Source organism: Macaca thibetana, chromosome 17 (genome assembly GCF_024542745.1).
Source record: "Macaca thibetana thibetana isolate TM-01 chromosome 17, ASM2454274v1, whole genome shotgun sequence".
Lineage (NCBI taxonomy): Eukaryota > Metazoa > Chordata > Mammalia > Primates > Cercopithecidae > Macaca > Macaca thibetana.
The window spans coordinates 7,153,283-7,420,508 of record NC_065594.1 but is presented as its reverse complement, the minus strand read 5'-3'; the positions used below and the strand labels follow the sequence as shown (position 1 = coordinate 7,420,508).

Sequence of the window (267,226 nt, the reverse complement as noted above, 5' to 3'; positions counted from 1 at the left end):
TCTCTGTAAAAGAGGTTCACAAACGGCAGATCGCTGTTATGAAAAGGAGAGGTGGAAGTATTTAAGGAATTGTGGCAAACAGACAACAGAAGAATGGATGTAAGCAAAAGTACCACACTGAAAAACTGGGGAAAGGTGGGGTCTAGATCACAAACTGGTAAGCTTGGTGATATTCTGTAGCCAAATTCGAAGATAATAACATTGTATTATGGCTTTCTGTTTAAAAGCAGTTTCGCTTATTTGATTATTCAACAAATCTTTATTAACACCCATTACGTGTACCAGGAATTGTGGTACACGTAACTGTGGAGCTGGGGAAGCAAAAGGGAACAACATGCCTTACGTGAGTTCAGGTGGCTTATCTTCCGGTTGGGGAGGCATCAAGTACACAGGTCCGTTGTAAACCAATGTTTTAAGTGCTAACCTTATCACATTTGCTATTAGAGGATATTAAACATGTTAGACTTCTTGGAGAAAGTTGATATTTTGATGTTCCAAGTTTGGGAACATCATTGGATTCAGACAGATCTGGACTGAAACAGATTTAAAGTGGCTACACTTCAATAGCTGTGTTCCTCTCAGTAAATTGCTTCATTTCTCTGTGCCTTACCTGTACACCTGGAATAAGAATAGTACCTACTTCATAAAGTATAAACTAATAATGTATATAAACTGTCCCATGCCCAATAAGAATCCTGTAGGTTGTAGCTATCACTAATAGTATTGGCCAGGTGCAGTGGCTCACGCCTGTAATCCCAGCACTTTGGGAGGCCAAGGCAGGTGGATCACCTGAGATCAGGAGTTCGAGACCAGCCTGGCCAACTTGGTGAAACATGGTCTCTACTAAAAATACAAAAAAATTAGCTGGGCATGGTGGCAGGCACCTGTGATCCCAGCTACTGGGGAGGCTGAGACAGAAGAATCGCTTGAACCCAGGAGGTGGAGGTTGCAGTGAGATCGCACCACTGCACTCCAGCCTGGGCCACAGAGCAAGACTCTATCTCAAAAAAAAAAAAAAAAAAAAAAAAAAAAAACTTGAGGACAATTGGAAATTATTACAGGGTTTTTAAAAGTCAACATGGCAGGGCACAGTGGCTCACACCCGTAACCTCACTGCTTTGGAAGGAAGCCAAGGCAAGAGGATCACTTGAGACCTGGAGTTGAAGACCCTCTTGAGAAACCTAGCTCTACAAGACCCTGTCTCTACAAAACAATTTAAAAATTAGCCAGGTGTAGAGGTACTTGCCTGTAGTCCTAGCTACTGGGAAGACTGAGGCAGAGAGGATCGTTTGGGCTAAGAGTTCCAGGATGCAGTGAGCTATGAAGGCGCCATTTCATGCCAGCCTGCACAGCAGTGAGACCCTCTCAGTCAATAAATAAAAAATAAACTTATTTGCCACACATTTCGTATCTCCACACTTTTTTAGGAGGCAACTACTTACTCCTATAGTAGGGCTGTCTTTTTAATCTGGGTTCGTTGTTGAGTATTTACTAAAAATAAATGTGTAGTCAACTCTAAGTCATTTTCATGTTAATGAAGATGACATCCAAAACTGCAAATAATTCATAAATTATACATAAAATACATATATTTGACCTCCAGCAGCATTTCCCCAGCAACAGAGACTACATTGCTAAAGGGTAATGTTAATTTCTATTAAATACTAATAATTGAGTCCAAGCGCAGTGGCTCACACCTGTAATCCTAGCACTTTGGGAGGCAGAAGTGGGTGGATCACTTGAGGTCAGGAGTTTGAGACCAGCCTGACCAACATGGTGAAACCCTGTCTGTACCAAAAATACAGAAAATTAGCTGGGCGTAGTGGCAGGCACCTGTAATCCCAGCTTCTCAGGAGGCTGAGGCAGGAGAATTGCTTGAACCTGGGAGGCGGAGGTTGCAGTGAGCCAAGACTGCACCATTGCACTCCAGCCTGGGCAACAGAGTGAGACTCCATCTCAAAAATAATAATAATAACAATTAAGAGAAAAACTTCACATTTTCTGAATGGTTAATTATTATATCAGTGATAACAGCCTGAGTCTTAAAAATTATCCCTTAGGGACAAGCATGTGGCTCACACTTATAATCCTAACACTTTAGGAGGCCAAGGCAGGAGAATCACTTGGCTCAGAAGTTCTGAGACCAGCCTAGACAACATAGGGAAACACTGTCTCTACAGAAAAAAATTAGCTAGGCCTGGTGGCATTTTCCTGTGGTCGCAGCTACTTAGGAGGCTTAGGTGGGAGGATTGCTTGGGCCAGGAGGTCGAGGCTGCAGTGACAGCCTAGGTGACAGCAACCCTGGTGTCACCTGGTAAAAAAAAGGTGACCCTGTATCAAAAAAATTAAAATTATCCCTTAAGATAGAGTGGAACCTGCATGTGGATAAATGAGAGTTGACTGTTTTTGAGTCCTAGAAATGAAATTTGCTGCATATGTATAAATACTTTTCTTACATATTTGTAAAGTATGTTCCTTATGCACTAAGCTCTATTCTATAATTTTATACAAAGTTACTAGCAACTGCTTAATTTAATCTTGTTGACAAATTTTGGGTGCACTAGAAGCAAAAACCTTCCTATTTGTGGCAGTGATAAATAACTGATACATGAAAGATTTTTTGGCCAGGCGCAGTGACCCACGCCTGTAATCCCAGCACTTTGGGAGTCCAGGGCAGGCAAATCACTTGGGCCAGGGTTCCAGACCAGCCAGGCCAACATGGTGAAACCCCATCTCTACTAAAAATACAAAAATTAGCCAGGCGTGGTGGTGCAAGTGCCTATAATCCCAGCTACTTGGGAGGCTGAGGCACAAGAATCACTTGAACCTGGGAGGCGGAGGTTGCAGTGAGCTAAGATCACGCTACTGCACTCCAGCCTGGGTCACAGAGCAAGACTCCATCTCAAAAAATAAAAAGAAAAAGAATTAATAAAATATTTTTTTAATGTATCTGTGACCCTCTATAGAAGTCTTTCATCATTGTCATCATACATACTGATATATACTACATAGGTTTCTTAGTGTTTATGGCAGTAAAAGCAATTTGTTACCTTTCTGTACAAGTTTTCAAAGGATTTCAAGATGCCCATACTTATTATATTCTTGTGAAATACATTAAAGGCAAATATGATTTTGAAATTAATTGTATCTTGGAAATAGCCCTGACAATCAAGTGTATCATGTTATCATCCCATACAACTACCACCAGCCGTATAGAAAGAAGTACCTTTAACGTAGCAAAGCTCACTATTACCATGTCTGTTGGTTAAGCACCTCCTGCTCCGGAAATTATTTGTATGTGAAATATGCCTGTTATAATTTTAAATCAGATAATTCTGTGTTAATAATTGATTTTACTATTTCAAAGATTATGTGTTTATTTCAGTTCAGATTTTCTAATTTATACTCTGATGAAAGACTTTAAATCAGGAGACTTGCTGAAAAATATATGTATTAAAGCAAGAATTTTTTTTCTTAATCTTTACAACTTTTCTGTAAAAAGCAAGAATCTTAGTAAGATATACTATTAATAAAATGAAACTCCCAAAATTAAAAAAAAAATTGTCTTTTATAGTCTGTTAACCCTTTCACATGACCTATTATAGAGCAATAATATAAGTACTAAAATTTATTCTATTTTATTTTATTTTGAGACAGAGTCATGGTCTGTCATCCAGGCTGGACTGCAGTCGCATGATCATGGCTCACTGCAGCCTCAAACTCTCAGGCTCAAGTGATCGTCCCACCTCGACCTCTCAAGTAGCTGGGACTACGGGCATGTGCCACCAGTCCTGGCAAATTTTTTATTTTTTGAAGAGACAGGGTCTCACTGTGTTGCCCAGGCTGGTCTTGAACTCAAGCAATCCTCCCACCTCAGCCTCCCAAAAGCTGGGATTACAGCTGTGAGCCATCGCAACCGGCCTTATTTTTTATTTATATTTATATTTATTTGAGAGGCAGGATCTTGCTATGTTGTCCATGCTGGCCTCAAACTCCTGGGCTTAAAGGATCCTCCTGCCTCAGCCTCCCAAGTAGCTGAGACTACAGGCACTTAAATAGCCAGACTATAGTCTTAACTATTTTTATTATTAAAAAAGAGTTAATAATAACAGACAAGGACAAAATGAATCAAGAGCAAGGAGGAAAAGGGAATGTGCCATAAAGGAAAGGCTGAAATTAATAAAATGGAAAACATTAAAAATCTTAAACCAAACTTTCGTTATTTTTAAATAGCAATAAAAATACATACACTCCTGACAAGTCTAATAATGGTAAAAAGAAAGAAAAATACATGTCATTAGTACCTTCAGTACACTTACAGAAAATAACTGCCAGTCTAGCATTCAATATCTAATGAAAATATCCTTTAAAATGGAAGATGAGGCCAGGAGTGGTAGCTCATGCCTATCATCCCAGCACTTTGGGAGGCTGAGGTGGGACGATCACTTGAAGCCAGGAGTTTCAGATCAGCCTGCACAGCAAAGTGTGACCCCATCTTGACAAAAAAATGAAAAGATAGGCCAGCCGTGGTCGCTCACACCTGTAATACTAGCACTTTGGGAGGCCGAGGTGGGTGGATCACCTGAGGTCAGGATTTCAAGACCAGCCTGGCCAACACAGTGAGACTACCATCTCAACTGCAAAAAATTATCTGGGCATGGTGGCACGCGCCTGTAGTCCCAGCTACTCCTTAGGCTGAGGCGGGAGAATCACTTGAACTTGGGAGGTGGAGGTTGCAGTGAGCCGAGGTCACACCACTGCATTCCAGCCTGGGCAAGAGAGGGAGGTTCTGTCTAAAAAAAGAAAAATTAGCTGGGCGTGGTGATGTTCACTTGTAGTCCCAGCTACTGGAGAGGCTGAAGCAGGAAGATCACTTGAGCTCAGGAGTTTGGGGCTATAGTGAACTATGATTATGCCATTGCACTTTAGTGGGGGTGACAGAGCGAGAACCTGTCTCTAAAATAAAGTGATTAATAATAATAAATAAAATGGAAGGCCAGGCACAGTGGCTCATGCCTGTAATCCCAGCACTTCAGGAGGCTAAGGCGGGTGGATCACTTGAGGCGAGGAGTTCAAGACCAGCCTGGACAACATGGTGAAACCCCATCTCTACTAAAAACACAAAAAAATTAGCCGGGCATGGTGGCATATACCTGTAATCCCAGCTACGGGGAGGCTGACGTGGGAGAATCACTTGAACCCGGCGGGGCAGTGGTTGCAGTGAGCCAAGATCACGCCACTCTACTCCAGTCTGGGCAACACAGTGAGACTCCGTCCCCGCAAAAAATAAAAATAAAAATAAAATGGAAGATGAAATAAAGACTTTCAGACAAATCGAGAGAATTTGTCACTAGCAGATGTACACTATTCCAGATGGAAGGAATTAAGAGCAATTGAGTGAAATATGTGGGTAAAACTAAATTAATATTGACTATAAGACAACAGTGTCTTGTGGAGTTTTAAATAGATGTAGAATTAAAGCACACAAAAACATCAACATGTAAAGCATCAAATGTAAATGAAGGACCGCAAAGTCTTTGTATTTTAAAAAAGCAATAAAAATGGTAATTTATTTATCTTAGACGAAAGTAAATCAGAGATACATGTTATAATTTCCAGGGCTACTAAAATAATAGCAAAGTAAAATAATAAATAACCTAATAGAAGGGAATGGAATAATAAAGTACTTAATCGAAAATAAGAAAGGACAGAAAACAGAACACGCAGAACAAATAGAAAACAATTAGATTTAAGTCTGAATACACTAAATGTAAACAATCAAGCTTCTATTAAAAGGCAAAGACTTTCAGGTTGAAGTAATAGAATAAGAAAACTGTATTAGGGAGGGTTCAATCGAAGAAGCACAACCACTATGAAAAACAAAGAATGAGGGGTTTATTGCAGGATTAGATTTGACACCATAATAGTAACTGGTGGAGGAGTCTATGCTGTGTTATTGTCAGCATCTGGTGCAGAGCTGAAGCTGCTATGGGTCAGCCTAACCAGTAGTGTGGAAGGAGTACTGGATATGAACAAGAATATGGGCAAAGCGGAATCTACAAGGACAACTGGAATTCCTGAGGACAAACTAGAACACATGTCTATTTCTCACTGACATCAGCAGCTGCCATGGCATTGCACATACTCTTGGCCCATGAATTATAAAAGCTGAAGGAAGAATCCTCAGTCCTGCTGCCTCCTCACACCACTATCAGATCAGTGACAACCTGTGCAAGTTGCGATAGTGCCTGGTACTCTGCACTGGCTGCTGCTTCACTTCCGCCTTCCAAACTGCATACAAAGTCTTCTTGTCTTCAGCACTGATGAAGAACTGTACTAGGAAAGAAATTCTGGTAAATACAGTTATAGTTTAGCTAATTTCACATAGTACAAAGCCACCACAGTCTACAACTTGGCATCTATACACACTTTTTCTGTAAACATTCTTAGCTGACAATAACAAAGTCATGTTTCTAACTAAGATGATCAGTTTCCTTCATAAACTTAAACAACACTTGCAGGACAGGAGGATATAAAGTCACTCCTAACTAAATCACACTATAATGATATCCTGTAATTTAAATCCTATAAGGTTTATTACCATTAGCACAAAGTATATTCGATGGTAGAGGAGTGGGGAGAGAGAGAAAAAAGATGTTTAAAATACAAAAACATACTCAAAAGAAGAAATAACTATTCCAACCCTCATTTCTGCCCCTTACTCACATGGTCAAGGCTGTTTATTACAACAGGTCCTTGAAAAATGTTTAGTTATAACATTAATGAGAAAATTCTCTTTCCAGCTTGTGCCACTGCTGGTGTGGAGTGTGCATGTTCTCCCCATGTTTATGTGGGTTTCCTCCAGGTACTCCAGTTTCCTCCCACATCCCAAAGCTGTGTACAGGAGGAAAATTGTTGCATCTACATTTTCCCAGTCTGAGTGAATACAGGTGTCATGTGAGTATGCCCTATCATAGAATGGCCACCTGTCTAGGTGATTCCTGCCTTGAGCCCTGAGCTACTGGGATGGGCTTCAGCCACCCATGACCCTGAGCTAGAGTATTTGTGCAAATAATTATCCTACTTATTTGTATTAATAATTCTTAAATGTATGTATAGCCCTCATTTTTTTTTCAATGTTTAATATTAGAAGTGCTTTGGTCTTTATTTAGAACTTTGGTGATGTTTTCATGACCATAAATATGGTCTAGTTAAGCGACTTAACTCTTGTTTATATCAGCCTCTGGTAAAATTGTTTTCTTCATACATCATTTCACTGAAAGGAGTAGTTTCCAAGAACCTGTTGATAACCTTAAGTTAGGACTTACTGTACTTCCTTCTTCTACTACCTATGCCATGTTTGCTTTGCCTTCAGCAGGCATCCTTTCATGATTTGCCTTCAGCAGGCACCCAGGCTTTCGTGATTCCTATCTGGTGAGGTGACCCACACCTTCATTTTTGAAGGGTCTGGACTGTAGAGGATAGTTATAGTTTGACTTTAATCACTGGGCAAGGGAGTACTATGAGATGCCCCAGGGGACCTCATGCATTCCAAACGTACTGCTTACCTAATTGTGTAGTAGTGATCTGATTTCTTCTTTTTTGAGACAGAGTCTCAGCCTGTCACCCAGGCTGGAGTGAAGTTGCACAAATCATGGCTTACTACAGCCTTGACCTCCTGGGCCCAAGTGATCTTCCTGCCTCAGCCCTCAGCCTCCCAAATATCTGGGACTACAGGTGTGCACCACCTCACCTGGCTGACTTTTTTTTTTTTTTTTTTTAAGAGACAGGGTCTCACTATGTTGTCCAGACTGTCCAGTTTCTTCTTCATAGGATTAGTCACCCCAGCTACTATAATAATTTCCTTCTTTGATTTACTGTTACAGAAAGCTAAATATGGCTAAGTGCAGTTTCAACTCCTAATTCAGTGGCTCAATTAACATATGCCCCCTTTACCAGTGGAAGCAAGGTGATGAATACCTTTAAACCTAATTAGATTAGGGAACTAATTCCAGAGAATCCAGAAATCATACAGACAATCCATCTCTAAGGTTCTGTTCCACTTCTGGCTATCCACTGCTGAATAACAACCCACCTCGAAACACAGTGGCTGAAAACAATCATTTATTTCTCCTTACAGATTATTTATTTCTGCTTACAAGTCTTCAATTTTGGTAGTATTTGGCAGCAATGGCTTATATGCAGTGTCACCCAGCGCAGCTTGTCCGGGAGCTAAGAATCCACTTTCCTTTCTTTTTTCTTTTTTTCTTTTTTCTTTTGCCACACGTCACCTGAATGGGAAGCCACTTTCAAGATATCTCAGGCATATGGCTGGCAAGTTGGTGCTAGCTGTCATATGGTAGATCACCCAGGGCTGTGGGCCAAGGCCTCAATTCTGCTCCACCTGGTCTTCAATATGGACTGTTTGGGCTCCCTCACAGCATTGTGGCTGGTTTCCAAGAGTGTCTGAAGAGAATGAGGCAGAAACTGCATGGCCTTTTCTAACTGAGCCTGAGAAGTTACACAGTGTCAGTTCCACTATAGCCTATTCATGGAAGCAGGCACCTACCTACCCAGACTCAAGGAGTAAAGAATTTAACTCTTTTGATGAAGACGTGGTTTCTAGAAGAGCATGTGGAATGGGGAGATACTGTTGAAGACATCTTTGAAAAATAAAATCTACCACAATATGCTACCTGAAAAATAAGAAATCAAGAAAACAAAGAGTAAAAAGCTGGTAAAAATGAATAATATGAGCACTAACAGCAAGCAATACTCCTAAAGAGGGACTTTTTCCTTCCTTCCTTCCTTCCTTCCTTCCTTCCTTCCTTCCTTCCTTCCTTCCTTCCTTCCTTCCTTCCCTTTCTTTCTCGGAGTCTTGCTCTGTTGCCAGGCTGGAATGCAGTGGCACGATCTCAGCTCACTGCAACCTCTGCCTCCCGGGTTCAAGTGATTCTCGTGCCTCAGCCTCCCATGTAGCTAGGATTACAGGTGTGCGCCACCACACCCAGCTAATTTTTGTATTTTTAGTAGAGATGGGGTTTCACCATGTTGGCCAGGGTGGTCTCGATCTCTTGACCTCATGGTCTGCCCACCTCGGCCTCCCAAATTGCCGGGCCTGTGAGCCACTGTGCCCAGCCAAGAGGGACATTTTATATTAATAAGTTAAATTCACTAATATGATTTTAACAGTTCCAGGCCAGGCATGGTGGCTCACGCCTGTAATCCCAGCACTTTAGGAGGCCAAGGCAGAAGGATTGCTTGAGCCCAGGAGTTGGAGACCAACCTGGACAACATGGCAAAACCCTGCCTACAAAAAATACAAATATTAGCCAGGCATGGTGGTGTGCACCTGTAGTCCTAGCTCAGGAGGCTGAGGTGGGCTGATTGATTAAGTCCAGGAGGTTGAAGTTGCAGTGAGCCATGATTGTGCCACTGCATTCCAGCCTGGGCAACAGAATGAGACCTGGTCTCAGGAAAAAAAAAATAATAATAATATTTACTTAGTTATTTTGAGACAGGATTTTATCCAGTTGCCCAGGCTGCAGTACAGTAGCAAGATAATAACTCACTGCAGCCTCCATCTCTCAGGCTCAAATGATCCTCCCACCTCAACCTCCCAAGTAGCTGAGACTATAGGCACACGCTACCACACCCAACTAATTTTGTTTTTCAGTACAGAGGAGATCTTGCTGTGTTGCTCAGGTGCGAGTGGTATCACCCAGACAAGAATTTAATCTTTTTCTTTTTTTTTTTTTTTTTTGAGACAGAGTCTTGCTCTGTCACCCAGGCTGGAGTGCAGTGGCATGATCTCGGCTCACTGCAGCCTCGGCCTCCCAAGGTTCCAGCGATTCTCCTGCCTCAGCCTCCTGGGTAGCTGGGATTACAGGCGCCCTCTACCACACCCGGCTAATTTTTGTATTTTTAGTAGAGACGGGATTTCACCATGTTGACCAGGCTGGTCTCGAACTCCTGACCTCAGGTGATCTGCCCGCCTCAGCCTCCCAAAGTGCTGGGATTACAGGCGTGAGCCACCGTGCCTGGCCTTTTTTTTCTTTTTCTTTTCTTTCTTGGTTGTGTGTGTGTGTGTGTGTGTGTGTGAGACAGAGTCTCACTCTGTCACCCTGGCTGGAGTGCAGTTGTGCAATCAAGAATTTAATCTTTAAAGCCACTTCTAAAATAGTGAAGAGTGAGGGTGGATTATGAACAACACATATAACCAGACAGCATGTAAAGAACTCCTACCAATCAATAAGAAAATAATAAGCACCCCAATACAAAATTAGTAAGAGATTTGAAAAGGCATTTCTCAAAAGATGGTATGAAAGGGATAGGTATTGTGGCTCATGCCTGCAATACAGAACTTTGGGAAGCTGAGGCAGGAGGATCCCTTGAGACCAGACCACGCAACATTGTGAGACCCTGTCTCTACAAAATATTAAAAAATTAGCTGGATATGGTGGCGTGCACCTGTAGTCTCAGCTACCCTGAAGGCTGAAGTGGGAGGATCACTGCAGTCCCGGAAGTCAAGGCTGCAGTGAGCCATGATTGTGCCACTGCACTCCAGCCTGGGCAATAGAGAGACCCTATCTCAAAAAAAAACAAAAACAAAAACAAACAAAAAAGATACACAAATAGCCTATAAGCATATGAAAAGGTATTCAATATCATTAATAATCAAGGGAATGAAAATTAAAACAAAAATGAATATTACCATTGGGACTCAGAAACCAATACCTCAAGGTCTCTCTGACATTCTCCACCCTCCACCCTCCCCCAGACTTTACCAAATAAGAAAGAAATTTTCTGAAGTTCCTTTATCTGCCTAAGATCCAGACCCACCAAGGAGAACAATTGTTTTTTTCTTTCCCTCCCTGTAAGGCCAAGAATGTAACTACACCACCTGAACAGACCCTTTCACAAGATGATGTACAGATTAATCTCTGTTTCCTGATCCATTCATTCTACCTAGTAATCCCCTCAACACAATTCCTCTTCTCATTCCCCATAACCTGTTTTGCCAGGATTATGTATAAGCTTCTGAACTCCTTTCAGGGTGGGTAATCGCTCTGTGATTCTCCCCATGTATACATTATATAAATTTGTATGCCCTTCTCCAATCCGCCTTTTACGTTTTTTTTTTTTTTTTGGAGAGTCTAGCTCTGCTGCCCAGGCTGCAGTGCAGTGGCGCCATCTTGGCACACTGCAACCTCTGCCTCCCGAGTTCAAGCGATTATCCTGGCTCAGCCTACGGATTAGCTGGGATTACAGGCATGAGCCACCACGTCCAGCTAATTTTGCATTTTTAGTAGAGATGGGATTTCTCCATGTTGGTCAAGCTGGTCTCGAACTCCCGTCCTCAGGTGATCCGCCCACCTCGGGCTTCCAAAGTGCTGGGATTTCAGGCGAGAGCCGCCGCGCTCGGCCTAGCATCCACTTTTAAGTGAGAACGTGAGGTACTGGGTTTTGTGTTACTGCATTAATTCGCTCAGGGTAGTGGCCTCCAGCCACATCCAGGTTGCCGCAAAGGACATGAGTTTGTTTTGTTGGTTGGTTGGTTTTTGAGACGGGGTCTCAGTAACCCAGGTTGGAGTGCAGTGGTGCGATCTCGGCTCACTGCAACCTCCGCCGCCGTGGTTCAAGCAGTTCTCTGCGCAGCCTCCAGAGTAGCTGGGACTACAGGCGCCTGCTACCATGCCTGGCTAATTTTTGTATTTTTAGTTAGAGATGGGGTTTCACCATCTTAGCTAGGCTGGTCTTGAATTACTGACCTCGTGATCCACCTGCCTGGGCTTCCCAAAGTGCTGGGATTACAGGCGTGAGCCACCGCGCCTAGCCGATTTTTTGTATTTTATTGGAAACGGGGTTTCACCGTGTTGCCCAGACTGTTCTCGAACTCCTGAGCTCAGGCAATCCGCACGCCTCGGCCTCCCAAAGTGCTGTGATTACAAGCGTGAGCCACCATGCCCGGCCGACTTTGGTTTTTTGTTTTGTTTTGTTTTTGTTTTTATGACTGCCTTAACCTTTTTTTTTTTTTTTTTTTTTTTTTTTTTTTTTTTTTTTTTTTTTTTTTGAGACGGAGTCTCGCTCTGTCGCCCAGGCTGGAGTGAAGTGCGCGATCTCGGCTCACTGCAAGCTCCGCCTCCCGGGTTGACGCCATTCTCCTGCCTCAGCTGGGACTACAGGCGCCCGCCCCAACGCCCAGCTAATTTTTTTATTTTTATTTTTTTGTATTTTTAGTAGAGACGGGATTTCACCATGTTAGCCAGGATGGTCTCGATCTCCTGACCTCGTGATCCGCCCGCCTCTGCCTTCCAGAGTGCTGGGATTACAGGCGTGAGCCACCGCGTCCGGCTTTAGCACTACTCTTTTTTTTCTTTTTTTTTTGTATTATTTATTTATTTTTTCAACTTTTATTCCAGGGATACATGTGCAGGTTTGTTACACAGGTAAACATGTGCCCTGCTGGTTTGCTGCACAGATCAACCCATCACGTGAGTATTAAGCCCAGCATCCATTAGCTATTCTTCCTGATGCTTTCCCTCCCCCAGCCCCTACCCCACAGGCCCCAGCGTATGTTGTTCCCTTCTCTGCATCCATGTGTTCTCATCATTCAGCTCCCACTTATAAATGAGAATATGTGGTGTTTGGTTTTCTGTTCCTGCGTTAGTTTGCTGAGGATAATGGCTTCTAGGTCCATCCATATTCCTGCACAGGACATGATCTCGTTCTTTTTTATGGCTGCATGGTATTCCATGGTGTATATGTACCACATTTTCTTTCTTTTTCTTTTCTTTTTTTTTTTTTTTTTTTTTTTTTTTTTTTTGAGATAGAGTCTCCTCTGTTGCCCAGGCTGGAGTGCAGTGGCACAATCTTGGCTCACTGCAACCTCTGCCTCCTGGGTTCAAGTGATTCTTGTGCCTCAGCCTCCCGAGTAGCTGGGATTATAGGCACTCACACCACCATGCCCGGTTAATTTTTGTATTTTTAGTAGAGATGGGGTTTCACCATGTTAGCCAGGATGGTCTCCATCTCCTGACCTCGTGATCTGCCTGCCTCAACCTCCCAAAGTGCTGAGATTACAGGCGTGAGCCACTGCGCCCAGCCTATGTACCACCGCATTTCCTTTATCCAGTCTGTTATTCATGGGCATTAGGTTGATTCCACGTCTTTGCTATTGTCAATAGTGTTGCAGTGAACATAAGCATGCATGTATCTTTACAATGCCTTAACCTTTTTTTTTTTTTTTTTTGAGATGGAATTTCGCTCTTGTCACCTAGGCTGGAGTGCAGTGGCGCAGTCTCAGCTCACTGCAACCTCCACCTCCCAGGTTCTAGTGATTCTCCTGCCTCAGCCTCCCAAGTAGCTGGGATTACAGGCACCTGTCACCATGCCCAGCTCATTTTTGTATTTTCGGTAGAGACGGGGTTTCACCATGTTGGCCAGCTGGTCTCAAACTCCTGACCTCAGGTGATCCACCCACCTCAGCCTCCCAAAGTACTGAGATTACAGGCATGAGGCACCCGGTCCCTACCTTAACCTTTTTTTTTCTTTTTTTTTTTTCTGAGGGTCTCGCTTTGTCACCAGGCTGGAATGCAGTGGCGCGATCTCGGCCCACTGCAACCTCCGCCTCCTGGGTTCAATCGATTCTCCTGCCTCAGCTTCCTGAGTAGCTGGACTATAGGCACACATCACCACGCCTAGCTAATTTGTGTGTGTGTGTATTTTTAGTAGAGATGGGGTTTCAGCATGCTTACCAGAATGGTCTCGATCTCCTGACCTCATGATCCGCCTGCCTCAGCCTCCCAAAGTGCTGGGATCACAGGCATGAGCTGCCGTGCCCAGCCTGTCTTAACCGTTTTTAAGTGTACAGTTCAGTAGTGTTAAGTATATTCACTTTGTTGTGCAACCAATCTCCACAACTCTTTTCATCTTGCAAAACTGAAACTAAAATACTAGCCATTGGGGTCTCCAGAGCAGGCCTTAAATCATCACTTTGAGATTTCCCCAGGACTAACTCACAAGAGTTTATGATGGGAGTGAAATAACAGTTCTCCCTCAAAGAGGGAATGAAAAAGGGATCTAGCTGTGGGTAGTTAACACTGCTGTTTCGGGAGTTTTAACGCTGTGACTAGAGGTAGATATACCATGAAGCTAATGAAGTTTGGCTTGCATAGGATCCTGTTAAGGCCCTGGGAGGGACCCTAGTAATGTGCTGTCATGGTTATACATATTTGTAAGATGTTCAAAAGTAACGTATTTTAACTGCAATTGGTTAAAGCTATCCACTTGTACTTCCCCTCTTGTTGGGTGATGTTGGGATGTTGAGTTGGGGATATATTTATTTAGATTGGGTTCTGTGAGATATTTTTGTGGAACTCGCAGTCAATTCTGTGTGTAATTCAGTCACTGATAGTCATCCAGGTTGTAGAAATGGCTCCTAAGTGCACTCCTACCTCCCAGTGCCAGCTGGCCATGAACCATGACACCAAAATCCAAGGCCAGAACTTGTATTGTATGTGAACCTACAGTATTGGTTAGTGGAGGGGAAATAAGATTTGAAATATGCAAAGCTAGAACTTAATCTGTAGAAAATTCTTCCAGTCATTGAACTTGTGAAATTGTAATCTGAAAGCTTAGGTTCTCATCAATACCTAGTCAAATTGAAGTCTTCTCTATAAGGAATGTATTCAGCAGTGTACTATGTACAAGTATAAACACATTCTTTTTTTTTAATGGGAATGACATAAAATAGAATTAATCCAAATTTCTGTGTTTGCAGGGCTGTCTGTAGCATTATTACAAACATCAAGTGTGCTTTTGTGTGAAGTCATATGTTTTATGCACCCATGATTGGCCTGTATCCTAGCATATCTAACACATCTTGTCCTGACAGTCGGGTGGTTCCAGACAAGATAGCATACAAATTGGCACCGAAGCAGTGAAATCTTACCACTCGTATATGAAAGAAATTTGATCAAGATTTTCTCAAATTTAACAATAGTTCTAAAACTTTACATGGCGTAACCAATCGAGTTGAAATGTAAAAATTTTAAACAATTAATAATAAAAAATGAAGTTTGTGGGAACAGATTGTGAGGACAGATACATAAAAAAGAAAAAATATATATAAATGAAGTTTGATTGACCATGGGCTTTATAAAAGATTGAATTATCTTTCTATTCTCTCTGTAGAGTGATTTTCCAAAAGCATTGTCATGAGAAGAGATAATAAAAAATTATGCATCCAAAAAAGATGGGAAAAAAAATTGTGTAGCTGGCTGCAATGGCTCATGCCTATAATCCTAGTACTTTGGGAGGCTGAAGCAGGCGGATTGCTGGAGCCCGGGAATTGGAGACCAGCCTGGGACACATGGTGAAACCCCATTTCCGCTAAAAATACAAAAATTAGCCAGGCATGGTGGTGCACACCTGTAGTCCCAGCTACTCCAGAGGCTGAGGTGGGAGGATTGCTTGAGCCCGGGAAACAGAGGCTGCAGTGAGCCAAAAGTGCACCACTGCTCTCTAGCCTGGGTGACAGAGCGAGACCCTGTCTCAAAGAAAAAAAAAAAAAAAGAAAAAAGTTGTGTCATGTGGTTAATTAATGAATAACTAATTCATTAATTAAAATAATTTAATAAAAATTAAGTTGTCTTGATTTTGTGAAATCTGTGATATTTGTCAGCTTTTGAAAATCTGTAATTTGTTGTGATTCAATTCTAAATAAATATTTGCTTTTGCGCCTAATTTTACACTTCGAATTTTGTATTCTTTTTCCTTAAGAAGTTTCCCAAAATTGTATGATTCAGGTATCCCCAAAACCTGGATCCTTCCTTTGGCTCTGACAGCAAGGGAAAAAAAAAAAATACTCTAGGACCTTTAGATGAGAATTCACTTAGAAAGTCAATATAGATATACATAATAGGGTGGATCAATGAACAGAATCATTTCATTTCCCAATGAAAAGGGAAGCCTGCTGGCTGCTGCAGCCCAATACTCCGTAGCCTACTTTCTTGCAGAATATACACTTTCACTTGGATATTGTGTTTTCTGGGCTCTTCTATCCTCCTTCTGAACTATTTTCCTAGATAATCTCACCTCTTCCCAGATTTCAGTCTCATGGGTTAAATACTATCCATAGGCTGGTGACACCCAAATTTCTATCACCGCCTCAGACATCTCTTCTAAACTCCAGACTTGTAAGTCAAAATGCTTACCTGATGTTATTATTTGAATTTTCAACCTTAGCTTGTCAAAATTGCACTATTTCTCCAAGCTTCTTTCTCTGCCAGTCATTCCCATCTTAATAAAGGGCATTTCCGGCCTGTCGAAGTGGCTTGCGCCTGTAATCCCAGCACTTTGGGAAGCCGAGGCGGGCAGATCACAAGGTCAGGAGATCGAGACCATCCTGGCTAACACAGTGAAACCCTGTCTCTACTAAAAATACAAAAAATTAGCTGGGCATGGTGGTGGGCGCCTGTAGTCCCAGCTACTCGAGAGACTGAGGCAGGAGAATGTCATGAACCCGGGAGGTGGAGCTTGCAGTGAGCCGAGATCGCACCACTGCACTCCAGCCTGGGCGACAGAGTGAAACTCCATCTCAAAAAAAATAAATAAAATAAAGGGCATTTCCAAACACCCAGTTTGTCTTAAGGCAGACACCTGAGAGTCCAGTACTTTGGGAGGCCAAGGCAGGTGGATTGCTTGAACCCAGGAGTTCAATGCCAGCCTGGACAACACGGTGAAACCCCATCTAATAAAACAAAAAATTAGCCAGGCATGGTGGCATGAGCCAGCTACTTGGGAGGTGGAGGTGGGAGAATCACCTGCCTGGGAAGTCGAGGCTGCAGTGAGACATGATTGCGCCACTGCACTCTAGCCTGGGCCAGAGAGTGAGACCCTGTCTCAAAATAAAATGAATAAATAATAAGAAAAAGAAAAGAAACCTGAGAGTCATCCTGAACAGCTTCTCCCTAACTCCCTTCAGCCTTCAACATCCACCCATTGTCTTATCTTCCCCTCCACTGCCCAGAGCCTTGTTTAAATCATCATCAGCCTCCTACTTTATCTTGTATAATCTATTCTCTACAGAGCAGTCAATCAGCATTTTACAAGGTAAACTGGATGACCACACCCTTGCCATCCCCAATTACAACCTTCATTTCCCATTGAATTCAATATGAATCCAAACTCCTTAGCATGACCTTCAGAGACCTGTGTGATATGGTATATCTCTCCAGCTCATCTCCTATTGGTGGACCCCCTCGGGCCTTATTTCAGTTCCTCCACACAACAAACTATTCTACTTCAAGGTCCTTACACATACTATTTCTTCCGCCTGGAATATAGCCCCCTCTCTCCCACCATACACACTTTGCCTGACTTGAACACATCCTGATACAGGTCTCAGTTTAAATCTCCTCAGAGAGCCTTTTCCTTATCATCCAATTTAAATGATGTCTCCATTATATAGTCTCTCGCAGCACCCCGCACTTTCCCCTTGTAGCATTTATCACAATTTGTAATTATAGATTATTTGTTTCATATTTGTCTGTCCTCCTGAGCTGTGGGCTCCATGAGGGCAAGGACTGTTTCTATTTAACTCAGCACTTGGTGCACAGAAAGATTTCCATAAATATTTATTAAATGAATGAGTAAACAAATATGAGCCCAGTGTGGGTGACTCACGCCTGTAATCCCAGCACCTTGGGAGGTCAACACAAAGAAACTTTGTTTGTTTTTTTTTGAGACAGAGTCTTGCTCTGTTGCCAGACTGGAGTGCAGTGGCAGGATCTCAGCTCACTGCAACCTCCACCTCCTGGGTTCAAGCAATTCCCCTGCCTCAGCCTCCCGAGTAGCTGAGACTACAGGCGTGTGCCACCATGCCTGGCTAATTTTTTGTATTTTAGTACAGATGGGGTTTCACCATGTTGGCCAGGATGGTCTCGATCTCCTGACCTCGTGATCTCCCCACCTCAGCCTCCCAAAGTGCCGGATTACAGGCGTGAGCCACCACGCCCAGCCAAAACATTTATATTAATGATAGAATAAAAATATAGTTTCATATATGATTACTAGTAAATTCTCATTGCTCCTCTTTCTTTTCAACGCATTTTAACATTTTCTCCTTTCATCAAATGTAATGATTTCCTGCACTGACCAAAGTTTTATACATTTCTCAATTCATTTATTAAGGTTTGAAAGTAGGCTACCCAGCACTTTGGGAGGCCAAGGTGGGTGGATCACGAGGTCAGGAGATCGAGACCATCCTGGCTAACATGGTGAAACCCCGTCTTTACTAAAATACAAAAAAACTAGCCAGGCTGGTGGCATGCACCTGTAGTCCCAGCTACTTGGAAGGCTGAGGCAGGGGAATTGCTTGAACCCAGAGATCACGCCACTGCACTCCAGCCTGGCAACACAGCCAGACTCTGTCTCAAAAAAAAAAGGAAGGAAGGAAGGAAGGAAGGAAGGAAGGAAGGAAGGAAGGAAGGAAGGAAGGAAGGAAGGAAGGAAAGAAAGAAAGGAGGCTTAGAAAAATTGTACAGTTATCTGTTGCAGCTTAACAGATTAATTCAAAGCTTAGCATCTCAAAATAACAAACATTTGGCCAGGTGCGGTGGCTTATGCCTGTAATCCCAGCACTTTGGGAGGCAGAGGCGGGTGGATCACTTGAGATCAGGAGTTTGAGACCAGCCTGGCCAACATGGTGAATCCCCATCTCTACTAAAAAGACAAAAATTAGCTGGGCATGGTGGCAGATGTCTGTAATCCCAGCTACTTGGGAGGCTGAGGCAGGAGAACCACTTGAACCTGGGAGGTGGAGGTTGCAGTGAGCCAAGACTGTGCCACTGCACTCCAGCCTGGGCCACAGAGTGAGACTCCATCACGAAGAAACAAACAAACAAAATGAACATTTATTATCTCACAGTTTCTATAGGTCAGGAATCTGGGTGTGGCTTAGGTGGGTTCCTCTGTCCCAGGGTCGCCCACAAGCTGTAATCAAAGCCAGGGCTGCAGTCATCTCAAAGCTTGACTGAGGGAGGGAGCATTGCCTTCTAAGCTCAATATGTGCCTATTGTCAGGCCTCATGTCCTCCCTGGCTGTTGGCCAGGGACATTGGCTCATTGCCTCATGAACCTTTCATAGGAAGCTCAAGATATGGTAGCTGACTTCTCTCAGAGGGAGAGAGGGCAAACAAGATGGAAGCAACAGTCTTATTTTTATTTTTTTCGGCAGTGTCACTCTGTTGCCGAGGCTGGAGTGCAGTGGCCATCTCGGCTCACTGCATCCTGGACTTCCGGGGCTCAAGCAAACCTCCCACCTCAGCTGCCCAAGTAGCTAGGACTACAGGCACACGCCACCAGGCCTGGCTAGTTTGTTTGTGTTTTTCGTAGAGACAGGGTATTGCCATGTTGCCCAGGCTAGATTTTTAGGGTTTTGTTTTGTTTTTGTGGTTTTAGGAGTGGAGGTTTAATAGAAGAAAGAGAGAGGGGAACAGCTCTCTCTCTAGTGGGAGAGAGGGGCTTCTGAGAGGAAAGAACCTGCTTTGTTTTTTTAAGACAAGGTCTCACTGTTGCCCAGGCTGGAATGCAGTGATGCAATTATGGCTCACTGCAGCCTCGAATTCCTGGGCTCAAGAGATCCTCCTGCCTCAGCCTCCCGAGCAGCTGGGCTCACACCACCGTGTCTGGCTAAATTGAATTTTTTTTTATAGAGACAGAGTCTGAGTTTGCTGCTCAGGCTGGAAGCCACAGTTTTTTGTTTTTTGTTTTTTTTGGTAACCAAACTGTGAAAATGACGTCCTGTCAATTTTGCCATGTTCTTTGTGTCACAAGGGAGTCATTAGCTCTTACACTCAGGGGAGGGCATTAACCAAAAGCATGAATGACAGGAGGCAGAAATTCTTAGGACCAGCGTAAAGGTTGCTAGTTGTGAGCCATTTTAACTTTAGCTAAAATCCATTAATAATCCCTTGAATACTTGAAACTGATTCAAGCCGAGCAAGTCTTTAGTTAATATGATTGCGTTTTGTTAACTATAAATCTGGAAATGTTAAAATGTTGTTGGTATATATACTTATAGTAATCCTAACTGACTGATGACATTAGGTTATTGTTTGCTGGAATGCTGAGATTTTCAGGATTATGTTCATGATTTTTAGGGGGCTAAGGGGAGGAAACAAAATTTATGAAATCTAGTTTATCCTCTAAAATCATAAAAGTGTCCGTAAAATTCTCTAAAACATTTATTTTGAAATGTCATAGCCAGAAGTGCTCAGGAATGGCTTTGTTTATAGGCAAGTAAGTCATTGGGCACCCTTGGAGATTTTCCCGTGTTATTGGCAAGATTTACATTTTCCCGCTGCTTTTCCATGGCATGAAAACTTGTGCTGCTCTGAGAATATCACCAAATTCCCATTTCAAATTAAAGCCCTCATATAAAATTGATCCCCATCCTTTCATATCACTACCTTCATCTCTCACTGCACCCCAAGAGGAGTTTTCTATTTGCCACCTGAACTCATCTAGTGATCTCTCCCTACAGGGTCATCACCTAGCAATCACTCAAATTCATAACAAATTCTTTATATCGGCACTATCAAGCCATGTTTTTCCCTTTCCTTCCTTTAAAAGTCACCTTCCAGACCAATTCTAGCAGATTTTTAATCACACAAACCTCATTAGACTCGAATTGAGATGTAGACCAGGGAGGGGATTGGGAGTTGCTATTAGATTGGTGTATGGAAATTTAAGATTTCAAAGGTAGAGGATTTCAAGGTGTAACAACAGAAACGGACTGGTAAATTGTGGTCAAAGTTGTTGGCAGCAAGGGTGTCTATGTTCTTTAAGGGTAGACGATTGGATGGATATTCGTCATCATGAAAAGTGTTTGAGTGGAGAGGTGCAAATGAATGAGAGTAGCTGGGAGTGCAACATTCCTTCCACTCAATTCAGGAAGTGAAAAGTTGTGTAAGAGATTACAGTTCAAAAAGGTAGTAGTGGCCAGACATGGCGGCTCGCACCTGTAATCCTAGCACTTTGGGAGGAGGCGGAGGTGGGAAGATAGCGCTTGTGCTCAGGACCAGCCTGGGCAACATGGCAAAACCCAGTGTCTGCAAAAAATACAAATAATAGCCAGGTATGGTGGTGCATGCCTGTAGTCCCATTTACTTGGGGGGCTGAGGTGGAAGGATCCCTTGAGCCCGGGAGGCAGAGGTTGCAATCAGCTAAGATTGCACCATTGCACTCCAGCCTGGGTGATAGAGTGAGACCCTGTCAAAAAAAAAAAAAAAAAAAAAAATGGCGGTGGCTAAGAGGAATACATGATAAGCCAGATTTTTTAATTTTTAAAAAACGTGATGTGAACTAGCCAAAAGAGACTGCCCTGTATGAATTATCCCGAAAGGTGCACCCAGCTTCCGCCTCCTGATGCCAGATCTATAACCTATAATCGTAAGCACAAATCAGAGTCATCCTGAGCTCCTCTTAGGCAGGAGAGTAAACTTGCAACTCTGGGAAGCTTTTAGATTATTTAAAAAACTGATGCAAATTACAAAGTTAATATTTTTGTGCAGGTGTAATAAGTTTGCAATCTGTTATAGTTTCTGTGTTTTGTTCATGATTTGAGGTGTTTCATATGATTTAAGAGAATCTGACAGATTTATGTTTTTAGGTGAAATACTTAGAAAAATGTAGCTAATTAAGTTTGTAATCACTGTGTAAACAAGTGAAGGGATCTAATTAGTAAATCTGCAAATTTTGCATTAGTATGCATGTAAATGCTTCTTAAATGCTGAGAAAGTTTGATTAGACTTTTATTAAGTGTTTGAAGCACTACAGAGGAATAAATTTACTAAATGTGTGACTAGTTTGAAACTTCTAAGAGAATTTCATAAAGGTGTTGAATGTTTAGGAAGATTTAATACAATTCAATAATTTAAATTTATAAGATGATTACTTACCGAAGTACAAGATGAGTGTTTTAAATTTCAAAACCATATTCGATTTATAAATTAAATGACAATATTTGTAAGTTGAGCTCAAAAGCTTCAAAAAACTAAGTTCTAAAATTTGCATCCTTGGCCAGGCACGGTCGCTCTTACCTGTAATCTCAGTACTTTGGGAGGCTGAGGTATGAGGATTCCTTAAGCCCAGGTGTTCGAACCAGCCTAGGCAACACAGCGAGACTGAATCAGTAAAAATAAAAACACAATTAAATACATAAAATGTGTAGCCATAATAACTGAATATTAAAACAAAAATGCCTGGCCAGGCACGGTGGCTCACACCTGTAATCCCAGCACTTTGGGAGGCCAATGTAGGTGGATCACGAGGTCAGAAGTTTGAGACCAGCCTGGCCAATAAGGTGAAACCCCATCTCTACTAAAAATATAAAAATTAGCCGGGCATGGTGGCCTGCGTCTATAGTCCCAGCTGCTCAGGTGGCTGAGGCAGGAGAATTGCTTGAACCTGGGAGGCGGAGGTTGCAGTGAGCTGAGATCATGCCACTGCAATCCAGCCTGGGTTACAAAGCGAGACCCAGTCTCAAAAACAAAACGCCAGGCATGGTAGCTCGTGCCTGTAATCCCAGCACTTTGCGAGGCCTAGGTGGGCGGATCACCTGTGGTCGAGAGTTCGAGACTAGCCTTACCAACATGGAGAAACCCCGTCTCTACTAAAAATACAAAATTAGGCAGGCGTGGTGGCACATGCCCGCAGTCCCAGCTACTTGGGAGGCTGAAACAGGAGAATCTCTTGAACTCGGGAGGCAGAGGTTGTGGTGAGGCGGGCGGATCACGAGATCAGGAGATGGAGACCATCCTGGCTAACACGATGAAACCCCATCTCTATTAAAAACACAAAAATTAGCCAGGTGTGGTGGCGGGTGCCTGTAGTCCCAGCTACTCAGGAGGCTGAGGCAGGAGACTGGCGTGAACTCGGAGGGCGGAGCTTCCAGTGAGCCGAGATCACGCCACTGCCCTCCAGCCTGGGTGACAGAGCAAGACTCCGTCTCAAAAAAAAAAAAAACCAAAACAACAACAACAACAACAAAAAACAAAACCAAAGATACCTATAAAACGTCCAACAACATGTATTGGTTCCATAAATTATGATTCATCCATATCATGCAATGAGTAACTTAACAGTAATGTCGTGGCATAATCAACATGGACAATATTTGTTTTGTTTTTGTTTTTTTTTTTCGAGATGAAGTCTTGATTTTTTGGCCAGGCTGAAGCACAATAGCGCGATCACTGCAACCTCTGCCTCCCAGGTTCAAGCAATTCTCCTACCTCAACCTCCCAAGTAGCTGGGATTACAGGCACGTGATAGCACGCCAGGCTAATTTTTGTATTTTTAGTAGAGACAGGGTTTCACCATGTTGGCCAAGCTGGTCTTGAACTCCTGACCTCAAATGATCTGCCCACCTCAGCCTCCCAAAGTGCTGGGATTACAGGCATAAGCCACCACGCCCAGCCAATTTTTTTAAAAGTAAGCAAAGAACGAGCATGTATATGATAATCCTATTTATAAAATATATGTCTAGATCTATGTATAAAGATACGCGTAGAGAAAAAACTAGATAGACTGGCACCAAAGTGTAAATGGTTATCAGTTGGTACAGGTAATGTGAGTGTGCGTATGGATACTTTCCAACTTTTTTTTTCTTTTTTTGCATTTAACATGTATACTTATGGTAGAAAAAGAATATTACCTTTTCTTTTCTTTTTTTTTTTTTTTTTGAGACAGAGTTTCACTCTGTCATCCAGGCTGGAGTGCAGTGGCACCATCTTGGCTCACTGCAGCCTTCGGCTCCCAGGTTCAAGTGACTCTCGTGCCTCAGCCTCCCAAGTAGCTGGGATTACAGATGTGCACCACCTTTTTTTTTTTTTTTTTTTTTTTTTTTTTGAGACAGAATTTCGCTCTTGTTGGCCAGGCTAGAGTGCAATGGTTTGATCTCAGCTCACTGCAACCTCTGCCTCCCAGGTTCAAGCGATTCTCCTGCCTCAGCCTCCCAAGTAGCTGGGATTACAGGTGCCTGCCACCACACCTGGCTAATTTTGTATTTTTAGTAGAGATGGGGTTTGACTATGTTGGTCAGGCTGGTCTCAAACTCCCAACCTCAGGTGATCTGCCCACCTCAGCCTCCCAAAGTGCTGGGATTACAGGTGTGAGTCACCATGCCCCACCAAGAATATTATTTTTAGTAGAAAAAAAATAGGTAATGATCTGTAAGTAGCAATGGAGAAATAGAAGAATGCCAACATTCCAGGCTTCATCATATATGGAACTGGAGGAAATAAGAATTTTCCCCAACTGCTTCCTCTGTAGCATTTGAAGAGCTACAGAGGAAGCAGTTTCCTTGGGTTAAAGCCAGGTTTCTAAGGGCCATAGTGAAGGGAATGTTTTATGGGCCACGCTTTTCACTGTGACCATAGTATGCCTGGCACATGCTTTTATCAAAACCTCTGTAACACTTTGGTGCAAATATTTGTTGATGTGACTGTCAAGCAATATTATATTATATACCTTTGGGAATAAAGAATAACTATTTCTCTTATTGCCTCTACACTGTTATTTATTTATTTATTTATTTACTTACTTACTTATTTATTTAGAGATGGAGTGTCGCTCTGTCGCCAGGCTGGAGTGCAGTGGCGCTATCTCAGCTCACTGCAACCTTTGCCTCCCAGGTTCAAGTGATTCTCCTGCCTCAGTCCCCCAAGCAGCTGGGGTTACAGGCACATGCCACCACATCCAGCTAATTTTTGTATTTTTGGTAGAGATGGGTCTCACCATTTTGGCCAGGCTGGTCTTGAACTCCTAACCATGTGATTCACCTGCCTCAGCCTCCCAAAGTGCTGCGATTACAGGCGTGAGCCATCGTGCCCGGCCTACACTGTTTTTAAAGTGCAGATCCTGATTTGAAGACCCTTATCCCCTAAAATAAAAATCCTGAAAATACCTCCTTACCAGATTGCCACAGTGATTAAAAATATCCCAATTGAGGCCAGGTGCGGTGGCTTACACCTGTAATCCCAGCACTTTGGGAGGCCGAGGCGGGCAGATCACAAGGTCAGGAGATCAAGATCTTCTGGCTAGCATGGTGAAACCCCATCTCTACTAAAAATACAAAACATTAGCAGGGCGTGGTGGCGGGCGCCTGTGGTCCCAGCTGTTCAGGAGGCGGAGGCAGGAGAATGGCATGAACCCAGGAGGTGGAGCTTGCAGTGAGCTGAGATCGTGCCACTGCACTCCAGCGTGGGCCACAGAGGGAGACTCCGTCTCAAAAAAAAAAAAAAAAGTCCCAATTGAAGTAATCCTTTTTAGTTAAAACGTTATCTCCAAAAACTGCACTCTGGAGCGCTCCTCATTCTCAGGAATGACAAAATGATGGTCACTGTTGAAACAGAGTGATGGATACATATATCATTATATTATTCTCTGTACTTTTGTGTATGTTTGAAAATTTCTGGCCTCCAGAACTGTCAGACAATAAAGTTCTCTTATTTAACTCCACCCCCACCCCCAGTTTGTGGTACTTTGTTATGGCAGCCCCAGCAAACTAATACATTATCTGTTGCCACGAATTCTAAGGAGACGATTATTTTGAAATCATCTTAGACATAAAGGAATACCTATCAATTATCATGAAATTCTGCAGTTGGAATTTTGCAGTTCACCTGTGTGCCATCAAGTTTGCGTAATGGAAACAGATTCCAAGGTTCTTTTATTGTTCATTCCATTTAGGTGGGTTCATAAAAACATAGTAAAGAGCAGCTCATGCGTTCTAAGCTGCGGTAGTTATCTTCCACACATTCAGGATAAGTTAACTTGTCCAATATTTCAAATCTTTTTTTTTCTCTTGGAAGAAAATGACTTTATTCTAATTAACTCACAAAGAATAAAATCACAACAACTATTTTAAGGAGGCCACACAAACATTTGCCCAGCTCCAACTTCTACAGAGTAGGAACACCTCCTTCCATTTCAATTCAGAAGCAAGGAAGCAACTAATGGTTCCACTTTATACCCTCACTATCAATTCTATTTTTATACTAAATTAACTTGGTTATAGAGCTGATTTCCCATTTCTCCAGGTTGAACTTCTTGATTAGGCCAATCCTTTTGCAAGTCAGCACTGTTTCAGCACCTCATTGAAACCCTCACAGAGCTTGATGTCATCCTGGTTCTCGGCACACTCCAAAACCTGTTTGATTGCATAGAAGAAAGGCTGCTGCTGCTGTACCAGCTGGGCTCCCTGAGGCTCCTGGTAAGTAATGTCAGGTCTCGCAGGCTCAGCATTACTTCCTCCACTAAATCCCCCAGTAAGGGTGTGACCCAGTGTGTGCCCGACAGCAGAGCCCACAGCCACGCCAGCTGCAGTGGTTGCCATCTGGGCCATCAGACCTGGCTGCTGAGGCGCAGCAGCAGGACAGCCAACTGCAGATGGGGGTGCCGCTGCTGGCGGCTTAGCGGCTGGTGCTGGCCTGGGTGCAATTCTCATCTGAGGGGCCCGGCTGACCAGAGGGGTCATGCGGGAGGTCAAGCTTCGGCTTCCACGCAGCATGCTAGGCACGCGACGGCTCGGCCTTTTCTTCAAATCTTTTTTATTCAAAACCTTTTATTATAGAAAATGTCTAAGAAAAGTAAAATGAGCTTATATGACTGTGGCTCAGGTGCAACTACTGGTGACACACGGTTAATTTTGATTCCTCCACTTAAACCCTCCACATCAGATGATTTGGAAGAAAATCTCTGACTTTGTATCATTTTTTACAGCTTCACTGAGATCCAATTTACATGTCTATAGTTCACCTATTTAGTGTGGTTTTTAGTGTATTTACAGAGTTGAGCAACCTTCACCATAATCTAATTTTAGAATAGTTTCATCATCCCAAAAAAATAAATCCTGTTCCCATTAACCGTCACTCCCTATTCCCTCTCAACCTTCCCATTTCATATCATTTTATCTGTAACTATTTAATGTGTACCTCTGCAAAGATAGGAACTATTTTTAAAATAAATAACAATGCTATCATCAAACATATAATTTATTTTTTTTTAATGGAGATAAGAGTCTTGCTCTGTCACCCAGGCTGGAGTGCAGTGGCGCCATCTTGGCTCACTGCAACCTCTGCCTCCTGGGTTCAAGCAATGCTCCTACCTCAGCCTCCCGCACACATATAATTTCTTACAAAATAATGTCAAAATTAAAACCAGTGATCACATTTTCCCAATTATTTTATGTATATTTTTCAGGTTACTTGAATCAGCATCCAAATAACATCTTTACATTGCACGTTACAATTGCTTGATATTGTAATATACTTAATATATCTCTCAGGTTTCTTTTAATTTGTAGGTTCCATCTCTTTTTTTTTCTTTTTTTCTTTTTCTTTTTTTTTTTTTTTTTTGAGACGGAGGCTCGCTCTGTCACCCAGGCTGGAGTGCAGTGGCCAGATCTCAGCTCACTGCAAGCACCGCCTCCCGGGTTTATGCCATTCTCCTGCCTCAGCCTCCCGAGTAGCCAGGACTACAGGCGCCCGCCACCGCGCCCAGCTAGTTTTTTGTATTTTTTTAGTAGAGACGGGGTTTCACCGTGTTAGCCAGGATGGTCTCGATCTCCTGACCTCGTGATCCGCCCGTCTCGGCCTCCCAAAGTGCAGGGATTACAGGCTTGAGCCACCGCGCCCGGCCTCTTTTTTTATTTTCTTACAAATTTTGGTTGAAGAAACCAAGTTATTTGTTCTATACAGTTTCCTAGGGTCTGGAATTTTATTTTATTTATTTATTTATTATTTATTTATATTTTTTTGAGATGGAATCTTGCTGTATTACCCAGGCTGGAGTGCAATGGTACCATCTGGGCTCACTGCAACCTCCGCCTTCTGGGTTCAAGCAATTCTCCTGTCTCAGCCTCCTGAGTAGCTGGGATTACAGGCAGTCACTACCATGCCCAGCTAATTTTTGTATTTTTAGTAGAGACAGGGTTTCACTATGTTGGCCAGGCTGGTCTTGAACCTCAAGTGATCTGCCTGCCTCAGCCTCCCAAAGTGCTGGGACTACAGGTGTAAGCCACTGCGTCCAGACTTCGGAATTTTAAAATTGTGTCCCTGTGTTGTTCCGTGTTCCATTATCCCACGTATTTCCTATACAATGGTAGTTGGATCTGGGATCTTCAGGTGTGCGCCACCAGGTCCTGGAATCTTAAGCAGATTCAGATATCATTTGTTTGTATAAGAATACCTTGTAGGTGAAAATGTGTCAAACTTATTTATTTATTTATTTTTAATAGACAAGATCTTGCTCTGTTGCCCAGCCTGGAGCACAGTGACAAAATCGCAGCTCACTGCAACCTCGACTTTCTGGGTTCAGGCAATCCTCCTGACTCAGCCTCCTGAATAGCTGGGACTACAGGTTTGAGCCACATGCCTGGCTAATTTTAATTTTTTTTTTCTAGAAGTGGGGTCTCACTTTATTGTCCAGGGTGTCTCTAACTCCTAGGCTCGGTGATCCTCTTATCTCAGCCTCCTGAAGTGCTGGGATTATAGGTGTGAGCCACAGTGACTGGCTTCAAACTTCTTTAATTTTCCCTTTTTTTTTTTTTTTTTTTTGACATGGAGTCTTGCTCTGTCTCCCAGGCTGGAGTGCAATGGCACCATCTCGGCTCACTGCAACCTCCACCTCCTGGGTTCAAGTGATTCTCCTGCCTCAGCCTCCCAAATAGCTGGGATTACAGGTGTGTGCCACTATGCCCGGCTAATCTTTGTATTTTTAGTACAGACGGGGTTTCACCTGTTGGCCAGGTTGGTCTCGAATTCCTGACCTGTGATCCGCCCACCTCAGCCTCCTAAAATACTATGATTACAGGTGTGAGCCACCGCACCCGGCCTTTAATTTTCTTTTGTTGTGAAATACATCATACAGCAGTGTGTAAAAATAATTACGTAGTTTAAAGAATAACAATAAAATGAACATCCAGCACCCACCACAGAGGTTAAAAAAAACAATAGGGTGTGGTTGGGCATGGTGGTCCACGCCTGTAGTCCCAGCTACCCAGAGGCTTGAGCCCAGGAGTTCAAGGCTGCAGTGAGGTATGGTTGTGCCTGTGAATAGCCATTACACTCCAGCTTGGGCAATGTAGCAAGACCTTATCACAAAACAACAATAGGGTATGTTAGCACCTTAGAGATCCCCAGTTTGTCTTCTCTAATTAAATCTCCTCTTCCCACCCCATACCAGAGGTAACCACAATCCTGACTTTTGTGATAATTATTCCCTTACTTTCCTTATACCCCTAAGAATGTACTCCTGAGAAAAATATCATTTGCTTCTGTCTTTATGTCTATTATTCCATGACTTGCTTTTCCCCCTCAACAGTATGTTTTTGAGATTCATTCCTGGTGTATCAGGTAACTGTAGCTCATTTATTTACACTGTTATTTAATATATAAGCATTTTATTACGACTGTACTGCAATTTATCCTTTTGTTGGTGGGCATTTAGATTGTTCCCAATTTTTGATATAAACAATAATGCTATGAACATTCTTATACACGTCTCTTGGCACATATGTGTGTTTCTCTGAGGTTTATATATAGGGGTGAAACTGCTGGCTGGAGGATATGTTCAACTTTAGTAAGAGATGCCAAATTATTTTTCAAAGTGCTCACACCCATTCAGACATCCACCAACTGTGTGTGGGTGTTCTCCATTGCTCTGAATTCTTGCCAACACTTTGTATTGTCAGATTTTGCCAAATGGTGAGTTCAAAGCCCCTATTAATAAAAGATATGTAAAACTGTACTATGAAGTTGATATCTCAACTGAATTCACGTGAACCCTATTCAAATATTCCTTTTGTTTGTCCCTTATTTTCAGGAGAACACAAAGCTTTGTATGTTAAAAATGACATTAAAATATTTCACCTGTGAGCTGCTACTGAAACTATGTCACAATTTTTGAAGAGAGAGAAGAAAGGCAGAGGAGATATTTGTGTGACTTAAGGGGTGGAAACATGGCATCAAGATGCTGGTAAGATAGATGACCACTTACTCATGGCTGTGTAGCAGCTAAGCAACACAGTGCTAAGAATCTACATAAAATACATCCTTTTGTGGAGTGAGCACTAGACGCTCCATTCAACCCAGAAACAAACTTACCCTTCTCTTTTCTGATTTCTCCTGTTTCACTTCATTTCTTCTGGTTGCTTTTGACCCTTTAAGAGTTTCTTTATTGCAGAATTCCTATCATGAGCTCTGACACCAAAATTTCATACTTGGGCGTGCATACCTGGGCGTGTAATCCAGGACTCTAGATAATCTCAGGCTACTTTCCTTAGTGTTGCTGTGAGGAAGAAATTAGTTCTCATATTAGATATGATTCTTGGCACATCTCAAAAAACCAGGGGCATTACTTCACCTTCTGTTAGCCTATACCTCATACTCCAAAATATTTCAGTCTATAAGATTTGCTCTTTCTAGAATTATTTTTTCCACCAATTTCCATGGAAAATCAAGTGTGCATAGAAGCCATTCCTGACTGGCCGTGGTGACTCACACCTGTAATCCCAGCACTTTGGGAGGCCAAGGCAGGTGGATCACGAGGTCAGGAGTTTGAGACCAGCCTGGCGAAGATAGTGAAACCCTTCTCTACTAAAAATACAAACTTAGCAGGGCGCAGTGGCGTGCGCCTGTAATCCCAGCTACTCAGGGGGCTGAGGCAGGGGAATTGCTTGAACCTGGGAAGCAGATGTTGTAGTGAGCCGAGATCGCGCCACTGCACTCTAGCCTGGGCGACAGAGCAAGACTCCGTCTCAGAAAAAAAGAAACCATTCCTAACTTCTCCTCTCTCACCAACACCCTTTTCATGGAGATCTCTGCCTTGTGTCCAAGATTCTTGGACAAAACAGCAGTATCTTTATGATTTTGTATCCTGAATACTGCTGCACTCAAGCTGATGTTCTGCAAATGTATAACAATCAGTTTCTTTTCTTTTTTTTTTTTTTTTTAGTTTTTAAATTTTATTTATTTTTTTGAGATGGTGTCTCCCTCTGTCACCCAGGCTGGAGTGCAGTGGCGCTATCTTGGCTCATTGCAACCTCCACTCCCCAGGTTTAAGCAATTCTCTGCCTCAGCCTCCTAAGTAGCTGGGATTACAGGCACGTGCCACCACGCCCGGCTAATTTTTTGTATTTTTAGTAAAGACGGGGTTTCACCATCTTGGCCAGGCTGGTCTTGAACTCCTGACCTCATGATCCACCTTCCTTGGCTTCCCAAAGTGCTGGGATTACAAGCGTGAGCCACTGCGCCAGGCCGAATTTCGTTTTTTTTTTTAAGACCAAGTCTTGCTCTGTTGCCCAGGCTGGAGTGCAGTGGCATGATCTCAGTTCACTGCAACATCCGCTTCCTGGGTTCAAGCAATTCCCCTGCCTCAGCCTCCCGAGTAGCTGGAACTATAGGCGCGTGCCATCACACCCAGCTACTTTTTGTATTTTTGGTAGAGACAGGGTTTCACCATGTTGGTTAGGCTGGTCTCCAACTTCTGACCTCAAATGATCCACCCGCTTTGGCCTCCCAAAGTGCTGGGATTACAGGCGTGAGCCACAGCGCCCAGCCAATCAGTTTCCTTTAAGACAGCAATCAAGCTTTAAATAAAAGGTAGTGTGTTAGGTCTTGGCCATTGGAAGCTCACTTTTCTCCCCATAACCAGCCCGTTTCATTGCCTTGTCTCCTCATGTTTCACTTATTTCAGGCCTTCTTCCTTCATTGCTGTTTCTGACCTAAGGTAGACACAAAACTCTTTAACAAAATTTTTAAACCCTCAGCAGCTACACAAAAACTTTAAAAATTTAAAATTGAGGTAAAATACACATACATAAAATTTACCATCTTAACCTTTTTTTTTTTTTTTTTTTTTTTTTTTTTTTTGAGACAGAGTCTGGCTCTGTCACCCAGGCTGGATGGAGTGCAGTGGTGCAATCTCAGCTCACTGCAGCCTCTGCCTCCCGGGTTCCAGAGATTCTCCTGCCTCAACCTCCCAGGTAGCTGGGATTACAGGCATGCACCACTACGCCTGGCTAATTGTTGTATTTTTGTAGAGATGGGGTTTCACCATGTTGGCTAGGCTGATCTTGAACTGCTGACCTCAGGTGATCTGCCCCCTTCGGCCTCCCAAAGTGCTAGGATTACAGGCAGGAACCACCGCACCGGGCCTTAGCTATTTTTAAGTGTACAGTTTAGTAGCGTTAAGTACATTCACATTGTTGAGCAACCAGTCTCCAGAACTCTGTTCATCTTGCAAAACTGAAACTCTGTATCCAATAAACACTGGCTCCCCATTTCCCCCTGCCCCCAGCCCATGGTAACCACCATTCTACTTTCTGTCTTTATGAATTCGTAATGGGATACAGCATTGTATGTTTCGGGACTAGCTTATTTCACTTAGCATAATGTCGTCAAGATTCATCCATATTTTAGCATGTATCAGAATTTCCCTCCTTTTTGAAGCTGGAAAATAGTCGTATGTATATACTGCATTTTTGTTCATCATTCATCTGTTGTGGACATGGGTTGCTTCTACCTTTTGGCTACTGTGAATAATGCTGCTTTAAACATGGGTGTACAGACATCTCTTCAAAACCCTGCTTTCAATTCTTTTGGCTACATGACCAGAAATGGAATTGCTGGACCATATTTTTTTTAATTTTTCGAGAAACCTCTATAGTGTTTCCTATAGTGGCTGCACCACAGTAGACACTTCTAAAGTTTCGGCCATGTCCTGGGGGAAAGAATTATTGTACTGTAAACAACATCTAAGGAAAATAACTGTATGGCCAAGAGTAAACAATTTTCATGCTTTATTAGAAAATGATTAAAATAATTAAGAGCATGGAATTCCTAGAATTGGGAGAGACATTATAAACCATTTGGTCTACCCCTTTCCTTTACGATGAGTAAACAGAGGTTTGTGGAGGTCAAACGGCCAGTTAAGTAAGGGAAGAACCAGAATTGGCATCCAGAGCTTTCCAATCTTCAACTTATTGCAGGAAAATAATAATAATTTTCAACTCGAAAAATTATGCGAAGAAGAAGAACCATTGAGCGGATGATTCGCAACATCCTCTGGGATGTATTTTCTGTGTGTTTTGTTTTCAGGGGTGTTTGTTAACCTCCCTATGCCTTGGTTGACATTGAAACCCCGCCTGTTTTTCTTGCTCCCGCCGCTGACTGGGTCCTGGGCATCCTAGGAGATGGAGGGAGAGACAAAGGAAATCAGTCCACAATTAAGATCCAGGGGGAATGGAATGAGACCCCATGCTCGCCTGTGCGCTGGCCGGAGTCGCCAGCGTGCCGCGCGGATTCAGCGCCCTTCTCAGGGCCTCAAAGATCCCAGAGCGCTAGAAGGGTGGTTTGTGGCTCCCTGCAGTCCCCACGCCCCGGATCCAAACGACAGAGTTCGGGGACTCACAGGGGCAGCAAGGAGGCAGAGCCGCGGAGCCCGTGCAACTTCTCCAGCGGGACCGCGCCCAATCTTCCCCGCCGCAGTCGGGGAGCCCCGGGGGCCGCCAAGCGCAGGCTGCGGACCGCGGCGGGCACGTGGGCTCGGCTGCAGCGCTGCGCCAGGCACCGGCTGCTCGGCTCGGCCCAACCTCTCCGCTCCCGCCTCGGCCCCTGCCTCTGGGGAGAGGGTTCCTCCCCCCTTCCACTTTGCACCAGTCCGAGGGAATTTGCGGTCGGTGACGCGCATCCTTAAGAGAGCCACCTGCAGCGCGGGGCGCGCCGCTCCAGGCGGCATCGCAGGGCTGGGCCGGCGCGGCCTGGGGACCCCGGGCTCCGGAGGCCATGCCGGCGTTGGCGCGCGGCGGCGGCCGGCTGCCGCTGCTCGGTAAGGCCCCGCTAGCCCGCTCGCAGCCCCTCGCGGCCCCTCAGCCCCCACCCCGCCCTGTGGACCCGGGCGCGCGCCTCCTCCGGCCCAGCCGCCTCGCTCCTCCCCGCGCTCGCTCCTTCCATTGCTTCCCGCGCCCCTCCCCTCTTTCGCGCCCTCCGGACTCGCCCACTACTTGCCCGCGGCCCCGGCTTTTCCCACCCCGCGTCCTCTTCCCTCTTCTCAGACGTCTCTCCTCTGGCCCGGTCCGCGGTCCCGAGTGGCGGCCCGGACTTTGCAGACGGCCTCCCCGAGGCGCTGCGCCGGGTCTGGGGCAGCTCGGCCCGCGCGCTCCGGTGCTGGGCCGTCAATGGGAGTCTGCGGCCGCGAGCTCTGCGCCAGGTGGCCAGGGACCTCTCCTGGACCGACCCCTGGATACTGTAGACTCCTGGGTGTCGTCGTTAACTCTTCTTTTGAGGTTTTGATTTATAGAGGGAACTCTGATGGAAAAATGCGTCCGGGTTCTCCCCTAGAGCGAGTCGTCCTCAATAACGATATACCCCAGCCCCGCCGAATTTTGGTTGGATCAGCGAATAGTTTACCTAGGAAATATTATGCAAACAGATTTATATATTAAAATACTAGCTGTCTCTTTCTTCTACGCTCTTCTTATCCTGGCATTAAACCCCAGTGGGGTTTTCAAGGACTCTGAGGACTCTCCCCAGAGAATCTGCTGGGTAGCATAGTTATTGAAAAAAAAAAAAAAAAAAAAAGCTTCCGATCGGTTCGTGTCAGCTTTCTATTTGGAAGGATGAGAGGACTGAATCGAATTTGGGTTGAAGGCGACAGAGTTCTGGGAGCCCGGGAGCTCTGGTCCCTGTCCTAGGTCTGCAACCTTGGGACTGACACTCACCTCCCCCGGCCTCCGCGTCCTCATCTGTGCAGTGAGGGAGTCCGTGCGTGTCCCCTTCAGCTCTGAAATGCTAAGACTTGAAGTCTGTGGTAAATAGAGAAAATACTTGCAATATAGAAGTGCAGGAATTATATCCAATAGCTTTTGCTACAAATAATTATGAAATATAAAAAGTAAAAAATGTAAATCAAGGGAAAAAAGTGGAAAAACAAACATTTTAAAATTTTAGTTCTTAAACATTGTAGTTTAGTTCTCAAACATTTATCTTTACTAGTTAGTAAATCTGTAATTTCAAATGTATAGTACAATGTGTTTTTCAGATTCCATTAATACAAAATGTTAGCTTTCTATTATGTATGATATTAAGTAGTAAGTGCATTTTTCAGAAGCATAATGGGCTTTCTAAAGGTATAAGCGTCAATACTTGCAACTATATTTAAGCTGTATTGAATTCTTTTATATTTAGGAAAGAATTCAGAAATTTCTATATCTCTCTCCAGATATTTCTAAATGAAGTATAATTGGCACACAGTAAATATGCACAAATATTAAGAGTACAATTTCATTAGTTTTCATATATGTGTGTGCCCAAATAACCACGATCAGACTGAAATATAAAGCAATTCTAGCTCCAACCTCTCTGTCAGTGCTCCCTCCCCAGGTAGCCTCTATTCTGACTTCTGATGCCATAGGTTACTTTTGCCTGTGTTTGAACTTCATGTGAAGCAAACCATCATCGTGTGCTGTTTTATGTCCAGTTTCTTTTACTCAACATTATAATAATAAGATTCAACCTTGTTCTCTGTAGCAGTGTTTTTTTTTTTTTTTTAATTGCCAGTACCATTTCATGGTATGAATAGATGTTATAATTTATTTTATCCATTCTGTTCTTGAAGCACATGGAAGTTGTTCCAATTTTGTGTAATTATGCATAGCACTGCTGTGAACATTGTTTTATGTATGGTGGACATAAACACCATATATAAAGGATTATGCCCACACGTAGAATTCCTGGATCATAGGGAAGGGATATGTTCAGTTTTGATAGATACTGTCAAACAGTTTTCCACAGTGGTTATACCGATTTCCACTCCCACTAGAGTGTATGGCAGTTCCAGTTCCTCACATTTTTGTCAACACTTGCTATTATGGATTTTCTTGAATAAAGAAAGATAAAGTGAGAAGCTTAAACATGAGACCTTTAAAATGGTTAATAGCCTTAAATTCCTTGAATTAGAACATGAGATCCCAATTTCCCTTATATTGTAAACACTACTTTTTTTTTTTTTGAGACTGAGTGTCGCTCTGTCACCCAGGCTGGAGTGCGGTGGTGTGATCTCAGCTCACTGCAACCTCCACCTCCCAGGTTCAAGCAATTCTCCTGCCTCAGCCTCCTGAGTAGCTGGGATTACAGGTGCGTGCCACCACACCCAGCTAATTTTTATATTTTTAGTAGAGACGAGGTTTCACCATGTTGGCCAGGCTCGTCTCGAACTGACCTCAAGCAATCCACCTGCCTCAGCCTCCCAAAGTTCTGGGATTACAGGTGTGAGCCACCATGCCTGGCCACGCCCGGTCTTTTATTTATCATTTATGAATAATGAAGAAGCTTTCCAAGTGGCATTTAAAGGAGAGGAACATGTTCCCAATGGGCTTTTCTGCATTATGTGCTGATATTGGACAGAGAGAAGTATTTCAATATTTTAAGAGCTGTGATACTACCTTTTTCATTAGTGTTAAAAAAAATTCGTATTCAAAGCCTTGAACTGCACATTTGAGTTGCCATCCTTTTCCCTTGTTGCTTATCTTCCTTTATTTGCCTTCTTGGAAACTCCTAGCCCAAGGGGGAATGATTCAGGAGAAAGTGGAGGGAAGGGACACTCAGCAAAGCTTGGTTTGGATTGAATGTGAGCCCAGACCTGCCGACCTGACATTAAGGTCCCCTCTGACTCTGAAAGTCTAGCTCTATTTTTTGCCATTATATAGGTGTAGATTGGATATTCATTTCTTTTTAGGTACTTCACGTCTATCTATAGTAAATTATCCTCTTAGGTTTAATTGTGAACTGCTTGCCTTACATTAAAAATGGATTAACTTTTTATAACTAAAAAGGCACTTTCAGTAACTCTTAGCTGTTGGTAAAGATTTGTTATTGGATTCTCCTGTTGTTTAAACTGAAAAACAATCAGGCAATGAAATATTAAATGTGAAGGAGGAAAACTTACTTATATTCCAAGGGAAGACTTCGGATAAGAAACATGAGGAGAAAACATGCATTAGGAAGAAAAAATCCATTTTTATTTAAGAAACTTTAATTTAATACCAATTTTTTTCCTTCCTTCCTTCCTTCCCTCCTTCGTTCCCTCCCTCCCTCTCTTTCTTTCTCTCTCTTTCTTTTCTTTCCCTCCCTCCCTCCCTCCCTCCTCTCTCTCTTTCTTTCTTTCTTTCTTTCTTTCTCTCTCTCTCTCTCTCTTTCTTTCTTTCTTTCTTTCTTTCTTTCTCCTCCTGGGCTCAAGCAAGCCTCCCACCTCAGCCTCCTGAGTACCTGGGACCACAGGCACATGCCACCACACCTGGTTAATTTTTTGAAAAATTTGTTGGTAGAGATGAGATCTCACTGTATTGCTCAGGCTAATCTTGAACTCCTGGGCTCAAGTGATCCTCCCAAAGTGCTAGGATTACAGGTGTGAGCCACCATGCCTGACAGAATACCTATTTCTACTATTTCTTGCTGGGCACAAGGGGTACAAAGTTTAAAGAGATGGGGGTAGGGGAAACTGGTGTATAAATCACCAATTTTATTCTATTTAAGAAATGCGTGGTCATTGCCTTTCCCCAGGAAAAGTATTTCAGTATGCTTTCTTTTAGTTAAACCTTCCGACACAGTTATTATGATGACTAAATATACATTAAAAATTGCATGAGTCTGGCCGGGCGCGATGGCTCATGCCTGTAATCCCAGCACTTTGGGAGGCTGAGGCGGGCAGATCACTTGAAGAGTTTGAGACCAGCCTGGCCAACATGGTGAAACCCTGTTTCTACTAAAAATACAAAAATTAGCCGGGCGTAGTGGCGGACGCCTGTAATCCCAGCTGCTTGGGAGGCTGAAGCGGGAGAATCGCTTGAGCCCGGGAGGCAGAGGTTACAGTGAGCCAAGATCGCACCATTGCACTCTACCCTGGGTGACAGAGTGAGACTCCATCTCAAAACATAAATAAATAAATAATAAATAAATAAATAAATAATTGCGTGCATCAATGAAGGAAGCTTTAGCCAGGTCAGAAAGGGGATCCCACTTTTTGCCCCCTTAAACTACTTTTTAAATTTTTTTTGAGACAAGACCTGTCTCTGTCACCCAGGCTGAAGTGCAGTGGTGTGGTCTCAGCTCACTGAAACCTCTGCCTTATGGGCTCAAGCAAGCCTCCCACCTCAACCTCCTGAGTCGTGGGACTACAAGCATGCACCACGACACCCCGCTAATATTTGTATTTTTGGTAGAGATGGGGTTTCACTGTGTTGCCTAGGCTGGTCTTGAACTCCTGAGCTCAAGCAATCCTCCTGCCTCAGCCTCCTCCCAAAGTGCTGGGATTACACATGTGAGCCAGTACGCCCAGCCTAAAACTACTTAAAAATGGAGATATAGTGCTGTCTTTAATGCTTATGGGAAAGAAAATGCTCTTCCATTTAAAGTAAAAGGAACAAACTGTTCCAAAGTTAAATATGGCCATCTTTTAGGTCTTGTGAAGAAGTATTTTTCCAAATTGTTCTTTAAACAAAGGTATCGACTACATTTTACTCCGGGAGGGTATTCCTGCTCATTTGAGAAGCCCACAAAATGCCTCGGCTTCGGCAACATATCCACGGTTCTTTGTGTTCCTCTCATCTCATCCTTGCATGACACTTGGCAAGCAGTGTGACGGTAACTAACCCCTATCATTCAAGTTCAAAATTACAATCTTGCTGCCTCCCCACATACCTACCAGATATTGCCTTAATCTTTGGGCAAAGATTTTGATTTGACAAAAAGCAAATAATCTCAAGAGTATTGTATTTTATCATTTTTCTTAACTTTGAAAGGGATCTTGTAGATAATAGGAATAAGAATTTGGAGAGGGGGCCGGGCAAGGTGGCTCATGCCTGTAATCCCAGCACTTTGGGAGGCCAAGGTGGGCGGATCACGAGGTAGAGAGATCAAGACCATCCTGGACAACATGGTAAAACCCTGTCTCTACTAAAAATACAAAAATCAGCTGGGCGTGGTGGTGCACACCTGTAGTCCCAGCTACTCAGGAGGCTGAGGCAGGAGAATCGCTTGAACCTGGGAGGTGGAGGTTGCAGTGACCCGAGATCGTGCCACTGCACTCCAGCCTGGAGACACAGCGAGACTCCTTCTCAAAAAGGGCTGGAAATTGGAAATTGGCTTAGCTTGGTCTTGCCACTGTGCTGTATCCTTTATTCCCTCTGAAATAGCAAATTCTTGTGAACCTCACAGTAGGTGGTTTGTCTGAGTAGAGCTTTTTGGTTTTTTGTTTTTTCTTAAATACCCAGACTGCTCACCTGCAAGCTTTTTGGTTTTTATCAGGAGACTTTGTGATCTTAAGATGTTTTTCTATGATGCCCAGAAAAGCTGTATCCACTTCTCAGGTAGTCATAGTTATGGGGTCGAAGGTTTTTCTGTCTTTGGGAAATCTGCGAGTTTTATACCTAAGTGATTTAGTTATTCTTGGTTGATACTTTCTATGGCTGTATTATCAGTGGTTTTGAAGTAATGAAAGCTTTTGTAGAAGTCACTACTGGTTACTAATTTGACTCACGCAATTCTGTTCTATTAGTACCAACACATGTGAAGGAAATTTTAAAATAAGATAAAGTAGGCAGAGTGCAGTGGTTCACACCTGTATCCCCAGCATTTTGGGAGGCCTAGGCGGGAGGATCACTGGAGCCCAGGAGTTCAAGACCAGCCTGGGCAATACAGCGAGACCTGGTCTCTACAAAAAAATTAAAAAATTAACTGAGCGTAGAGGCACATGCTTGTAGCCTCAGCTACTCAGGAGGCTGAGACAAGAGGATAGCTTGAGCCCAGGAATTTGAGGCTGCAGTGAGCTATGACCATGCCACTGTACTCTAACCTGGGTGGCAGAGCAAGATGCTATCTCTAAAAAAAAGAAAAAAGAAAGGAAAAAAATATATAAAGTGCACACAGTGTTCTTTTGTGGCCACAGAAATTGCATAAGATCCTAAAAGAGGAACCATGTTTTTTTTTGGGTTAAACAGTAAAAATATATATATTTTTTCTGCTGGCATTATAAGGTCAATTGGTAGCCAAGAATCTTTCATAGAATTATTTACAGTCTATGCTAAAGCAGGCTTTAGTGTATAAGATAGTCACTGAATTCAGTCTTCAAATATTTTGTTATTTGATTTATGCTTTTCCTAATGTTTGACATTATGTTCTTGGAGGTAATGCCCGTAGATATATTAGGACTAACAACACATTTAGGAAACGTGCTGTTTTCTGTGGCAGGGAATGTCTCTGCACTTAAGTTCCTCATTTGTAAAAAGGAGATAAGCAGTATCTTACTCCTTCATCAGATAATACTTGTAAAGCACAGCTGCACTCTTTGTTAGGCACGTGTTTTGCAGAAAGAAATATATGAAGTCTGAAGAAATTAGGATTTGGAGTCACAAGATTTGCCTCCTTCTCTCCCTCCCTCCCTTCTTTTTTAATTCCCTCCCTCTTTCCCACCCTTCCTCCTTCCACAGATGTTTTTGAGCTCTGTCTATGTCTAGGACCTGTGTTAAATGCTACACAGTACTGTTTCCTGCCCTCAAAGTATAATGTTCGGGATGTCGGTGGCAGCAGGTCAGACATATAGAAAGAAATTTGCAGTGGAGTTTTAGAAATATGCACCGTGGCTGAACCTCTAACCCAGACTGAGAAAGTAAAGCAAAGCTTCCAAGAGAAGGTGATGCCAGAGTCATACTGAAGAGAAGTAAGACTTGTCAGAGAAAGAAGAGGGTGAGGATGTTCCCGGTAAATAGGACAGCAAAGAAAAAGGTACAAAAGTAACAAATATGTCACAGATGGTAAACTATAATTTCATTCCGAGTTGTTGTGACACAATGTATAAGGTCACCAGGATTAGAGTAACTATCATTTATAAAGTTGTAATTCAGCAAATTATTTAAAGATTTCTAATGAATAGCTTTAAAAAAAGAAAATTTAGGGTTGCCTGAGCATAATGTGTACTGTGTAAGGGATACTTTGGTGATGTGTTAAGTGGTTGGACTTTATCATGTAGATCAAGAGTCTCTGGATGGTTGGTCTGACGTGGTGGTCCATGCCTATAGTCCCAGCTACATGGAAGGCTCGCTTGAGCCCAAGAGTTCAAGGCCAGCCTGGCCAACATAGCAAGATCCCATCTCTAATTTTAAAAAAAAAAAAAAGAGGCCAGGTGTGGTGGCTCACACCTGTAATCCCCGCACTTTGGGAGGCCAAGGTGAGTGGATCACTTGAGCCCAGGAGTTTGAGCCCAGCCTGGGCAACATGGCAAAACCCCATTTCTACCAAAAAATATGAAAAAAGTTAGCCAGATGTGCTGACACGTGTCTGTAGTCCAGCTACTAGGGAGGCTTAGGCAAGAGAATTGGTTGAGTCTGGGATGTGGAGGTTGTAGCGAGCTGAGATCACACCACTGCACTCTAGCCTGGGTGACAGAGTGAGACCCTGTCTCAAAAAAAAAAAAAAAAAAAAAGTAGTCTCCAGATGGATTTTAGGGGGTTTGTTATATCTTCCCTCTGTGTGTGTATGTGTGTGAGTATGCTTTTTTTTTTTTTTTTTTTTTTTTTTGGAGAGTGAGTTAATTGCTACCTTCAGATTTTCAAAGGAGTCTGTGACTCAAGAAAGAGGAATCACTGCTGTTGGTTCTGGAGGGCTTTAAGCAGAGTGTGACATGCTCTGATTTGTATTTTAGAAAGACAATTCTGGTGTCTGTGTGGAGGATGAATATGGGGCCAACAGGACTATGGCAGGGAAGTTGTTGGCAGTAGTCCAGGCCAGAGATGACAACGAGGGCTTGAATTAGGGCAATGGGGATAGAGATGTGGAGCTGAGAATTGCTTTGAGAATTATCAAGTAGTCAAAATGTTAGCTGAGCATGGTGGTGTGCACCTGCAAGCTCAGCCACTCTGGAGACTGAGGCAGGAGGAGCGCTTGAGCCCAGGAGGTTGAGGCTACAGTTAGCTATGATCCTGCCACTGCACTCCAGCCTGGGTGGTAGAGCGAGACCCTATCTAAAAATAAAAGTCAAAATGTAAGGGTTGGCAATTGCCTGGGTAATGGGAAATGAGGGAGAGGAAGGAGTCAAAAATGGCTTCTGGGTTTCTGGATTCTGTGACACTGGAGGTTTTACTACTGAGGAGGATGGGGGGAGACAGAGGAGAGAGGGAGGTAGGAAGAGGTGGGGCTTAGGGAGGAGAAAGGTGAGTTAAATTTCCCTTTGAGTTTAAGGTTCCTTGGTGGGGGCTACCCAGATACATAGTTAAAGACACAGAAGGTATAAATTAGGAACTTGTGAGCAGATATATATTTTTTTATTTTATTTTTATTTTTTGAGATGCAGTCTCGCTCTGTTGCCCAGGTTGGAGTGCAACGGTGCAATCTCGGCTCACTGCAACCTCTGCCTCCCGGGTTCAAGTGATTCTCCTGCCTCAGCCTCCCGAGTAGCTGGGACCACAGGCGTGCTCCACCACTCCTGGCTAATTTTTGTATTTTTGGTAAAGACAGAGTTTCACCATGTTGGCCAGGCTGGTTTTGAACTCCTGACATCAAGCAATCCACCTGCCTCAGCCTCCCAAAGTGCTAGGATTACAGGCGTGAGTTACCACGCCCGGCCTATTTTTTATTTTTATAGAGATGAGGTCTTGCTGTGTTTCCCAGGCTGGTCTTGAACACCTGAGCTCAAGCGATCCTCCCACCTTGGCTTCCCAAAGTGTTGAGATTACAGGCGTTAGCCGCTGCACCCAGCCTCACGAGCAGATAGACAGTAGTTAAAATTACAAGAATTTATAGAGAAAGAACATTGAATGAATGAATTCAGAGAATGAAACCTTAGAGTTACCCATTCTACTGCCCTCATTTACCACAGGAAGAAAATGGGGCCCAAAGAGGATAAATGAGTTGCTCAAATTCAGTTTTCAAAGCTGGTAACTTTCCGAAGAGGGACTTGGAACATTGGTCTCCAACTCTTTGCCCCACAGAAGACAGCTTGAAATTGAAGTGTCTTGACATTCTCTGGTTTGTTTCATAATGTGAAAATCCACAACTCTTTGAAGTTTTATATTAGTGTCAACTTTTTGTTTTTTACTTACCCCCACCCCCATCCCAGTACTGTCCGTTCAAAGTGTACCACTCTGAGAGCTCTGTTTCAATTCCAGAGTTGTTCTGACTGCTCAGAATGTGTTTGGAACTGGATTCTGGGAATTTCCATTACGGTTTTAGAATGAATTTTTGGAAAGAACCTTAATATTGATGGTGGCAAATTTCCTTTGGCTTTTTTTTTTTTTTGAGGAGAGTGGGTGGGGGAACAGGTCTCACTCTGTCACCCAGGCTGGAGTGCAGTGGCATGATCTTGGCTCACTGCAGGCTCCTCTTCCTGGACTTCAGTGATCCTCCCACCTCAGCCTCCTGAGTAATTGAGACCACAGGTGTGCATCACCACACCAGGCTAATTTTTGTATTTTTGGTAGAGGTGGGGCTTGGCCATGTTAGCCAGTCTGGTCTCGAACTCCTGAGCTCAAGTGATCCTCCTGCCTCGGCCTCCCAAAGTGCTGGGATTACAAGTGTGAGCCAGTGCGCCTGGCCAGCTTTTTAAAAAGTCAGGTTTATTGAGGTACAATTTTCATACAGTAAATTTCATCCTCTTTAATATGCAGTTCTATGAGTTTCAGAAACAAATATAGTCATGGAACTGCCACCACTATCAAGACATAGACATTTCCATTCCCCTTAAAAGTTCTGTCATGGCAGTGTGCAGCGGCTCACGCCTGTAATCCCAACACTTTGGGAGGCTGAGGCAGGCGGATCACGAGGTCAGGAGTTCAAGACCAGCTTGGCCATCATGGTGAAACCCTGTCTCTACTAAAAATACAAAAAATTAGCTGGGCATGGTGGTGTGCGCCTGTAATCCCAGCTACTTGGGAGGCTAAGGCAAGAGAATCATTTGAATCTGGGAGGCGGAGGTTGCAGTGAGCTGAGATTGTGCCACCGCACTTCAGCCTGGGTGACACAGAGAGACTGCATCTAAAAAAAAAAAAAAAAAAAAAAAAAGTTTCCTCAGGGCAGGGTGCAGTGGCTCAAGTCTGTAATCCCAGCATTTTGGGAGGCTGAGGTGGGCAGATTATTTGAAGTCAGGAGTTTGAGACCAGCCTGGCCAATGTGGTGAAACCTCATCTCTACTAAAAAAAAAAAAAAAATACAAAACTTAGCCGGGCATGGTGGCAGGCGCCTTTAATCCCAGTTACTCGGGAGGCTGAGGCAGGAGAATTGCTTGAACGCTGGAGGCAGAGGTTGCAATGAGCGGAGATCACGCCCCTGTACTCCAGCCTGGGTGACACAGCAAGACTATCTCAAAAAAAAAAAAAAAAAAAAAAAAAAATTCCTCATGCTCTTTTGTTGTCAACCCTGATCCCTACAGCAAGCCCCCCACAACCAGTACTCTCTTTCCTGTTTTCATCATTTTCCCCTTTGTAGAATGTCATGTAAGTGGAATCTTATGATATGTGGCCTTTGAGTGTGTTTATTTCACATAGCAGAATTATCAGATTTATCTGATCAGATGAGTGTTACGTATATCAGTTATTTTTTCTTTCTGGTGCTGAGTAGTATCCTATTGTATGGATAGGCCTCAGTTTGTTATTCATTAACCAGCGACTAGTCATTTGTTTGCTTCCAGTTTTTGGCAATGATGAATAAAACAGCTATAAATATTTGAATACAGGTGTTTTTGGTAAGCATAGGTTTTCATTTCTTTTGGGTAAATACCTCAGAGTGGTATTGTATGGCTGCACTGGATGCTAAGTGAATGTTTAACTTCATGAGAAACTGCCAAACTGTTTTTCAAAGTGATTGTACCATTTGTCATTTACCCCAACAATGTGTGAGAATTGCATTTGCTCAAGGTCATCGTCAGCATGTGGTATTGTCAGTTTTTTGGTTTGGGTTTTTAACCATTCTAATAGCGGTGTAGCAATGTGTTACTGTGGCTTAAATTTGCATTTCCCTAATGACTAATGATGTTAAGCATCTTTTCATGTGTTTAATTGTCATCCTATGTTTTGTTTGGTGAAGTGTCTCCCAAAATCTTTTGCCCATTTTAAAAATTGGAGTGTTTGTTTTATTATTATTGGGTTTTAAGGGTTCTTTGTGTATTATGGATACAAGTCCTTTTTCACATGTGTATCATCAAAATATTTTCTCCAGTCTGTGGCTTGTCTTTTCATTTTTTAAGAATGTTTTCTGGGCTGGGAACGCTGGCTCATACCTGTAATCCCAGCACTTTGGGAGGCCAAGGCAGGCGGATCACCAGGTCAGGAGTTTGAGACCAGCCTGGCCAACATAGTGAAACTCCGTCTCTACTAAAATACAAAAAATTAGCTGGGTGTGGTGGCGGGTGCCTGTAATCCCAGCTATTCAGGAGGCTGAGGCAGGCGAATCGCTTGAATTCGGGAGGTGGAGGTTGCAGTGAGCCAAGACCACACCATTGTATGCCAGCCCAGGCGACAGTGTTAGACTGTCTCAAAAAAAAAAAAAAAAAGGCTTTCTGATGGCTCACACCTGTAATCCCAGCACTTTGGGAGGCTGAGGCAGGTGGATTACCTGAGGTCAGGAGTTCAACACCAGCCTGGCCAACATGGCAAAACCCTGTCTCTACTAAAAATATGAAAATTAGCCAGGCATGGTGGTGTGCACCTGTAATTCCAGCTACTTGGGAGGCTGAGGCGTGAGAATTGCCTGAACCTGGGAGGCGGAGGTTGCAGTGAGCTGAGATTGTGCCACTGCACTCCAACGTGGGCAACTGAGTGAGACTCTGTCTCAAAAAAAAAAATAAATAAATAAATAAAAGAATGTTTTCTGAGGAGCAAACGTTTTTCGTTTTGGTGAAGCCCACAAGTGGAAAAAAATTAACTCTAGACTGAGCACTGCTCTGATCCCACCTAACCCAGCTTAAATGCAAGACATGAAAGAACAGAGTGCTCACCATAAATTTAATTGCATCCCAGAAAAAAGTTCAAGAATATTTAACAGAAGACAAAAACATCTGGCACCAGCTAAAATTCACAATGTCTGACACCCAGTTATAAATTTACTAGACAAACAAAGAACAAGAAAAATTTAACTTAAGGAGAAAAATCAGTCACCCAAAAGGGACCCAGAAATGACATCAAATGTGGAATTAGTGGGCAAGAAAATTAAAACGGTTATTATAACAATATTACATATATTTCTGAATGAGGAAAGATTGTACATGTTAAGAAGAGACATAGTAAATATAACAAATTACCCAAATTGAACGTCTAAGGATGAAAACTCAGTTACACTGGAGAGGATTAGTGACAGATTAAACATTGTAGGAGAAAAGATTAGTGGACTTGGAGGCATAGCAACAGAAAATATCTAAAATGAACAGAGCAAAAAAGACCAAATAACATGAACAGAGAATTAGGGAGGTACAGAACTTTAGGTGGTCAGATATACATGTAATTAGAGTTCCTAAAGGAGAGAATGGGGGAAGGAAGATGACAGTAAAGACATTTCAAAAATAATGGAGGAAAATTCTCAAACCAGATAAAAATGATATACCTATGGGTTCAGGAAGCCCAGTGAAACTCAAGCACATGACTCATGAAAACTACAAAAGGCTCATTATCATCAAATTGGTTAAAGCCAGAGACTAAGAGAAAATCTTAAAAGCATCCAGAGAAAAAAGATACATTCATTTGGCAGACTTCTTGTCATGAACTATGTAAGTCAAAAGACAGTGAAGAAACATTGCAACATCTTTAAAGAACTGAAGGATGCTTTGGGAGGCTGAGGCAGGAGGATTGCTTGAAGCCAGGAGTTCAAGACCAGCCTGGGCAACATAGCAATCCACTGTCTCTACAAAAAATAAAAGAATTAGCCAGGCATGATGGTATGTCCTTGTTGTCAAAGCTACTTCAGAGGCTGAGGTGGAAGGATTGTTAGAGCCCAGGAGTTCAAGGCTGCAGTGAGCTATGATCATGCTACTGCACTTCAACCTGGACAACAGAGCAAAACTAATAATATACATGTGTGGTTCTATATCCAAAAAAAAACCCACAAAAAACCATCTTTCAAAAATGAAGAGAAACAAATAGTCTTTCAGATGTACAAAAACTGAAAGAAACAATCACTCCAGACTGGCATAATAGGAACTTTTTTTTTTATTTTTTATTTTTTTGAGACAGAGTCTTGCTCTGTCGCCCAGGTTGGAGTGCAATGGCACAATCTTGGCTCACTGCAAGCTCCGCCCCCCGGTTTCTCACCATTCTCCTGCCAAACTACAGGTGCCCAACACCATGCCCAGCTAATTTTTCGTATTTTTAGTAGAGACAGGGTTTCACAGTGTTAGCCAGGATGGTCTCAATCTCCTGACCTTGTGATCCACCTGCCTCGGCCTCCCAAAGTGCTGGGATTACAGGCGTGAGCCACCATGCCTGGCCTAATAGGAACTGTTAAAGAAAGTTCTTCAGACAGCTGGGCATGGTAGTTCATGCCTGCAATCCTAGCACTTTGGGAGGCCAAGGTGGGCGAATCCCTTGATGTCAGGAGTTCAAGACCAGCCTGGCCAGCATGGTGGAACTCCATCTCTACTAAAAATACAAAAATTAGCTGGGTTTGATCGTGCAAGCTTGTAATCCCAGCTACTCGGGAGGCTGAGGCAGGACTATTGCTTGAACCTGGGAGACGTAGGTCGAAGTGAGCAGAGATTTCACCACTACACTCTAGTGTGAGTGACAGAGCAAACTCCATTTCAAGCACACACACACACACGTTCTTCAGACAGATGGAAAATAATACAAAATAAAAATCTGGATTTACACAAAGGAATAAAAAATAGTGGGAATGGAAACTATTGAGTAAGTATAGCCTTTTTTTCTTATTGTTTAAATCTCTTTAAAAGACAATTGACTGTTTAAAGCAATAATAATAATAATATCTTGTGGGGTTTATAAGTTATGTAGAAGTATAGTGTATGTCAGCAATACCTCAAAGCCTGAAAGAAATGAAATGGAAATATGCCAGCGTAAGGTTCTAGTATTAGATATAAAGTCATATAACATCACTTAAAGGTAGGCTGTGTTATGGTAAACATGTAATACTATGAACCTTAAACCGACTACCAAAACAAAATAAAGCATTATAGCTAATAATCCACAAAAGGAAATAAAGTGGAATCATTTTTTAAAAAGCTCAGTTATTCCCCAAGGAGGCAGAAAAAAGAGAAGAAGGGAATAAAAAACAGATGGGACAAATGGAAAACAAAGAACAATATAGTGGATTTAAATCTAATCACGTGAATACTTTCTGTAAATTAAAATGATCTAAATATCATGATTAAAAGGCAGAAGTTTCAGATTTGGCTAAAGAAAAGTAAGACCCAGCTCTATGCATCATAAATGAAACCAGTCCTGGATATGTTTTTATAATGTAATTTTTTATTTAAAGAAAGGGTCTTGCCATGTTACCTAGACTGGTCTCAAACTCCTGGGCTCAAGTGATCTGCCCACATTGGCCTCCCAAGGTGCTGGGTTTACAGGTGTGAGCCACCATGCCCAGCCCTAGTCCTGAATATGAAGACACAAATAGGTTAAAAGTGAATGGATGGGGGGAAAAAATCCCATTTTAGCACTAATCAAAAGAGAGCCAGAGAGGTAATAATATTAGGCAAAGTACATTTCAGAGAAAAGAATATTGCTAGGAACAAAGAGAGCCATTTCATAATGCTATAAGGCTTGATTCATCAAAAGGGCATAAAAATCCTAAACGTATGCACCTAATAACAGAACTTGAAAATACATGGGTCAAAATCTGATTGAACTGCAAGGAGAAATAAACAAATACACAATTATATTCAAAGTGTACGACACTCCTTCTCCTTCAATAATTGATTGAACAAGGACAAATAAATAAGTAGGAGATAGAAGACTTGAACAAGCAACTTGACCACATCACGTTTATGGAACATTCCACCTAACAATAATCACAATAGTCAAATACACATCTTTTTTCTTTTCTTTTTTTTGAGATGGAGTCTCGCTCTGTTGCCCAGGCTGGAGTGCAGTGGCACAATCTTGGCTCACTACAACTTCTGCCTCCCGGGCTCAAGCGATTCTTCTGCCTCAGCCTCCCGAGTAGCTGGGACTATAGGCGTGTGCCACCACACCCAGCTAATTTATGTATTTTTAGTAGAAACAGGGTTTCACCATGTTGGCCAGGCTGGTCTCGAACTCCTGATCTCAGATGATCAGCCCGCCTCGGCCTCCCAAAGTGAGGTGTCACAGGCGTTAGCCACCGCTCTGGCTTGCACATCTTTTCAAGTGCACACTTACCAAGGTAGAGCATATTCTGAAGCATGAAACAAGTGTCGGTAAATTTTAAAAGATTCAAGATATACAAGACATACTTTAAAAGATTCAAAGTATATCTTCTGACTACAATGGCATTAAATTAAAATTTCAGCCTGGGCAACATGGCAAAACCCCATCTCTACAAAAAATAGAAAAAATAATTAGCCAGGTTGGTGGCATTTGCCTGTACTCCCAGCTACGCAGGAGGCTGAAGTAGGAGGATCACCTGAGCCCAGGGAAGTTAAGGCTGCAGTGCACCATGATCACACTGCAGTCCACCCTGGGTGACGAATGAAACTCAAAACAAAAAACAACAAAATTAATACTGCAGGACATTTTTGTAAAAAAATAAAAAATTAATCCATTAAAATTAATAACAGAGAGAGGCCAGTACAGTAGCTTGCGCCTGTAATCCCAGCATTTTTGGAGGCTGAGGTGGCAAGATCACTTGAGGTCAGGAGTTTGAGACCAGCCTGGGTAACATAGCAAGACCTCGTCTCCCAAAAAATAAAAAAAAATTAGCGAGATGTGGTGGCCTATGTCTGTAGTCCTTACTAGTTGGGAGGCTGATGTGGGATGATCATTTGAGCCCAAGAGTCATCCCAGCTACTCAGGACATGAGATTTGGAGGGACCAGGGGCAAAATTATATGGTTTGACTGTGTCCCCACCCAAATCTCAACCTGAATTGCATCTCCCAGAATTCCCACGTATTGTGGGAGGGACCCGTGGGAAGGACCCAGGGGGAGGTAATTGAATCATAGGTGCCGGACTTTCCCATGCTATTCTTGTGATAGTGAATAAGTCTCATGAGATTTGATGGGAATAAATCTCCTGAGGCACCAGAATTGCTTGAACCCAGGAGGTGGAGATTGCAGTTGGTGGAGATCTCCTCCATGAGATCTGATGGGTTTATCAGGGGATTCCGCTTTTGCTGCTTCCTCATTTTTCTCTTGTAGCCACCATGTAAGAAGTGCCTTTCGCCTCCTGCCAGGATTCTGAGGCCTCCCCAGCCAAGTGGAGCTGTAAATCCAATTAAACTGCTTTTTCTTCCCAGTCTTGGGTATATTTTTATCAGCAGCGTGAAAACGGACTAATATATGAAGCTTCCTGAGTTCCTCACCAGAAGCAGATGCTAGCATCATGCTTCTCACACACACTACGTAACTGTGAGCCAAATAAACCTCTTTTCTTTTCTTTTCTTTTCTTTCTTTTTTTTTTTTTTTTTTTTTTGAGACGGAGTCTCGCTCTGTCGCACGGGCTGGAGTGCAGTGGCCGGATCTCAGCTCACTGCAAGCTCCGCCTCCCGGGTTTACGCCATTCTCCTGCCTCAGCCTCCCGAATAGCTTACAGGCGCCCGCCACCTCGCCCGGCTAGTTTTTTGTATTTTTTTTTTTAGTAGAGACGGGGTTTCACCGTGTTAGCCAGGATGGTCTCGATCTCCTGACCTCGTGATCCGCCCGCCTCGGCCTCAGAGTGCTGGGATTACAGGCTTGAGCCACCGCGCCCGGCCTCCTTTCTTTTTTCTTTCTTTCTTTCTTTTTTCTTTCCTTTCTCTTTCTTTCTTTCTTTCTTTCTTTCTTTCTTTCTTTCTTTCTTTCTTTTTCTCTCTCTTTCTTTCTTTCTTTCTTTCTTTCTTTCTTTCTTTCTTTCTTTCTTTCTTTCTTTCTTTCTTTCTTTTCTCTTTCTTTCCCTCCCTTCCTTCCTCCTCCTTCTTCTCCCTTCCCTTCCTTTTTCTTTCTTTCTTTCCTTTTTCTTTCCCTCCCTTCCTTCCTCCTCCTCCTTCTCCCTTCCCTTCCTTTCCTTCCTCTTTCTTTCTTTTTCTTTCTTTCTTTTCTTTCTCTTTCTTTCCACCCTTCCTCCTTCCTTCTCTCTCTCTCTTTCTCTCTTTTCCTTCCCTTCCTCCCCTCCCTCCTCCCCTCCCTCCCTCCCTCCCTCCCTCCTCCCTCCCTCCCTTCCTTCCTTCCTTCCTTCCTTCCTTCCTTCCTTCCTTCCCTCCTTCCGTCCTCTCTCTGTCACCCAGAGACAGGGTCTCACTCTGTCATCCAAGCTGAAGTGCAGTGGCATGATCACAGCTCACTGCAGCCTTGACCTCCCTGGGTTGAGGTGATCCTCCTGCCTCAGCCTCCTGCATAGCTGGGACTACAGATACATGCTACCACACCTGGCTAATTGTGTATTTTTTGTAGAGACAGAGTTTCACTGTGTTGCCCAGGCTGGTCTTGAATTCCCAGGCTCAAGCAATCCTCCCACCTTGGCCTCCCAAAGTACTGAGATTACAGTCCTCACTCATGCTACAAACACTGCCTTCTCCCTCCCTTCTGGAGCAGGACAGCTTTTCTCCTCTTGCCTTTGGACATCAGACTCCAGGTTCTTTGGCTCTTGGACTCTGACACTTGCACCACCTGCCTTGCACCTGAGAGCCTGCCGCAGGCTCTCAGGCCTTTGGCCTCAGACTGGGGGTTGCATTGTTGGCTTCCTTGGTTTTGAGGCTTTTGGAGTTGGACTGAGACACGTTATTGGCTTTTCTCATTTTCTGACTTGCAGACAGCTTGTCCTGGAACTTTGCCTTTGTAATCACGTGAGCCAATTCTCTCTCAAAAATTCCCTTTCATATATAAATATATATCCTATTGGTTTTGTCCCTCTGGAGAAGGCTACTACAAGTGTATTGTGTAAAATGAAATAAAATAAACATCAGCATTTGATTATACTTTGCAATATGTTTTATCTTTTTGGGGCCATTGTAGGTACTTAATATTTGTTAATTGCATGGATGAATGAATAAATAAATGTCAAAGTGCTCATATTTTAAAAATATGAGCATTGTATATGAGAAAATTGCTAAGAAAGGCCAGGTGCAGTGGCTCACGCCTATAATCCCAGCACTTCAGGAAGCCGAGGCAGGCAGATCACTTGAGGTCAGGAGTTCAAGACTAGCCTGGCCAACATGGTGAAACCTCACTTCTACTAAAAATACAAAAAATTAGCCAGGTGTGGTGGTGCATGCCTGTAATCACAGCTACTTGGGAGGCTGAGGCAGGAGGATCACTGGAATCTGGGAGGTGGAGTTTGCAGTGAGCTGAGATGGTGCCACTGTACTCCAGCTTAGGTGACAGAGTCAGACTCTGTCTCAAAAAAAAAATTGGTAAGAGAGTAGATTTTAGATATCTCAACATGAAAAAATAAGTACATGAAATGATGCATCCTTTTTTAAAAAAAAAAAAAAAAAAAAAAAGACAGAACCTTGCTCTGTGGCCCAGGCTGGAGTGCAATGGCGCAATCTCGGGTCACTGCAACCTCTACCTCCCGGGTTGAAGCAATTCTTCTGCCTCAGCCTCCTGAGTAGCTGGGACTACAGGCATGCGCCACTTCACCCAGCTAATTTTTGTATTTTTAGTAGAGACAGGGTTTCACCATGTTGGCCAGGCTGGTCTTGAACTCCTGACCTCAAGTGATCCACCCACCTTGGCCTCCCAAAGTGCTGGGATTACAAAGTGCTGGGAGCCACCATGCCCACATGGCCTTGTGATGCATCTATTTTTTATTGATATGTAATATTTTACATATTTATGGGGTACATATGATATTTTGTGACATCCATAGAATGTGTAATGACCAACTCAAGAGTATTTGAGGTAATCATCACTTTGAATATTTATCATTTCTATGTGTTGAGAACATTTCAAGTCCTCTCTTCTAACTGCTTTGAAATATACATACCTTGTTGTTTACAAATGGCCAACAAATATATGAAAAAATGTTCAACATCACTAATCGTCAGGGAAATACAAATCAAAACCACAATGATGTATATGTTAATTAGTTTGATTTAATCATTCCACAATGTATACATATATTAAAAATCACATTATACTCTGTGAGTATATATTTTTGTCAATTATAAAATACTCAATAATTTTTAAAATGAGCAATCCCTTTAAAAAAAGATTAGGTGTGGGCAAAAGATGTGAACAGACACACCACCAAAGAAGTTATGGAATGTAATAGCATCATCTAAATGGATGTTCAGTGTTCATTAGTCAGGAGGAAAATGCAAATTAAAACCACAATGAGGGCTGGGCGCAGTGGCCCACACCCGTAATCCCAGCACTTGAGGAGCCCAAGGCGGGCAGATGACTCAAGCCTCGGAGTTTGAGACCAGCCTGGGCAAAAAATACAAAAATTACAAAAATACAAAAATTAGCCAGGTATGGTGGTGCACACTGGTTGTCCCAGCTACTCGGGAAGCTAAGGTGGGAGGATGGCTTGAGCCCAGGAGGTCAAAGCTGCAGACAGCTGTGATCACGCCACTCTACTCCAACCTGAGTGACAGAGTGAGACCCTGTCTCAAAAAATAAAAAATAAAAATAAATAAAAACACAATGAGATACAACGCACTTATTAGAAAGGCCAAAATTTTAAAGTCTCATCATACCAAATGTTAGCAAGGATGTGATGCAACTGGAATTCCGTACACTGCGAGTGGGAACATAAAGCTCTAACCTCTTTGGAAAACAACTGGACACTTTCTTTTTTTTTTTTTTTTTTTGAGACGGAGTCTCGCTCTGTCGCCCAGGCTGGAGTGCAGTGGCGCGATCTCGGCTCACTGCAAGCTCCCCCTCCCGGGTTCACGCCATTCTCCTGCCTCAGCCTCCCGAGTAGCTGGGACTACAGGCGCCCACAACCGCGCCCGGCTAATTTTTTGTATTTTTAGTAGAGACGGGGTTTCACCGTGGTCTCGATCTCCTGACCTTGTGATCCGCCCGCCTCGGCCTCCCAAAGTGCTGGGATTACAGGCGTGAGCCACCGCGCCCGGCGACACTTTCTTAAAAAGTTACAAATACAGGCAGGGCGCGGTGGCTCAAGCCTGTAATCCCAGCACTTTGGGAGGCCGAGACGGGCGGATCACGAGGTCAGGAGATTGAGACCATCCTGGCTAACACGGTGAAACCCCGTCTCTACTAAAAAAATACAAAAAACTAGCTGGGCGAGGTGGCGGCGCCTGTAGTCCCAGGTACTTGGGAGGCTGAGGCAGGAGAATGGCGTGAACCCGGGAGGCGAAGCTTGCAGTGAGCTGAGATCCGGCCACTGCACTCCAGCCTGGGCGACAGAGCAAGACTCTGTCTCAAAAAAAAAAAAAAGTTACAAATACACCGACCCTATAACCTAGGCCTTCAATTCCTTAGTATTTAGCCAAGAGAAATGAAAGTGTATATCCATATTAAGACTTTTATATAAATAGCAGCTTTATTAGTAAGAGCAAAAGTGGAAACAGCCCAAATGTGTGTCCACAGATGAATAGATGAAAACAAATTGTGTTATATATCTATATAACAAATGACTACTCGGTAATTAAAAGGAATGAACTACTGATATCTACTACAGTATGGACAAATATCAAAAAAATGCAGAGTGAAAGAAGCCCGACCACCCACCCTATAAAAAAACAGTTCATACTGTGATTCCATTTGTGTGAAATTTTAGAAAATTCAAACTGTAGCGACAGAAAATAGATCAGAGGTGGCGTGGGTGTGGGGGATGGGGTTGGTAGGAGGGCATGATATCAAAGCTTCATAAGGAAACTTTCGGGAGTGATAGGTCACTTTACTATCTTTAAAAAAATATTTTTTCTTGGATTTAGAGGCAGGGTCTGTGTCTTTTGTCCAGGCTGGAGTGCAGAGGCTTGATCATAGCTCACTGCAGCTTCAAACTCCTGGCCTCAATCTATCCTCCCACTTCAGCCTCCCAAGTAGCTGAGACTACAGGCTCGTGCCACCACAATTTTTGTAGAGATGGGGTTTCACTCTGTCTCTCAGCTTGGTCTCTAAGTCCTGGTCTCAAGTGATCCTCCCACCTTGGCCTCCCAAAGTGCTGGGATTACAGGTGTGAGCACTATGCCCAGCCTTAAATTCACTATTTTGATTGTGGTGTTGGTTTTGTAGATATGTATGAATTTACTAAATTGTATACTTTTAATGTGTACAATTTATTGTAAGTTAATTATACTTATAAAATATTTTAAAATTATTATTTTTTTTAAGACTAGGGAGAAAACATTACAAAGTGGAGCAGGAAAAGTTCTTACTTTCTGAGACTGTCTCAGATTATAAGGTTACAAAGATGGCTGAACACATATATTACCTCCTGTCGCTATCTATGGACCACTCAAGTGACAGTAAAAAATGCTTTTTTTTTTTCTAGAGATGAGGTCTCACTCTGTCACCCAGGGGCTGAAGTGCAATGGTGCAATCACATCTCACTGCAGCCTCCACATTCCATGCCTGAGCGATCCTCTCCCACCTCAGCCTTTTGAGTAGCTGGGCTGGGACTATAGGCACACACCACTATGCCCAGTTAATTAAAAAAATTTTTTAGAGACATGATTTTACTGGGTTGCCCAGGCTGGTCTCAAACTCCTGGCCTCAAGCAATCCATCCACCTCAGCCTCCCAAAGTGCTGGGATTACAGACATGAGCCACCATGCCCAGCCAAAAAATGCTTTTAAAGAGATAAGCATGTTTGTTAAGAGAATAGATCTTGGCCAGGTGCAGTGGTTCACGCCTGTAATCCCAGCACTTTGGGAGGCCAAGGCAGCTGAATCACTTGAGGCCAGGAGCTTGAGACTAGCCTGGGCAACATGGTGAACGCAGTCTCTACTAAAAACACAAAAAGTAGCTGGGCACGATGGCGCACACCGGTAATCCCAGCTATTTGGGAGGCTGAGGCAGGAGAATCACTTGAACCCTGGAGGCAGAGGTTGCAGTCAGCTGTGATTGCACCACTGCACTCCAGCCTCGGCAACAGATAAAGACTCTGTCTCAATTAAAAAAAAAAAGACAGAGAGTAGATCTTAAATGTTTTCATCACAAAAAAAGAAAAAGATAAAGATAAGTATACGAGCTGACGGATAGGTTAGTTAGCTTGATTGGGGTGTTCATTTCACAATGTGTGTATGTATATGTATATATACTTATATGTGTATATATACTTAAATACATAAAGAGAAGCCCATATATATGTATATATATTAATATACACATATACATACACACACATTATATAAAAATACACATATATTTCGATATATATATCAAAATTACATGATGTACACTGTGAACATATGATGTACACTGCAATTTTTATTGCCAATTATACCTAATACCCCCAAAGAAACAAAGATATAAACATATAAAGACAAAGAGGAGACCGGGCATGGTGGCTAACACCTGTAATCCCAGCACTTTGAGAGGTCAAGGTGGGCGGATCACGAGGTCAGGAGATTGAGACCAGGATGAAGCCCCATCTCTACTAAAAACTACAAAAAAAAAATTAGCTGAGTGCGGTGGCGGACACCTGTAGTCCCAGCTACTCGAGAGGCTGAGGCAGGAGAATGGTGTGAACCCGGGAGGTGGAGCTTGCAGTGAGCTGAGGTCTCGCCACTGCACTACGGCCTGGGCAACAGAGCGAGACTCTGTCTAAAAAAAAAAAAAAAAAAGTCCAAAAATGATAAATAAATAAAAGACAAAGAGGATGGAGAAGGAGAAAGTAAAACTTTGAGAGCTTTAAAGCAGATAAAGCTGGGTGCAGTGGCTCACACTATCAACCAACAACTTGGGAGGCCAAGGCAGGAGGATCACTTGAGTCCAGGAGTTTGAAGTCAGTGTGTGCAACATAGCAAGATCCTGTCTCTTAAAAAAAAAAAAATTAAAAAGAAGAAGCGGATGATGAAAGCTGAATTATAGCTGGGGGTTGAGAAAGCTGAGAAGCAGCCTGCTTTTCATTGCAGGACCCCGCAATAGTGTAACTTGCCGAGACCAGCTCACAGGACACAGGCAGCAGGCAAGAGAGAGAATCGTCTCTGGGGAATAGGACCAACCTGTGAGAAAAGACCTAAAGATACACCTACAGAGATTGGGCTACGGGCCACACCATAGAGCTTAGGACAGACACTCCGCACTTCATTCTTATATGTGAACAGACTGTTGAAGATTGTCAGTCATTTGGGGAAGATATCTACATCATGGGCAAACAGAAAGTGAAGAGGAGAGAAGGAATCAAAAGAAAGAATTCAAGAAAATGCCAAACAGAGGGATATGAATTTCTAGATTGAAAAGGCCCACTGTGTACCCAGCACAATGGATGAAAATAGACTCTCAAGAAGGCACATAATTTTGAAAATTTTAGTGCTGTGGTTTCGAAGAAAAGATTCTATAAGCATCCATAAAGCAAAAAAGAATAGGCCGGGCGCGGTGGCTCACGCCTGTAATCCCAGCGCTTTGGGAGACCAAGGCGGGCGGATCACGAGGTCAAGAGATAGAGACCATCCTGGCCAACATGGTGAAACCCTGTCTTTACTAAAAAAAAATACAAAACATTGGCTGGGCGTGGTGACGGGCGCCTGTGGTCCCAGCTACTCGGGAAGCTGAGGCAGGAGAATGGTGTGAATCCGGGAGGCAAAGCTTGCAGTGAGCTGAGATCGCGCCACTGCACTCCAGCCTGGGCGACAAAGCAAGACTCGATCTCAAAAAAAGAAAAAAAGAGTATCAGGCTGGGCGCGGTGGCTCAGGCCTGTAATCCTCTCAAAAAAAAAAAATCCATCTCAAAAAAAAAAAAAAAAATCTACATACAACAAAAGGTGCACACGCACACACACACACACGCACACAAATCATGTATACAAATAATCATTTCCTCAGTCAAACTAGCCTCATTTCAAAAGCTTAAGAGCCACAGGTAGTTAGTGAGTGGCTACCGTATTAGACAGCACAGGCATAGAACATGTCCATCCCTGCAGACTGCTTTATTGGACAGCCCTGCTCTAAGTACCTCTGCTCCTGATTTAAAGCAGACTAAACTTGCATAAAATCGAATTTCCTACATACTTTCCTAGTGGCCAGTTTCCCCTGATTACACTTTGTTTTGTTGTTTGGTTGCAAGATAAATACATGTTTTGTTTTTAAGGTGTGCATGTATCAACATTATCATTTTTATTTTGTTTTACAGTTGTTTTTTCTGCAATGATATTTGGGACTATTACAAATCAAGATCTGCCTGTGATCAAGTGTGTTTTAATCAATCATAAGAACAATGATTCATCAGTGGGGAAGTCATCATCATATCCCATGGTAAAGTAACGTTAAAATTATACCTTTAGCTGTTTTTCTCTAGAGACCATAATCTGTAAGTTATTGAAGGCTACCATGGCTAAATGGGCTTCTCTTTATGTATTTAAGTATATTATGTTCTCACATCTGGTACCGACAGAGCATCTATACTCGTAGCTCCCTGGCACTCCATTCCTTCAAGAACCATATTCTTCATATGAGGATTTAGGAAGGACACTGATTGATAACTAGCATGAAATAACGAGTAGAGTCGTCCCTCAGTATACAGTGGGGATTGGTTCCAAGACTCTCACTAATACCAAAATCCATGGATATTCAAGTCCCTGATGTAAAATGACTTGGTATTTGCATGTAACCTATGCAGATTCTATATATTTTTGAGACAGTCTCATTTTGTTGACCATGCTGGAGTATAGTGCCATGATCACAGCTCACTGCAGCCTCACCCTCCCAGGCTCAAGCAGTCCTCCCACTTCAACCTCCCAAGTAGCTGGGACTAAAGGCACATGCCACCACACCTGGCTATTTTTTTTTATTTTTTGCAAAGATGGGGTCCCACTCTTTTGCCCAGGCTGATCTTGAACTCCTGGGCTCAACTGATCCTCCCACCTAAGCATCCCAAAGTGCTGGGATTACAGTCCTGAGCCACTATGCTTGACCCTCCTGTATACCTTTAAAATTATCTCTAGATTACTTATAATACCTAATATGATGCAAATGCTTTATAATACCTAAACAACTATGTGAATAGTTGTTATACCCTATTGTTTAGGAAATAATGACGAGGGAAAAAAGTCGGTACGTGTTCAGTACAGATGCAACCCCATTTTTTTCGGAATATTTTCAATCTGTGGTTGGTTGTATCCACGGATGTGGAAACCATGGTTACAGAGGGCCGACTGTATTTCCTTCTCTCCTTAAAGAGAATCCAGGCTTTTCTCCCAAGCCTGAATCCCTCACTTCCAGATGCCCCCAGTATATAGGTAGATTTTCCATTTGCACATCAAAATCCACCTGTATCATTTATTTCATTTCTATTTTCCCAAGCCTGCTCTTATTCTTGTATTAATTGATTTCTGTTTATAACCGTGCCTAGTTCCCAGGCTTGAAAGCTCAGCATCATCTTTCTTTCTATTACTTTCACATTTGGTCAGTTACCAAGTGTTGTCGATTCCCTGTAGGAGTTCTCATATAATCATCTCATATTCTCTAGTCTCACTGCCACTTCCCTAATTCAAGCTCTCGTTAACTCCCTCATAATCATAGTGATATCCTAAGTGGCCTCTTCCTGCTACAGTTCATTTCAGAGATAGCTGCTGGGCTAGCCTCCCTGAAGCAGGCACATCCTTCACTGCCTGGCTCTGAACCCTCCATGATTTCCCATTACTTAGAATGATACCAAGGTTGCTCAGTAATCTGGCACTGGCTCCTTCAAGTTCCGACCTTGTTTTTCATTACTCCTCTCTTTTACGCTATTCATCTTGTTTTTCATTACTCCTCTCTCTTGTGCTATTCCCACCCTTCTATTTTAAAAACATATATTTAGTAAATTTACTCAAGGGAAGCTTAAGTGATGGAGAACTGAAAATAGTAGAAATCAGCCAGGTACAGTGGCTCACACCAGTAATCCCAGCACTTTGGGAGGCCAAGGTGGGTGGATTGCTTGAGCTCAGGAGTTTGAGACTACCCTGAGGAACATGGTGAAACCCGTTTCTGTCAAAAATACAACAACAACAAAATTAACCAGCCATGGTGGCGCGTGCCTGTGGTCCCAGCTACTTGTGAGGCTGAGGCCGGAGGATCATCTGAGCCAGGGAGGCGGAGGTTGCAGTGAGCCAAGATTGTGCCACTGCACTCCAGCCTGGGCAACAGAGTGACACTTCCATCTCAAAAAAAAAAAAAAAAAAAAGGAAAAGAAAAAAAAGTAGAAATCTATAAACAACAAAAAGTGCCCATAAATTGGTAAGCTCTGCAGACATTTCCAGTTGAGGGTTCATACAAATGTATAGTCACCCTTTTTTCTTTTATATAGGTATAACACAGAAATACATGACATAATGGCCTGACTCTCCCTGCTCCGTAAATCAGATACATTAGAGATATTCTGAAGTTTTAAAAACAGTGTGAAGCAAGTTTCAGTAACAACATTGTACATGAATATAAAGAAATACATGATTTTTTCATGCCAGAAGCGTGGTTGGTTTTAATTTTTCAATAGGTGTTGGCATCATAACACGTTAGCTGGTTAATAATTAAGGCATTTTGCATACACAATATTTCAATGTGGACAAAATAATTTTAATATTTGCTATGATGTTTTAAACTTTTAGTGTCTTTTTGATATAAGAAAATAGCTGCACACATTTAAGTGTTTTTGTATAAAAACACAACCTTAAATTAATGATGATTGGTTAATAATAATAAATCATATATATATATATATATATTTTTTTTTTTTTTTTGAAATGGAGTCTTACTCTGTCACCCAGGCTGGAATGCCATGGTACGATCTCAGCTCACTGCAGCCTCTGCCTTCTGGGTTCAAGTGATTCTCCTGCCTCAGCCTCTCGAGTAGCTGGGATTACAGGCACCTGCCACCACACCCAGCTAATTTTTTGTATTTTTAGTAGAGACGGGGTTTCACCATGTTGGCCAGGCTGGTCTTGAACTCCTGACCTCAAGTGATCTGCCTGCTTTGGCCTCCCAAAGTGTTGGGATTACAGGTGTGAGCCACTGCTACTGGCTGATATATATCAGATATATATATACACACATATATATATCATAGATACATATATCATAGATATATTTAGATATACTATATATTCTTATGCAATATTCAGGATTGTATTAAGACCTAGTAGTTCTTTTATTATTATTATTATTATTATTATTTCTTTTTTAAAGACAGCATCACGGCCAAGCATAGTGGCTCATGCCTATAATCCCAGCACTTTGGGAGGCTGAAGTGGGTGGATCACCTGAGGTCAGGAGTTCAAGACCAGCCTGGCCAACATAATGAAATCCCATTTCTACTAAAAATATAAAAATTAGCCGGGTGTTGTGGCACATGTCTGTAATCCTGTAATCCCAGCTACTCAGGAGGCTGAGGCAGGAGAATCGCTTGAACTTGGGAGGTAGAGGTTGCAGTAAGCAGAGATCTGCATTCCAGCCTGGGCAACAGAGAGAGACTCTGTCTCTAAATAAATAAATAAATAAATAAATAAATAAAGGATCTCACTATGTTGCCCAGGTTGGTCTCAAACTAAGACCCAGAAGTTCTTAAACCACATTAAACAAATAACCATACAAATCCTAATTGCTGCAAAGATGAACAGTCTTTATGGTGTACTTTCATCTCATTGAACTTGCTTCTTTTAGATACTTCCCCACTTCAATGTGAAGTAGATTGTAAGAGTTTCAGTGGCTTAAAAAAAAAGTTTTCATTTCTTCCATAGTTCACACTTCTCAGATGAGGCATTTTTCTGAAAATCCTCCAGTCCAGGGATGTTTTGAATAACCACCAAGCACTCTTTAGTAGATAAAACTTGTCAATGCCTCTGTGATGGCGTTGATCACAGTGTGATCTACATCTTTAGCTCTATTACCAGAGTATACCCTGGAACCAGAGTAAGATGGTTACACAGTTCCCACAATCTACTTAATTGTTTACAATACAATTTTTTTTGGTCTTTGTATTCGTCATGAAACTAAAAGAAAAAGAAAAAAAGAATGTTTCTATCATTTACAGTCTCTATTTGGGATGATAGTTCTGATCACCCCTTTTTATGACTGCTTGAAGCCAGCTCAGACCAACTGTTAGTCCATTTTTGTGTTGCTATGGAGAAAGACCTGAGATTGGGCGATTTGTAAAGAAAAGAGGTTTACCTGGCTCATGGTTCCACAGGCTGTACAAGCATGGCAGCAGCATCTGCTCAGCTTCTGATTAGGCCTCAAGAAGCTTTTCCTTTCGTGGTAGAAGACAAAGGAAGAGCAGGCACATCACATGGCGGGAGTAGGAGCGAGAGAGAGGGGAGGTCCCAGACACTTTTAAACCACCAGATCTTGCATGAACTGAGAACTCACTGATCACCAAGCCATTCATGAGGTATCCACCCTGATGATCCAATACTTCCTACCAGGTTCCATCTCCGACACTGGGAATCACATTTCTTGGTTTTGTTTTTTTTTTTTTTTTTTTTTGTGACAGAGTCTCACACTGTCACCAAGGCTGGAGTGCAGTGGCGCCGTCTCGGCTCACTACAACCTCCGCCTTCCAGGTTCAAGTGATTCTCCTGATTCAGCCTCCCAAGTAGCTGGGACTACAGGCGTGTGCCAACCCACCTAATTTTTGTGTGTGTGTGTGTGTGTGTGTGTGTATATATATTTATATAGATGTAAATATATATATTTATATATGTATATATTATATATTTATATAATATATATTTATATATTTACATCTATAAAAATATATATATTTACATCTATATAAATACATATATATATATTTTTTTTTTTGTAGAGACGGGGTTTTGCCATGTTAGCCAGACAGGTCTCGAACTCCTGACCTCAGGTGATCTGCCCACCTCGGCCTCCCAAAGTGCTGGGATTACAGGCATGAGCCGCTGCACCCGGCTGGGAATCGCATTTCAACATGAGCTTTGGAGGGGACACACATCCAAACCATATCACCAACTATTCCATATTCTTGAAATTTGCTTTTAAGAAATGACTGTACTAAGGCACCAAGTATTCACAGCAGCTGAGCGAGATGTACTGTTGTTTTTTTCCTGTCAGTGATTAGAGAGCATAGGCAGGCAAGCCACCCTAACTCTAAAATTATCTCTCCTTACCAAATCGGTTCCTTTATACCTCCCTTCCTCCAGGAAGTCAAAGCTGCATTTAATGTCACATTCCTCCTGAACAAATCTTGTGCCATTGCGGCACAGTCTAAACAAAACAAAACATCATAAAAACAAAAACAATAAACACCAAAAGTCTCCACTATGGTTTAACGATGGGTTTTCTGTTTGTGAAGAACTGAAGTCACTGGAGTTGACCAAATGTGTTTGACAATCATGACCTCATATTTCAGGCAGGTGGCCTGCACAAGCCAGCTCATTTTCTTTATTTGCCGTGTCCCACCCTGTACTTCTAGAGAATGAGTTGTTGATTTGTTCGTTTGTTGGTTGGTTTTCTGCAACGAGGATTTGGGAAGAATGGTGGACTTTGTGCGATAGATCATTTTACGTGCTTTCTCTGGACTTTTCTTTTTTTTTTTTTTTTTTTTTTTTTTTTTTTTTTTTTTTTTTTTTTTTGAGACGGAGTCTCGCTCTGTCACCCAGGCTGGAGTGCAGTGGCCGGATCTCAGCTCACTGCAAGCTCCGCCTCCCAGGTTCACACCATTCTCCGGCCTCAGCCTCCCGAGTAGCTGGGACTACAGGCGCCCGCCACCTCGCCCGGCTAGTTTTTTTTGTATTTCTTAATAGAGACGGGGTTTCACCGTGTTAGCCAGGATGGTCTCGATCTCCTGACCTCGTGATCCGCCCGTCTCGGCCTCCCAAAGTGCTGGGATTACAGGCTTGAGCCACCGCGCCCGGCCTCTCTGGACTTTTCACAGCTTGTGCAGCTGTTTTATTTATGTACTCAGACAACAACTGTGTTAACGATTTCATGTTCTCATTAATTAGCTATACTTGTTATAAGAAGATCAACAGACTGAACTTCACTGTTATTGCCAAAGTTGTGTGTGTTTGTTTTTTTTTAACATTGTGAGTTTTAGATATCACAGTCTCTTAAATTCCAGTGCCTTCATGGCACCATGGGACACAACTCTGCCAGGTGGTGAAGAACCTGGCCTGGCCTTCAAGAACATCCCTTAGCTCCTGGCCAGCCTGGCTCAAGCTATTTCTGGACTGCCAGCGGTGGAGCCCACCACCTCTGTACTGTGCATTTATCATGCTGTTCTCTTTCCTCTGAAGCCTGCAGATTTGTCTATCAGGATTGCACCCAGCTTTAATTTTTAAAAACTTTTTATGGGGGCTGGGTGCAGTGGCTCACGCCTGTAATCCCAGCACTTTGGGAGGCCTAGGCAGGCAGATCACCTGAGGTCAGGAGTTCGAGACCAGCCTGCCCAACATGGAGAAACTCCGTCTCTACTAAAAATATAAAATAAGCTGGGTGTGGTGGCACACGCCTGTAATCCCAGCTACTCAAGAGGCTGAGGCAGGAGAATTGCTTGAACCCAGGAGGCGGAGGTTGCAGTGAGCCAAGATCATGCCATTGCACTCCAGCCTGGGCAACAAGAGCAAGATTATGGATTTCTGGCAAGAATTTCCGAGGAGTGTGTCCTTCCCAGTGCATCATATTCAGAATGACAGGAAGTCATTTGGTGTCATTATGAGATGTGAACCTTGATCATTAGATTTAGATGGTGCATGCCAGGTGTCCCCACTGCAAAGTTACTATTTTCTTCACTTGTAATTAATAAGTGTCTTGGAGGGGATGCAAATATCCTGTTCCTTCTTTAATTTTTACCTACTGATTTTAGCACCCATTGGTGGATCTTGCCTACGACTATTATAGTGGTATTTGCCTAATGGTGCTTCTCTTTTTCCTACATTCCCTCTATGTTAATTGGAATGTTTTGTGAGGAAGCACTGTCCCTTTGCCCTCATTTTATTTATTCGTTCAATTTTTTAATTTATATCAATATAGACCCATGAATATTTATTTTATTCTCTGGGTTGTAACCCAATACAATCATTATTTATTTTGTTGCTCAAATTGTTCCAGTTTTGGCCGTTGGGAGCGACTTCAGTTTTGCTCCTATGTCCTTTCAACATCTCCTCATCTTTTTCCAAGCCCTTCTTTAATTTTTGACACACTACCAGATAGTTCAGGTTCATCTTGTATTTTTCTTGCCTTAGCCCTGGAATTAAGCACATCTCCAAAGAGCACTGGCTTCTTGGGGGATAGTATTTAGAAACCAAGATCTGAGAGCTGGGTGTGCCCATTGCTGCTGGGATATCATTGCTTCTAGGCCCTCTCAGCAGGCAGAGCCTGGAAATACAATATACAGATAATCTAATTTTAGAATTACTAACCTGTACCCTGGTGAGAAATAGATTTACTAACTAAAGGACAGTAGTGCTTTTTGTCTTTAGCCTTATGGGATCCAAAGTATTATTTTCTGAAGTTGCTTAGGTTAGTTCCTTTCTTTCCCATCCCCTTCACTATAGTTTTATTATTTATTTGTGATACAATTGAATTAATTTGTTTTTTTTCATTTGGTTTTAATTCCATTTTGATATTTCTTCCAGTCCCCTCATTTCACATATTCTAGTTGGTTTATTTATTTTATTTTATTTAGTATATATTCTTTTATTAGAGACAGGGTTACACCATGTTGCCCAGGCTGGTCTCGAATTCCTGGACTCAAGCAATCTGCCTGCCTCAGCCTCCCGAAGTGCTGGGATTACAGGTGTGAACCACCACGCCTGGTTTATTATTATTATTATTATTTTGAGACAAGATGTTGCTCTGTCGCCCAGGCTGGAGTGCGGTGACACAAACATAGCTCACTTCAGCCTCAACCTCCTGGGCTCAAGCAATCCTCCTGCCTCAGCCTCCTGGGTAGCAAGGACCACAGGCATGTGCCACCATGCCTGGCTAATTTTTTTTTTTTTTTTTTTTTGTAGAAATGGTGTCTCACTTTGTTGCCCATGCTGAGCTTGAACTCCTGGGCTCAAGTGATCCTCTTGCCTTGGCCTCACAAAGTCTTGGGATTACAGGCATGAGCCACTGTGCCTGACCTTCCTGGTTGGTTTAATTACTTGTTTTTTGAGACATGACATGACTCTTGTCCTATAAGTCAAAACTATGTGAAACAGTATACTCAGAGAAGGATCACTCTCTCCTCATTCCTACTGACAAGTTTCTACCCTCTTTCCACATCCCCTGTAATTAACCAGTCCCTTTGGATGTTTTGCTATTGTTCCTGTATTTATTGTGCACAAGTGACCAGATACATATATATTTCCTTATATTCTCCTCTTTCTTACATAGGGTAGCATACTTGAAGGTAGATACTTTTTGCACCTAACTTTCTTCACTTAACAGTACATCCAGGAAATCATTGCAAATCAGTTCTTAGAGGCTGTCTTCATTCTTTTTTATAGCTACGTAGTACTCCATGGTGTGGATGTCCCATAATTTATTCAACCACTCTCCTGTGTACGAGCGTTTAGGTTGTTTTCAGTATTTTGCAATTACAAATTGTGCTGCAATTAACTGCTAGACGTACGCTTATTCCCAGAAGTGAGATTGCTCACTCAAATGGTGAGTAAATAGCAAGTTTTATTAGGTATTGCCAGATTCTCCAGAAGGATTGTGCGGGGTATGTTCCCCCAGCAATACAGGAGAACAACTGTTTCCTCATAGCTTCACCAACAAAATGTGTTGTCATATTTTTATGTTTTTTAATTTTTTGCCAGTCTGATAGATGAGACGTGATATCTGTCTTGTTTGTTTTTTTTTTTAAGTTGAACTGTTTATTCCCTTTTAAGTACACATCTGAGAGCATACAATGTATTTAATCTCTACCTTCATTTTACCACTGAAGAGCAGACCCAACCTTTGTTCATATAGACAATTTGATCTTACATAAGCTTATCAAAATTAACACTGCATTTCTCACCAGGAAACAATTTGCTGGGCACATATTCACGGGTAGGTAGGCAGACAAAGACAGTTTCAAGAGCAGCCCCTAAGGCGAACCCCAGCATATCTATACCGTAGTAAGATACCACTATCAATCTATGTAAGCTTACTTACAACAATGCCTATGTGAAAAGAATGTAGTTATCTGTGCTTGGTGGAGTTGTGTGCTCTCCGAAAGTTAAGCAGGCGGGAAGCCAAAAATATAAACTGGGACTGACAACACAAGAAAGATTCTTTCACTGAGGGGGTTCAGTAGCCCTGAAAAGATACTTTGGAGTCAAGCAGCCAGGACTCCCTTGGAGCCAGTGTACTTGGTGGCCGCCTTGGTGCCCTCAGACAAGGCGTGCTTGGGCCAGCTCGCCCGGCAGCAGCAGGCGCAGGGCCGTCTGGATCTCGCGGGACGTGACGGTGGAGCGCTTGTTGTAGTGCGCCAGGCGGAACGCCTCTCCCGCGATGCGCTCAAAGATGTCATTGGCGAAGGAGTTCATGAGGCCCATGGCCTTGGACGAGATGCCGGTGTCGGGGTGGACCTGCTTCAGCACCTTGTACATGTAGATGGAGTAGCTCTCCTTGCGGCTGCGCTTGCGCTTCTTGCCATCTTTCTTCTGGGCTTTGCTGACGGCTTTCTCGGAGCCCTTCTTGGGAGCCGGCGCAGACTTTGCAGGTTCAGGCATGGCCAGACCCAAGACCGACCCTTTCCCCCGAGAACGCAAGCAGAACTGTAGTCTCGGGGTCCACCGGAAACGACTGTGCACTTACAGAGGCCGTGCGCATGACGCTGCGTTGTGGTTCGCGAGTTTTTTCCCTCCGTTTTGTTTTAACTTACGGATTTCTAATTACAAGTAAGTTTAACATTTTCTCGTATGTTTGAGGGCCTTTTTTTTTTTTTTTTTTTTTTTTTTTTGAGATGGAGTCTCGCTCTGTCGCCCAGGCTGGAGTACAGTGGTGCCACCTTGTCTCACTGCAGCCACTGCCTCCTGGGTTCAAGCAATTCTCTGCCTCAGCCTCCCAGGTAGCTGGGATTACAGGCGCCTTCCATCACACCTGGCTAATTTTTGTGTTTTTAGCAGGGACAGGGTTTCACCATCTTGGCCAGGCTGGTCTCGAACTCCTGACCTCGTGATCCGCCCGCGTTGTCCTCCCAAAGTGCTGGGATTACAGGCATGAGCCACCGCGCCCAGCTGAGGGCCATTCTTTATATCTTTTTTCTTCAATTGTGTATTCAATTCTTTTTCCCATTTTTCTGCTGTGTTTTAGTTCTGTGTCCCTCAATTTGCAAAGGTTCTTTTTATATTAGGGGCATTCATCCTTTACTTGTAATATATATTGGAATATTTTCTTCTAGTATGTCAGCTGGGTTTTTTTTGTTTGTTTTGGGACGGGGTCTTGCTATGTTCTCCAGGCTGAACTTGAACTCCTGGGCTGAAGTGATCCTTCCACCTCGGCCTCCTGAGTAGCTGGAACTACAGGCATGTACCACCATGCTTGACTTGTCTATTATTTTTTACTTTATCTTGTGCCCATCTTTATGATCCAGCTCAATTACTGGACTTGGGTGAACACCTTAAACATCCTGGCTTAGAAGTCTCTTCTCCCTTCTTTGAAGTTCCAGGGCACTTAAAATTTACATTTCAAAGTAGTTGGTATCTTTTTATGGGACACATTGTATTTCTCCTGTGTTTTACTTATTTATAGTCCTAGGAGACTCAAACTCTTTAAGGACAAGATTGGTGTCTTTTCTTTCTAGTCTCATAGTACTCAGCAGACGGTCTTAAACTTATCAGATACTTACTAAGTGAACAAATAAGACCAGAAATACGGTTTTTGACCAGTAGCAGAAGAGCTACCCTGCTCTTCACCTGAAGAAATATATGTGTGCTTGTGTGTGTGCGTGTGTGTGTGTGCATGCTGTGTTCAGCCATGTAAAGGAGGTAGGAGGTGGGGGACTCCACAGCAGAAGCTGCTCCAACCCCTTCTCTCAATATATCTCAATTGTTTGTTTATTTATTTATTTGTTTGTTTATTTATTTATTTATTTATTGAGACAGAGTGTCACTCCATCGCCCAGGCTGGAGTGCAATGGCGGGATCTTGGCTCATTGACACCTCCACCTCCCAGGTTCAAGTGATTCTCCTGCCTCAGCCTCCTGAGTAGCTGGGATTACAGGCGCCTGCGATCACACCCAGCTAATTTTTTGTATTTTCAGTAGAGACAGGGGTTCACCATGTTGGCCAGGCTGGTCTCGAACTCCTGATCTCAAGCGATCCGTCCGCTTCAACCTCCCAAAGTGCTAGAATTACAGGCGTGAGCCATGGCGCCCGGCCTAATATATCTCAATTATTTAAAGCAGGCAAGAAGTGTGATGGTGGCAGTGTGCCTATGGGGACATCTGCCCAGAAAATTTGGTTTTTAAATTTCCTTTAACACCGATACCAATTTACCATTGTTTTATACATTTTAATTTATATACCAACAATCACAAAAATATTTACCTATATATTATGGATTTTATAACTACGGTCTGAACATTAGAGTGCTAGGGGTGATACAACAAACTACCACAGACTGGGCAACTTAAACCAACAGAAATATATTGTCTCACAATTCTGGAGGCTAGAAGTCCAAAATTAAAATGTCAGTAGGGTTGGTTCCTTCTAAGGGCAGTGAGCAAGAATCTGTTCCAGACCTCTCTCCTTGGCTTGAAGATGGCTGTCTTACTGTTCACATGGTGTTCTTACTGTCTGTGTATCTGCCTTCAAATCTCCTCTTCTTTTTTTTTTTTTTTTTTTTTTTTGAGACAGTCTCACTCTGTTGCCCAATCTGGAGTGCAGTGGCGTGATCTCAGCTCGCTGCAACCTCCGCCTCCCATGTTCAAGCCATTCTCCTGCCTCAGCCTCCCACGGAGCTGGGATTACAGGCATCCACCACCACTTCCAGCTAATTTTTTGTATTTTTAGTAGACATGGGGTTTCACAATGGTGGCCAGGCTGGTCTCGAATTCCTGACTTCAAGTGATCTGCCTGCCTCAGCGTCCCAAAGTGCTAGGATTGCAGGTGTGAGCCACCACGCCCTGCCTCCTTTTCTTTTAAGGACACCAGTCATACTGGATTTAGGCTCGCCGTAATGACCCATTTTAACTTGATTACCACTGTGAAGACCATCTCCAAATAAAGTTGCATTCTGAGATACTGAGAGTTGGGATTTCAACATATGAATTTGCAGAGGTAGGGGGACACCCACCATGTCAGTCTGTACCACATTTTAGAAATGCAGCCCAAAGTTATTTATCTTTTCTTTAGAGAATTGTAATTTATAGGACCTTCTGTCGGCAACGTGTTCTCAGTGGGTTCCAGCTTGTGTGGGTGTTGTGTGTGGTGTGTCAGCATGAATGTATTTGATAAAGTTTTGATGTGAAGAAGGGGAGGCCTTAGACCTGCAGTTTTCCTGAATTCACTTTTTTCTGTCTACAATGTAGGTGTCAGAATCCCCAGAAGACCTCGGGTGTGCATTGAGACCCCAGAGCGCAGGGACAGTGTATGAAGCCGCCACGGTGGAAGTGGATGTATCTGCTTCCATCACATTGCAAGTGCTGGTCGACACCCCAGGGAACATTTCCTGTCTCTGGGTCTTTAAGCACAGCTCCCTGAATTGTCAGCCACATTTTGATGTACAAAATAGGTAAGTGGAGGAATACCTTCTTGATATAAAATGTGGTTCATTTGGAATTTTGTTTCAAGTTTCTGTTCATGATTATTGTAAATCTTTTTTTTTTTTTTTTTTTTTTTGAGTCGGGGTCTCTCTCTGTCACCCAGGCTGGAGTACAGTGGCACAATCTTGGCTCACTGTAGCCTCGACCTTCCAAGCTCAAGTAATCCCCCCATCCCAGTCCTCCCAAGTAGCTGGGACTACAGGTGCGTGCCACCACACCCAGCTAATTTTTAAAATTTTCTTCTAGACACCATGGTGTTTCACCATGTTGCCAAGGCTGGTCTTGAGCTCCTGGGCTTAAGCAATCCACCCACCTCAGCGTTCAAAAGTACCAGGATTACACGTGTGAGCCGCTGTGCCTGGCCTCAGCCTGTTTTTTGTAACTCTTATCTTCAGTGAAATAACGAGCTAAAAATATAGTTAGGGCATCGATACATGACATTATATATCTGTCAAATTTCCTAGGATGTATAACACAAAAAATGAACCCTAATGCAAACTATGAACTTTATTTTATTTGAGTTTTGAGACGGAATCTCGCTGTCTCACCCAGGCTGGAGTGCAGTGGCCTGATCTTGGCTCACTGAAACTTCCGTTTTTCCCAGGTTCAAGTAATTCTCCTGTCTTAACCTCCTGAATAGCGGGGATCACAGGCGCATGCCACTACACCCAGCTAATTTTTGTATTTTTAGTAGAGATGGGGTTTCACCATGTTGGCCGGGCTGGCCTCAAACTCCGGACTTTACATGATCCTCCCACCTCAACCTCCCAAAGTACTGGGATTACAGGCATGAGCCACCATGCCCGGCCCAAACTATGAACTTTAAAATTGGTTCATCAATTGTAACAAACATATCACACCTATGCAAGATGTTAATAACAAGGGAAACTGTGTGTGGAGAGAAGTGCATATATGGCATCTTTCTGTGTCTTCTGCTTAATTTTCCTGTAAGTCTAAAACTGCTCTAAAAAGTAAAGTTGATTGGGTGCAGTGGCTCACGCCTGTAATCCCAGCACTTTGGGAGGCTGAGGTGGATCACCTGAGGTCAGGAGTTCGAGACCAGCCTGGACAACATGGTGAAACCCTATCTCTACTAAAAATAAAAAAATTAGCCAGGCGTAGTGGTGTGCACCTGTAATCACAGCTACTTGGGAGGCTGAGGCAGGAGAATCGCTTGAAGCCCAGAGGGGTAGGTTCGGTGAGCTGATATCGCGCCACTGCACACCAACCTGAGAGACAAGAGTGAGACTCTGTCTCAAAAAAAAAAAAAAAAAAGAAAAAGAGAAAGGTTAAGTCTATTAAGTTAAACCTATACACACACACACACATATATAAGTATATAGAAAGCAGTGAGTGACTGGCAAAATGTAAAACAAATAGTGAAAAGAATATCTGGGATTTTCCTTTCTTTCTTTTTTTTTTTTTTTCTGAGACAGTGTCTTGCTCTGTCACCCAGGTTGGAGTGTAGTGGTGTGATCTTGGCTCACTGCAAGCTCCGCCTCCTGGGTTCATGCCATTCTCCTGCCTCAGCCTCCCAAGTAGCTGGGACTACAGGTGCCTGCCACCACGCCTGACTAATTTTTTGTATTTTTAGTAGAGATGGGATTTCTCTGTGTCAGCCAGGATGGTCTCGATCTCCTGACCTTGTGATCCACCCGCCTTGGCCTCCCAAAGTGCTGGGATTACAGGCGTGAGCCACTGCGCCTGGCCTCCTTTTTTTTTTTTTTTTTTTTTTTTAAATATTTTTACCTTATTTACGAAGAAGAACTTTTTTTTTTTGAGACGGAGTTCTGCTCTGTCTCCCAGGCTGGAGTGCAGTGGCATGATCTCAGCTCTCTGCAACCTCTGCCTCCCAGGTTCAAGCAATTCTCGTGCCTCAGCCTCCTGAGTAGCTGGGATTACAGGCACCCACTACCATTCCTGGCTAATGTTTTTTTTTTTTTTTTTTTTTTTTTTTGTATTTTTAGTAGAGGCAGGGTTTCATCATGTTGGCCAGTCTGGTCTCAGACTCCTGACCTCAGGTGATCTGATCCACCCGCCTCAGCCTCCCAAAGTGCCGGGATTACAGGCATAAGCCACCTCACCGGGTCTATTTGGGATTTTTAAAATGTCTTGTGTTAAAGATAAAATTTAGAAAGTCTTCATTTCATTCTTGTTAGTGTAGCAAGAAATTTCTTTCTTTTTTTTTTTTTTTCTTGAGACGGAATCTTGCTCTGTTGCCAGGCCTGGAGTGCAGTGGCATGATCTTGGCTCACTGCAATGTCCTCCTCCTGGGTTCAAGCAGTTCTCCTGCCTCAGCCTCCCGAGTAGCTGGGATTACAGGCACTCGCCACCATGCCCAGCTAATTTTTGTATTTTTAATAGAGGCGGGGTTTCACCATGTTGGACAGGATGGTCTCCATCTCTTGACCTCTTGATCTGCCCACCTTGGCCTCCCAAAGTGCTGGGATTACAGGCATGAACCACTGCACCTGGCCAAGACATTCCTTAAAAAAAAATTTTTTTTTAAAGGAAATTTATTTTTGGGAAATGCTTGGGAAAAGAACATTTGATTTTATCTATTTTGTTTCACAATATGATAAGCAGAATTGCAATGTTATGTGCTATCTACAGATTATTTAGTAAGACATTGATCTGTCTGTGAGGAACATTGGTCTCATCCAGAAAAATGTCTTAGCCAAGATGTGTGGGTCATGTCCTAACCCTGTATAGCTCTGTGCTGCTTGCTGCCCCCTGCTGTCCTTGTCCTCTTGCTGAAATGAGATAGGGCAAAGGACATAGGTCAATTAAATGCCCTCTTAACGCAGCCTTTCTTTCAAATTCTTGCGGCTGTCCCGTTGTGCCGCAGGTGTAGAGAAGGCACGCGTTTTCCAGGAACTATGTAGTGAACAGTACCCAAATGGCCTGCAAGGGGTATCGGGCCCCTTGATAGGGTCTTGGAGAACGTCTCTGTGATCAACTTGTACCAGTTATTTGTATTTTTTTTTAAGGTCAAATACATTCTTAAGTGATTTGCCGGACAGTGAGTATAGTTCTGAAGTTGAGTTCTAAATCTTGGAACACATTCATTTCCTTTCCTCTTTTGAGATTGTATTACTCACTTCTTGTTTTTTGGCTACAAATGTGCTGGGATTACAGGCATGAGCCACTGTGCCAGTCACATTTTTTTCTTTTTATTGGGAAGGCATCTCAATATGTTGCCCAGGTTAGTCTTGAACTCGTGGCCTCAAGCAGTCCTCCTGCCTTGCCTCCCAAACTGCTGCGACTGCAGACGTGGTGGCTCACGCCAGGCTAAGGGTTCAGAGAAAAAAAGCATATCATCAAAATAGATCTGCAGAAGCAAATCAAGTATGCATCCTACTAATCGACTGTGTTTATGAATGCAGGCCCATGTACTCTTGAACCTGCTTGCTGCTTTAAAGCAGGACTTCTCAAATATAGCCTGTATTTGGATTGCCTGGAGATCTTGTTTAAAATGCAGATTCTGATGAGTGGGACCTGAGATTCTGCATCTTTGTCAATTCCCAGCTGATGCTAACACTGTTGGAGAAAGACTACGCTTTGCACAGTTAAGGGTCTAAAGGTCAGAAAGTGTGAACTTGTTTTATTATTTTATTTTATTTAATTTTTTGAGACGGAGTTTCACTCTTGTTGCCCAGGCTGGAGTGCAATGGCGTGATCTTGGCTCACTGCAACCTCCACCTCCTGGGTTCAAGCAATTCTCCTGCCTCAGCCTCCCGAGTACCTGGGTTTACAGGCATGTGCCACCCCGCCCAGCTAATTTTGTATTTTTAGTAGACAGGGTTTCTCCATGTTGGTCACGCTGGTCTCGAACTCCCGACCTCAGGTGATCCACCTGCCTACGCCTCCCAAAGTGCTGGGATTACAGGCATGAGCCACCGTGCCTGGCCAGAAATTGTGAATTTAAATACAGCATCACTCAACAAAGTGCTAGGAGGACTGTCAGCTTTAGAGAGGATAGCACCAAATACACATCCTAGTTATCTCTTGGAAGAGAATGCCCCTAACCCAATTTATGTTTACTAATTATCTGAAAAGTTAAAAATACTGACACCGTGATATCTTTCTCTTTACATCTAAGTGATATTCAGTGTAATTATTACTTCATAGGAACATGCCTTTTGTCAGATTTTGCTTGGGTTCTTTCATTTAGACAGAAAGGCACAAACTAGGGGAACTTTTTTTTTTTTTTAACCTCAGTGTTCTGTGAATGGGAAACTGAGACTGAGGCTGGTGACCAGGTGACTGGGCATATGTGATCACAGAGGGTGCTTTGTCATGGAAGGAAATGGTATGCCACTGCTAAAGGGACTGTATCACCAACACTGTGTGTGGGTTTTTATTTATTTATTTATTCGTTTTTTTGAGACAGAGTTTCGCTCTCGTTGCCCAAGCTGGAGTGCAATAGTGCGATCTCAGCTCACTGCAACCTCCGCATCCCAGGTTCAAGCGATTCTCCTGCCTCAGCCTCCTGAGTAGCTGGGATGACAGGTGGGCGCCACCATGCCCGGCTAATTTTTTGTATTTTTAGTAGAAACAGGGTTTCACCATGTTAGCCAGGCTGGTCTTCAACTCCTGACCTTAGGTGATCCACCCATCTCAGCCTTCCAAGGTGCTGGGGTTACAGGCGTGAGCCACTGTACCAGGTCGTTTTTAAAAATATTTTTTAAATAGAGATAGGGTCTCACTATATTGCCCAGGCTGGTCTTGAACTCCTGGGCTCAAGTGATCTGCCAGCCTCGGCCTCCCAAAGTTCTGGGATTACATGTGTGAGCCACTACACCTGGCTTACTGTGCTTTTGTTGTTGTTGTTGTTGTTTCAGTTTTTTTTTTTTAGACGGAATTTCACTCTTGTTGTCCAGGCTAGAGTGCAGTTGTGCGACCTGAGCTCCTGCAGCCTCCACCTCCTGGATTCAAGCAATTCTCTGGCCTCAGCCTCCTGAGTAGCTGGGATTACAGGCGCCTGCTATCATTCTCGGCTAATTTTTGTATTTTTAGTAGAGACGGGGTTTCACCAGTGTTGGCCAGGCTGGTCTCAAACTCCTGACCTCAGGTGATCTGCCTGCCTTGGCCTCCCAAAGTTCTGGGATTACAGGTGTGAGCCACCGCACCCAGCCTCCTGTGTGTTTTTAGATGGGAGTTTTCGCTCCTAGAAGCTCAGGGAAGATGAGATGATGGCACCAGAATAGAGCTCTCCCATCCTCAAGGGGAGGACTGGTTAAAAGTCAGAGTCCAATGAGCAATGCCCAGGCTGAGTGCTGGGCACATGACAGAAGCTGTATTCTCCACAGAGCAGCTTCCGTGCCGGGCGGGGAATGCTGGAGTACCAAACTGCCTTTTTAGTCACTATGAAATTTTGTTTTTAGTTTCACACATTTTCCAAAATAACTAGTTCTCTTTCTTGTTTTGCAGAGGAGTTGTTTCCATGGTCATTTTGAAAATGACAGAAACCCAAGCTGGAGAATACCTACTTTTTATTCAGAGTGAAGCTACCAATTACACAATATTGTTTACAGTGAGTATAAGAAGTAAGTCCAGCCTGCTACTAGCATTCCAGTCTGGAATACCACAGTATTTCAAAGGAGTGATTTAGAACCCGTTAGCTTGACCAGCTCCTCTAGACATATTCATGTTTCCCTCGATACATCGTTGGATTGATTAGATTCCCGTCAACCCTCCGTAGAACCTATAGAGAACTGAGAATCACTGATGAATCACTGATGTGTGCCATGGACTCTCAGAATGTGACTGCTGCTAAAAACACCTGGGACATCCTCTGTTCAGTAGCAGATGGCTGACAGGGAAGAAATGGGAAACATTTTGACCTTGGAATCAGAAGACCTCGGTTCTGATTCTGGTTCTGATACTACCACCTATGGCAGGTCACAATTTCTCTGAGCCCCAATTCCCTTGTTGGTGAAATGAGGATAAAAATATATACCTCACAGGATTGGAAGGTCTCAGCATGATCCAATAGAACTTTCTAAGATGATGAAAATGATCTTTGTCTGCTCTTTCCAATACAGTAGCCACTGGCCACATGGGGCTGTTGAACACTTGAAATGTGGCTAAGGTGACTGAGGAACTAAAGTTTCCATTTTATTTAGTTTTAATTCATTAAAATTGAAATTTAAATAGCCCCATGCAGCTAGGGGCTACTGTGTTGGACAGCGCAGGCCCACGCGCATGCCAGACCATATGCAAGCTGTAAGGAACAGTCCAAATAGTCTTACCAAGGGAGGCAGCTGTGCGGCTGGCAGAGGCACCACCTGCATGTGCTTTCTGGCTTCTCCTTGTTTCATCCCCATCATGCAAAGACTCAGTGCTATGCGCACTGACTTGCTGCTTCACCTTCCATGACCAAGAAGGAGTAAAGGTGGCTGCATTCATTCAGGTCCTCGTGCCTTTAGGGGCCAGTGCAGTGCTCCAAAAACCCTGGGTTAATATCACTTAAAATTAGGTTCCCTCCCACACATTGACACAACTTGCCAGGCTGCCCTCTTCCTTGTCAGTGACTCAAGTGCACAAAGCGTGTGTGTCCGGCCCACAGAGGTGCCCTGGGTCAGGAATAAGCACAACTGCCCTTTGCTGAGGATCTTCTGCCTGTAACATCTCAGATGCTCGCAGCGATCCTGCATGCATGTAGATGAGAAGACAAACCCTCTGAGAGGCGTGGTGGTGGGCACAGCTGGAGGCTTTCTGCACCACACTGCCCTGGGTCTTGTGTGAAAGAAAGTGCGTGGGTCTTGCTGTCAAAGCTACTAACAGAAGAGAGCACTCGAGATTCCCAGAAGTGTCATCTTACTGGGGTTGGGGGTGGGGTAAGGTTCTAAAGTCAGCCTGTAAGGTATACGTTAGCTAAAGTCAAAATTACTCAAAATTTGTTCTGGAAAGTCCTTTAATTACTCTGAAAATGATAGGATCAGAGCCCTACCAGCTCCAAAGCCAAGAATTACCTTTCGTTGCTCTTTGGTGTTGGTCTTGTTCCCTGCCCCCTTTCTAGTCCCTCACCGCCTCTGTGGGACAGTCAATACATGCCCCAGGTTGGATGAAGCGAGGACATTTCTTGCTCTCCCTCTCTTCCTCTTTCTCTTTTTCTCTCCTTTTTAAATTTTCTTGCCAACTATAAATAGTTGTATAAGGTAAGTGGGCATCTGCTGTGTCTCTGTTATACTCAGGGTATATTCCTTTCACTTAAGATTTACAGTGTAAAAATGTAACAACAATTATTCAAGCAAATTATAACTTATTTTTAGCATTCTGCAAGGTGGTGGGGTCCAAAAAATAGGTGGGAGAGACGTGGCAACAGTCAGTGTGAAAAAGAGGAAAGGGTTTAGTCAACCACAAGCTCAGTATTAACCACCAGCAGGGCATGGTTGCCAAAAAAAGTAAATTTGAACCTTGGCAGTGTTCATGAAAATATAACATCTAAATTAAGGAAATTAATGGAAGATTATTCATTTCAGTTCTACTTTTTTTTTTTTAGATGAATACTGACAAAATGGAGCAACCAGGATAGTGGAAAATTTGGAATTCTTTAAATTAGGAGCAGTTGAAGGAATTGGGAATGTGTAGTGTATAGAAGGAAATATTTTGAAGACACGATAAGGTTGATTGCAGTGTAATACAGAGGAAATTCTTTTAGGATTTGGGTCAGGAAACCTGAGCGAACGAGTTAAAGTACCTTTTATGGTAATTATCTCCCTTGATCTCAGTTTCTGATTTTAAATATTTGAAGGATTTTCATATGGAATCAAAGCTAGACTTTTAAAAAGTTGCTCTAGAGGGTAGGATAAGAACCAGTTGTTAGAAATTACAGGGAGAGATCGAGACCATCCTGGCTAACGCGGTGAAACCCCGTCTCTACTAAAAATACAAAAAATTAGCTGGGCGTGGTGGTGGGCGCCTGTAGTCCCAGCTACTGGGTAGGCTGAGGCAGGAGAATCGCTTGAACCCGGGAGGCGGAGCTTGCAGTGAGGTGAGATCCGGCCACTACACTCTAGCCTGGGCAACAGAGCGAGTCTCCATCTCAAAAAAAAAAAAAAAAAAAAAGAACTTACAGGGAGAAAAAGTAAAAATCACCACAAGATGGGAAAAGTTACTTGCAGTTCACAATCATCAAAGGATTAATAGTCATAATATGTAAAGTCAATAAGATAAACAATCTATGTAAGTCAATAAGTCAATAAAAAAAACAAAGCAAAATGAAAACCTGTAGAGAAATGAACAAAGGACATGAGTAGGCATTTCATTTTTGGGACATGAAACCTAAATGGTCAAGAAACATGTGAAAAGATAAACTTAGGCACGTTAAAGTTGTAAAGAGTATATTTGAGCAGAAAGCAATTCATGAATCGGGCAGTGCCAGATGGTAAGCAGGTGGGCTCCTGTCAGGGCATTCAAGGGTAAGACTTCTTTCTAGAAGGTGTTCCTGGAGGCAAGACAAAGAAAAGATTTGATTGGTTAAGGAAGGGCAGCCCCTCGTTTGGTCAGTCTGCAGTTCCTCATTGATTAAGCTAAGTGGCATTTTGCTGCTCATAAATGAATTGGGTTTGCTTTTTGCTTGTTGTTGTTGTTTTTGTAGAGACAGGGTTTCGGCATGTTACCTAGGCTGGTCTCCAACTCCTGGGCTTAAGCGATCCTCCCGCCTCACCCTCCCTAAGTGCCCAGCCTTTATTCTTTCCCTTTTTTTTTTTTTTTAAAGTTGGGTTTTGATTTGTTTACATAGGAACTCAAGCTATTAGAGCTGTCTCAGCCTAATGGCCTTCCAAGTAATTATTTTAACACATGTTAAATTAATAATGGATAAATTAAATGAAGACCACAATGAAATACCATTTTATACCTGCTAGATTGTTGAAAATTAAGAAGTCTTGGTACATATACAAAGCAATAGGTGCTCTCATCTCCTGGTGTGTAACATAAATTAGTATAACCCCTTTGGAAAACAAATGGTCATTATGTGTAAGGCTGAATGTGCTCATACCATGTAGACCAGCAGTTCCCCTCTTAGGTATGTTATTAAGGAAACTGTTATACACATGCCTCAGTACAAATGTGTGGAATGTTCAGAGCACATGGTTGATCATACAAAAAACTATGGCCGGGTGTGGTGGCTCATACCTCTATTCCAAGCACTTTGGGAGGCTGAGGCAGGAAGATCACTTGAGCCTGGGAGGTTGAGGCTGTAGTGAGCTGAGATTGCACCACTGCACTCCAGCCTGGGTGACAGAGACCCTGTCTCACACACACACACAGAAGGAAACAACCCAAATGTCTACTGCAAGAAAATGAAAAAACAATGATATATATACCAATAGAATATGATGTAGCAGTAAAAAAAAATGAATAAAGTATAGCTACATGTAAAACCATGGATGAATGTTAAAAACATAAGGTTGGATGAAAAAATGAAGTTGTGGAAGCTGCATATTGATTGATAACACTATTTTGAAGCTCAAGAATGAAATAAATCAATATATCATTTAGCACCACATATTTATGTGGTATAACTACTTTGAAGAGTCCCCGAATAATAAACAAAATTCAGGATAAAGGCCATGTACAGTTGAGAGATGGGGAGAAGCACAAAAGTAGATCAAAAGGTATTTATTAATATTCTAGTTATTAGGTGGATAGTGGCTCCGTGGGTATTTGTTGTTATTATGCTTTGAAATTTACACTCCCTATATTCTTTCATATATATATATATATTTCATATATATATATCAAAGAATACATAATATTTTCAAGCAAAATTTATTGTAAGGAGAGAGGCTGGAATTCAGTATAGGGAAACTTTCCTTAAAAAAAAAAGCTTGTCAGAAATTAGAATGACCTGCCCTGGAAGGTCATGAACTCCAGTCCTTAGAAGAGTCAAAGTAGAAGTAGAAAGTTTATGTTAGACATAGCTGGGAGTGAAGGATAGTGTGTGTGTGTGTGTGTGTGTGTGTGTGTGTGTGTGTGTGTGTGTGTGTGTGTGTGTGTGTGTGTGTGTGTGTGTGTGTGTGATGGTCCATGGGAGTGGAAGGCTCAACTAAACCTCTAAGTTCTGTTGCAATTCCAACTCCACCCTACCATGTTTCTTCTGGCTTTCTGAATCTTAGTGTATTTCTGACTAGTTGCAGATCAAATTATAGGAAGAAAGTTGAGGTCTAAACTCTGCGTTAAACAAGGGTTTAAGCCATATGTTATTGCTAATTTCCTTTTTCCTGTGCCTATCAATATTTGTATTTTCACATGGCTTCACTCGACTACTTTAGTTAGCTGTGGATTTATGAAATACCCAGAGAAATTGGCCAAGAGGGTAAATGTTAAAGTTGACACTGCAGCCAGAGCTAAATTTAATATAGTGGTTGGTTTTCTTTTGATGCCTTTAGTATTAAAAAAAGAAAAAATCTGTGTATGTAATGGTTGGCGGGGCTGCAGAAGACACTGCTATGGTATAAAATACGAACTTTTCTTAATGACATAGAATCCTTTTTTGAGGGGCTGCTAAGATAATTATTTTTAAAATAGTAAAATGTTAATAACTTATGATGCTTTAGATACCCTGCTTTTCACATTAAGAAGACCTTACTTTAGAAAAATGGAAAACCAGGACGCCCTGGTCTGCATATCTGAGAGCGTTCCAGAGCCGATCGTGGAATGGGTGCTTTGCGATTCACAGGGGGAAAGGTATGACACATCCGTGGTAGCCGCTATTCTCATAATTTCCTTTTGGCTATTTTCTAATGTAGCTGACATCAAGCTGTATGTAAAATTTAATTTATGCTCATTGAAACAGGAAACTCTGGCTTCTTAAAGTTAAAAAATGACCAGTATAGGGCCGGGTGAAGTGGCTCACGCCTGTAATCCCAGCATTTCGGGAGGCCAAGGTGGGCAGATCACTTGAGGTCAGGAATTTGAGACCAGCCTGGCCAACATGGAGAAATCCCATCTCCACTAAAAATACAAAAAATTAACCAGGTGTGGTGGCGGACGCCTATAATACCAGCTACTCTGGAGGCTAAGGCAGGAGAATCTCTTGAACCTGGGAGGCAGAGGTTGCAGTGAGCCAAGATCACGCCATTGCACTCCAGCCTGGGCAACCAGAGCAAAACTCCGTCTCAAAAAAAAAAAAAAAAATTAAATAAATAAAATAAAATAAATAAATAATACAGAATGGCCAGTGTACAGGGAGGACAAGGATTTTTTTGGTAAGGGGCTTTTTGGAGCCCCTGAAATCAACTGCAGGACCCTTCCTGGGCATCATAGTACACAAGTAAAAGTCCCTCTACGTTCCAGGATTGTTGGCTCCCTGGGCATCTGGTTGGGGCAAAAAGAAAGATACTGATTTTAAAGTACAATTCTCTTATAAGTACGAAATTCTAGGCTGGGCACAGTGGCTCACGCCTGTAATCCCAGCACTTTGGGAGGCTGAGGCCGGAGGATCACGAGGTCAGGAGATGGAGACCATCCTGGCTAACACGGTGAAACCCCATCTCTACTAAAAATACCAAAAAAATTAGCCGGGCGTGGTGGTGGGCACCTGTAGTCCCAGCTACTCAGGAGGCTGAGGCAGGAGAATGGTGTGAACCCGGGAGGCAGAGCTTGCAGTGAGCTGAGATCGCACCACTGCACTCCAGCCTGGGTGACAGAACGAGACTCCGTCTCAAAAAAAAAAAAAAAAAAAAAAAGAAAGAAAAAGGAAATTCTAGGTCGGGCACGGTGGCTTAGCCTGTAATCCCAGCACTTTGGGAGGCCAAGGCAGGCAGATCACCTGAGGTTGGGAGTTCGAGACCAGCCTGACCAACATGGTGAAACTCCGTCTTTACTAAAAATACAAAAATTAGCCAGGCGTGGTGGCGGGCATCTGTAATCCCAGCTACTCAAGAGGCTGAGGAAGGAGAATCGCTTGAACCTGGGAGGCGGAGGTTGCAGTGACCCGAGATCATGCCATTGCACTCCAGCCTGGGTGACAGAGCGAGACTCCATCTCAAAAAAAAAAAAAAGAGAGAAATTCCTTGTGACTAAATGTTCAATTTGTGATTGTCCTGTTTGTTCTGGAAAAGCAGTCTAATACGATTGTTTAAAGATATAGAATCTAGAGCCAGATAGCCTGGGTTTGAACCCTAGTTTGTTTAGCAGCTGTGTGGCCTTGGACAAGTTACTTAACCTCTCTGTGCCTCATCAGAAGACTGGGAATGACAACAAGTACTTATAAGATTGCTATGATGAGTAAATGAATTGATATGTGTAAAGCACATAGAACAGTGCCTAGCCATTAGTAAGTATGGTATAAATGTTTACGTAGTTTTTCATATATGCCAAAGCTAAGTTCTCACAAAGTAAAAATTCATGCAGTTTGAACTAATTAAAATTTACTAAACAACTTTTTTTTTTTTTTCTTTTTAAATGGGACCAAATAGAAGGAGAAAAAGTACCAAATACTTTGTTCCAAAGTGGTACAAAAGTTCGCTTTCTGCTGAGGCAGGGAGAGGAGTTTTGTTCTGTTGCATACTTGGGAGTCTTGGCTGATTTCCCTTGCAGGTGACACCTTGGCCCTCCTCTGTTCCTGTGGGAACTCGGGTGACCTTTGAAACTTTAGCTTCCCCATCCCTTACTGCGTCCCCTTCAGTGCTGTGAAGAAAAGGATGCTTACCTTGCTAAACTTCATGAAAGCCCAATCATGCTTTTTCTCTTCTCTCTTTCTTCTCTTTTTTTCCTTGTCTTCTTTCTCATTTTTTTCCTTTCTTTCCCTGTCTTTAAACAACAGCAACAAAGAGATCACCAAACATGAACAATTTTAAACTGTTTTATTATGTAATTCTCCTTAGTGTTATTCTAATCCATTGAGATAATGAGTAACTAGCTAGCTCCCTTATGAGCTCTTAGCTGAAACCATAGATTTGGGCTTGTTTACCTTTTGACCTTTTGCTTACCGTTTGACCCTTAAAAATGGCTCTAGAACTTTGTTCTCCTCTTGAGCATTCATTTGTAATTTTAAAACTTGTTTAACCAAATGGTACTTATTTTCTAATTGCAGTTGTAAAGAAGAAAGTCCAGCAGTTGTTAAAAAGGAGGAGAAAGTGCTTCATGAATTATTTGGGACGGACATAAGGTGCTGTGCCAGAAATGAACTGGGCAGGGAATGCACCAGGCTGTTCACAATAGGTAACTCTATAATATCACGTACTTTCATTTTCAGTGACTATTTCTTAGCAACGATCAGGGACTAACAGTAACTGCATAGGTGATCATTCAACTTCAGAAATCCTGTCGTTCCTTTAGGCCCCAGTAAATGCAATATTATGGATTCTGTAAATGCTGATTTATTCATAAAAGAGAAGAGTCAGTCTCTAAAAGCTTCTTTGATTAATGTGGTTAGTAATATTTGAGATGATGCTAAAGTCTTTGTTCAGAATGTTCAGGATATCCTTTGTGATAAGGCAATAATCACTTTCTTTTTTCTCACTTGGGATGTTTTCATCTCCTAGATCTAAATCAAACTCCTCAGACCACATTGCCACAATTATTTCTTAAAGTGGGGGAACCCTTATGGATAAGGTGCAAAGCTGTTCATGTGAACCATGGATTTGGGCTCACCTGGGAATTAGAAAACAAAGCACTCGAGGAGGTAAAAGGACAAGTTTGTATTCTGAAAATGCAGGAACAATTAACTAACAGTCCGGATTGAAAACATTAAATGCAAACTCTGTTTTATTAAAACCTAGGGCAGCTACTTTGAGATGAGTACCTATTCAACAAACAGAACTATGATACGGATTCTGTTTGCTTTTGTATCATCAGTGGCAAGAAACGACACGGGATACTACACTTGTTCCTCTTCAAAGCATCCCAGTCAATCCGCTTTGGTTACCATCGTAGGTAATGCAGGCTGCTCACACAATCTTTATTCCTATTTTTAGTTGCTTTAGAGTGGAATGTGAGGTATGCGGTACAAATTCGGATTTCAATATAATGCTACTCTCAAACACTAAGAAAGAAACCGAGTTAGAATAGCTTTGCAAAGATAATCTGCTCACCGTCTTCCTTTTCCCGTGAAACCAGGCCCGCTTGAATGCCACTGTGTTTGCACATAACACTTTGTAATATGACCATCTGTTTGTGTGCTTTTATCCCCCGGTAGACTGTAAGTTTCCTAAGGACAAGGACAATTCATTCTATCCTTGTAGTTCCAGAACATGACACAGAGCCTGACACAAAATAGAATATAAATACTGGTTCTAAGAACCAACTAGCCTCACTGTTAGGGCAGTGAGCACTGAGAGACAGTACAAGCCCTTAGATGCCCTGAAATTTTGGTGGGGTATGTAGGATCCGAAATGGAACACAATTCAATAATCTCAGATTAGGGTACAGCGTTCAGCCATAATGAAAATGCTAAGAAACACAGCGATGCTCTTAGCAGATTAATAAGGAAGTGTTCCATAAGGCAACCTCGTGAATATTGCTAGCCAGATTGCTCTTTTATTTGTGCCTTGAGTTTATTTTTCTCTCTCTCATCAACGAGAGAGAGTGGTGCTGGCTGAGAGCAGGGGCTTCCAGACTCTGTAAGGAGACCCCTAGTGTGTACACAGGAGTGGGGGTTCCTTTCAACCTTTGGAAATTGTCTGCAAAATCTGTAAGTTTATTTATACATTTCTCTGGGAAGACAGTCAATTATCTACATCCCATTCTTTTTGTTTCCTTCTTTCTTTTTTTAAACATTTCTTAACTTCGAAAGATGATGAGCTCAGGCTTAGAACTAGGGATAGGACTCCTGGGTTTTCACTTGGATTATCCAACCTGACCTGCAGCATGCCAACACCTGAATTTTTCTGTGAAACTGATGAATACAAGTTTATTTTATCTTCTCAGTATGTTTCCATATGAATATTATTAACTAACTCATAAATGCCTATTTTTTCTTACAGAAAAGGGATTTATAAATGTTACCAATTCAAGTGAAGATTATGAAATTGACCAATATGAAGAGTTTTGTTTTTCCGTCAGGTTTAAAGCCTACCCACAAATCAGATGTACATGGACCTTCTCTCGAAAATCATTTCCTTGTGAGCAAAAGGGTCTCGATGACGGATACAGGTGAGACCACAAAGGACTCTTAAGATACCATTTTTAGCATAATTCTCCTTGCTTGTTGCCCTTGAGAAGGACAGTTTTATACTTATGGAAGCAAATTCACTTATTATGAGTTTATTATTGAGTTGAAATTGGAGATGAGAAAACAATAAGCAGATGTGAGGATTCAGTAGCAGTCTTACTATTGCTTTAGATAATATAACCTGCTGCATGAAAACAGAAAGAACAGTATTAGTCTGGTCTAGTTTGAGTCTGGTTCTCTGGCATTTTCTGAGTCACAAGGTAGTTACTTCCTGTTTGAGAGTGCGGTGTATAGTACACTGAGTCTCTCCTAAAACATTTGCAGATGATTGAGGAAGTAAAACTCCTTAAAAACAGAAAAACATTACTCATAGGTGTATTGATTTAAATTTTCAGAAAATACATGCAGAAATAGCCCAATAATAAGAGCTGAAGAAAAATGTTTTCCTCAGGATTTGTATGAGAAACTATGCAAGATTCTTTTTTTAGGAAAAACAATTTTTCTTTTCTTTTTCTTTCTTTTTTTTTTTTTTTTTTTGAGATGAGGTCTCACTCTGTCACCCAGGCTATAGTGCATTGGTGCAATCTTGGCTCACTGCAACCTCCACCTCCCAGGCTCAAGTGATCCTCCCACTTCAGCCTCCCAAATAGCTGGGACCACAGGTGCACACCTCCACATCTGATTAATTTTTTTGTATTTTTGATAAGACATGGTTTTTCCATGTTGCACAGGCTGGTCTCGGGCTCCTGAGCTCAGGAGATTCACCCTACCTGGGTCTCCCAAAGTGCTGGGATTACAGGCGTGAGCCACCGCACCCAGCCGAAAGGTTGTCTTGTGGGAGGAATTTTCCATTCCTTCTTTGGAAAACAAAAAACAACCTTCCCCTATATCTTCTATAGTTATGACATCTCTTGTTTCTTTAAACTAATGCTATGGAACATGGTTTTGGACTAGAGTATGAGAGACTGAGACGCACATGTTATCTTTCAAACAAGTCAATGGACTAGAATACATCATCCTTTCTCAGCATGTGGTCTGTTGAACAACTAAATAAGAATCATCTGAGCAAATGCTCAAAATGTGGATTCCTGGCTCCCATTCCAGACATGCTGACTCAAAACTAGGGCAAAACGCTCAGACTCTGCTTTTTTAATGAGAACCTTTGGTGATTCCTATCACAGGTCTAGATCTGTGCTGTCCTGTACAGTAGCCACCAACCACATGTGGATATTGAGAGCTTGAAATGTGTCTGGTCCAAATTGAGATGTACTCTAATTGTAAAATACACACTAGATTTTGAAGATTTAGTATGAAAAAAAGTATGTAAAATATATTACTAATAATTTTTATAATGGCTAGGCTTGGTGGGTCACACCTGTAATCCCCGCACTTTATGAGGCCAGGGCGGGTGGATCGCTTGAGCCTAGGAGTTTGAGACCAGCCTGGGTAACATGGCAAAATTTCATCTCCACAAAAAATACAAAAATGAGTTGAGTGTGGTGGTGTACACCTTTAGTCCCAGCTACTTGGGAGGCTGAGGTTGGAGGATTGATTGAGCTCAGGTGGTTGAGGCTGCAGTAGCCGTGATCACACCACCACACTCCAGCCTGGATGACAGAGCGAAACCCTGCCTCGAAAAGAAAAAATATATATAAAATTAAAACAATTTTTATGTTAATTATATATTAAAATGATAGTATTTGGGATATATTGCATTCAATGAAATCTATTATTCAACTTAATTTCACCTGCTTCCTTTTACTTTATGCAGCCAACAGAATTTATAAATGATATACAAGGCTTGCAGTCATGACTGACATTGTATTTCATTGGCTAGCACTCTTCCAGTTGAAGAGTAGGAGTTCTTTTCACCTTGATTCTGCTACGTGTTTGTTTCATGATTACTGTGCTACTCTTTATACCTAAAAGGGATTTGTACTAAAAGTCCCTTGTTGGGACTTTTAGAATCTCAGTGCAGGGTTTGCATGGAGTTGTCTGCCGTCTGTTACTGAAACCCCCCAATGTTCAGAGCATTCATTTTTAAGGTAATTAAGAATGCAGACTGGTCTGGGAGTTGACTGAAACACACTCCCCCAAACTCAGGGTTTGTCAACAGTGGCACTGCTGACATGTTGAGCTGGATAATTCTTTGTTGTGGAGGGCTGTCCTGTGCATTGTAGGACACTTTTCAGCATCCCTGGCCTCCTCACTGGATGCCAGGAGCACGTTCCCCTTTCCCAGTGTGACAGTATCTCCAGACACTGCCAAATTGAGAAAAATAACCCCTGGCAACTTTTTTTGAGAACCATTGCCTTAGAGGCATCACCCCACAGTCGTCATAAGCTCTTATTCAGAAACATCAAGCTTTTTTTTTTTCGGACAGAGTCTCACTCTGTCGCCCAGACTGAAGTGCAGTGGCACAATCTTGGCTCACCAAAAGCTCCTGGGTTCAAGCAATTCTCCTGCCTCAGCCTCCTGAGTAGCTGGGATTATAGGTGCACGCCACCATACCCAGCTCATTTTTTGTATTTTAAATAGAGACGGGTTTCTTCATGTTGGCCAGGCTGGTCTTGAACTCCTGACCTCAAGTGATCCAACTGCCTCAGCCTCCCAAAGTGCTGGGATAACAGGCGTGAGCTACCGTCCTTGGCCTATCAAGCTTTTAAATGGAGAAGGTTGGGGATCCAGCCCCTCTCTACCCTAGTTGACTTGATTACCACTTGGCCTGTGTTCAGAAGGAAATCAGCATATCACTGTCCCCTCTCTCCTTTGTATCCTATCCCCATGTTAGATAAGCTCTTAGCGTCATGGGAATCTCTTCTGAACCTAATTCAAAGAGATAAGAGGTCAATTCAATTTAGTTCAACAAATATGACTTTAATATCCTCTTGATGGGTGTGATGCTGTGAAGGGCTGCCAGAGTGAATAAGGTAATGTTGCTTTCCCTCTCCCCCCAGAATGTACACAGATTGCCACTGTGCTGGTGATACCTGGTATAACCTTTTGAGATTTTACAGAATCGCCAGTTGGGGACCGTGTCACTGACATATGGGTCATGGGCCAGTGGGCTACTTCCTGTAGCTTCATTCCGTGGCCACAATCCATACGCATGACCCCAGGTTGTTATCCTATAGAGGTAGCCAAATGAATGAATTAGGGGAGATCCTGACTCCTATAGCGTTTTGTACCTCACTCATTCCTACTTATCTGGTAACAGAGTTACCTCCTTGTACGTTGCATCTCACCAGGGAGTTTATAAACCCTAAGAATAGGTGTGCTGCCATATTTCTCTATCTTTGTACAATGCCTTGTTCAGTAAGTGTGTGTTTAATATATGAATGAATTCATCATCATATCTGGAATGCAGCTCACAGTGCAGTCTGGGCCAAAGATGAGTCAACAGCATCCTCTTCACTTCAAGGACCACACATGTGGTTCTTAGCACAACACCCAATACTCAGTGTTTATTGTATTGAAAAGTTCTTGAAGAGCTACAGTGTTTGTGCTAATAATGTGCATTGTTGGTAATAATAATGTACCAGGTGTTGTGGGCCACTGACGACACACAGCAAAGGAAAGATGGGCCCTCCTTCTTCATGAAAAAACGTGCTCAAAATACTGAACAAGAAATGAACAACACAAAATTTGAACACGCCTCTGAGTGCTCTAACTGTCTTTTTCTTTCCACACCAGGCTCTATGTTGAGATGGGGATGGCAGACTAGATTACAGTCAGGGGTCATTTACACTTTTCTTTCTTTTTACTTTTTTTTTTTTGGACTAAGTCTCACTCTGTCACCCAGGCTGGAGTGCGGTGGCGTGATCTTGGCTCACTGCAACCTCTATCTCCCGGGTTCAAGTGATTCTCCTGCCTCAGCCTCCCTAGTAGCTGAGATTACAGGCATGAGCCACCCTGCCCAGTGAATTTTTTTGTATTTTTAGTAGAGACAGGGTTTCGCCATGTTGGCCAGGCAGGTCTTGAACTCCTGACCTCAAATGATACGCCCACCTTGGCCTCCCAAAGTGCTGGGATTACAGGTGTGAACCAACATGCCCAGTCCTTCTTTTTGCTTTTTTTTTTTTTTGAGATGTAGTCTTGCTCTGTCGCCCAGGCTAGAATACAGTGGCTCAATCTTGGCTTACTGCAACCTCTGCCTTCCAGGTTTAAGTGATTCTCCTGCCTCAGCCTCTTGAATAGCTGGGATTACAGGCATGCGCTACCCTGCCTGGCTAATTTTTATATTTTGAGTAGAGATGGGGTTTCACCATCTTGGCCAGGCTGGTCTTGAACTCCTGACCTCGTGATCCACCCGCCTCGGCCTTGCAAAGTGCTGGGATTACGGCCATGAGCCACCTTGCCTGGCTTCTTTTTGCTTTTTAGAGTCAGGGTCTCGCTCTGTTGCCCAGGTTGGATTCTAACTCCTGGGCTCAAGTGATCTTCCTGCCTTAGCCTCCTGAGTAGCTGCAACTTGGTGTGTGCCACTGCACCCGTCTTTCCTTTTGACTTTTTATTATAGAAAGTTTCAAACTTACTAATAAGTTGAAATAATAGTGCGTGAGCATTCTTTACCTACCACCTAGATTCAACAATTTAATTGAGCCGAATTTGGTTTGTGAAGTACAGTATTTTAGTCATGTATCAAGACTGCATAGGCAAAGTGATACAACTTTAAAAAAATCTGTAACCGAAAGGGCCCTGTAATAACAGTACCCCTGAAAAAACTTTGGTGTGGTCATGGTATGTGCACCAGAAATCTCTCGGCTTCCCCACTTTCACGGCTTCATTTCTCCAATTTACTTCCTCAAATATGACGCCAAAGTTTACTAGGGCTTGCCTTTATATGTTTACATTTTATTAAATTATAACTTTCTAGCCGTCCTGGTGTCCTGGTCCTGATAAAGGTTTCCAGGATATTTCACCCATTCGTTTGTATAATTTCGTATCTCTACAGACTTAATTACAAATACCAAATCTACCTTAGCTTTTTCCGATTTCATGGGAAAAAATAGGAATGGGACTGTTGTAATTACTTAGTAACCTCTTCTGAAACCTTCTCCTTAGCCTTGCCTAAGCCTGATGTTTTCCTTGTTCCTGAAATATTTAATTTTCCAACTCTGTGAATCTAGGTTTTGCCCACAGTAGGCACTAACCGAGTGCTTACGGGGTAAACAGCTGTGTGGTGGTCGTTTGGGTTCTGGGTGGGGAGCCAGCGTCCTGCTCAGAAGAACCACAAACTGAAAAGCAGGCTGTCACATGAAATGACTGACACACAATTACAGAAGATTATGGAGCCTGGGAGAGGAGCTTTTTTTTTTTTTTTTTCCTATTTTCTGAAGGAGTTGAGCCTTAAGTATAGACAGAAAGGAGGGAAAATAAGGGAAAAGTTTGAGTCTAGTGAAATACCAGCAGCTCCTACCTAAATCCTGTTCCTGTTCACTTCTGCAGTCTGAGACAGCATTCCTGGCTGCAGGTCTTCCCAAGACCCCACTCAGTTGTGAGTTATTAACCATATCTTATGAAGCCATTCTGCGAGAATAAAAGATCCTTCTTTGAGTTCTTATCATGTGCAAAATCCTATAGGTGTATTACCTCATTTAACCCTCATAATCCCATTTTATGAAATGTGGAAATTGAGGCTAAATTACTTGCCCAGTCACAGAAGGCAAAGTCAACACCCTTTATTCATTCTTTTTTTCTGAAATTGCCTTTAAAAAACACCATAATTCCGCCTCCAGAGATAACATTGCAGACTTTTTCTATGTAACCACCATGATAGAAACATACAGTATGGATCTTTGTATAAACACGAAATAATGTACCATTTGTAGTCTGATTTTTCACTTAAAATATATCATGAGCATCTTTCTGTATTAATAAGTATGTTGTTATATCTACCTTATTGTTTTAATGGCTGCATAGTATTCCACTTTTTAGAAATTTTTATTTTAACTCCTGTTGATGAGTATCAACTTTACTTTTTTCCTTTCTCTTTCTTTGACGTTTTTATTTTTTTATATTGTATTTTTATTTATTATTATTTTTTTTTTAGATGGAGTCTCGCCCTGTCGTCCAGGCTGGAGTGCAATGGTATGATCTTAGCTCACTGCAACCTCAACCGCAAGCAATTCTCCTGCCTTAGCCTCCCGAGTAGCTGGGATTACAGGCGTGTGCCACCGCGCCCGGCTAATTTTTTGTATCTTTAGTAGAGATGGAGTTTCACCATGTTGGCCAGGCTGGTCTTGAACTCCTGACCTCAAGTGATCCTCCTCCTTCAGCCTCCCAAAGTGCTGGGATTGCAGGCGTGAGCCATTGTTCCCAGCCAAGAAACCCCTTTTCTTAGTTGCAACCAGAACGCATCTTCTTAGACACCAAGATACTGTTTCACTGTAAACTCAAATGTCCTGACAGCCGTCTCCTGTCAACTGGCCATTTATAGAAAACCCCTAGGTGAAAGAGGAAGCCGTGCGTCTCCCAATCAGCGTAACTGGTTAGTCCCCTTGGAATTCCCATGGGGTCAGGACACAGTTGTCATTGTAGTTGTCATTGTTTCCAGGGTTAACTGTCATAAGCACGAGGAAAGGTAGTTTAAAGCGATCTGGATATTCAGTTTTGTGTTCCTGCTATTTATGTGACCAATTTCCTACCTGGTGTTTGTTCAGAAGAGTGAAAAATATTTCAGGTGCTCTCTCTTCTAAACCGTGGCAAACCACACTCTGTTAAGACAGCACAGAAGACTGAGGAAGAAAAACGTTTATGAAACATTTTGCTTTGGTCTGCCTCATGAGAAGTAATTGTACTGGTCATTTCTTTTTCCACTGAAATGACTCGTGTCTCTGACATGGTGCCTGGTGAGCCACACTGGCTTTATTATCTCCTCTTTTCTCCTTTTTCAGGGTCTTTGGCCATAGTCCAGAGAGAATTACACTTTCCCTGTTAGAAGCTCACGTCTTTCTTCTCTTGGGCCACTTCCATGCCAGCCTCTTCCACACTGCCTTCCTGAGGTCGGGCACCGGCATGGAGCTCTGTTTCCTCTTCTCCTCCCTAGGGTCGTAATCTGGCTTTCCCCTGATCTTTCTATTGTTTCCACTTCACCAGTGATTTCCTCCTTTTTGTCCAGAAATAGGTCAGGATAAGAAATTCCTCTTTTTTACTTCTTTAGACTTCTTGTTAACAAAGTAAAACAAGGTTAAACACCTTATTCAATGCTCAGCCTTTTTTTTGAGTCTGGGTCTTGCTCTGTTGCCCAGGCTGGAGTACAGTGGCTCCAGCGATTCCCTTACCTCGGCCTCCCGAGTAGCTGGGACCACAGGTGTGTGCCATCGCACCCAGCTAAATAATAAAAAAAAAATCTGTAGAGACAAGGTCTTGCCATGTTGTCCAGGCTGATCTTGAACTCCTGGGCTCAAGTAATGCATCCTCCTCGGCCTCTCAGAGTGCTGGGATTACAGATGCGAGCCCCTGCACCCACCCAAAGGTCAACCTTTAACTGCCTGAAACTTTCGATAGGTCAGAGAGATGAATTCTCTCGTTCACAACACACAGTCAGAATTACCTTGGCTTAGGAGTTCAGGTCACAGAACATTGGTGTCACACAAACATGGGCTCAAAAGCTGCAATTACGCAGTGGCATTTTGTGGATTTTTTTGGTAGAGATGGAATCTCACTAGGTTGCCCAGGCTGGTCTCAAACTTCTGGCCTCAAGCAGTCCACCCACCTCAGCCTCCCAAAGTGTTGGGATTACAGGCGTATTTTGAGTCTTGGGGACCAACTGGGATTCTCTTCCCCTCTTTATCTTCTGTATCCAATCCAGCCCCTGCCATTTCTTTTTTTCTGGTGCCTCTTGGGTTTGCTCTTTTCTCTCCTTTCCCATTCTCTTACATTAAACAATACTCCTCTTGTCATGCTCCAAAACCTCAAATCTGAACTTTTACTTCTCCTATCGCAGAAACTTCCCACACTCTAACTGCTTATTACCCCTCTACCTTCACCACCAAATTGTAAATTCTGTGAGAACAGAAACCCAGTTTTTTGAATTTGCTGTTGTGTCCTCAATTTCCATCACAAACACGTTCTAATATTGACAGTTGAATGAATGAATGAATGAGTTCTTGAATTGCTACGACTGCCTTTAAAATTCCAGTTAACTTTTGCTGCCATCAGCAGGTGAATATAAAACACTGTTCATAGGCCAAGGCACCATGACTCATACCTGTTATCCCAGCACTTTAGGAGGCTGAGGTGGGAGGATGGCTTGAGGCCAGAAGTTTGAGACCAGCCTGGGCAACATAGTGAGACCCCATCTCTACAGAAAAATTATATAAAATAAAATAAAATTAAGGCTAGGTGCAGTGGCTCATGCCTGTAATCCCAGCACTTTTGGAGGCCAAGGAGAGAGGATCACACGAGGTCAGGAATTCAAGACGAGGCTGGCCAACATGGTGAACCCCATCTCTACGAAAAATACAAAAATTAGCCGGGCGTGGTGGCGTGCATCTGTAATCCCAGCTACTTGGGAGGCTGAGGCAGGAGAATCACTTGAACCCAGGAGGCAGAAGTTGCAGTGAGCCAAGATCGTGCCACTGAACTCCAGCCTGGGTGACAGAGTGAGACTCCATCTCAAAAAAAAAAAAAAAAGTTTTATTGCAATGCCCAGGGCAGTACGCATTGTTATAGAAAATAAGTAATTTGTATTTTTTAAATGTGTAATTCATCCAACCACTTTGGGAGACTGAGGCAGGCAGATCACGAGGTCAAGAGACCGAGATCACCCTGGCCAATATGGTGAAACCCCATCTCTACTAAAACTGCAAAAAATTAGCCAGGTCTGGTGGCGGGCACCTGTAATCCCAGCTATTCAGGAGACTGAGGCAGGAGAATTGCTTGACCCTGGGAGGCGGAGGTTGCAGTAAACCGAGATTGTGCCACTGCACTGCAGCCTGGGCGACAGAGTAAGACTCCGTATCAATCAATCAATAAATACATAAATAAAATAAGTAAATAAAATACTGTTCATGATATTCTGCTCCCGTGAGAGGCTCGCTGTTCCTCCTCACTGTGGCCCTATGACTTCCTGTCTGGCACCTTCAGTTGCTCCTTTGTCTCCTCCTTGGATGCCTTTTCTTTTGCCCTCTTACCAAAACCAACTCATTCGTGAGGATCTAGCTCAAGCTCTACCTCCTCTAGGAAGCCCCTGAACCTTTCCCACCAACACAGACCTCTGCCTTCTTTGATCATCTGCTGGTCTTCAGTTTAATGCTTTAACGATTCCACTTGTATGGATCCTGTCTACTCACCCAGTTTAGGTATCTTTGAAGATAGCTATACTTTTTAGGTCTTTTGCATCCTCCACACTTCTCATCTAAAGCTGCGTCCACTCTGACTCGTCTTCCTAACCTGCCAGGCAGGGTCTTTTTGTATTTTAAAATTTAAGTAGGCTAGGTCGGGCATGGTGACTCATGCCTGTAATCCCAGCACTTTGGGAGGCCAAGGCGGATGGATCACAAGATCAGGAGATCGAGACCATCCCGGCTAACACGGTGAAACCCCGTCTCTACTAAAAATTACAAAAAATTAGCTGGGCGTGGTGGCAGGTGCCTGTAGTCCCAGCTACTCCGGAGGCTGAGGCAGGAGAACAGCGTGAACCCGGGAGGCAGAGCTTGCAGTGAGCCGAGATCGCACCACTGCACTCCAACCTGGGCGATAGAGCAAGACTCCGTCTCAAGAAAACAAACAAACAAACAAACAAAACAAAAAACTTTAAGTAGGCTATGTGGAGGTTGAGTTAGCTATCTTCGGAACAAGCCTTAGATATATTTTTCTGTTTGAAGGGAATTTATTTTCTTTTTCTCCAATTTTGTTACTGTGAGTGCATGAAGGCATATTCAACAGCTCCTTGCTCCCCTGCCTCTCCTGCATCATCCAACATCTCACTGCAGTATCCAGCAACCCACAGGCCTGCTGGGCGTGGTGGATAGTCCCCAAGATCAGGTTATCCGTGTCAAAATATTGAGTGGTTGATGAGTTCTCCAAGTAGGCACTAGAGCCTGCGAGAGCACTCAGAAGTTTCTGCACAAGCTCAGTGGATTTGAGTCCTCATCATGGTTCATTGCTATGTAAGTCAAGGGTTGGTCATAGTTCCTGCCTTGGACCATCATTTCAGGAAGCAGGGCAGCTACAGCAGCAGTCCTCAATGTTTTCAGCACCAGGGATCCATTTTGTGGAAGACAGTTTTTCCATAGATTGGGGGTAGGGGTTGGTTTTGGGATGAAACTGTTCCACCTCAGATCATCGGGGATTAGATTCTCATAAGGAGCACACGACCTAGATCCCTGGTATGCGCAATTCACAGTAGGGTTTGTGCTCCTGTGAGGCTTAATTCCTCTGCTGCTCTGACAGGAGGCGGTAAAGCCGGCTTGCCTGCTGCTCACTTCCTGCTGTGTGGCCCCGTTCCTAACGGGCCATGGACAGGTACCAGTCTGTGGCCAGGGGGTTGGGGACCTCTGAACTACAGGCTCCTCCATCTGCACAAGATCTGAGAAGTCAGACTATCCAGAACAAGAGGGGCAGGAACTTCCTTGTCTCACTGAGGATCTTCGGTCAATCCCAACTCTCAGTGGGCATATGACTCACATGGTGATCATCTTAAAATGCAGATTCTGAGTCAGTGATTTGAGATGGGACCTGAAATCTTGCAATTGTAACAAGCTCCCAGATGATACCAATGGCGATGTTGATGCTGCCTGTCTGTGGACCACACTTTGAGTAGCAAGGGTCTAGAATATGGACATCTCCTTTTCCAGTGAACTTTAGCAAGTAAGGAGCATTTCAAGGAAGACTCCTCCCATGCACACTGTCATTAGTTGCAGCATCTCTTGTAGCAATCAGGCTAAATCTGTCTTTAATTCTTTTTCAAACAGCGTATCCAAGTTTTGCAATCATAAGCACCAGCCAGGAGAATATATATTCCATGCAGAAAATGGTGATGCCCAATTTACCAAAATGTTCACGCTGAATATAAGAAGTAAGTTAAATTGCCAAGAATTTCATTTTTATTTTTTAATTCCTTAATTCTTTATTAGTCTTAACTAGGAAGAGCTAAGTAATGGCTTAGAAGGGGTACTACAAAACTGTGTTTGTATGCTGAAGTGTTTTGAAATTTTATTCTCATATCCACTGGCATCGATCATATATCTCTTTATTTTTTATGTTATTTTGTTTTGTTTCATTTTTAACACCAGGTCTCACTCTATCATGCAGTCTGGGGTGCCATGGCACAATCATAAATCCCCATAGCTTCAAACTCCTGGGCTCACGTGATCCTCCTAAGTAAGCCTCCCACGTAGCTGGGACTACAGGCACGCTCCCCCATGCTTAGCTAATTTTAAAACCATTTTTGTAGAGAGGGGGCCTCCCTTTGTTGCCCAGGTTGATCTCAAACTCCTGGCCTCAAGGGATCCTCATACCTTGGCCTCCCAAAGTGCTAGGATTACAGGCGAGAGCCACTGCACCTGGCCATATATCTCTTTCTGTGTGTATCCTCAGAGGCTGAAAGACTTATTTCACATTGTCTCTGAATATGAATTCGTGTTGTGACTTTATTGATTTTAGTATTTTGAAAGGGCATGTTAAGGAAAGGCTGAAAGTCATTTTATCTCTCATTTATTTGTTTTTAATAATTTTCATTTCTTTGGCTTACAAAACAATGAGAAGCCCAACTTCTTCTGAAGCTGAGAATCATTTTAAGTCGTGCAAGCAGGTGGAGGTCTGTACCTCAGCTCTCTCCAGGGGGAGGCTGGCAATGGGAAAATGGTGTGTAGCAGAGAGGTGTCAACGCTGCCCAACCAGAAGGTTGCATGGCAAGGAGGAAAGAAGAAATTACCAGAGGTCTGGAGTCATTCTGAGTGAGACATCCTCCCAGAAGCACAAACTGCCCTGGAGTAAATGGGTAGCCTGTACTGTAGGCAACTTTGAAACTATTTCCAGAAAGTACCGTGCTCCATGAGCTTATTTTATTTTATTATTTTCAGAGACAGGGTCTTGCTATGTTGCCCAGGCTGGTCTTGAACCCCTCGGCCCAAGTGATCCTCCCACCTTGGCTTCACAAAGTGTTGGTATTATAGGAGCGAACCACTCTGCCCAGCCAGTGAGCTTATTTCACACGTTTTCTTTTCTGTAGGGAAACCTCAAGTGCTCGCGGAAGCATCAGCGAGTCAGGCGTCCTGTTCCTCGGATGGATACCCATTACCATCTTGGACCTGGAAGAAGTGTTCAGACAAGTCTCCTAAGTAATAAGGACATTGATGTCTCTTATAATGGAAGAACATAAAACTCTGACATATTGACTCTTTCATGAACACAGTTTAAGAAGAAATGATGAAATATTTAAAATGCTAATGTTCTCAACCATAATTCTCAATGGTCATAGATTGTTTCTGATAGCTTATACTGGATGAATCTCTTTTAGAACTCACTGCAGAAACCCTAACTTCCCATCTGATGGCAGCTCACCTGTCTACATTATTTGCCATTTTGTTTTTTTCAGCTGCACAGAAGACATCCCAGAAGGAGTCTGGAATAGAAAGGCTAACAGAAAAGTGTTTGGACAGTGGGTGTCCAGCAGTACGCTAAACATGAGTGAAGCCATAAAAGGGTTCCTGGTCAAGTGCTGTGCATACAATTCCCTTGGCACATCTTGTGAGACGATCCTTTTAAACTCTCCAGGTACACCAATTGCTATTGTAATACTCCACCATCAGAATTCCCCACGAGAAGTTAGTCCCCATCGCTGACTTTTACTTGGGGAATTTTACAGGAGAGTATAGGGTCAGTGTGTGAGAAAAGGTTTCTTGAGTCAGGCAAGAATCCCCAGACAGACTGTTTCGCAGGTGGGGGCGGAGTCCTGCCTGTGCCCTCGTGACTCATCTGTCACCGTGATGGGCAGAAGCAGAAACTCCCGGTGTGGCGAATCTCCATGGAAAGATCGAACTTCAGAGACTCAGATTTTGTCACTTGGAGTCTCTGTCATTTTCCCTTTTGATTAGCTTCCTTATTTGCCCTTAGCCTGCTGTTTTATAATTTTTGGTTTGCTTTTTAGAGCCCTCCTAAGTTAAACAATTCTGAAACCTGGCTGCCCACCCTAATAATTAGGATAACCAGCCTCACAAAACTGACTTCTCCACTTTTATGTGAGACCTTCCTAAAAGGGATATGAACTTCTTTTTTCTCTGATTTGTACATCCTGTAGGTTTAAATTCATGGTTGTTGTTGTTGTTGTTGTTTTTGAGATGGAGTCTTGCTCTGTTGCCCAGGCTGGAGTACAATGGCGTGATCTTGGCTCACTGTAACCTCTGCCTCCAGGGTTCAAGCGATTCTCCTGCCTTAGCCTCCCAAGTAGCTGGGATTACAGGCACCTGCCACCATGCCCAGCTAATTTTTGTATTTTTTTTGTAGAGATGGGGTTTCACCATGTTGCCTGGGCTGGTCTCTAATTCTTGGATTCAAGTGATCCTCCCACATTGGCCTCCCAAAGTGCTGGGACTGCAGGCGTGAGCCCTCGTGCCTGGCCCAGATGTAATTCTTGTAACCCTAGTAAATGGTTTTAAAGAATGGATTCAGAATAATCTGCAATTTCTAGGGAGGAAATGTGTCCTTTACAGGGACATTGCCTGATTGTCTGTGGGCAGTGGAGTATATGCAGAATGGTTGTGAGGACTGACAATGATTATTACTGAAACAGGATGTGAGAGATTATAACGAGTTGTCCACTATTTATAAAGTTGCACAGGAATTCTGTTTCATCATCGCTGAGTGACACTCTTTGGTTGCAGGCCCCTTCCCTTTCATCCAAGACAGCATCTCATTCTATGCAACAATTGGTGTTTGTCTCCTCTTCATTGTCGTTTTAACCATGCTGATTTGTCACAAGTACAAAAAGGTAAAAGCAAAGGTAAAAATTCATTATTCTTTCCTCCATCTGCAGAACTGCCTATTCCTAACTGACTCGTCATTTCATCTCTGAAGCAATTTAGGTATGAAAGCCAGCTACAGATGGTACAGGTGACCGGCTCCTCAGATAATGAGTACTTCTACGTTGATTTCAGAGACTATGACTATGATCTCAAATGGGAGTTTCCAAGAGAAAATTTAGAGTTTGGTAAGAGTGGAATGGGCCAAATGTTTCCACAGCATTTCTTCTCCATTGGGAAATCTTTCAAATGCACGTACTCACCATTTATCTTTGCAGGGAAGGTGCTAGGATCAGGGGCTTTTGGAAAAGTGATGAACGCAACAGCTTATGGAATTTGCAAAACAGGAGTCTCAATCCAGGTTGCAGTCAAAATGCTGAAAGGTACAGTATAGTGGAAGAACAGCAACAAAGATGCACAAAAATGGGAGGCACGGTTTCCCACCCATGCCTTCTTCTTTTCCATCCTTTGAATGGTTACTATTTGCCGTGTTTCGAGGCTAAAAATGGAGTGGATTGGGATGAGTGTCAAGCCAGTCATGAGTACAAAATTCAAGTCATAAATACAAAACTCCACCTCTTCTTCCACTTCTCTCTTTGTTTATTTTTATTTTATTTTATTTTATTTTATTGAGATAGGGTCTCACTCTGTCACCTAGGCTGGAGTACAGCAGTGTGATCATGGCTCACTGCAGCCTCCGCCCCCTGGGCTCAGGCTCCTCAGCAGCTGGGGATACAGGCGCGCACCACCACGCGCAGCTGATTTTTGTATTTTGGTGAAACGAGGTTTCACCATGTTGCCTAGGCTGATCTGAGCTCAAGCTATCTGCCCGCCTCGGCCTCCCAGAGTGCTGGGATTACAGGTGTGAGCCACTGTGCCAGGCCTATTTAGTTTTTATAGGCTTTGATATTTGGGGATACAGTTGCCACAGGCAGAAGTTCTTTCTTCCGTCTGTGTTGTTGTTGTTTTGTTTTATTTTTAGAGACAGGATCTTGCTCTGTTGCCCAGGCTAGAGTGCTGTGATCATAGCTCACTGCAACTTTGACCTCCTTGGCTCAAGCGATCCTCTCACCTCAGCCTCACGGGAGTGTGCCAATACAATTGGCTAATTTTGTTTTTATTTTTTTGTAGAGATGGTGTCTCACCATATTGCCCAGGCTGGTTGCAAACTCCTGGCTCAAGTGAGGCTGTCTTGGCCTCCTAAAGTGCTGGAATTACAGGTGTGGGTTGAAACAGACTCTGGGTAGGACAGTAAATTGGGGCCCTTCGTATCCTCACTTCATTGCTCCATCCATTCCGATCTGGCGTCCAGCCTCATTATTGGCCTCCCCGTTACCACCGCTGACTCAGCAAAAGCACCTCCAGCTGGCTCTCTTGCTAAGGTCAACAGTGACCTCAAACCAAGCCTAATGGATATTTGTCAGTCCTCATTACTTGAATGTTCAGCATGAATTGATGCTGTTGACTCTTCTCTCCATCTAGAAACTTTCTTTCTTTGGGTTTTGTGTCGCCGTATTCTGGTTTTCCTCCCACCCCCCTGCACTTCTCAGTCCTTTGTGAGCTCATCTTCTTCCATCCAGCTTCGGTTGCTGTGGCTGTTTTTGAAACACAGCCTCGCTCTGTCACCCAGGCTGGAGTTCGGTGGTGTGATCTCAGCTCACTGCAACCTCCACTTCCTAGGCTCAAGCCATCCTCCCACTTCAGGCTCCTGAGTAGGGGGAACTACAGGCTTGCGCCACCATGCCTGGCTAATTATTGTATTTTTGGTAGAGATGGGGCTTTGCCATGTTGCCTAGGCTCCATCCAGCTTTTTAGGGGGCATCCCTGTAGGCTTGCTCCTGGACCGCCTTGCATTTCTGCTCCACACACTCAACACAGTCCATCCCCACTATGCCCGTGATGTCCTCCCATACACCAATGGCCCTCATGCTTGTATCTCGCTTTGGAGCTTCAGGTTCACGTATTAAATGTTTGGATGTCTCAAAGTTCCCTTTAACACAGTGTATCCAAGGTAAACTCCCCTAACCCTGGTCCTGCACCAGCGGTCCTCTCTGTGACTGGTAATGAATGCCAGTGAATAAATAACCACATTCTATATAGTTGGGCACACTAGGAACCCGTGACTTTTCCTTGACACCTTCCTCTTTCTAACACCCTGTGAGCCAATCCTATCAGGTTTCCGCTTAGTGTCTCTTGATTCCATCCTTGTCCCTCCATCTCTATTACCACCACCCTAGTTCAAGGCTCTCTCCTGGACGAAAGCTTCCAAAGCAAGTTCCTGTATCCACTCTTGCCTCCCTTTGGTTTCTCCATGCTGAGGTGCAAGTGACAGTGATGAAAGGCTAAGCAGATCAAATGGCTTTCCTACTTCGCATTTCCTCCACCACCCGCATGGCTGGGCCGCCGCCGCCTCCCCAGCTCTTGTTCTCAGCACCCAGAGCACTGGCCTTCTTTCAGTTCCCCCAGCACTGTCCTCCCGCCCACTGTGGGGCCTTTGCACAAGTGGATCCTTCTGCTTCCCCTTCCCCTTTCATGTAGGTATCTCCCACTGCAACCTCAGATCTCAGCTTAAACACCACTTCCTCTGTCTCACACCACAGACAATATTGAAGCCCTTACAATGTGCGATGTTAGCTTTCTGCAGACTTTCCCCCGTAGAATCCGTCACCTTTGTCACGACATGTGTTTAATATCCAGTTGCTGTCCCATCTGTCCAGCAGCCCCTGTGCCTCATGAGGGCAGGGTCTGTGTCTGTGGTGCTGTGCCCTCTCCTTTCTCGACCTCTGCGCACTCTTTCACAACCCTCGGCACCGTTCTCCTCCCCCTCCACCATGGCCAGCTCCCGTTTTTCTTCAGGACTCAGTTTAGACATTGAATGCTCCTTTCCCCACCCCTCAAAGGCTAAGGTAGCTGTCCCTTTTGACCCTACAGAACCCCTGCATTCCTTTGCCAGTTTGCATTTTTTGTTTTCGTTTTTTTTTGAGATAGGGTCTCAGTCTGTCACCCTGCTGGAGTGCAGTGGAGTGATCATAGCTCAATGCAAGCTTGAAGTCCTAGGCTGAAGTGATGGTCTGTCCATGGCCTTTCCAGTAGCTGGAACTACACGCATGCACCATCACGCCCAGCTAATTTTTATTTTATTTTATTTTTAAGTAGAGATGAGCTCTCGCTATTTTGCCCAGGCTGGTCTCAAACTCCTGGGTACCAGCAATTCTCCCGCTTGCCTCAGCCTCCCACGATGTTGGGATTACAGGCCCACACCTTGCCTGCCATATTGCATTTATGGCATTGTATTGTAATGGCTTATTTACTTCTCTGCCTTCTCCAGGAGACTCTAAACTCCAGGAAGACAAGAGTTGTGTATTGTTTATCCTTCATTCCCCAGCGTCTAGGATATTGGCTCTTACACAGTAGGCACTCAATAAATACTTATTGAATGACTGAATGAAAGAGGTAATAGTATGTGAAAGTGTTTAGAAGAAGCAAAGCATGCCAAAAAATATAAGAGATTATTTTAGCCATGAGGAATAGGACATGAACAAGTGAAAGCCCCGGATCCCTGTCCAGCGTGAAGCTGAAGACATGGTGTATTCCGGGGTCCCAGTGCCCACAGGAAATCCCACCCCAAGCCAAAATCTTGGAAACAAGGATACCCCTGAGAGCTTGCCCAAGCCAAAATAGAGGATGTCAGCACTGGAGAAGCTGCTATACAGGTTAGGATGCCCTCCTGCACAAAATAATGGAATCTGGAAATCGAACCAAATCTTCACTGAATGTAAAGAAGAGTTACTATATCTGGAAGAAAAAATCCGTTCACAGAGGGGTGGTGCCTGGAGCCTGGAGAGGGAAGTCCAGAGACCCTGCCCTTGCCCCTGTGGCTGCCCGGGCTCCCCTGACCAACTGCACATCAGCCACAATGACAGGACCCCTGGATTCCGTGGTGACTTTCCTTGCACTGTGCTTCTAAGCCAGGTTATGAGCACAGTTTGCTGAGCCCTCTAGAATTCTCCCTAGAGAGAGAATGCATTGGCCAACCAATACGTTCCAGCCTGCTTGGCAGTTTTATTTCTCAATGTCAATTAATGGGTCTCTTGAGCACTTGGTAGTGGGAATTAGTTCTCTTTGACCTCCTCCCATTGGACTTGCTGGCAAATCTAATGTTCTAGACCTGAGGGCCACGGGTTAGAGTCAACCACGCTCATGGCACTGCTATCTTATCTCTCTCTGACTGCAACAAATCCAAGAGTTCAAACAAACAAAAAGTGTATTTCTCCCTTCTGTTAACTTATACTGAGGAGGAAAAGCATGTGTTATTATTTTGTTTGCTAGTTTTGAGGGCCAACTGTAAGGATTTTTATTTTGGTAGGTAGAGGAAAGTCCTGTTGAAAGCTGCATCACCAGATTCAATATTTATACTATAGCCTTTGTTTTGTTTTGTTTTGTTTTGTTTTGTTTGAGACAGAGTCTCACCTGTCACCCAGGCTGGAGTGGTGCAGGGGCTCGATCTCGGCTCACTGCAACCTCCACCTTCCCAGTTCAAGGGATTCTCTTGCCTCAGCCTCCTGAGAAGCTGGAATTACAGGTGTGCGCCAGCATGCCCAGCTAATTTTTTGTATTTTTAGTAGAGACACCATGTTGGCCAGGTTGGTCTTCAACTCCTGACCTCAAGTGATCCACCCGCCTCGGCCTCCCAAAGTGTTGGGATTACAGGTGTGAACCACTGCGCCCAACCCTATACTACACTCTGAATTCTGCCTTAGGCTGAGCATGGTGGCTCATACCTGTATTCCCAGCACTTTGGGAGGTGGAGTTGGGAGGAGTGCTTGAGTCTAGGGGTTTGAGACCAGCCTGGGCAACATGGTGAGACCCCATCACTACAAAAAACAAAAAAAATTAGCGGGGCATGATGGTCTGCGCTTGTAGTACCAGTTACTTGGAGGACTGAGGTAGGAGGATCACTTGGGCCCAGGAGGCAGAGGCTACAGTGAGCTGAGACTGCGCCACTGCATTTTAGCCTGGGTGACAGAGTGAGACCCTGTGTCAAAAAAAAAAAAAAAAAAAAGAAAAAGAAAAAAAAGAAAAAGGAGAAATTCTGTCTTAAAGCACAGGATATTGTTTGTTTATTTATTTATTTATTTATTTATTTATTTATTTATTTTGAGATGGAGTTTCACTCTTGTTGCCCAGGCTGGAGTGCAATGGTGTGATCTCAGCTAACTGCAACCTCTGCCTCCCACGTTCAAGCAACTCTCCTGCCTCAGCCTCCCAAGTAGCTGGGATTACAGGTGCCTGCCACCACGCCCGGCTAATTTTTGTATTTTTGGTAGAGACGAGGTTTCACCATATTGGCCAGGCCAGTCTCAAACTCCTGACCTCAAGTGATCTACCCACCTCGGCCTCCCAAAGTGCTGGGGTTACAAGCATGAGCCACCACGCCCGGCTTTTCTCATAATTTTGAATTTAAATAAATAATGCAGATTGACTCTGAGCTGAGAAAATTTTTAATTTATTTAATGACATAAAATTTGTATTTCACTTGAGTTTTATGTTTTTAATGCTCCTTTCTTTGACAGAAAAAGCAGACAGCTCTGAAAGAGAGGCACTCATGTCAGAACTCAAGATGATGACCCAGCTGGGAAGCCACGAGAATATTGTGAACCTGCTGGGGGCGTGCACGCTGTCAGGTAACCCACTTCCATGAAAATCACCTCATCAAAAAGACTGTAGCCTGATGACAAAGAGGATGTTGTTTTCTCTCTCTTTTTAATTCTTTGTCTTTTCTCAGTCACAGTGTGAACTCTCAAACCCAAGTGAAATTAGACACTGAGCACTCTGTAAATCAGAGGGGTCAAAATAAAGAATGCCTCATTCACCTGCTTTGTCAGGATATATTGCATAATTCTCACCTGCTTAAAACAACAACAGCAACATTGCAAGTACATTTGGTGGTGTCTGTGCTTCTCCCCCAGCTTGGAAGCTGGTGCACAGGCGTGGTGAGAGTGGTTACAGAGCCTGGCCACTGCCACAGTTGGGCTGCTGTCAAATACGGCACAGCCCAGCTAGGATATCAGACTTTACTTTCCCAGAATTCTCTGGGGCATGCCCTCTGATCCTCTCTCTTCTGCCTAGAAATGCCCAAATGATGTGCCCAAGGTTCATTGTTTCTGCAGCAGCAGGCCTGGGGCTGGTACTGAAAGAAAGGAAAAAGAAGAAAGTGAATCTGAGAGAGGACTGGGAATATATTTCTCTCTTCTCAAGCAAACTGCAAATTAGCATATAGTTACCAAGTGTTCGCTTATAATACACAGCTAGAACATTACTTTCAGTTGCAAACTGGAGAATCCGGGAGGCCAGTGGTATTGGTGAGGCCACATGTACAAACAAAGGCCACAGAGAAAGTCAAGAAGATGATGCTTTCCAAAGGAATTTGAGCAAAAGCTGAAACTGAATTTAAAGTATAAGAAGAGATAGGCTCAGAAAAAGTTGTACTGTCCCCAAGTCAGTAGAGAACTGAGCCCTCGTAAGAGTATGTTGTCTGTTACATAGACTTCTGAAATAACAGTTTGCTTTGTGTATGCCTATAATTGAAACTGTAACTATTTCAGGACCAATTTACTTGATTTTTGAATATTGTTGCTATGGTGATCTTCTCAACTATCTAAGAAGTAAAAGAGAAAAATTTCACAGGACTTGGACAGAGATTTTCAAGGAACACAATTTCAGTTTTTACCCCACTTTCCAATCACATCCAAATTCCAGGTAAGAGGCTGGGTCAGGGTTTCATAATGACACATCATAGAACGTAGACAAAGTGTGCTGTTCAAACACTTCGTTGACCAGTTTTTAAAGGCATGGTGTGGTCTGTGGGTCCTGCAACCTAGAGATTTCCTGAATCTTTGCTATAGTTTCCCTGTTGACATGGAACAATGAGCCCCGTCCCTTTCCTTCAGTCCAGTTACTATAGCTGAGCTAGCCTCTTTCCACCCATGCCTGCATCACACCCTAGACGCCTATTTAGTTTGGGGAAAGGTGCATTATTCAGTCTTTCAGGACACCTGGTTGCCTCACAGGTATTGGTAGAAAGAATGAAGACTTTTTCCAAAGTCCTTAACGTATTCAAAGAGAATAGCTCAGGTCCTGGGACTACTGCGCAGGAGAAAGCTGAACTGAAATTGGATTCTAAAATATTAGGATGGATTGATTGACACGTGATGGGGACACAGTAAAGTAGCAGTCACCCTGTCTCCGCTCTACGTGTATCCTCCGCATCTGCGGGGATCCTGAGAGATGCTTGGTCCTGCAGGGATTTATTGCTTTAGCGGGCATAAGTGAGGGCTGTAGGAGTTTGCTGGGCAATCCTCCTCATCCTTGAACTTTCTTGCTAATTACTTGAGCATCATGGCTTTGTGCCTTGGAGCATTCTTTTTTTTTTTTTTTTGAGACAGAGTTTCACTCTGTTGCTCAGGCTGGAGTGCAATGGTGTGATCTCGGCTCACTGCAACCTCTGCCTCCCGGGTTCAAGTGATTCTCTTGCCTCAGCCTCCTAAGTAGCTGAGATTACAGGCACGCACCACCATGCCCAGCTAATTTTGTATTTTTAGTGGAGACAGGGTTTCACCATGTTGGTTAGGCTGGTGTCGAACTCCTGACCTAAGGTGATCTGCCCACCTAGGCCCTGCAAAGTGCTGGAATTACAAGTGTGAGCCACCGTGCCTGGCCGAGCCTTGGTGCATTCTTATTTCCCTACCTATGTGGAAGCTCTCCCTTATTCTGAAGGGTATTTGTTTGTCGGAGACTTTTGTCTTTACCAGGGGCTTTTTAGGGATACATTTGAGAGCCCCACCTTTGTTTTCTTAGAATGTAAGTTTTAGTGCAGGCCTCTGGCCTTCAAGGTCTGACACAGAGACCCAGTGTCTTAAAGCCACCAGGCTCCACGGAGATTCCTATGCACATTCGTGTGCAGCTGCCCTTAACCCATGCAGGCCTGTCACACCAGTCCTCCCCTTTACACTCGTTTCTCAGCTCATTGTCTGGAAATGAGAACTCTGTAAAGCCACTCACATTCTGGAACAGTGGGGCTTATCCTACTGAGTCAGATGTGTGTGACCAGCATCCACTGGTCAGTACTTAGCCTCTTTGATTCATTCTGTTCACGGGAATATTAAATATACTGAAATTATTCCTTTTGGAATATTTGTGGTCTGAAAGCATGAAGCCATTTCCTAAAGATATGTAAATTGTCAATTGAGTTAAACTCATCTATTGGAATACATTGAATCATGATCTATTCATAATTCCTACAGAGTTCCTCAGGGAAGAACTTTTATATACCTTAAAAGAGATTTGTATTATTGCTACTTATTAATTTCACAGTAAAAAGAAATGAGCTTTGCAAAGGCAAACTGGAAAAAAGAAGGATGGTGAAACGCTTACAGGACTCTCGGGAAAATCTGTATTATGTGAGGGAAGGTGGGCTGAGTTCAGACACCAAAGAATGAGATCGATGTGAGTCCTGGTTCCACTCGAATCATATTTATCTCACATGCCTAATTTCTCTTTTATAAAATGCCACCCATCTTGTAGGTTGTGGCAAGGATTGAGTGAGGTCCTTTTTGAACTGTAAGATTCTCTACGGAAAACAGGGATTACTTTTATCTTAGACTGGCAAGCCCAGTTACACAGATGTTTTTAATGGACACAAAAAATGGACAAATGGATGGTGTGCTTTTAATTTAAAAGTCAGTTTATAACTGGAATCCATTTATTTGATGAATTATATTTTTAAAATAAAATGTCTGCTGAGAAGAAGAATGTAAATAATGAAAAAACAAATTTTTTTAACAGCATGCCTGGTTCAAGAGACGTTCAGATACACCCGCACTCGGATCCAATCTCAGGGCTTCATGGGAATTCATTTCACTCTGAAGGTAATATTTTATTCTAAGTAGTAGCACTTTAAAATGGAAATGAATGCCAAAGTTTTATGTTAGCTATTTTTTAAAAAGTGTGTAAACACAAAAGCATTTTAAAATTTGTTAATTGTCAGATGATAGTTTGTATAATGTAGATTTTATGTCAACATTCAACTAATAAACACTGAGGACTATTTTATTTGGTCAGATTATTCATTTAAAGTCATATACTGATTAGAGCCATCTTATTACCTGAGAAGTGGAAGAGATAATGAGTTCCGAAGTTACATAGAATTTGGATTAACTTTGACTGGATGACTTTGGACAAGTTATGTGACCACCAGAATCACAATTTTCCTATTTACAAAATAGGCCTAACACTACCTTCCTCACAGGACTGTTAGAAGGAGTAAATGAGGGGCTGGGCGTGGTGGCTCATGCCTGTAATCCTAGCACTTTGGGAGGCCGAGCCAGGCAAGTCACCTGAGGTCAGGAGTTCAAGACCAGTCTGGCCAACATGGCAAAACTCTGTCTCTACTAAAAATACAAAAATTAGCTGGGTATGGTGGTGCACGCCTACAATCCCAGCTACTTGGGAGGCTGAGGCAGGAGGATCACTTGAACCCAGGAGGTGAAGGTTGCAGTGAGCCAAGATTGCACCACTGTATTCCAGCGTGGGCAACAGAGCGAGACTTTGACTCAAAAAAAAAAAAAAAAAAAAAAGGAAGGAGTAAATGGAAGAATATGAAATGTACAATACAGTTTATAAAATGGGATAGGTGAGCCAGGCGCGGTGGCTTATGCCTGTGATCCCAGCACTTTGGGAGGCCGAGGCGGGTAGATCACAAGGTCAGGAGATCAAGACCATTCTGGCTAACACGGTGAAACCCTTTTGTACTAAAAATACAAAAAATTAGCATGAGCCTATAGTCCCAGCTACTCGGGAGGCTGAGGCAGGAGAATCCAGTTGCAGCGAGTCGAGATGGTGCCATGGCACTCCTGGGCGACAGAGTGAGACTCGTCTCAAAAAAAAAAAAAAAAAAAGGAATCAACGCTTAATTAATATTAATTCCTTTCCCACTGTGACAGCCCTACCTACTACAAAAGGGAAGTATCTAAAACTCCTGACTAATCAATCAGGAGGTCATCGGTCATCAAAGCAATTCCAAAGTTTATCTCTAACCAAAACAAGTTTCCAGTGACCCTTGGTAAGCAGAGTAAACAGGTCAGCTCTAATGCTGCTGCGAAGATAATGCCATAGCTTCATGTGTACGTCTTAGCACCTCACCTAACTCTGGCTAGAATAACCTCCCCATAGAGATTTAATAAGACAACTTCTTAGGGTTTTGGCAAAAGTGAAGACTGGCTCTGTTTTACAGATGAAATTGAATATGAAAACCAAAAAAGGCTGGAAGAAGAGGAGGACTTGAATGTGCTTACATTTGAAGATCTTCTTTGCTTTGCATATCAAGTTGCCAAAGGAATGGAATTTCTGGAATTTAAGTCGGTACGCTCCTTTTAAAGAAAAAACAAACCAAAAAAAACATTCGAAAAGATGTGCTTATATATTTTTTCTTGTTTGTTTTAACTTGTATCCCTTAAAGTCTACCTTTTCTCCCCCGTTCGCTGTTGGAGTCACCTAGAATGTTACCTTGGCTCTTGGCTAATTGTGGTAGCATAAAGGCTTGGGATCCCCTGTGAGGTCACGGCTAGCACAGCCCTCCCAGCCTGCACAAAGTCCCCTGAAACTTCCAGGGCTGAAGGTGGAGATAGGAAGTCCTCAGAAATCCTTCCTCAAAACAAAGTATGGCATTGTCAATCCCTTTCTGAACAGCTGTTCAGGTTGTGCCCTGCATGTGGGCATTCACTCAGGGGATGAGTGGAGGCTGAAATCCAGCCAGCCACCCTGCGTGTCTTTGTCTAATTTGCACCCTACGTGCTGTGGGCTGGCAGCAGCTCTGTAGGCTCACTGCCTCCTCTGTTGCTAACCCCAGATCCATTCAGGCTGTGTTGGTAAGGCCCTGGAGCCTGCCATGAACCATGGTCTCTACCCCAATTTTACTTTCTTTTTGAACTGCCTTTCCGCCCACTGTTCTCTGTGATTTCAAACGTCTTCTGCCTATAAGCAGATCACAGCCCGCCGTCTGGCTACCTTCCTTCCTCGTTTGCTTGCCTTTCATTACCTTCTCTTTATTTCCCAAAATTCTTCCCCTTCATTTTTCTTGCAGTCTTCTATTCTCCTCCTCCTCTTCTCCTCCACTTCCTTCCCCTTGCCTCTTCTCTCCTCTTTTCTCTCTGAATTTGGAAAGACTACTTTCAATTGTATTTTGTTTTTTTCTTTTCCTTTTCTGGAGACAGAGTCTCGCTCTGTTGCCCAGGTTCGAGTGCAGTGGTGCGATCTCAGCTCACTACAACCTCTGCCTCCTGGGTTCAAGCAATTCTTATGCCTCAGCCTCCCATGTAGCTGGGACTCTGGGCGCGCACCACCATGCCTGGCTAATTTTTGTATTTTAGTAGAGATGGGATTTCACCATGTTGCCCAGGCTGGTCTTGAACTCCTGAGCTCAAGCAATCCACCTGCCTCAGTCTCCCAAAGTGCTGGGATTAAAGGCATGAGCCACTGCACCCAGCCTTTTTCCTTTAAAAATTTACTGTCTCAGTCAGACGTTCATGGTGCGTGTCTGTAGCTCCAGCTACGTCGGAGGCCAAGGTGGGAGGATAGCTTGAGCCCAGGAGTTGGAAACTGCAGTGAGCTAGGATCGCACCACTGCACTCCATCCTGGGTGACAGAGCAAGACCCTTTCTGTAAAAAACAAAAAAATAGGTGGCTGGGCGCGGTGGCTCACACCTGTAATCCCAGCACTTTGGGAGGCCCAGGCGGGCGGATCACGAGGTCAGGAGATCGAGACCATCCTGGCTAACACAGTGAAACCCCATCTCTACTAAAAATACAAAAAAAATTAGCCGGATATAGTGGCAGGCGCCTGTAGTCCCAGCTACTTGGGAGACTGAGGCGGGAGAACGGTGTGAACCCGGGAGGCGGGGCTTGCAGTGAGCCGAGGTGGCGCCACTACACTCCAGCCTGGGCAACAGAGCGAGACTCCATCTCAAAAAATAAATAAATAAATAAATAAATAAATAAATAAAAAATAGGCTGGGCCCAGTGGTGTATGTCTGTAATCCCAGTGCTTTCAGAGGGAAGCCCAGGGATTTCCAGGCTGCAATGAGCTATGACTATACCACTGCTCTCCAGCCTGTCTATTCAAAATAATAATGAAATAAGCTTATTTTTTATTTTTTTTTTTGAGACGGAGTCTCGCTCTGTCGCCCAGGCTGGAGTGCAGTGGCCGGATCTCAGCTCACTGCAAGCTCCGCCTCCCGGGTTCACGCCATTCTCCTGCCTCAGCCTCCCGAGTAGCTGGGACTATAGGCGCCCGCCACCTCGCCCGGCTAGTTTTTTGTATTTTTTAGTAGAGACGGGGTTTCACCGTGTTAGCCAGGATGGTCTCGATCTCCTGACCTCGTGATCCGCCCGTCTCGGCCTCCCAAAGTGCTGGGATTACAGGCGTGAGCCACCGCGCCCGGCCTGAAATAAGCTTAAAAGCAATAATAATACAAGTTTTTAAAAATTACTGTCACAATAGTATTTCCCCACCTCTCAACTGCAAGGCCCATTCTTCTCTTCATTTTCCCCACCTGCTGCTTGGATTCTTCTTTCTCACGCATCTTGCCCACCTCAGTCTTTCTCTATTTCACTTACACATCTACAATCCTGCTTTCACAAGCATTTTTTTTTTTTTGAGACAATGTCTTGCTCTGTTGCCCGGCCTGGAGGGCAGTGGTGCAATCTCAGCTCACAGCAACCTCTGCTTCCCGGGTTCAAGCGATCCTCCTGCCTTGGCGTCCCTAGTAGCTGGGGTTACAGGTGCGCACCACCACACTTGGCTCATTTTTTCTATTTTTGTGGGGACAAGGTTTCACTATGTTGGCCAGACTGGACACGAACTCCTGACCTCAAGTGATTTGCCCGCCTCAGCCTCCCAAAGTGCTGGGATTACAGGCGTGAGCCACTGTACCTGGCCCACAAACATCTTTACAGATGTGGGAGAGCACCTACTTAGATTGTCTGGCCTGGTTTGCTGCCCATAGTTAAGTAAATACTCAAACCACTCCCAACTGGTGGTCAAGGGCACTGCTTCCCCTTCAACCCCAGGCTTGTAATACTATGAATTTTTGAAGAACATCCAGTTTCTTAGGCCCTCTATCCTTTTATCTTCACATCAGGCCTCCCCTTTGAATCATGTGTGTCACTGTCCCCTGCTTGTCTCTCACCCCCGCCCTGATACTCCTCGGGTACCCCTCAGTTTACTCTATAGGCCCTTGACTTCATCAAACATTTGTTGAGCCCCAGCTACATGCCAAGCACTGTCCTAGATGCTGGAAATACAGAGTCAGTTATGATATGACTCCTGGGCTTGAAGATTTTATGAATGACAGGGGAGACAGAGATAAGCAGACATGCAAGTCAAAGATGACACAGAGGCCAGGGACGGTGGCTGAGGCCTGTAGTCCCAGCACTTTGAGAGGTCGAGATGGTAGATTGCTTGAGGCCAAGAGTTCAAGACCAGCCTGGCCAACATGGCGAAACCCCATCTCTGCTAAGAATAAAAAAATAGCTGGGCATGGTAGTGAACGCCTATAATACCAGCTACTTAGGAGGCTGAGGCATGAGAATTGCTGGAACTGGGAGGCAGAGGTTGCAGTGAGCAGAGATTGCACCACTGCACTCCAGCCTGGGTAACAGAGTGAGACTGTCTCAAAAAAATTTTTTTAAAAAATTAAAAAAGTTTAAAGAAAACAACACTATAGCGTGGTAAGTGTTGCAATTGAAGTAAGTTCTGGGAACCCAGGGGAGGGATCTGCACAGCAGACCTGGCTAGGGGAGGGGGAGATGCAGTGGAAGAGGCTTTCTGAAGGAACGCATGCTTCATGCTTGGACTGATGGAGGTTTTTGAAGGAAAAGGAAAACCAGCAGGGAATGTGGAATAGGATAGGGAGCATGGAATCAGGAGGAGGTTTTTTTGGATAAAGGTAATGAGTTGGACATACTGAATGTGAGGTGCCTTGGGCAACCAAGTAGAGCTTGGTCTAGCAGACACTTGGACACTCCTGTCTGAAGCTCAAGAGAAGTGTTTGGGTTGGAAATAGGGATGTTGGCAATGGTAGTTGCATCCCTAGATTTGGATGAAATGGCTTGGGTGAGGGTGTGGGATGTGAGGATGCAGCCCTCAGGAGTGAGAGTAGGCTCATGCACAAAGCCCCTGAGGGAGACAGGAGCCGGCAGAGCAGTGGGGAGAAAGCAGGAGTGAACCATGCACAGGGTTCCCAGAGGAAGGACCAGAAGCGGGAGGGGCTGGCCACCAGCAGCAGACACCACAGGGAGGTCCCGTCAGATCGACACTGGGTGGGTGCCATGTCAGTCAGTGCGGGCTTTGGCCAGAGCAGCTTGGGCAGACAGGCAGGAGGAGCAGGCAGGTTGCAGACCTGGGGGTGAAGTGGGCAAAGTGCAAGTAGACAGCACTGAAAAAACTGGGTATGGAGGAGGAAGCTCTAGAGGGGCTGTGGCACAGGGCTGCTGGCGTTCATGGTGCTTCTTTTTCTTTTTTAAAGATGAAAGAGTGTACATTGGACCTTTGCTGCTAGTCCCTGTTCCCCTTCAGATCTTCCTTAGTAAAGTTCATTTTCTTGTGAGACCCCTTTGATTAACGTCACGACATCTCTCAGCTCAGGGACTCCTAATTCCACTTCAGTAAACCTCTCCAAACTCATTTTTAGCTTTTTGTTTTTCCGATTATTTCCTTCGATATTACTCCATTTATTCCTAAAGCTATTTTCCAGTCAGAAAAGAGATGCTAGCCAGGCGCAGTGGCTCACGCCTGCAATCCCAGCACTTTGGGAGGTCAAGGTAGGTAGATCACCTGAGGTCAGGAGTTCGAGACCAACCTGACCAACATGGCAAAACCCTGTCTCTACTGCAAACACAAAATTAGCCAGGCGTGGTGGCGCATGCCTGTAATCCCAGCTACTTGGGAGGCGGAGGCAGGAGAATTGCTTGAACCCAGGATGCAGAAGTTGCAGTGAGCCGAGATCACGCCATTGCACTCCAGCCTGGGCAACAAGAGTGAAATTCCATTTCAAAACAAAAAAAAAAAAAAAAAAAAAAAAGAAAGAAAAGAGATGCTATTTCTCACACCCACAATAACAGTACTGGAGGACAGCCTCTGAGACTCCCTCTGGAGGCTCAGAGGAGGGCCCCTGTTGGGGAGCCTCTCACTTTTGCTCAGAAGCTGCAAAAGATTCACTCTTCTTTGGCCTCTGGGGATGCTTCAGAAGCTGCACAAATAACTGCAGCCACCATAGGTGCAGAATTAGGTCTCTTATGTTCCCTTTGTTTGTTACACATCGTCATGACCGCTCACGGCACGGCCCAGTAAAGATAAGAGGCCTTCTATCATCGGTACCTCCTGCTGAACTTGAGCCTAGAAGAAAGATTGCACTCCAGGATAATATACATCACAGTAAATAACACTCCGGTGTCATTCTTGACAGTGTGTTCACAGAGACCTGGCCGCCAGGAACGTGCTTGTCACCCACGGGAAAGTGGTGAAGATATGTGACTTTGGATTGGCTCGAGATATCATGAGTGATTCCAACTATGTTGTCAGGGGCAATGTGAGGCTGCTATTTCCTACTTATTTTTATGCTGCTATTTTGTGTTTTGTCGTTATCATGGTAAACATCTGCACTCACTGTGGTGCATTTTTGATTAATGGTAACATCAAAAAACCCTCACAGCAGTCTGCTTGCTTGTGCTTAAAAGGTTTTTCTGCAGCTTCAGGGAATCTTCCATCTATAATAAAAGCTGAGCAAAATAGCATCACATCTGTCCTCGGGCTAGCTAGTCAGAGTAGATCCGTTAGGGGCCTTTGAGTGCAATCCTCACTTTAAAAAACCCCAAATCTCAATGCTTGCACTTACTTCAGTTATCCTAGCTATAAAGTGACTATTGAGTTATGTTTTCAATTATGTGAAAAGCTAATCGTCACAATAAAGCACTTCAAAACATAGATAACACATAAATACATACAAAATGTTAAAGCTAAATACTTAAATATGAATTAATGAATATTTGTCATCCTTTTACTGTTAACACAGGAAGACCTAAAACATGAGTGAATTGCCAGGGTGCGTTTGTTCACGCTTGTAATTCCAGTACTTTGGGAGGCTGAGGTGGGCGGATCACGAGGTCAGGAGTTCGATACCAACCTGACCAATATGGCGAAACTCTGTCTCTACTAAAAATACAAAACATTAGCTGGGCATGGTGGCGTGTGCCTGTAATCCTAGCTGTTTGGGAGACTGAGGCAGGAGAATCGCTTGAACCCAGGAGGTGGAGGTTGCAGTGACCCAAGATCGCGCCACTGCACTCCAGCCTGGGCAACAAGAGCAAAACTCCATCTCAAAAAAAAAAAAAAAAAAAAAAAGAGCGAATTGACTTGATAATAAAAAACTAAGGACAGATGTGTTTACAAAAAGAACTATTAGAAGTAATGGATGACAAAATTGTGTAGTTGAAAATGTGTGTTTTTAAAGAATTACAACACCTGGCTTGGTGCTGGTGGCTCACACCTTTAATCCCAGGCACTTTGAGAGGCCAAGGTGGGAGGATTGCTTGAGACCGGGAGTTCAAGACCAGCCTATGCAACATGGTGAGACACTCAACTGTCTCTATAAAAAATAAAAAACTAGCTGGGTGTGGTGGCACCCGCCTGTAGTCTCAGCTACTTGGAGAGGCTGAAGTGGGAAGATCACCTGAGCCCAGGAGGTCGAGGCTTCTGTGACCTATGATCATGCCACTGCACTCCAGCCTGGGCAACAGAATGAGACCCTGTCTCAAAAAAGAATTCCCTACTTGTGAAATAATAATAATAATATTAAATGCTGATATAGTACCTACTATATGCTAAGCATCTAGGTGCTTTATGCATATTAATTCATTTATTCCTCAGAGTACCCACTTGGAACCTGAGGCACAGAAAAGTAACTTGCCCATGGTTACACAGCACGTGGACTTGAACATGAATAGTCTGAGCCCCGAATCTGTGCTCACCCCTGTGTTGTAGTGTCTCCCATGAGGGTTTTGCACTTACCTCATAGCGTTGATGTGGGAAAAAACCAATAAAACCAACATGAAAGCACCTTGTCCAGGGTGAACATGCAGTAAATGCGAAAAGTCAAATTAAACTGTATTCCCACTAGAATCACATAATCGTCTTAGTTGATTTACAGTCTACTCCTAGTCATCATAGACTGCTCATATGTAGTCATTCAGTTTCTGCCCCACCAGCTGGTTGTCTCTTATGTGGGAAAGTGAATTCCATTTGGAACCACAATTAATTTCTTTAATTAATCAAATTAACCAGACCTGCCGGCTTGAATCAATAGCTCATCAGTTTGCATACATTTAAAAGAGAGTTTACTTGGCAGATTAAGCATGTGCTGATTAAACGTGTGCTGTGAAGGACTCCTCAACCCATGTAAAAGAAAATCAGTACAGCCAGGCACAGTTGCTCACACCTGTAATCCCAGCACTTTGGGAGACTGAGGTGGGTGGATCATGAGGTCAGGAGTTCGAGACCAGCCTGGCCAACATGGTGAAACCCCATCTCTACTAAAAATACAAAAATTAGCCGGGCATGGTGGTACGTGCCTGTAATCCCAGCTACTCGGGAGGCTGAGGCAGGAGAATTGCTTGAACCAGGGAGTCTGAGGTTGCAGTGAGCTGAGATTGCGCCATTGCACTGCAGCCCGGGCAACAAGAGCAAAACTCCGTCTCAAAATAAATAAATAAATAAATAGAAAGAAAATCAGTACAAAGCTCTGCCGCAGTAACCTACCCATCTTGTGTCTTGATTCTAATCTGATACTATACTAAGTCAAAACCCCCTTTCATGCTAGTGGAAATTATTAAAGCCACAGAAGCCAGACTGGTATCATTTCTGGAAGTGATGACGTGGGCTCCCCTCCCGACATTCTTGTGGATGACATTTCCACTAAAGGTCTTACCAGAAATGCTTTAACAGAAGATCTCACTAATTCACTAGTACCCACTTACCCCTAGGCAAGTAACTGGCTATTCCTTAATGGAAAGTACATCTTTCCACTGGAAAGATGGAAAGTTAAACTTACCCATTCCAAGCACAAGCCTTTGTTCAAGAGGAGTTGTAAAGAAATATGCCTTGTGTTTTAGGCTAGTATTATCAGAATGTTAATTTGAAAGTGAAAACCTTTCACGTGAGGAATGTGATTTTTGCAATAAGGCGTTAAGGGTGGTCTTAGGAAGATGATGCATTTCATCTTAATACAAGAGAAAAGAAGTCATGTCTGTATGTGGGAAATTCACCATCTTATTTCCTCTGGGTTTTCCACAGGCCCGTCTGCCTGTAAAATGGATGGCCCCTGAAAGCCTATTTGAAGGGATCTATACCATTAAGAGTGATGTCTGGTCATACGGAATATTACTGTGGGAAATCTTCTCACTTGGTATGTTGGGCAGCTGCTGGCCTCCCTTGACTCTGGGCTTTGCATGCTCTGCTCTCTCGGTGCTCCCCGCCCCTTCCCCCAACACTGATGGGTCTTGTATTGCAGCCCATAAATTTATGTTTATTTGCTGGTGTCCTTCAGCCTGTCTTCCTCACTGGTCTATAACCTGTTTGAGAGCATGAACCGTGACTTCTTTTTCCCAGCTGCAGCCCGTGTGCCTGCAACAGTGTCTGGCACATGGCAGCTCTCAATACATGTTTGTTAATTGAATGAATCAATAAACAAATGAAGAAATGGATGAATGGCTGCAATTGTCTCGTGTTTTCCTCAGGTGTGAATCCTTACCCTGGCATTCCGGTTGATGCTAACTTCTACAAACTGATTCGAAATGGATTTAAAATGGATCAGCCATTTTATGCTACAGAAGAAATGTAAGTTCAAGTCAGACAGTAATTTGGTTGAAATCAGAAATTTACAGTCTGTCTACTTCCAAAGGCATGACCAAAAAAAGTCAAACTCCTTAATGCAAAGTTTATAAGACTCTTTTTTAAAAAAATAGAAGTGAGGTCTTGCTTACCAGGCTGGTCTCAACTCCTGGCTTCAAGCAATCCTCCTGGCTCAGCCTCCCAAAGTGCTGGGATCAGGTGTGAGCCACCACACCCTGCTGTCTGATTCCATTTTAAAAAGAAAAGAAAACGCTTCCTTTTTGTTTTGGGAGTTTCTGAACAAAGCTGAACCTGTCCTGTCCTCAGAGGCACCTGCTTCCAGGTTTTAATTCGTTTGCTTGAGGGCTCCACGAAGGTAATTCGATTCTACCCACTACATCACATTTTTAAAAATGCATTTCTGCCCATCATCTGATTTCTCCTTTCGGATATGAATTCAAAGTCTGGTAGAGAACTTGCCACGAAACAAACATGCTGTAAATAAGTAGCTCCAGAGGAATCAATGGTGCTTCATTATATGGAAAATGATCCATTTGGCTTCATTCAGACTTCTTCATCTTGTTCCTTGTTCTACTGCTTTTACAGATACATTATAATGCAATCCTGCTGGGCTTTTGACTCAAGGAAGCGGCCATCCTTCCCTCATTTGACTTCATTTTTAGGATGTCAGCTGGAGGATGCGGAAGAGGCGGTATGTAGCAGCCAGGACTTTGTAAAGCTTTATAAAGGAAATTGGTAAATTAAAACACTTGTTGCTGACTTCCTATGAACCAAAGGTACCAAGTTCTCATTCTCATCGCAGTTCTTCTTGGTTGCCCTTGCAAAGTTGTGTGGGGTAAAACTTTATTTATTTGTTTATTTATTTATTTATTTGTTGAGACAGGGTCTCACTCTGTGGCCCAGGCTGGAGTGTGTGTGATCATGGCTCACTGCAGCCTCCACCTCCCAAGCTCAGGCAATCCTCCAGCCATAGCCTTCCGAGTCGTTAGGACTGTGGGATAGCACCACCACGCCAGGCTTATGTTTTTATTTTTTGTAGAAATAGGGTATCACTGTATTGCCCAGGCTGGTCTTGAACTCCTGGGCTCAAGCAGTTCCCCCACCTCAGCCTCCCAAAGTGCTGGGATCACAGGGTACGACCTACTGTGCCTGCCCTAAAACATATTTATTGATACGAATGTTTTTAGAAAAAAAAAAACACCTTTCCTGATTTCAGCCAAATGATTAATACATTAAAAGCTCTGAAGTGTTCAGTGCAGTGAAGTAGACAACTAAATAAAACTAAATAAAAAGAATCCCTGGCCTCCAGAAGCCACTAGCCCTTTCTTATGAACCATGAGTGTGCAAAAATCACATGACTCGATCACGCTCTGTGGTAGCATGGAAAGAGCATTGGCCAGGAGTTCTGAGGGTTGAATACCAGCTCTACCACTCTGTCTCCCAATTGTGTCCATTATAGCAAATCACTTTACTTCTCTAAGCGTCAGTGTTCTCACCTGTAAGATGGGTTGTTAAGTTAGATTATCTTTTGAGCTTAGGGAACTTGGAATTTCTTTGCTAACGCTTCCCCCGTCAGCACCACTACCTGGTGTAGTGAAAAGAGCCATCTCCAGATGAAGTAAATAAAGGAGAGAACCTTGAGCTCCTAATACTGAGGTTCACATCTTGGCTCCATCATTTACTTGATAAGTCACTTAATCTTTTGGGGAGTCTCCGTCTCAGTTTCTTTACCTGAAATATGTGATTAACAAATCTCGCCTCACGGAGTTGTGAGACGGAGTAAATCAGGTGATGGATGTGAAAAGAGTTAGCCCGTAGTGGGCACTTAGTATTTACTCAATAAAATATTAGTTAAATATAAATCTGATTTTTAAGTGGATTGTCCGTCCTTCTTTCTAAATTGTTGAGAGTCTGTTTTCAGTTCTGTGTTCTCTATACAGACCTGGGTAGATAGTGTGGACTTTCCTACTGCTGTGATGTTTTTTGAAAATTACATAGAAACTAGGTTATTGTCAGAGAATTAGGTCAAAAGGCTGAAGGAAATGGAAAGCCCCCAACGGACTTATCCTATTGCACAGATGCCTGTAAACTGTTAATGACACTGTAAGGTAAACTGAAAGAAGAGTTATAGAATGAAACAGGAAGTGAGCTGGTAAAGAAAGAATATATACATACATGTATAGATAGCTATCTATACACTTTTTTTTGAGACAGGATCTTGCTCTGTCATCCACGCTAGAGTGCAGTGGCATGATCTCAGCTCAGTGCAGCCTCCGCACTTTGGGCTCAAGCAATCCTCCCACCTCAGCCTCCCAAGTAGCTGGGACCACAGGTACACACCACCAGGCCCAGCTATTTTTTTTTTTTTTTGTATGTTTGGTAGACATGGGCTCTCACTGTGTTGCCCAGGCTGTTCTCAAACTTTTGAGCTCAAGTGGTCCACCTGCCTCAGCCTCCCAAAGTGCTAGGATTATAGGCATCAGCCACCTATAGAATGGGGGAGTAGAGAGGAAAACAAAATGTAAAGGTCGTGTTGCCAAGATGGAGGCTTCAGGACCACTTGGGTCTTGGTTTGAGCTTCTCCTTTCACGTCCCCATACCCACAGGATGTCCAGATCCCCTTCCCTCTGTTCAGGGGGCCTGTCAGGTATCAGGAACCATTGAATGGCAAAAAAAAGTTAAAAGTCATGAAACTCCCAAGGGAAAACTCAAGAATCAGTCCCTTGTATTATTAACTCCATAATGAACAGATTTCTTTTTGTGGCCTCTTTTAGGATTTTTCTGCATGGCTTTAGGATTTCTAGAGTGACATTTTATATCTAAGAGTAGACTCAATAATGAAATAAAGTATTTGACTATGACTTGATTTCTCCATTAATAAAGGACCAAAATTGCTTTTTTAGTTCTATAGAATACCCTCTGAGACCTATGCATAATAAAAGTACCTGTCTACACGTTTCCTGAGAACATGTACATCTATTATACATCAGTTTAAACATTTTGAAAGTGATGTCTAGGCCGGGTGTAGTGGCTCACACCTGTAATCGCAGCACTTTGGGAGGGCGGCGTGGTGGGGGATCACTTGAGCCCAGGAGTTTGAGACCAGCCTGGGCAACATAGTGAGACCTCGTCTTTACAAAAAAATTAAAAAATTAGCGGGATATGGTGGAGCCTGCCTGTGGTCCCAGCTACTCAGGAGGTTCAGGTGGGAGGATTGCTTAAACCCAGAACATCAAGGCCACGGTGAGCTATGGTTGTGCCACTGCACTCCAGTCTGGGCAACAGAGCGAGACTCTGTCTTAAAGAATAAACAAACAAACAAACAAAAAAGTAATTGTCTATATAGAACAATTGTTTTTATTTAAAGAATTTGTAATATGGGCGCATAACATGTACATCTACATCAGATGGTAATCAGTGTTCTGTCTCTTTCCCACATTCAGATGTATCAGAATGTGGATGGCCGTGTTTCGGAACGTCCTCACATCTACCAAAACAGGCGACCTTTCAGCAGAGAGATGGATTCAGGGCCACTCTCTCCAAAGGCTCAGGTCGAAGATTCATAGAGGAACAATTTAGTTTTGAGGACTTCATCCCTCCACCTATCCCTAACAGGCTGTAGATTACCAAAACAAGATTAATTTCATCACTAAAAGAAAATCTATTATCAACTGCTGCTTCGCCGGACTTTTCTCTAGAAGCTGTCTGCATTTACTCTTGTTTTCAAAGGGACTTTTGTAAAATCAAATCATCCTGTCACAAGGCAGAAGGAGCTGATAATGAACTTTATTGGAGCATCAACCTGCATCCAAGGCCTTCTCAGGCTGGCTTGAGTGAATTGTGTACCTGAAGTACAGTATATTCTTGTAAATATACATAAAACAAAAGCATTTTGCTAAGGAGAAGCTAATATGATTTTTTAAATCTGTGTTTTAAAATAATATGTAACTTTTTCAGCTATTTAGTGATATATTTTATGGATGGGAATAAAATTTCTACTACAGAATTGCCCGTTATTGAATTATTTACATGGTATAATTAGGGCAGGTCTTAACTGGGGTTCATGAACCCCCTGAAATTGTGCACCCATAGCTACCTACACATTCCTTCCAGAGCACACGTGCTTTTACCCCAAGATATGAAGGATGTGTAGGCGGCTATGGCGGTCACAGCCTAAGATTTCTGCAGCAACCAGAGTTGTATGGGGGGAAGTTTATAAGGAATGGGCGTTCTAGCATAAAGAGTCATACATCACCTGCACACCTTGGCGGCCTTCCCAGACTCAGGGCCAGTCCGAAGTAACATGGAGGATTCGTATTTTCAATAAAGTTACTCTTGTCCCCACAGTTCCCTTTGTTTTATTTTTATTTATTTGTTTGTTTGATGTTTTAGTGACAGGGTCTCACCCTGTTCCCCAGGCTGGAGTGGAGTGATGAGATCACAGCTCACTGCAGCCTGAAACTCCTGGCCTCAGCCTCCCTGCAGCCTCACTGCAGCCTGAAACTCCCACCTCAGCCTCCTGAGTGGCTGGGACTACAAGCACATGCCACCACACCCAGCTAATTTTAAAAGTTTTTTGTAGAGATAGTGTCTTGCTATGTTGCGCAGGCTGGTCACAAATTCTTGGCCTCAAACAGTCCTCTTGCGTCAGCCTCCTAAAGTGCTGGGATTACAGGTGTGAGCCACGGTGACCAGACCCTTTGTCCTTTGAAGCTTAGCACCCTCCATCCCGTAGGTTTATGAACTTGGCTTGTGCCCGCCCCACCCCGCCCACCTCCGCTTACACGACAGGTGCCACCAAATTCTGCCTCTTCTTTCTCCTCGACCTCCTGTTGCGTGTAGTGGTGAGGACAAGGGCTCTGGAACCTGTCAGCTCAGGTTGGAATTCTCTTTTCACCTGGTCTTAGCCGTGTCACCAGGGGCAAGTAACTCAACTTCTCTAGCCTCAGTTTCCTTTTCTGGAAAATGGGACCACTAATGACATCTCTTTTATAGAGTTGCTGGAAGAATTAGATGAATTAAATATGTAACACATGTAGCTTAGAAATATAGAAATACAGATCATAAACATATACATCATGTAGCTCAATGTCTGGCACCTAAGTGTGACCTAATAGCATCATCTGTGCTTTCCTTTATGGTTTTAATCCTTTACCTAGTACTAGGTCACCATAAACTTCCTTAGATTACCAGTCCTTTTAATGGCAGCAGTGGCCTATCTGGAATGGCCACTGCAAAGATGCTGGCTGCGGTGTGGGAGCCACAGGGGCTGTGCCCTCCATGGGGCTGGCGGGAGCCCCGCCCTCTTTTGAGATGGCAGAGCGGGAGCCCCACCCTCCTGGGAGCAGCTGCCACCAGACTAGTGGTGGCTGCAGACTCAGGCATCCCTGCGCTCCCGGCTGGGGAAGCCCTTCCTGCCCCCACTGCTCACAAGTGTCTGCCCTTGCTGCCTGGCCTCTTCCCACTCCTGGTGGCACTCAGATTTTGCAGCAAAGTTGAGGCTGAGCCCCATGCGCTGTCGCCACCCTGCCAGGTGTGTGTGCACTTAGGGTGGCGCTGACATGCCAGCTCCCTGCTGTCTTGGCCCCCTCTGGACTTTGGACACCGACCAGCACAGGAGAGAGGCCAAGCCAGGGCTGAGGGTGGCTGGGCATGGGCCTGCAGGTGCCCCTCAGTAGGAACAGCCTGGGCACCGTGGATGATATAATTGATGGTAGCAGGAGGCAGATAGGCTCCTGGGCAGAAGGGGTCAGGTCCCCAGTGAAGCCCCACCTTCAAGCCAGGGACTGCCTGACGCATGGGGGCCAAGCTGTCAGTCCCAGGTGGAGTCCCCAGCAGGGAGTGAGAAATTCTGGTGCTTTTTCCGCTGGCCCATGCAACAACAGTCAGCATGTACTTTCTCCTTTCTGAAGCCCATTAACCTCTCCACTTTCTGCACCCTCCTCCCTGTCCCCTACAACTCAGCCAGACTTGCAGAGACCTCAGGACAACTTGCCTGTGGAAAGGAGCTACCCACTTCGGGTCTCCTGAGAGCTGTTCTGTTGCTCAGTGAAGCTCCTCTCTGCCTTGTTCATCCTCCACGTGTCTGAGTGCCTCATTCTTCCTGGACAGTGGACAAGAACTTCGGACCCACTGAAAGGTGGGACTGAAAGAACTGTACCAACCTGGTGACAAGGGGAGAAGACAGGTGGCCCTCCAGGGGACCCAGACCTAGGGGCTCCCCAAGCCAGGGCTGTGACAGCCTCTTTGGGGCTCTGTGGTTCCTGGCGTCTCCAAGCTGCCAGGCCACCGTGTTCCCCTCATCCAGACACGGGTGCCTGCAGCAGAAGCAGCATGTGGTATATCTAGCCCAGCTGTAGCCTCGCCCTGAGCTGGCCCCCGTGCCAGTGCCTGGAGCTGCGCACCTGCTGCAGCAGTGAGCGTGCCTGGCCGCACACAGTAGTCAGACCCTTGGTCACTAACCCACGCAATCCTCCTGGCTCTGCGCCTGGTTTGCCTTTGGCAGGTGTGGGATCTGGGCCCACAGTGCAAGCTGAGCCAGCCTGCTGGGCTGCGTGGGCGGAATAAGCCCAGAGGCTGCGAGCAATACTCAGGCAGAAGGCATCGCCAGCCACAAAGGTTTCCAGCTGGCAAAGCAACACCCCAAGGATCCCGTGACTCCTTCCTCACCTAACTCTTCCTCCAGTCTCTCCACCTTTCAGTGTTTTCTCTAAGCCACTGCCAGGCTCATCTTCCTAAAGTACTGATTTGCATATGTTGCTGCCTGCAGGGCTCCCTGGGGTCTAGCAGCTAGTTCCCAGGGTCTAGTAGCAAAAGTCACACTCTCTTCCTAGCACTCTATGCACCCGCAGCCTGGCCTCAGCATTTTCAGCACTGGCTGCCTAGCCTGTCCCTCTAGCGAGTCTGTATATATGTCCCTCTAGCGAGTCTTGAACATTCCCACCTCCAGTTTTCCTTGTTTTCACCCTCCATCTCCTTGGAATGTCAACTTCTACTCTTCCTAGTTATGTCCTTGCTTACTGACCAGACTTCAGCTCTTTCTTCTCCTTAAGGTCTTTGCCAGTTTCCACGCCCATGAGTGATGGCTTCCTGCAGTGAAATGTAAGGGCTTCTGGTCTGTATCTTAAGGTAGAGCCTCTGCCTACTTTATGCTGTTATTTATCTTCTTAAGTAAATGTCCCGTCTTCTCAACGTGATTTTAAGAAGTTTGAAAGCAGATGTGATTTATGCCAAGTTGTATGCTTAACTCTGACTTGGGTATACAGTCAAGATACAATAAGTATACATAGTCAATCACTTTTTTACCTACTCAAGTAAAAATATAAAATATACTTGATATTAAAAATCAAATCATTTTGACCCAGCACAGTGGCTCACGCCTGTAATCCCAGCACTTTGGGAGGCCAAGGCAGGTGGATCATGAGGTCAGGAGTTCAAGACCAGCCTGGCCAAGATGGTGAAACCCCCCTCTCTACTAAAAAATACAAAAATTAGCGGGACGTGGTGGTGGGCACCTGTAATCCCAGCTACTTGGGAGCCTGAGGCAGAGAATTGTTTGAACCCGGGAAACAGAGGTTGCAGTGAGCCGAGATCATGCCACTGCACTCCAGCCTGAGCGACAGAGGGAAACTCTGTCTCAAAAGAAAAAAAAAATCAAACTTTTAAATTTTTACCTATAATAATAAGTGGAACCTTTTATTTGCACAACCCAAATCCCAAAATACTTCTTCGGGAAAACTACTGATAAAAGTTTGAGGTATGGGATGGATGCTGTGGTTCATACCCGTAATCTCAGCACTTTGGGAGGCTGAGATGAGAAACTTGAGGCCAAGAATTCAAGACCAGCCTGGGCAATGTGGTGAGAGACCCCATCTCTACAAAAATATAAAAAAAATTAAAAACTAGCTAGGCGTGGTGGTGTGTATCCGTAGTCCCAGCTACAAGGGAGGCTCTGGTGGGAGGATGGCTGAAAGGAGTTCAAGGCTGTGGTGAGCCATGATCACACCATTGCACTCCAGCCTGGGCTACAGAGTGAGACCCTGTCTCTGAAAAAATAAAAACGTTTGAGGTACATTTCCCCCATCTTCTTGTTAAATATATTTACACGACCGGGCACGGTGGCTCACGCCTCTAATCCCAGCACTTTGGGAGGCCGAGGTGGACGGATTACCTGAGGTCGGGAGTTGGAGACCTGCCTGACTAACATGGAGAAACCCCGTCTCTACTAAAAATACAAAATTAGCCGGGCATGGTGGTGCATGCCTGTAAATTCCAGCTACTCGGGAGGCTGAGGCAGGAGAATCGCTTGAAACCGGGAGGTAGAGATTGTGGTGAGCTGAGATGGAGCCATTGCACTCCAGCCTGGGCAACAAGAGCAAAACTCCATCTCAAACAAACAAATGAACAAACAACAACAACAGCTATATAGGTAGATAGATAGATAGATAGATAGATAGATAGATAGATAGATAGATAGATACACTGCACACACGTAGTTACATACACACACACAAATCTTTGTTTTTTGTGTAGATGAAATACACTGGCTATATTGTCAGACATGCCTTTTGTTCTTTACAATGTGTCAATATTTGCCCAATATGCATATCCGTGAAGCCCTTGTTATGTGCTAGGCGTTGTGCAGGGACCTACATGTGTGTTATCTCATTTAATCTTCATAACTACCTTATGAAGAAGGTTCTAAACTTATACCAATTTTTTCCGAGGAAATTGAAACTTGAGCTAATAACTTGCCATCTCCAATCTCCTGTTAACACTTACCTTGAGATGACTGTTGGGTTCTATTATGTGATTTTCTGTATTTCTTTATTTTTATTTCTTAGCTTTTTGTGATTCTCATTTTGTCTCTCTTTCTCATACCTGTCTTTATTTTTTATTGTGATTTAAAAAAACATAAAATGTACCACTCTAACAATTTTTAAGTGTAAATGGAATCATGTTAAGTCACACTGTTGTGAAACAGATCTCCAGAGCTCTTTCCGTCTTGCCAATCTGAAATTCTCGACCCTTTAAATACTAACTTCTCATTCCCCCGTCCCCTGGTCCCTGGCAACCACCACTCGACTCTCTGTTTCTGAGTTTGACTGCTTTAGGGACCTCCTATAAATAGAATCATATAATACTTGTTCTTTCATGTCTGGCTTATTGCACTTAGCATAATGTCCTCAAGGTTCATCCATGTTACACGGGTGTCAGAATTTCCTTCCTTTCTGAGGCTGAATATGATTCCATTGTATGTATTTCCCACATTTGATTTATCCATCCATCCTTCCATCAGCATTTGGGTTGTTTCCCCCTCTGGGTTATTATGAATATGCCTCTATGAACATGGTGTGCAAATATCTCTTCAAGATCTTGCTTTAAGATGGGTGCAGAGACTCACGACTGTAATCCCTGCACTTTGGGAGACTGAAGTGAGTGGATCACCTGAGATCAGGAGTTCAAGACCAGCCTGGCTAACATGGTCAAACCCCATCTCTACTGAAAATACAAAAAACTAACCAGGCCTGGTGCCGGACACTTGTAGTCCCACCTACTTGGGAAGCTGAGGCACAAGAATCGCTTGAACCCATGAGGTAGAAGTTGCAGTGAGCCGAGATGGTGCCACTGCTCCCCAGCCTTGGAGACAGTGTGAGACTCCATCTCAAAAAAGAAAAGAACCGGGCATGGTGGCTCACACCTGTAATCCCAGCACTTTGGGAGGCCGAGACGGGCGGATCACGAGGTCAGGAGATCGAGACCATCCAGGCTAACACGGTGAAACCCCGCCTCCACTAAAAATACAAAAAATTAGCCGGGTGTGGTGGTAGGCTCCTGTAGTCCCAGCTACTCAGGAGGCTGAGGCAGGAGAATAGCATGAACCTGTGAGGTGGAGTTTGTAGTGAGCTGAGATCGTGCCACTGCACTCCAGCCTGGGTGACAGAGCAAGACTCCGTCTCAAAAAAAAAAAAAAAAAAAAAGAAAAGAAAAAATACCCTGCTTTCAATTCTTTTGGGTAAATCTTCAGACATGAGATTGCTGGATCATAAGGTAGTTCTATTTTAATTTTTTGTTGTATTTGTTATTATTATTAATTTTGACTATTGGTAGAGACAAGGTCTCACCATGTTGCCTAGGCTGATCTCAAACTCCCGGCCTCAAGCAATCCTCCCACCTCAGCCTCCTCAAGTGCTGGGATTACAGGCATGAGCTACCGCACCAGATCCATATTTATTATTTTTAAAGACCCTTATTTCAGTGCTTACGTGTTTTGTCAGCCATCCAGTATCAATTCCCATTTCACAGCAGCAGCACTGTAATTTGGGATATTACTTCTCCCTAGTGCAACGCAGTTTGTTGGGACTTTACACAGGTAGCTTTGCCTTCTAGCCAAGGAGGGTCCTTGACCCACCCAAGGCTAATCAACTTCCTTTCTTGTTCTGGAACTTTATACCTTGCCTAGATTCAGGCAACGACAAAAAAGAGTTGGAGCTTATTCATACAGTTCCAGTCTTGAAGAGTGGCAAGCAGTTCCCGCTTTCTAGATCCTGGGAGCTGTTATGGTCTCTCTTCTTTCCCCAAGCCTCGTCTCCAGGCTTCCTCTGAGCCACCCAGTGTCATTTTAGTAAATCCTCTTCTGATGTCATGAGCCCAGGTCTGCCTCTGTTGCTTACAATTTGAGAATCTTGGGTTGGGTCCACTTGTGCTGACTCACAGATTCCTTGACAGAATTGAAGTTTCATCTGCTTTACCTTTTTGTTTGTTTGTTTGTTTGTTTAAAGACAGAGTCTCACTCTGCCTCCCAGGCTGGAGTGCGGTGGGGCAATCTCGGCTCACTGCAACCTTGACCTTCTGGGCCCAAGTGATCCTCTCACCCCAGCCTCCTGAGTAGTTGGGACTGCAGGTGGGCACCACCAAGCCCAGTGAATTTTTTCATTTTTAGTGAAGATGGGGTCTCAGTATGTTATCCAGGCCAGTCCCAAACTCCTGGGCTCAAGTGATCCTCCTGCCTCAGCCTCCCAAAGTGCTGGAATCACAGGCGTGAGTCACCGTGCCCGGCCTGGTTTACCTTCTCTAGAATGTCCTCTCTGGTTTGGTCTGCTAATGGTCTTTCTAGCTTTAGTGCTACACTAATTTATTTTCATTTCTATATTCTTCTATTATCTGGACAGGATCTGAGGAGGGAGTAGAGTCACAAGCGTTTGGTAAGTCTGCTTGAACTGCTTGTCACAAAATGCTTGCTGGTGATGATAGGGAGGAAAATAAATGTGAGCTAACACTTGTAGAAATGCCTTCCTTTCCCTTCTGCCAAACTGATTTCGCTCAGGACACATGCACTCCCTTTTAGACAGAGTCTGGCTCTGTCGCCCAGGCTGGAGTGCAGCGGTATGATCTCGGCTCACTGCAGCCTCCGCCTCCCGGGTTCAGGCGATTCTCATGCTTCAGCCTCCTGAGTAGCTTGGATTACAGGTGTGTGCCACCATATCAGGCTAATTTTTATATTGTTAGTGGAGATGGGGGTTTCGCTACGTTGGCCAGGCTGGTCTCGAACTCTTGACCTCAAGTGATCTACCCTCCTTGGCCTCCCAAAGTGCTTGGATTACAGGTGTGAGCCACCATGCCCAGCCACGTGCACATTTTTAGTATGACTTCTCTGATTACCAAAAAAATACATTTATACCTGACATCACCAGTGGAGCACACTCATTGCAGTGTGCAGTATGAAAGTCACCAAAGGATTTGATTTCTTTGAAAGTGAATATTCTCTTGTCTGTGAGCTTTATAAAAATGGTATTATGTGAACTTCCAGATCCTGCATTCCTTTTTTTTGAGACAGAGTCTCACTCTGTTGCCCAGGCTAGAGTGCAGTGGCGCAGTCTCAGCTCACTGCAAACTCCGCCCTCAAGTTCAAGTGATTCTCCTGCCTCAGCCTCCCAAGTAGCTGGGATTACAGGCACCTGCCACCGTGCCAGGCTAATTTTTGTATTATTATTTGTCACTTTAAAATAAAACTTTAAAAACCCAACCCAGTAGAGATGGGGTTTCACCACATGTTGGTCAGGCTGGTCTCAAACTCCTTTCCTTGTGATCGGCCCACCTTGGCCTCCCAAAGTGCTAGGATTACAGATGTGAGAGATCCTGCATTCTTAAAAGTAGATCAACATTATGCTTTTAGGATTCATGTATGGTATTAACACAGAGCTGAAGTTTTTTTTTGTTTTGCTGATGTACTATATGAGAGTACAATTACACTATTCTCACACTAATAACATGTGAGTAGTGTTTTGTGTTGACAGTTTGGCTGGAGGTGTGATTTTATTTATTTTATTATTTATTTATTTTTGAGACAGGGTCTCCGTCTGTTGCACAGGCTGGAGTGCAGTGGTGCAATCGTAGCTCATTGCAGCCTCAAACTCTGGGGCTCAAGCCATCCTCCCACCTCAGCCTCCTGAGTAGCTGGGACTATAGGCATGTGCCACCACACCTGGCTAAATTTTCGAGGTCTTGTCGTGTTGCCTAGGCTGGTCTTGAACTCCAGGGCTCAAGCGATCCACCTGCCTCGGTTTCCAAAAGTGCTGGGTTTACAGGAGTGAGCCACCGTGCCTGGCTGTTGCTGTGCTTTGGAACGTTTCTTTCATATGTGTCAAATCTGATATTTAAAAGGTAACATTCTCTGTGGAATGATGGCACTTCACAACCTCTTAAGGAGAAATTAAAATAAACTCTTTATTAGACCCAATTCTTACCACAGATTCTATTTCAGTGTGGGTCAAGTTTTGTCCCTGACATAACTACCTATTTTTAACACCGAGGAGGAATACAACTTGCTATTCCTACACAGGCTGTTGCTGTGCGAGGACAGCCCTTTCCACCAGGACTTTGCAGTAATCTTGCCAGCAGCTGGCGCCCTCGCGCTACTTTAAAACACTGACCTCAGGCCCCAGGCCTGACTTCACAGCTACATCCTGCCTGCCCCTGGAAAGGCAGATTTTAAGTAGCAGAATGAAAGAAAAAGCCAATCAGTTGATTTGAAGGAAAACAACCCTCTATGCAGATAGCTTCAATTCATTTCTTCAGTATATTCAGTTGCTTTTTTAAAGTTTTATTTTAAACTGACAAATAATAATTATATATACTTAGGGGGTGCAATGCGATGTTTCAATACACGTAAACACTGTGGAATGAAGAAGTCAGGGTAATTAGCACATCCATCGCCTTAAATATTTATTTATTTATTATTATTATTTGAGATGGAGTCTTGTTCTTTCGCCCAGGATGGAGTGCAGTGGCGCGATCTCTGTTCACTGCAACCTCCACCTCCCAGGTTCAAGCAGTTCTCATGGCCTCAGTCTCCTGAGTAGCTGGGATTACAGTGCGTGCCATCACACCCAGCTAATTTTTGTACTTTTAGTAGAGACGAGGTTTCACCATGTTGGCCAGGCTGGTCTCGAACTCCTGACCTCAGGTGATCCACTTGCCTCAGCCTCCCAAAGTGCTAGGATTACAGGTATGAGCCAACACGCCCAGCCTCAAATATTTATTATTTATTTGTGGTGAGAACATTTAAAACCCTCTGTTTTCACCATTTTGGAATATACAATATGTTATTATTAACTATAGTTAATAGTTGTACAACAGAACACCAGAGCTTATCCCTACTGTCTAATGGAAACTTTGTACCCATTGACAAACTTCTCCCCTCACCTCTCCTACTATTACTCAGGAGGCTGAGACAGGCGAATCGCTTGAACCCAGGGGGTGGAGATTGTAGTGAGCTGAGATTGCGCCACTGTGCTCCAGCCTGGGTGACAGAGCTAGACACCGTCAAAAAAAAAAAAGAAAAAAAAAAGCCTAACAACATGAAAAGTAGATCTGGCTTAGAGTGAAATATGGCCCCTGCTGCCTTTGAGAATGGTTTGGTTGGAAACGTTGACCGTGCAGAGATCTCTGCTCCCTGGATTAGAACCTTAAGCCTGTGCTTGTTCATTACACAAGTGTTCTGGATCTGCTTCTCCCAAGGGCATTTAAAACACATGAAGGTGGTGTTGCGTAAAAAGCAAGCTCTTGTGTTCAGCAAATATAACCGAGTGAGCAGAGACAGCGTCACTCACTCGCCGAGAGGGGAGCTGGACGTCCCGCTGTCTCCAGTGGAATACAAGCAATGGACATTGAGAAGGTCAACTCCATGGACTTTGGAGAATTTGTGGATGTGTTTGGGAATGTCATTGAAAGATGTCCTCTGATTGCAGCTGCTGTTTGGTCCCAGCGACCATTCTCTGATTTGGAAGATTTAAAGAAGCACTTTTTTGCCTTTATTGATGCCCTTCCACAGTCAGGTAAGGCTTCAGTATCAGACATTCTCTGCAAAGGAATTTCAAATATGCTTATTAAAATATTTTTAGATATTGGCCAGGCATGGTGGCTCACTCCTGTAATCCCAGCATTTTGGGAGGCTGAGATGGGAGGATCACTTGAGCCCAGGAATTTGAGACCAGTCTAGGCAACATGATGAGATCTGTCACTGCAAAAATTGTTTTTAGCCAGGCATGGTGGCTCACGCCTGTAATCCCAGCACTTTGGGAGGCCAAGGTGGGTGGATCACAAGGTCAGGAGATGGAGACCATCCTGGCCAATATGGTGAAACCCCATCTCTACCAAAATACAAAAAATTAGCCAGCTTCGGTGGCATGCACCTGTAGTCCCAGCTACTTGGGAGGCTGAGGCAGGGGAATCGCTTGACCCCGGGAAGTGGAGGTTGCAGTAAGCCAAAATTTCGCCACTGCACTCCAGCCTGGCAACAGAGCAAGACTGTCTCAAAAAACAAAACAAAAAAACAAAAAACAAAAACCCCACAAAAATTGTTTTAAAAAATCTATCTATTGGCGAGGCGCAGTGGTTCACGCCTGTAATCCCAGCACTTTGGGAGGCTGAGGCGGGCAGATCACGAGGTCAGGAGATGGAGACCATCCTGGTTAACACGGTGAAACCCCGTCTACTAAAATACAAAAAATTAGCCGGGTGTGGTGGCGGGTGCCTGTAGTCGCAGCTACTCGGGAGGCTGAGGCAGGAGAATGGCGTGAACCCGGGAGGCGGAGCTTGCAGTGAGCTGAGATGGCGCCACTGCACTCCAGCCTGGGGACAGAGCGAGACTCCATCTCAAAAAAAAAAAAAAAAAAAAAAAAATCTCTCTCTCTCTCTCTATCTCTCTAGATATTTTAGTATAATTCCTTATACTTGATGTGTTTATTGAGCTCTTTCCTTTGGAAGGTTCAGTAAGTTTCCTCAGGTCTAGTCCGTGAGAGTAAAGCACTTGCGTGGTTTAGGTCAGACATGGACTGGAAGAACGCGTTGGCTAAGGTAAGTGGCTGTTAAATATTAGAGCTTTGAGGTGACAAGGAGGAACCTGGCAAAAGACATCAGAGTGATTCAGAGGCTAAAGGCCAGGCTGAGGGCCCACCCTCTCAGCCACCCCATCTGGCTTGGGAATGTCCTGTATGTGACAGAGAGGACAGCTGGATACAGACTATCTCCAGGGCCCAGGGGAAAGGGCAATCGGCTGACTTTTGTACCAGAAAGGGCCAGTTTGGCCTGGACGGCCGAGAAGAGTGAATTCATTCAGATCAGCGCCTCCCCGAGGGATGGAGGGAAGGAGGAGAATCTGAAGGCATCTCTCTGGAGAAAGGGAAAGAAGTTACTGATTTCTTCTGTGGAGAGAGAGAGAAAATGAGGCACTTCTGGGTGTGGGGTAAGGAGAAGAGGGGGTGACTCCAAATGACACATGCAGCTTCACAGAGACCAGGCTGCCTCAGGGGCTGTCCTGGATGCTCTGTGGAGAAACCTGAAATGTGCCAAAGGAGTGGCCAGGGGCAGAGAGGCCTCCGTGGATGTCTGGGTGGGGAAGGAGAGCCCCTGCTCTCTTCTCCCAAAGGAAGCCAACAGACACTGCTGCCTATCAGCATGGGCTTTGACAGCCAGATGGCTTCTGACTGTCCCAAAGACGTCTCCAAAATGAGGAGCTCCTTTTAATTCATTTGAGGCTCATCTAGGAAGAGCAGAGGATGTTGTAAAATCAAACGGACAGGAATGTCGGGACCATGTGGACACTCACCCACTTCTGGGGGCCTCTCCACAGCTGAGGACTTCAGCTCCGCCACTGGGGGCCATCACTGGAGCCTTCTGACCCTTGACTCACAGGGACAGCCCAGTCCCCCAGCCTGATGAGTGAAGGGACCACAGCCTCCCAGCTGAACTCCTGCAGGGCAGGCTGGAAGGAGCAGGCAGCCCCGGAGCCCACCCTCCCAGTGTCTGACGGGAAGATAGAATAGAGGAGGCAAAATGACAGCCTCCCAGGAAAGTAATTTCTTTTCAAGAAAAAAAAAAAAAAGAGACAAATCCTTTGATTGTCTTAATACCCAAAGGAGTGGTGAGGCTGAGGAGGGAATGTGTTAAGAGAGAAAGCTAGGATTGCGTGAATAATTTAAATCTATTATTCTTGGGTTTGGCTAGTTATTTAACACACATTTTGGGGGCTTTATTACTCTGTGTCCAGAACTTTGATAAAAACATTTCTCCATTTTCATCTTATTTCTCACCAACACTCCCCACAACCCGTCTGGCCAGAGATTCTAGCTACGGGTCAATCCAGTCAGGGCCCTGAGCACAGTGGTGTGTGGACAGCACTGAACGTGGGCTACCCCACTCTCGAGGCTTGTTTTGATGCCCCCATGACTTGATGAAACCTCTGTCTCCTGGCTAGTGTCAGAATCCCAGATCACAGACTGAACCGGATATTGGGACTTAATCAAGGTTTGCTGAATGAATGCATGACATTTCCAAGGTGATGTTGAAAAATGGGGATTCTGGCATTCCCCTCTTCCCCACACATTTTAACTGGGTGACTTTAGTGGTAGGTCAGTGGACAAAATGGCTGGAGGGGGTTTGGGCCCCCTGGACGGTTGTTGGCGTCTGCAGTAGACACGGTTCTGAGGAGGAGCTCCCTGTGGTGAAGGCTGCCTCTCAGTTCTGCACTTGTCTGGGGCAGCTGGGGGCCTCAATGCTGTCTGGCGGCAACTCCTCATCTTAACATCTCAGTGACAGTAGATAAGTGATGTTATCAATAGTGACAATAACAACAACAAATAGCTAAAATGTATTGAACTTTTACTCCTGGTGTGTTTCAGGCACTTTTCCGAAAACTTTGCACTTGCTGACTCATTTAATCCTCTAAAGTCCCTATAAAATAAGGAATAGTATTATTATTGCCCCCAGTTTTACCGATGGGAAGACTGAGGCACACAGAGATTAAGTAACTTGAGCAAGGACACACTACTAGAAAGTGGCAGGACTGGAATTCTAATAACCCTGAGGGTCAACCCAACAGCTTGTGAAGAAAGTGGCAGAACTGGGAGTCAACCCAACAAGTTTTGAAGGCTTTTTCCAGACAATGAGAAACAAAGTCTAGAAACAGTTTTTAGGGTTTTCATTCATTTATCCACTAATGTATTTGATTAACATAAATGCTTGATGTTCTAGGCCCCATGTTTTATTGTTTAAATAATCAAATAAAATGATCTATTTTACAGCATGGTGACTATAGTCAATAATAATCTTTTTATACTTGGAAATTGCCAAGAGAGTAGGCTTTAAAAAAAAATTTTTTTTTAATTGAGGCAGAGTCTCACTCTGTCACCCAGGCTAGAGTGCAGTGGCACCATCTTGGCTCACTGTATCCTCACCCTCCCGGGTTCAAGCGATTCTCCCGCCTTAGCCTCCCTAGTAGGTGGGATTACAGGCACCCGCCACCATGCCAAGCTAACTTTTCTATTTTTAGTAGAGATAGGGTTTCATCATGTTGGCCAGGCTGGTCTCAAATTCCTGACCTCAAGTGATCTACACACCTTGGCCTCCCAAAGTGCTGGGGTTACAGATGTGAGCCACCTTGCCCCACCTTCAAGAGAGTAGATTTTAAATGTTCTTACTACCAAAAAATGATAAATATGTGAGGTGATAGATATATTAGAAAGCTTGACTTCATCATTTCACAATGTATACATATATGGAAAACATCAGGTTGCACACCATAAATACATATAATTTTTATTTATCAAAAAAATCCAATAAAATGGGTTTTTTGTTTGTTTGTTCATTTGTTTTTTTGAGAAGGAGTCTCGCTCTGTCATCCAGGCTTCAGTGCAGTGGCACAATCTCAGCTCACTACAACCTCTGCCTCCCGGGTTCAAGCGATTCTCCTGCCTCAGCCTCCCTAGTAGCTGGGACTACAGGCACACACCACCAGGCCCGGCTAATTTTTGTATTTTTACTAGAGATGGGGTTTCACCTTGTTAGCCAGGATGGTCTCGATCTCCTGACCTTGTGATCCACCCACCTCAGCCTCCCAAAGTGCTGGGATTACAGGCGTGAGCCACCACACCCAGCCTTAAAATGGGATTTATTACAGTCTAGCTTTACCCTTTGGATAGTAAGAAACAAACTGGGTGAAATAGATTCTTTGAATCCTAAAACTAAGGTACCTTAGAGAGACGTTCAAGTTACAGTGGTCTACCTAGTCATGTATTTGTTTTGGTGACTGAAGAAAAACCTCCACCATTAACAGAAAACAAAATTGGGTTTCTAGACTAAGGTTGAGTCCATTTAGGTTCTGCTATGATGATTATTGGCCAGTAGGTGGCAGTCCAGGATTAATATTGAGCTCTAGTGCTATTGGGCAAAGTACCTTCTCCAGCCACTCAGTTCCTATAGATTAAAGATGAGGCAAAGGTTTTCCAGGAAAGAGAACTGACAACTAGTAAAGGGAAGAAAGTTGAAACACACATGCACTAACCTGAACAAATTCAGGACGGATTTGTGTTATAAAATTAAAGAGCAATACAACTTTCATAAGAGTTAATTAACTGTGCATTTCCGCTGGCTATGGTGACTCACACCTGTAATCCCAGCACTTTGGGAGTCTGAGGTTGGAGGATCGCTTGAGACCAGAAGGTTGAGGCCACAGTGAGCCATGATTGCACCACTGCACACCAGCCTGGATGACAGAGCAAGAACCCTGTCTCAAAAGAAAAAAAAAATGTACATCTCTGTGCCTTTCAGAATTATAGTAATGCCACAATTTATTACTTTATGCTTATTAAACAACATTTTTGTGGAATGAATGGTGTTGGATACTAATAAGTTCCTTATAATACAGGCTATGAAGGTTTTAGATCAAGCTATTAAAATATGTTTGTTTATTCAGTCAAAAAAAAAAAAAAAACACTCCTTACCAAAAGTGCTGTGTTGGTCAAAAAATACTCATTGAGTGCCCACTGTGCCCCAGGGATTGTCGTGGGCACTGGGAATAGAGTAGTGACCAAGACAAGTCCTTGCCTTAAATGAGCTTACATTCTAGTGAAGAGAGACAGAATTAACATGAAAAATACCATTATTTCAGGTTCTAGAAATTCTCAGAAAAAATATACGCAATATGGCAGAAAATATGTAATAACGGAGGTCTTAGGAGGTTAAAATTTAAGATCGAACGATGAGAAATAAGTAAATGAAATCTAGGATGAGGCCAATCTTAGAAAAGGAATGTAAAAGGGTGCGGTGCCTCATGCCTGTAATCCCAGCACTTTGGGAGGATGAGGCAGGTGGATCACCTGAGGTCAGGAGTTTGAGACCAGCCTGGCCAACATGGTGAAACCCAATCTCTACTAAAAATACAAAATTAGCTGGGCGTGGTAGCGCACACCTGTAATCCTAGCTACTCTGGAGACTGAGTCAGGAGAATCACTTGAACCTGGAAGATGGAGGTTGCAGTGAACCGAGATCACACCACTGCACTCCAGCCTGGGTGACAGGATGAGACTCGGGCTCAAAAACAAAAAAAGGCAAAGGAACCTGAGACCAGGATGAACTTGACATTTTTGGGGCACAGAAAGATCAAGGTAGTTGGAAAATAGTAAGGAGTGGAAGGATGTGAGGAAGAGGCAGCAAGGGCCCGATCATGTAAAGCTGCTTAGGTCTAATAAGGAACTTGCTTCTCCATTTGCAGTGGGTCACTGGGGTTTATGCTTTAGGATGGTGATGTGGGGGCTATGTCAGATGCAGGGGGCCAGGTCGAGGGGCCGCTGCAGTAGTAAGAGTAAGAGATGAGGTTGCTTGGACTGTGGTTGGAGCAGCAGAGATGGAGAGATGCAACTGGATTCTCAGAATAGGGCTTACAGTTAGAGTCAACAGGATTTTTTTAAAAATGGATTTGATGGCGGAAGGCAGATCAGAAACAAAACTGAATGGTCACTCCTGTTTTCAGTCTGAGCCACTGGGTGGCTTGTGGTGCCATTTTCTGAGTGGAGGAAGACTTAAAGTTGAGAAGACAGGATGGAGGAAAGAGCTTGCTGAGTCTGAGGTACCCAAAAATCATCCAGATGAAAATGCTGACTGCTCAGTTGCATCAAAACAGAGAAGCTTGGTGAAACACTGAGAGTTAAACTATATCTGGCTGTCATCAAAGAATGGATGACATTTCAAACCATAGGACTGGTTGAGGGCACTTAGCAAGTACATTGGTGTAAATAGCGAAGGGACGAGATGTGGGTACTGAGTCCTGTGGTACTTCTGTGCTAGTGAACTCTTTGGCAGAGCAAGATGAAAGTAGGCAAAGGGTGTCTCTGAAGGTAAGTGGTAGTCATTTTTTTTGAGACAGAATCTTGCTCTGTCACCCAGGTTGGAGTGCAGTGGCGTGATCTCGGCTCACTGTAACCTCCGCCTCCCAGGTTCAAGCAGTTTTCCTGCCTTGAGTAGCTGGGATTACAGGCGCGTGCAACTACACACAGCTAATTTTTGTATTTGCAGCAGAGACGAGGTTTCACCATGTTGGGCAGGCTGGTCTCAAACTCCTGACCTCATGATCCACCTGCCTCGGCCTCCCAAAGTGCTGGGATGCCAGGTGTGAGCCACTGCACCCGGCCATTTATGGTCATTTTTTAAGGAGAGAGGGCCAACCAGGTGACATGGTCTGGAGAGGCTGAGAAAGAAGAGGTCAGGCATTGGTCTTTGGGCTCAGGCAAGATGTCCTTAATGAGTACAGATCAGCTGGTACAGCGGCTCGAAGCTTGACAGCGTGAGCCTGGAAATGGAGGTGAGGAAGTGGAGAGGCCAGGAGATAACTCCTTTAAGGTCTTTTCTGTAAGGAGGAGCAGAGAAATAGGGAGAAACAAGAGGGAAACAGGGAATCAAGAGAGAATGTTAATATTGTTTATGGGATGGGTGATTCTAAGGCATGTTTGCACATTGATAAGGGTAAGCAGTGTGGGAATGCAGAAATAGGTATTTGAAATTGCAGAAGCAAAGTCTTTGACAAGAAAGGAGAGCCAGCTTCAAGAACACAAATGGAGGGGCTGGCCTTCCATAGGAAGAACAGATTGTCCATTGTACCAGGGATAAGAACATACCCAGACACCACTGGGTGTGGACCAGGAGGCAGTTGGACTGTTATGGGATTCTGGGCTTCCATGGCCACAGTTGCTTACCCTGTTCCTCTCCATTGAATAATGAGTGTCTGCTCTGTGCTAGGAATTATTCTAGGTGCAAAATTTCAGGTCCTGTGGTCCCAGCAAATAACACACATTCACACCTACATCTATAGACGTGACACGCCAATGGCTTAGGAGGTAAGCCCAGAATTTCAAGAAAGACTGAAGAATGGGCAACACTTAGATTCCCTGTGAACCACGGGCTGTCTGACCGGCCTGGCCAGCGCCTGGGCTTCCAGGTGGGGGACACTGAGGACTGGAGGCAGGGAGATGGCACCTACTCTCCCAGTCTCCAGTCTCCCACTGGGGCTCATGGGCACAGCTTAGGGATAGCATGCTGGCACTGGCAGGGAACTGGGTCCTTGCTGCAGGGCAGTGGGCACAGTAGGCACCATTCCCGATGTACTTACTCAAGGGTCCAGTCGTTTGGGGCAATGAAGATGGGATATCTGGCCAGGTGAGGTAGGCTGTGTTTCTTCTGAGCTACCATCCTCTACCTGATTCCTCACACCTTTTTCTTGTTAGGCGCAGCTGAACGACAGAGAAAGAGAGAGAGAGAGAGAGAGAGAGAGAAAGAGAGAGAGAGAGAGAGAGAGAGACGGCTGAGAGACAGAGTAAATTCCAGTTTCTCCTTTTTAGTCTCTTTTCTTCTGCCCTTTGCTCTGTTAGTTTATCTGTGTCTTTTCTCTTCTCGCCGCTGCAAGTGTGGAAAACTCATGCTCAGTTCTAGGCAAACATTAACCCCGGGGGGCCTTTCCAAGCGGGAGACAAACTCTAGACAGTGAGAAGCGAGATGCGAGGGCACCAAGGGCAAGAAGGGGTCCAGGCGTGCGCACGGTTGGCGGGACGCCGCCGCCTCCCTCTGCTGCGCGGCCTGCGCGGGGAGCCTGGTGGGGGCGGCAAGAGGACAGACCCCGTGCCCAGGCCTCTCACCAGCAACCACCTCCCCCGGCCTCCCTCCAGTGACCACCTCCCTTGCAGCTTGGGGAGGATGGAAGTCCCCTGACTGGACGGGGGACCTAGCGGCTGCTCTGAAACTCTGAACACTTGAGGAGCAGGCGCGGAAGGTCCAGCCGCCCAAGACTCGCATTGTTCCCTCCTCCGCAGCCCAGGCAGGTTGCGGTCCTGGGCCTGGTTGAGCGCGGAGGGGATCCGGGCGGGAGCTGAGCTCGGTTCCCCAGGCCGGGCAAGTGGACGCGTGGCACGACCAACCCCGGGCCCAGGGCTGGGGCTGCTCCCCCAGGTGGGGAATTTAACTCTCATATTTTCGCACTACCCGGACGGGGCTGGACGCGGGAAGCGGGAAAGACCCGTCCCTGTTTGCAGTGCCCGAGGGGCAGGACACCCACGAGAAGGGCTCTACCACAGTGCTGTTAGGCCGGCTCGGTGGCTCACACCTGTAATTCCAGCACTTTAGGAGGCCGAGTCGGGAGGATCGCTTGAACCCGGGAGGCAGAGGTTGCAGTGAGCCGAGATCGCCCCACTTCACTCCATCCTGGGTGACAGAGCTGCCTTGAAAACACACACACACACACACACACACACACACACACACACACACACACACACACACAAACAGTGGTGTTACAGGGATGGGATTATTGGTGACATGACTTTCGTTTTGAACTTTCCTTAACCTTGCAGGGGCAGCCGTGCCCTGAAAACGCCTGTGATTGCGAGTAGAGGGTCCAGGTGCAGTGCGGTGAGTGACCCTAGGCAGGTCACTAGTTCTTTTTGAGCCTTCACTGAATCATCCCTTACATGGGGATGTTACCCCCGGTTCTCCGTGTCTTTCAGGGAGAAATTAGTTCCTGAGTTAAATGGTGCAGTATCAATCATCTTTTTATTACACAGAAACAATAAGTTTAAGAAAGAGGACGTCTACCTTACAGGGGGTTTAATTTTCAGCTCCTTTGAGATAAAATTCATTGAATGGTGTTTTACATGCGCGCCTTTTCCAACAGATCCCACGTCTATTCCCGGCGCCAGAGCCGGACAACCGCTTTACTGGGATCCAGAGACAGGTACTTCCTGAGGCGCCTCAGTCCAGTTCCACTGGGTTTACTACGACTAATAATGACTGCTTCTGTTTACTAGGTATTAGGCAATGTGTTTTAAGTGAATGAATTGTCTCTAATCCTCACAACTTTTCAGCAAGTTAGGTGTCACCCGCATTTTACAAATCGTGGCGCCCTGCTCACCATATCTGGAATCTTGCCTCGCCCCGAGGATTCTGATTTTCACTTTAGAGCGCTGAGCAAGATGATTGCCCAGCGCTAACTCCGGGAAATCCCTGGGACTGAAAATCGCAGGTAACTCGCCAGAGTTTTTCAATTTTAGGCCTAGGAGATTATGCAAAGCTTTCCTTCAAGTAAACGCTGTTCTCTGGGGCCTCTGGAATCTACTGTCGGAGAAGGGGAATAAGCCCCGGGCCGGGGGGGATGGGTGGGTGCAATTTCCTAAATAGAGAAAAGCCACTTTCATTCAAAGGGCTGTGGAACTCTGGCTAGAGGTGGGTTTCTTTGCAGTTAATCATCTGCAAGGCTCTTTGGATGCCTGATTCCAGAAACCCAGAACTCACACGTAGGGTCACAAAATCCAGGGCTTTTATTTGCCGAGCCCCGTGGATGTTGTCCCTGTGGATGCACCCCGCCCCTGTCCGTTCTCCTTTGGAGCAGAACGAAACCCATTCCAGAGCTTTTGCAGGAAGTCTTCAGGCCTTTGCGTCCGGCCCCTTTAGACATCAAAGCCCCCCCTGAGAGCAAAGGACTTTGAAAGATAGGAAAAACTCAGGCTCCTTATCGCGTCTCTGCTCCCTCCCGACCTAGTCGTAAATTCCGAGCCTCAGCGGCCGCCCTCTCTCTCCTCCGCTCTTCTTGACCCAAGGTCTCAAAAGACAAACGTGTCACTTCCCGCCCCGCCCCTGGATCCTGGTCCCCACCGAATGTGGTGAGGACCGAGAAGCGCAAGGTCCAGGACTTGTTAGAGGGGCGCGCCAAGGACGTCCCTGCGCCGCCAGGACATCACTGCCTGGGGACTCTACTTCACCCTCCCGCAGCCTTCTTTGGGGCGGGGCGGGGCAGGGGGGCCGGGCTCGGCCTACGCGCCCCTTCGAGTGCGCGGTGCGGAGCGGGCGCGGTGACGCGCTCCCGCCTGTGTCTGTGCTTCTCCGCAGGCCAGGAGGGCATCCTGCGCTGCCACCCGGACCTGGCGGGCAGCGAGCTGCGGCGGGGCACGCTCACGGCCGAGTCGCAGCGGGAACAGAGCGCCGCGGGCCTGACGAGCCTGGGCGCGGACGAGCGGCTCCGGCTGGCGGAGCTCAATGCGCAGTACCGCGCGCGCTTCGGCTTCCCCTTCGTGCTGGCCGCGCGCTTCAGCGACCGGGCGGCGGTGTCGCGTGAGCTGGCGCGCCGTCTGCTCTGCCCGTCCGCGCAGGAGCTGCGCACCGCTCTGGGCGAGGTGAAGAAGATCGGCAGCCTGCGCCTGGCCGACCTCCTCCGCGCCGACCCCGCCAAGCTGTAGCTGCCGCGCGGGCCAGGGACCAGGGAGGCACAACGGAACGCGTGGGGGCCACGGCCCGGAGCTGTGCGTCCTGGGCGGGAGGCGGACTCGGGCCTGGAACAGCGTTCATACACGTGCACAAAGGAAGTGGAGAATTGAGGCAATCATACGAGTAATGAGTCCTTTTGTCCACCCACCCACACGCGCACGCGTTGCCGAAATATCCATATTGTTTAGTGCTTTGCCCCGGATTTATCCAGCTCACTGCTTCAATTCTTCACTCCCTTTGCGGCCCCCGACACCACCGGCCTTTGTGGATTCCAAAGCGTTTATCCAGTTCTCCCCAACCCTCTCCTGCTAAGCCCGAACTGCAAAGCAAAACGGACGGAAAAGGAATCTTTTATGCCACAGCGGTTTGTCTGTTTGTTTTCTCTTTTCCCACTTCATTTGCTGCACCCGACCTTTACATGTGAGCGGAAGCGGTGTTCTCGCTCTTGGGCACTAGGGGAGCAGACTGGGAGCCAGGAAAGTCAAACGCTGGCCTCGGTCCGGCGTGGGGAGCCGGGGAAGCCGCGGGAGGGAGGCGGTGGGCCGGGGAGAGCCCTCCGAAGGGCTGGCGTTGGGAAGGCGCCCCGTGGGGACGGACGGAATAGCTGCAGCCATCGCTCCTAAAAGGCGGGGGGCCAGGGGGCGTCCCTGCTGGACGGGCCTGAAGATCTCTCCCGGAGGTCGGCCTTTGGGAGTTGGCTCGACTGCCCCGGGAAACCCATCAATTATTAAAAGAATAACACTCATTGAGCAGCGCTGGGTATTTGGACCCCAGAATGAAGCGAGATTGCAGTGTCCATTAAACGGAGGGAAGTGCCCCTAGAAATCTTTGCTTGTCACCCCTGGAGTTTCAGACCCGTATTAGGCTGGGCAGCCTCCTGCACTAGCAGCCAGACTGTCCACTGGGGGAAAGTACATTAGCATCCTGCGGAGGAGCCCACCACATTCTACCCCCCGCCCACACTCCCACCACCCCCCACACACGGAAGGTGTAAAGAGTCCCAACAAATACTACTTAGGCTTCTGTTGGCAGAGGAGAAACGAAACACCCATGGTCTCCCCAACAAAGACAAGGTAACAGGCGAAGGCCAGAGGTGGCCCTTTTGAAGACAAGAGCTTCCATTAGTCACCAACGGTGTCCAGGGTTAGCAGCAGCAGCAGCAACAACAACAACAGCAGCAAGGAAACCTTTCCATAAAGAGCTGCGTGGCTGCACCCTTGGTTCTGGGGCTGATTTTCCATAGAAATAAATCATGCCTGGAGCACTAGGAATTTTAGGCAAGGAAGCCCTTTTCCCCTTTCCATCTCACAGTGTTTCCTGCTGTGGTAAGGCTGAAGAAAAGAGAAGCTGGTAGTGGGGCAGGTGCCAGGAAAGCGGGCTGTGCTACCAGCGTCCCGGGGCTTGTAGCTAGACACCGTCTCTGGGTGTAGGAGAACCGGGTGCACACCATGAAGAAATTTCCATGGCTCGCTCCTATTTTTTGGGACCCTGCAGCAATGGTGGGGTCCTAGGCCTGGGCCAGACACCTGCCTCTCTCTAGCCAGGGTAACCTGGGGATTTCCTGACATACACATTAACTTGCTGCTTGGTGAAGAGGATTTTCTGACCCAGGATCCAAATACCACAGGCGGGGCCTAAGACTCAGAATAACCCACTGTAGTCAGGCACCCTGTCCCAAGGCTGGGGGTAAACCCCAAGCTTAGATAAACGAGGCCCTAAATGCAGAGTCTGTGTTCTGTATGTAAAGGAGCTCATGTGAGATGCACAGATCCCACCAGGGCTGGGTTCCCCGCATGAGCGTAGATGAGCTCAGAACCTCCCAGAGACGACCCTGTTGTCTCCAATTACACAGTTACATTTCAACAGTTCAAAGCTTGTCCGGAAAATGGTTTATTCCTGCGGGGAGCGATGCAGATGGGGGCAGATGCTGAGTCTGTCCCTTTAGAAGGTGCTGGAGCTGCGCGGCGCCTCTTCCGAAACACCTGAGCATAAGCAGCCGCGAAGGCTAGCGCAGGACGCGGGGTGTGGGCGCCCGGCTGGGAAGAGCCCGGACCAAACCCGCGGGTGGCTCTGACTCTCGCCTTCGGGAGGAGCTCTGCGCAGAGGCCGTGGCTCGCGTGGGCAAATCACCTGTGGCGGCCTGGCAGGGCAGTTCTCTCCGGCAGCTTGCTCTTGGCTCAAATAACGATATGCTCTGGGTTTCTCTCTGCCTTGGCCTGGCAGAGCCACTTTCCGCTTTCTGGCCTCTTGTGCGCCCGAGGCGGGAGAGGAGCCCCGGCCGCGTGGACCCCAGCTTGTACAGCAATCATCGCACATTGACTCTAGGCCCTGCTGCTCAGGGAAGGGACAGCCCGGGGCGCACCCAGCGAGCTTCAGGGGGTACGGAAGTGCTTAGGGCAGATTTCAGGGTGAACAACTAATATTTTACTTACTAATTCGTTAAAAACGCAAAGAAAACAAAACCAATCACGGTGGCATGGCCAAGAAGAGTTGGAAAGCAAGGAGCTGATTTCAATTTCTATAAATCGACGACCCTCCAGGCACAGTCCCTTACGAAGTGGGGGCGGCTTTGCGGATTTTCACTTCCCTTGGAAATGTCCAAGCCCCGGCAGGAGAACGCTCCCAGTAAAGGGACGGAAGAACGCAACTCCGGATAAGAACTCAGGAACCGACCTGGGCTTGTCACTCACCTGTGTAACTTAACTGGAATACGTAATGGGGCCTCCTCTTTATTAATCCAGAAAGGTAGGCATTTTGGTCTGTGAGCCCAAAAGATGTCTACGGACACTAAAATTGGAAGGAAGGAAAGGGAAAAGGGCAACATAAATTCTATACATAATCTTTACCCATTTTAAATATGACACATTTCTAGAGATTAGCCACAGGATATCAGTTCTGACTCAAAAACAGAGAGGAGTTCTTCTTCTTCTTCTTCCTCTTCCTCTTCTTATTTTGAGACGGAATCTCACCCTGTTGCCCAGGCTGGAGTGCAATGGTGAGATCTCAGCTCACTGCCAACTCCGCCTCCTGGCTACAAGTGATTCTCCTGCCTCAGCCTCCCAAGTAGCTGGAATTACAGGCGTGCACCTCCACTCCCAGCTAATTTTTGTATTTTTAGTAGAGACGGGGTTTCACCGTGTTGGCCAGGCTGGTCTCAAACTCCTGACCTCGTGATCCACCCACCTCAGCCTCCCAAAGTGCTGGGATTACAGGCGTGAGCCACGGTGCCCGGCCCAAGAGGAGTTCTTCTAAGGAAGTATTTACTGTGAGACAAAAGTAGATGGATACCATCTTTGTCAACTGGAGAAAAATCTGGGATGGAATTTATGGAAAATTCATGCAATAAATGAATAAACCACAGTTGTGGGGTGCCTGTGAAAGACATAGGGCATGGAGCGTGGTCAGAACTGTAGCAATAGCAGAACCTGATTGTTCTGGTACTATTTGGTGTGGGGGGTGGGATTGGAAAAATGGGAATCTCTAACTCGTGCTAGTTGGTTTTGCAGTTGGGGTGCAATGTTTCTAGGTGGCACCAGCAGCTGTAGTAATAATAAACATCTATGCAGATCACTATGGATTGCAAAGAACACACATACTGTAGCTCATTTACTTTAAGGGACTTGAACAGCTAGCTGTGCAACTTGGGGAAAATCATCTAACCTCTCTGGGCCTTGGGTTCACCTTTGTAAAATGGAAAGGTTAAACAGACTTTAAGACCCCTGGCTCCCCTCCAGGGAATGCAGCCAGCCAATGGGCCCAGTAACTCAAGAAGAGCAGAGCCTTATTTAAGCTCCTTCCCTTAGCCACATAAAACTTACCCTGTAGGACTTCCTAGGAACATATTTTCATGTGGCAAACAAAGGTCATTCCAGGCACGAGACAATGGTGAGTGAACAAATGTTCATTGAAAGCTCTCCACTCTAAAGCCACGTGGTAACCGTTGGCTGGTGCTGCCTGAGAAGCCTGGGCTCCTAGCATCAAGAAGTTTCCTTTGGGTTGGAAGTCCTGGTTCCCAGTAGGGACACCAATCTTTGAGACCTCCAAGTCCCTCCCTCTTGTGGATTTAAATCATCCTCTGTCCTCACCCACCACACAGAATGTGTTATTCAATGCCCAGTGTCCACAGGCCCTAGTTTCAGAAGAAAGGAAGAAAATGGGCAATGACTATTTATTTGCCTAACTTTTACCCAATGTACCAAACCAGATTTCTGTACCCAAATATTACCCTTTCTCCTGAGGCTCTTAATTTTCCTTGATCTCTTGGATGTGAGAATATATTTTGGATAGAGAAGCATAAATTTAAAAAAAAGAAAAAAAAAAAAAAAAAAAGGTGTTCCTTGCCTTGGATCAGAAACTTGGTGGTCTGTTCACAACAAACGTAAAACATCTGGCTTTTCTCATCGCATTCTCCTGCAGCCTAGTACCTGAGTGGTAACATGTTAGCCCACATGACCTCCCATTAATTCAGAAACCTTTCCTCAGGTAGAGAGGGTCAGACACCCAGTTTGCTTGGGAAGAAAACATGCTTCACTCCACTGGGCAAGGACACATCTGCTGCTGTGAATGAAGCCTGGGTGGCTGTGGGCAGCTGTGGTCCCTTCCTGCTGTTCAGGGTGGACATGTTGGGATCCATTGTGGCTTGATAGGGCTGGACAGTTGGCGGACTCTGGGGAGGCCCTACAGAAAGGACATTGTCATTGATTTCCTTCCCAGAGATGTTAGCTGAGTGGGCTGTGGCAGGGCAAGACAGGGTTGTTGGGGTCAAACGAACCATTACTGAGCCTTTCTTTGTGTGAGTAGATGGCTGATTGAGTGCAATGGCTGAAAGACTCCCTAAACTCCGAATTGAGTAGAGATTGAGCTGTTTTTCCACAGCCGTATAGATGGCCAAGCTGAATAATTTTGTCAGCTGACATTCTCTTCCTTTTCACTCCTTAATTATCCCTGGAATTCAGGTCAATGCAAGGTAAGAGTTTCCTGTGCAAGGTATAGAATACTACATTATTTGGATAATTTTATTGTCCTTTTTTCAAATTAAAAAAAAATTTTTAGAGACAGGGTCTCCCTCTGTCACCCAGGCTACAGTGCAGTGGCGCAACCATAACTCACTGTAACCTCGAACTCCTGGGCTCAAGCCATCCTCCAACCTCAGCCTCCCAAGAAGCTGAGGCTATAGGTGCACATCACCACACCCAGCTAATTTTTAAATTTTTTTTATAGAGATAAGGTCTCGCTTTCCTGGGCTCAAGTGATCCTCCTGCCTCAGCCTCCTAAAGTGCTGGGATTACAGGTGTGAGCCCCTGTGCCTGGCTGGACAATTTTCTTGATCTAAAAAAGATTCAGAAAATCAACTTACATGCTCAGGTGGGTAGAGATGGCCTGCCCTAACTGGGCTATGTTAGTCACTGGGCTCCCCAGTTTCCAGGAGCCACAATTATCAGGCAGAGCAGGGTCCCCTTAGTCAGAGCAAATACTAGGACCATTGAGCAGGGAGGGAGCTATGTCAATGCTGTCTGGATTTAAGGAGTGTTTCATCCACCTGGAGGGGCAGCCTGCCCTTCCAGCAGCCTCCTGCGTCCCACCCCCTTTGTGGCCCCTGCCCTTGCCACCAGCCAGGATCCTGCGTGCCTGGTCCCTTTCTGAAGAATGTGGAATGGCCCCTACACTGTCAGTAACAGAGGCGTCCTTTTGATAACCTGATCGTGGCCACTCCTGCAGTTTTACTGTTGCTTCATTTACCAGGGTCTCTTTTCTCCCCCACCCTTTTCTGCCTTAGATGTCAGCTCTAGCTCTGGCTTTGTGGAGTTGCAGTTTCAGCCCCAGGCCAACCGCAGGCCGGAGCTTCCCAAACAAGTTTGCCTCTCCCAGAGTGAGTTGCTGCAGGCTTCTCTGGCCCAGCAGCAGGACTTACAGGGTGGAAGGGCACCTCTGGCATCAAGGGGTAAAGAATGACCACCCCCCTTCCCTTCCCGTGGGCTGCTCAGTGCAGGCCAAAAGGCTCCTAAGAAAGCTGCCAAGCACCTGGGGCCTAGGACTAGGAAAGCCCTGCATGGAGCCCTGATGTGGGTGGCTTCTGCTTCCTCCTAGGGACACAGGCCTGTGCTTAGAAGCTGGAGAGGCTGCCCCTGAGCAGAGCCAGTCATGGGGCACCAAACTGCTTTCCAGAGGCCAGTCATGGGGCACCAAACTGCTAGGGGCCAGGACTCTCTAATGGCAAAGATGACCAGGCTCCTAGAGTTTTGTCAGCCACCTTCTACCCTTCTCTGACTTCCCACAACCCTGCCTTTTCAGGGACCCAGCTGGGCCCTCTCCTGGCTGAGAGCAATCTGGATGTACAGGGATGCATACATTCTGAGAAGCTTGTCCGAGGACATCATTTACCAGCTCCTTTCCCCTCACCGAACAGTCTAGACCCTGGGACCACAGCTGTGCCATGCCATTGCTAAGGAGACCCATTTTTGCAGTGAGGGAAATGTTCGTTTTCACAATGATTTCCTTTCCATGGCTGGAGCACTCCAAGTGAGCCTCAGGCTTCCCTGTGGCTTGGCCTGCTCTGGGGCCTGGCTTGACCTGAGGGACCACAGCAGCCCTGCCCGCTCCCAAAGCAGTTGGATGAGCAGGCCAGAGCCATTTCTTCAGGGCACAGCACAGAGACACAGCTGGAAAATGGGGACAATTAGCCAGAGGCCGGCAGCCTGGGCCATAAAAACGCAGGAAGCGGCCACCACAGGGCGGAGGGAATGGCTGTCCCTAATAAAGTGATTGTTCCAAAGAATGCCCGCATTCCGAAGACATAGGCTGGAGCCTCAGCCTCGGCTTCCAGAACTCAGGCCTGGGAAGGGGGGAACGTGGGGGATGGAAAGGGGAATTGTGTCTCCAGGAAGAGGAGGAAGATGTTTGCTAGATCAAAAGTTCGAAGTGCCCACCACTTAACCTCCCACATTCCCGCCCCATCAGGTCTGTGGACCTCCCCTACTGCCCTTCTCTCAATGATTTGGGTTTTGTAACAGGGTTTGTAATTTACATCCGGTTTTATTTCTCTGGAAGTCCGATGACACTCGGTTGTCCAGGCCAGGCCCTGGAAGTCCCCCAGGAGGACCGGCTCGGTCTCCCACCTCTTGAGTGCACAGCTCCTTGGCCCCTGAGTACCCCACCACCCTCATTTTTAGCCTTCTTCCTTACAAACACGAAGGGTGGGAGGAACCAAAAACAGGGGATCCCGCAGCCCTAGGTTAGTTCTGATCGTTTTCAGGTGTGTCTGCAGAGGCAACTTGCTGGTTGTCACCTGTAAAATGGGGAGGATAAAAACACCTCCTAGGTTTTGTTCTAAATCCTAGGGGGATGTGAGGCTCAAGGGAGATAAACGACACTGGAGAGCACCCCAGAAATGACAGGATGAAGGCGATGGTGACAAATATCCGAGCGAAACGCTTGACAATAACAGACAAGTGCAGGTCTCCAGGAGTGCCGCGAGCGCCCGCGGGTTCTGAGAGCGCTCAAAGCCACCGAGTCAGGCTGCCCAGCCCGCCGGGCCTCGCCGCAGTGATCCTCATTCCCGAATCTGGCAGCGCTGTCAAAGGCTGGTATAGGAGGTGAACGGCGGCCGCAGGCCCACTCCACGCTGTTGTTGAAACCCAGTTGCGCGCGCGCGAGAGCCGAATCTCGCCGCCTCCGCGCTCCTGTCGGGGTAGCTCCAGATTCCCGGCTGCGCGGCTCCGGTCCCCAAGGCGGTCGCTCCCAGCCCTAGGCCCCTTGGCCGCAGCGCTTCCCAAACCGAGAGAGATCCTTTCTCAACTCAGAGCTTTTCATTAACAATCGTTAATAACGGCCCTGAGTTGCCTTGTGATCTCCTGGAGATGAAAAATAAATTTCTTAGGAGAATGTTTCACTTTGTAAAGGACAAAGAGTTTTAAAGATATAGGTATGATGTAAGACACATAAATACCTAGGTAAGTATTAGCAGAAATTCTCTTTTCCTTCATTGTTAACCACTTATGCAAGTATAAGAAAAATACAAGTGTAGCTCAATGAATTTTCACAAACTGACACTCCATGTAACCAGCAGCCTAAGAAACAGCGTTACCAGCGATCCCCTAGTTCGCCTCCTTATGCACGCCAATAACCACTAGCCTAACTTCTACCACATGCCCATTACTTTTGTAGTTTAAAACTTTTGATTCTTGAATGTAAACGTTTATCAATAAATCGCTTTAACTCAAATCTCAAACGTAAGATGAAGTCAGAGATGCAGCCTGAATCTCGGATCATAATTTATCTTGTACGGAGGGCGAGTAATTTCCTTGGGCAAGAAAATAACTGATTGGAGGTGACAGTTGTTTAGGGCTGCAGTCGTCCGGGCCAGGAGCACAGGGCGGGAAGGAATGGCCCATCTCTTAGGGCTCTCTGCTTGTCACCTACCAGGTTGGTCAGAAACGTTTTCATCAAAGCAATGGTTTCTCTTTTCTTTTCTCTTTGGGACAGAAGGAGTTTCTTGACCGCCCCCTTCCCTGCAAATGCATAAACAACCACTGCTCCTGTCTCCAAGCTCAGATTCCCACCAAGATAGCCTTTTCTCTTCCCCTGTCTTTTGTAAGTCTCTTGATTTCATTCTTTGAACCTGTGATTGGAGGTTAAAGTGCACCAGGTTGGAAGGAGGAAGCTCTTAACAATAAAGGTTTGAATATTTAGCTGTGATCAGGTCGCTGCCCTCTCACGAACCTCCCCCCCCCTTATCTTTTAAAATGCAAATTATGTTTCAGGGGGTTGTGCGTTGAGTGCGCGCTGCGCCTCGACGTCTCCAACCATTGGTGTCTGTGTCATTACTAATAGAGTCTTGTAAACACTCGTTAATCACGGAAGGCCGCCGGCCTGGGGCTCCGCACGCCAGCCTGTGGCGGGTCTTCCCCGCCTCTGCAGCCTAGTGGGAAGGAGGTGGGAGGAAAGAAGGAAGAAAGAGAGGGAGGGAGGAGGCAGGCCAGAGGGAGGGACCGCCTCGGAGGCAGAAGCGCCGCGAGGAGCCAGCAGAGCACCGCAGGCTGGGGCGCAGCCACCCGCCGCTCCTCGAGCCCCCTCGCCCCTTTCCCTTCGTGCCCCCCGGCAGCCTCCAGCGTCCGTTCCCAGGCAGCATGGTGAGGTCTGCTCCCGGGCCCTCGCCACCATGTACGTGAGCTACCTCCTGGACAAGGACGTGAGCATGTACCCTAGCTCCGTACGCCACTCTGGCGGCCTCAACCTGGCGCCGCAGAACTTCGTCAGCCCCCCGCAATACCCGGACTACGGCGGTTATCACGTGGCGGCCGCGGCTGCAGCGGCAGCGAACTTGGACAGCGCGCAGTCCCCAGGGCCGTCTTGGCCGGCAGCGTACGGCGCCCCACTCCGGGAGGACTGGAATGGCTACGCGCCCGGAGGCGCCGCGGCCGCCGCCAACGCCGTGGCTCACGGCCTCAACGGGGGCTCCCCGGCCGCCACCATGGGCTACAGCAGCCCCGCTGACTACCACCCGCACCACCACGCGCATCACCACCCGCACCACCCGGCCGCCGCGCCTTCCTGCGCTTCTGGGTTGCTGCAAACGCTCAACCCCGGCCCTCCTGGGCCCGCCGCCACCGCTGCTGCCGAGCAGCTGTCCCCCGGCGGCCAGCGGCGGAACCTGTGCGAGTGGATGCGGAAGCCGACGCAGCAGTCCCTCGGCAGCCAAGGTAAGCCGAGGCTGCGCCCTGCCCGACCCTGCTTGGGAAGGCGCGGGCCGAGCCACTGGCTGCTGCGCGTCCGCCCGTCCGTTACGCACAGGGGCGTCCCGGGCTGTCTGGGAGCTCCGCGCCAGGAGGGACACGGTCCGGGAACAAATTCGGGGGCCTCTGGACCCTCGGGGCTTCTCTGACCTACAGAGCCTGGGAAGGAATATTATGAGTCTCACAACACCGTGTTCAGGCGTCCTCTTTTCAATAGCTCCTCATTCGCAACCCCGGGACATCTTCGGGAAGCTCTAGGGAATGTCGGCGTGAGCACTGCTGGACGAGGGCAGAATCGCGTGCTCCCCCACTTGCTGCCGCATGCATTGCTTGCGTGGCTCCTGGCCGCGGAGGAGAGAGGGAGGCTCGAACCTTCTTGGGCTAGATCTAGGCCATTTCTTTCCGCTCTCTCTTTCCCCATCTGAGCCATCTAATAAGAGAATTGACCTGGAGGGGGTTGGGGGGTGTCGGGGGACGGCTAGGCTGTGCGTGGGACAGTGTTTGGCCATTCAGGCCAATTCAAGGTAGAGCGAGCAGACAGACCAGGTAGAGCTGCTGTCGCTGGGAAGAAGGTGCTGGCCCCAGCTGCTAAGGCGACGGGGGCGCGCCCCGTCTCTGAACCTCTGACCTGTGAAGGGGTCATTTCAAGCAAAAGCTGGAGGGGTAGGGGCAAGAAACGGAGGGGCAGTCGTCTGCGGAGAGAGCAGGGAGACGGGGAGGAAACCCTGGTGGAAATTAAGCCGCTGCTCCAGGTAGGGGTCATTTTCCCACAGCTTCCTTTAAAGGGCGTCAGGGATGTCTTTGAGTGTGTGTGTGCATCTGAAAAAGATCCTAGGTTTGCCGCACTGTGGGGCTCATTGACTCCGGGTCTGCCCCTTCTGGTGTTCGAGAGTGCTTAGAGGTGGCAAGGAAGTGCGGTGGGGAGAGTCCTAGTTGAGTGCCCCCTTTATTTCATCAAGTCTTTCCACAGCCCTCAGCGCTTCCGCTTTTCTTGCTTCGCTCCTTGCTGCCCCAATTGGGCAGGCACGCTGGTTATGGGCACTTGGCAGAAGTTTATAGCCAATTACAGCTAGTATAAATCAAAGCGCCCTTTGGGGGCTGCCTCTGGGCATCGGTTTCTGCATCACTGTGCACATGCTAGGGAGAGTCCTGGTGGGAATGCGGCCGTCCGGGGAGAAGGCCACAGATCAGCCTCGGGTGGGCCCCAGAGCTTTGGTTTGGTCCCTTCTCCAAGAGGAGGCGCCTTCCTCCTGGCAGGGGCTCCCAGATCCTGGCTCCCAAAGACCCACTTTCTACAGCGCATGTCTGGGGAGCGGTTGGCGGAGGTCGCGCACGCCCTAAGGAAGACTTTTGCGTGTCCCGGGAGAGTGGCCGCGGGGTGAGGGCCTGGAAGGGGGCGGGAGGGAAGCCGCCAGAGCCCAGGCCGCGAGGTCAGCAGATGTGAAGTCCTGCGCCGAGGTGGCAAGGCCGCAGTCGGCGCCGGGTGCCCTTGTGATGTTAATGTGGGGTGGCCGCAGCCCGCTGGCCGGAGCCAGGCTCCTCTGCGGAGCGTCATCTGTCAAGGGGTGGATGGGGGGGACGCGGCCTGGCCTGCTTTGATATACACCTTCCCGGCCCTGCCATTGTCTCTTTTAGGGCCCGGAAAGAGGGTGGTGACTTTCGCAGTCAATAATGAATTCTGACAAGTCCCTCTCATCCCACCCCTCCACAGCCCCGCTCCTAGGTTCCCAGGGGGTGTGGGGCGCGGGCCGAAGAGCGCACAGGGTCTGGTCATCGCGTTGCCCAGCCCGTCTGGGACACTGAAGGGGCAGCACCCGAGCAAGGGTCGCTCCAAGGTACTTCCAGGCGAGTCTCCCTCCTGGGGTGTTCGGCTGAGGGAACTGCCCTGAGCCCCAGCTCCGGGGGTGTCCTCTGTGGCTCCAATCAGGCTCCGGTGCCAACCCCGCCTGATGTTGTCTGCGTGACCTGGTCTGATTCTCCATTTCCTCATCTGTAAAAAGGGGCGAGTACCAATGGCCTGGAGTGGGTTTGAGGCGGTCACGCGTGTCCGAGCGTCCACCGCGGAGAAAGTCGCGTTAGTTCCCCCTACTTTCATAGCAGGCGCGGGGTCGGGCCATTCAAATGCGCCTGCAGGGCCGTGTTTATGTTAATACGCCTGGTGGGGAGGGGGATGAAAGCCGGGGCCGCCATTTGCTCAGTAGTGGTAATTCAAACAGAATGTGGTTGTTATTAAGGCATTGAAAGGGCTTTTCTTTGATAAGATCGCCTTGTCCTGCATTGTTTGCGGCTGTGTTCCCCTTTCAGCGGCTCCGGGGAGCTCCCTCTGATCAGGCCTGTATCTTCCCAGGACGCTTTTGTTGTGGTTTGCAAAGAGTTTTACCTGAACAAAGTCAGCCTGCGGGACATTAAACACCTCCAGGCAACTCCCAGGCCCTTCAGATCTTTCTGTGGGACTGGGCACTGGGAGATTGAACCTGTTCAGCTGCAAGAAGACCCAAAAGTGGGACGGAGCCAGAGAGAACAGCTTCTGGCCAGGGCTCTGCCAAGGGCTGAGCCAAGACAGACCTGGTGGAGACGCCAGGCTCGGGCCTGCTCCAACATTGTGGACACTATTTGTCAAGGCCCTTCAGTAAAACAATCAATCTAGGATTTAATATGTTGACTCAATCCAATGAGCATAGATCACTGGTCAGGATAACTCTGGCCAGGTTTGCAGCAGGAATAAATGGAGGGTCAAAAAAGCAAAAGTACCAAACGCCAAACCTGGATTGGGCAGGTATAAAGTGTCCCTAGCCGGAGGGGTTTGCTGCCTGTTCCCTCTGCCAGAGCCCAGCTCAGAATTCCACCAGATGGGCCTGGTGTGTCTGGGGGATGATTCCGGCGACTTGTCAGCTCCTGTACCCTGCTTTCCACTTGTAGTAAAGCAAAGTAGTAACCCCCACACCTCCTCTACAACATGTGCCCACAATGACAGCTGTTTTCGGAGTGGGCTTCCATCTCTGTTAGACCTGGAAATCTAGATGTTTCCAGGATCCTGGCCACTTCACCCTGCCCCCTTTCCGTTGGTGTCAAATATATGCCAGTACTGTATTTGGTTTACTGAAAGGGTGGTTACATTCTGTTATCTTCTGTGTGAATTAGGTTTCCACTTTTCTTAATTTTTAAAAACCACTTAATACTAAGGTTAGTTTAGTTGCCTCCACTAGCCTCACACCCTCCCCCCACAGGACCCTCTGGGGGGTCTTGTCAGACTTGGCAGGAACCAGCCAAACCCGGGCCCCCTGGGGTGGTGGAGGAAGAGAAATGTCCCTGGGTTAGGGAGGTTTGTCATTACCCATGACTGATGGGCTGCCTTGCAGTTCTCAGCCCTCACTTCTCCTTCCTCCACAGTGAAAACCAGGACGAAAGACAAATACCGAGTGGTGTACACGGACCACCAGCGGCTGGAGCTGGAGAAGGAGTTTCACTACAGCCGCTACATCACCATCCGGAGGAAAGCCGAGCTGGCCGCCACGCTGGGGCTCTCTGAGAGGCAGGTGGGGACCGCCTAGCTCCCTCCGGGCGGGCCACTGCCTGGGAGAGGACCATGAGAGTTAGAAAATCTGGCTGCAGGGGCCATCTAAATCTGTGGAGAGACTGAAGCAGGAGGATGCAAGCATTCGTCTTTGGAGCACTTTTTTTTTTTTTTTTTAAATAGAGATGGGGTCTTGCTTTGTGGCCCAGACTGGAGTGTAGTGGTACAATCATAGCTGACTGTAGCCCTGACTTCCTGAGCTGAAGGGATCCTCCTGCCTCAGTCACCTAACTAGCTTGGACTACAGGCTCCAGCCACCATGACTGGCTAATGTTTAAATTTTTTACAGAGATGGTCTCACCGTCTTACCCAGGTTGGTCTCAAACTCCAAGTGATCCTCCTGTCTTGACCTCCTAAAGTACTGAGATTACAGGTGTGAACCACCATGCCTGGCCTGGAGTACTTTTTTTTTACCCCCAAGATGTAGTTTTGCTCTTGTTGCCCAGGCTGAAGTGCAATGGCGTGATCTCGGCTCACTGCAACCTCTGTCTCCCAGGTTCAAGCGATTCTCCTGCCTCAGCCTCCCAAGTAGCTGGGACTACAGGCATGCACCACCACACCCGGCTAATTTTGTATTTTTAGTAGAGATCGGGTTTCTCCATGTTGGTCAGGCTGGTCTCCAATTCCCGGCCTCAGGCAATCCACCTGCCTCAGCCTCCCAAAGTGCTGAGATTACAGGTGTGAGCCACTGTGCCTAGCCCTGGAGTACTTTTTTAAAGGTCCCCTTCTACCTTTAGTCCTCTTTTTTTGATGTTGTTGATTTTTTTTTCTCTCTCTTTTGAGGGATATAGAAAGTGTGAAAAAAAGCCAGGGGTGTTAGTTTAATCCAGAATTCCATTTGGGTCTATAAAGACATATTAAAGACCTATTCTCTTTGTTTCTAGCACTGTACCTAAGAAAATAAACTAAATAAAATACTCAGCCTCTCATAAAAACTACAGGGACAAGACTTGGTTCATGAACATTTTATTTATATCGTCTAGAAAAACAGGCCAACTTCACAGCCAGGAAGCCACACAATTAAATCTCATTTTCAGCTCTAAGGTGAGGAAAATTACATTTTAGTTTAGCTTTGAGGGGTCAAAGGTTGCCATTTGAAGTACACCACCCAGCACTGGCCTCCCTTTGCTGTGTAGACAGGGCCTTGCAGTTTCTGTTTTCCTTGGTTCTGAGACTTTACACTTGTCCAGTAAATGCATAGATAAAAGTTGCTTTGAAAGCAAACCCAGGGAGCAAGGAAGGAGGAAGACTCTTCCCCATGAGGCTGAATTGGAACTGAGAACAGATCCAGGGCTGGGCTGTTATGGGGACGCCCAAAGAAAGCTTCTAGAAGGACTTGGAGTTCTGTAGTTGGAGCGGAAGATGTTGATGATACTGCTGGGTACTATTCCTCTTTTCCCTGGCATCTTCACCACCATGTGCTTTTCTCCACCTTTCCATTTCTAGGTTAAAATTTGGTTTCAGAACCGCAGAGCAAAGGAAAGGAAAATCAACAAGAAGAAGTTGCAGCAGCAACAGCAGCAGCAGCCGCCGCAGCCGCCTCCGCCGCCACCACAGCCTCCCCAGCCTCAGCCAGGTCCTCTGAGAAGTGTCCAGGAGCCCTTGAGTCCGGTGTCTTCCCTGCAAGCCTCAGTGCCTGGCTCTGTCCCTGGGGTTCTGGGGCCAACTGGGGGGGTGCTAAACCCCACTGTCACCCAGTGACCCACAGGAGTCTGCAGCAGCAGAGCAATTCCAGGCTGAGCCATGAGGAGCGTGGACTCTGCAAAACTCCTCAGGAGAGACCCCTCCCCTCCCACCCACAGCCGTAGACCTACAAACCTGGCTCTCCGAGGAAAAATGGGAGCCGGGAGTAAGACAAGTGGGATTTGGGGCCTCAAGAAATATACTCTCCCAGATTTTTTACTTTTTCCCATCCGGCTCTCTCTGCCACTGAGAAGACAGAGAGCCACCACTGGGCTTCATTCAGGACTGGCAGAAGCATTGCCTGGACTGACCACACCAACGAGGCCTTCAGCCTCCTCCCCAGCTCTTCTCATCCTAGATCTGCAGGCTGCACCTCTGGCTAGAGCTGAGGGGAGAGAGGGACTTAGGGGAACAGCAAGCTTGAGGCCAGCCTGCTCATGGCCCTCGGAGGTCCAGCTGGGCCTCCTGCCTCCGGGCAGGCAAGGTTTACACTGCAGAAGCCAAAAAGGCAGCTAAGATAGAAAGTTGGACTGACCAAAGACTGCAGAACCCCCAGGTGGCCTGTGTCTTTTTTCTCTTCCCTTCCCAGACCAGGAAAGGCTTGGCTGGTGTATGCACAGGGTGTGGTATGACGGGTGGTTATTGGACTCCAGGCCTGACCAGGGGGCCCAAACAGGGACTTGTTTAGAGAACCTGTCACCAGAGCTTCTCTGGGCTGAATGTATGTCAGTGCTATAAATGCCAGAGCCAGCCTGGACTTCCTGTCATTTTCGCAATCTTGGGGCTGATGAAGAAGGGGGTTGGGGGGTTTGTGTTGTTGTTGCTGCTGTTTGGGTTGTTGGTCTGTGTAACATCCAAGCCAGAGTTTTCAAAGCCTTCTGGATCCAGGGGGGAAGAAGTGATATGGTGAAGGGAAGTGGGGAGTATTTGAACACAGTTGAATTTTTTCTAAAAAGAAAAAGAGATAAATGAGCTTTCCAGATTTCAGATTCTGTATTTATCTTCAGATTTTGTCTGCAACTATTTTTTAAAGAAATGAAATATCTTCTTTGCTTGCGAGCTGATTTGGAAAATTCAGAGAGGGAGTGGAGATTATCAGGACAGGCTCATTTTACCCCAGAGCATCAGAAGCCTGAAGGAGCAGGTTCTGAGACCTTCCCTGCCCCCAAGCCTGAGCCCAGCCTAGGAATGCGTGGCTCTCCTGGGGGTGCCTTTGGGCAAAATGCACATCTGAATGGCCAGCTGCTTCCCAGCAGCCAGAAATTATGGGGGGTGGGGGTGAGAGGGCCCCGTCATAGCATCTCACCAAATCCACATGGAGGCTTTTTGCAAACAGCAGGCAGTTCCCTTCTGCAGTGACTCCCTCCTAAGGACACCCCACAACCCAGCTAGTTAAATGTGAGCATTAAATTTTTTTAAAAAATCCCCCTACTTTCCCAAGACAGCACTTCCATGAATTTAGTCTTCTGTAAATCACTGGGCATTTCTGTGAGCCCTTTCTACCTCCACTTTCTTCTGTCCTCGCAGTTTCCTTATCCCGGACCGCGCCCCACTTCCCACCCAATCACCCCACAAACAAGATTGCAAGACCCAATAGAAAATGATCCTTTTAGTGACAGTTGCTTGTCAGTTGGCCGATCCACTGGGCACCGGGGTGCAGTCTTTGAGATTTTTGATCCTGGAGGCCACCGAGCTCAGCGTTCCGGGCAGGACCTGGGCAAGGGGCGCTTAGCCCTTCGTTTCGATCTCCCCACCAACATCCGAGAGCCTAATCAGCGTGCCCACGGAGGCGCCTTAAGGGCAGTTGGGGAGGATGAGCAGAGCCGGGAGACAGCAAGAGGTACAGACCCTCTGCAGCACCTCTCCAATTCCGCAGCCCTTCCGGGTGGCGTATACAGCTCCAGGATTGGGAAAGGGGCTCCGGTGGCCTGGCCCGCGGGCGCCTGGCTTCGAAACCAGAGGCAGGAGTGTGGGGCGCGGGGTTGGGGGGTGCCGGGCAGAGGAGGAAGCCTTGTCCGGGTCCGCTGGGCGAGGGGTCCCGGGTCAGGGCCGGTCTGAGCCCCGGTGCCCCGCAGGTCTCCCCGCGCCCCGGCCGCGCCCACACGCCCGCCCCCTAGCCACTGCGGTTGCTATGCGTTGCCGTGAAACGCCTGTCAATAAACCCTGTTTGGACAGTGGAGCAAGAGCACATGGGTTGTTTGCTTAGTGGTTAGAGGTTCAAAAGTCGACCTTGTCCCGCTGCAAGCGATTACAAGTTCTTCCCCTTCCCGGGGCTAGGTCCCCTTGTACGCGGGTACGGGGCCAGGGAAAGGAGCTCGGCTGCTCTCTGAGATGCAAGCACCGGGCTCGCTGCTGCGAGCGCCTGGCAAGCCTCCTGCGCCACGGAAAAAGGTGCAAAACCAGGACCCTCTCCGGCAAGTGAGGCCACCGCGCTTCTAACGCCAACTGTGTGACTCCGGGAGCAATACCTACGGAACGAGGGATGTGGCACGAGTGGCAGCGCAGCTCGAGGAGTTTAGGGAGGCCTGCACAGGGGCGCCTGAGGTTATTTGAGACCAGATGACCTCGCGGATCCTGGAGCCTCCAGCGCAGAGCTGGGGGTGCGGGCCTCCGAATCCCACGCCTCCACCGCGTCCAGTAGTCGGCTCAGGCGCCAGAGGGCGCGCGCGCTCTGGGAAGAGATGGGGCTTGGGCTCGTGGACCCGGAAAGGTTCCTGTTTTCACCCAGCTGGGAGGGGCAAGCGCCTCTCCCAACTCTGGCTGAGCCCAAACCCGGGCGCTGCAAGATTTTTCTACGTTGGCCGTGGGCCTGTTGAAACTAAGTTCAAACTAAGTCAGGCAGGGGAGATTCTTGGATTTGTTGAATGTTTAAGAAAAACAAAATTGGCAGAGAGGGACTATACCTTTCTAAAAGGGTCATTTTGCACAAGATGTTTTCTTCCTAAACTTACAGTAATGTGGACACAGTATTAATATATGGTAAGACCGGAAATTTAGGATAACTATGGGAATAAAACCTATCAGTATTGTGGAACTGAGGTCAAAAAAAGTTTTCTATTGGCCGGGCGCGGTGGCTCACGCCTGTACTCTCAGCACTTTGAGAGACAGAGGCGGGTGAATCACTTGAGGTCAGGAGTTCGAAACCAGCCTGGCCAACATGGCGAAAACCCGTCTCTGCTAAAAATACAAAAATTAGCTGGGCATCGTGGCGCGCTCCGGTAATCCCAGCTACTCAGGAGGCTGAGGCAGGAGAATCACTTGAACCCGGGAGTCTTGGAGGTTGCAGTGGGCCAAGATCCAAGCCACTGCACTCCAGCCGGGGCGACAGAGACTCCGCCTCAAAAACAAACAAACAAACAAAAAAGTATTTATGGAGAATAAACAGCCTGAGTCTCCGCCCCACCCGACTCCCCGCCGTGAACAATTCGTAGCTTTGTCATATTCATCCAATAAAGTTAACACGATGGACTGCTAATGAAAGCGACGAATATTTCATTGCAATGTGTTTCACTTCTTTCTAATAATATGCAGAAAGGGGTCTACATCAGTGAAGAAAACTAATATTAACTAACAATCTAAATATGCACATAGCAATATTCTTGCTGTTGTTATTCACAACTACTCAGAAAAAAAAAGAAGCAACAAGTAGAAATGAAAGAAGTCTCAGCCACAGAATGGCAAGGAAAGTTATTTTATTTGTTTATTTACTTAGTTAGTTATTTTCTGAGATGGAGTTTCACTCAGTCGCCCAAGCTGGAGTGCAGTGGAGTGATCTCAGCTCAGTGACCTCCACCTCCTGGATTCGAGTCTCCTGCCTCAGCTCCAGGCGCAGGCCACCATGCCCAGCTAATTTTTGGTCAAAAAGTTATATATATTTTTAGGGCCACTCTTTGCACCTCGTTTTAGAGACAGGTTGCTATTTACTAGCTTACTGACCTTCGGAAGGCCCCAACCTCTGAGCTACCACTTCCTTATCTGTAACATGGGGATCCAATGAGGTAATTAATGTAAGCCAGGATAGCATTGTATGCTTATAACTAGACCCTAGTCACAATATGAGCTGCTTCTTGTACTGTATTCTGCAAAGTGCTGGAGAGTCCTTACAAAGAGCTTTTGAGCAAGATAATTTCTCAAATTATGATAGAATAAGCCTTTCCCAGAATTTTTTTTCTAATGCATTTAGCTTTGCTTACTTTGTCAAAATTGCCTGAAGTATGTTGTTTCTTGATCACCACTTTCTAAGTATCTGCATAAAATCTTGAGTGGCAAGGCACTAAGCAGTATTCCAGATGTGGCGACAAGTTGCTGGTCTGTATAGCTTACTTGCCCTTTTATTTACTAGAAGACATGTTCCCAACTAGAACATCTAGTTTCTAGCTGTACTTAGGAGAATCAAGATTAGTTGAGGATGTAGTTGAGAACCTTCTTATTAGTACACTTTTTTTTTTTTTTTTTTGAGACGAAATTTCACTCTTGTTGCCCAGGCTGGAGCGCAATGGCTCAATCTCGGCTCATTGCAACCTCTGCCTCCCAGGTTCAAGCGATTCTCCTGCCTCAGCCTTCTGAGTAGCTGGGATTACAGGTGACTGCCACCATGCCCAGCTAATATATATATATATATATATATATATATATATATATATATATATTTGTGTATTTAGTAGAGACGGAGTTTCACCATGTTAACCAGGCTGGTCTTGAACTTCTGACCTCAGGTGATCCGGCCTTCCAAAGTTCTGGGATTACAGGCGTGAGCCACTGCTCCCGGCCATCTGCACACTCTTAACCCAAAAGGAGCAGACAGGCAGATACTCTAACTAGATGGCATTAAAAGTTTCTTTATTTTGAGACAATTTCTACCCCAACACCTCAATATTAATTCTGCGCTTTTCAGGAACCACCCAGGAGGGTGCTGAGGTTTAAATTCTCTAAGGCTGATTCATCCTTAGATGTTGTTTTAAGAAAAGTGTTTTACTCTTATCTCCAGAATTCTCCCTTACAGTAAAATTACAGCAGCAGATCTTGCATTAACTTGGTTTTGTTTCAGAGTATAACAAAAACATTCATATCTGAGTAATGTAGATTAATTTGTAAATATTTAAAATAAACATTTAACTTATCTTCTTAATCACACTTAGACGGCACAAATTTTCAACCCCACAACTCCTACATTCAGTCAATTTTCCTTTGCCTTTTTCCTTTTGCCTCCTGCTCTTCTTGGAGTGGGTGCACTATGATTTTAACAAACCAAGCAGGTTTTAGAGATGGCTGTGGGGCTAGCTGTGTGATAATGGGCCAAAAGAATCACCTACTGTCTTCTTTCTTTAGCTACAAATCAGAGGAATACATACATATAAATAAAGATAGAGATATTTTATACATATTTATACATATAGGCATATATATATATATAAAAAAAATATCATGACTTTCTAGAAGGTTATGATATTAGATTTAGAAAAAAAAAAAAAAACTCTCAAATTCCAAATAAAGAAAGTAGACTCTGTGAGTTCCAGAGATTATACCAACATTTACCTTGACATTCTTCTTGGAGGAATCAGTCCAGAGAAGGTGGGGGCAGCACTTAGGTGACCTTTTGGCTCCTGCATCTCTAGTGCCCAAACATTACATTTGTTTTAACAACAGCTTTTCCCAATTGGAATTTGTCATTAACCACAGCAGATATAGATAATATCAACCAGGTTGCCAGAGCCCCAAAGTTAAATGACCAGTAAAGCAGGATCCTGGTGATTCTGTTCTAGAGATCTAATCCATAAACCACAACACAACCAGTTTTGATCCATGAAAAAGACTTCCCTGAGATGAAATGATTGCCAAACCATCCCTTCACCCGCACAATTACTTAAAAATAATATTTATATCATGTACTGGGTTTATGTGTCCAATATTTTATTGGTAAGTAAAAACCCCAGGCAGTTCATGCACTTTCATATTTGAGTTTTAACTTCAAAACTAAAAAGGAATTTTTTCGTAATTGCTCATGTGTTATCTCAGAACTTTCAGGATTAACAGTCTGCTATCATCACACTTAGTATCTGTAGTATGATGATAATAGGTTTTATGCAAGTGGTAGTTGATAAGTTCCTCTCCAACCTCAGGGAAGCAAACAAGGAAGAACAATGCAGAGCTAAAGTCATTGTAGTACAGACTTATGATGGCTTGTTATGTGGCACTTAAATAATTTTAACTTATTGATAATTAGTAGAGTCAAGAACAAGGATTATATACCTAAACCACAGATTAGGAGTTGTTAAAAATGACCAGGGCAGCCTCTGTTTCCTACTCACGAAATACACTTTGGGTATTTTTCTTTCATTCTGTGTAGCTAATATTTAAAAAACAACAGCTACAGCAAAACTTAACAGAACAAGATTCTGTTTTCAGTCTTCACTTTACCCAGCCCTCTCTTTTCTTTTCTTTTTTTCTTGTTCTTTTTTTTTTTTTTTTTTTTTTTTTTTTGAGAAGGAGTCTCGCTCTGTTGCCAGGCTGGAGTGCAGTGGTGCCATCTTGGCTCACTGCAATCTCTGCCTCCCAGGTTCAAGTCATTCTCTTGGCTTAGCCTCCCGAGTAGCTGAGATTACAGGCATGCGCCACCACACACAGCTAATTTTTGTATTTTTAATAGAGTCAGGGTTTCACCATGTTGGCCAGGCTGGTCTTGAACTCCTGACCTTGTGATCTGCCTGCCTCAGCCTCCCAAAGTGCTGAGATTACAGGCGTGAGCCAAGGCGCCCTGCCAGCCCTCTATTTTCTAGACAGAAGCAACTCATGTCATGACTGGGGTCTAGTCATAAGCGTACAATGCTACATTGGCTTACATTACCTCACTGGATCCCCAGGTTACAGATGAGGAAGTGGTAGCTCAGAGGTTGGGGTCTTCCCAAGGTCACTAAGCTGATAAATAGCAACCTATCTCTAAAATGAGGTGCAAAGAGTGGCCCTAAAAAACATATAACGTTTCTTGCCATTCTGTGGCTGAGACCTCTTTTATTTCTACTTGTTGCCGCTTTTTTTTTTCCTCAGTGGTTGTGAATAATAATAGCAATGTGCATATTTCTTATTATGTGCATTGCCAGAAACAAACAGAAAAAAGACATAAATAAGTCAGAAGCAGAGATCACTGTCTAGTAACAATACAGAAATGTAGAAGAGTGCAGGAAGAACAAAAAGAAAGACTGGCCGGGCGCGGCGGCTCACACCTGTAATCCCAGCACTTTCGGAGGCCGAGGCGGGCGGATCACAAGGTCAGGAGATCGAGACCACGGTGAAACCCCGTCTCTACTAAAAATACAAAAAATTAGCCGGGCGCGGTTGTGGGCGCCTGTAGTCCCAGCTACTCGGGAGGCTGAGCCAGGAGAATGGCGGGAACCCGGGAGGCGGAGCTTGCAGTGAGCTGAGATCGCGCCACTGCACTCCAGCCTGGGCGACAGAGCGAGACTCCGTCTCAAAAAAAAAAAAAAAAAAAAAAAAAAAAAAGAAAGAAAGAAAGACTGCTTGTCTGGAATCCACACATAAAAAATTAAAACATTATTTTTCCCTTGGACCACTTTATTAAAAATAATGCATATTTTAGAAATCCAGATTCTTGTATTTTCATTCATTCCTATTATTTTCATCATATCTATGAATTTTACATAAACATCTTTACACTTTCAGATCGCTGTTAGTGATATATTGTTATACACATAGCACATTAGACAATGATTCAGATTCTGGTAACTGGAAAATGACAGTTCTTGGGGGTGATCACAAGTCTACAGAAAACCAACAATTGACATTTACTTATCATGTCTACAGAGAAATGAGAGTCTTGACATGTATTAATACACCCAGTGTTATGATTGGTTCTCTTGGGTGGATATTTGTCCGGAATGGGAAACTAAAAAGCGATTCATCAAATGATCATGCCATGTGAAGCTGTTCAGTGGGTAAGTTTCTAGGAGGGCTTGGTATTACTGAGTAAAGCCGGGTGCTCCTTTTGCAAATCTGTAGTCAGACAAAATAGGCAAGAAGCAAGCTCCTCACCCTAACTTTTAGTGTACTCCCACCCGCCCCGCCCCCGCCACACTTCTACCTCAGAGAAACTATTGTCTAGATTTGAGTCTTTGAATGTCTCAGACAGAAAAATGGATGAAACTTTTTCTTTGTTCATGCCCAAACGGGCCCGTTGTCTACAACACAGCTTGGGGAAGCGCTGGGCCTGGTATTCAGGCATCTCCGCGGATCTACCCCAACCATCAGAGCAGATGGAGCTCAGGTAGCAGCGATCCGCCCCTACCCCTGCGGCCTACGCGGACCAGTCGCGTCCACTCCCGCCCGCCGCGGGGCCCGGGCTTCTTGACCCTCCCCCAAGGCCACTGGGAGCGCAGCTTCCCTGAGCCCAGTGCCTCCCCGTGCTCCCAGCGGGCGCCCGGGGGCTCGTGTCCCGCTGCTGTTGCCCCAGGCGGCCGGTCTCGGCCGGCTGCCCGTCCTTGCTGGGTCTCCGCGGCGGCCTGGGGCTCTCTGGAGAGATTTGCGGCGTCTCCCGAGGGGTGCCGCACGGTGGGGGCAGGCGAGGTCCCGGCGCCGCGGCCTCCTGCCGGGTGGGAAGCTCTGGGAGCGCCTCTCCGCCGCCGCCCGTCGCCCCGGAAGTCGCGCCCTGAGATTCCGGGCACTTTATTTTTCCCCTTTCGAACAGTGTGGTGTCCGCGGTTGTTTTTGTCCTTATACCTGAAGACGCCGTGCTTTTCAAAAGGCGCGCGTAACTACGGCGCGGAGGTGAGGGGAACCTGGGCCGCGAGCGCCAAAGCCACCTGGCGAAGAACGCCTGGAGCACTGGCCTTCGACCTGTCGTAGCTGGACGACCTGGGCCGGCGATGGTGGTACCAGGCCCGAGGGATCTGATTTTCGGAACGCGCAAAGGGAGCTCTGTTGTGTTCCGCCCCTCAGAGGGGCAGCCGCCCGCGGCCTCCGGCGTCTGGCCTGTCTCGCCTGCGCGAGATCCCCGGCAGGGGGCGCTGCTGCTCCAGCTGAGCGGGCGAAGCGTCCGGGACCCCGCGGCCTCTGTCCCCAGCCCTGCGGCCGATCTGAGAACTGGGACTCAGGGCGGGCAGCGGGAGGCTGAGCAGGAGCAGCCGGAGACGCCGCAGGAGGGGCTGAGTGGTACCCCGCGGACCTTCTCGGCCGCCTCGGTGCCTTTCCTGGCCTCCCGGCCAAGGGCGCGGGGCTGCGGGTGGGTCTCCCGGGGAGTCGTCTCGCACAACAGGCGCGAGCGACTCTACTCCTTTCCACTCTCGCGGAGGCGCTGTGGCTCTTGAAACCTCCGCTCCTTCTCTTCGCAGCCATCAGAAGGCGCGGCCCGCCACCTGGGCAAACGCAGTCTCCCCCAGAGCCCGGTTGCGCCCCAAAGCCGGGTTCCATCTCATCTCCGATAAAGACACTTCCTCATTTGCCCCTCACCAGACTCCAGCAATTTTCCAGGTCCCCGGGAACCTGATGTCGCCTCTGGGCTTCCATGATTAGTGGCGGCTGGAGCGCTGCTCCCCAACCTGGGCCCACTTTAGGGTGTGTGGGGCAGGGAGGAGGGTGGGATCACTCTTAATCTCGTGTCACAGCTAAATAATTTACTCAAGGTCTTCTCTTCCTGCCAGTTCCCTTCCCTGTTCCACTGCCCTTGACTTCCTGCTTTGTGAAACCCCGGGGAAAGAAAGGCCAAGTCTTAATAAAAGTTAATATTAATAGAGGCCCCATGCTCCGGGCTTCTCCAACACCTCGTCTTCCCCTCTCACCTCCACCCGCTCCACTCAAGCCCCGTTTCTCGGGGAATTCTTTCAAAACTGGAGATGGGACTGTACTTTGGGGTATATTCAGGAAACAAGGACGCTTGGGCCACATTGTGTCTAAACCACATCCTCCTCCAGTTCCCATCAGCGCGGAGGGTGGCAAAGGTCGAGCGTGCACACAGTAGCTGCCCCACAGAAGCTGCGCTGGTTCCAAAGCAGTCCAGAGATAAGGGCGGGGGCCAGCCGGCAGGTTCTGCAGGAGAAATACCTGCTGGAAAAGAACAGGCCGAGCGACTACCGAGAGGCGAGGAGCAAAATTTACCAGTGTTCAACAGATACTTTTAAAAAGGCAACAAACCAATGCTGTACAAAGAATACGTAACAGTATCAAGCTCACTGTTCCCTGATGTGTGTGCGGATTCGAGCCTACTGACTTTCCCATAGTAAAGTCTAGTTTGGTTTGAGCTAAGGGCTTGCACAAACAATTCCTTCCAAGAAGGTTAAACAATGCAGAAATGTGAAAAGAAAAAAGTAACTTCCCCTCCATCCTTTCAATTCCATCCCTCTGTTAACAATGTTAACACTCTGTTGGACGTCATTTCGAGAATTTTTCTGTGCTTACACAAATATGTATTACATATAATCTTGTTCTTTCTTTTCTGTCCTTTAAAAAAAACAAAAACAAAAATGAAGTCACACTTTACTTTGTGACTTGCTTGTATCATTTAATAATATATCATGGGCATTTCCCCAGGTCATTACACATAAATCACATCAATTTTTAAAATGTCCATTGCATTATGTAAATAAAGATGTAATAGAATTTTATCGATTCAATCATTTCTTTTGAATATTTACTATGTTCTAGGTGCTGGGAAAACAGCAGTAATCATCACCGTTATAAATCCCTATTCTTGGGGAACTTAATTCTAGTGGGAAAAAATTTAAAATCAATTTATTTAACAATTTCCTTACAGATGAACATTTAGGTTGTTGTCAGTGTTTTGTTATTACAAACCATATAAAGGTAAACTTTTTACGTATACCCTTTTGGAGTTTTGTATTTTTAAAGGATAGATTTCTTAAATTGGAAATGGTAGGTCAAAAAATGTGTGCATTTTAAAGCTCTAGTAAAGATAGCCATTGCTTTCCAAAAAACTTTAGCAAGTCACACAATTCACAGTCCCCTTGAGTGAGTTTCCCTTTCTTCATATCCTCTTTTGCCCTAGACATTATCTCTTAAATTTTTGCCAATCTGATGGACAGAAAATGGTAACCAATTTAATTTTTCATTCTGAAATTATTAAGCAGGTTGAGCACATTTCATGTTTATTGGGCATTCGCATTTTGTCTTCGATGATTTTTCTTTTCTAGTAAACAGAACCAAAAGAAATGGAGTGAGTACTTGCATATCCCAGCCTTCATGCTTGATTTTTAAACTTAAATTATTTTATTTAAGCTTTAAAACAGCCAGCATTCATTTCTATGAGATAGATTCTAATTTAGGCCTTTCTGACATCAAACACTGTGCAATTTCAAGCATTATTGAGTTTGCTCTCTGAATAGTGCAGGCTTTGGGCCAGGTGCGGCCGCTCACTCTTGTAATCCCAGCACTTTGGGAGCTGAGGCAGGAGAATCGCTTAAACTTGGGAGGCAGAGGTTGCAGTGAGCTGAGATCACACCACTGTACTCCAGCCTCGGTGACAGAGCAAAACTCTATCTAAAAAAAAAAAAAAAAAAAATGCAGACTTTATAGGTATAAAGGTAGCGTGAGAAGTGACAAAGGAAACAGTAGATAGTAATTAAGGACATCGTATCTGCAATTTAAAAGCAAATAACAAAATGATGAAAAAGCATTTGCTACAAGAATGCCAAAAAATTGCTAACCTATAAAGAATCCAATACAAAATGAGAAGAAAACATAGACTTCTAAAGACATATTGGCAAGGCCAGGTGCGGTGGCTCATGCCTGTAATCCCAGCACTTTGGGAGGCCGAGGTGGGTGGATCACAAGGTCAGGAGTTCGAGACCAGTCTGGCCAACATAGTGAAACACAAAAAATGAGCTGGGTGTGGTGGGGTGCGCCTGTAATCCCAGCTACTTGGGAGGCTGAGGCAGGAGAATCACATGAACCTGGGAGATGGAGGTTGCAGTGAGCCGATATCACACCATTGCACTCCAACCTGGGCAACAGTGCGAGACTCTGTCTCAAAAAAAAAAAAAAAAAAAAAAAAAAGGGCAAATAATAACCAAAACTAAAAAATCCAGTACTCAATGCTGGTAAGGATATGATGAAACAGGCACCCACAGGAATAATAAAATAATACATTAATATTTATTTCTAAATGGCAATCTGGCAATATAGTCACAAGTCGTAAACTGCTCACACTCACTAAGTTCCATATCTAGAATCTAGTCTCAGGAAATAACAAAAAAGTAGAGAGTTGGAAATAAGTGTCCAACATTAAGGTTTTGGATCACAGTGAGATATCATCTCACACTAATCAGAATGGCTATTATTAAAAAGTAAAATAACAGGTAGCGAGGTTGTGGAGTAAAGAGAATGTTTATACACTGCTGGTGGGAATGTTTAGTTCAGTCATTGTGGAAAGCAGTTTGGAGATTTTCAAAGAACTTAAAACAGAACTACCACCTGACTCAGCAATCCCATTACTGGGTATATACCCAAAGGAATATAAATCATTCTCCCATAAACACACACACACACATATGTTTACTGCAGCACTATTCACAATGGCAAAGACATGGAATCAACCTAAATGTCCATCAATGGTAGACTGGATAAAGGAAATGTGGTACAAATACACCATGGAATACTACACAGCCATAAAAAAGAATGAAATCATGTCCTTTGCAACAATACAGATACAGCCAGAGACCAGGAAAAGAAAATTAAATACTGCATGTTTTCACTTATAAGTGGAAGCTAAACATTGAATGCACATGGCTACAAAGAGTGGAACAATACACATCAGGGCTTACTTGAGGGTGGAGTGTAGAAGAAAGATGAGGATCAAAAACTACTCATTGGGGCTGGGCTCGGTGGCTCACGCCTGTAATCCCAGCACTTTGGGAGGCCGAGGCAGGTGGATCACTTGAGGTCAGGAGTTTGAGACCAGCCTGGCCAACATGGTGAAACACCATGTCTACTAAAAATACAAAAATTAGCCAGGTATGGTGGTGTATACTTGTAATCCCAGCTACCCAGGAGGCTGAGGCATGAAAATCGCTTAAATGGAAGCTGCAGTAAGCCAAGATCATCACTTTAGCCTGGGCGACAGAGCGAGACCCTGTCTCCAAAACAAAACAAAACCATCCATTGGGTACTATGCTCACTGCTGCCTGGGTGATGACATCATTTGTACACCAAACCCCAGCAACATGTAATTTACCCAGGTAACAAACCTGAACATGTATCCCTTGAACCTAAAATAAAAGTTAAAAGAACAACAACAACAAAAAAGGTTTTGGACAACTAACTTATGTTACATTCATTCAATAGCATATTACATAACCATTAAAGTTGCTGTTTTCAGAGTATGTAATGGCATGGGAATGCTTGTTTTGGCTAATACGTTTAAAAAGGCAAGATACAAGAGATATACAGGGTAATATTTTGCAACTATGCAGTGATAGCAGGCTGAAAAAGGCACCCCAAAAGATATTCATGTCCTAATTCCTAGAACCTATGAACATTACTTTGTATGAGAAACAAAATAAAAAAGCAAGCAAACAAAAAATCAAAATCCAGCTCAAAAGAGTCTTTGCAGGTATGATGAAGGATTTTGAGGCCAGGTGTGGTGGCTCACACCTGTAATCTCAGCACTCTGGGAGGCCGAGGAAGGTGGATCACTTGAACTCAAGAATTTGAGACCATCCTGGGCAAGATGGTGAAACCGTGTCTCCATAAAAAATACAAAACATAGCCAGGGATAGCGGTGGGCACATGTAGTCCCAGCTACCTGGGAGGCTGCAGTGAAAGGATCGCTTGAGCCTTGGAGGAAGAGGTTGCAGTGAGCTGCGATTGTGCCACTGCACTCCAGCCTGGATGACCGAGCAAGACTCTGTCTAGGAAAAAAAAAGGATATGGAGATGGAGAGGTTATCCTGGACTGTTCATGTGGTCCCTAAATGCCATTGCAAATGTCATAATAAGAGACAAACAGAAGTCTGCTCACGCCTGTAATCCTAGCACTTCGGGAGGCCAAGGTGGGTGGATCATCTGAGGTCAGGAGTTCCAGACCAGCCTGGCCAACGTGGTGAAACCCCATTTCTACTAAAAATACAAAAATTAGCTGGGCGTGGTGGTGTGCGCCTCTTATCCCAGCTACTTGGGAGGCTGAGGTAGGAGAATCCCTTGAACCCAGGAGGCGGAGGTTGCAGTGATCTGAGATCGCGCCATTGCACTCCTGCTTGGGCAACAAGAGCGAAACTCCGTCTCAAAAAAAGAGAGAGAGAGAGAAACAGAAGAGATTCCCTCTACCCTGTCTCATCTTACGCACGCGCGCACACACACACACACGTGCACACACACACACAGACATGCACACACACACGAGAAAGCAATGTGAACAAGGAACAGAGAGAAATTTGTAGATATTGGCTTTGACACAGTCAATGTCAGCAACCACTAGAAGCTGGAAGAAGCAAGGAAGGGGTATTCCCCAACAGTCTCCAGGGGGGTGTGGCCCAGCTAACACCTTGATTTTGGCCCAGTGATAACAATGTAAACTTCTGGTCTCCAGAACTATAAGAGAATAAACTTCTATTGTGTTAAACCATCAAGTTTGTGATAATTTGTTACAGCAGGCACAGGAAACTAATATAGCAGTGTTTCTGTTATTACTGTCAAACAACAAACAACTTCAAACTTTGTGTCACACAATAACCATCTCATTATGTTCATGGATTCTGTGGGACAAGAATTCAGACAGGGTATGTAAGCATGACTTGTCTCCATGCTACAGTGTCTGGAGCCTCAGTTAGGAAGAATTGAATGTCTGGGGCTGAAATCACCTAGAGATTTCTTTATTGGCGTCTGGGCTAAAACAAAGTTGAAATTTGAGCTTACTTTGGGTTGTTAACCAGAGTTCCTCTTCATTTGGCTTGGGCTTCCACAGGGTTGTGACTTCTAACATTAGTGGTTCAGAGCTTCAAGAGTCAGTGTTCCCTGTACACAGGATGGAAGCTGTATGTACTATTCTGACCTAGCTTCAGAAATCACATGGTGTCACTTCCACCACCATTTTCAGTTGATTGAAGAAGTGACAGGCCCTCCAGGTTTGAAAGGGAGAGACATAAATCCACCACTCCATGGGAGGAATATCAAAAAATTTGCAGCCATGTTTCAAACTTCCAGTTTGCCCCATGTGCACAAATTATTTACATTCTTCCACCTCCAAGTTCTTTCCTCCCAAAGTTTCATCTCATTAAAGCACCAGGCTTATGCTCAAGGTCCAGGGTCTCATGATATAAATCAGGTCCAGGTGAAGATTAAGCTCCTTCAGTTAGATTGCTTGAATATGGTTCCTCTTGATCTGAAAATGTGTGAAATAAATAGAAACATTTTCTGCCACTCTTCCCCCAAATAAACCCAACACAAAGTGATATAGGTATAGGATAATGTGCATAAATTCTCTTGTTCTAAAGTGTGGAAAATGGAGACATGTAACAGTCATTGGTTTATGTTAATTCTGAAACCCATCCAAGCATATGTTGCATATGAATTGATTAGGGCCCTGTCCTGCTTGTTGCAAAGTACTCTCTGGAACTTTTTCGTCTGTTTTATAAGTCTTTATTCCCTTTTTCTGAGCTATCCTTTCTTTTCCATAACAAGTAGCCTGTATGTGGCTGGGCACAGTGCCTCACGCCTGTAATCCCAGCACTTTGCGAGGCTGAGGCAGGTGGATCATGAGATCAGGAATTCAAGGCCAGCCTGGCCAAGAGGGTGAAACCCCGTCTCTGCTAAAAATACAAAAATTAGCTGGGTGTGGTGGCGGGTGCCTGTAATCCCAGTTACTCAGGAGACTGAGGCAGAGAATTGCTTGAACCCAGGAGGCAGATGTTGCAATGAGCCGAGATTGTGCCACTGCACTCCAGCCTGGGTGGCAGAGTGAGACTCTGTCTCAAAACAAACAAACAAACAAAAAGTAGCCTGTGCAGAGTTTCAGTCTGCTTTCTGACTAGAAGTCTGGGAAGCCTTATTTTATTTTGTACTATCTGTTCCTTTCGAACCAAGCTGATATAATTCCTTTAACATCTTTGTGGGTTTCCAGTGTACCAGTTTATAAAATCCATTCCATTAGATAAGGCTACACCCACAAATCTCTTTGTGATAAGCTCTTCTCTACCTTGAGCTCCCCATGAAGCTGTAGTGCAGCAATGCCCTTGAGATTTTCAGAAGCCCCACTGTTAGAGTTTGTTTGAAAGACTTCCCTAGAATCCTTAGGAGGCCTTTTGTCTACTTGAAAGAGTCTACAAAGGACCACCTTATACCTTTCTTAGATCCCAACAAGGAGCTTTAAAGTCACATGTTTGTCTTCATTTTTATTCTGAGAACACATTTTCTTGACTGTGTCCTAGATTTGATCTTCCCTAGAGGTCTTTTCTTGCCTTGAAAATCTCCTGCTGGATAAATTCAGCTGAAAGCCCTCTATGTATCTTCTTAATTTGACTAGAAAGCTGAACATCACATTTTTAAAAAAATTTCATCTTCATCATTTCAGATTTTACATAGGCAGCTGTAAGAAGCTGGTGGCACCTTCAGTACTCTGCCCAGAAATCTCCTTAGCTGGATGACTTGAGCTTATTAAGTACCCTTCCTGTTTTCCATATTATCTCAAATGACAGTGTTGCCAAATTTTCTGCCAATATATAATAAATATTTTATTTTCTCCAGTTTTTTTTTTTTTTTTTTTTTTTTGAGACGGAGTCTGGCTCTGTCGCCCAGGCTGGAGTACAGTGGCCGGATCTCAGCTCACTGCAAGCTCCGCCTCCCGGGTTCACGCCATTCTCCTGCCTCAGCCTCCCGCGTAGCTGGGACTACAGGCGCCCGCCACCTCGCCCGGCTAATTTTTTTTTTGTATTTTTTAGTAGAGACGGGGTTTCACTGGGTTATCCAGGATGGTCTCGATCGCCTGACCTCATGATCCGCCCGTCTCGGCCTCCCAAAGTGCTGGGATTACAGGCTTGAGCCACCGCGCCCAGCTTCTCCAGTTTCAAATACTATTTTTCTCACTTTATTCAAATATTCACCATCAGCTTACCCCAATACCTATCGGGCTTCTTCCTGCCACTCAGTCCTCAAACCACATGTTTTAGTATTGGCTAATTAAACGTGGTAGTTATGTTTTAGGTATTTAAGCAGTACCTTATTTCCAGGCACCCAACTCTGTTCGTATTATCTATTATTATTTAACAAACCACCTCAAATTACAATTATTTTAATACCTTCATGGCTTAAAATGACAAAGTTTATTCTCTTACAGTTCTGGAGGCTAGGAGTCTAAAATCAAGGTGTTGGCAGGGCTCGTTCCTTCTGGAGGTTTCTGGGAGACAATCCATTTCCTTGCCTTGCCCTTTCCAACCTTTTTTTTTTTTTTTCTTTTTTAGACAGAGTTTTGCTCTTGTTGCCCAGGCTGGAGTGCAGTGACGTGATCTTGACTCACTGCACCCTCCACCTCACGAGTTCAAGCAATTCTACTGCCTCAGCCTCCCAAGTAGCTGGGATTACAGGCATGTGCCACCACGCCTAGATAAATATTTTTTGTATTTTTAGAAGAGACAGGGTTTCATCATGTTGGCCTAGCTAGTCTTGAACTCCTGACCTCAGGTGATCCACCCATCTTGGCCTCCCAAAGTGCTGGGATTATAGGCATGAGCCAGCATGCCTGGCCACCCTTTCCAACTTCTAAAGGCTGCCTGCACACCCTGGCTCATGGCCTTCCCTCCCATCCATCACCACAGTCTCTTGCTCCCATCGTCACCACATAGCCACATTCCGTGGTTAAATCTCCCCGTGTCATTTTAAGCCACGGCATTTGTGGTAATCTGACAGCAACAATTCAAAAGGAACATAGGGATTAGGCATGGGTGCCTTGTTTGTGCTCTTTCTTGCCTCTGCATCTTTGCCCCAGGTGTTCTCTGGGCCTGGAACTCCCTCTCCCAGCCACCTTCCCCCAGGCTGTCTACTGTAAGAGAAACTCTGCTAAGACTCACTGAATCCTTCAGGCTTGATTTTTCCTTCCTCTGCATTCCTTGAGAGGAATAAACCTGTGTTATATCACTTGTCTGACTGTGTTATAATTTATCTTTTCTACCTGTCTAATTTTTACTTTTGATGAGAGACTTCATGGGGGCTGGGATCCTATATTTTGCCTCTTTCTATCCCCCACCAAGCATGAGCACAGTGCTTGGTAAATAGTAAGCAGCTCACACAAGTTAATGGAGTGAAAGCAAACAGAAAGCCACAATAAGGAATCACACCATATGAAGATCCCTTAACAACGGCCACTTGCTCTGCAGTACCTGGTATTCCTCAGCCCGGTTCTGATGGTGTCCACACTCCACACCCCAGGAAGACTCCCACTCCCTTCCCAGTCAGTCTGACCTTGAACCGTGAGGTCTGAGGGCCTGACGGATGTGAGGTCAGACAGCCTTCCCAAGCCCTGTGCAGTGTGACCTCATGCCTTTATTTCTGGTTGCTGAGTCTCTATAGGTCAGCCAATGATTAATGAGGTGAAGAAGGGTTCACAGACTTCCAAGAGCCAGACCTACTTGTAACTTGATACACTTGTTACGCTTTCTGCAGGAAAAGTGACAATGTAGTTGATGTTCTTTTAAATAATGCTTATTTTTCTCAATATAAATATTAAAATAATAAAAAAATCTTCTGTAATCCCTCTACTCAAAGTTAGTCACTGGTAATATTTACAAAGTTTATTTTTAATTTTAAAATCAATACATTCCCATTGTGAAAAATACAAACAAGGCAGAACATAAAGTAAAATAAAAGGAACACCCAGTTCCACTCCCCAGAGTTCACTACTACTATTAACGATTGGTTCTAGCTTTGTCTAGTCTTTTTTTTTTTTAAACTATAAGCAACTGTTTGAAAAAGCACAAAATCTCAATAATAGGAATGGAAACAAATAAAAAACATTCCACAAACCCTAGTAAGATCAACTAATTTCTTTTTTTAAAAAATCCTAGTCTTTTGTTTATGAGTGGCTAAATGGATTGTGTGGGGGAGATGCTTAGTACGGGGCACACGCCCTATAATTACACAAATCCTGTCATAGATTTAGTATAGAGCAGATAGGAACAACTGTAGTGATGAGGACTCAGTACTTTATCAGCATTGTTTGGTTATTTACATAATGCCTGTGTTTTATAAGTGGCAAAAATAATACAGCTGACAATGAGATCCTAACAACCTTTACAAGTTAATTGCTGGCCTAAGTAAAGAACACTGGACTCTCAAGTTCCTATTTCTGGTCTCTATTCCACTTTTTCTCATCACTGAGGATTGAAAGCTATGTGGTGTTTTAAGTGATAGCTGGGAGAAATAAATAGTATGTGTGAATAACAAGGGGAAGCCATAGAATCTACCTGTCAAAATGGCCTTAGTTGTGTCTGTTCTCAAGTATGTAGATGGTGTCTGAGTTCTTTTCTTTACATATGCTTTAGGAATGCGTTCTTGAATCAGCTACAGGGCTGACCTTGGAAAAGCAGCCTTATTATTTCTGGGAGAAATAACTTACATTTGCAAAACATGTTGAAGAGGTTAACATCTGAAATGGATTCTGTATTTGTCTATTTACTTTCATGAGAGAGCGAAAGATATGGGCTCCACAGATAACACTGAGAATCTTACAGAATTCATACTTGTATCCCACTCCTCTCACAACTCAGCTCTATCCCTGGATTTTGCTTTTTGGAAATATCTTTACCATTTATTCACCTTTGTCTTCCTAGCATCTAGCGTAGGAGGGGACTATAATTGTATGTGACACTGCCTGATGGATAACAAATTAATTTGTACATTCATCAATTCATTCAACAGGCCTACCAGACTTTCTACTTATCAGAGCTTGTGTTAGGGCTAGGGATTCAGAAATGCACTACAGGCTGTTAATTGGCCCTTATCATCCATTTCTAACTCCATCTATATTCTCCCCTGTATAGAATTAACTGGAATGCTAAAAGCTACAGTTTCCAGAAGGTTTCTTTCTTTCTTTCTTTTCTTTTTTGAGACAGGTTCTCCCTATGTTGCCCAGGCTGAAATGTAGTGGTGTGATCATAGCTCACTATGGCCTCAAACTCCTGGATTCCAGTTATCCTCCTGCCTCAGCCTCCTGAGTAGCTGGGACTACTGGTATATGCTGCCATGCCTGGCTTTTCCAGATGTTTTAGCAACAAGACTTCTAGGTGCAATGAAGGTTCTGTCAATTAGATTAATTCATGCAATATCTGGAGGACAGAAAGAAGACGGAAGTCATTGTTCTTGTCATAGTGGCTGGCGGGTTCTGGCAGATGTATTTGCATGGCCAAATCCACATTCCACTGTCTGGACATCATTTTCTTGGATATAGGGTAGAGCTGTGGTAGTACCAGCAATTTTTAGACCTATGCATTACAATCATGGTGATATGACCTTGAAGCCAAAAGCCTAGTGCTGTGCCTTTCAATAATCTTGTAAATACCTAATCTCCTTTTGCTGGAAATGCCTTGAGTGGTTTCTGTTTTCTATACTGAACTTTTTCTGATAAAATAAAAAAAGATGCAATCACCACCCTTTAGAAACTTACCATTTCTTAGGGGAGAGAGACAATGCAGCTTGAGTAGGAATATAAGAGAAGTACAAATGGACAAGGTGCTATGTGATTAAAGAGTAAGAACATAGAATGGGGAAGGGGCATTTCAGTTATCTATTACTGCATAGCAAACCACCTCCAAAACTTAGGGGTTAATTATCTCTCATATTTTGTAGATTAACTGGGTTCAGCTGGGCAGTTCTTCTGCAGGCTTCATGTCATTGCAGTCAGATGATGACTAGGGCTGGGATTTTCTGGAAGCTCAACTGAGACGCTGGGATGCCTGGGCCTCTCTTCTCAGGTGTTCTCAGGGTTTCTTTTCTCCACGCAGTATCTTCCTGTGAGGACATCGTGATATAGTCTCTCCAGCAAGGCAGCTGGGTTTTTCTATTTTTTTTTAACGTGGTGGTCCGGGATTCCCAAAGCACAAATGTGGAAGATATGAGCTCTTCTTCAATTTTAGGCTCAGGCTGGGCATGATGACTCATACCTGTCATGCCAACACTTTGAAAGGCCGAGGCAGGTGGATTGCTTGAGCTCAGGAGTTTGAGACCAGTCTAGGCAACATAGTGAGAACCTGTCTCAACAAAAAAGAAAAAAAAAATTAGCTGGGCATGTTGGTGTGTGCCTGTGGTCCCAGCTACTTAGGAGGCTGACATAGGAGGATCACTTGAGCCAGGGAAGTCAAGGCTTCAGTGAACTGGGATTGCACAGCTGCACTCTATCCTGGGCAACAGAATGAGACCTTGTGTCAAAAAAAGAAGAAAAAAAAAGATGTTAGGCCTGGAAGGGGCACAGCATCAGTTTTGCTGCAGTTAAAGTGAGTCACAGGCTCAGCCCAGATTCAGTGTGGGACGGGAGGACATAAAGGTGTGGAAACCAAAAGGCACGATTGATTGGCAGCCATCTTAGAAGGAAGACACCACAGGGGGGTACTTGGGACGTTTGGGAAGTTTCATGGAGAACATGAAACTCATTTGTTCCATGGTTGTGTTTTAACAGAGTTTACAGAGGACCCAGAGCCTAGTCCAGACCCTAGTATAGTTACTTAGTACATTTTATTATTATTATTATTGTTATATAGATGAGAGGTTTCTATGTTGCCCAGGCTGGCCTGGAATGCCTAGCCTCGCCTCCTTATGTGCCAGGACAACAGGCCTGAGCCACCGCGGCTCCCTACTCAGTACGTTTTAAGAGAAGCCAAGACAGGAGAAAAAAAGGCAGGCAGGCAAACATAGGAAGTATAAGCTGATAGGCCCTTCCAGTCAAAGGCACTAAGGCAGGGTGTCCAATCTTTTGACTTCCCTGGGCCACACTGGAAGAAGAATAATTGTCCTGGGTCACACATAAAACACACTAACACTAATGAAGCTGATGAGTTGAAAAAGAAAATTGCAGAAAAATCTCATAATGTTATAAGAAAGTTATGAATTTTTATTGGGCCACATCCAAAGCTGTCCTGGGTCACATGTGGCCACTGCCAGGGACTGGACAAGCTTGTACTAAGGCATCAGGGAGTAACTGCAAAATGCAGCTACCAGCCCCCCAGGGCTGAGGCAATAAAATAAAGAGGTTGTAAATATGAAAATGAAGAAGCTTGAAGGAGGGGCTTCACAGAGCTGGGACTCACACCTGTGAGAAGGGGTTGCTGGCCAACTGGTGTTGATATCTTTGAGGCAGTGCTGATTCTGAAGAAACTGCAAACCGGAATACTGCTGCTAATGGAATAAATTGCCACTACCAGGAGAAGCATGGCCTAGCTCACAGCTGAAGTAACTGGAGGCAGAAAGAAACAAGTCCTTCCACTGGCCTTGCACCTTGAAGCCTCCCTCCTGGCCAGTGCTGAGTAGCAGAGCCTGACCGATAGCCCGTTGCCAAAGGAGAATGTCATTTTCAGCGCCTCAGCCCACCTCCAGCATCACAAAGCATACTGTGGAAGACTGACTCTGAGGCTGAGATTAAGAGTTTAACAATCAGGTTGGGCGTGGTAGCTCACGCCTGTAATCCCAGCACTTTGGGAGGCCAAGGCAGGCAGATCACGAGGTCAGAAGATGGAGACCATCCTGGCTAACACTGTGAAACCCCGTCTCTACTGAAATACAAAAAATTAGCTGAGCGCGGTGGCGTGCGCCTGTAGTCCCAGCTATTCGGGAGGCTGAGGCAGGTGAATCGCTTGAACCCTGGGAGGCAGAGGCTGCAGTGAGCTGAGATTGCACCACTGCACTCCAGCCTAGGTGACAGAGTGAGATTCTGTCTCAAAAAAAAAAAAAAAAAAAAAAAAAAAAAAAGACTTTAACAATCATACCTTATTTGAAAAGTATTTAACATGAGTTTTACCCTGGCCCTCAGTCTCTCTCTCTCCTAGCTCAACTTTCTCTCTCCAAAATAGATGTGAGTTGGTTTCTAATAAAAGCATATGATGAATAGAGCACTAAAAACAAAACAAAACAAAAAACCAAATGGTTAACACAGATAAAATGAAGATCATACCATTCCAAGCAGTGTTTTCAAAACTTTGTAACAAAGTTACAAAGTCAAAATATATTTTATATTTTGATCTGTTAGGCATATACATGTATAACTAAAAAAGTTACATGAAGCAATGTTTATCCTCACTATGTATAATGCACTCTGATATTCTCTACTATGTTTTATCTAATTTAAAAAAATCTGGTAATAACCCGCTAAGTTGACTTCATTGACTAATCTAGTTGCAACCTACTGTTTGAAAAACACTGACTTAGAGGAAGGGCCACAAGGATAATCTAGAATAAGCTCTTTATTTTAAGTATCTAATCTAATTACATCTGCAAAAATCCCTTCTGCCCTGTAAGGGAACACAGACACAGGTTTCAGGAATTGCAATGTGGACACCTTTCAATTTTTCAGGGGCCATTATTCTGTCTACCATAGATGCATATCCTTCTGATTTGTCTCTTCTCCTCTGCAGCTGAGAAAGTAAGTGTATTGGCTGGAGTGCTCTAAGGGACTAGGGAGGTCCACAACACTTAGGGATGGCAGAATAGAAAGTCAAAGCAGCTTGGATTCCATATATACATTATATATATAAAAATAAAAATCTGGTAACAACCCACTAAATTGACTTTTTTTTTTTTTTTTTTTGTGACATGGGGTCTCCCTGTGTTGCCCAGGCTGGAGTGATCTCAGCTCACTGCAACCTTCACTTTCTGGTTTCAAGCAAAACTCCTGTCTCAGCCTCCCGAGTGTCTGGGATTACAGGTATGTGCCACTATGCCCAGGTAATTTTTTTTGTATTTTTTGTAGAGCCGGGGTTTCACCATGTTGGCCTGGCTGGTCTCGAACTCCTGACCTTAAGTGCCTCGGCCTCCCAACGTGCTGGGATGATAGGCGTGAACCACTGCGCTTGGCTAAACTGACTTTATTGACTAATCAGTTGCAACCTACTGTTTGAAAATATACAACATATTATATAAAATATATAAAATATATATTTTATATATATATATGTGTTAACACTCATCAATATAGTAACATCTAAGGAGATGATTTATTAAGAAGGTCTTGGAACAATCTCCTATTCTTTGGGGCCGGGGGCTAGAGATCCCTAAAATATTCTACTTTGTCAAGAGGCTTTCTATCTTTGGTCATCAGACTATCCTTAAATTGGCTGAAATGCTTTTGCCTTATAAGTAAAGCTAATTGCATGTGGGTATCAATGCTGTTTGACGTGTAACTTCAGTCAGTGCAGCCGGCTTTTGCCTCTGTGTTTTATACAGGTGGTGGTTTATTTTTGCTTATGCCTGGTCAGCTTCAATGTTACTTTGCAGTCCAGACATTCTCTTGTGAAGAGCCAGGACAAGACCTAGTTGTCCCCATCTGAGGGAGGACTCCAGGGCTCCAGGGAAAAGGGCATACATCTAATTGGTGTGGCAGTTGTTGCCTCCACTGAGGTCCACTGAGCAAAGAGCTGTCTGTGATTTAGTAGGGCAAGAAAGGCCTCAGCTTCTGGAAAAACCACATCCTTCTAAAGGGCTCCACTCAGCCAGGTGAGGTGGCACACAGCCAGGTGACGTGGCTGTCACCTGCAATCCCAGCCACAGGAGGCCAAGGCAAGGGAATTGCTCAAGCCCAGGAGTTTGAGACTAGCCTGGGTAACTTAGCAAGATGCCCATGTCCAAAAAAAAATTTTTTTTTTAATTAGCTGGGCTTGGTGGCACGTGCCTGTGGTTACATGTGGGGCTGAGGTGAGAAGATTGCTTTGAGCCCAGGAGTTTGAGGCTACCATAAGATCGTAGGACCACACCACTGCACTCAAGCCTGGGCAACAGAGTAAGACCTTGTACCTAATAAATAAAAATAAAGCTTTCCACACACCCAAGTATGTGCTCTTCACATACCTTATCTTACTTAACTCTCACAGTAGTCACATGAGATGGGATTATCCCTAATTCACAGGGGAGTAGACAAGCTCAAATGGATCAAGTTATTTGCCCTAGTTCAGAAGGGCAGTAAATAGGGAACACAAAACCGGAAGCTAAAGCCCGCCCAAGGTAGTGAGAAACAGCACTTTCAATTTGTGCATTTGGCCAGGGATTGTTCCTTGTTTCCTCCACAGGACTGGAGGACAAAGGGTAGCATGAACAATGGCTTGTGCTTTATACAATCTGTTTGTGTTTCTGTGGAAAGGTCCAATCATCCACAGGAGAAATTATCCACTCTCCTGTCCTTAGGGCCTAGAAACATAGTCTTTTAATATTAAATAAAAATAAACCACGCATTCATTGATTGCAATAAATTCAGTTATATAATATTTTCTATTTATTTATTTATTTATTTATTATTTTTTGAGATGGAGTGCTGCTCTTGTTGCCCAGGCTGGAGTGCAGTGGTACGATCTCGGCTCACTGCAACCACTCTGGGTTCAAGCGACTCTCCTGCCTCAGCCTCCCTACTAGCAGGGACTACAGGTGCTCGCCACCATGCCTGACTAATTTTTGTATTTTTAGTAGAGACAGGGTTTCACCATGTTGCTCAGGCTGGTCCCAAACTCCTGTCCTCAAGTGATCTGCCCACCTCAGCCTCCCAGAGTGCCAGGATTACAGGCATTAGCCACCGTGCCGGCCAATTTTTTATTTCTTAGAGATTGTTTTGAACATTTAAAAATGCTTTATTTGGAGACAAGGTATTGCTCTGTCACCCAAGCTGGAGTGCAGTGGCACAATCATAGGTCACTGCAATCATAGTCCTAAACTCCTAGGCTCAAGCAATCCTCTTTCCTCAGCCTTTCAGAGTGCTAGGATTACAGGCATTAGCCACCTTGCCCAACTCTATTTTGTACCTTTTTTTTTTTTTTTTTTTTTTTGAGACACAGTCTCAATCTGTCGCCCAGGCTAGAGTGCAGTGGCACGATCTTGGCTCACTGCTACCTCTGCCTCCCAGGTTCAAGTGATTCTCCTGCCCAGCCTCCCAAGTAGCTGGGACTACAGGCACCTGCCACTAGGCCTGGCTAATTTTTGTACTTTTAGTAGAGACAGGGTTTCAGAGTTTCACCATATTGGCCAGGCTGGTCTCGAACTCCTGACCTTGTGATCCACTCACCTCGGCCTCCCAAAGTGCTGGGATTACAGGCATGAGCCACCGCACCTGGCCTTATTTTGTACATTTTTTTGTTTGTTTCTAGAACTATGAAGTGGAAATAATTCCATGTAATATGTCGATTTCAAATTAGCAGTATTTCCAGACATATTTAGAAGTGTGGAACTTCTGAATTTTCTAGAGCATATGTAAATAAGAGAAATGACTTCAAAATGTTATACCTTTGGAAATCAGGTTCATTGAGAATTCTGAAAGAGGAGAGAGAGAATTTATTCAATGACGTAAATAATTAACAGCAAAAATATTGCTACACGTAATTTTTTTTGAATTGACAAATAGTACTTGTACATATACATGGGGTACATAGTGATGTTTTACTCCATATTATGTGTGGTGATCAGATCAGCTTCTTTACACTTTTTAGATGTGTAATTATCATTAGAAGTGAGATTTCAGAGTATTCCACAATATAGACGACTATCTTGAATGCGTGCTGATAATATGGCATATATTTAAGGTTTCTATATGCTCTATGTTCAGGGAAGGACTCCAAGGTGTTCAACCTAAAGTTGAATGATAGAATACTACTTAAAGTTAGAGCTATTTATGCTTTCAAAAGCCATGGGATCTCATTTACAGAGGAAATAATTTTAATGAAACATCAGGAATATAATTTTTTTTTTTTTTTTTTTTGAGGCAGAGTTTCACTCTTGTAGCCCAGGCTGGAGTGCAATGGTGCAATCTCGGCTCACTGCAACCTCTGCCTCCCAGGTTCAAGCGATTCTCCTGCCTCAGCCTCCTGAGTAGCTGGGATTACAGGCATGTGCCACCATGCCCGGCTAATTTTGTATTTTTAGTAGAGACGGGGTTTCTCCGTTTTGGTCAGGTTGGTCTCCAACTCCCGACCTCAGGTGATCCGCCCGCCTTGGCCTCCCAAAGTGCTAGGATTACAGGTGTGAGCCACTGCACCTGGAAGGAATATAATTTTATCATGTGCATTCCATCTTACAGATGTGTAAATATACCACACTTTAATATTGGAAGCTGGTATTGACAGGTTATCACTAGGTACCCTATAAGCCTCATCCCTTTCAGCCAGACACTTTCACTCTGAAATCACGTATTTGTAGCTGCTATTATCTGCAGACCTTGACCTCCCCTTCCTACCCAGTGTTTCCTGCCAGTCTCTTCACACTGCTCAAGCTGACCATGGGAAGCAATTTCCTGAAGGCTGACTGCCAGATAAGAGGCTGCATCATTCCCATTTCTTTTGCAAGGAGGCCTTCTGCTTCCTGCTGCCCTGCCTCAGTTTTCCATCAGGTTTATTGCTCCCACATCTAGCCTGTCAGAGCTGGGTTGGAGTAAAGCTTGATTCAGTATCAACCCAGAATTTCCTTCTCCTGACATTTGTAAATACTTAATTTTCAGGAGGCTTTATAGGTAAATTTGTTGAGGTCACGAAATACTTTAGTTGTGAACTTCTTTTTTAGAAAGAGAAGATTTTAAAGTTCCTTATGGTAGTACTTTAGCAATCTGTCAGCTTCTACCAAAGTTTCAAATTTGTGTTATTCTAAAGACAGCACTTCTTGCCTTCAAACGTTGTGTCAACCCAAAGAATTGAGACAGTAACCTGAGCGGACAGTTTTCATCATCAGCAATGCCATCAGACACCTGTGAGATGGCTGTGCTGTAATCCCAGCACTTTGGGAGGCCAAGGTGGGTGGATCACTTGAGGTCAGGAGTTCAAGACCAGCCTGGCCAACGTGTCGAAACCCCGTCTGTATTAAAATACGAAAATTCACCAGGCTGAAATACAAAAATTGATGGCTGGCGCCTGTAATCCCAGCTACCCGGGAAGCTGAGGCAAGAGAATCATTTGAACCTGGGAGGCGGAGGTTGTAGTGACCGGAGATCACATCACTGCACTCCAGCCTGGGCGGCAGAGTGAGACTCTGTCGCAAAAATTAATAAATAAGTAAATAAAATAAAATGTATATAGGAAGATTTCCTTGGTCCCCAGATACACCTGATCATTGTCACCATGGCAACCCACATAAGACCATCCTAAACCCATGCACACAAACACACATAGGCACATAGGTTACACAGGCATCCTCAGAAACACAAAGATGGGGAGACTCACCCTCAGACACAAACCACACCTACACACACACACACACACACACACACAGAGAGAGAGAGAGAATGAAAGAGAGAATGGGTAGTGGGGGGATGGAAATAGAACAGGTAGATTTCACCAGTTTGAAAAGGAAAGTACAATACTTAAATTTCAGTCAAACTTAAATGCATTGAACTGAACTGGTTGAAGGAGAGGATGGCAGTGCTAGACTAAGGAGGCCAAAATTAAGAAATCAAAACAACTCTTGTTCAAAAGGAGACATTCATTTTGGGGAATCGTAGTGACTTCTATTTACTCTGGTAAATTCAGTCACTGATAATCAATTCAATCTCCATGACGGTATTGACCATCAAGTGGGAAGATGGTGATTTGTCTTGTAAAAACTGTGCTTCCAGGGCAAGCACTGTGAGGCTTCCAGCCATGCCGCAACAAAGCAGGAACCCAACATACGTTGCTGAATGCGTTCAGGCCCCAGTGCTGGAGCGAAGAACAAGTTATTTATGGACATCAGCTCTGTTAAAAACAATATGCATGACCCGAAATCATCACCGACTGTCAGATATTGTATGGTATGGATTTAACTTTTCAAGGTGAGAACTTCTTCAAGTACTATGTTAGCCCACCTACAGGAAAAACTACATTGCAGAAGAAAAGGAGAGGCGTTTTTTGTTTGTTTCCCATGCACTATCTTTTGTCACTATGAGATCCGACACTACGAGTTTCCTACGCCGGCAGGAAACAGAGGGACCTGGAGAAAGTCCCATAGCTCAGGCCCCCCTGGACAAGCGTGCGCTCCCAGATACTCCACCCGGGTTCCCATTTTCAGTGGTTTCCACGTGACGGTGTATGGTGAGAAACTGGTGCCGGATTTTCCGAATCGTGGGCCTCAGCAGCTTGGACAGAGCTAGGAACGCGATCCGCGAGTTGGGGGCGCGCATGGAGCTCTCGGTAGGGGCTCCGCGCGTGATCCGCCGGCGGATCGCGCGCATCGCTGGGCGGCACTGGGTGAACTTACCTTACCTTGGGGTTGAAGAATCGAAGAGGAATGGAGGGCTGGTGGCTCCAGCTTGGACGGTCTTTGGGGCATGGAGGTGCAGGTGGCTGCGCTCTTGGATTTCTCCTCGGGGTGAGCAGGGTCGGGCGGTCCTGCCGGCTCTGGAGCGCATATGCTGAGCCAGCGCGCACTTGCGCAGGGCTAACTGCGTTCAGCGTTGGCAGGAGCTCTGCTCTTCCTCTGCACCCAAGGCCACTTCCTCCGTTCCCCTACCCCCGACCTTTTGAAGGCCACTGGTGTCTGTCCATTATGAAAGGAGTACGCCAAGCCCGAAGAACAGAGGGAGGCTGACAGCTCCCGGAGAAGTCAGGTACTGGGGTCAACCCTGGAGTTCTGGGACCAGATCACTTCCTTTGGGGAAAGGCTTTCCCGAAGCCCAACTGGCTGCTTTTTTCGGCTTCCTTGGAGATCTCCTTACGGTTCCCTCATTCTGGAGAGCCCGGCACCGTGCACAGGCATGCGGCTCTGAGCGCCCCCTCCCCTCAAGGTCCTCGATTCGCATCCACTGGCCCGTTGGCTGAGGGTGGCCGCTCAGAGTTTGAGCTACACACTTCGGGCTCCACGCGAGTCTGCCTGTGGGGTCTGATCCAGGAGGTATCGGTCCAGCTGCCTGAGGGGTCGGGACAGAGCCCACCGTCCCGCCTCCAAGGGTCGGGTGGAACCCAGAGGGGCGGTCCGCGGCGTTCATTCCTCTCCCGGTACTCTCCTCGAGGTCTCTCCACCCAGCAGGACTTCGCTCTCCGCTGCCTCCCTGGGCCCCCCTGGGAGGTCGGTTTCTCCTGTCAACAACGCATCACCTCCTCCACCCCCACCAGGCGTCCGGGAGGCTACACCAGGCCCTGTCCCAAACTCTTCAAAGACATCGTCATCTCCTTACCGCCTCCTTATGAGCCCACTGTATGGACGAGGAAACTGAGAGTTAAATGATGTAAGCAAAGCCACGGGCAGTAAGGAAGGACTGAATTCAAGCCCAAGGCGGCGCGACCTCTGGAGTCCGAGCTCTTCTCCGCGGGAGGCACAGGCTCCGGTTGCCCGAGTCTCTGCCACCCAGAGAACTTTCAAGCAAAGCTCTTATCCCGGGCCCAACCCTGGGCAGTCGGAGGTCGCACGCCTGCCTGAGTCACCCCGCGCCCTCGGCTGCCCAAAGACCAGTCTCGGGCGGCCTGTGCCTCTTCTCCTCTCCTTGGCGAACCCTCGGGCCTTGCGGAGAAGCAGCGGCTGGCCCAATTCGCAGAGCCAAGTCGGGTACGGAGCCTCGGAGAGGGCGACGGCTTCTGCGCGGGGTCCGAGGACAAGTTTCTGCGCCTCCACCAACTAACTGGTCGCGGAGCTTCAGTTCTTTGCCTGGTGAAGTTTGCTGTGGAAAACCTAGTGAGTTTATTTACGAGGAAGGGCGTCCTGAAACTAGGCAGTGTTCGGCAAAGATCAGTGGGAAGAGGAACAAAATTCCTATCTGCAGCGACAGTGTGGGGACTTGCCAGAGGAGAGGGGCTGCCGGGGGACTGGTGGGGGACTTTAGAAACTGCAGCTTCCATAAAACATAAACGATGACAGCCATAAAACAATAGCTACTATTTGTGGAGGGATTCCTAATTGCCGAATTAGCATTTTACTTTTTTTTTTTTTTTTTTTGGTTTAAACCTCACAGCAACTCCATGAAGTAGCATTTGCCTCCACTCTCTGGATGAGGAAACTGAGTCACTGACCTGGAATCATTTTATCAGGACTACGGGCTGGACCAATATTTGAGGGACCTGGGATGCGAGCGCAGATTTGCCCCACCCCAGAGCCCAGGCGGGCGTGGAGAACTGCAGGGAAAGAGCACGCTCAGCGATAAGCAAGTTCCTCTTTCTGATCCGGGGGACTTACTTGTATCCCGAGGGACTCGATTTCTCTCTCCAATGAAACAAAACAAAACGGCAACAACAAACAGCGTCTATCTTTGCAAAAAGTGAAAGAAAAGCAGCGACTCCTGGGAGTGAGGTACTGGTATTGAACCCAGGGAGCGCCGGGGACGGCCGTCGGGTGCACTGTCGGGCTCAGGCGCCCACCTGAGAGCTTCGTGCAGGGAAGAGCAGAGTGGTCCTAGGGGTTGGAAGCCCTCTAAATCCGGGCATCTTTGCCTCTAACATAAGACACTTTTGGCCCTCGGTCTCCGGGTACGGAGACTCATCCAAAACAACGCTTCTTTTGGAAGGGTCACGGAAAACGGCCTCGCCTGCGTCCTCAGCTTTGGGAGGAAAGAGGAGACCCGACCACGGTGGGAGCCAGTGGTGGGTTTCACCACCGGCAGCACTGAGGCGTCAGGTGGGCGGCGCTTGACTCCGCCAGGATGCAATATTGGCCAGGGGTACTCCGAACTGTCTCCCACGCTCTAGGTTCTGTTGCCTGAGAAAGTCAGCTTGAGAAGACATTCTTAAATTAAAAATAAAACAAAACTGGAAATTCATCCCCTTACAGGGTGCTCCAACTCAAAACTCAAGTGCACAATTTCTTAATTACCTGGTTTTCCCTGATTAGTACTGAAAATAAATAGACGCTGATCAGCCTGGCCATCATGGCGAAACCGTCTCTACTAAAAATATAAAAATTAGCCGGGCGTGGTGGCGTGAGCCCGTAATCCCAGCTACTCAGCAGGTTGAGGTAGGAGAATCCCTGAAAAAAAGAGGAACCCGGGAACGACAGAATGAGACCCTGTCAAAACAAAAACAAAAACAAAACAAGAAACCCGCTAATTTAATCTTAAAAGTGAATCCGAATCATCCCACTGCCAGAAAGCTTTGAAACAAAGTGAGGAGAATCAGTTTTCATCTCTTCCCATATTATCCGTATTTATTAAGCATTTCCCACAAACATAACCTGAAAACAAGACCCAGACCTTGAAAAGAAGACAGACCTGGGATGCACAGACCTGTTTGTAAAGAACTGTTTCGTAATTTTAAAATGTTAAATAGATAACTGGGTTTCCAAACCTTCCAATGACATACGTTTTCATAATTTCTAAAGATGTGAAAGTCATACTGGCTCGTGAAGAGTTTGTTTCCAAAGCATGCCAGGCCACTGTGCTTGTCTTCAGCACAGCCTCTACCTTGAAACAGGAATTACATCCACATCCTAAATAGAAAGTTCCAAATATCTTTGGTTTAGTGGTCACCCAGGGGTCCATCTTTCTCCCTCATCCCCAGATCCAGGCCTGTCTCCCCTTGCCTTCCCTGCCAGCAGTGTGGAACTGGGGCACAGGGACTCTTGTACTGCTCCTAAGCCAGCCCTGTCGCTGTTCGCCCTGCCTTGCAAGATGTTCTCTTCCTCAGAAGAAAGGGGTGCAAGTTGTAAGATGTGCAGCAGAGAAGTGTGCAGCTAGAGAACAGGAAGAGGAGGGATGAGAAGGGGAGGCAGAAGGAGGAGGAGGAGAAAGAGATTAGGAAGAAAGAGGAGGAGGAAGAGGAGGGAGAGGAGGAGGAAGAGGAGGGAGAGGAGGAGGAGGGGGAGGAAAGGAGAGCAGCAGGAAGAGGAGGGGGAAGAAGAGGAGGAGGAGGAGGAAGAGGAGGACTCACTGTATTCCACTGGCATCAATTTCACGGGATCTTTGAAAACTCAAACATTTCCATTCAATTATTTCTAAACTTAAAGTGGTCGCCCGAGTAAGAATGACTTTGTTTATGGGCAGATTAAGGCATTCGGTCCAGCTCCCCTGCTGTGTACTGGGGAGACTTCCAATGTGTACGGTACAGTTTCCATTGTCTTTGAAGAGTCGGCTTCTCTAAACAGGTTCCAAGGTGGAGTGCTGTGGGCGGGCAGGGATGTGTGCAACAGCCACAAACAACGCCAATCCTGTATCACTAAAAGAGGGCCCCAATACTACAGAAACCAATGGCTCTTTTTCTTTCGGAAGGCCTGCCAGCATCTACCCGCGGGGCCCCAATTAGCACATGCGCCTGAGAGAGCGGGTTTTCCCCTTTGGTCTAAGGTGGGCCCCCGCAATTGCCGCCCCATTCAACTGCCAGGGCGGGTGGTCCACGCCCGGGGTCCTCCTAGGCCTTCTGCTCCTCCTCGGCGAGTGGTTGATGCCGCTCAGCCAGGAGCAGTTCCTCCCTCTCACCGTGGTTCCTGTGGCCGCCGAGGCGCGACGCTGGAGGGCTGTGGCGACGCGCTAAGGCCAGGTGGCAGGCGGCCCTCTCGGGCGGCAACTGGGGCAGCGGGCGGCACAGCACCTCCGGGGGGCGGCGGCGGCGGCAGAAGTTCCTCGCCGGAGGTCACGGCGCAGTCCTGCTCAGGCTCCGCGACCCCGCCAACCCCGACCGCTGTCCCGCCGCCGCGCTTCTTGTCCTCCTCCTTTTTCCACTTCATGCGGCGGTTTTGGAACCAGATCTTGATGTGTCTCTCGGTCAAGTTCAACATCACAGCCAGCTCCACCCGGCGCGGCCGTGAGATGTACTTGTTGAATAGGAACTCCTTCTCCAGCTCTAGCAGCTGTGCGCGCGTGTAGGCCGTGCGCGTCCGCTTGTTCTCCTCCGGCTCCGCCGCGTAGGCGCCGCCTGCGGGCGACACAGGGCGTGAGTGTGGCCCCCGGAGCCCCGCACAATCCCCACCCACGCAGCCCAGCCCCTTCAAGGGGATCAGGGAGTCCTAGCGCTACCAGTTGCTCCCGCCGGAGCCACGGAGCATCCCATTTCAGCGCCTAGTGTAGACGCGCGAAGCCCTTCCCTAGTAAAGGAAGCCTTTTTATTGGAGGCCAAACCCGAGTCGGCTCTTGCCGTGAGCCTAGGCTTGGCTCAGCCAATGAGTGGTCCTTGAATGCGCTCGTTTAATCGGTGTTAATCAACTGATTGATGTTGATTTAAATGTAGGTAATAGATAGTTAAACCGACTGGATCCTACCAAAACAATAAAACGCCCTTAATTCAGGGCTTAAAAAAACCTCCTGACGGTGATCCACAAATGTAAGAAATACATTTCAGATCGTTGTGTAGTTCACACACGGACATTGTAGTCAGTTATACAGACAAATCTTAAGAACGTAAAACAAACGTTTACCACTTATGATGCTATCTACTTTTCCCCCCACTATCTGCTATTTCGTTTAAAAAATACTAATCTCAACCTAGTAAATTGATTTTATGACCTGCGAATGGGTGCAACCTGCAGTTTGAAAATCTTTGTGCTAATGGAGACTGTGATACATTTTGTTATATCGGACCATGTATTTCCTCTCTATATATTATATCGTAATTAGTCACAACCTGACAGCCAGCAAATTCTCCATACTTGTTTTAACTTCAGCGAGACTTCTGCCCTCGAAGTGAAGAGCATATTGTTCTAGGGGTCACGTTGGCTACAGCAGAACTCTGGCAGCTCCAGACTCTACGCCCTGGATCCCAAATGCCCTCAGAGGTGTTGAGGGGAGACACAGGGGCCCTAGCCCAGCTGCCGAACCGACAGCCCCACGGAGGAGGGGGCAGTGGTGCAGAAACAAGCCTCCTGTGTCTCCAAGATGCAACAGGACGCCCTGGACAAGGAGGTTGGAGACCCACATTCACTGCCCCTGCGCTCAGCCAGGTCCCAATATTTTCTTTTCTGTGCAAAATACTGACTGCACCCGGACTGTGGATGCTGACGCGGGAAATTCCACCAAAGCTCCGGGGAGAGACTTGTTTTAGAGCAAAGGCCGCGGACATTTCTCCTGTGAATGTTGGCTAAGCCTTAGGAATTGAAAGGCGAGTGTGTGTGCGTTGGGGGCGGGTTAATTTCGCGATGGAACCCTACTGGGTTTCCCCCCAGGTCGAGAAAAGGCGCCGGAAGCTGAAGCAGAGGCTCAGACGCTAGTCCAGGGAGAGTCCTACTCGCTGGGGGCATCCCCGAATCTACCTGGCATCCCAGGCCTGGGAGAGAAGCGAGGCGGGCCTTCAATAAACATTTTGAAAGGCTCTCTAAAGTTTTTACATTAAACCCACACGTCTCTGGGTTCCTGCTTTAGGCTGCGGGCTTGGTGAAGGCCCTGCGAGAGACTGCTCAGGGAGAGACTGCCCGGGGTGCACTACTCCCGGGGGGCCTGTGCCTGTGGCAGGGGTGGAGGCTGAGGATGGTGGGAAAAAGTCAAGGGCGCCGAGCCTGGGCCCTTCCCCAAGGCGCAGGGCGAGGCAGTTTAGGTGCCAGCTGGCCAGTGCTGCTGAAGCATTTGGGGGTCAATGTGTTTCAAAACCTCTGTTGTCATTAGCATTCAGATTCGTACTGCCAGTGAGAGCCCTTTTGTCACTTCGCTCTTCCCAGGGGCAGGTGGGTTTGCAATTTTTGAATTCCGGCTCCATCGAAAGTTTCCCCTAGAGGAACCCGGGGATAGCAGCCGGCCCCAGAGACGGCTTCCTGGGGAAGAGAGGGGAGGTCGGCTCCTTCCCCGAGAGTCGAGCGTGCAGCGGGTTAGAGGGCGCCAGCAAAGGCCTGGGGCCAACTCGAGCCCGAGATTGTCGCCCTACTTGGGTCCCCGGAACCCACGCCAAGTCTGCTGATTTGCCTTCTGGTTTTACTTTCTGACTTCTTGGGATCAGCCTAAGCCCAAGTCCTCCAGAGCAGAGGTATCCCCGCTTGGGTTGGGATAAGGACGTTACTCCACCTCACAAAACCTCTTTCGGAGACCAGCTGTCGCCCATTTCCTGAGGAAGGCCCAGGCCGGGAGAGCAGGAGCTCCGAGGGCCTAGGAGGCCAGAAGAGAGGCCTGGAGGGCAGGCAGCCCTGGAAGGGAATTGGTTGGGGAATGGGAGCCCCCTACCTTTGTTCAAGGGACTGTCCTCCCGCCTCCTAAGAACCCCGCATTTCCGGAGACGTCAAGGCCTTTCGCCAGGGCCGCGCGAGCTGGGTAAGTTCGCAGAGGCGCCGCGGCAGCTTCTGGCGCCCCTGTCAAGTGGGTTTCGCTGGAGGTGGGGACGACTGCAGCGCAGTTCAGCCCTCGTCCTGCTTCAGGACCTTCGCCTTAGCGAGAAAGTGAACTAGGAAGGGGAACGTCCCGCGGACCCCGGGCGAGCTGGGGTCCCCCTCCCTCTCCCGCACAAAGCCCCGCCTGTCTGCAGCCGGGCTCAGTGTCAGGCAGGGCTGGCCAGACCCCGCAGATGGGCGCTGAGGATTCTCGGGGTGCGCCGGGGGACGCCGGCTCGAGCTGTTCCCCCTACTCCCGGCTGCCAGTTGAAAGGAAAAGGCAACTATTTACGGTGCAGGTGTGACCAGAAGTGGCTGCGGCACGGCAGCGATGACAGTGTGTAGCGGCGACCACACAGGCCGCGCCGGAACTCGCCGCCCGAGCGGGGCCGCGAAGGACCCGGGGGCTACTCTGTGCCTCCGGCTCCCGGCTCCGGGAAACACCTTCTGTTCTCCGCCTGCCCCGAGGGCCGCAGGCACCAGGCCTCTCGCCTCCCCACTGGCTAGGCAGGGAGAGCCCATCTCTTGCAGAATTACTTCCTGGGAAGCAGCGCGGGGAGACAGCTTCAATTGCTTTCGGTTGGTGAAAAACGAATTCGCTTCTCAGATTGCTCTCCTAGCCGCCAGGCTCTGACGTAGAGGCCGGCCTTCAGCCTCGCGGTGCCTTGCCCCAGCCCCTTCCTCTTTACTCCCATCCTGTTTCCCCAACCAGGGAAGCCGGACACTACGGGATTGGGTGCAGTTTCCTTTCCCTCCCTGCCTTTCTGCACCTACCTGGCGCCCCTAGATGCCTGCCCTTCCTTAACGAAGTGCGGGAAGTGAGAGGATCCGGGGCTCCGAAGGCGATCTGGGGCCTGGGTCAGAGGCACCCTTGTCCCTACTCGGCTTCCTCGACGTGCACTACCAAGGAGTCCTGGGTTCCCGGATCCCCTGCTCGAGGAGGATCTATAGTGTCCGAAGCCCTGAGCCGGACTCAGCCTTAGCTCTCTAGGGATGGCGCTGGGGGCGCGGGCTCCTGGGGCGAAGATGGGCTCCGCGTACAGGGAAGGAAGGAGTTTACGCTCCCAGGAGAGTAGGGTGGGAAATATGCTTCAAACTGGACCAGAGAAGCGCTGCTGTGAGGGATGGCCTCGTTAACTCCCCGATGTAGTTTAGTCCGACCTGGGATAATCCAAGGTGCCGGGAACAGAGAGAAGGCTCCTGGGAGCTCTTGGAGGTAGGGCGGCCGGGTGAGAACCGGAAAGGAGAAAGGGGTGGGGAGCCAGGCTTACCTGCCCACTGGCCTTTCCACGCGTGAGCTTTGGTAGACTTCATCCATGGGAAAGGCAGTTGGACGCGGTTGGGCTCCTCCAGGACGCCCGGCTCGGCTCCCTCCGGGAAGGGCCCGGAGGGCGGATGGGGGAGCGCGAGCTGAGCCGGGAGGTGGTGGTGGAGGTGCGCCACCGCGGGGTCGTCGGCGAGCGGGGGCACCTCGTACGGGGAGATGTCCGGGGGGCTGCCCTGCTCCAGCGCGCCCAGGGCACCGGGGAACGGGGGTGGCGGCGGCGGCGGGGGCTGGCGGCCCATGTACAGGCACGCAGGGGGGCTGGCGCTGAACTCCGGCGCTGGGCCTCGCTGGAACGCGCATGGGTCCTTGTAAAGCTGCGTGGCCGCGTAGTACTGCTCCTCGCCGTTCATGGCTACGGCCCGGGCTTGGGCACCGAGAGCCGGGAGTCGGGAGCTGGGGCCGAGGACTTGGCACTGTGCGGCGTTCCCACTCCCGGCGCCACCCCTGCTCGCTTTGACAGCACCGCACTGATCTCGGAGGGAACCCACAGCCTGCGGGGACCGGCGGGCCGGCCGCCGCGCCATAGGCTCCGCGGGGCCCCACGTGGTTCAGCCGGGGGCCGTGATTGGCCTGGCTGACAGCCCTAAGAGGAGAGGCCAGGTACCCGCGAGCACCTGCTTTCATTCCAATTTTCTCTCTCAGCTGAGTTTGCTGCACACCCCTGAACCGGCAGCTGGAGGTGCTCTGCAAAGTGGGCGCTCATGAAAACATTAGAATCATTCATTTACAGAAACATTTTCCCCGTGGCTTAGACGTTTCTATTTTCCTATATTTTTCTATTTTCCTACATTTTCTACTATATTTGATAATGGACATAGTGTGTTTGTTAATTGATATAGTTTACAAGGAGACCTGTTGAGCTTTTAATTTCTTTTAACTGTTGGGGAAAATGATGAAAAAGGTTTGCAGACCCAGCTGTCTAGCTCGGAAGAATTTGATTCTATTTTATTTATGAAGTTTGTTCACAGCCACCAAGGTGTCGGTTAAAAAACACACAAAACTCTGGCATTCGTTGTGTGTTTTTACTTGTGGATGTGCTACAAGTACTGGGGTGTAAATGGTAACTTCTGAAGCATTCGCAGAGACTTTTGTAAATTCTTTTTTTTTAATTGAAGGGTATTACAAATTTTGGTTTTGAAAAATTGGGGCCCATTTGGCCAACCCGGAATGTAGCTTCCCAGTACAGCGAGGGGGAAAGACGCGCGCGGCCTTCTTCTTGGGACTGCGAGGCAGGGGCAGGTGTTGGCACGAGGGTTCCAGACCCTTGACCACTCTCTACGGGCTGGACCCTGGTGGAGTTTGCCGGCGGAGAACACCCACTCTCTTCTGCTTGCAATTGAAATAAGGCAAGCGGGAGAGGGGGAAGTGGAAGAAGAGTTACCGATTTAGAAAAAGAAATAAAAACGCTGCATTTTCCATGATAACGTCTGTGCTTGGCTTCAAGTCATTCGGTAACTTCTGGACATTCTGGGGTCCTGACATAAATAGGGCCACTTTTTCTGCACGCACTGACGCGGATGGATGACCTCCGGGTGGCGGTGGCGTCCAACCCCCGGCCTGGGCATGACCCGCTAAGCCTGGCGGCCGGACCAGCCTCTGACCGGGCACTGCCAAAAGGAGGATGTTTCTTGAAACGCCACTGAGGGTTTTAGAAAAACTAGACACCTTTGCGGAAACGGCTCAGCAAGAGAGAGCGTGAACCACAAAGAACCAAGCCAGGGAAAAATCACTGCACCGCCTTTCTTAAACAACGTACCAACATCCAATGACCTTTGAGAGTCGATTTTTAATGTATTTCTTCCTACTGGAACTATTTGTATTTTAAGTGCGGATTGAATGCTCTATTCTGAGTACTCTTTATTTTTATTAAAAGACAAAAAGCTAGTAGGGAATGTGGACTTCTCTGCAGATTCCTTGTCTCGCGGGAGGCTGGTGTAGTCTCAGCATTTGCTCCGATGTGTGAGAGCTCATGTGTGTGGCCCTGATGTGTGGTTCCCTGGCTTGTAGATGCCCTTGCTGTCACCGAAGACAGGCTAAGGGAAGCACGGTGGCGGACAGGGAGAGTTTCGGTGATTTCTTCAGGGAAAAGTGCCACCTGCAGTCTTGGTGGGGGCAGAGAGTGAAAGGCGGTGGGGCTGCGCACCTAATCTCTGTGCGCCCCCGTCAATGAGTCCATTGTCTGCGGCCCGGAGAACTCTACCCTATCGCCCTGGCCGCGAGTGACCACATCGATCAAGAGGGCAGACTGGAGGGGGTTGCCCGGCCACGGCGTGTTGACCCTTGGAGATAATCTGCCGAGTCGCCGCGGGTTGACTTGGCGACGTGGTTATGAGCGGACGGCGAGCTCCGCTCAGGACAAAGATCGGCCACTTTTCCCCTCCCCCTCCTCTTCCTCTCCCTTCCCCTCCTCCCTGGGCACCCCCACACCCGCTCTGGACTCAGTCTGCGCCCCACTCTCCCTCCCCTGCTCCCCGCCTCGCCGGCCACCCCCGGAGTGTTTACTTTGCACTTCTCAACTAATTGCACATTTCTGTAAATTGGTCTCCATTTCGATGCTTCATTTGCTTCCATTTAATATTTTTGCTCGGCCCTGCAGAAAGAAAAGAGGCTCTCAGCAGAAAGCAATCCGCCCATTGCGGTCGCCGGCTAAAACCCGGGTACCCCGGGCTGTAGGGGAGGAGGCGGGGAGCGCCGGAGGTGTTCCACGGAGGCGCGTTCTCACTTTCACAATTAGCATTTTCTGCTGCCTGCGACCTAATGAAGGGACCCAGGAAGCAAAGGTCAAACGACCATTTATTATTATTGTTATTATTATTAGAGGAGACGAAGTTATCTGGAATTTTATCACTTACAGCCGTATAAAAAACGTATCCCGGGGAGCCCTCCGCTGAGTAAGGTCGTGTGTTGTACTCCCCTGTGGATCTAGCTTCTGGTATCGTAAAATCGCCGAGTCCATTACAGGCGAAATGCGTTTCCGCTCTGAATCCCCGCTGAAGCCTGCGCCCCCTCCAAGCTGCCTCGCCCACAACAGGCCCGGCAGCGATACACAGCCATTAGGCGAGCACCTTCCCGAGCCATTTAACAGCAGCTCTTATGGATAAATAAACAAAAAAGGCTGTAAACCAATTAAAGTGTGGACAGTGAAAAAGTCGTTTATTAGCAGGACGTCCTGATAGTTCTCGCTGATACTGGAGGTCCTCGCCTGCCCTCTTCCCCCTTTCCCTTCACAGAGACGCGGTTTGCACCCGGGAGAACACAGGTTACCTTGTTCTCGGTAAGTGGCTAAGTCTTCCTCAGTGGTTTCAGAGGCATGCCACGGGCTGAATTTGGCTTGGTGATAAGATTTTTAAGCCATTGCATCCCATTATAAATGAAAAAAAGATGAATCCCACTTAATTCCAAGGTATACATCATGAATGCACATGGAATTTATATTCATTTTATAATTAAATCTCTATTGAAAATAAAAATTAAATTATTTCTTGAGTTGGAAAATTCTGTAAAGCAAACGATGTGACGTGTGGAATGAGAATCCTTCTATAACTGATTGCACTTTTGTTCATTAGCACTTCATTCAATGAGCACTAATGTAGGCAGGTTTTCATTCTCCTAAGTCTAATCAATTTTTCCCTCCTGCTGATTTATGAATACCCAGACTTGGTCGGGCGCAGTGGCTCAGGCCTGTAATCCCAGCACTTTGGGAGGCCGAGACGGAGGGATCACGAGGTTAGGAGATCTCGAGACCATTCTGCCTAACACGGTGAAACCCCGTTTCTACTAAAAATACAAAAAAAATTAACTGGGCATGGTGGCGGGCGCCTGTAGACCCAGCTACTCAGGAGGCTGAGACAGGAGAATGGCGTGAACCCGGGAGGCGGAACTTGCAGTGAACCGAGATCGCGCCACTGCACTCCAGCCTGGGCGACAGAGCGAGACTCCGTCTCAAAAAATAAAATAAAATAAAATAAATAAAACAATAAATAAATACCCAGAATTTGGTATCTAGGTCTGAGAGGGACCAGGGAAACCCAGCTTGAGTTGTGGGGATTGGAGAGAGGAAAGGACCTCAGACTTCGAATGAAGGGTTTTCCAAGATTCGTAGGGCTAAGCAATCTAGTGAAAATAAGCGGAGAGCTGAAATTATTTTCTGGATGATTCAGTGCTCCCTGAACTGTACAGATAAAAGCAGCTTAGAAACATAATTGAATTGGGTAATTGTCTTATTCCATACCTGTTAGCTCTCTCTGGTGTGAAAGGAGTAGAGGGGCAGGAGGGGGGTGCTCGGTGTGCCCAGTACTGTCTGCTGCTGCCTCCAGCCACTGCTCAAGGCTTCCTCCCCTGGGAGTGGGGCCCCCAGACATGAACTCTTTCCACTTTTGGTTTAATCCTTCCGTGGCCCTCAGTTCACTCTGCTGATGAAAGGAAAATTATGAAAGGACATCGAGGCTCCAAAGGATCTGAGGTCAGCTGTTGCTCCCCACTCCTGGTGTTCCCAGTGGCCCACCCCCTACAGCTCTGGACTCACCCCTTTGGTTGTCTCATCTCTGGTTGTACCTTCCAGATGCGCAGTCTCCAGAAATCCTTGCTGCTTCCTTTCTGAGCTTAGTCCTGGGTAACCAGTTCCTTACTTCCACACAGTTCCTTTTCTTTGCCTTCCACCTCCTCCTCCCACCACCATTTCCTATGACTAATCCTTTGTTCTCCTAGGAGCCTCTCCTTACTTCCAGGTTCCTGCTGCAGCCCAAAGAAGGCTTCACCCACACTATCCTCCAGTCTCCTTTCTCAACCTTGCTACATTTCACATGGTTTATGGTTTGAAGGACCCAGATTTTTGGTAACATGTACTGATCAAATGCCTGTAGATCTCTTACTGTGCACCTGCCTGCACACTCTTTGAGTGACCAAAACTCATTGGTAGAAATATGCTTTGGCTTTGGTGGGCCATAGAAAGGTCAGGAGCTGCATACCCCTGTCCTCTACATCAGGTTTTGCTCTGCACAAGCTGTGTGTCCCTTGCTAAGTTATATGACTTCACTAAGCTTCCCTGTCCTTATTTGTAAAATGGAAATAATAGCACTGTCCCATAAACTGGCCCCGTTGCATATAGTAATCATAACGGCAAATGCATGGAGCCAGGCATTGTTCAAGTATTTTCCAATGTTAACCCCATGAGCCAGTTACTGTCATCCCATTTTCCACTGGAGAAAATTGAGGCCCAGTGATGTTACTTGCCCAGAATCATATAGCTAGTAAATGGCAGAGCCTAGATCCAAGCAGAGATGATGTGGCTTTTTCTTTTCTTTTCTTTCTTTCTTTTTTTTTTTTTTTTTTTGACAGAATTTTGCTCTGTTGCCCAAGCTGGAGTGCAATGGCGTGATCTTGGCTCACTACAACCTCCACCTCCTGGGTTCAAGTGATTCTCCTGCCTCGGAAGTAGGTGGGGTTGCAGACATGTGCCACTATGCCTGGCTAATTTTGTATTTTTAGTAGAGATGAGTTTTCACCATGTTGGTCAGCCTGGTCTTGAACTCCTGACTTCAGGTGATCTGCCCGCCTCAGCCTCCCAAAGTACTGTACTGGGATTACAGGCGTGAGCTGCCAGGCCCAGCTGTTTTTTTTTTTTTTTTTTTTTTTGAGACTGAGTTTTGCCTGTCGCCTAGGCTGGAATGCAGTGGCACGATCTCGGCTCACTGCAGCCTCTGCCTCTGGGGTTCAAGTGATTCTCCTGTCTCAACCTCTCTAGTAGCTGGGATTACAGGCACACACCATCATGCCCGGCTAATTTTTGTATTGTTAGTAGAGACAGGGTTTTGCCTGTTGGCCAGACTGGTCTCAAAGTCCTGACCTCAAGTTATCTGCCCACCTCAGCCTCCCAAAGTGCTGGGATTTCAGGCGTGAGCCACCACGCCTGGCCCTGATGTGGCCTTAAAATCCATTCTGTTGGCTGTGACACAATACAATCTTACTATATAGTAGGCACCCAAAAAATGTTTTTATTGTTTTTGTGAGAATTCAATGAGACAAAACATCTAATGTTCCTGGCACTTTGAAAGCATTCAATAAATGATCATCTCTTCCTTTCTCCCCCAGCATTGCTTTTAATGTGCATGTAAGCATTGAACTATTGGCTATTACTGCATCCAGAAGAATGGCAGACTATCACCATGAGCTGATGTCTAAAGATATTTCCAGATGGGTAGACCTGGAAAGGTACATTCAGGAACACTGGGAGGAAGTACTTAGTAGGTATATTACTCAGTGTTTTAGGGGAACGTGCCCCCAAGTACAGTCCTGCTTAAAAGGGATGGAGGAGGGGGATTGCTGGAGGACCCTCATGTAGCCATCAGGACACCACAGAGAGACTCTACAGGTGTGGAGAAGGGGCAGGGCCTTCTTTTTCACAGCCAGGAAAGCCAAAAGAAAGACTTGAGTGGGTGAACTAATCACAACTCAAAATGCTTTAGCTAGCCCAGTAGGTGTGGAACCCAGCATCTAAGTAGTATACTCTGGCCAGAGGCCACTCTCCTAGCATTGTCTGTGGTTCTTGCATTCTTGGGTTGGAGATGAAGCTGTCATCATAAACTCAGAGGAAACCTTAAACTGCCTAGAGAGGGAAGGGAGTCATTCTAGTCTCTAGGCCAGAGCAGAGCTGGAATCCTGCCCCATTCCTGCTTTTTTTCACATCAGAAAAAGGGTCATGGTTAATTAACCCTGGTTGTCTTTGTGAGGGTGCAGGAACACTACCGTCAAAGTGATTCCTCTGTGTGTCCCCCCAAATCAAGATCCACATACAAATGTTAAAATTAGAAATCGATGGGGTTAAGATGGGAGAGTCAATGCTAAACTCAGAGCAGCACAAGTGAAGCCTTCTCTTTTGACAGCCTAGGCCAGGTCCACCGCCTCTCTTGCAAAGATTAAAGTAAAAGACTGACTGTGGTCTCAACTTTATCAAATTTTCCTATTAGGAATTCTTCTTATGGTAGGTATCTCTTAGCAGTGTATTGTTGTGCACAGAAACACAGTATTTGAAAACATTTATTTTTTATATTTTCTCCAGTTACATATTGCAACACATTTACCTTTAGGCAAATCTCAGAAAAATACAAACTCTTACTAATCAATGAAGTAACATGGATTTATAGGGAAGTGTGATTCATGAACTGTGTATATCAAGAATCAGTGGGATGCTTATAAAATGAAAATATCTGAGCCCAACCCCAGATCTTCTGAATAACGATATGGGGGTGAGTGAGACTCGGGAGTCTGCATTTTAAACACATACACAGTTATCCTTTTTTTTTTTTTTTTGACAAAGTCTCACTCTGTTGCCTAAGCTGGAGTGCAGTGGCATGATCTTGGTTCACTGCAACCTCCTCCTCCCGGGTTCAAGCGATTCTCCTGCCTCAGCCTCCCAAGCAGCTGGGACTATGGGCACGCGCCACCATGCCTGGCTAATTTTTTTTGTATTTTTAGTAGAGATGGGGTTTCACTATGTTGGCCAGGCTGGTCTTGAACTCCTGATCTCTTGATCTGCCCGCCTTGGCCTCCCAAAGTGCTGGGATTACAGGTGTGAGCCACTGCGCCTGGCCACAGTCGTTCTTATGAACATGATAAATTAAGAACAACAGACACCTCATGTATAATTTATTTATTATATAGAGATTCATATACTCTCTTAAAGAACACATGAAGCATGCACATTCAAATAAAAATATACCTTGCATCATGAGGTTATGGTGAGGTTGAAATAAAGAAACCTTAGAAAAATGCCTAAGTCGGTGCAGAAAGCAGAAGTTCAATAGATGTTATTTTAACCCCTATATGGACAAGGCGCTTATCAATCCTCAACATTCTCATAGGTTTGCCTTTCTCTCTTAGACATTACCCATTTTAAAATTTTATTTATCTTCTTAATTGAGACAGGGTTTCCCTCTGTCACCCAGGCTGGAATGCAGTGGCACAATCTTACCTCACTACAGCCTCAATCTCCTGGGCTCAACCAATCTTCTCTCCTCAGCCTTCGGAGTAGCTGGGACTACAGGCATGCTCCACTATGGCCAGCTAACTTTTTCTTTTTTTTTGGTAAAGACAAGGTCTTGCTATGTTGTCCAGGCTGGTCTTGAACTCCTGGCCTCAAGCGATCCTCCCACCTAGGCCTCCTAAAGTGCTAGGATTACAGGCATAAGCCACCCTGTTCACCATCTATTCTCTGTGACTAAGTATTAAGGGAGGATCAGCATGATCTTCCTTTGCTATTGTGTTTACTTGGACTGAGCTCTTTAGAAACAGCGGGACTCTCCTTGAGATGTTAGTGTGGCTCCAACATGGGCTCTGTGAACCTGAGCTGAGCATTTCCAGTCACGGTAGCTACCACATAAGGACAAATAAAGGAAGGCAATAAAAGCAAAGCAAATTGATTCATCTCCAGGCAGTACCATTAACTTGTGTCTTAATGCAATGCTCTGTCTACACTGAACATGACCAAATAGCTTCCTTTAAAGGTAAATGAATTTTATATAATTTGCAGCTAATTCCATTTAATTCTGCCCACATGAGCATGTGATAAGGGAATGTTAAACTGGTTAACAACAACAGGCTAAAAGGGGCGTTCAGGAGGAGCCAATATTTGATTTCCAAGTGCTGTGGCTCAACTCTGAGAAATCCAGATTACTATGAGTGTGTTGGTTTCTTGGTTATTTGCTTTCTGTTCTCCTAGCTCCTGAGTAAAGGGCAGCGAGAAAACACTAGGATCCCATCTGTCACAATGAGGCCAGTTACAAGAACAGCAACTACTCTTTTTTCTTTTTTAATAAAAATCACTCCTGGTCTGACAAATTCCCTTTGGACTGCAGGGAATCAGGAAGAGTAAAAATACTAGAATCAATAACAACTTTGTTATCTAGTAACTTAAACAACCCTTGCCTGCTGGGATGGCAGAACAGGCTTTCTTATCTTGGAAACAGGGAAACTTTCTGGATAGCAAATTATTTTTCACCAAATGTTTCTAACTGTATTAGGTTCCTAGAGAAAGTGCCTAAGGTAGGAACCATGCAAAATTGTAATCACTTAGACATGTTATTTTAAAACATGGGAAAGAATTAGGTCTTTAAACCTAACACATACTGTTTCCTCTTTCTATTCAATAGAATGTCGGCTGGGCATGGTTGCTCACGCCTGTAATCCCAGCACCTTGGGAGGCCGAGGTGGGTGGATCACTTGAAGTCTGGAGTTTGAGACCAGCCTGGCCAACATGGTGAAACCCCATCTCTACTAAAAATACAAAAATTAGCCGGGCCTGGTGGCATATGCCTGTAATCCCAGCTACTCAGGAGGCTGAGGCAGGAGAATCACTTGAACCTGGGAGGTGGAGGTTGTAGTGAGCCGCACTCCAGCCTGGGCGATAGAGTGAGACCCTGTCTCTCTCTCATACACACACACACACACACACACACACACACACACACACACACACACGTCAACAGTTGTATAATTATTTGAATACTGAAAACTTTGGGAAGTTCTTATTAAATGTCTGGATCATCTGGTCAACTTGATCTTCCTTCTTGTATCTGCGCTTGCCCCATGCTGTGCTCTCCTGAGAGCCTTCATCATTTGCATTGTGGTCTTGAGAGTCAGGAAAGCTCTCCACTGAACAATCTACCTAAAAAGCAGCAGGGAGTGGGCCTCATTTGATTTGGGTGTTGCACACTTATTTCTTTGCATGTAAGTAGTGATGATTTAGTTCAAGAGCTATGAAATATGCTCTATTTTGAAGAGAGCCATCTCTCCTATAGTGCAGCTGCGTGCAACAGCAACTAACTACGTTATGCACACAACTACCAAAGAGATTATTGTGACCCGATTCATCTAGATAATTGAAGGGAAAGTAGAGGCTGAGAAGCTTTAAGGATCAAGTTTGTCTTTACTGCTCCAATTTGCCCCTGTGGTTGTCAATTGTATGCTGAGCTTTCAGTACAAACCTTATCATTTTGTCAGAGGTGTTTGAACCAGAGCAACTCCATCTTGAATAGGGCCTGGGTAAAATGAGGCTGAGACCTACTGAGCTGAATTCCCAGGATGTTAAGGCATTCTTAGTTACAGGATGAGATAGGAGGTTGGGACAAGATACAGGTTATAAAGACCTTGCTGATAAAACAGGTTGCAGGAAAAAAGCCGGCCAAAACCCACCAAAACCAAGATGGTGACAGTAGTGACCTCTGGTCATCCTCACTGCTACACTACCACCAGCGCCATGACAGTTTACAAATGCCACGACAACATTAGGAAGTTACTCTACATGGCCTAAAAAGGGGAGGCATGAATAATCTACCCCTTGTTAGCAGATAATCAAGAAACAACCACAAAAATGGGCAAAAATGGGCAACCAGCAGCCCTCAGGGCTACTCTGTCTATGGAGTAGCCATTCTTTTATTCTTTTACTTTCCTAATAAACTTGCTTTCACTTTACTCTATGGATCACCCTGAATTTTTTCTTGTGTAAGATCCAAGAACCCTCTCTTGGGATCTGTATCGGGACCCATTTCTGGTAACAATTTCACATTAACACCTCATAGATGTGTCTTTAAAGTCAGCACAGGCAGCTGTATATAATATCTACAATATATTCCATATATTCAAAATTAAATAGTATTATCTTTGTTTCCTAGATTTTATGGCCAGCCTACATATGTAAACTGACCTAATTTCTATTGGTTTTTCTTGGGAAAGAAGCATACATGGAACTAAAATTGAATTTAGGGGAAGAAATTTTTTTTCTTTCTCTACCAGTGGTGTATTGTAAAACACAATCAATCAGTGTTGTCTACTTCATTTGCAAAGCAATTTGTTAGACTCTGCCAACATGGTCACAGTCAAACCTTGAAGTTTCTAAAAGTTAGAGATTGCCATGAATCCAGATAAACAGCAATGTTTTCTTACCTTCCCAGCAAATTGTGACAGGTGATAACAAAAAGGCAAACAAAAGTCTCTAACCCCTAGCCTAGTGTAATCTGTCTCCTGCCCTGTAATTACACAGAATTGGGATTTTTCTCAAGAAAGTGGAGTGACATTATTTACCTTTTTGTATTTATATGACTGGTAGCCAAATTTAAATACAGTACCTAGAGAAATTCAGTAAGGAAAAGTACTGGGAAACATTAGAATTTTCCCCTCTTCCCCTGCTGTGTTTCCTTATGAACCTCTTCCCTGCAAGCCCTAGGTCATCTTTTAAGAGAAAACTGATCTTATGCCAGACTTATAACAGTCTAGGGTTCTGGTTTTGATTATTGCTTGATATGAGGAGAGAAAAGAACTGGAGATGGTTTCTGTATATTTCACCTGAAAAAACAATTTGACAAAGTTGATGGTGTTTCAAGAGAGTTTTTTTCAGTATGTTCGGTGAAGAGCAGTGGAGAGGTCTTGAAAACTAGATAGCCACATGGCCTGACCTGTTCCTCATTCTCATGTAATCCAAACTCCATTGTTCTACAAAGACATACTCAAAAAGAATCAGTTTTGTTCAACTTCTAAGAAAATCAGTAATTAGAGCAATAGAAATAACTAGCACCTCAGCACCAAATTTTGCCTGAAACCCTTGGACATCTGTCCAGTTCCTAGGTGTTTCACAAATTTTATCTCCTTTCTCTTGCTCTCTGCATCCACACGGAGCCTTGCAGCACATCTTCAGTTTAAGCCAAGGAGTCATTATAGTTCTTCCTCATTTGCTGCCTGGCAGAAACGCATTTTTTCCCAACAGATGAGCAAAGGTACCGGTGGCTCTCCATATCCCCAGGGGATTGGTTCCAGGACCCTATCCCACTCCCCCAAAACACCAAAATCCGAGCATTCACAGGTTGAAAAGGTCAGCTCGGCTCTCTGTATCCTCTACTTCCGCATCCTTGGATCCAACCAACCGCAGATTGAAAATAATGTGATTGGTTGGATCCCCCCAGTGCAGAACCTGCGGATGCGGAAGGTCAACTGTACTGAAGTCACAGTTTTGACTTCGTTGTTTTAGTTAAGCAGCTCTTTGAGGTTATAATGAATGCTATGAATCATTTCTCCAGAAAAACACATACATGTGTAAGTACACAATATTCTGCATGAGATTTTGGGAAATTCATAACCTCCACCCTCCCTTCCACAGTCCGTCTATCACCTGGAACCAGTCTGTGCCCACCTTGTACTTTTCATCTCTACTTGTGAATTTTTGGTTGCTGCTACTGTGCACTCTCTGGAACTTTATAACAGTTGCTCCCTTGTAAATATTCACAAGGATCATTGTCTGTTTATTGGACTGGGGATATTCGTGCTGTACACAGGGCACTTATATGTTGGATAATTATTGCTCAGTTTTCTTACTGTAATCACCTGCTCCACAAGGGTAATAAACATACTGAAGGTCAAACAGTGAGTTTGGAAGATATGAAATAATAATTCTAAGATTAATTAGAAATTCATGGACTTACAGATGCTTTGAACTGTGGCATTGATCTGTTGCCATAAATGGTAGTTTGGCTTAAGATTGTTTTTTCCTTCCTCCCCTTGTCTAAATTTCTACTCTGTGCCAGGCACTGTTGCCAGGCTTTGGAGATTTGGGAGAATCAGACATGATTTTTACCCTGGGGGCCTTAGATTCTAGTAATGGGAAGAAGAGTGCACACACACACACAAAGACATACCCCCCACAAAACACACCACACATGCACCACACATACAACACACACACAACACACACATCACACAGACACCACACATACAACACACACAGCACACAGCACACACCACACACACCACATACACACACACACACACAACACACACAGCACACACAACGCATATACAACACACCACACACACCACACAAAACACACACATACACACACTACACACACACCACACACACCACACAAAACACACACACATCACATACCACACACAACACACAACACACACGCACGCGCACACACACAGTAAAAAAGACTCTAGATGCTCCTAAAGTGTGGCCCTTCCGCCTCTGATTGGAAGCTGGTGACCACGGTACTCACACAGAGGCAGTCTGTCTCCCTTGTCGCCCAGGTTCCAGTTGTTCCCTGAAAGCAGCGAGGGTATGGTAGGGCTTCATCACACACTCACAGTTTGACTTTGGACTTTTAGCTGACCTGTGTTTCAATTTCTCATCTACTGAGTGACAGTGTGGTAAGTGGTTGAAAGGATGGTCTCTGAAGCTGGCCTGTCCTGGCTTGAATCTTGGCATCACCATTTATTAGTTGTGTGGCCTTGGGGAGGTTTCCTTAACAGAGTTGTTAGACTTTGTTTGGCCTTGGGGATGTTTCCTGACCTCTTTGTGCTTCAGTTTCCTCCTCTGTAAAGTGGGGATAAAGAAATGTCTTCCAGCCGGGTGTCATGGCTCTTGCCTGTAATCCCAGCATTTTGGGAGGCAAAGGTGGGAGGATCCCTTGACCCTGAAAGTTCAAGACCAGCCTGGGCAACATAGCAAGGCCTCTGTCTCCATTAAAAAAAAAAAATTGGCTGGGCACAGTGGCTCACACCTGTAATCCCAGCACTTTGGGAGACCGAGGCGGGCAGATCACAAGGTCAGGAGATCGAGACCATCCTGGCTAACACGGTGAAACCCCGTCTCTACTAAAAATACAAAAAATTAGCTGGGCGTGGTGGCAGGCGCCTGTAGTCCCAGCTACTCGGGAGGCTGAGGCAGGAGAATTGCGTGAACCTGGGAGGCGGAGGTTGCAGTGAGCTGAGATGACACCATTGCACTCCAACCTGGGTGACAGATGGAGACTCCATCTCAAAAAAAAAAAAAAAAAAAAAAAAAAAGAAAAAGAAAAAAAGAAAAATAAATTCGCCAAAAAAAAAAAAAAAATTCACTTGGTGCAGTAGTGTGCACTTGTGATCCTAGCTACTTGGGAGGCTAAGGCAGGAGGCTCCCTTGAGCCCAGGAGGTGGAGGTTGCCATGAACTGTGATCGTACCACTGTATTCCAGCCTGTATGACAGAACAAGACCTTGTCTCAAAAAACAAAGACAGAAATGTCTTCTACATAGAGCCATACTCCATGAGTTAATATGTGAAAAGCGCTTTGAAAAGAACATGTCTAGCACCATGCCAAACTCTTCATTTATTCACATTGGACAAATCTTCATGTAGCACCTATTCTGTGCTAGGGATAGGGGATGCCACGGTAAAGAGGTCATTTCCGTTTTAAAGACACATCTCATCTAGTGACAGAGTCAGACAACTGGAGAGGAAACTTAAATGCAACAAGCTGATCTCTGTGGCAGAGGAAATGGAGGCTATGATGGAACACCGTGGCAAGGGTGCACCCCCAATCCTGGAGTGCTTTCCTTCCTGATTCATTAATTCCCTAGCCTTCAGCTCCTTTAGGATTTTCCTCAGAGAGGTTTTTTCTTTTTAAACAACTTAAAAAAATTTTAATATGGTTAAAAAAACAAAGTTTATCATTGTAACCATTTCTAAGCTTGTAGTTCAGCAGTGTTAAGTGTATTCACATTGTTGTGTAACCAGTCTCCAGAACTCTTTTCCTCTTGTAAAACTGAAACTCTGCACTCATTAAACCACAGCTCCCATTCTCCCTTCCCCCAATCTCCTGGCAACTACCTCGCAGGATTTTATAACTTTCACACATGTTCTTCATCACATTAATTTCTCTCATGGGTTCCGTCTGGCTGGAGACTTCCCTCTGGAATAATGTACCTTTTCCCTTCCTGTGGCTACTGCTATTTTCTGGAATCCTGTGAAATCATGAACTTTGTATCTTCTAGAAAATAAATTGCAGTAAATCGAGCAGTGTTCTAGGAACAGGCATGTTGATCCCAGGGCTGATGGCATTGGCTGAGTGCTCACTGCTTGCCAATCCCTGTGCTCGTCTACGAGGAGGACACTAAGGGGCTGGGAGGCAGCAAGAAAGGCTCTGTTTCATGTAAGTTACAAGAAAACGAGAGTGAGGAAGCACACACATACACGTACACATGTCTGAAATATTCACATCAACACCCAACTTGTGCACATCAAGTGCGTCTAAGAGGAGAAGGCAATGCTTTATGAATAGGAATATGGCTTAATGAATAGGAATATGGCTTTAGGAATAGAAATTATTGACATGAAATATTGACCAGCACTATTTGAGAGAATAAGCTAGAGGCTGTTCAGAGGCTGTTAGCATAGCTGAGGTATGAAAACATGTAACCTAGACTCATCACGAAATGGAGAAAAAGGGAAAAATCCAGGATTTAGTAGGAAGAGACTAAAGGACTTGGCGACCAGTTGAATAGGAAGCAGAGGAAAAGATGTAGGAAATGAGAACCAGTGTTACTTGATAGCTGACTTTGTGCTGGGCCCCGCTCTGGGCCATCAACCCTTAGGACCTCATTGATATTCCATAGCATTCCTCTGAGTTAGGGACTATCAACTCTATTTTACTATTGAAGAAGCAGAGGTTCAGAAAGGTTGATTAGCTTGGCCAAAGTCATCTGATGAGTAGCTGGTTGAGTCATATATTACCCAGAATCTGTCTGACTCTGAAACACATGCTCTTTTATTACTTAAGTGGCCTCAAGGTTGCTAGCCTGGGAGACTGATATGTGGACAGTAGAGGCAGTGTTGATAGAGGGGGCCAGTTGTCAGGGTAAGGTCATGATTAGTCCTACTTGAATATGCTGAGTTTGCAATGCAGGTGAGCAGTGTAAATCCAAGAGGCTCACGGGCACTTGGAAATGAAGGACTGGGGGAGAGAACACAGGGCAGGGCTTGTAGACAGCAAAGTGTTGATTCTCTCATTGAAAGACTAAGTGCAAAAAGAAAAGAGAGTGTGATGGTTAATACTGAGTGTCAACTTGATTGGATTGAAGGATGCAAAGTATTGATCCTGGGTGTGTCTGTGAGGGTGTTGCCAAAGGAGATTAACATTTGAGTCAGTGGGCTGGGAAAGGCAGATTCACCCTCAATCTAGGTGGGCACCATCTAATCAGCTGCCAGCATGACCAGGATATAAAGCAGGCAGAAAAATTTGAAAAAGCTAGACTGACTTAGCCTCCTAGCCTACATCTTTCTCCTGTGCTGGATGTTTCCCACTCTCGAACATCAAACTCCAAGTTCTTTAGCTTTGGGACTTGGACTGGCTTCCTTGCTTCTCAGCTTGCAGAAGTCCTATTGTGGGACCTTGTGATCATGTGAGTTAATACTCCCTAATAAACCCCTCTTTATATCTGTCTGTCTATCTATCTATCTATCTATCTATCTATCTATCTATCTATCTATCTATCCATTCTATTAGTTCTATCCCTCTAGAAACCCTAATACAGAGAGTGATGGGTAAATTCTTGAGGATATACTCACCTAGTGGGGAGAAAGGAGAAAGGGGACTCTGTAAAGTCAGTTAAGGACAGTGATTTGGAAGGAAAATAGTACATCTGCTTCAGTATGAAAAAAATGTGGCTGTAGGGCTCGAGGTTCCAGATTGTCAGCTGTGACTCAGAAAAGTCATTTAAGAGTTCTGAGTAGAAGCCAGATTGAGGCAGGAGGATCACTGGAGCCCAGGAGTTCAAGGCCAGCCCTGAGCAACATGGTGAGACTCCGTCTCTATTTTTAAAAAGAGTTCTGAGTAGAGCAGTACACCTATCTAATCTCAGTACAGGTACTGCCGTTCACCCCATGTCCTCGACTTCTGTCTTATACTCACATCCTCTAGGTTCCTATTTCCGGTCCTTGCTTCCTCTTAAGTAGCTCTCAAACCAGCCCTTCCTTAATGCCCTGGGCCACTGCCTTAGTGCAAACTGGGTCTCATCTGGGCTGTTGTGACAGGTGTCCATCAGGCCACTCGGCTGCCTGCTTCTACTTACCTTAGCACGTGTACTTTTTCACCATTTCTCTTCCAACATGTTCTCAATGTAATGATGTTCTCAATCTAAAAATCAATTTTCTTCTACTGCCTGGAGAGTAAAGTCAAACACTTAGCAAAGCTCACCAAGTCCTTCAAGTCTGGGCAGCAGCCCAGCCCTCAAGTGGCTTTTTCCACAGATTCTCTGCTCCCCCAAGCATCACATACTCCAATCAAATAGCCCTTCTCAGCATCTCCCAGGGTAGCCTGTCCCCTCAGAAGCCCCTGCCGCTGCCTGGATTAGCACCTTCCATGTTTGATCCTGGCAAACTTCTGTTTGTCCTTCAAAGGCCAACAAAAGAGCAAATGGGGATGGAGCAGAAAATATTACTCAATTCAAATTCAGAACCAAGAAAGAGACACTCATAATCCAGGCAGTTCTGATTATTAGAAGATAAATACATAAGAGGAGGCGCTTTTTAAAAAACGTTCTCTGGCCGGGCACAGTGGCTCACGCCTTTAATCACAGCCCTTTGGGAGGCTGAGGTGGGTGGATCACCTAAGGTTGGGAGTTGGAGACCAGCCTGACCAACATGGAGAAACCCCACCTCTACTAAAAATATAAAATTAGCCAGGCGTGGTGGTGCATGCCTGTAATCCCAGCTATTCGGGAGGCTGAGGCAGGAGAATCGCTTGAACCTGGGAGGCCGAGATCACGCCATTGCACTCCAGCCTGGGCAACAGGAGTGAAAATGTCTAAAAAAAAAAAGTTCTCTTTCAATTTCTCAGTTTGTATTCACTGCTGAGAAGCTGATGTCTGCAGAAGAGTTTTTCCCTCAGTTTCCATTATCCTCTCATCTGAGAAAACAAACCTCCTGCTGTCATATCAGTTGTCATCCCCCTCCATTGCTCAGGACTTTGTCCACATGATGACATTCTCTGAATAGGACAGCATTCTTAAGGCCTGCGTGGTGGATAGGATGAAGGTTGCCATTCAGTTGCATCCTAGAGCACAGGATGGGTGGTTAAGATGGGTCCCCAGAAGGCCAGCACACATGGCATGGCGCTGAGATTGAACCTGAAAAATCTGAGAACACTGTGAAAAGCAGAAATGGCACATCACACTGAGAACCAGAAGATCTGCATTTCAGCGCTGGCTCTGCTAATTAGTTACTGTGATCAAAAAAGAAGGTGATTTAAAGGTGAGAGTTTGTGGAACATCCTGGACATATAATCCAGCAGCGATTTCCCATGTGGCATCTGGTGAAAGACTCTCCTAACTCCTGAAGAAATGACTTGAAACTCAAGAACCTAGTGACCTTAATGAAGAGTTAGTTAAGGCTGTTGCCCATGGAGATGTTGCTAAGGTGAGAGATTTGCTAAAAAGAGGGCATATGGCTGGAGCTATGCTTCCAACTTCAAGCAAGAGGAAGAGTGGGACAGATGCAGGGTGAGATGTCATCAGCCTACAACACTCACACTGGTGAGGAGCGGCTGGGTAAGAGGCAGTGAGGACCAGGAGGAAGACAGCAAAGACGGCATGGGTTACAGCGACCTGGGGCCTCTGTCTTGTCTAGGAAATCTCCTTGATTCTTGCAAATGGAACTGAGTCCCTTCAGCACCATCAGCTGTAGATCCCATCAATTTGTAAGCCATGCCTAAAATAAATAAGTAAATAACCAACTAGATAAATAAAATGCCACACCTTTGCAATTCTGTTTCCTCAGTGCTCAGCACATAGCACGCACTCAATAAATGTCTGTTGATTCTCCTTCCCTCTTCTTTCTTTCCTTCCTTTTCTTTCTTTCTTTCTTTCTTTCTTTCTTTCTTTCTTTCTTTCTTTCTTTCTTTCTTTCTTTCTTTCTTTCTTTCTTTCTTTCTCCTTCCTTCCTTCCTTCCTTCCTCCCTCCCTCCCTCTCTCTCTTTCTCTCTTTCTTTCTTTCTTTCTTTTCTTTCTTTCTTTCTTTCTTTCTTTCTTTCTTTCTTTCTTTCTTTCTTTCTCTCTCTCTCTCTCTCTTTCTCTCTTTCTTTCTTTCTTCCTCTCCCTTCCTTCCTTCCTTCCTTCCTTCCTTCTTTTCTTTTCTTTTCTATTCTATTCTTTTCTTTTCTTTTCTTTTCTTTTCTTTCAATGGAGTCTTGCTCTGTCGCCCAGGCTGTGGTGCAGTGGCCGGATCTCAGCTCACTGCAAGCTCCGCCTCCGGGTTTACGCCATTCTGTCTCAGCCTCCCGAGTAGCTGGGACTACAGGCACCTGCCACCTCGCCCGGCTAGTTTTATTGTATTTTTTAGTAGAGATGGGGTTTCACCGTGTTAGTCAGGATGGCCTTGATCTCCTGACCTCGTGATCCACCCGTCTCGGCCTCCCAAAGTGCTGGGATTACAGACTTGAGCCACCACGCCCGGCATCTTTCTTTCTTATATTCATAACTTCTGTGTGTCATTCACTATTGTGTAAGTACTGGGGATTTGAAGATGAATTAGACACAGTCACTGTTATTGGTTGTTTTATTGTTTTGAAAAATTATTGTAAAAATATGATTTATGTACTCATTGCTACTTTCCCCACACATTTTATCCCCTGGGGCAAAACAAGTGCTGGGCTCTGAGGATTGAAAGGGATTTGAAGATCTAGGGTTTAAGGGGGGTGAGGAGGCAGAGTGGGGAAAGAAGAGAGAGAAGCAGGAAATAGCTTTTCCAGAGATTGATTTTTAACACCCCCAACCCACATCAATATATCCTTCAGAGAGCTGGTTAATTATCAATTTTTGTGAGAAAGCAAAGCTGCTTTTTTTTTTTTTAAAGAACTTTGAGCACAAAGCACAGATTATACATGATTTGCCTTCAGTTCACGGAAACGTTTGCATTTTGCTGAAACAAATGATTCGTCCAGGTCTTCTGCAAGCTCTGTGTGCCTTAATGGTGCAACTTTTATCTTTATCATCTTTTTTGCCTTGTTTCTCTTCCCTCTTTTGTTTTTTATTGGCCTTATTTAAAACTGTTAAATATTTTTGTATTTTCCATTTCCCTTCTATGTAGAATTAGAAACTAAAGACTAAACAGCTGCTCTTTTAGTAGTTTCCCTAAATTTCTTTCTTTTCTTTTTCTTTTTTTCTTTTTTAAGACAGAGTTTCACTCTGTGGCCCAGGCTGGAGTGCATAAGCCAAGTGTGATCTTGGCTCACTGCAGCCTCTGCCCCTGGGATTCATGCTATTCTCTCGCCTCAGCCTCCCAAGAAGCTGGGACTACACGCATGCACCACCACGCCTGGCTAGTTTTTGTATTTTTAGTAGAGATGGGGGTTTCACCATGTTGGTCTGGCTGGTCTCGAACTCCTGACCTCAAGTGATCTGCTCACCTCGGCCTCCCAAACTGCTGGGATTACAGGCATGAACCACCATGCCCAGCCCCTAAATTTCTTTTAGCATCCATTATGATTACAAAATTTCTAACGTAGTCTAAGTTTACCCAAGACTGCTTCTCTTTCCAGAACAAGATGGGAGTGGTATTACACCTTGTTCATTGAACCAATCACTGTGTTCCTTGCGATTTTTATCTAGAGATCGAGTATCATTTTTTTAAATCCCAGACTTAGGTTTTCTGATGGTTGGTAAAGGTTTTGTTGGATATACCAACACATCTTAGTGGTTTCCCATCTCACTCTCTTGCTGTTCTACCCTCCTCTCTGGGGTTACTGTTCTTCAGATGTTCTTTTAATCATTGTGCGTTGGCCAGGCACGGTGGCTCATGCCTGTAATCCCAGCGCTTTGGGAGGCCGAGGTGGGTGGATCACGAGGTCAGGAGTTCAATACCAACCTGGCCAAGACGATGAAACCCCGTTTCTACTAAAAATACAAAGAAAAATTAGCCGGACATGGTGGCAGGTGCCTGTGATCCCAACTATTCAGGAGACTGAGGCAGAGAATTGCTTGAACCCAAGAGGCAGAGGTTGCAGTGAGCTGAGATCACACCACTGCACTCCAGCCTGGGTGACAGAGTGAGACTCTATCTCAAAAAAAAAAAGTTGTGTGTTGGTGTGTAAATGCCCTTAGTCTTTGTAGATGTCAACATGTTTTGCTTTTTCCTTCACAGAATAGTGGTCATTGTGCTGGATAGCCTCTGCATGCCTTTCCAAGTCTGCTTTTCAGCCTTCTCTTTTTTGTCCTGTGCTCTGGGAGGTTGCCTTCATGTCTTGCATTGACAGCCTCTTTCACTTTCTCCTTTACAGTAGGATTTAGTCAATGAGAGGCACCACAGGGAGATCAGATTTGCAGTCGAGATGGGATGGCACACTCATTCCTCTCTGTTCCTCCTTTCTAAGCACAACTATAAACTCTAGAAACCATATAAGAGACACAAAGGACACTTCTGAAAGGTGGAAAGAAGACAGACTTGTTGGAGACCCCAGGACAGGAGGAACAACATAATGGCAGGGCATCTTATGGCTACCCAGCTGACAGAAAAAGGTGACCCAGGCCCTGGAGTTTCCTGACCATTGTTTGGCAACAGAAGGCAGCCCAGGTAGCCTAATTCCTGCGCTGGATCAAATGGGAGACCCATTGACAACACAAGGTGAGCCCAGAGGCATTAGCAAGTGGGGTAAATCAGAAAATCTACTAACAATAAGTGGCCAGGGAACATGCTCTTCCTTGCCAGGCCAGAGACTCTCCTTGCCCACTGAGAGACACCAGGAAGCAGGACATCTCTGGCGAGGAAAATCTTATTGCAACAAGCAGGCAGCTTGGGAAGGCTTATCATTCCTCTGGGCCTGAGACTTCCCTCCTCAATGTGGAGGTACCAGGTGGCTCAGCCTAGGGAAGTTCCTTCCACCCTATTAGGCAGCACATACAGAGACAAGCAGAAGTTCCTGCAGCACCAGATAAACCAAACAGATCAAAGTAACACTGTAAAAGCTCTAAAAATTAATTTGTCATTGGAACCAGAACCCATAAAAGTAGGTCAGAATCTGTGTGCCAAATCCAAACAGGGTGACTGATTGCTAAAATAAGAGATTTGTTATTAATTAATAAATAATAATAATTTGTTAATAAGACCCAGAGATTTATAATATAGTTACCAAATGTTAAGGATATATACGTATATCCTCATGTCTGTATCAGAAGGGATACAGTTTTGGCGGAGCTTGCAATAAGCCGAGATCGCACCACTGCACTCCAGCCTGGGTGACAGCGTGAGACTCCATCTCAAAAAACAAAAACAAAAACAAAAAACAAAAAACAAAAAACCACCCATCACGCTAAGAACCAGGAAAATCACAACTTGAATGAAAAAAGACAATCAACTGGCACCAACACTGAGATGAATCAGATGCTTGAACTGTAATATCTTTAAGAATTGTAAAGCAGCAATCATAAAATATTCAACAACAAATTATAGATTCTTTTAAAACAACTGAAAAAACAAAAATTTCATCAAAGAAGTAATTTAAAAAGAACAAAATGGAAATTATAAAACTAAAAAACAAAATAGTTGAAACAAAAATCTTACTCATTTAGCTCAATAGTAGAAGACAGGTGACAGAAGATAGAAGGAGTAGAGGACAGACCAATAGAGTTTACACAATCTGAGCAGCAGAGAGAAGAGACTGAAAAGAATGGGTAGAACTTCCAAGATCTTTGGGGCAATAATAAAAGATCCAACACTGGAATCATCAGAATTCCAGAAAGAAAGGAGAAAGAAAGTGGGATGGAAAGGGTGGAGCCTGAAGAAATAATGGCTGAAAACTTCCTAAATTTGCTGAAAGACATAAACCTACAGATTCAAGAAGCCAATTGAACCTCAAATAGAATAAAGTCCCTACCAAGACATATCATAGTCAAATGTCTGAAAACTAAAGATAAAAGCATCTTGAAACCAAAGGAAAAAAACAAAAAGCAGACATTACCTATAGGAAGACACCCATTTGAATTTCTCGTCTGGAACAATGGAGGCCAGAAGGAGTGGTACTACATTTTTCAAGTAAATGCTGAAAGCAGAGGATAATCAGTCATGAATCCTGTGTCTAGTGAAACTACCCTTCAGGAATGAAGAGGAAATAAATGCATTCACAGATGAAGGAAAACTAGAAAAATGAGCAGATCTACTGTAAAAGAATGGCTGAAGGAAGTTCTTAAGCAGAAAGAAAATAATAAAAGAAGGAATCTTGGAACATTAGGAAGGAAGAAGGAACAATAGAGGAAAAATATGGATTCATACAATTGACTATTCTTCTCAGGAATTTCTGTTTATTTGTTTATTTTTTTGAGACAGTGTCTCACTCAGTCACCCAGGCTGAAGTGCAGTGGTGCAATCGTAGCTCATTCCAGCCTTGAACTCCTGGGCTCAGGTGATCCTCTTGCCTCAGACTCCTGAGTAACTAGGGCTACAGCTGTGTTCCACCACACCCGGTTAACTTTTCAGTTTTTGTAGAGACAGGCTCTCCCTATATTGCCCAGACTAGTCTTGAACTCCTGGGCTCAAGTGATCCTCTTGCCTTGGCCTCCCAAAGTGCTCGGACTGCAGGTGTGAGCCACCATGCCTGAATCTTCTTCTCAGAAAATTTATAAATCATATTTGATGCTTGAAACAGAAACATAACACTATCTGGTACTAGAGACAATAATATTTAAGAGTGTGGAAGGGAAAGGAACTTAAATGGAAGAGTGGTTTTCACACCTCACTCCAAATGGTAGAACAGCAGCCCCAGCTGCTCAGCAGGCTGAAGTGAGAAGATCAGTTGACCCCAGGAGTTTGAGGCTGCAGTGAGCTATGATTGCACCATACGTAATGTGTCTTTTTCTTCCTTTGTCTGGTTTCAAGAATTTTTTTTTTAATTTTACTTTTCAGAAGTTTGATTATGATGTCCCTTGGCCTGGACTTCTTTAGATTTATCCTATTTGAGGTTCAACTGGCTTCTTGAATCTGTAGGTTTATGTCTTTCACCAAATTTGGGAAGTTTTCAAACATAGCTTGATAACATAGATATCATAATGAAATCCTGTTCTAAAAAAATAAAATAAAATAAAGCCGGGCATGATGTCACACACTTGTAGTTCCAACTACTCAGCAGGCTGAGGCAAAAGGACCACATGAGCCCAGGAGTTGGAGGCTACAGTGAGCTATAGTTGTGTTACTGCACTTTAGCCTGATGGCAGAGTGAGACCCTGTCTTAAAAACTAAAAACAACATCAGAAAAGTAAAATACTGATACCAGTGGACAGTGATGACTCACATATGTATATTGTAATACCCAAAGCAACCAATAAGAAAACTATACAAATAGATATACTTTAAAAATGCTGTAAAAGATGGAATATGAAAAAAATCTTCAAGCAGCCTGTAGAACAAAAAAAAAAAAAAAAAAAGGAAAACAACAGAAAATAAAATAAAATAGGCCAGGCATGGTGGCTCACACCTGTAATCCCACTGTTTTGGGAGGCTAGGCATGAGGATGGCTTGAGGCCAGGAGTTCAAGGTTACAGTGCACTATGATTATGCCACTACACTCTAGCCTGAATGACAGAGTGAGAAAAACAAACAAATAAACAAAATGGCAAACTTAAGTGCTAATATATTAATAATTACTTTAAATGTAAATTGTTACAATTCATCAACTAAAAGGTATAGATGGGCAGAGTGAATTAAACAAAATCACTAAACTATATGTTGTTTACAAGAAACTAACTTAAAATTCAGCAGCACAGGTAAGTTAAAAGTAAAACGTAAAAGAAGATACCATGCACACATTAAAAAAAAAGAAAAGAAGATATAGCTCTATCAATATCAGATAAAGTAGACTTCATAGAAGAGAAAAATTACTAGAGACAAACAAGGATATGACATAATGAAAAAGGATCAATACATTAAGAAGAGACAACAATCCTGAATGTACATGCAGCAAACAACAGAGCCTCAAAATACATGAAGCAAAAACTGAGAGAGCTGAAAGGAGCAACAGACAAATCCACAATTATAGTTGGGGATAGTAACACCCTACTTTCAATAGCTGTTGAAACTACTGGATGGAAAAATCAGGAAGGTATAAAAGATAAAATATGGGCTGGGTATGGTGGCTCACGCCTATAATCCCAGCACTTTGGGAGGCTGAGGTGGGTGGATCACCTGAGGTTAGGAGTTTGAGACCAGCTTGGCCAAAATGGCAAAATCCCCTCTCTACTAAAAATACAAAAATTAGCCTTGCATGGTGGTGGGAGCCTGTAATCCCAGCTAGTTGGAAGGTTGAGATAGGATAATCACTTGAACCCGGGAGGTGAAGGTTTCAGTGAGCCGAGATCACGCCATGGCACTCCAGCCTGGGCAACAAGAGCGAAACTCCATCAAAGAAAACAAAAGCTAAAATATGAAAAACACAGTAAACAAGTTATCCACTGTATGATTCCATTTGTATAACATTTTTAAAATAACAAAGTTATAGAAATGAGATTAGTGGTTTCCAGGGTTTAGGAGGGTCAGAGGGGTGAGTGCAGGGGAATGTGGTTGTAAAAAGGCAGCAAGGTGAATCCTTGTGGTGTTGGAACTGTTCTGTACCTTGACTGTGGTATTGGATACACAAACCTATGTGATAAAATTACACAGACATAAATACATAAGCGCACATACACATACACACACATGACAAATGAGAAACATAACCAGAAGAATTTGAACACATTTAAATTCTACTGTGAAATTAGAAGTTTAAATTTAAAAAGGCAATCAGATTGAGAGATTGAAGAGAGGATACTTATTTTTCCTTGCTTTGTCTCAGTGGATTGCTGGATCCCTCTAAATGGTTATACTTATTTTCTTGGAGGTGGCTCTCTCTCTTGTAGTGTTTATTTGGGTTCTCTCTCTCTCTCTCTCTCTCTCTCTTTTTTTTTTTATGATGGAGTCTCGCTTTTGTTGCCAGGCTGGAGTGCAGTGATGCAATCTCGGCTCACTGCAACCTCCGCTTCCTCGGTTCAAGCGATTCTCCTGCCTCAGCCTCCCAAAGTGCTGGGATTACAGGCATGAGCCACCACGCCCAGCCTATTTGGGTTCTCTTTAAGCCTGGAATTTTTATAGCTTCTCATTATAGCTAACTTTGCACTGCTGTATCATCCCTTGTTGTACACCTTTAGTTAAATTTATTCCCAGTTGATTTATTGATGTTTGTTGCTATTATAAATCACATCTTTTAAAAAATCCATTTTGATTGCTGTTACTGACTCTTGTACCTCTCTATTTTATGGTGCTGTGGATGTAATAAATACTTATACATTTTTGTTTATTCAGAAATTTATTTCTAGAAGTTTTGAATATGTGTATGTTTTACTCCTGTACCTTGTTCTCTTAGTATTAGAAACCATTTATTGATCAAAGTGCTTTAAGAAAGTGAATGAGAGTGAATAAATTTTTTAATTCTGGCTATAATGTGTGAATTAGATTCATAAACAAAGTTAATGATATTTCTTGGTGCTGATTCTTAGCACAATAGAGAAGGAAAGAAGAATAAACCTTTTCTATCTAGAAATAAAGTAGGGTCACTGTATGACATAGCTCATTATTATATTTGTTCAGAGAAACCACAGGTCAAAGTTTACCTCCCAGAATAGTGTCTCAAGACTCATTGTTAAGAGACACTGGTGTGGCTGGGCATGGTGGCTCATTATCTATAATCCCAGCACTTTGGGAAGCCAAGATAGGATGATTGATTGAGACCAGGAGTTTGAGACCAGTCTGGGCAAATAGTCAGATCCCATCTCTAAAAAAAATAAAATAAAATAAATCCAGGTGTGGTGGTGCATGCCTGTGGTCTCAACTATACAGGAGGCTGAGATTGGAGGATCACTTGAGTTCAGGAGTTTGAGGTTGTAGTAAGCTGTGATCATACCACTGAACTCCAGCCTGGGTGACAGAGTAAGACCCTGTCTCAAAAAAAGACACATTGATGGGTCTCAATTTTTTTATAAAGTCACTTCCTATTTCATTCTATTAGGCCAGCAAGACCCTGATACCAAAGCCAGACAAATCCACTACAAGAAAAGAAATCTATGGACAAATAACTCTCATGAATGTTGATGTTAAAATCCTCGAAAAATACTGGCAAACTGAATTCAGCAACATATTAAAATAATTATATACCATGTGGAATTTTTGGAATGCAAGGATGGCTCAACTGATTAATATGAAAATTAATCAGTGTAAAACACCACAGTAACAGAATAAAGAGAAAAAAAAAACCCCTATGATAATCCCAATCAACGAGGAAAATGTATTTAAAAATTCAACAGGCTTTCATGATAAACACACTATAAAAACCAGGAATAGAAGGAAACTTCAATATAATAAAGGCCATATTAAAAAAAAAAACTCACAGCTAACATCATATTCAATGGTGAAAGACTGACTGCTTTTCCCCTAAAATCAGTAATGAGACAAATATGCCTGTTTTTGCCACTTCTATTCAACATAATACTGGAAGTTCTAGCCAGAACAATTAGGCAAGAAAAAGAAAGAAAAGCCATCCATTGAAAAGGAACAAGTAAGACTAACTTTGTTCTCATAGATAGGTAGATGACATGATCTTATATGTCATTCCTCAAAAACACTGTCTGAACTAGTAAATGAATCCTGCAACGTTGCAGGGTGCAAAACCAACATCCAAGAAAGAAGTTTCATTTCTAGGCACTAACAATGAACAATCCAAAAAGGAAATTAAGAAAAGAATTCTATTTACAATAGCATGAAAAATAATAAAATACTTAGGAATAAATTTAAGGAGGCAAAAGACTTGTAAACTGAAAACTACAAAAAAAAAAACTTTTTTTTTTTTGGTAGGAAAAAAACTACAAAGTTTTTTTTAAAAAAAACCTACAAAAACTGAAGGAAATTAAAGAACATAAATAAATCAAAAGACATCCTACGTTCATAGATTGGAAGACTTTCTATTATTAAGACAGCAACATGACATAAAAGCAATGTACAGATTCAATACAATCCCTGTTAAAATCCCAAGGAAGATTTTTGCAGGAATAGAAAAATCCATCCTAACATTCATATGGCATATCAAGGGACCCAAATAGCCAAATTAATCTGGAAAAAGAACAAATTTGGAGGACTCATTCTTTCTCATTTAAAAACTTACTATAAAGCAACAGTAATCAAAACAGTGTAGAACCGGAATAAAGACAGATATATATATATCAATAAAATAGAATAGAGAACCCAGAAATAAGCCCTTGAATATACAGTCAAGTGATTTTTGATGAGAGTGCCAAGATTATTCAGTGGGAAAAGGACAGCCTTTTCAACAAATGGTGCTGGGAAAACTGGATATTCACATTCAAAAGAATGAAGTTAGGTTTTTACCTTATATCATATAAAAATTAACTCAAAATGAATATAAGACATAAACAAAAGACTACCCAGCTACTTGGGAGGCTGAGGCAGGAGAATGCGTGAACCCGGGAGGCAGAGTTTGCAGTGAGCCAAGATTGCGCCACTGCACTCCAGCCTGGGAGATAGCGAGACTCTGTCTCAAAATAAATAAATAAATAAATAAAAATAAAAATAAAAGACTAAATAAACTAAAGAGCTAAAATTGTAAAACTCTTAGAAGAAAACATAAAGGGAAATCTTCATAGCATTAGATGTAGTAATGATTTCTTGAATATGACACCCAAAGAATAGACAAAAAAGAAAAAAATAGATGAATGTGACTTCATCAAAACTGAAAACTTCTGTGCATCAAAGGACACTATCAAGAGAGTTAAAAGTCAACCAATAGAATGGGAGGACGTATTTTAAAGCATATAGTAAGGGACTAATATTCATAATATGTGAAGAACTGCAACTCAACAACAACAACAAAAACCCTGCAACTCCATTCAAAAATGGGCAAAGGACTTGAACAGACATTTCTCTAAAAAAAGATATACAAATGACTAATAAACACATGAAAAGATGTTCAACATAGGGAAATAAAGGTCCAAGCCATATTGAGATACCACTTCACACCCAGTAAGACGACTATCATATATACATCACAAATGGAAAATAACAAATGTTGGCGAAGATGTGAAAAAATTAGAAAATCTTTGCATTAAGGGTGAGGATGTAAAATGGTGCAGCCCCTATGGAAAACAGTTTGGTGGTTTTTTAAAAAGCAAACGTGGAGTTATCATATGATCCAGCAATTCCACTTATAGGTATATACCCAAAGGAATTGAGAGTGGGAACTTGAACAGATACTTGTACACTAGTGTTCACTGTACCATTATTCACAATAGCCAAAAGGTAAAAATAACGAAAATATTTACCAACAGATAAATGGATAAACAAAATGTGCTGTGTGCATGCCATGGAATATTATTCAGCTACAAAAATGAATGTAATTCTAACACATGCTATAACATAGAAGAACCTTGAAGACTACACTAAATCAAATAAACCAGACACAAAAGGACAAATATTGTATGCTTCAATTTATATGAGGTACCTAGAATAGGCACATTCATAGAGATGCAGAAAGTAAATTAAAGGTTACAAGGGATGGGGGAGATTGGAGACAGGAAGTTATTGCTTAATGGTCACAGAATTTCTGTTTGGAGTAAAGTTTTGAGAATAGATAGTGATGATGGTAAAAAAAAAAATTCAATTATAGAAAAATATGCTCAATTTTGGTGTATATTTCTTTGAATGAAGGAAAAAAGTATATTCTTAATTCAGAAAACTACTAAGGTGTCCCTTTATATTTTAACACTTTTTTGTTACGTCAGCATTCTTATTGTAAGAAATAGTAAAAACCTCTAGCTGATTTAAATGTAAATAAAAATAAATTTTATTTAGTTGACATATGGGGGCTTAAGAAAACCTCAAGAAGAGTTAGGATATTTGGTTCAAAGGTCATCCATCTAGCAAAGAAAAAGTAGCCCAAATCTCTTGGTTTGATGAGAAACATGTTGGCCCTGTAAATACTAAGTGTTGCTCTTTGTACCCCTGAAGCCACTGTCCTGAGACCAGAGCACTAACATTACCACTTCTAACAAAATAGTTTCGGGAACTTTGATCTTGTAGCAGCCTCACTGATAACGAGAAAGATTTTCCTCTCATTCCCACTGGACAGTAGTTTCTAATTCAAAATCTGCAGTCAGTGTATTTGATGGATGAAGCCAGAGCACAAACTCGTGCTCCAGCTGCAAAGGAGGGTGGAAAATAAAAATGTGGTATTGTCAGCTTTGCCTTCCCTCAGAACTAAGAGAATAGATATTTCCATCATAGGAGAGGAATTTGGATACTAGATTTCTACAAAAGAGGATAAATGTCCACTATAATTATATTATTTACTTTTATGTTTTTACTTTTTGTGTGTGGGGGGGGTGTTATTAGAGCTGCCAAGTTCTAAAAACAGACATTAAAATTTTAGTATATATCTAGTTTACAAAATTATATACCTCTTGCATTACTGTTTTTTTCTTTTTATAGATCTATAATCCCTTATCTGAGGCCAGATACAATTTGAAGAAACTTTTGGTTTTCAAAATTGAGAATAAGAGATCAGAGCTATAACATAGTAGTAAAGTTTCACAATTCTTGTCTGAAACTCTTTGGCTTTTGTGGTTTTTTTTTTTTTTTTTTTTTTTTTGCTCCGTTGCCTAGGCTGGAGTGCAGTGGAGCCGTCTCCGCTCACTGCAACTTCCACCTCCTGGGTTCAAGCTATTCTCCTGCCTCAGCCCCCCGAGTAGCTGGGATTACAGGTGTTTGCCACCACGCCCAGCTAATTTTTGTATTTTTACTAGAGATGGGGTTTCATCATGTTGGCCAGGCTGGTCTTGAACTCCTGTCCTCAGGTGATCCTCCTGCCTCGGCCTCCCAAAGTACTGGTATTATAGGCGTGAGCCACCATGCCCAGCCGCCTTTTCATTTTAAAGTGTTTCAAATTTTGGAATTGCTGGTAAAGGGGTCAAACACTTGCACATTTAGTTGTTAGTTGAATATAGGTTTCTGTTTTTATGTGTTTTTTTTATCATTACATATTCCTTCTTCGATGTATTTAATGCTTTAAAACTCTATTTCCGTTTTACCTGACATTGATATTGCTACTTTTGGCTTTTTAAAAAAGTGCAGACTTACAGGAAGTTGCAAAAGTAATACATCAAATCTTATGAACCCTTCATACACCTTCTGCCCCCCAAAGCGAAATCTTATGTAACTGTAGTACGATATCAAAACCAGGAAACTGACATTGGTACCACTTTACTGCTAACTTAACTACAGATGTTATTCAGATTTTTGCCAGTATTTACATGCGTTTGTGTGCATGTGTAGTACTATGCAGTGTAACCCACATGTGGATTCATTTAATCACCACCACAATCAAGATGTAGGACAGTTCCATCACTCTAGAGGAACTCCCTTCTGCTATACTTTGTGTTTTCTTTTTCAACTTTCATTTTAGAATAGGGGGTACATACGCAGGTTTGTTACAAAGGTATATTGTGTGATGATGAGGTTTGGGGTATGACTGACCCATCACCCAGATAGTGAACGTAGTAGCTGATAGTTTTTCAGCCTTCCCTGTCCTTCATCCCTACCCCCTTTTGGAGTCCACAGTGTGTATTGTTCCCATCTTTATGTCTATATCTACCCCATGTTTAGCACCCATCTTTTTTTGCTTTTTGAGACAAGGTCTCATTCTGTCGCCCAGGCTGGAGTTCAGTGGTGTGATTACAGCTCACTGCAACCTCAACCTCCCAGGCTCAAGCGATCTTCCCACCTCAGCCTCCCAAGTAGCTAGAACTGCATGTGTGTGCCACCATGCCTGGCCTTTTTTTTTTTTTTTTTTGTATTTTTCATAGAGACAGGGGTCCTACCATGTTGCCCAGGCTAGTCTTGAACTACTGGACTTAAAAGATCTGCCCACCTCAGCCTCCCAAAATGCTGGGATTACAGGCATAAGCCACCACGTTCTGCAGCTCCCACTTATAAGTGAGAACATGCAGTATTTGGTTTTCTGTTTCTGTTACCCCAGTTTACTTAGGCTAATGGCCTACAACTGCATCCATGTTGCTGCAAAGGACATTTTGTTTTTTTATGACTGCATAATATTCCATGGTGTATATGTCACATTTTCTTTATCTAATCCACCATTGATGGGCACCTGGGTTGATTCTATGTTTTTGCTATTATGAATTTCTTCTATGCTTTTACAATCTCACCCATATCTCTGTCCCTGGCAACCGTTAATTTGTTCTTATCTTTATACTTTTGCCGTTTTGAGAATGTAAACTGAAGTCACACAGTATGTAACCTTTTGAGATTGACTTTCTTTAGTAAGTGTAATGCTCTTGCGGTTTATCTAAGTTGTTGCAGGTAGCAACAACTTCTTGTTGATGGGTAGGTATTGCATTGTATGGCTGTATCAAAGTTTCCTTAACCATTCATTCATTGAAGGACATTCGTGTTGTTTCTAGCTTTTGGCTATTATGAAAAAAGCTGTGATAAACATGTGGGTACAGGTTTTTGTGTAAGCATATGATTCCACTATTTTCTGGGATAATTGCCCAAGAATGCAGTTGGTGAGTCATGTGGTAATTATATATTTAGTTTTACAAGAAATTTCCAGACTCTCTTCCAGAGCGCCTGCAAAATTTTACATCCCCACCAGCAATATATGAAAGATCCAGTTTCTCTGTATGCTTGCTAGCTATTTTAAAAGGTATGTAGTCAGTTATGTCTCATTGTGCTTTTGCATTTTCCTTATGGCTGATACTAAAAAACATATTTTCTTTCTTTCTTTTTTTTTTTCTAGACAGAGTCTTGCTCTGTCACCCAGGCTAGAGAGCAGTGGTGCAATCTCGGCTCACTGCCCTCTCTGCCTCCCAGGTTCAAGTGATTCTTGTGCCTCAGCCTTGCAAGTAGCTAGGGACTGCAGGCGTGCACCACCATGCGCAGCAAATGTTTGTATTTTTAGTAGAGATGGGGCTTCTTCGTTGGCCAGGCTGATCTCGAAGTCCTGGCCTCAAGTGATCTGGCTCCCTAGGCTTACCAAAGTACTGGTACTACACGTATGAGCCACCGCACCGGCCCCTAAAAACATATTTTTATTTGCTTTTGCCATGCATATTTCCTTTTTGGTGAAATGTCTGTTGATAGTTTTGCCTACTACCGGTTTTCTAATTGGATTTTTAAGAAAACTGTCAAGCTTCGTGAGTTCTTGATATATTCTAGATTCAAGTCTTCTATTGCATATGTGGTTTACAAATATTTTCTCCCATGTGACATGTCTTTTCATCCTCTTTAAAATATGTGTATGTACACACACACACACACACACACACACACGAGACAGAGTTTGACTCTTTTGTTGCCGTTTGTTGAAAGACTGTCCTTTTTCTGTTTAATTATTTTTGCACCTTTGTAAAAGACTGAAAACTATTGTGTTATATTACATACTACATTTGTTTATTTGTTTGTCTGCTGATGATTCTTGACTGATTGGATATTTACCCTTGTGGTTGCAAAATGGTGATTTTACAACTTTGGAACACTCCACCCTCCACATTTACCAGCTGGTCCTCAACATTCCCCTGTAATCAAGAGCCTTCCTTCCTTCCGTTTATTGATCGATGGCTCATGAAATCATGTTATGGCTCCTGAATTTCCATTTTTGATAATCAAATTTGTGTAAGAAATTGCCAATTTTGGTGATCAAAACTTGTGCCAAATTTGGCCAGTAGGAGTCCCTTAAATCTCGCTTACATGTCATGCATCCATTGTTTTGAAAAAGTAATTATTTACTTTCTGGTATAACACAATATTCTAGACTCATCTTACATCTATCTTGCCAAGCCCTGGAATTAGCCATTTTTCCAAGATGTCCTAGTTCATTAGTGTAAAATGGTATAGAAACCAAGTTGTGAGTACCAGGGTGCTATTACTACCAGGGCGTCTTTGCTTCTTAGCACTTTCAGCAGACAGACCTGGGAGATACATACAGGTAGTTCCATGTGTACATACACATACATATAAATACATGCACTCATGTGCACCTGCATACATAAACACATGTGCAGATAATCATGCATACACATATTTTAGAGAAAGTGAGTTCACATAATATCATTAATTCACACAGGATTATTTCTAGGCTTCTCATATTCCATAGTGTATGTCCCCTCTTCTACTGTGAGAACTGGCTCCAACAGCAGTAATACTTTTACTCATTTGCTTAATCCTATAATCTATCTAAAATACTTTCATAGTTGTTTTGTCCATACTATTGTCAGACATAAACCTGCTAAAAAGAGTTCAGGATTTGTTTGAACAGGATTTGTTTGTTTTTCATCCTCCCCTGCACCCTATACACTTACCCTGTCACAAATCAAGGGTAGATACTCAAATACTATGTTTATAGATTACTTGCATTAACTCCCCCCTCACCCCTTTAGTGTTGCTACGGTATTCATTTGACTAATTATTAGGTTCATTTGTTTGTTTGCTTTCAGCTTTAACTTTTTATTTCCTGTAAAGAGGCATTCCTATTGATTTACTTTTACTTTGGAATAATGATAAATTCTCATTGATTTAATTTTGCTTTTGAATATATTGAAAATTAACATGCTTTCAAAAGCCAAAACTGTACAGATAATTATATTTAGAGAATTATTATTCTCTTTTACATCCTTTCCACCCCTTTGGGTAACTGACTTCACTATTTTTTTATCCTGTGTTTCTTTTCGTAATGATAAGCAGATATATGTATATTTTCTAATTTCTCCTTTCTTACAGAAAAAGTAGCATACTATATATATTTTTTTCCACTTTTGTTTTTATTTTATTTTATTTTTTTGCTTAATAACATTTCCTGGAAGTCACTCCATATGAGTTCATAGAGATATCCCTCATTCTTTTAAAACTTCAAGTTTACAGATTCTTTCCTTGGCATGTTCAATCTATTAATGAGCCCATCCAAGGCGTTCTTTATTTCTGTTGATGTATTTGATTTCTAGCATTTCCTTCTGATTTTTATATAGAATTTCCATCTCTTTTCTTACATTAACCAACTGTTCTTGCATGTTGCTTATTTTTTCCATTAGAGTCTTAAGCATATTAATCATAATTATCTTAAATTGCTAGTCTAATAATTTCAAAAATCTCTGCTATTTCTAAATCTGATTCTGATGCTTGCTTTGTCTTTTCAGACTGTAATTTTTGCCTTTTAGCATGCCTTGTAATTTTTTGTTGAAAGCCAGTCATGATGTATTGTGTAAAAGAAGCTGAGGTAAATGAACTTTTTATTTTATTTATTTATTTTAATTTTTTTTTTTTTTTTTTTTTTTTTTTTTTTTTTTTTGAGACAGAATCTCACTCTTGTTGCCCAGGCCAGAGTGCAATGGTACAATCTTGGCTCACTGCAACCTCTGCCTCCCGGGTTCAAGTGATTCTCCTGCCCCAGCCTCCTGAGTAGCTGGGATTACAAGTACCTACCACCACACCCAACTAATTTTTTGTAATTTTAGTAGAGAGAAGGTTTTGCCATGTTGGCCAGGCTGGTCTTAAACTCCTGACCTCAGGTGATCCACCCGTCTCAGCCTCCCAAAGTGCTGAGATTACAGGCATGAGCTACCATGCCCAGCAAATGAACCTTTTAGAGTGAGGCTTTATGTTGATCTGTGCTTACTGCTTGCTGTTGATTTTGGTGTCCAAGGCTAAAATATCCTCTAATGTCTTTGTTTTTGTCTTCTCTGTTGTCTTTGGGTTTCCCTAGAGATTCCTTCTTGAATAGGTTCTGAAGTTTGCAGTTCATTCAGCAGTAATCTCCTGCTATTATACAGAAGTCCTGCTGATGTAGTTGTAAGGTGTTGGGAGAGGAGAACCATTATATACAGTCCTGTGATCAGGTCTTGGTCTGTTAATGGCCTGTGTTCCTGTGCTGTGACCTTCACAAGGGCTTCTCAGTGCCCCTGCTTAGGCAAGATAGGAAAGCTAGAGGGGGCTGGAGCTTGGCGTTTCTCTTTCTCCAGGTCTGTTAAGGCTCTGGTAAAACCCAAGTAGTTAGACTCTGGTAAAACATTTTCTCTTGAGGCAGGCCATTGTTAAGGAGAACAGAATGCTCTAGGCTTATTTCAAAATGGTTTTTTTCCCCTTTCCTGCTGAGAACCTTGTGGGACTCCTGAAGGCAAAACACAGGATAGTATGGGGGCACCCCTGAACCTGGGCTTTCAGTAGTTTTATCTCTCAAGCTAGTTCTTGCTTAGTTTCCAGCAATTTGTCCTTTACCCCTGAAGTGTTGCCACCAGCTCCAGCTGCAGCTTCTGCTCCCTGTAAGGTGTGGTTTTCTGTGTCTGCCTGTCTAGTTTTCAGGGTAGCAGTTTGTCCTGGGACGTCAACTCTCTGATGAGTTTAAGAAGAGTTGTTGGTTTTCAGTTTACTCAGCATCTTTCTTTTCTTTTCTTTTTCTTGTTTTGAGATTGGGAGTGATGAGTTCCAAGCTCTTTACATGTCATACTGGAAGCTGGGTGTCAGTGCCATTGATTTTTGCATGTTAATTTTATATCCTGCTATCTTTTTCTTTTAATGTTTGGATTGTTTTATTATTGATTTTCTAAGGTTTTCCAGGTTTGCTATTATGTCATCTGCAAATAGAGAGAGTTTTAATTTTAATTTTTTCCCTTATATGTTTAATTGTTTTCTCTAGTCAAGTTGTATTGAGTAGTACCTACAGAACAATGTTAAACCGTTGTGGAGACAGTGGACATTTTGTTTTGTTTCTGACTTTAATAGGAATAGCTCTTGGGTTTCCCTGTTAAATAAGATGTTGACTTTAGGATTCAATTTTGTGTACTTTGAATTGCATTTTCAAATGTGGTTTTAATTATTTTTTACTATGGCAAGGTCAACACATCAGGAGAAGACTGCCATTAAAAAGACAGTATGGACCAGACACAGTGGCTCACACCTGTAATCCCAGAGATTTGGGAGGCAGAGGTGGGAGGATTACTTGAGGTGAGGAGGTCAAGACCAGTTTGGGCAAAATAGTGAGACTATGGTGCTAAAAAATAAAAATATAAAAAATATAAAAATTTAGTTAGGTGTGCCTGTGGTCCTAGCTACTCAGGAAGCTGAGGTGGGAGGATCAACTGAGTTCACCACTGCACTCCGGCCTGGGAGACCTTGTCAAAAAAAAAAAAAAAAAAGAAAGAAAAAAAGAAAATTATATCCATAGATTGCAAAAGGAAGGCATATACTATGCCACATGGGGAAGCACCAAGGCCAGACAGGAGGCAGCAGGGGAAGAGGAACTGTGGGCTGGAACCTTTATTGTGGTTTCTATGAGAAGGAATGGACAAGGCAGGGCAAGCAGGCTCAGGACTGGCTGGTTTGAATAATTGCAGCAGGCCCTAAGGCTGCCCTAATTGTCTGGTACTTGGCCCTGGGGTGATTAGGGCAGGTAGAATTGTGGCCCAGAATGTGAAAACCCCATAAAGGAGGAGGTTTTGCAGGTGAGTTGTTAACTACATCTAGGAATTAGCTCACCGTGGAATGGGTACTGCCTCTAGGGTCAGCAAAGCTCCAGATGTCAAAGCATGAAAATAAAGCAAATAGCAAGGAATCGTTAATGTAGCAGGTTAAGGAAACATTAATCCTTCTCTGTTTTCTCAAGAAGTTTTATGAATGGGTGTTGAATTGTATCAAAGTTTTTTCAGCATTTATTGAGATAATCAAATGCTTTATCCTCTTAAATCTATTAGTAAATATTATGAATTAGATTAAAATATTTTCTTTTCTTTTTTTTTTTTTTTTTTTAAATTTGAGATGGAGTCTCGCTCTGTCACCGAAGCTGGAGTGCAGTGGCACGATCTTGGCTCACTGCAACCTCCACCTCCGGGGTTCAAGCAATTCTCCTGTCTCAGCCTCCCGAGTAGCTGGGACTACAGGCGCATGCCACCACACCCAGCTAATTTTTGTATTTTTAGTAGAGACAGGGTTTCACCATATTGGTCAGGCTGGTCTCGAACTCCTGACCTCAGGCAATCCACCCACCTCAGCCTCCCAAAGTGCTGGGATTATAGGTGTGAGCCACCACACCCAGCCGATTAAAATATTTTCTAATATTGACCTATTTTCTGTTTCATGATATAAATTTGGTCATAGAATATCAATTATTTTAACATGTCCAGACCCACTTTTTATATCAATGTTTTGCAAGGCCCTCTTTACTATTGAGAGATTAAATTTATAGATAATATTATCTACTTGTATCTCAGTAATAATACCATTAAAATATATTGCACTGAAGTTAAGATAAAGGATAGATAAAGAAAAAGTAATTTGTTATGAACTGACATGTAATTTTATAAATGTTTTTATAAACATTCTATAAATGCTTGAGCATGCCTACACTAGAAGATTCCATTTTTTAGGCCAGATTCTTGCACTTGTTCTTAGAATTATTATGAACGGGACAGCTACAAAAACAGATGGGTAATGATGTGTTGTATTGGCAATGTCGATGGCGTAAATATGCCAGCGTGGGTGACATTGTTTTTCAAACTGTTGCACAACTCTTGTTAATATCCAAACAAATTAAAGTGCAATTTTTGCCTTAATTTACACTATAGTTGCATGCCTAGAAATCTCAGTGTATATCAAATTGATGCAAAAATGTGTACGTGTCTGGAAGAAAGAATTAGGTTCTAAACGTAGAAAACGGTGAATATTTTCCACTCACATAAATGTTCAGTATGACATTCATCATAATGCAAGACTATACTATGATTTATAAGACACCTGGCATCCCTGGCACTCCCCCACCAAATGCCAGTAGTAGCCCCCTCACCAATTACTTCAATCACCAAACATGCCTTCACCCTGTAGACAATCACTGGACTAGATCAACTCTGTTGGCTCAGTCAGTGGTATTTCAGTTCTGTAAATAAAGTTCATGTCAGGGACATGTCTTTATGCAGATGACTGAAAAACAGATGAAATTTTTGGAGAAATGTTCATCTTCACAGGTAGTAAAAAAATGTAAATAAAAATGAAAACATACTATTTCCCTCAAACCAATTAATCATTGATCTACAAAAATAACACTGGATAGTGCGAGGTATGAAATGGGCACTCTCACTTATTTTAATTGTGATTTAAATTTTTAAAACAACTTGGCAAAACTTATTCAATGCATCCTTAGTCTTAAACCAAGTTATTCCATTTCTTGGGGTCTTTCCTAAAAAGACAATTTAAAAAATACAGAAAAACAAACTTATGCCCAAAATACCATTACCAACAATAAATGGTTAGGAATATAATTTTAAAAATTATCTCACATACGACTATTTTAAAAATCTAGGGATAATTTTTACAAGAAATATGTGGGACCTGTATGAAAAAAACTAAAAGACTCTTGAATGTCACAGAACTTTAAAAAAGATTTGAGGCCAGGCTTAATGTCTCATGCCTGTAATCCCAGCACTTTGGAAGGCTGAGGTGAATGGATCACTTGAGCTTAGGAGTTTGAGACCAGCCTAGGCAACACGGAGAAACCCTGTCTCTACAAAAAAATACAAAAATTAACCAGGCATGGTGGCATCTGCCTGTAGTTCCAACTACTCGAGAGGCTGAGGTGGGAGGATTGCTTGAGTCCAGGAGGTGGAGGCTGCAGTGAGCCATGATCGTGCCACTGTACTCCAGCCTGGGCGACACAGTGAGACCCTGTACCCAAAAAAAAAAAAAAAAATTGAATAAAAGTTTCTGGCTATGGGGAGACTCAATATTGTAAAGCTGTCAAATTTTCCTAAGTTACTATGCATGTGTAGTGACACTTCATTTAAAATTCCAACAGAATACTTTTTTTTGGAGCACATTGTTGTATGTTTCTAAAATTTATCTAGATAAATACATGGATTAGAATATTTTTAAAGTTTTTGAAAAAATTTAACCAGGGGAAATTTTCCCTAATAGATGGTAAAACTTGTCATATATTTACAATCAAACAGTATGATTCCAGGGACAGAATAGACAAACAAATAAGTGGAATGAAATAGATATCCATATATAAATCTAAATATGTTGAATTTACTATATGATGAAGATGACACTTTAATTGGATTGAGTGACTAATAAATGGTGTTAAGTGGGTAAGCATTTGGTAAGAAACTAAAAATGTAGATACTCCCTCGTTCCTTGTACCAAATAAATTCCAGGTATATTAAATATTTTAAAAGAAGTAATTTTAAACTAGAAACAAATAGAGATAAACATAGTATTAAGGTGGAGAATTCCTTCCTAAGCATGATACCACAAGTAGAAACCATAAAAAAATCAACTACATAAAAATTGAAAACTTCCAATACATCAAAAACTTCAAAAATCTCAACACATAAGACAAAGAATGCCCTTAAAATACAAAGAGTTCTTATAAATCAAGAAAAAGACAAAAATGCTAGTAGAAAAAGCAGTTTAAAAATTGAATAGAAAATGTATAAGAGGAGTAAGATAAACTGTCATCAAGCATATGAAATATGTTAACTCTAACTTGTAAGGTAGAAAATAGGGAAGGCCGAGCCTGGTGGCTCACACCTGTAATCCCAGCACTTTGGGAAGCTGAGGCAGGAGGATCACTTGAGGGCAGGAGTTTCAGACCAGCCTGGAGCCTGTTGCCTAGACTGGTTTCAACACTGTCTTTACAAAAATTTTTTAAAATTAACCAGGTGCATGTGTCTGTAGTCCTAGCTACTTAGGAGGCTGAGCCAGGAGGACTGATTAAGCCCAGGAGTTCAAGGCTGTAGTGAGCTATGATCATGCCACTGCACTGCAGCCTGGGTAACAGTGACACCCAATCTTGAAAGAAAGAAAGTGAGAAAGAAAGAAAGACAGAGAGAGAGAAAAAGAAGGAAGGAAGGAAGGAAGGAAGGAAGGAAGGAAGGAAGGAAGGAGGGAGGGAAGGAAGGAAAGAGAAAGAGAAGGAAGAAAATAGAGGAAGAACTCCAGATAATAAGCTTTGTATATCATTTTGGCAAATATGTAAATGATTCTTAATATCTAGTATTGTTGAAGATGTGTAGAAATAGACATTTTTATATTTTATTGGTGGGTTCATAAATGGATTCAACCTTCCTGTAGATTAATTTGACACCAGATAGCAAAGCCTTAAAAATCTTTATATTCATATCCAAAATTAAAAATTTTGTTTAGAAAGCTTTTTTCAGTAACATGAGAAATAATTTTGTTAACATGCCAGGTGAAAAAAAGTTATATATAATGAAGGGCCGGGCATGGTGGTTCATGCCTATAATCCCAGCTCTTTGGGAACCCAAGAGGAGAGGATTGCTTGAGGTCAGGAGACCAGCCTGGGCAACAAAGCAAGAGCCCCTCTCTTAAAAAAAAAAAAAAAAAAAAAAAAAAAAAAAAGTTTTATACAATGAGGTGTAAAATTTAGGTTTTAAAAACCTGTAGGGAAAAATTTTAGATTGAAGTATAGCACAATGTTAATAGCAATTATCCTTGGGTGGTTGCATTGTGGCTTTCTCATTCTCCTTTCTAAATTTTATAGTGCTGTACAAGTATCTTTATAACTAAAAAGTACAACTCATTATGGTTTAATAGATGCTGCTTAATGTAAGGGGGCACTTAATAAATGTTTGTTAAATCAAATTGTTCCTTGACTACCAAGCCTACCCACTTTTTAAAAAACATTTAGAATTCTCTCCTTCCGGAAGGGATTTAAAAACTGGTTCACTTAACACTTAATCCCTGGGTACATAGGAGTTGAGTAATTCATTAATTACCTAGGCTTTGCACTTCCCAGGAACAGAGAGAGAATTTAGACATCCAGGCAGCCTCCATGTTCTCTTGGCACCAAAGTCAAGTTTAAAAATTTCGTATATCTGCAGATATTTCTAAGTCACCTCTACTTAGGTTCTATAGTTTAGAAGATATGTACGTATTTTTCTTACATTAAAGTATAAGGAACTTTTATACTTAGATTAAGTCTGTGCACGGTTTCATTGTAATTTCACAAGATGGCAATTTACACAAAGCTGTTTCTAATGAACAGGTTAACGACTAAAATTAACTATGGAAAGGATTACTGACCCCACACAATGGTATAAATTAAACTCTGGTCCCTAAAACTTTCAGAAAGGTACCTGTCAAAAAGGAACTTCTCATGAGCAGCTAGATCTTCTCACAGGGGTTCCTTGGGCAATACATCTTTTTCCAGGTACCTAGGTAAGTATTTCATTTAGTAAGTTTGATTTTGTGATCTAAATACTCCTGTGTCTTGAGTTTCTTTTCTCAACTACCTGGAGATTTTTCTTTCTTCAGCTCATAAACAAAACATGGCGCCACCTACTAGCGTTCTCTAGTATTACATTTCACCGAAGTTTTTGCGTTTTTTGATTTACCAAACACACAGTTTTTGAACTCCAGTTGAATCAAGCATTAACGTTAGGGCTCTGAAGATAAGACAATAGTCCCTGCCATGAGCAAATTTTTAGTCTAGCTAAGAAGATAAACGTTACCAAAGAGTATTTGTGGCATGTGGTGCTGGAGAAACACGTAGTGAGAATATCTTAGCCCTGGTATTCCCCATGGACATTAGGGAGACCAGACTCCAGACCAGAGGACCAATTAGGAGGCTGCTGATAAAATAGCCTCAACAATCCAAACACAAAATTTCCTTTTTAAATTCGAAAGTAGCATTGATTGTCTAGTCATTAAATAGTTGGGGAAAAACTACCATATTTGACATTTGTTACCTGTCTTCAGCTCAGTTGGAGATATCATATCAAAATTATTCATTTGAACAAATACTTACAGTTGAGAGTCCAAAGATTGTCGCACATTATGAGGTCATCTTATTGGTGGTTGCTGTCAAAGGTTTTTAGCTTCCTAATATAACCCCTTACGAGTAAACTTAAATTCACTCTCGATTTCTACTTTTTTCTTGTTTCTGACAACTATAAGAGGATCTTGTCGCACTTTTTTTCAGAGGTCAGCAGAAGAATCAAGGGGATAGATCACAAATTAAGTACCAGTGATTCCAATCGAAAGGCTGGGAGATCACTTATAAATGGGATCCTCTGGATTTTGCATTAACTGTCAGTTTCATTTCTTCATCTCTCCTCTACAGGTCTGACCAGATCGTTAGCCCGTTTGCACTTTCAGAAGCCTTAAACCTTCTCAGTCCAAAGGATAGACTCTAAGTTTTCTTTCTCTCATTCAAATCTCAGAGTTGTTGAAAAGATATAAATAGGTAAATTTCCCAGGAGAAAGTTTTTTAGAAGAAACATATTTAACCATCACCTTTGATGCTTCTTATCAATCTTTTAATCATTTTTAGTTGAAGGGTCCAGGGGTGTAGGCTATGTTCCTGATTTATGCTGCATTATATTTTTGAGGTCCATTTCTATTGCTATAGATAGGAATAAGGAATAAGGAATATTGCTATAGATATTCCATTTTAACTGCTGTATTGTGTTCTGTTGTGTGACAATACCATACCTTACTCATTTTTTTGTTGTTAAATATTTAGCCTAGCTGTTGTTGTTAAGAACCACGTTGCTTGGTGGACTATTCCTTTTAAAGTATAAGCTATCCTTGTATTCCTATTCATGCAGTATAGGTTAGTAGCTAAGAATCTTGATGGTGGAGCTAAGACTGTCTGGGTTTGCATCCCACCTGTGAATCTTCAGAGTTGGATCTTGGATCCTGGAATTGGAAGAGTTACTTAACTTACCGATATCTTAGTTTACTTACTCCTGCAAAGATATTAATAGTACCTACCCAGTCATTTCTCTCAGTGCTTTGAAGGTATGACCTCATTATCTTCTGGCATTTACTGTTCTGATAAGAAGCCTATTGAAATTCCTTGGTAGATAATGTATCTTTCTTCCTATCATGGCTTTTAGGATTGTACCTTTATCCTTAATGTTCTCAAGTTTCACTATAATATCTTTGGGTGTGCAATTTATTATTTTTTTTCCTGCTTAGTACACAACATGTATGAGAATGTGTTTCTTCAATTCTGAAAAGCTATCTGTGATTATTTCTTTAAATGTTTCTTCTCTGTCATGCCCTGCCTTATTTTATTTTGGAACTCCTGTTAGACAATTTTTGGAACATCTCAGTCATACTTCTAAGCCTTTTTAGTTTTCATTGATTTTTTAATTGCCTCTCTGTACTGCATTCCGAGTGAATTTCTCACTGTTATTTTCAATTCACCGACTTTGTCTTTGACTATGTCAGGTCTAGAGCTTATTCCATCTGTTACACATTTTATTTCTATGATACTTTTTATTTCTAAAATTTTTAATGACTTAAAATACCATCTATTTTTGTTTTATTTCTGGTAGTTTTCATTTTTAATTGAAGTTAGATCTTCATTTCTCTCTGAAAATCTAAACATATTTATATATGTTTTTGTCAGGCTATTCTATAATATTTATTTTATATGGAGTAATTTTTTTTTTTTTAAGACAGTCTCGCTCTGTCACCCAGGCTAGAGTGCAATGGCGCTATCTCAGCTCACCGCAACCTCTGCCTCCCAGGTTCAAGTGATTCTCCTACCTCAGCCTCCCAAGTAGCTGGGATTGCAGGCGCACACCACCACGCCCAGCTAATTTTTGTGTTTTTAGTAGAGACGGAGTTTCACCATGTTGGTCAGGCTGGTCTTGAACTCCTCACCTCGTGATCCAACCATGTTGGCCTCCCAAAGTGTTGGAGTTACAGGCGTGAGCCACTGTGCCCGGCCTGGAGTAATTTTTTATTCTGATTTTGTTTGTTGCTTTTTTTTTCTTCTTTATTTTTAATGACAAGTTTTTCAGGGATTGATTGATCAATTATTTGTTTATTTGAACTGGTAAGAACAAACCTATTAGAAAATAAAAGTTGTGCTGGGCTCTGTGGCTCACACCTATAATCCCAGCGCTTTGGGAGGCTGAGGTGGGAAGATCACTTGAGCCCAGGAGTTAGAAACCAGCCTGGGCAACATAGCAAGACCTCATATCTGGGCATGGTGGTGCCTATAGTCCTAGCTACTCAGGAAGCTGAGGCGGGAGGATCCCTTGAGCACAGCAATTTGAGGCTGCCATGAACTATGATCGTGCTGTTGTACTCCAGCCTGGGCAACAGAACCCTGTCTCAAAAAAAAATATTAAATAAATAATTTAAAAAAGGTTATTGGAGAATGACACTAATTTAAAAAGGATAGAATATGATTGCTTTAAGCCCACAAATTTATTTCATGTTGATATTAAACAGTTTAATATGAAAAAGCAAACAATGCATTGTGCCTATGAATATTCACAGGATATTTAATGGACCAGGAATGAGTAGAGGCAGGGAGGGAGGCCTGGAGCAGCGCATTAGGTACCAGTGAGTACTGTACTGTGGCAGTCTGACATTACTATTGCATTTTCTTATTACAAACCCATTATTGTCTCTTGGATTAAGTGAAAATTAATGAGTTTTTCCTTCTATAGACACCTCCTGTGTGCTGCTGAAACTTAATATTTGGATGTCTACCTTTCATTTTTAACATTTTAGAACCATTTTGACCTTCCATCATCAAATAAATATAATGTTTATGTTCCTCATTCATGGTTTGGCATCTTTCCTCTTTTGATATTTCTTTGTTTTCAGTTTTTACTTTTCTCCAAGTTTTGCACATAAGAATCAACCAATTCCACAATTTTGTTGAGAAACAGAAGTCCTGTGGCCCCTCCTTTTTTCCTTTTCCTCAGAGGCAACCACTTCACCTCCTAGATAATTATTTTGGTATTTATGTCCAGGTCTGTAAATAATATAATTGAATGGTTAATTCTTGATTTTTTTTTTTCAGTTTCAGCATTCTCTGTTGGTTCTCCACCGTGATAAATAATAATAGCAATCAGTTATATAAACCTAGCATGTGCCAGGCACTCTACTGTGTACTGCCCATGTATTAGTTTATTTAATGGCCATAACAGCTCTGAGAGGTGGGTAATATTATTATTATTATTATTTGAGACGAAGTCTCACTCTGTTGCCCAGGCTGGAGTGCAGTGGCATGATCTCAGCTCACTGCAAACTCTGCCTCCTGGGTTCAAGCAATTCTCCTGTCTCAGCCTCCCAAGTAGCTGGGACTACAGGTACCTGTCACCGCGCCCAGCTAGTTTTTTATTTTTAGTAGAGATGGGGTTTCACCATATTGGTCAGGCTGGTCTCGAACTCCTGACCTCAGGTGATCTGCCTGCCTTGGCCTCCCAAAATGCTGGGATTTCAGGCGTGAGCCACCACGCCTGGCTGGTGGGAATTATTATTAACACCGTTTCACAAATGAGGAAACTGAGAAGCAGAGGGATTTGGTAATGTGCTCAAGATCATACATCTCAAGTGTCTGAGTTGGGATTGAGACCCAAATCACAGCGTACGTTCTCAACTGCTATGCTACTCTGTCTCCAGAGTAAGGATTCAGCTTTCTTTCCTTCCCCTTCCATCCCCTCATTCTTCAATTACAGTTATATGGCAATTTTGCTTAGATCAATATTCAGCATTTACGTGTGAATCAGAGCCTCACTGTGACTTGCAGACCAGGAGCCTGAAAGAGAGTCATCTCCTTGCTTATGTGTCCATAGATTGTAAGAAGTCTTCTCCAGAGAAACTGTTCCAATCTCCTCCTGGGATCTCAGCATCCAGTACGGACTCATTCATTTAATCTACCTCTTTTCAATACAATATCCACATCCTCAATTCTGCCTAATACGTTTCAGTCCAAGACAGTCTGTTTCACTTTCTCCAGAGAACAAACCTTAAGTTTTTGACTGGGATGTGGGGAGGGCTGTTGAATAGCTTTGTAAAGTAAGGAAGAGCATTTTAGTGACAGGTTTCTTTTTTAACATACTTTCAACAGTCTACTCTATTTGAGGTATTCCCCTATGTGCACCCTCCACTTCTCAGGTTATAGAAGTAGCCAATTTCTGAGCCTTTTTGCAATATGTGATGTAAATCATGGTGGTTTCTGGATTTCCTCACTGTTGGCTCAGTCCTTGTTCTTATTTTTTAAGTCTCTGAGTCCTTTCTCATTTTGCCTTAGAAATTCTGAAATTTTGTTCTTTGTCATTTCTCTCATTTTCTTCATCCTTATGGATTTACAGGTTCATAAAATATTATCTTAATGATGTTTAGAAGGAGGAGAAGCTGGGGTTAGACTCCGTCCTCTATCTTGAACCTTAAACTCTTGGCTGCTTTCTGGGCATTAGATTTATTCATGCAGTTTGATTTTTATTTTTCAGATGCACTTAGAATAAAAGGGTTTTTTGTTTCCCTTTTATTCTTCTTTCTTTTTTCTCCATTTCTTTCTTTCCTCTCCATTTGTTTCTTTCCTTTCCCTCCCTTTTCCTTCCTTCCTTCCTTCTTTCTTCCTTCCTTCCTTCTTCCTTTCCTTTCCTTTCCTTTCCTTTCCTTTCCTTTCCTTTCCTTTCCTTTCCATGTTGCACAACAGGTTGGTCTCGAACTCCTGGGCTCAAGTGCTCAGTGATCCTCCTGATTTAGTCTCCCAAAGTGCTGAGATTACAGGCATGAGCCACTGCACCTGGACTTTCATTCTTATTTCTTAGTTGTTTTAGAACCCGGCCACTATGCTGTGAGGAAGTCACTTCACCAAAAGGCCCACATGTAAATGATCCAACCTGAAAATGCCTCCTCTAGCCCCACTGAGTTACTCCAGCTGACACCACCAGGCATCCCTATTGAACCTTGTCAAATTGCAGACTCATGAATAAAAAATACGAGTATTATTTTAAGCCACTGTGCTTTGAGGTGGGTGCTACACAGCAATAACTGACGGGAACATCATTCCCTGCCTGGAATTTTGTGATTGCCTCTCTCTGACCCTCTGGGCCCACAACCCAGGGGTAGCCTCTCTAACACTCTTTGTATAGATTCAGCAAGTGGTTTGGCTCAGCACCTAGAAACAGGCTGGGTCTGTCTCCCTCCTTTCCAAAAAGCCTGTACTTCTCCAAAAGCAGTGTCATCTCAGGCAGCATTTGGTAGCAGCAGGGGTTCCAGACCACTGCTGTTTTTATGAACTAATACTTGCCCCAGTCCTCCATTTTATGTACCAAATGTTTTTTAATTTTTTAAAAATTTTGTATGGATACATAATAGCTGTACATATTTATGGGATACATGTGAAACTTTGATACAAGCATATAATGTGTAATGATATCCATCACCTCAAGCATTTATCGTTTCTTTGTGTTAGGAACATTCCAATTCCATCTTTTAGTTATTTTGAAATATACAATAAGGCCATGCGTGGTGGCTCACGCCTGTAATCCCAGCACTTTGGGAAGCTGAGGCAGGCAGATCGTTTGAGCTCAGGGGTTTGAGACCAGCCTGGGCAACGTGGCAAAACCCCATCTCTACAAAAAATACAAAAATTAGCCAGGTGTGGTGGCATGTGCCTGTTGTCCTAGCTACTTGGGAGGCTGAGGAGGGAGAATTGCATGAGCCTGGGAGTTTGAAGCTGCAGTGAGCCATGATCAAGCCACTGCACTCCAGCCTGGGCAACAGAGTGAGACCCTGTCTCAAAAAAAAAAAAGAAAGAAAGAAAGAAAGAAAAGAAAAGAAATATACAATAAAGTATTGCTAACTATAGTCACCTTATTGTGCTACCAAACATTAGATCTTATTCCTTCAATCTAGTTGCATATTTGTACCCATTAGCCAACTCCTCTGAGCACTCCCTCCCCACCGTCCTTTCCTGCACCCCTGGTAACCATCACTACCCTCTATCTTTATGAGAGCCACATTTTTAGCTCCCACATAAGTGGGAATATGCAATATTTGTCTTTCTATGTCTGTCTTGTTTCACTTAACAATGTACCACATTTAAGGCCCTTGTTATCTCGCAGCGCTGGAATTCCTGCTGCTGTCCTGCTTCCCAGCTGGAGCCCAGCAGCTCTGGTTACCCTCCCCACTTTGCAAGTCAAACCCAGGAGGACTGGAGGGATTAGATTCTTCTTAAGCAGACTTACAACTAATCTCCTTTGTTTGTACTATTCCCCTACTTTCACCTCCATTTCCACATGTTACTTGGAAATTCTAATGAAAGGAGATGTTTACCTTGATAATGAGCCCAGCTGACTTGATTTTTTTCTTCTTACCTCTTATGCATATTGTTGTGTGTTTGGAGCAGAGGAGTTTTTTTTTCTTTGGAGTATGATCCAACTGTCCATCTTGACATGAAGTCCTGAGTTTGGTTTTTTAGGAAGTAATATCCTTACTTCCTCTGGTGGCAACATCCTCAGTCCTCTTCATGGCCACACCTACGGACCCTCTTTCCCCCTAGTGTCAGAGCAAAAATCACGCTCCCCTCTGCCCAAGGCTCTGAACCTCTGAGCTTCTCAGACCAAGCCTCTCCAGGGATGGCCCTTACATCTTCACTCTCTTTCTCTCCATTGGCTCAGCCTCCCGTCCTGAGAAGGAACTTGCCCTCTAATCCACTTGCCCTGAAACCACTTTTATCATCTTCTTTCTTTCCTTCTATGCCGAACTTCTCAACTTGCCTCAATATCTTTCATATTCATTCATTCTTAACTTACATGAACCCATTCATTCTTAACTGACATGTAGCCAGGATTGGACTGCCAACATTTATTCCAGTTACTACTGCTCTGTGAAAATTATCCCAAAAACACAGTGGCTTAAAACAACAATCATCTTAGTTTGCTCCTCAATTCGTGGGTCATGAATTTGGGAAGGGCTTTGGCTGCACAGTTATTTTTGGAGTTTCTCATACAGTTGCAAGTAGATGTCAGCTAGCATGGCATCCGAGATGGCTCACCCACATAGCTGGCAGTTGACACTGGCTGCTGTCTAAAAGCTCAGCTGGGTCTGTCTACTAGAACACCTCCCCATGGCCTCTCCAGCGTGGCAGGCTCTGAGTAATCATGGTAGCTGGCTTCCCCCATGGGAAGTGTCCCCAGAGTTCCAGATAGAAGCTGCATGGCCCTTTCACCCCAGCACCACAGCCATATAATGTCAAGTCCACTGTGCTGTATTGGCTGAAGCAGTTAGAAGCCTGCCCAGATTCAAGAGGAGGAGACATAGACCTCACTTCTAAATGAGAGGAGTGTCAAAGAATTTTGGGACCATGTTTTACAACTGCCACAGTCTCCTCTCTGGTCACAAATTATTTACATTTCTTCTACAGTAAAATACTCATCCCTTCTCAAAAACCTCTTAAAATCTCATTCTATGATAGCATCAGGGTCCATGTCAGGATCTTGTCATCTCAGCTAGGTCCCCAAGCAGAAGAGGCTCTTTGAATGAGGTTCCTTGAATATAGTTCTCTGCATCTGAAGATCTGTGAAAAAGAGACTCATGTTGTCTGTTTGCCGCTCACCTAAACTGCAATGCTGGGTGTGGGGCAACTGCTATAGACATTCCTGTTCAAAAGGTGGGAAAATGAGGGACACACAGGAGTCCCCAGGATACAGGTGTTCTGAACACCATTGAGGCGCTTGTTCTTAGTTCCTTCATTAGAGCGCAATTCTACTGCCTGGGAGTTGTTCCGTGGCTTTGGCTTTGCTCTTTGGGCTGTGTTTCAGCCTTGCCTGAAGTGGTCCTTCCTCTTCCATAAAAATTGCCTGTGTTTGCAGCTTCATAGATTTCTCAATCAGCTTCCTGCCTGTAAAAAATCGGGGGTTTGAAGTAGTGTCTAAAAACCTCTTTTCATTTTTTGCTATCTTAACAATGTACCACAATGTACCCAGATCAGTGGGCTGATCTGGGTGGTGGCAAGTGGAGGAGAGCCAGCAGGGTATCTGACCTGGGTTTGACCAAGCATGGTCTCTATCATCTTTTCCATCGTGATCTGTATCCTCTTTTCCAGCATTGTTGGTTAAGTGTTGGGCATATGATCTAAACTGGGCTAAATAGAATCTTCCCTGTGTCTTTTCCTATAGATCAGGATTTCTGGGATCAAGCGGTTTAAGAAGCCAGGCAACAGCTTGGTCACAAGTGACTAGAGCTTGTATGTAAATTAAGACAAGCAGAGCAAGCTGAACTGAAAGGACAAGGAGAAGCAGAATTATTGTAAGAGAGCATGTCATTCTCTCTCGCTCTTTACAGTTTGTATTGAACTTGTTACTTGCACAGCCGAAGAGAATCTGTTTTCAGATCACCGTCTCTCTGAACCAAGCAAATGCTGATCTCATAGAGAGTTTTCGTTAAGCTTGGATTTTGGGGGTTAGCTGAGTGAGTTGTTGCTGATTTTCTGAAGAGGGGAGTAGCCCTGAAGTCACTGAGTGGTCACTGAATGGTAGTGATGGCTTTAAAACTGCTTGTGTGGCTTCTTCATGGCTTGGGACTAGGGCTAAAGAACAATCTCTCTTTTTCAATCTTGAATTTTTCCTCTCAGAATTCTGATGATTTTTTTTGAATCTGCAGATTTGGCCATATCTGTGCCATCCCTTTGATTTCACAATAACATATTCCAATAAACTCATCTCCCCCTTTTAGTTCTTTAAAGTAGGTTTTGTTTGGTTTTTGCTCCCCTTTAAAATTTTTCTTATTATTTTTTGTAGAGACAGTGGGGGTCTCACTATGTTGCCCACACTGGTTTTGAACGCCTATCCTCAAGAGATCCTCCCACCTCTGCCTCCCAAAGTACTGGGATTACAGGTTGGAGCCATTGCACCTGGCCAGTTTCTGTCCTTTTCATCTGAAAGATGAGCTATCATCCATTCCACACCTTCAAATGCACCTTCTGAAAGATGACTCCAAATCTACATTTTCAATACCACAGCGTCTCTTGAGAACTTGACACATCTTCGATTTCTTGCTGCAATCTCCATTTAACTATTTCTGGCATTTCTACCTCAACAACCCAAAGTCGAATTTATTTCCCTTCCCCTAAACCCTCTTCTTCCTGCAGTCTGTATTTTGGTGAATCCAGTTACCCAGCCTAGCAACACAGACTCATCGTTCACATCTGTCTCTCCACCCCCTCCCTGCCTGCCCCTGTCAATCACTGAATCCTATTGATGTTATTTGACTTCTTAAAAACTTTAAACGTTTTTAGTGGATAGAGAATATATTCATGTAGTTCAAATCCAAAAGGGCAAAGAATGGAAAATTTTTCTTTCTGCCTTTATTCCCTATCCTTCTAGATCCCCATCCAGGAGGTGACCAATGTGATCAGTTTCTTGCAAAGTGGATGCACTTATATTTCCTAACTAATTCCCAGTGATGGGCAAGGCCTATGGGTTTTGTTTTGTTTTGTTTTATGAGAAAGAGTCTTGCTCTGTCATTTGGGCTGGCATGCAGTGGTGCGATCTCAGCTCACCATAACTTTTGCCTCCCGGGCTCAAGCAATCCTTCCACCTCAGCCTCCCAAGTAGCTGGGACTACAGGCACAGCTAACTTTTTTCTACTTTTTACTACAAGCCCAGATAACTTTTTTCTTTTGTCTTTTTTTTTTTTTTTTTTTTTAAAGAGATGAGATCTTTCTATATTTTCCAGGCTGGTCTCAAACTCCTGGCCTCAAGTGATCCTTCCATTTTGGCCTTCCAAAGTGCTAGGATTACAGCACTTTGGAAGGCCTATGGGTTTTGCTCTGGTGGGCTGGGTGGTGCTGAATCTGCCTCTGGTAATGTAACTGCCCGCGATCATACAGCCAGTAAGAGTCAGGGCCGAATCCAGGTCCATCCCAGCGCCATTGCCAGTCCTGAGGAAGAACCCGAGGGGTTAGCAGTCAGGTGGGGTGCAAAGAGCCCATGTCGTAATCCAGAGTGAGGATCGTCCCCATCCTGGATGGGGCTTGGGCCCTTCCAGGCAAAAATCACTTTGGAACGAGATTTCCCTTGGACTCCTGGGTCTTCCACTCTGAAGGAGTGGAAGCCTTTTGGCCTTATCTGATGCTGAGAACTGAGTGAAATGCTACAGTTTGAATTAGGGCCCTGGGCTATGTTTGAAATGCGTGTGAATAGATGGCTGGCTTTGAGCAACCCGCTTTGAAAGGGCTCCATCCCCAATGTGTCTGGTCGTACCCACCAGGTTTAAGCTGCCAGACCCCTGCTTTCCTGACATTGCCCAAAAACAGTCAGCCCGCACCACCTGAGCCTTTTACTCAGGAGAAAGAGAGGGCCATTGCCTCTCTTTAGGACAGGCTGAGGCGACAGGTACACACAGCCGGGGTGGATGGCAGGGCAGCGCCTTCTCTGACCTCACCCTCTTCCCTGGCCAGCAGTTGTGGAACTCTGGTGGAGAGAAATAATCTCTCTTCATGTCCCTCTTTGCCTTTCATTCCCATTCTTCTCTTTCCCCTGAGTCTGGGGAAGAATGAGAAGGTGCACTAAAGCACGTTGTGTCCCTGCTGCAAAATCCACTTATCACTCAAACCAGTCCTCCATCAGATTAGTACAGGAGAGTACCATGCATTCTTCTCATTTCATACTGCGCATCAAAAGCCGGTAGGCATCCTCTCAGTTCTCTCCTCTGGAAAACCAATGGCTGGATCCATTTTCTGGCCTGATTGCTCGGAGTCAGCTATAGGAGCTGAGGCTCCTAGGACCCTAGCCATTGAGGAGGCTTCCAGCAGCAAAGCTCAGGAACCGATCACGAGCCAGACATCTGCCTGGGCACTGAGGAGTCGCAGGGAAGTAACAAGACACAGCTGGGGAATCTGCAGGCAGTAGGAGAGCAAGCAGCTGCTCTGTATGTTACCAGCGTGCTCCTACAGACAGGCACAGCCCGTGGGGGAGCCAGCAGGGTGCTCAGCCAAGCCTGGGCCTCACCAGGGTGCTCCCATCAAAGCCAGGGAGTTGGCGATGATACAGGATGGGGCCAGAGAAGAGCTGGGAGAAGGGAAGTGCTGGGAAGGGAAGGGCATGGTCCCTTTAAATGATAAGAGGGGAAGGGTGTGGTCCCTAGCAAGCCCCCCCACCCCCCAACCACCCCTACCCCCGCTGCCCCGGCCAGGCCCCCTCACCCGCACCCCCCACCCCCCTGCCAGCCTGTGACCATGGATCTAGGTGAGGACAGGCATTTTTTTATTTTGTTTTATTTTTTGAGACAGAGTCTTACTCTGTCACCCAGGCTGGAATGCAGTGGCACAGTCTCAGCTCACTGCAACTTCATCCCCTGGGTTCAAGCGGTTCTCTTGCCTCAGCCTCCCGAGTAGCTGGGACTACAGGCACCTGCAACCGTGCCCGGCTAATTTTTGTATTTTTAGTAGAGACGGGGTTTCACCATCTTGGCCAGGCTGGTCTTGAACTCCTGACCTTGTGATCCACCCGCCTCGGCCTCCCAAAGTGCTGGGATTACAGGCATGAGCCACCGTGCCCAGCCAGGACAGGCATTTTTGTTTTCCTGCCCAAACGTTGCATTTCCCAAGACCACCCTGGCCTGCCATGCCCCCATCCTGTGCCCGTAAAAACCCTGAGCGGCAGACACACAGGTAGCTGGTCTTCCAAAGAAGCACTTCAGCGGAGGAACACATGGGTTACTGGATGTCGGGAGGAGCGGTGGGGGAGGAGCGGTGGGGGAGGAGCGTACCCACATGCAGCTGCAAGCTGGCAGGCCACAGGCCACCGACCAGCAGAAGGCCGTGGAGTTTGGCTGGGGCAGTCGGAGAAGAGTCCAGGCTGCCGAGTGGCCCGACTCCAGGGGGAAACCTTCCCACTCCATCCCCTTCTAGCTCCCCCAACTGCTGAGAGCTACCTCAACTCAATAACACCTTGCACTCATTCTCCAAGCCCGCGTGTGATCTGATTCTTCTGGTACACCAAAGCAAGAACCCGGGATACAGAAAGCCCTCTGTCCTTGTGACAAGGTACAGGGTATAACTGAGCTGGTTAACACAAGCTGTCCATAGGTGGAAAACTAAAAGAGCACACAGTAGCACACGCCGACTGGGGCTTCACGAGCTGTAAACGTCCACCCCTAGACACTGCCCTGGGGTTGGAGCCCCACAGCCTGCCCGTCTATGCTCCCCTAGAGGTTTGAGCAGCGGGGCACTGAAGAAGCGAGCCACTCCCCCATCGCATGTCCTATGAGGGGGACAAGGGAACTTTTACCATTGCAGCGAGACAAAGGTAGGGAGATGCGGGTGGGAGGCAAGAGTGCACCTTCCTAAGGGCCACCTGCAATGCATCTCTACACCCTGCTCTGCAGGGACCGGGCTGCTCAGAGCCGCAGGAGCAGTACCTGCTGACGCTGCCTCACTCTCTGCTCTACTTTTCTCCTTTCCTCTCAGTGGAGTTCGTTGGTCTTTGGACCAAGGCACAAGGCCTCTCTGTTTACTCAAATGGTGGCTTAGATCTGATGATGGACTCGTTGGAGACACTTTGTTGTTATTATTATTATTACCATAGTTTTAGCCTAAAGGTAGGGGATAAGGGGTGGAAAGAGGCTTATAGTTTTCATTAGATATTTCCAGCATCTTTAGTCAATGTTCCTCTTGTGTAGATGTGGCTTTTGATAGAGATTAGTGGTAAATAAGTTTTTATTTTGATGGTAGTTAAAGCTTTTATGAGACCATCGACTTTCCTCACTCTGTTCCTTTAAAAAGGGTAATATCAGAATGAATAACCAATAGCTTCTTCCCTCAAAGGAGCTGTGGATTCAGCAGAGGAAACAAGAAGGAATGCTGATGACTGGAAGGAGGGGTTCCCAGGAGGGAGTCAGCAGCCTCAAAGTTCCAATCTAGAACATGGGTACATGGTTATAAGGGCCTGTCTCTTCCAAACAGAAGACGCAGGTGCATGTCTGACTGTGGAACAGGGTTGCTCTATCAGGGCTGTCTTGGAAAATCTGGGACAAGTGGAGACTGTCGTTATCATACCACTAGAAACCCGTTTCTAGCCAGTTGATGGAGGTGGACAGTCTCTTTTGTATGTGTAAAGCACTGTGGGCAGCAGGGGCTGGGAACCTGCCCCCCACACCACTTTACACCCACAAAAGAGGGTGAGTGAGGTAGCTCTGAGTGAGGCTGCTTGGCTTTAAATCCTGACTCAGGCACTTAGCTGTGTGATCTTGTATAAGTTACTTAACATCTCTGGACCTTGGTTTTCTCTTTTATGAAAAAGGTCATGAGTCTTTGTGAAGATTAAATGAGATAACACCGAGTAAGTACCTAAAATGTTATGTTTCATCATTATTAATATAGTCTTTATTTTCTTTGATGTTTGGCCATGTACATAAATGTGAGCCAGACATGTATTAAGTGGAAGCTAATTTTCACTCATGTTGACAAAAAATAAAGCAAACAAAAAATAAAGCAAAGTTCCCCCAGAGTGGAGAAGTTAGGAAAAACTGAGGACAAGTTAAGATGCTTAAGTGGCCATTAAACTTACACAAAGATACTTAACATCAATAACCTTTAGAGAAACACAAATCAAAACCAGGATGTTATACCAGTACACACCCATCAGAATGGCACCAGGAGGAAGACACACCATACTGAGTGCCAATGAGATGGGATATGCACTGATAGAACCACTTTGAAAACCCTTTGGCAATGCCCTCTGAGGCTAAACACGCACACTCTATAACTCAGCAACTTCACTCTTGGGCCCCGTTCATCAAAAGACATGCATTAGATTGTCCTTAACTGCACCATTTGTGATAGACCCAAGTTGGAAACTACCCAAATATCCAAAAACAGCTGAAGGGAAAAATAAATCCTGTTGTATTCAGACAAATGGATACTCTACTCATTGTGAATGGATGACTAACTCAGCTACCTGCAAAAATATGGATGAACCTCACAAAGACGGTGTAGAGCAAAGGAAGGCAGAGACAAACTTATATCAAGTTTGTGATTCCATTCATTAAAAGTTCAAAAACAGGCAAAGGTGTTTTATATTGTTCCAAAGTAGGGTTGCGGCTACATTTGGTGGGGAAAGGGGGTGGTGGTTAAAACAGAGCCTGGGACGGCTTCTGGGGCGTGTTCCGCTTCTCCATCTGGTCACTGGTTACCCGGATATGGACGTCTGTCTGCTGGTGAAAGGTGCCCTTCTCAGCATATATGCTAGACTTGAATAAAACATTCAGGCCACGTGTGCCCTGTTATCCCCAGGCCTGAAACAGTTCCCTCACACATAGTTTCATCCTGGGCTCTGGAAACAACAGCCACTCCCTCCCTGTTCTGCAAAGAGTGCATCTTAGGCTCAGCCCAGGGAACGAGGCCTCCTGGAGCACTGGTTTCTGGGGCAGGCAATTGCAACGATGGCCTCATTCACCATGGAATCCGTAATGGCCATCCGGAAGCTGGGCACAGAGTGATGCTCACTGAATCTCTGTGGAAGGAAAGGAGGGAGGGAGGGAAAGGGTGTTGAGTTGCAGTGGGGGAGTGGAATGCAGATTCTCCTGCTAGCACATGGCCTTTGGGTTTGGTCTGGCCAAAGCAGAGGTCTCTGGGCATCTACTTGACGAACACCAGTCAGTGGAGGTTGCCATTCACAGGGCTGTCGTGGAGGCAAATGTGCAGTGTGTCTGTTTGTCCTGTATGAGACCTAAAATGTCATTCATTTACTCATTCATGAAGCTTCAGTTCAGTCCTCACTTCGTGCCAAAAACGCACAACCATTGGCCTTGAGAGGTGTGCAAGGTGGTGGCAGGGGGCTTCATTTTCCTTGAGGGGTCTGCAGTGGGGTTGGAGGGGCACAGCAAGGTTGCATTCCCGCCTACATGACCACCTGTCAGCGCACGCCCTTCCCCTCCCGCTGGCTGGAACGGAGGCACTGCTGAGGAAAGGTCACTCTGCTGGCAGAGGCAGGTGTGGTGATGGGAGGGGGCAGATGAAAGGAGGGTGTGGACAGAGGGAGGTCCAGGGTCCTTCCTAAGGTGAGTACATGAAGAAATATGCAGAACTTAATTGGAAAGAAAATAAAGGAGGGAAAAGCCACTTATGCTTATTTACGCTGATGCAGAGAACAGGCAATTGCTGTGGGGAAAGCCAGCCTTTAATTCATCATTTCCTTCAACTGCCACCTCAGCCCCTTACCTACCAGCTTTTCCCTTGTATCTGTGTTTTTTCTTATAGGCTCCTTGTTGCACTTTTTTTTTTTTTCTTTACAGGCATGTACACCCTCTTGTGTCCTAGGGAAAGTGTGGTTCAGTAGCCTCAGATATCAAGAGCATCAAGCTAGTCTGACAAGGCAGAAGAAATGGTGATCCTATGGAGTGTGGCTTGAGGGATGCAGGAAAGTCCTTACCACAAACAGCAGATCTGTGGCATGCCTGGAAAGGCTACCTGCCGTTCCTGAGCTGCTCCGTTGGGTTAGAAATTGTCCTGTCCCTCCTGTTTTCTGTCAGGGCCCCTTTGGAAAGGATTGTGACTGGAGGTGAGAGTGACTATCAGAACTCTGCAGGTGGAGGTGTGGACAGTGAGAACATCCCTCTAGGATCCCAGGACCTGGGAAAGTGTGTGTAAGCCATTGTTGTGGTGGGAAGAGCAGAGGCCAAGACCCGGTGTGCTTAGGCACAACCCTGAGCAACCATAGCTTGATACTCCAGGTGAATGTTACAGGCCATGGCAGTGGTCTCAAAGTGTGGTCCCCAGACCAGCAGCACCAGCATCACCTCGGAGCTTCTTGGAAATGCAAATTCCAGGCTCCAGCCCAGACCTGTGGAATCAGAACATGGCGGTGGGTTTAGTAATCCATGTTTGAACAAGCCCCCACAGGCGATTCAGGTACACGTCAAAATTTGAAAACCTCTAAGGGAAGGGCCATTTTCTGAACCAGCTCTCCTTCACTACCAATGTTCTCTCTCCTTGGAAGAGAGACCAAAGCAGTGGTGTTGGATTGAAGCTCATGAACTCAGAACGTTTCCTGGGGCTCTTTGCCACTGGCCCCATCCAAGGAAGCCCCGGTCAGCCTGTCACTGTAAGAGCCCAGGTTCTGAAAACACACTGAATTAGATTTGTCATCCTGGCTCTGCCACATCCTGGCTGTGGGAACCTGGACAAGTTACTTAACCTCTCTGGCCCTCAGTTTTTCCATCTGTAACATGGGGCTCGGAATAGACCTGACCTCACCAGGGTCTCACAGAGGTCCTTGTCCCATACACACAGTGGGTGTTCAGTAGATGGATCTGTTATTTATCATTCATGCAATTTCATCTAAAGTTGAAGAAATTACTAGATTTCAAAGAAATCAGCCTATAAGCCTGTCATGGTAGAAGGGGGTTGAGGGACCAAACAGCAGCACTGAATGTACGTCTTCCAGCTCCAAGATAGCAGGTGCTGCTACTCCCGATGGCTCTGAACATTGTGGAAAGAAAAGCAAGTATTAAAATATCTTATAAACAAAGCCAGGAGGTTTGAAGTCTGGTGAATTGCTTCTGCCTGTCTGCCAGGGGTACGATGCAGCAGAAGGAATGGGGGCACTCGCTCCCCTGGGCCCTGCCTGGTGGGCCAGCAGCCCACACTTGTTCACTGAATGAAGAAACACACCTGGCTGGCAAGCCTACAAACAGAGCTTCCTCCCTCCCCCAACAATTCCCTACCCTCAGCATGATTTATGGTCATTCAGTTTTCATTTATAAAACTGACAGTATTCCAACTGATAAATATTGATATATGCGAAATTCAGCAGCCGCAGGATAAAAGCCACGGGCCCCATGGCGACATCTGGCCGCCTTGCACAGACGTCATCCACTCGCCCTTCACCCTATGGAACGCTGACTGCTCTTAGGTATAATAAAGCGTGTTTAAGGTCCACAGGGTGATGACAATAGGGTTAAACTTAGCTGATTCCACAGCTGAGGGAAATCTCAGGTAGAGACATTTTGGATCACACTTGTGAAGAAGTCCTCTGCAGTGAGGTCCTTACACAGCAGCATGCGATGGGAACAATAACAGGATAACAGATGACAGGCAGTCATTTATAGACGGTCTGCGAAAGAGGTGGCTGAGATCTCCTCACAGAACACTCTCTGTGACGACAGTTCGGGGAGGGAACAGGGCATTGCCTTTTATCTGCAGATTTCAAAGTTCCTGACGTGAGTCAGTCTTTCCCAATACCTTGTAGAAGGCAATAGTTCCCATTACTCCAGACAGGAAGCCTGAAGGGCACGTTGGGCAATGGCACCATGAGTCCCAGAGGGACTGACCAAGGCTCACCTGTCCCCAAGCGTGTGTCTTGGCTGCCCTGTGTCTGGGCCAGCCACTGGCATGGGGCAGGGAGCACCAGCGAAGAAATAGGGCCTGGCAGCAACAAAACACACAGTTCTCTGCACTCTGGTTCCCAAATTTGGGAACTGCACCTGAATCACTCATCAAGTATGTTAAAGATTAAGATTTCTGGTTCAACTGGTTTCTCTCTTCAAAATTTTGGTTCAGTAGGTCTGGGTTAAAGTGGGCATTAGAATTTAACAAATTCCACAGGTGACGATGGTACACAACCAAATTTGGCTCTTAAGAGTCAACAAATAAGGGACTCTGGAAGGAAATGGGATTGAGGGGGCTGGGGCCTTTGCAGAACCGGAATCCCAGCTGCCACTAGCACAGCTCCACTCCACTCTGGCTGAGGATGGTCACAATTGTTCCTGCTTCCCTCAACACAGTGGTTGGCAGCCTTTTTGGGGTCTTATACTCCTTTGAGATGTTGATTTAAAAGAACCTCCATGAAAAACATTCACATGCCTACACAATTTATTTATTTTTATTTTAAAATTTTATTTCAATAGTTTTTGGGCAACAGGTGGCTTTGGGTTACATGGATAAGTTCTTCAGTGGTGATCTCAGAGATTTTGTGCACTTGTCACCTGAACAGTGTATACTGTACCCAATATGCAGTCCTTTATCCTCCCTACCTCCTCCCCTGAGTCCCCAAAGTCCATTATACCATTCTTCTGCCTTTGTGTCCTCATAGCTTAGCTCCCACTTATAAGTGAGAACATACGATATTTGGTTTTCCGTTCCTGAGTTACTTCACTTAGAATAATGGCCTCCAGCTCCCTCCAAGTTGCTGCAAAGGCCTTCATTTCATTCTGTTTTATGGCTGAGTAGTATTCCATGGTGTATATACACCACATTTTCTTTATCCACTCGTGGGCATTTAGGCTGATTCCATATTTTTGCAATTGCGAATTGTACTGCCATAAACATGTGTGTGCAGGTGTCTTTTTCAAATAATGACTTCTTTTCCTTTGGGTAGATACCCAGTAGTGGGATTGCTGAATCAAATGGTAGATCTACTGTGAGTTCTTTAAGGAATCTCCATAGTATTTTCCATGGTGGTTGTACTGGTTTACACTCTCACTAGCAGTGTAAAAGTGTTCCCTTTTCACCACATCAACCCCAACATCTATAGTTTTTTGAATTTTAAATTTTGGCCTTTCTTGCAGGAGTAAGATGATATCACATTGTGGTTTTGATTTGCATTTCCTTGATGATTACTGATGTTGAGCATTTTTTTCATATGTTTCTTAGCCATTTGTATATCTTCTTTTGAGAATTGCCTATTCATGTTCTTTGCCCACTTTTTGATGGGATTATTTGTTTTTTTCTTGCTGATTTGTTTGAGTTTCTTGTAGATCCTGGATATTAGTCCTTTGTCAGATGCATAGTTTGCAAATATTTTCTCCCACTCTGTGGGTTGTCTGTTAACTCTGCTAATTATTTCTTTTGCTGTGCAGAAGCTTTTTAGCTTAATTAGGTCCTATTTATTTATTTTTGGTTTTGTAGCATTTGCTTTTGGGTTCTTAGTCATAAATTCTTTGCCTAAGCCAATGTCTAGAAGATTTTTTCTGATATTATCTTCTAGAATTTTTATGGTTTCAGGTCTTAGATTTAAGTCTTTGATCCATCTTGATTTGATTTTTGTATAAGGTGAGAAGTGAGGATCCAGTTTCGTTTTCCTACACGTGGCTTGCAAGTTATCCCAGCACCATTTATTGAATAGAGAGTCCTTTCCCCACTTTATGCTTTTGTATGCTTTGTCAAAGATCGGTTGGCTTGTAAGTATTTGGCTTTATTTCTGGGATCTCTATTCTGTTTCATTGGTCTATGCGCCTATTTTTATACCAGTAACTATAGTCTTATAGTATAGTTTGAAGTTGGGCAATGTGATGCCTCCAGATTTGTTCTTTTTGCTTAGGTGCCTACACAGTTGAGGCTGTGATTTCAGAAGTGTTATAGGAGGCAGACTGAGCAGTGGGGAAAGAGGTTCAAGAACTTAGCCAAAAATGAATGGAAACTGAAAAAAAAATTTTAAGTAGGTCTCTTTTCATCCTACTACCACTGGTGTTTCTCAAAGGCTGCATGGCCATTTCTGATTTTTGAAGTCCCTAGTATATTAAAGAATTAAGAAATATGGGCCAGGTGCAGTGACTCACACCTATAATCCCAGCATTTTGGGAGGCCAAGCTGGGAGGATCACTTGAGCCTAGGAGTTTGAGACCATCCTGGGCAACATAGTGAGACCCCATCACTACAAAAAATAAAGAAAATTAGCCAGGTGTCATGGTATGTGCCTGTGATCCCAGCCACATGGGAAGTTGAGGTGGGAGGATCACTTGGACCCAGGAGGTTGAGGCTGCAGTAAGCCATGTTTGCACCACTACACTCCAGGCTGGGTGACAGAGCAAGACCCTGTCTCAAAACAGATAAAAAAAGAGAGATTATATTGATAGGGTTTGGATATATTTAATTGGCACTCATCATCCTGTTCCATCTCCTTCTAGTATTACCTTTCTGCATCACAGGGGCTGGAAAGCGAAAAACCTTACTTTCTATGCTTCCTTCCAGCTGGACCTTTCACATGTGCTTGCACATGACTTGGAAGACAGTCAGAGGCAGAAGTCCCTGCAAATGCTACTGGCTACTTGCTGCAGGCAGCTATTGCTACTGCGGCAGGAGACTTTCCTGTGTCTAGCTGCCAGTGTTCTGGGTGCTGGGGGCATCCTGTTCCTGGGATCACAGCTATGGTGGTATCTTCTAGAACTCAGTTTACCAAATCACTGGATGGACCAGAGGACTGAGCTCCAGGTTGGGTTTCCAGAAGGGAATCCCAGAACTCTTGCACCACAGGGGCCTCTCAGGGAGCTGCTCCCTCTGCCATGGTCAGTGAGAGGGGGAAGCAGGAGCCGCCATTGGGGTTGTTGAGTTCGTGGCTGCAACCCAGGGATGAGGAAATTGCTGCTACACACCCATGAAGCTGACGTCTGGACACAAGTCCCTACTGATAAGTATTTATGACATTTCCAGCGTGGTGCCATGACACTGCATGGAAATGCTGCATGGAAAGTCCTTATACATCTATCTTTGTGCATTTATGTGAGTATATCTGCAGGTATTGAACGGCTGGGTCAAAGTGTATGTATACCTTGATAAATATTGCTAAGTTACTCTCCAAATTTTTTTTAGAGACACTATGTTGTCCAGCCTGAACAAGCCACCCTCCTGCCTCAACCTCCCAAGTAGCTGGGACTCCAGGTTCAGGCCACTGTCAAAAGTGTTTTAATTCACACAGCCACCAACACCTGACCTCACCTTTACTAACACAGAGTATAACCCAGGTATGGATTTTAAAATACCCACTAGATGGTAAAATAACAACCAGCCTGGTATGAGTACCAAAGACAGGGACAACAGAGACAAAGCCCATCAGCAAGAGAGACACACACCCCACCCATCCAGCAGACACCTGTTGGATGAACGCTTCTATGTTGAAAATCAGCTGTAGCATAACCAGTGTTTTTAATCTTTGGCAATGTGAGAGGCTCATTGTATTGCATTTATGTTTCTTTGAGTATTTGATGTTGAGAAACTTTCCTTGTGACACTTTTAAATCTCTCTTCTGAATCTTGAATTTTAAAAAGTTACACAAGTGATTCCAGAGTTTAGTTTCAATGCAATGCTTTAAGAGATTACTATGGCTCAAGGCTTCTGCTGGGTTCTGGAGATACAATAATTAAATAGAGTTCTCACTCATTCTCGAGTGCATGGCACTGCAGGAAAAGAGAGGCACACATACACACACACGGAAGGTCATTTCAAAGCACGGAGCACCAGGATTTCCAGGATGAATTGAAATCATTGGATACTTTTTAAAATAATACGTGGGGGAAAGTAGAATGAACATAGAGTTATCAAAGAGGAAAGCCAATTTGTAAAGCTTATAATTTTAAAAATAATGGAGAAAATTGTTCCCAGGCTATACAGAAGTGCCTTATTTATTCCAATTGATATGTTTTGGTGAGCACGATGTTCAGGGCAGTTAACTGTTGCTGTGTGATTTCTTCTTTTTCCATGATAAATTTAGTGCTACAAAGTGTCCCTTATGAAGAGACTGAATAGACACAAGAAAGGCTCCTTCCTCCTCCCCACCATGGTGGTGTCAGTGAAGGGCTGCTAAAATAGAGATTTAAATAAGTTAAGAGTCCTATACCATAGTACCCTAAATGTCCAGGATAGAGTTGAAAATTACTCATCATATTAGGGACTGGGAAACTAAGATCCAACATCAACTTGAATGAGAAAGCAAGATCAACAAACACCATTAGGTACATGACACCGATGTTGGAATTACCTAACAAGGACTTTAAAACACAGAGGGAGACTTCTTGCTCTGTCACCCAGGATGGCGTGCAATGGCGCAGTCTCTGCTCACTGCATCCTGTGCCTTCCGGGTTTAAGCGATTCTCCTGCCTCAGCCTTCAAGTAGCTGGGATTAGAGGCGCCCACCACATGCCTGGCTAACTATTTTGCATTTTTAGTAGAGACAGGGTTTCACCACGTTGGTCAGGCTAGTTTTGAGCTCCTGACCTCCAGTGATCTGCCCGCCTGTGCCTCCCAAAGTGCTAGGATTACAGGCGTGAGCCACTGCGCCCGGCCCCTCAGTGGACAATTTTGAACAAACTTAAAACAAATAAAAGAACAGAAAGTCTTAGCAAAGAAATAGAAAGTATAAATAAGAAGCAAATGTAAGAAAGACATGTAAGAAAGATCTTTTATTAGGGGAAAACCTTTGGGGTAAGAAAAAAATCCTTCTGCTGGCTTCCTGTTTTTAAAAGTCTTTGCAAAACTCTACAATTTCCTTAGCTAACCACAGCTTCATGAGCCTTACCTTCAGAAAACTCACTCCACTGAATCCAAATGCCTGCTACCCTGGCATTCAAGCACTGAGACAGAGGCCATGATATGTGCATTAACAGTAGCCAGGCAGCTTGGAGGCCGATGCTAGGACTCATCATTTTGAGATGCAGAGCCAGTACAGCAGGGCCACCAGGGCTCAGACAATGGCTTGTCCATTGTGGCCACCTGCCCTGGACAAGGTAGGGCACTCAGGACTAGTGTGCTAAAGGACCTTCATGTCCCCTTCAGGCATAGTATTGTGGGAGGCCTCCTTCCTACGAATGTTTGCTAATAATGCAAAAGTCTTTCAATATCTTAACCATCGGAATAGCCGTTCTGGTATGCCCTGGCTGAACATCAGACTTACCTGAAAGAAAGGTTAAATATTTTAGTCTTGATTCTAAGAACAATGGGAGCCACCAAAAGGTAGTGAGCAGGGAAGTGACACGAGTAAATTTGCATTTCAGAGGTCACTGAGGCGGTGGGGAGGAGGAACGATCAGAATGGACATGGTCAACCATGAGGAGTCCTAGTCCAGGCAGGAGCAGATGGTTCAGACCATGGACCCGGGTGACTGTTTGGGATGCAGAGAATCAACAAAGGCAATGGTGTTGCATTGGAGGTGGTGGAAACAGACGATGACCTCAGGGTTTCTGGCTTTCCCATTGCGGTTGATAGAGGGAAGTTAAATCAACTGAAAAAAGGAACAACGGAAGATAACTGGGTTTGGTGGGGAGAAGATCATATGGGCAATTTTGGAGATGTTGAGTTTAAAAGGACTTTGAACATTGAAGAGATGTTAAGTATACCGTGGTAGGTCTACTTACCATAGGTTTGGAGCTCAGAAGAGCATTCTGGGCTAGAGTTGTGAATTGATGAGTTGTCAATAATCAAGTCAAAAATGAAGAGGTGGACAGAATGAGTATGTATGGAGATGGCAAAGTGAGAAGATGAGAGAGACTCCAGGCCTGAAGAACTCCAGAAGTCAGTGGCTGAGCAAAAACAGGGGCAGATATGGAATATTTTTCCTGTATTTCCTCTTAGGAATTGAAATTTTAAAACACTACAAATACCACAAACATAAAATCCGGAAACTAGCATAGTATTTTCATTAATTATTTACCTTAAACACTTCTATAATACTTTTCCCAGCAATTCTGGCTGCATGATCTTTTCTTTTCTTTTTTTTTTTTTTTGAGACGGAGTCTCGCTCTGTCGCCCAGGCTGGAGTACAGTGGCGCGATCTCGGCTCACTGCAAGCTCCGCCTCCCGGGTTCACACCTTTCTCCTGCCTCAGCCTCCGGAGTAGCTGGGACTATAGGCGCCCGCCACCACGCCTGGCTAATTTTATTTTGTATTTTTAGTAGAGCCGGGGTTGCACCGTATTAGCCAGGATGGTCTCAATCTCCTGACCTCATGATCTGCCCTCCTCAGCCTCCCCAAGTGCTGGGATTGGCTGCATGATCTTTATTTTGTCTAATTTATTGAGGCATAACTTATGTGCAATAAACTGCCTGTATTTAAAATAATCAATTTGATCAATGTTGGCAGATGTGAACATGAAATCACTGTCACAATGAGCATTCAGAACATTTCCATCAGCCCCAAAGCTTCCCTGCACTCCCGTGCAGTCTCTTTCCACCCCGACCACGGATCTAGAGTTTTACACAAATGGAACCACACAGTGTGTACTTATTTTTGTCCGGCTTTTTTTTTCTCAGCATAATGATTTTGAGATGCATCCATATTATCATGCATGCCAATAATTCATTCCTTTTTATTGCTGATTAGTATTCCACTGTATGGAAACACCACATATTGTTCAAGCACTCACCTGCTGATAGACATTTGTGTTGTTTCCAATTTTGTGCTACTATGAGCATTTTTATCGTGACTAAGTGTTGAATTTTCTCCTTTGCTTTTTCTGCAGTTATTGAAATAACCACATTGTTTTTCTATTTTATTAACATCATGAATTACAGTGGTTAATTTTCTAATATTGAACCAACTTTGAATTCCTGGAATAAACTTTACTTTGTCCTGGTACATTCGATGTAATTCTAGTTGTAATTATAGCTACAGTTGTAGATAGATCAAGAGTTGGATTTGATTTGCTATACCCATTAGCAGTCACTCCCCATTCCCCTCTTCCCCAAGTCCCTGGCAACCACGAATCCATTTTCTATCTCTGATTGACCTATTCTGGGCATTTTAATAAATGGAATCATAGATGTGTGGCCTTTTCTGTCTGACCTTTTTTACTTATCATGCCTTATAACATGCTAAAAAAGATTTGCCCACGTTGTAGCACATATCAATACTTCATTCCTCTTTATGGCCAAATAATATTCTATCATGAGGATATGCCACATTTTATCTTTCTTTTCATCAGTTAATGGATATTTGGGTTGTTTCCACTTTTCAACTACTACGAAAAATGCTGCTGTGAATACTTTGTACAAATTTTGTGAGGAGGCCAGGTATAGTGGCTCATGCCTGTAATTCCAGCACTTTGGGAGGCCAAGGTGGGTGGATCACCTGAGGTCAGGAGTTAGAGACCAGCCTGGCCAACATGGTGAAATCCCATCTCCACTAAAAATGTAAAAATTAGCTGGGCTTGGGGGCACATGCCTGTAGTCCCAGCTACTCAGGAGGCTGAGGCAGGAGACTTGCTTGAACCCAAGAGGTGGATGTTGCAATAAGCTGAGATCATGCCACTGCACTCCAACCTGGGGAACAGAGTGAGACTCCATCTCACCAAAAAAAAAAAAAAAAAAAAAGAAAATTAAAAATTAGCCGGCTGTGTTGCCACTTGCCTGTGGTCCCAGCTACTTGGGAGGCTGAGGTAGAAGGATTGCTGGAACCCAGGAGGTCGAGGATGTAGTGAGCCATGACTGTGCCACTGCACCCCAGGCTGGGTGACAAAGTGAGACCCTGTCTCAAAGAAAAAAAGAAAAGAAAACACAAACACATTTGGTTTTGGTGAGGATGTGTATTTTCAGTTCTCTTGGATGTAGAACTGCTGGGTCATATGGTAATTCTGTGTTTAACTTTTTGAAGACCTTTCAAACTGTTGTCCAGGGCAGCAGCACCATCTTACAATCCTACCAGCAATGTGTGAGGGTTCCAATCGCTCTACATCCTTGCTAACTCTGTTAGGATGTGACTTTCTGATTGCAGCTTTCTTAGTGGGTGTGACGTGGTATCTCATTGCAGTTGGTTTGCATTTCTCTAGTGACTTGTGATGCTGAACATTCAGGAGCTTATTGCTCATTTGTGTATCTTTCTCAAACTTTTGTCCATTTTAAAATTGAAATGTCTTTTTATTGTTGCATTGTAAGAGTTCTTTATATATTATGGATACAAGTCTCTTGTCAGATGTATGATTTGCAAATCTTTTCTCCCATTCTGTGAGTTGTCTTTTCACTTTGTTGATGGCATCCTTTGAAGCACAAAAGTTTAAAACTTTGATGAATTCTGATATATCTATTTTTTCTTTTGTCACTTTTGTGTCATATCTAAGAAGCCATTGCCTAAGGACCCAAGGATTTACTCCTATATTTTCTTTTAGGCATTTTACGGTTTTAGCTCTGAAGCTCCGTTTTGGGTTTCGTTTTGTATATGGTGTGAGGCAGTGGCTCAGCTTCTTTCTCTTGCACGTGGATATCCAGTTATCCCAGCACAGCTAATTGAAAAGACGCTTCTTTTCTCATTAAATTGTCTTGGCACTCTTGTCAAACTTCATCCTCTTTGTTAATTTTCTCAATTCTTTTCCTGCTCTTATCTTTATTATTCCCTTTCGTCTAGTTACTTTGGGCTCACTTTGCTCTTCTTTTTCTAGTTTCTTATTGTGAACTCTTAAGTCTCTAGTTTTGTACGCCCTCCCTCCCACCACCTATCCCAGTATAAGCATTTAAAGGTATAACTTTCTCTCTAACCACTATTTGCTTACATCCCACAAATTTTGACCTTTTTCATTATCATTTAGTTCAAAGTATTTTCAAATTGCCCTCATGATTTCTTCTTTGACCTATTGATTCTCTAGAAGTGAAATGTTTCATTTCTAAATATTTGGTGTCTACTTATCTTATTGTTTTTAATTTCTATGTAATTCTGTTTTAATTAGAGAATAGGCTCTATAAAATATAAATCCTCTTCAATTTATTGAACCTTGTTTTATGGTCCAGCATATGGTCTATTTTGGTCAACGAACCACATGTGCTTGAAGAGAATGTGTATTCTGCAGTTGTAACTGATAGATACAGATTCTATGAAGAGCAATTATATGAAAGTGGTTAATAGTGTTGTTCAGTCCATCTATCTTTTTCTTGATTTTTTTCTAGCAGCCCTATCCTAAGATATTCATATTCATATTCAACTATGATTATGGATTATTTCTGTCAATTTTTTCCTCAGGGATACTGAAGCTCCGTTACTAGACACACACCCACATAGGATTCTTTGTCTTCTTAGTGTATTAATGCCTTTATCCTTATAAAAGATCCTTCTTTGGTAATTTTTTTTCTCAAAGTCCATTTTGTCTGATAACTAGATAGTGTGGGGTGGGGGAAAGGGAGAGGGTCAACAGAGTACCGTTCATCTCCACTGAGTGTAGAACCAACTGAGAAGTAAACCTAGCTGTGGGCAGATGGAGATTAAATGTTAGCGTTTGTGCTGATGAAGCCGATCAGAGGCTGTGGCCCTAGATTTGTGTCCAGATGGGCCTGTTAATACTTCCCTCAAAATTAGGTGGCCTTGCACATCCAGTCACTGGCCCAGATGGACAATAGTCAGCCTTTTCCTTTCACCCTCATCCAGGGCAGACGGCAGAAGGCAGAGGGCAGGTAGGTGGATGGACTTCTGAGGCAGAGTGAGGGGCCCAGAGACGCCTGCCCAATTCTTCCTCTAAAGATCACCAGTAAGTGAAATGAAGAGGCCAGGGGCTGAGGGAATGTTCTAGAGAGGTTTTTCACATAGAAACAAGGAGAATGTGCCCCTTCTAAAAGGTCTCTACGGCTATGAGAGCATGTGAGCTTACCCAAGAAGAATGAAGGGTGAGGAAGGAGAGGATCTGAACCAAGTCGTGGGGGCCACCAGCATTCGGAGGCTGGGCTGCAGACGGAGGTCCCCTGAAGGATATGGAGAAGGGGTCCCCAGGGATGTCATGGAAGCAAAGGAAGGCGTTTCAAGGCTGCATTGCCAGCTGCCAAGAGGCTGAGAAAGTTGAGATCCCCTCATGAAAGCTCAGGCTTGTCCTCTGGGGTAGAATTTTGGCAAAGAATCTTTCACGCCACACACTGAGCACACTTCTGACTTCCCCAATTATGGTAGAAAGGAGAATTATTTACCCTGATCTGGGAGGAAGATTTATAGGTTTAAGGGCCCTTAAAATCACAGTACTCAGACTCTGTTTTCCTAATGGTGAATGGCCAAGAAAACAGCTTTCAAAAATAAACGCGGGTAAATGTGGAACGCTAGACTCCTTCCTGTGGCTTATTTTAACTTTCATATAAGAAAACATAGTCGTTGATTACCTTAGCAATATGCCATGCCTTATCAAAAGGGCTTTAAAGCGCTCTCATTAGT

At 44.5% G+C, this 267,226-nt stretch overlaps 7 protein-coding genes and 1 pseudogene across 9 annotated transcripts; 4 read left to right on the top strand and 4 right to left on the bottom strand.

The window, feature by feature from the left end:
* Window positions 1–26,139: 26,139 nt before the first annotated feature.
* Window positions 26,140–26,574, bottom strand: LOC126940768 (coiled-coil-helix-coiled-coil-helix domain-containing protein 2-like). The gene has a single exon (XM_050766956.1). The coding sequence runs from the start codon at window positions 26,572–26,574 to the stop codon at window positions 26,140–26,142; it is 435 nt and encodes a 144-aa protein (XP_050622913.1).
* On the top strand, window positions 26,203–123,052 carry FLT3 (fms related receptor tyrosine kinase 3). Of its 2 annotated transcripts, XM_050766837.1 has the most exons (25): window positions 26,203–26,277; window positions 29,889–30,041; window positions 58,440–58,561; window positions 70,761–70,963; window positions 76,428–76,543; window positions 81,563–81,692; window positions 84,043–84,170; window positions 84,494–84,633; window positions 84,731–84,884; window positions 85,934–86,102; window positions 97,038–97,141; window positions 98,297–98,405; window positions 98,663–98,841; window positions 99,948–100,054; window positions 100,141–100,273; window positions 100,364–100,468; window positions 105,659–105,769; window positions 106,691–106,844; window positions 108,930–109,012; window positions 110,377–110,504; window positions 115,607–115,729; window positions 118,489–118,600; window positions 118,932–119,031; window positions 119,632–119,737; window positions 122,490–123,052. In XM_050766837.1, the coding sequence occupies exons 3-25, from the start codon at window positions 58,454–58,456 to the stop codon at window positions 122,610–122,612; spliced, it is 2,925 nt and encodes a 974-aa protein (XP_050622794.1). In that variant the 5' UTR covers window positions 26,203–26,277; window positions 29,889–30,041; window positions 58,440–58,453; the 3' UTR covers window positions 122,613–123,052. The 2 variants fall into 2 exon arrangements, with proteins under 2 accessions (XP_050622794.1, XP_050622793.1); XM_050766836.1 differs by lacking the exons at window positions 26,203–26,277; window positions 29,889–30,041 and adding an exon at window positions 33,785–33,893.
* LOC126940772 (histone H2B type 2-E-like) lies at window positions 67,356–68,075 on the bottom strand (annotated as a pseudogene).
* Window positions 123,053–133,133: 10,081 nt separating the features above from the next.
* On the top strand, window positions 133,134–144,510 carry URAD (ureidoimidazoline (2-oxo-4-hydroxy-4-carboxy-5-) decarboxylase). The gene is made up of 2 exons (XM_050766946.1): window positions 133,134–133,382; window positions 143,752–144,510. The coding sequence occupies exons 1-2, from the start codon at window positions 133,208–133,210 to the stop codon at window positions 144,096–144,098; spliced, it is 522 nt and encodes a 173-aa protein (XP_050622903.1). The 5' UTR covers window positions 133,134–133,207; the 3' UTR covers window positions 144,099–144,510.
* An 8,411-nt stretch (window positions 144,511–152,921) lies between these two features.
* Window positions 152,922–161,293, top strand: CDX2 (caudal type homeobox 2). 2 transcript variants are annotated; one of them, XM_050766907.1, is made up of 3 exons: window positions 152,922–153,824; window positions 157,248–157,393; window positions 158,878–161,293. In XM_050766907.1, exons 1-3 carry the CDS (start codon window positions 153,284–153,286, stop codon window positions 159,130–159,132), a joined length of 942 nt encoding a protein of 313 aa, XP_050622864.1. In that variant the 5' UTR covers window positions 152,922–153,283; the 3' UTR covers window positions 159,133–161,293. The 2 variants fall into 2 exon arrangements, with proteins under 2 accessions (XP_050622864.1, XP_050622865.1); XM_050766908.1 differs by having other exon boundaries at window positions 152,975–153,824; window positions 157,248–157,389.
* On the top strand, window positions 160,538–161,293 carry LOC126940760 (uncharacterized). The gene has a single exon (XM_050766944.1). The coding sequence runs from the start codon at window positions 160,567–160,569 to the stop codon at window positions 161,170–161,172; it is 606 nt and encodes a 201-aa protein (XP_050622901.1). The 5' UTR covers window positions 160,538–160,566; the 3' UTR covers window positions 161,173–161,293.
* Window positions 161,294–166,792: 5,499 nt separating this feature from the next.
* Window positions 166,793–169,815, bottom strand: LOC126940755 (translation initiation factor IF-2-like). Its single transcript, XM_050766926.1, has one exon. It carries the CDS (start codon window positions 168,532–168,534, stop codon window positions 167,863–167,865), a length of 672 nt encoding a protein of 223 aa, XP_050622883.1. The 5' UTR covers window positions 168,535–169,815; the 3' UTR covers window positions 166,793–167,862.
* Window positions 169,816–191,484: 21,669 nt separating this feature from the next.
* Window positions 191,485–197,184, bottom strand: PDX1 (pancreatic and duodenal homeobox 1). Its single transcript, XM_050766917.1, has 2 exons — window positions 196,679–197,184; window positions 191,485–193,036 (listed from the first exon to the last, which is right to left on the bottom strand). Exons 1-2 carry the CDS (start codon window positions 197,082–197,084, stop codon window positions 192,597–192,599), a joined length of 846 nt encoding a protein of 281 aa, XP_050622874.1. The 5' UTR covers window positions 197,085–197,184; the 3' UTR covers window positions 191,485–192,596.
* Window positions 197,185–267,226: the final 70,042 nt, after the last annotated feature.

Coding starts and splice junctions, on each gene's coding strand:
- LOC126940768 (XM_050766956.1), bottom strand. CDS start 26,574: ATGCTGCGTGGAAGCCGAAGCTTGACCTCCCGCATGACCCCTCTGGTC.
- FLT3 (XM_050766836.1), top strand. CDS start 33,851: ATGCCGGCGTTGGCGCGCGGCGGCGGCCGGCTGCCGCTGCTCG. Junction 84,171..84,493: donor CACCAGGCTGTTCACAATAG/GTAACTCTATAA, acceptor TTCATCTCCTAG/ATCTAAATCAAACTCCTCAG. Junction 109,013..110,376: donor GAATTCATTTCACTCTGAAG/GTAATATTTTAT, acceptor TCTGTTTTACAG/ATGAAATTGAATATGAAAAC.
- URAD (XM_050766946.1), top strand. CDS start 133,208: ATGGACATTGAGAAGGTCAACTCCATGGACTTTGGAGAATTTGTGGAT. Junction 133,383..143,751: donor TGATGCCCTTCCACAGTCAG/GTAAGGCTTCAG, acceptor GCTTCTCCGCAG/GCCAGGAGGGCATCCTGCGC.
- CDX2 (XM_050766907.1), top strand. CDS start 153,284: ATGTACGTGAGCTACCTCCTGGACAAGGACGTGAGCATGTACCCTAGC. Junction 153,825..157,247: donor GCAGTCCCTCGGCAGCCAAG/GTAAGCCGAGGC, acceptor CTTCCTCCACAG/TGAAAACCAGGACGAAAGAC. Junction 157,394..158,877: donor TGGGGCTCTCTGAGAGGCAG/GTGGGGACCGCC, acceptor TTCCATTTCTAG/GTTAAAATTTGGTTTCAGAA.
- LOC126940760 (XM_050766944.1), top strand. CDS start 160,567: ATGAATTTAGTCTTCTGTAAATCACTGGGCATTTCTGTGAGCCCTTTC.
- LOC126940755 (XM_050766926.1), bottom strand. CDS start 168,534: ATGGAACCCGGCTTTGGGGCGCAACCGGGCTCTGGGGGAGACTGCGTT.
- PDX1 (XM_050766917.1), bottom strand. CDS start 197,084: ATGAACGGCGAGGAGCAGTACTACGCGGCCACGCAGCTTTACAAGGAC. Junction 193,037..196,678: donor GTGGAAAGGCCAGTGGGCAG/GTAAGCCTGGCT, acceptor TGTCGCCCGCAG/GCGGCGCCTACGCGGCGGAG.